At 35.7% G+C, this 288358-nt stretch overlaps 1 protein-coding gene across 1 annotated transcript; it reads left to right on the top strand.

Moving 5' to 3' along the window:
• The first annotated feature begins 23693 nt into the window (after positions 1-23693).
• Positions 23694-24105, top strand: LOC122898826 (40S ribosomal protein S17-like). Its single transcript, XM_044236511.1, has one exon. The coding sequence runs from the start codon at positions 23738-23740 to the stop codon at positions 24074-24076; it is 339 nt and encodes a 112-aa protein (XP_044092446.1). The 5' UTR covers positions 23694-23737; the 3' UTR covers positions 24077-24105.
• The last annotated feature ends 264253 nt before the right edge of the window (positions 24106-288358 follow it).

Raw genomic sequence — 288358 nt, 5'->3', positions numbered from 1 at the left:
ACACATCCTTAGCATTTCTATAGTGGGCAATTTATTGAAATGCTTTACTGGGGTTAAAGTGATCCTTTCTCTTAAAAGTGGCATAATGGGAAAATTGGTAGATAGAATTGAAACTTGCTAAATTGTAAGAAACAGAAGTCATTTGGCAATTGAACCATTGCTAGTTCAGGAAATCACCATCTTTAGAGGACTTCATTTTGGCAACCATGATCAAAGCTTTCCCCTTTTAGGCAACATCTGTATAAAAACCTCTTCTTAGACAGTGTGTATACAAATTCATATGTACATGATGTATGACTATAAGATGCAAAACTTACTTTTTAATACAATTTGAAAATTAAGGGATCAAAGATATCTTAGCAGCCTCCATATTCATTTCAAGGATGCTACCTTTGGACAAATCATTCTCAGAATTTCTCTTGTGGAATTGCCCTATAAGACCATGGCAAACTCTAAAAATTATATTTAATAGTGAAAAATTTTATACTTTGAGTCAAAATATTATATTTGGGAAAGGTCCAGAGAAATCACAGTCTCATCTGGTAAAGAAAGTGAGTGATTAAACTATTATTAATTAAAAAAAATGAGGTGTTACTATTAAGTAAAGAAAGTGATATTCTTTTGTGACTTATTATCTGGTTTTCAAAATAATTCTCAAAGCATTTTAAACATATTTCAGTCAGTGAGGCGTACTTGTAATAGGGCTAAAGATTCTCAAGCTGATTGCTTTGAAGAATAAATTTTTTTAAAGATTTTGTTTATTTGATAGAGAGACATCACAAGTAGGCAGAGAGACAGGCAGAGAGAGAAAGAGAGAGGAGGAAGCAGGCTCCCCTCTGGGCAGAGAGCCCAATGCGGGACTTGATCCCAGGACCCTGAGATCATGACCTGAGCTGAAGGCAGAGGCTCTAACCCACTGAACCACCCAGGTGCCCCTTTGAAGAACAATTTTAGAATGAGTTTGGGTATGTTGGCTACAAAGCCAGTCTCATGGTGTTTATTGTTTTAACTTATACAGAGGGAGAAGTAGAGAGATATTAGTGTCTAGTGAAAATCCATTGGTGATTTTAAGATATGTGAGCAACATATATTTACATTTTTATAGAAAAGGGAAGAGTTAAGGTTTTGTTGTGGTGTGCTTTACCAGAAGGTGAAGTTGAGGCTGTGTGAACTTGAATCAGTCACTTTAACATTTTTTAGTATCTGCTTTTTCTCTTAAAGATGAGGCTATGTTTACTTTGGAAGATGAGCCAAAATATTACTGTCCCATGTGAAAAACATGCATGTACACACATCATAGGGTGAATGTGAGGTTCGGATGAAGTACCATATTAAAAAGCACTTGAGAACTCTAAATGTCAACAAATATGTTGTAATTTTAGAGAAAATGTTTCATGAGGAAAAATTAGAAGCATTGAGATAGAATAAAGCATTTAGAAGAATAAAGACGCTGGACTTCATTCTTCCCCTTGACTTTCTTTAAACATTAACCTGTCTTTTTTTTACATAAAAAAAAACTATGCCATATTTTTTTCTATATGTAAATGAAATGGAAATAATACTGCCTTCCATTTATCACATGGAAACACAAATGGAAATAGTAGAAAAGTCCAGAGAGAAAGGCACTGTATAAAGTATAAGTTTACTTTTTTTTTTTAAAGATTTATTTACTTTGGAGAGAGAGGGGAAAAAAGAGAGGGGGAGAGAATACACATGGGAGCAGGCAGAGGGACAAAGGAAGAGAGAGAAATCCTGAAGCAGATTCCTCTCTGAGTGGGGAGCCCAAGGCAGGGCCCAATCCCAGGTCCCTGAGATCATGGCTTGAGCCAAAATCAAGAGTTGGCTGCTTAACTAACTGAGCCATCCAGGTGCCCCAAAGCACAGTTTAATCTTATGTGAAGTGGCCTAGCAAATTCCAGGCATATAGTCGGTTTACAAATACATTCTATTTATTATTGATGTCCTTCGTATTCACCTACAATGGTTTGTCATTCAATCTGTACTTTCAAATTTATATATTTAGAACTCAGCTTTGAGCATGTTTTTCATAAAAAATATTGATATTTTATTTCCTTAATACATTAATTGCAGCCCAAGAGATTCTAGAGAAGAGAAAAACAACCTGCCTTTATCAATAGAAAATCCACGAAGTAATGGCAAATATGACTTTGATACAAGAGTTACTTTGAACACAAAAGAGGACAAAAGGCCCTTGCCTTAGTTTTAGATTTCCAAATTACATTTTGAAATTAATGATATAGAAATGGAAACATCATGCAAAATGCCCTGAACTTAAGGGATACTTTGCATTTGGCATGGAAAAATTCTCAGTATCTGAAAGGATGAAAATTTGTCGTTACTCTTTCTTCTCTATTATTGGGCCAGGCTGGTGTGTGTTATAAATCAGCTCATTATGCCAAGAGAAGGTTATTGAATAGTCTCTATTCAGTTAGAAAAATGTCAGTAATATATCTTCGAAGACGTTAGACCTCTTGTGGTTCTCTAATATTCCTCAACATGCACCCAGTGATTCTGTGTACTGGTCTTCACCCTGTGAAAATTCAAGCTCCGAGATGCAGTGGGAAGGAAAGTGAGAAGACATTGGGGATATTGGCATACAGCAAGATGCCACAGAAAAGCTAAGCCAGTTTCCTTTTATAAAACACAAACTACCTTTATGAAGGCTTCAGTGCACCGAGAAGGTAGACATATTCGTTACAGGCTAGAACGTCACATATTAACAGTTCTTCCTTTGTCACTTGGAGTATTTCCAAAATGTCTTGTCCACCTTCTCTGAATCCAGTGGTAGAGGACTGGAACTATATTTTTAGGGGCCGAGAGAAGTAGCTCAGACTTTACTTCATAGATATTTCATGAAGTAACCCACTAGTTATTATGAGACCTGAGGCCTGTGTTTTGGTCCAGGTAGAGATATTCTGAATGGATATATGTAAGAGACATAACCTTACATATCTGTCTATCTATCTATCTATCAATATAGATATACATGAAATTTATTTATTTGAGAGACAGAGTTGTGTGTGCATGAGAGAGAGCATGAGCAGGGGGGAGGGGAAGAGGGAGAGGGAGAAACAGACTCCCCACTGAGCAGGGAGTCTGATGCGGGACTCGATTCCAGGACCTTGGGGTCATGACCTGAGCTGAAGGCAGATGCTTAAGTGACTGAGCCATCTGCCTTACTTATAAATTTTAAATATATATATTACATAAATATAAATTTATCATTTATATATTAATTTGGGTAAAGGTATATTCAGCAAAATTTAAGTAGTCTCTGTTAAGTAGAATCACGTCCATGCAAAGTGAGATAGTAAGCAGTGGTTCTTGAACTTGGGATTAGTTAAGGGATTTATTTAGTATGCTTAAATCTTCAAACTGAATAATAACTACATTAATTTTATTGTAAATGAACTTAAAATATTTTTTCTTATAAATTCTTCTCCGTGGGCCAATGGTATTACTGGGGACTGGAGATAATCATTAGCTTGACTAATTTTTAGTCAAGCAGGAGAGTGTTCTAATCAGATGGGACTGTCATTTTCTTTGTGTTGTCCTGTTTCTACTGGCTTTATCTTGAGTCCCATGGGAAGCTACTTTGGGCTTCTTCCTTTTCAGTTTCGGTTTTCTTTATTCTGTTTTTATTTTTTAGTTTTTGGTTATTGTTATAAACTTCATCAAATTATGGTCTTTGTCAGTTGGTTTATATAAATGATTTGTTTCACTGAAATATACTCTGCAGAAAACCCGAGTGCTTAAACTTATGAATCATTTTTGTGTATTTACTTGACCTGGTACCTCTTTGAACAATTTTTGATTTATGTATCTATGTCAATATACTTTTTGTTGTCTGCTTCCTCTAGGTTGCTATGTGAATCTAGAGTTTATAATTCATTTTCTTTGGTGGTTAAAGTGATTCATGTCTGAGATGCTAGCTGAAAATGGGTGCCCAGTAAATCAGGGAGTCTGCTTTTGACCACAGGGAACAGAAAGTCAGGGGTGTCTTAAACCATTAGGTTGTTTAATTTGGTGGGTAAGAAGCCCAGGGGTGGACAGTAAGGGGGTGGTTCACTAGCTCGGTGCTACCCGCAAGGAACCAGGCACTTTAGTTTTTGCTCAAGATGCTGGCATTGTCCTTTGCCTCATTTATGGCACAGAGGGTTGCTGTAGCTTCTGACATCAGTCCATATGTGATAGCTTCTCGAGCAGAAGGAGAAGAGGGGCAAATGGATTGCTTCATGGGCATGTCTCTGTTTTTGAGACCAAAATATTTCCTGATTCAGATTTATTTTTTTACATACTAATTTTCAGAATTATGTATCATGGACACCTTGAGCTCAAGAGTGGCTGGGAACAATTTCTGTCATTTCATAGATTTTCTCATTTGGGAGCAGGGATAGGCTATGGAACAGATAACTAAGGATTCATACCAATTACAATCATTGTGTTTGAATTTCCTGCATTACACAGAAACATTCACCTTTCAGCCATAGGTGAGAGGCATTTCTAATATCTCTTAATATTACAAGAGCCACATAGACCCATGCTTTTATCCTTCACACATTTCTAAAGGGGAATATTAATGGGTCATAAAGAACAATAACATGATTTAATAGCAGGATTATACAGATGAATACAGAAATTTTCATGCACCAGAAATGAGTATTTTGCTGCGTTCTACATATGAATAATGTATGCTCAATAAGTATATATTAAAGAAAATTGTGAACAGAAATTGATCCAGCACTTGCATTTCTCTGAGTCCCACTGGATAACTCTTCATTGCTGCAATTAAAGCAAACATTAAAACCCACGCTTGATTAATGTGAAAACAAAAATGTTCTGTTAATAAAAATAACCATTGAAGCCATTGATCACATGCATGTATAGATCACAGAGGGTGATCTCAGGACTGGAAGGGGTGGTTGTTACAAATATGAAGAAGGCTAAAGCTATTTTAAGAATTCCTTTGTCACACACACACACACAAACAAACATACACACTTGCCACACTTGCACTGTTGGGTTTTGTGAGCAAGGGACATAAGAATATAAAAGGGAGTTAGAGAGTAGTAGGGAATTTGGGTAAATTGGAAGGGGAGGTGAACCATGAGAGACTATGGACTCTGAAAAACAGTCTGAGGGGTTTGAAGTGGCGGGGGGGTGGGAGGTTGGGGTACCAGGTGGTGGGTATTATAGAGGGCACAGCTTGCATGGAGCACTGGGTGTGGTGAAAAAATAATGAATACTGTTTTTCTGAAAATAAATAAATTGGGAAAAAAAAAAAGAATATAAAAGGGAGTTAAGGCGCCTGGATGGCTCAGTTTGTTAAGCATATGACTCTTGTTTTCTGGGTAGGTCAGGATCAGGGATTTGAGCCCTGCATTGGGCTCTGCCATCAGCAGGAAGTTTGCCCGAAGACTCTCCCTTTCTGCCCTTCTCCCTACTCTCTCTCCCTCCTTTCTCTCTCTCTCAAATAAATAAATAAATCTTAAAAAAAAAAAGTGAAATTCCAAGGGCAATGTAGCCCAAGAATGGCTGTATAGAAGAGTTGGAGATGTTAGCCAGGGAAAAGGCAAAACTGTTCTATAGATTAAGGGAATATATATAATAAAACATGCTCATTGGGCAATTTCTTTACAGACATTTATTTGTATTGTTCAAATGGTTAGGGCTTTATATGGGGTGAATAAGAGCTTAATGATTTTAAAGACAAAGCCATATATTACTATTCTGTTTAAAATTTGAGAAATTTAGGGGGATTTGTGAGGCTAACTATATGTAATCTTGGCAACTCTTTTCCAGTTAATTAACAGTGCATGCTTTGTGCAATTTTTGAAGAAAGAATGAAGGATAAATTTGTGATTTATAAGGGATAAATACCTATTTAATGTTTATAGGTTTAAATTTTTAAGTTAAGGTTTTATTTTTTTATTTTAAAAAGTATTTTATTTATTTATTTGACAGAGAGAGAGATCACAAGTAGGCAGAGAGGCAGTCAGAGAGAGAGGGGGAAGCAGGCTCCCTGCTGAGCAGAGACCCCAGGACCCTGGGATCATGACCTGAGCTGAAGGCAGAGCCTTAACCCACTCAGCCACCCAGGTGCCCCTAAGTTAAGGTTTTAAATTTTGTCTTGATTCTCTAGAACATTTTTAGAAAAAAGGCAACATAAGAATCATAATGGCAGCTTTTAAAAATGGTATCTAGTTTTTACTTTTGTCCCTAGAAGACTAGTGAGAGGGGGTGAAAAGAAGATACTTAACCTTCAAAGTGCTTATTCAGATATGTATAAGTACTTACTGTGGGTCAGATACTATTCAAGGGGATGAAGCCATGAGAATGTAAAAAACTGACAAGGCCTCATAGACCTTATATTCTGAGAGGGGAAACAGATAAGCAAATACAAGTACATTTGTAGTAGGTCAATGGAGTTGGGTTCTTATAGAGAAGAATAGCAGAGATCGCTGTTCTGGGTGGGTGGTAGTGATTGTTGCCGTTTTATATAAGGGGATCATGGAAGACCCCATGGTTAGGCACCTTGCAAATGAGGGTTCTAAGAGAGCTGAGGAGACAAGCTTTATGCAGAGCTGGGAGAAGATATTCCATACATAAGGAAGTGAGGATGAAGAGTTTTTAAAAAATTTGATGCCATTTATACATTTAATATGATTGTTATTGTAGCAATAATGGACACCTCTATCATGTTATATAATTAGCATTTCTTCTTAGGGCTTGGAATAATTAAATTCTAATCCCTTGGCAAGTTTGATGAATTTAATACAATATTGCTATCTATATTCACTATACTGTGCATTAGATCTCTAGAACTTATTTACATGCTACTCGTTGCAAATTGTACCCTTCAAGAACATCCGTTCTATACCCCAACTCCTATACCCTGGTAACCAGATTTTATACCTTGTTTTAACAAGCTGGCTTTTTTAGATTCCACATATAGGTAATATTATAAAATATTTGTCTTTCTCTGATTTAACTTAACATGATGTCCCTGGCGTCCATCCACGTTGTCACTAGAGTATGAAGATTGTAAGTCAAAATAAAACATGGCCTATTTAAGTAGCATGCACCAATAATATATAAGTATGCCTGCTCACAGATATGTTGTTAAAGACCAATCCTTTATTCAGGCACTTGTGAAATGGGCTTTCTCAGAGAATTCTATTCTAATTCTGTCTAGGTCTTTTTTTTAATTCATGGAACCAATTCTTTGCTACCCACTGATTTTCTTATTGTAATTGTTACCTTTTTGAGTACTTACTCTATGCTGAATCTGGTGTTAAAAGATTTATACACATATGTTACTTAATGATTTTCTCAGTCTTCAAGACTAAGATTCATCAAAGTTAAGTTGTCCAATAACAAAGTGAGTGGCTGAAGCAGAATGAGAACTTTGCTTCTTAAGTAGTTCCATACTCCAAACTAATTCACTAAAGCTCAGACTGAACTTGTAATTTTCTTGTATTTAGTATCATGGACAAATTGAAAAAGGTCTTTACATGTCTATAGTTGTTAACCAACTGAGCCACCCAATAGTTGTTAAAAATTTATTCTTTAGATAAACATCATTATTAATTTCTGTAGTTACATGTTTCCTAAATTATATTCTTTGGAAAACTATTCCAAAAGATTTTAAGTAATTTTTATATGAAAATGTGATTCCATGGCCAGATAATTTTTAGAAACACTAGTTTATATAATGATGGACACGCTATTTGAAAGCAAGCCTCCCAGAGTCTTTCAAATGATAATATGCATTGAACATCTCCATGAAGCACATGTCTTCAGACTATTTGATCATGGAAGGGCTGTTTGTGAAATACCTATTACTATCTCAATGACCTAGCTTATACAGAACACAGTTTTCGAGATGATGCTTAAGCTATTTTCAGTTTCAGAATGGACTACCCAGGTCCATTTGATAAAGGTGATTTACTGTGTTTCTAGGAGAAAACACTCTGGCTATTGCTTATAGCAAAATACCTTTTTTCCTACATTGCTTCAGTTTGAAAGAACTCCTGTAATTTGGATTTAGGTGGCAAAATATAACATCCAGGATTACTGACATCTATAAACTTTCCCTTCAAAACTTAGAAATACCTTAGCATTGATGTGTACTTTATGCTTTCACATATCCATCTTTTTTACTCTTTCTTACTCATTTTTAGTAGCTGGGAATAAAGAAGGGATAACGATTTGTCCATGTTCTTCTTTATTTGCTGTTTCACTATTATTTTGTCTATCTCTGTGCAAATAAGTTCTTCTCAACCTGGTTCGATAGTCCTTGACAAACTTCAGGTCTGGCTATTCTGGTCCCAATGTATCCATCACAGTTTACTCTGAGAACAAACACTGTTATATTGTTGTCTTGTAAATGAGTTTTCTGTTCTTTGGTGTTATCTGTTGGGGGTTTTGTGTGATTTAAGATGAGGAGAGAAGAAATACAGGAGAAATTTCCAAGATTTACTTAAATCCTTTTCTTGACTTCTACTTTTTAGAGGTCCCAGTTAGACTGGGAAGTCTTAGTTTCAGAAACATCTTTTCATTCTGCAGTTTCTCCAACCACAGGGTCAGCAAAACATAAGCAAAACACGGTGGCCTTAATCATCATTCCATTTGTTTCACATTCTCTAGAGTTAGGAGTGCCTTAAGACTAATACTATTTGTTAGGGGGAAGTTGGCTCATTATTTCTGGGACAACTTCTATTTTCTTTTCTCTAGGCTCTTCTTTGGGAAGTGTGACAGCTTCCACCCTTGGTTTTTCTCTGTGTTGACTGTGGCATAGTTGTTTCATGGTCCCACACTGTGAGCCACTTTATAAGATACACCTGGGTACAACATACTAGGGTCCAAGGACTTGGGGAGATTCTCACAGATCCATCTACTTTCTCTTGTACACATCTTCTGGGTGTAAACCCCACATTGTTTATTGGTGGGAGACCTCTGTTCATTCTACTCAATAAATACATGCAAATCCTGCCACTCTCTTTTCTCACTCGGATTTTAAGGAGTGATTCATACTAAGATGGCACCTCAGAGCCATAAGGTAACCACAAGCTAACACCTGTGTCTACAAATGGTAGCTATTGGCAGGACCCCAGTCCTGGTCCAAAGCAGCAGTCCCCTATTGGCCTACTTTAGTCAGCAAGGATATGATCCTGGACTGCGGCAACTGGTCTTATTAACCAAAGCTCTCTTTGGCAGCAGCTTTCAACAGATCAGCTAATAGCTGAGTACTCTCAATAGGAGAAGGCTACAGAGTTAAAGAGCCAACAGTTCTTTCAAAACATGTCCTCCAGGTTGTATCAGCAAAGCAGACCCATGCTGAATGCTACACTCTTTATCTTTCTGCTCAGTTCTCTTTCATTTGTAAAGATGTTGAGTTTTTGAGTTGGAGAAAAATGTCTCTAAGCTCAACTGCTTATTTTGTAGAGTGAAATATGGGCTTCAGAGAGTTGTTCTGAATACAGACATTACTTAGGAGATGGGGACACAGTGTATCCCCAGTTTACTGGTGGATAATGTGGGCGGGTTATACTCCAGCACTGGGTTATCTTGCTTTGCAACTTAGCCTGATGATCCCGAAGAAGCTGAAAAATTGTTATGACAAAAATTAATAACTCTAACCATCTGTGACTTTCAAACGCCCAAACTAAGGGGAGCCTGGGTGGCTGAACCAATTAAGCCTCTGCCTTTGCTTGGGTCATGATCCCGGGGTCCTGAGATCCAGTTCGACATTGGGCTCCCTGCTCAGTGGGGAGTCTGTTGCTCCCTCTCCCTCTGCCCCTCTCCCTGCTCATGCTCTCTCTCTCTCTCTCTCAAATAAATAAAATCTTAAAAAAAAAAGAGCAAAAAGTAGGGTAATTTTTTTGGCCATTGTTAATGAATTGTTAACTGATTACCATTATTTTTTTTTTTACTAAAAGTTAAACTCTTATTAAATGTTATATCCATTTAAGATATTTATTTAAGATATTTAAGATATTTAACATCTAAGATAATGTTTTAAGGTTTAATTCTTTGTCTCAAAAAAATTTCAAAGACAGGGGCTCCTGGGTGGCTCAGTGGGTTAAAGCCTCTGCCTTTGGCTCAGGTCATGATCTCAGGGTTCTGGGATTGAGCTCCACATTGGGCTCTCTGCTCAGCAGGGAGCCTGCTTCCCCTTCTCTCTCTCTGCCTGCCTCTCTGCCTACTTGTGATCTCTGTCTGTCAAATAAATAAATAAAATCTTTTAAAAAATTCAAAGATAATTTAAAATTTAAAGGGAACAAGATACCTGTCTAAAGAAGGGGAACTAGAGTGTTCTGCTTAGAAATTACTCAGCTACTCTGAGATGCTCTTTGAAATATATTGTATAGATGGGGCAATAAATATTGACTGACTATTTATTGAAACAAAATTCACATAACAGTCACCATTTTAACTGTATTTAAGTGTACACTTTCATGGCTTTTAATATAATAGTGTGTGACTATCATCACAAATTCTAGAATTTTTCTTCCTTTCTTTGTTTTTTTAAAGATTTATTTCATTTATTTTAGAGAGAGCTCAAGCAGGGTGGAGGGGCTGAGGGAGAGGAAGAGAGAGAGAGAGAGAGAGACAGAAGCAGACTCTGCTGAGCATGGAGCCTTGACCCAGGGCTTGATCTCATGACCCTGAGATTATGACCTGAGCTGAAATCAAGAGTTGGATGCTTAACCAACTGAGCTACCCAAGCACCCCTCTAGAACATTTCTGTCACTCAAGAAATAAACCCTATACCCAATTCTTCTCTCCCTCATCCTCTGGGAACTACAGATTTAGTTTTGTTTCTATGGATTTGCCTAATTTGGGCATTCCATAAGTGGACTCATATAATATATAGCATTTTGTGTCTGGCTTCTACTTAACAGTATTATCAAATATCCATGTTGCAGTACGTGTCAGTACTTCATTACAAAGAATTGAATAATACTCATTTTGTTTATTCATTCACCAATTGATGGACACTTGAGTTGTTTACACTTTTTCTTTTCTTTTTTTTACACTTTTTCTATTATGAATAATGTTGGCATGAATATTCAAGTACAAGTTTTTGTGTGAACACATGTTTTTAGCTCTCTTGGGTATGTACCTAGGAGTAGAATTGCTAGGTCGTATGGTAACCAACTTTTTGAAGAACTGTCGAATTCCACAGTGACCAAATACCATTTTTCATTCCCACCAGAATGTATGAGGATTCCAGTTTCTCCACAATCTCCCCAGCATTTGTTCTTCCCCCTTTTCTTTAAATTATAACCATCCTGGACAGTATCTCATTGTGGTTTGGATTTGTACTTCCATAATAACTGAAACGATGATGAGTACATACTAGTTTTTAAGCTATATCTTTATGTGAAATGAAGCAAAAATGTAATTGACCAGAAAATTCAAACAATATATATAAATTAACATGATGATGAAACCATCATGTCAATGTACTGCAATTTAAAATCTGTGACATTCACGTGTATATTTCCTTTAGATTTTCAATTACATGCATGTATAGCACATATGAAAATAGTATCATGGAAAACTGAAGTGGGCCTTATTATCTGGGATTCTCAGCTGACTACGACACATACCTGAACTGTTTCTGAGGAGAAACAGATCTTTCAGGAATTGTTAGAAGCCATCTGAATATTAAATGGAAGAAGTGTCCCAGGTATAAAAAGTAAACTGGTTGATTGCTTTCACGATCTCCAACTTCCCAATTATGAACCATTTTTTTCTTCTCTATTGCCCCATTTCTCCACCTTCTCATGAGATATTTAAACATCTAGTGTCCCTGGTTTCTCCAGTTTTTTTCTTTCTGAACTTAGCTTTCTTAAAAGAATCTTACCGCTTTTATCTACATGTTAAAGTGAATGTCATCTGATATGTTAACAATTGCAAGAACAAAGGAGTCAGGATTAGTAAAATCGTCTAGTTTTCTGCTAGAATTAAGTGGACTCCAATACCCATGCTTGTATTCTTAGTGTTCTTTATATTGTTTTTCTCTCTCCTATTCCTGACTGGTGGTCAACAGTCACCTTACTTTTCTTTCTGTTCAGAGTGTAACTGTCCACTTTCAAATGCAGGCCCTTTAGTCTAAAAACCCGTTGAAAGGGTGTTTAAAATAATAGCCAGTAGTTGTTGAGTGGTTTCCTTTATAAGATTACTTTAGGGCTTTAGAGGATGGATTCTGTGATGACTGTTTTGACTGCTTATTTATTTCTCCCTTTCTGTTACTAGGTTATTTTTGGATACATGACACCTGGTATTTGATTGCAAATATTCCAATGGCCTTGGTTTCTAAAATCATCCCACTCTTGTAGACTTTCAACACCTCACACTCTTATGAAGCAGATATTTTAGATTATAAACCAGCAGAGTTTAACTAGGGAAATTTTCAGACAAAGCTAAGATGCTCTGATGTCCCAGCAAAACATGCATTGTACTGCTACATGGCTGATCTTATGTCTATTTTGAGTTCCAGAGCATAATGTTAATTAACTCTTTTAGCAGATGTTTGCTGACAGTTAATGTACTCTACTACCTCTCCTTTTCAAAAGCAATTATAGATTCTGGGTTGTGCTCTGAAATTAATAACACACTTGCCAGATCTAATAGAAGAGGTGTTCTTACTTTTTAACACACCCACCCCACAAGATGCATTTGAGTTGTGATAAGTGTTACTTTGGGGCTTAGATTAATACGTTTTCCTATCTTTGCGCTTACTTACAATTGCCATTACAAAATAGAGTATGAATGCCTTTTATTGTTCCTTACTCAGATATAAACCAAATATTAATATAAGTACTACTGTTTATCTTGGTTACCTTGTTCTACTGTCTCTTTGCTATGAACAGTCTATGTAGCCAATTTTGGCTAATAATTGATATAGAAAAACTATTTTAAGTATTATTATTTATAGTAAAGCCATTTTGTTTTATCCTGCATAAATACTACTTGGTATTTTGTTCCTGTTCTCCACCGTCTTATTCAAGAAACTACCAGCTTTTACTTGATGGAAAGAAATAATAATGATGATTTGACTCATTAGTTTGTCATCTAATGAATTCAGATAAAAATTACGAGTGGCGTAAATCATGTCTGAACAATTTAGAAGCTGTTATCTCCAAGACAAATAAAGTAAAATCCTTTGGCAATAATTTATAGGTTGTGTGGGGATGTTGCTATGAGTAACAGATTGGCACATGAAAATTTTATTTTCCCAAGGGTTACACCTCCTTCCATATTTCTACACATGTGTTTCTTTCTTTTCCCAATTCATCTGATTGCATGTGCAGTTTTAACTGTGTATGGTTACTAATTCATATTTAATGACTGAAAGCTACATAGTACCAAGCACAGAGAGGCAGTGATGAACATCTAAAGGATGTTCATCATCATCTAAAAGATGGAAGGTCTAAACAAAGAGTACAACTTGGAGGAGGCTTAGGAAACTGTAAAGTCATGCAAAGAATAATGAACTTGAAGTGAAAAATAGATAAGGAAAGGTATCAGTCTAAAGAAATATTGTTATCAGACAGAGAGACAGGGAAGTTCGAGGAGGTTGAAATGCCAAGGATATATTGTGGATAAAGATGTATGTGATGGATGAGGAGAGAAAAAAGGTATTCTCTTGCCTACGTTGCATGTCATTGACCTAAGTTGGTCACTGGTATCATTAACAGTGACAATTACTTCTTAAGGGATTCCCCCCCACCGTATGTTTAGACTCGGAAATATGTATATTTTCTGTTTTATTGTTTTCCTCCTCCGTTTGCATGTGAAAATTTATCTTCTAGGTTCTGTTTTCTTCACAAAGCTCTGAATCATTGGGAGCAAGATTTTCTTTTCTTTTTTTCTTAAAGATTTTATTTATTTGACAGAGAGAGATCACAAATAGGCAGAGAGGCAAGCAGAGAGAGAAAGAGAGAGGAGGAAGCAGGCTCCCTGCTGAGCAGAGAACCCGATGTGGGACTCAATCCCAGGACCCTGAGATCATGACCTGAGCTGAAGGCAGAGGCTTAACCCACCGAGCCACCCAGGTGCCCCTCACAAGATTTTCTTTTTAAAGAAGTTTCGATATTAAGTGATACTTGGGTGGCTCAGTCAGTTAAGCATCTGCCTTTGGCTCAGGTCATGATCCCAGGATCCTGGAATGAAGTCCTGCATCAGGCTCCTTGTTCAGCAGGGAGCCTGCTTCTCCCTCTGTCTGCCACTCCCCCTGCTTGTGCTCTCTCTTTCTTTCTGATGAATAAATAAATAAAATCTTTTAAAAAGTTTAGATATTAAGAAAAAATAAATAATGAAACAAACTTACTAAATCTTAGGATAGTATTTTTTCAAAATACAAAAATGTAATCTAATATTGTAAAGCTGGTATAAATAGATGTACCAGATATCAGTTAGGTTCTTCACTTTTGCTGAAATGACATCATCCTCTAAATCTACCACTGATTGTAATCTAGAGCTAAGGATATCTATAAGTGTTCATTAAAGTTTGAGGAACACAGTACATTATAGTGGTGAAAGCATGTATTTGGCATTAGACAGGCTTCAGTTCAAATTGTGACTTGGTCACTCTGTCTTTATAACACTGGGCCCATTACTTAATTCCTTTGAGCCTCCATTTCCTACTCTGTAAAATAAATATATTTGTAAAGCATACACCGTTCCCTCTGTACAGTAGCTATTCATCAAAGTGTGTATTATGATGACTGTTATCGTCCTGTTTTTCCTCCTCTGTTATTTAAATATCATTAGTAATTCTTTTAATTTGACACTTTCTTTTCAGTCATGTACCATTTATCAGGGTTTTTGATGAACGAGATTCATCAATTCTAGAACCATGGGACAGAAAAAGACCTTAAATGGTCACCACATGCATCCCTGTTTCAAAACAATGAAATATCTGGATGATTTGAGACCAAAAAGAATTTGTTTCTTTGAATAATTTAAGAACAGAATAGTTATGATCTTTTGGTAATGCCATGTAAGATATTCTTTATGTGTAGTCTAGGTCTCTTTTAATAAAATCAATCCATTTAAAAGGAAAAGTGTCTACTCCTGTTTATATAAAAATTCGTGCCTAAGTTGTAAATCCTTTACAATTGACTGAGGCCTGGCTGAATGTCCTTTACATTTCTTATAGTTGGTTCTTATAGTTGACCCCCTTATGTAAGTGGTCACAAAAGATCACTGTTCATGACATAACAACGAGGAGAAAAATAAATTGAGTAAACTAAAAAGAAATATATTTTCTTTAAAGCCATAAACAAGCTATGAATCCCATTGAGTTTTCAATGATTATGAGTGTAATATCATGGAAGATTGGTATCCCATGGAGATAAAAACACAGAACTTATCCATCCCACCCTCCAATACTCTTCTACAGGAATTTTGCTGAATAAACAGCAGCATGGAAACTTAGGAGCTAGGCTAGAAAACAGGAAATTTCATGAAGTACTTAGGTCCCAAATCCCTGTAGAAGGGTACACTTAATTCTACCCTTAAGTCACTTGAAAATAGAAGTGAACTAAAGCCAGTTGAAGTAGAAAATCAGCACCAACCCCTCTAGATGTCTGCCAAAGAAAAGGGGAGCTGTTTCTGTGGAAAACATCACCTATTTCAGTCTTGACTATTGTTTCTTACACAATGACAGATGAAAAAATAAAAGCTGAGAAACATGAAAAGAAGCAGGAAATATGGTTCATAATAAATATAAAAAATAAGCATACTCAGAGATTTTGGAATTAGTACAAAAGGACTTTGAAATAATATATTAAATGTGTTTAAAAAATAGGAAAAAAGGTGGCCAAAATGGATGAAAAGATGAAAGATGTCGACAGAGAAAAGGAAACTTTTAAAAAAGAACCAAATGTAAGTTTTGAACAGAAAACTACAATATTTGAAATGAAAAATATTCAATGGGATTAACAGCAGATTGGACAGAAAAGAACAAAGAATTAGTGAGCTAGAAAATATGTCAGGAGAAATTATCCAAACTGAGGTAAAGAAAGAAAATAATAATTTAAAAAACAACAGAAGAGAGTATCAAAACTCCAGGACAAAATCAAATGGTCCTTCATGAAATTAGAGTTCCAGAATGAGAGGGGTGAGTGGGACACGTATTTGTTAAACAATGGCCAAGAATACTCGAATTGATTAAAACTACTACTTCACAGATTCAAAAAGCTCAGTGAGCCACAATCTGGGTAAATGCAAAGAATCCACACAGAGACATAGTGACCTTTCTGAAAACCAAAGATAAAGGGAAAAATTATGAAGTAACCAGAGGGAAAAGGCACAATACATTCAGATGAACAAGATAAGAATAAAGACAACTTGTAATCAGAAACAAGAGAAGCCTGAAAATAATGGGAGAACATCTTTAAAGTGGTGAAAAAGAGAAAACTTACTATAACTTAGAATTCTATACCCAGCAGAAACAGTTTTCAAAAATGAAGGTTAATTTAAGACTTTTTTCAGACATACAAAAGCTGAGAGAACCTACCACCAGCAGTTTATAGTGTATATAGAGTTGACCCTTGAACAATATGGGGGTTAAGGGCACTGACCTCTTGCATAGTCAAAAATATCTGTGTAGGGTCGCCTGGGTGGCTTAGGGAGTTAAAGCCTCTACCTTCAGCTCAGGTCATGATCCCAGGGTCCTGGGATTGAGCCCCGCCTCAGGCTCTCTGCTCAGCGGGGAGCCTGCTTCCTTCTCTCTCTGCCTGTTTCTCTGCCTACTTGTGATCTCTGTCAAATGAATAAATAAAATATTTAAAAAAAATATGTGTAGAACTTTTGATTACCCTAAAATTTTAACTACTAATAGCCTACTGTTGATGGGAGCCTTACCAATACCATAAGCATTCAATTAACCTATATTTTGTATGTTATATGTATTATATACTATATTCTTACAATAAAGTAAGCTAGAGAAAAGAACATGTTGTTAACGAAATCACAAGGAAAAGTACATTTATAGTACTGCATAAAGTCTGCATATAAGTTGATCTAAGCAGTTCAAACCTGTGTTGTTCAAGGGTCAACTGTAATACTAAAGGAAGTTCTTTATGCCAGGAAAAAAAAAAAAAGTTCCCAGGTAGAAGTCAGATATCTATAATAAGGAATAACATATACAGGAAAAATAAATATATGGTAAGTAAAGATTACCTAAAATATTTCTTTAAAAGACAATTGATTATCTAAAGCAAATATAATTACAAAGAATCATAAGATTTATAATTTATTTAGATGTAAAATGTATGAGAATAATATCACAAAGGATGGAGTAAGGTGAATGGAATCATACTGTTGTTATAGTAGTTGTTACATTATTTATGAAGTGATATAATATTAATTCAAGGTGTTCCGTGATATATTAAGGATGCATATTGTAATCACTGCAGAAACTACCTAAAGAATAATGCAAAGTCACATAGCTAAAAAAATTTAGAAAATACGAAGTGGAATACAAAACAAAAATATTGGAAACATTTCTCTCAAATGATGTCAGGAAGGGATAACAAAAAATATCTGATAAGGCAAATAAGAAGCAAATAGAAAGATTATAGGTTTAAACCCAGTTATCTTAGTAATTATGTTAAATATAAATGGACTAAATGATCCAATTAAGTGGCAAAGAAAGTCAGATTATGGAGATAGTTTATAAAAATAAGTTCCAAATACATGTGATTTACTAGAGACATATCTTAAATATAAGGACACAGCTAAATTGAAAATAAAGGGATAGAAAAAAATGTGATGTTAACATAAATCATAGAAAATTGTTGTGACTGTATTACTACCAAACTATATATATTTCAAAGTAAACAGATGAAGGCGAAGAGAGATCATAGATGAAACTGAATGTTTTATAGTCATGAAACCATCAATTCATCATGAAGACCTCACAGTTGTATTTCGAATGTGCACTAATAGCGAACCTTCAAAATTTCACAAACGTCCTTACTGTTCCTTCTTTCATAGGCTCCTTCTTCTAGTAGTTCTGTGATCTTAGCGTGCTAATTTAACCATCACTGTCACCTGGGCTCATGCCTCTGTGGTGTACAATACTATTATCCAGACAGGAAAAGGCTTATTTGATAGATACCTGTTTATCTTTTTGTTTATTCCCTCATGAAGGCATCTATTGCACTGATACAGAGTCTACCAGGAATTAGAAACTTGGTTTCAAGCTGTGGTACAGCTGGTAACATCAGACCAGTCACTCAAATCACTTTGAGCCTCAGTTTCCTCATGGGAAATGGGGATGGAAATACTTGCTCTGCCTAATGTGTAGACTTATTAGGAAGCTTAAATGAGAAAACACATGCAGTGCTGGATGCATAAGAGACATTGTGAACACAATAGTGGGCTTGCTTTTTAGCACCTGCCTTCTCCTGGCTGATGTGCAGCTGCTGGCCCCCAGGTGCCTTTTCCTTATTTAACAGTTTAGTCTATTTTTATTTCTGAGTCTTTTACAGACAGAACTGAAGAAGACTGGTAAACTTCTCTGAGGAAGCTCAGAAGGTTCTGCCCTTAATTTTGTACCTCTTTGATTTACTCAATAGGGTAATTTGAAGATTCTAAACAGGATAATTAAACCAGGAGGCAACTCCTATTCTGAGCTCTGGTTAAAGACTTTACAAAGAGACATTCAAAAATGTTTAATGTAAAGATTAAAAATTTTGACTAAATTAAAAAAAATTTTTTTAACCTGAAAGTGGTTTTCCATTTAGTTTTGTTTTTGGAGTGAAACTGATTTCCGTATGTAAAAGGAATAGAACTGTTTTTGTGTGGATTGTCTTTTATGGAAGTATATTTTTTAGTGATAAAATTTTTCTGGAATGAGATGAGGTTACCAGAATAGGTTTCCTTGGCATGTGAGAAAATTATAGGACTATGTGAAATTACAGTTTTAAGATTTGGGAAGTTTGAAATTAATTACTGTATCTGCATTATACATTAAGGGATTGCTAATTAAGGTAGACCTCTTGAAATAATTAACCAAATATAAATGTTATTTGAAAGTTATTTAGTTATCTAAAACTCACACAAACAGTATATCTAAATCATGTCAAATTTTAAAAATAAATCTCTAATAAGAGTAATAGTACTTGAAAAGATCTCTTAGTCTTCAAGAATAGCACGAGTTGTAATATAATTGTTACAATAAGCATGAGAAAATTGTGGGGCACCTATGTGGCTCATTTGGTTAAGCATCATTTGGTTGAGCCTTGGGCTCAGGTTGTATCCCAGGACCCTGGGATTGAGCCCCACATCCGGCTCTCTGTTCATCAAGGAGCTTACTTCTTCCTCACCCACCTGCTTGTGCTCTCCCTTGCTCTCTCTCTCTCTCTCTCTCAAATAAAAAAAGTAAAATCTTTTAAAAAAGAAAACCATGAGAAAATTGTATCAATCTCCTATTTATTGTATCCAAAACATTAATATTGTGTTTCATGATATTTTGTACATGAACACATATCCTATAAACACAAGAGGTTTCTTCAGTATTTGAAGCAAAAAAACTGCTTCCCACATACCTGTATGAATCGCTGTATGCTTTATGTTCTTTTAAAAACAAACATGACTATGAAGAGGACTTCATTGTTTAAATCTTGATTCTGACTCTGCAGTAGCTCATTTGTTTGTTATATTCTTTAATACAGTGTAGGCCAATTTGACGCTTACAAGGTAACAGAATAATTTCCTGTTATGAATGCATTTCTTAATAGTAACCTGAAAAAAATATAGGAAACTTTGTAAGAAGGTAATAAAGAAAAATGATAAAGACATTGAAGAAAATGCTCTTGGCTCCAGAAGGCAGAGAGAGTGACAAGGTCAGCTTATAGTGATAAAGAAGGATCAGCGTTCTATAGGTATGATTTCAGGAAAGTACATCTAACTTGGACCCTTAGTTTCCTCATCTGTAAAGTGGGGATAATAATACTTGCCTGATAGTATTATTATGATGATGATACCAGATTATGTTTGTAAATAATTTAATGCAGTGCTAGGACAGGTACATAGCAAACATACACTAGATTCAATTACTAAAGTGAAAATTAAGCTTTCTACTGAAATGGGGTTTAAGAAGTTCTGTCATTTCCATCTTGATTTACTTAATCTCTCTATCTAAATAATTCAGTCTAGATCAGCAGATTATCTTTGGAAAACCTTTATTGAGAAAGTCATTTCTCTGTCACATCATCCATTAACATAATGTTGCAGCTCTGGCTTATTCAGTGAGGCTTTGTTACATAAAAATGGAGCTATTGATATTATTGACTATTAATGAATGCTTATTCCATATTATAACTTACTGTTTCCACAAAATATAATCTATTTTAATAACTGAGATGAACCACGATTTTTTAAAACAAGAAATGAGTTTCTATATTCAATTTCTTAAACTAACTGGGCACTCAGCATATAGCTTTAATTAAGTTATTTGCCTAGAGGCCAATCAATAATTAATTCCCCCATTCAAAGGCTATGACTTGGATATTTCTCTTAAAGCATGCCAATTAAAAATAGAAAAGCCAAACTATAAAACCGATATATGTTTATTGACAAGTTAGAAGGTGTTGCCAGCCTTTCTTAACAAGCTCTTTGAAAATATTGCTTTATTTGAAAAGAAACCTTAATTCCCCTTGATCATGGCACTTAAGTCTTAGCATTATATTCCTGCTCGGTAATACATACTCAGCTCATGGTGATTAATTCCCTCATAGCTTGTGGTGATTAGGGAGAATCATAATAGACGATAAACTTGCTATGAGCTGACCAAGATAGAAAGAATAGCTTTGAATTATTCTTATTAATTTAACCCATATGTTTTAGAAAACTAGTGATAAGCTGGTTGCCCTGAAGTATTTACTACTATAAAATGATAAGTTTTAACACACTTTACTAACAACTTTGAAACGAAGTTTTGAGAGAAGGGAAACTATGAATTTATCTAAAATATAAGGCTAACGATTATAATCCCACTTGCTCACTGTGTTCTAGCACCACGGGCTTCCTGGCTGATCTTACACAAGCCTGAAGCTTTGCATTTGCTGTGGCCTCTGCCTGGCACGCTCTTCCCTTGGATATTTGCCTCACTTCTTCACTTCGCTCAATGTCATTTTCTCAGAGTTGCTTAATCTGATCCCTCCCATGTAAAATTACACACTACAGTGTTCTTAGTTTCCTTTTATCTGCTCTGTTTCTCTCTACCATGCTCAACGAGTCATCTTCCAATGTACTATATATCTTAACATTTGTTCATTGTAGACTCCATCAAATGTAGACTCCAGGAAGCCCGCGAGTTTTATTTGCTCTACTCATGCTGTGTTGCCAGTCCCTAAAATATTGTCAAATAGCTAGTGAAAACTGGATAAATGTTTGTTGAATGGATAGATGCATCAATAAATGTAGAAGTAAATGGAGAGGATTCAGCATACTAGCTTAAGCACCTAGAAACTCCTATCACTTTCTAGCTTGTGTTCTATATCATTTTTAAGTCCTCACATAACCCTGGTCCCTTGTTTATGAAACTTTCCCACTCTCTGAAGTCTACAACATATAATTTAGCTTTTAATTGTAGTCTGCCTTATTCCTAAGTAATTTCATATATGTGTTTTTACCCTCTTTGAGGTCATAATATTTTTAGACGAGGATGTCGTACATTCCCATTTGTGTTATCCTCGATAACCTCTGGTCTCTTAATCTCATAGAACTGCCATTTCCATGGTATCTCTTTTCACGTAATATTTCACACTCACTTATAATCGAACAAACAAAAAGTCAACAACTCAGTAATAAAAACCAAATAGATAATTCTTGATGCCCAAATTTTGAAAGTCTGATAAAATGAAAATGTATCATCATTTCTGGAAAGAGATCAAAGCACCTATTTTTTTTATTTTATGAAGCCAACCAGCAGAGGGAGCAAGAGAGATATTTAAGTGTTCCTGTTTCTTCTTGCAGACCTTCTACTATGGTTGCTGTCTAGACCTTGGCTGAGTTTTTAATATATTTTCCCCCTAATCCCCAGGAAGAAATTCTGCTGGATAATCACCACATACCTGTGAGGTCAGTTCTAAGAGACTCTACTTGCACAATTTCTTTCTTCAATCTCGAGTCCCATGAAAACCTCAAAAGCTACCATGTGACAAAACAGGAATAAAATTTTAGGCCTTCAGAACTCTATCTAGGTAGAGCAGGAATTAGGGCAAAGACATGTTGAATGAATAAAATAATGAGCTTTCTAGCTATTATGATAAATGGCATTAATGAATTTCTTCTGTGTTCTGGCTTATATAAAATATTTTGAGAGATTTTCACCATACTCTAATGGAGGTTTTACTACATTCATAGTAAAATTGTATTTTTTATATGATCAGGAAATAACAAGGAGGAGGTTCCTTTGAAAATAATTCTTTATATTCTTTTATATGTATATGTGTGTGAATAGTGCATATATACCACATATGATATATTTCTACATTCCCATAAAAATATCTTTTAAAACATTATAGATCAAAAGAGTTTCTCATTATCCTGGATATTTTGGTTTAGATAATTCTGTTAAGCATAATCATGAAGATGGCCAAAGACTTGTGTGTGGTTTATGGTGTCCACTGCAAAAGCTTTAAGAATGTCATACTTGCATTATTTGAATGAGTTCAATATGAGGATTTGGATGTATAAGATCTTATTACCCAAACTGTGCCTTGGGTTTAATGAAGATATATATATCTTCATTAAATATGTATATATTATATTTACATATGTATATAAATATGTTATATATATATAATATATATTTTTTAAAATTTATTTTAGAAAGAGCACACATGAGCTGGGGGGAAGGGGTAGAGGAGAGGGAGAAGTAGAGAAGCTGGGCAGGGAGCCTGAAGTGTGAAGTGTAGCTGGATCCACAACCCTGAGGTCATAACCTGAGCCAAAATCAAGAGCCATACCCTGAAGCAACTGAGCCACACAGGTGCCCCTTTGATGAAGTTATGTTAAAGTACAGCCACAAGAAGGAAGAAGCAAAAAAGAAGAAAAACCTGTGATAATGCAAAGCTAATATGAATCATTTTATCCATCTCCTGAAGAATATCAAAAGGGAAAAGAAGTATTATAGGGCATTTCATTTCCTTTTAATTATTTTTATTGACATATAATGTATTATTTGCTCCAAGAGTACAGGTCTGTGAATCATCAGGCTTACACATGTCACAGCATTTTGTTTTTAAGGGAATGTCATTATAACTAATATCATTCATGTAGTTTCTTTTGTGTTGAGGATGTATAAACTCTTACAGCAGCAAAATGTATCACAAACTTTGGGAATTTCCAGATATCATGGCATGGTGGATATCTTTATTACTCCTGTAATTCTTGACTTTAGGTAGAATTAACATCTGTCTGAATTATTTGAGCTGATCTCCAAACACAAGTCATATGAAGCTCTTTTTTCCCTCCTTTTTTAAAGTTTTTATTTATTCGAGAGAGAGAGAGCACGAGAGGGTGAGGAGCAGAGGTAGAAGCAGACTCCCCACTGAGTAAGGAGCTCGATGCGGGACTCCATTCCAGGACTCCAGCATCATGACCTGAGCAGAAGACAGAGGCTTAACTGACTGGGCCACCCAGGTGCCCTCCTGTGGATCTCTTTTACCGGGGATGAATCAATATGGGCTACATTTGCACCAAAACCATGAGGAAGGTGGTGCGGGTCATCACGGAGAAGTACTACAGTTGCCTGAGCAATGACTTCCACACCAACAACACTGTGTGTGGGGACATCGCCGTAATTCCCAGCAAGAAGCTCTGCAGCAAGATAGCAGGCTGGCTCACGCATCTGATGGGCGGGAATCAGGGAAGTCTGGTGAGAGGTATCTGCATCAAACTGCAGGAGGAGAGAGGACGAAAAGATAATTATGTCCCTGAAGTCTCAGTCCTGGAGCCGGAGATCATCGCGGTGGATCCTGACGCGAAAGAACCCTGGAAGCCCTTCTTTGGCATTCTGTGAAAACTGCAGGTCTCTCAGCCTGCAACTGGGATGAATTTCAAAACACCACGTGGAGGGACGTCTGAGTAGCTCAGTGGGTTAAGCAGCTGCCTTCCGCTCAGGTCATGATCCCAGCCTCCTGGGATCGAGTCCCACATCGGGCTCCTTGCTTGGCGGGAAGCCTGCTTCTCCCTTGGCCTCTGCCTGCCACTCTGTCTGCCTGTGCTCGCTCTCTCTCGCTCTCTCTCTCTCTGACCAAAAAAAAAAAAAAAAAAATTCGGCTGTGCTATAATATCTTCCATAAACCCTGGAAAAAAAAATTCATATAGAGATTCCCCTGACTAAGGGTAATGAGATTATTTTTATGAGGAGTAGATTGGATATGTGTATGTGTGTATGTCTGTGGGTATCTGTTTGACTGCTCAACAACAGAAATAACCTTCATATTTGCCTCCTCAAGGGAGGGACAAACATTCTAACTATTGTGAAAGTCTTTTTTTTCCCTTGTTGTCTATTTCTGTCCTGTAGTGAATTAGTTTTTATTACAATGTGGTCATTCCTTGTGCTGGAGGCATAAACTGGGAGGGCCACTGGACCTCTGAGGGGGACACCTTGTCTGTCTCCTGGCTTGGTAGTTGGGTTGTGCAACTCATGGAAAGAACAGCATTATGGCTTGAGAAGAACACACCACTGAGTGTTTTGTAAGAACATCTAGGAGAGAAACAAACTAGTGTTGGCATTCATTTCACTAAAGACACTAATTAAAGCAAAGGTTGAACACTCAAAGAAAAACAGCATCTTTTAGTTTATTTTTTAATTTTTATTATTTATTTATTTGTTTTTAAAAAGATTTTATTTATTTATTTGACAGAGAGATCACCAGTAGGCAGAGAGGCAGGCAGAGAGAGAGAGAGAGAGAGAGAGAGAGAGAGAAGCAGGCTCCCTGCTGAGCAGAGAGCCCGATGCAGGGCTCCATCCCAGGACCCTGAGATCATGACCTGAGCTGAAGGCAGAGGTTTAACCCAGTGAGCCACCCAGGCACCCCTCATCTTTTACTTTAAAAGAACTTAAACCCCCTAGATTTCTCTGTTTAATGCTTCTTGGTAATGCAACTTATGAAACTCATTGTGTGATTTTTTGGTCCAGTGGGTATGGATGATATTTGAGCTTGTTGAATTGACTCAAAGATTGGGAAAAGGTGCAGGAGAGGAGGTGGTCTGGTATGGTTCATTACCATACTGGGAACTGGCTTGGACTTGCAGTCCAGAGATGTCAGTTCTCAACCCAGTTTTATCATTCAGTCATTGCTTGTCCTTGGCTAATTCAACAAATTTGTTTCCTTATCTGGTAAATGTCTTACCTCTTCTTATAGGATAATGCAATCACATGGAGGAACCCAGCGTGCTATAAACATATGAGCTACCTTTATAAAAATTATTTGTTGTTATGAAAAAATAGTCAAGTGGATGATTGTTATGGCTATGATCAAGGTGCATTTTTATTACACTCTAGAATATATAGCTTGGAAATGACAACACCCTAGTAGGACTAAGCCAAAGTACTCTATCTTTGGGAGTAAGGTAAAAAAATGTGGTATTCATTAGGACATTTGTGGTGATTAGGGAGATGACCTTAATAGGTTATCAAATTCACAGCCTCTCACAATGGACCAAAGTTAAGCCAATTCAATTAAATGAGATTTTCCATTGTTTACAAAGACTGCCAGAGCCAGCCAGGACTCTTCCAATAAAGGAGTTTCAATATTATGCAATTGTTTCTTATGTAATTCTTAATTCTCAGGCTTCACCAGCATGGGGATAAAAATAGAATGTTATGATGTTGCAAGTTGGTATTTCTCTAACCCAGCTCCTATCTTACTGTGGGAGAACTCTAGACCACCCTTACATATCTACTAAATAGTTACAACATTCTGTGTATCAGTCAGCAAATTGATTCTTTTAAATACCAAGTGGTATCCTATGTTCTATTTTTATTCTCTTTTACCCTGACTCTAGACAGTCTGTCTACTGCCTTCTGGTATGAAAAATAACAGCTTTGCTGCCGGTGTCACCCTATGGATATGATTCTAGAAGTAACAGTGTGTGGTGCCCAGGCTGCCAATGCCTATTGCTGAGTGAGTTGTTGAATCTGTCATGGGATCAGCCATCAAGATCTCCTATTGTTGGGGGTAAGACTCGCCCCAGTTCTGCAGCTGGCCTGTGTACTCAGTATCTGTCCTGGGTGTTCTTGCTTTTATACGCTCTTTAGCAGATACTTCCATGTTCTGGCACTTAGCTGTGGGTCTGTGAGTTCTGAGACGAGGTGAATGAGTGACTGACATTGTGCTTTCCTCATAGTTATATCTTCCCTTTGATTCTGGCACAGCATCCTTGGAGCAAGCATGTGTGCCTCATTCCTTTTTTCCTGTACATTTTACCCAGGAGGGCTTTGGTCTCCTATGTAATACTCCCTAGAAAACTCACCTTAGGGTATGGTGTGTAACTCATAAGCTCACTATCCCAGAATGCCTGAATAAAATCTCTTTATCATATGGACTTTCAGCCTTTTCCTTCAGTTTAGTACTGAGAGAGGACTCTCTCTCTCTCTCTCTTTTAAGATTTTATTTATTTATTTGACAGAGATCACAAGTAGGCAGAGAGGCAGGCAGAGAGAGAGAGAGGGGGGGAAGCGGGCTCCCTGCTGAGTGGAAAGCCCAATTCCGGGCTCTATTCCAGGACCGTGAGATCATGACCTGAGCTGAAGGCAGCGGCTTAACCCACTGAGCCACCCAGGCGCCCCAGGACTTTCATTTTTACAGCAGTACTTTATGCTCTTATGGATCATGCTCTCATACTCATACCCTCAACCATCCTTTCTGCAAAAAAAAATCAATCTCCATTTCTTTTTAAAGCAAGGGTGTAGTTTTGTCGACTCTTATTCATCTTTGTGGTTGTAGGCTTGAAGTCTTCAACTTATTCACAAAGTAGGACAACTTATTCTAAAATGTAACTTCTCTCTTCCACAAGGTTTCTTTGTTTCTCAAACCTCAGTGACTAGATGAAGCATTATTTATGGGGTCCTAACATAACCCCCGTTCTCAGTATGCCTAGTGTTGTTGGAATCACACGAAGCGTACATGCCTTTTAAATGATGCATAAGAATGAAGTGTTATAGCAGGCTCCTGGTTTACCCTGGCTTGTAATTTCCCGAGAGATGCCAGAATTGGCCAAGGAACTTCTTTTTAAAAAGATGGAAAAAATTCCATGGAAGACAAACATAGATCACTTTAAAAATCATTTTTCTCCTATTCCTGTTTGGCTCTTCAGTTCCTAAATATCAAAGTCCTCTTTCTAAAGGTACACATAGTGTATTTGTATTGGAATACGATGGCAGGGATTTGAGAATCTTCTAGATATTTGATAAATGTCAGTTTGAAACAAATGACTTTATTCCTAGCTTAATAAAATCCCAAGTAGACATCAGCTTTGGATGTGTCTCTTAAAGATCATATGTTAATTCATTAGTGAATATCGGAAAGCAGATTGACATGTTTTATCAATGTATTTTTCCCTTATTTAACTTAATGAGTCTTATAGGGTCTGTCTTTCACATGATCTTATGAGATGTTCTGGGAAAGGGGGGTTCCACAGTTAGTGATTTTGGGAAAAGATTCATACCATATTAGAGCTCCTGTAGGAAAAAAAAATCTACTTAACTCATTTAACCCATCAAGTTCCAAACTATTTGACCACAATAACCCCTTCTCTTCTCTCTTTTTTTAAAATAGGGACATTTAACATCTTATAGAATACAATTGGGTAATTATTTCTCTGTTTTAACCTTTCCCACTAACATTTTTGACTGCATAGGTCATTTATTTCAATTCTCCTTTCCTAAATACTTCCTAAACATTTCAGGTATTTTCTTGGTTTGACTGAGTCAGCTAGATATATCCTGTATACCTAGCCTCATTTGACTCACATTTTTACATGTATTTTTTTTTTTTTTCACATGCTCCTTTGGCCAAATAAGTGAAATAGGTTTTTGTCACAGGATAAGACAATTGCAGAAAGGATCTAAACTTGTGTTCCTTAGGGTGAGCCCTCGGGAGTTTCTTAGGACTAGCGTGGTGCTGAGGCTAGCTGTCTTTTGCCTGGGAAAATACAAATGTGCAGGACCTTGAATGAATGGACAGGCAGCTCAGAGCAGCAATGAATTCAACAGCTGCAAGAGACTACAGACATCATCCAGTGTTAGGCCCTCATCTTGTGCCAGTAATCAGAGGCCCAGATTACCAAAACGACTGGCTTCAGGTTAGGTCCCAGCTGTAGCTGAGCTGGATTTAGGTTTGGCTCTCTGATTCTCAGTCTCTAAATTTTTTTGCTATCGTTGGAGCCTGTTAGACCTCTGGTAGAATAGTTGGATCTGGTCTCAAATTCACCTCTGCTATTTTCACTCCGTAACTATTGTCCTTGGTTTTCCAAAGCCCATCTGTAGAGATGACAATGTATACCATGTGATGAAAAGTTCTTTCAAATATTAAACTCCACCAAAATACTTTCAGACAAAAAAGTGTGTGTGTGTTGTGTGTGTGTGTTGTGTGTGTGTTGTGTGTGTGTGTTTGTGCAGGGTGGTGGTTGTGGTGTTGATGGTGGTGACAGCCCTGGGGTAGGGAGGGAAGGGGAATGCACATTCTGATTGACTTAACTAGGCTAGAAATATTCTTGTTCTGGTTTCCAGGGACAAAGTAAAATTAAGTAAAACTGTCATCCTATTCAAATAATAGTTGAATATTTGTTCTCTCTCAATTTCTGTTCTGGAGAGCTCTTCAATAGGCTGTGAAATGGGTTGGTGGTGAAAGATGAGCTGGTAGCAATTATTTCCCCATATCCTTACTGACTTGGAGAACACTCACTTTTCTTTGCTATGTACAACCTAACTGAAAATGCAGATCCAATGACTAATGTCTTGGGCGTGTCAGAATGGCAGTCCGGCGGTGTTTGCAACTCAGCTGTCTGTTTAGCATTTCCCTCTGTTTTTAGATTAATGTTATTTTTCTTATAACCCATCAAGCTAAGACTTTTCGCAGGGGAATACAGATTCTATTGCAATTACCTGGAGCAATCTCCACTCAAGTACTCGTTGGAAGTCCTTTGGGTTGGAGAGAGGTTATGACAGGGAACTAAGCACTGCAGAATTATGTCCAGCTGTGTACAAATATTTATGGGGATAGTCACAGTGACTGAAACAATTGATGCAAAGGGAAACTTACCAAACAAATGTGCCATTGTTTGGATACAGCAGAATATTCCATGACTCCCCCCTTCATTCCTCTCTATTATGGCTATATTTATTGAATCTCAAGGAATCAGGATGATTTCTGAAATTAGAAAGTAGTTACCAAGAACTAGATATGCATAATTACCACTATTTTCAAGAACAAGGAACTTTTTTTTTTAAACAAGGTCTGTTATTAAAATAAGAAAGAGATAATGATATTCTGGCCCATTTACCAAAACATGACATGATATTTGACAATTAAAAAATGAAAAAAAAAAAACCCCAAAAGTTGCAAGTTATATTTTAGAAATATCTGTGTAAAGAAATTATAATTTGGGGTGCCTGGGTGGCTCAGCAGGTTAAGCTTCTGCCTTCGGCTCAGGTCATGATCTCGGGATCCTGGGATGGAGCCCTGGTCGGGCTTTCTGCTCGGCAGGGAGCCTGCTTCCTCATCTATCTCTCTGCCTGCCTCTCTGCCTACTTGTGATCTCTGTCTGTCAAATAAATAAAATCTTTAAAAAAATTATAATTTATTAATCACTATAGCTTTGACATGAATAAGAAAAATAGTGATAAAGTATATGGAGGGAATAGTACTTATTTTATTTACAGTGGTAGTTTGGAGTTCATATAGCTTTATGTATCTCCAGTTCCCAGGGATTCAGAGTCCAGAGGCTGGGAAAACTGGATTTTAGAATACGGACAATCTTTCATGTAACCTTCATGTAATTTTGCTGGCTTTATCACCTCTCGCTCTTCCAGAAGTCTGTGGAATATCCTTTAGGTGAAAGCTGCTTTAGACTTTTCCTTTCTTAGTCCCCCCTTCCCTGCATTTTACTACCTCACCACTCCACAGCTTCCCACCATGTGCCAGGAAACCATCGATTCTGTCCCCTCAATGTCTTAACAAATCTGTTTTGAGATCAGATGAATTACAACACCTCCCTTGCTAGTTTTCTTTCCTCCATTTTGGATTTATTTATTCTGCTCTTAAAATTGCTACCAGAGTAATATGTCTATAATAATAAAATGAATTGAATGGTTACTATATGCCTGGCATTTAATATCCATCAGACCATTTAATTCTCATAGTAATGTCATTATGTCATTTTTGTTAGATAAGGAAGTTATGGCCAAGAGAAACCTAATTCCCAAGGCTCACACAACAAGAAGAGGCAGAGCCAGGAGTTGAATCCTCAAGGATCTGCAACTTATATTGCCTTTGTAACTATTACACCGCACTACTTCTTTAAGCCAATCAGATTGTGTTGTGAGTTGTGTTAGTTCTGATCTTGCTATCATTCATGAAATCGTCAATTTGGGAAGGCAATAGTTTTCTTAGCATACTCTTGTTCTGCAGGCTAGAATGGTAAGAAAAAACTATGTGATGGAATTTTTTTAACAGCTCTTTTAGGGTATTGACTGTTAATTAAGCCCATCCCTAAATGAAAGGTGTCTCAGTGGTGCTGAGAGACAATGGATTCATTTGTAGTTTAGAGGTGTATGAGTGGTAGAGAGGTTTGGGTCTTTAATTAGCTGTGGTTGCTTAAGTCAGTTGATTAAAGCACCATATGAATGAAGTCACGCTTATGGATTGAGTTCCTGTGTGGGCTAGTTTATTTAGTCATCCTTGCACCATTAACCTCAGCCTACCTCCTTGCTAATGTGTACCATTAGCTGAAAAGGACAGTGTGAATGGAAAAGTGCAAATTTCTCCTCATACTTGGAAAAAGTTACCCAACATGCATGTTGTATTGACATTGGCAGAGAAGCAGGGCACATTATTAAATCTTCAATTGTTTTCAGTTCTCCTGAAAAATTCATTGTGACAAAAAGCCATAAATCATATATAAATTTGAATCTCCTTTATAAAATAAATTTAACTGCATTTTAATAACTTGAAAATTGAGCTATAACAATTTAGGCTGAAATAAAAAAGAAACTATATAGATATCGTCAGTTTTGCAAAGAAAAGTACATGTATTTACCTAGATAGGAATGATTGGTAGCTACTTGAGCATTTTCATGAGGTGCTTCCATGTCTTTCTTAATTCTTTTCATTAGAGGTGATTGATGGTGATCTATATTACTAGGTTCACGTTCATTTACTTGAAATAAGGCTGTCATAATTGGAGAAAAATAAAGGAAACTCAGGTTAATATTTTTCAGACCCCATTTCTTCTTCTTCAGCCAAAGTAACAAATAGCCCATATAAACAGACCACCCTCACCTTTGAGGTGTGATAACTTAAATCCTATTTAAGTTCTTCTTTCCATACTGTTACTTTTCTATTGTCATTCTGCTCAAATATCATGAAAAAATTATTCTCTTCTTTGTAATGTTTTCTGTAATAGGGGAATGAACATACTTATTTAATACGTTTTTATTGAATTTCTGTAAAATGAATGAATATTTATTGGATGCTAGTACATGGAGATATAATTGTAAGCAAAAAGAAGACATGGTCCTTCCCTCACAGAGGCTTGGAATATAATGTAAATGATAGATATTGACCAAATCACAATTCATTAAATGTTTATCGAGTATGTCTATGTGCCAGGAAAATTTGCCAGCACTGAGGATACAGAGATAAAAAGGACCTACAAACCCTCCTTGCCTCAGTGAGCTTATCTTCTTATGAAAGAATCTACAAACAAACAAATGTAAGTAAAAAAATAAAAAATCTACAAACAAACAAATGTAAGTAAAAAAAATAAAACACAATAAAAGGTATTGTGTAATAATAAGTGCTATCAGGAAAGTAAAAGCAGGAGGGTGATATGGAGAGGGTAGTGTTGGTAAAGAAAGAACAGAAGGACATAAGGGCAAGAGTCATGTTCTAGGGAAAGAGAGAAGGACAAGGGTGAAGTCCTGGGGCACGAGAGTGCCTGGTATGTTCTCGAAACATCAAGAAGGCCAGAGAGGTTGAGGAAGAGAGAGCAAGGCAGCAACTAGCATCAGATGAAGGCATAGATATAACAGGAGCCATGGCAGGTAGGGCCTCAGTGGGCCACTATACGGTTTTCTGACCTGGTTTAGGTTTTAATAAGATCATTCTGGCTGCTGAGTTGAGGCTGAGGGGCAAGAGGAAGAGGGACGAACATTTCTGATCCAGACAAGAGGTGATGGTGAATTGGACCCAGGAGGATAATGGTAGAGTGGTGAGAATTGGTTGGGTTCTCTCTATATTTTGTTATTCCCAATAACTAGTACAGTATCACTGATTATATTTTGGGGGTAAAAATGTTGAGTTCATATATCATGCCAAAATATTTTCTAGCATATTTTTTAATAATGTTTGAATGTTAGAAAAAAAATTATCAGTTATCAACAGATAATTCACATTATATTATCCTTTCACTGAAAACCACCCAAAGGTTTCTCATTTCTCATGAGAAACCTTTGGGTGGTTTTCAGTGAAAGGATTTATACTAAATGCATTTATACTAAATGCAAACCTTACAATGACTTAGAAGGCCAACTTGATCCAATATGGTAGCTTCTAGCCACACGTTTAATGCTAGTCAATTTGATGAATCTATATCTATATCTATATCTATATCTATATCTATATCTATCTATATCTGTATCTATATCTATCTATATCTATCTATCTATCTATCTATATAAAATATACAGGATTTAAAACTTAGTGAGGAAATAAGAATGTAAAAATGTTACTGATAATTTTCAAATAGTGGCTATAGACTAAAAGGATAATGTCTTGGAATTATAGTAGAAATATCATACTAATATTAATTTTACCGGCTTCTTGTTACTTTTTAAAAAATGTGATGACTAGGACATTCAAAATTATAACTGCAGATGAATTTTTTTGGTTCACATTATATTTTGGTTGAACAGTAGTGTTTTACATTTTCTTTTTATGACTTTATATTAAACTATTTTCCTTATTTACTATGCTCCAGGTAACTGGGTTTCTTTGAGATCCTTGAATTTGCCAGGCTCATTCCTGCCTTGGGGTCTTTGTGTATTTTGTTCCCCTTGCCTGAAATGTTATCCCCTTAAAATTTCCCTTGTTTTTCTTTATTATTCATACCTCAGCTCAAATGTCCCTTCTTAGACAAGCATGGATCTGTCCATGATCCCAGTATTGGTGCTGTCACCAATGGCTACTTACTGCAGCCACTTCTGGATCCTGTTCCCAAGGGAAACTCACATTATGGCATAGGACTTTCAGTTTGTTCAGTACCAGGTATCACAAATAATGTGATATGTGTCACTGTGTCATGGCTGTGAGTCACTTGAAACAGAATGAAGTCCTAAGTTTGAGGGTCTGATTTGTCTAGCTGAGGAGCTGAGAATAGGACTATCTTAAACCTTTGGTTTCTTTAGTCACTTTGGGATTCCCTCAGACACCAGGATACTGGGCAATCCAGAATGATAAATGTCTATAATAGCATATTTTTCCTGGCATCAATATTTAAAGAATTTTAAAAAGTTTAAATTATTGTCTTTTCCTTATAGTTTATGCCATTTTTTTAAAATAAAATATTTTTGAATCTGTGAATCTATGAATTGAATTTAAATTTTTTGTGTCTAAGTAATATTTGTTGTAATATTTGCCTAGCTATTTTCTCAATAGTAAGTACTTTTTAAAATAAACATTTAAAACTTTATATAAAAAGATTGCTTTCAGTGTTTTGAGACAAAATTCTTTTTAGGTTATGCCATGATCACTTTCTCCCCAAAATTAGGTAGAGATTTTAAGCTCACATCGATTTTTCTAAAATGAACCACTACCAATACATGGTGGTTTAATAATTATATAAGTGACTCAAAACAGCTTTTATTTAAAATAAGAGTAGGTGGCTTATTAAATTTTGGTGTGGCATCTGGATGTTTGGGTATAATAAAGGGTTGTCATAGCTCACAGTATATTATAATATATATTATATATGTGATAATATAATAATAATATCTGATTTTTAAAGAAAACATTTTTTACCATACCTGACATACATTTCACTCCTTATACCATCAAAAATGGTAGTGAACAAAGAAAATATAATTGTTCAGTCGTTTTACCAGAACATCTTATGTATTGGTTCATTATAAGAATGTGATTGATATTTAATGTGAAAATATATTTTTAAATCCCAAGTTTTTTTTTTTTTTAAAGATTTTATTTATTTGAGAGAAAGAGAGAGTACGAGCTGGGTGAGGAGGAGAGGGAGAAGCAGACTCCCCACTGAGCAGGGAGCCGGATGCAGAGCTCGATTCAGGGACTTTAGGATCATGACTTGAGCTGAAGGCAGACACTTAATTGACTGAGCCACCCAGGCATCTCTAGTCCCAAGTTCTGTTTGTCTATTTGTATTGTAGCTATAGTACCACATAGTCATCAAATGGATTTTTAAATGTTTTTATTTACTTTTCTACTACAGTGCTTGCTTCGGCAGCACATATACTTTTCTACTATAAATAAAATATATATTTAGTGTAAAAGTTTAAAAAATATAGGAAAACAATGAGACAAATTAAAAAAATCAGTTATGATCCTGTCTTCCATAAATAACCACTGTTGACATTTTTTTTTAAAGATTTTATTTATTTATTCAACAGAGAGAGATCACAGGTAGATAGAGAGGCAGGCAGAGAGAAGGAAGCAGGCTCCCTGTTGAGCAGAGAGCCTGATGCGGGACTCGATCCCAGAACCCCAAGATCACGACCTGAGCCAAAGGCAGTGGCTTAACCCACTGAGCCACCCAGGCGCCCCCACTGTTGACATTTTGATGAACTGCTTTTCAGTTATTTTTCCTGTGTCTACATCTCTGTATGTGTGTATGGGCATGCATGTATCTGTGTGTTTTGTTGTGTACATTACTTAATCTGCTTTTTCCCCACAGGATATGTGTAATGATATAGTGGGGAAGAAAGAAAGGGTCTTTGGACCAAGGGTGTATTCAAATGTTACTTTATAAATGCTGGCCTTTTAAGTTTTAGAAGCAAATTTTCATTTGGCCTTGTCAGGTGTAAGGATATACAAGTGAAATTCATCACAGAGCCTTCCTGGCAAGACCCATCCCTGGGTCATTAAGAGGCTGTGCTCCTCAGTTACAGATTTTCTGTTTCCTGGAAGTTCTCAGATCCTTCTCTGTGGTACTGAAATTTCTGCTTCTTGCAATACTACACCTCACATTGCCATCACAATCTGTTGTAATGAACTTGTATTTTTGTGTGTGTGTGTTCTGCAGGATTTTTAATCTCACTTTCTGTTCCCCCCACCTTGAATTAAACACATTTGATTTTGGCTTCAAGTTAATTTTCTATCACTTTATCCCAATGATTTCTGAATATTCAGTGATGAAAGCACTGGATTGTTAATTTCATTCTTGATCACACCATAGAAAGATAAATCATTTAACTCTTCTGTGCTTCAGGTTTTCATGATTAAAATGAGGATTTGTGTTGTATGTTCCCTAAGGTTTTTTTCAGAGCTAACATGGAATGTCTGTGCGTCTACATAAGCAGTATGAAATAGTGGAAAGAGCATGGGCTATGCATCAAAGAAAGCTCGGTGCGAATGTTGGAGCTCTGTGACTTTGGCTTTGCTTCTTACTGTTTCCAAACTTGTATTTTCTTTTTAATTTGTTTTTTCTTTTGCTCCTTTGATTGAATGCATTGAACTGCTCTGTCTTAGAGTTTGCTGATCCTTTCTTTCCTTCATCTAGTCTGCTGTTGAATCCTTCTATTGAATTTTTTAAAATGCAGTTATTGTATTCTTCAGCTCTGTGTATTCTTATTTGGTATTTTCTTGTATTTTTTGTCTCTGTTGAAATTCCTTTTTTTCAATTTTTTATTTTTAAAAAATTTTAAAAAAGATTTTATTTATTTATTTATTTGAGAGAGTGAGATAGTGAGAGAGAGCACAATCGGTGGTAGGAGGGAAAGGCAGGGAGAAGGAGACTCCCCACTGAGCAGGGAGCCCAATGCGGGACTCAATCCCAGGACCCTGGGATCATGACCTGAGCCAAAGGCAGAAACTTAACTGGCTGAGCCACCCAGGTGCTCTCTGTTGAAATTCTTGCTTTGATCATGCATTGTTCTCCTAATCTTTGTGTGCATCTTTATGGTCATTATTTTGAACACTTTTTAAGGTAAATTGCTTATCTTCATTTCATTAAGGTCTGTTTCTGGGGTTTTATGTTGTTCTCTTGTTTGGAACAGTTCCTCTGTTTATTTTCTTTGACTCCCTGTGTTGGTTTCTGTGCATTAGATAAAACAGCCACCCTTTAAAACTTGATGGAGTGGTCTTGTGTAGGAGATGAAATTTATCATTCAGCTTGACCTGAGTTCTTGGTTGTTTCTTAAACCTTTGTGATTTCCAAGCTTCCTCTCTTGTTCTTAGTGGCTCTCAGTAGTTGAGAGTGCTCTAAGACCTGTCAGTATCCCAAAGGGGAGGATCTCAGTCATTACCTCTATGTAGGATGATTAGAAGCCAGACCTTTAGGCCACATAGCTTTAAAAGTATCCAAATAGATCTCTTTTAGGAAAGACTGGGTGCTGGATGTTTCTGCCTGCTCCTTCTGTGCTGAGTCCTAGGGAATAGTCATGATAAGTCTTTTGAAGCCTATAAGAACTGTTTCATTTTTTGTGGGTCTTGTGGATACAAGCCCCACTGGCTTTCAGAGCTAGGTATTTTGGGTACCTGTCCCTCAGGTGGAAGTCTCAAAAGTTGGTGTGCTAGATGCACCATTCACTCCTCAGGGAGAAGCTGGGCATTGTAATCCCCCCCCCCCCCAATTAGTTGTTGCTGTGCTGGGGGTGAGGTTTATGGCAAGAGTGAGCTTCAGTCTTTCCCTGGGTAGGGATGTGGGTTTTTTCCTTGTTTACTCAGTATCTAAGAAGTCACTCAGCTTACTTCTGAATTTCTTTCAGAAGGAATTGTTCCTTGTATAGGTGTAGAGTCATTGTTCCTGCTGGAGGAAATGAGTTTGGGAAGCCTAGGCCACCATCGTGGACCAGAACTCCCCAAGGTTGTATTTTCTTATATGTAAAAAAGGGGTATAGAAATTATTGTGTTGGCTGTATATAAGAGAACTGTGACTATAGTGGCTTGAACAAGAAAGGCTTTTGCTTTTCTCATTTATTGAGAAACCTGAAAATAGGTAGCTCAAAGCTATTGTGTCTGTTCATTCATCTTATCGTTATGTTCTTCTGCTCATCTGCTCCCCTATTCTTAGTGTATGGTTTTCTCTATGAGTACACCAGCAAGTATAGTATCCCTATTCTAGACAAGAAGAAAGGAAGGGAGGAGTTCAAAGAGACATGAGAGATGAAGTTTCATGAGGAAAACAATCTAATCAAATTCCACTTCCACATTATTTGTTAGAGCTGTGACACAAACTTATGCCCAACTCTGGGGAATCTAGGAGCCTGTATTTTTTTCTGAATGTGCTGATATGCTGAATACAATTTAAATTTTGCCAATGAGGAAGAAGATGAGAATAAATAATTGGTAGACAACATCAGTGTCCACAACAGGGAAAACTTCACTTTCTTTAGTTTTTGGGAGGCCATCCAAGATGATACATATGAACATATAGGATATGTATGCTTAAGTAGTGACTACTTCCTATTACTCTTTTATTCTGAAGTGACTATTTGCAACAATCATGAGAAACGAGCTTTTTAAATTTAATTATTGGTACACTTTAAAATATATATGTCTAAAGAGTGTAAGAAGTATCTGTTTCCCAGCTGTTTTGCATAAGTTCTGTTTTACTTTCTTGTGTGGTTTAAACTTCTGATATCTCATTTTCATTGGACCTATTTGATATTAAAAAATAAAAAGAAGAAAGTAAATTTCAAAAATCTGTGTTTAACTCTTATACATGTGAAAAATATAAATAAACAGTAAAACCAGATTAACTTGGGGAACTGTTTAATACTTTAGGAATCTTAATATGGGAGAAAACCCTGTCAGAAAAAGTGACCTCTTACGGAGTGTGGTTCAAAAGGAAATTAGAAAACAAATTTTCTTTTAAGTGCCTCTTTGCCCCAAGTGATTCCTCTTGCCACATGCCTGAAATGCCCACGGTCAGAATCATTATGAGACTATATTCCACAAGTGTCTTTCTAAAATGTGTAATCCGGAAGGAAATTTTGACTGAATCATTAGCAATCTATATACATTTTTAAAATCCAATCTGCCCTTATAGTGAACAGGCAGCTTTGAAAGTTGGTAGAGAAAGAGTCCATTTTGGGGATTGTGGAAAGGAAGATTTGAAGCATAGGTGGGAGTCTGCAGCACAAAGAGATTCAGAGGAATCAAAAGAGGGCAGGTTAGGGTTAGAAAGGTACAAGAAGACATAGGTCTGTCTCTTCTTTTGATGCATCAATGTGCAATACTAACGCTGAAACACTTCACTGTCAGCATCTGGGGTTCACAGAGGAATGGACGCTTGACTTCCATCCAACTCCAGGACTCCCTGATCATTGGCAGGAGCTCTGCAGACCTCCATGTGCTAGCCACAGCGACATTTCAGATGTGACTAGTAATACCTCAGAACTCCTGAGAGCCTGAAACCAGGCCCTCCCTCTACCTTTGCCTTTTCATTAAACACTGCAGAGATGGGAAGGTCTCCTGGTTCCATGAATGTCTTTGTGATAGTCAGAATGGTACCCTTTAGACTACTTGAATGTTCGCACTTCAGCCATTTCTCCAGGTTGGTTGAAGTAGAAACAAGGAGCTACTTTTAACGAGACTGTGAAAAGTTTCACTCACAGTCCACTGTGCTGCCTTAGCATTAATTTGCAGGGTCAGGAGAGCAGGAGCAGTATTGTGTGGTCATATAATTCATCAGCCTGAATTACACTTTTCTTCTATAAATCAGCTGGCTTGAAAGGTTTGGATTCGATATCTCACCTATTTGTTTTTCTCAGACTTTAAAAATTTTGGGGGCGCCTGGGTGGGTCAGTGGGTTAAAGCCTCTGCCTTCAGCTCAGGTTGGGATTGAGCCCCACATCAGGCTCTCTGCTCAGCAGGGGGCCTGCTTCCCTTCCTCTTTCTCTGTCTGCCTCTCTGTCTACTTGTGATTTCTGTCAAATAAATAAATAAAATCTTAAAAAAAAATTCTCCCTCGTATTTATTTGGTAAACACCTATTTAGTAAATACTTCTGTGTTATTTATAAAATGCCTTTGTAGCCATTTTATATATTGTCAGATTTAGTACTTATTATAACTTAGTGAGTTAAGTATTATTATAATCACCACTTGACAGGGGAGCAAACTGGCACAGAGAGGAGGAGTGACGGGCCCAGAGAGATCATATAGATGGGAAGTGAGAGAGTGGACACTCAGATCAGTCAGTCTGGCTTTGGGGCCCAAGCTTTAACCTGTGATTCTGGGCCTGGAAGGATATGCAGCCGGATAGATTCCAGGCTTTTCTTCTTAGTTGTCTTCTGTCTTAAAATTCTATGCATTCTGGAGTTTTGGCATAGAATATTTTGGTAGTCCTTTATTCACAACTCATCTTGTTTTTTAATGCAAATAAACCCATGACTGTGACATTGAATGGACTGTGATTGAATTGATTGGGTGGGAGATTTTATTCATGTAAGTAGCAATATTTTCACTTCACTTTCCAAAGGTGAATAAAGACATGGAATTTCTGCATAAACCCTGAATTATATCATCTCCTCTTATAACTTCCATAAAATTAATCATCTCCAAAAGCATTAAACATTTGGATGCAGAAACCATCTAAGAAAGCCGGCACTGGCAGGCAGTGAGCTACTGCATATCATTAGTGTGTTAGTGGTTTTGTATCACAATGCAAGAGCCTTACTGTGCAAATTTTTTTTTAAACCTTCTTAATACCAGAGAAGGCCTCAGTTTTTATATTCAGTGAATTGACCATATCTGGGAACTTTCAAATATTATTCCCAGGGCAACTAGAGGGACTCATTCTAAGAATGAGTCAGGAATGAGATTTTAAACAAATGGAAACTCAAAAAAATGACATAAATATATAAATATGTGGCCTGCAGCCAAACAGAACCAGACTTTGACTTTTTGGAGAGGAGCCTCTATTTGTGTTTGAGGGCTGCTGGTGTTGGAGCTGGCACTTACCGGCTCACAAGAGCACTGAAGGTTTATATCCCTCCACCCCCCACCCTCTTTATTCAGTGACTCATGTTGTAGCTTGAAATTGGCCATGGGGAGAGTATTTATACCATGGAAATTAGGAAACAGTGGAAATCAGGGCCTTTTCTTTTTCCCCAGAGACAGTTGCCAAACATTTACAAACATACCACTAGGTGCTTGGATACGTAACAAATGCATGGTATTTAAAAACGTCCCTCTAATAATTTTAAAAGAAACAAGTAGAGACATTAGGGATGAATATAACCCCTTTGGCTTAGCTTTACTCGTTTTTTCTCATACTATTGTTTTGTGACCGAAAGCCTTTCCTAGGAGGAAGATAATTGGTTCCGAGAACATGAAATTCACCAGTGGACCTTGACAGCAGATCTCACAAAACACAATCTCTGTCAGCCTTGGAAAGCTTTGTCAGGAACAGAGCCCTCTTTGGGTTTTCATTTCCATTTTTCTCCAGACATTTACAAAGAAAAATTACTTCCTACGGAGTATCCATTAGCCTCCAGCACTGATGCTAATGAGCAAACTGCCAGTGAGCTGGAGAGCAAATGGGGATGAGTCACCAGACGCACTTAGCCAGCACTTCCTGCTCGACCTCCTGCCTCACTGCAGAGACACTTGTTCCTTACCAGCCTGGGGGAAACGTCTCGGTCTCACAGCTGTGCGTTGCTGGGAGAACTGCTGAGCAGAAGGAGCTCCCCGAAAGGGACACACTGATTTGTACTGAAATCATCTGTGCTCGTACCTCCCCGGAGCTGGGTTTCGCATCTAGGTTGAAATGTTCTTACATGAAGAATATTAAGTGAAGAACACAAACCCTTTCAAAATGCGTTGCTTTACCAAGAACAGAAAGCTAAGTAGGACTGAGAGCAAGCCTGCTCTTCTGTACAAACAGGAAGACCGGGCGCAAAGACGCAGGTGACATGGGGAACCGCGCACAAGGTCGTGGTCAATGCGGCCCTTTAAGAGCCTTGCTGAGTGGTGGGATTTTGTATGTTAGTGTACTTTTGTTTTGTGCCTTCCTCATCGCTTGTGCCACAGATGGAAGAAAGGAAGAAGTTTGTGACTCTAGGGCTTTCCTAGGAATGGTTTGCCGCATCGAACAGTCAACAAACAGCAGATGGAAGGAAAAGATTTCTGATTAGCCTCTGGGCGGGCAGTGACACACTTTGTGTCCATGGGATGCTGATGGGAACAAATAGTCATTTCAAGTTGGTGTTACTGAGCAAATGATGTTGGTGCCTTGGTGAGCAGCGAAGCATTCACTAAGGGCCATTTTTATTTTTAAGAATGATTTTTGTCATCCAGGAGGAAGGGAACATAAAGATGCAAAACTCTGTTTCACTGGGACCTCTTGCAATGCTTGAGTCTAATTTATTTGTTTATATTTTGTTGGTTCCGGAAATTACTTAAGCTACCCCGAAAGAATACGTCCTACAAACAAGTGAGCAAACTGAGCAAAAGAGAAAACAAAGGTGAAAAAGTAGCAGACAACTGGGTGAGGTTAGTTCACAGTTTGCTTGACTGAGGCGTCCTTTGCTAGAGGTGGGCCAGAGATTTGGATTTAAGTTTATAGGAAATCAAGGTAGAGAAAACAATATGATGAATTACTGACCAAGTGTCTATATGGTGAAGCTGAACCAGGTGCCGAGGAAAAGCACTGCTATTCTACACTGGATAGTAAGAAAAATCTGACTGGAAAGGTCAGCGAACATTTTCAAGTTGGAAGGGACACTGAGTAATAAGTACTCAGTTCTGATAGACATTACCTTTAATTAATTTATTTTTTAAAAGATTTATTTATTTATTTGAGAGAGAGAGAGAGAGAGGGAGCACGAGTGGGATGGGGCAGAGGGATAGAATCTTCAAGTAGACTCCTTGCTGAGTGAAGAACCCAATGTGGGGCTATGACCCATGTGATCATGACCTGAGCCGAAACCAAGAGTCAGATGCTCAACTGAATGAGCCACCTAGGTGCCCACCTTTAATTAATTTCTTGAAGGACACCACACTTAAAATGTAATAATTATCATTTTAGTACTAAAGTACCTAAAAATTCTACTTAACAATGCCTACCACAAAAAACAGCCGAAACAAACCCAACTACCCCCAACCCCCAAATGTGAGGAAATCTAAACGGAAACATTTTAAATGGTTAGCAAAATTAATAGAAAGGATACTTCTACTTTTATGCTTGTAAAATGAGCTATCAGTCTAAACTGAGTATGGTAAAAATGACTCCATACTGCAAAGATGGGTAGGCCTTCCCAATGGGTCTTCCATTATTACAGACCCTCCCCGGCAGTTGTAACTGTGGGCACTCAGAAGAATCGAAGCAAGGTGACCCTGAACTGTACATGTCCTCCCAGAACAATTTTCTTACCCAGCTTCACATTGTGAACTGAAAGAGGCTGTCTGTTTGTGAGGCAGTCATCTTTATCTCTGCCAGGCCTTTTTCTTTTTCTCTTTTGTGTAAGGACCACTACAGACTAAAGCTCATCTGGGACCCAGCTGTGCGTATAAATATGGATATTTAAACATTGGTCTATTTTTTTTCTTATTTTATAACACATTCAACTTTTATTTTACCCCTTTCACCTGTAATTTAAAATGACCTGAAAGATGGATTTCACCATAGCTTCAGGCCCAGAAAAATATGACCCAGTGGTTCTTTATGTTGACTGATGGTGTGGGCTAGGAGAAGAGAAGGGAGGTATTGATCATGAATGGGTAGGGGTTAAGAATACCTTGGCAAAGAGTGGGATATCTTTTCCTTTACACAGGAGAGGTGGAAAAACTTGTGTGGACTTCGAACAAATAGATGGTGCAACCAGAAGGAAAAAAAAAATCAAGAGATTTTTGGCTAGATGGTTTCAACATACTCATAAAATTGAGAGCCACTCTGTTGGTTTTCAAACATTGTGAGGCCAAGTGTACCTGGGGAGCTTGTTGAAAGTGCTGATTTCTGGACCCTGGGAGTCAGAGATTCTGAATCAGAAAATTAGGGAGACAAGGATAGCGGTGGGTGGCAGGGAGAGGCCTGCAGAAATATAGTTTTGAGAGCTACCTCAGTTGATACAATGCAGGTGATCAGAGACTCTCTTTTATTTTCTATCCATTTATCTTTTATTCCATGACATTGTTCTCATCCTTACACCTGTGTGTGACCACAGCAAGTTTTGCTTTTGATTCAAAACTCCATACATTCAAAACCAGCCTATACCATCTGCTCTTTTAAGCACCAATCTGATCTGTCTTCCTCCATCGATCTACTCACATCTGTCTGTATCTCTTTTACTCCCCAAAAAAGAATACCTATATAATACATTTTACTATGGGTTTTTTTTTCCTTTTTGCTAACAAATTTGCAGTTCTTTCTACAATAGCATATATAAGATTCTACTCTATAGACATATTCTCAATATCATCCAGTAGGAAAAAAATAGGAAAAAAATAATCTCAGTTTATATCACTAAAGCAATGGTTAAATGTTTCATGCATCCAGTTATATAATCATATGTAGCTACTGAAAAGAATGGTCCCGATGGGTGTATGGTCTCTTTCATCTCCTCTGTAAAATTTTCATTTAATCAATAACCATGTGATAAATGGAGTGTCGTTTTGGAGAAGATGCAAAGAAGAAAATCAAGGTTCAGTTGATGTATATATTACTGGTTTTCGGAAAATAGATGTACTGCTTTAATTAATAACAATGTCTTTCCTTAGAAATGTTGTATAAACATCAACAGATATTTTAAAAACATTGACTTGGGAGGTCAATTCATGAAGCTGTAAATTATAAGCAATTTACAGTAATATATAAATACAAAGCAACTAAAAGAAATTAGTTGATATGAGTGGTTGATAGAGGGATAAAGAAAGAAGGTAAAAATTAGATCTTAGAGGTATTACAACTAAAACACAGAAGATGTTGCCACAAATAATAGCCCTATATTTTAAGCTGAGCCTAAGTTCCCCAGTATTTTTTAAGCTTTTAGGAAAATTTCTATATTTAAGGTATTTCCAGACTCTAAAGGGAAAAATATATTTTGATTAATCAATGTTTTTTTTTAACTTTTATGTAAATTTATTTCTGTAAAATAACAACTTATTTCTGTAAAATAACATATTCAAGCATAGCTATTTTTTCCTTTTTTTCTGAAAATCTTTGTTAAGAAAAGATGTAAGAGATGTTTACTTCTGGATGGCACATATTAATTTATGACAGGCTGATGCCTCAACGCAGGTGAATGGAAAAGGCCAGAGAAATTATAAAATCATTTTGTGAAGGCATCACAGAGCTGTGAAAACAAGGACTAGATGATCCAAAATGACTGAGGTGAAAGAACTTTCTGAGGTGAGCTGATGGTGTCCAGTGGTTTTCCCTAGGACTTGCTGGGGGTAAAGAGAAACTGGCACAACTTTCAGTGATTGTGCAGGGCTGGTGTGACAAACTGGAAACAAGAGAGGCTGAGGAAGCACAGAGGACTTTTCTCACTGGACATGGGCTAAGGGCTAGTACTGTGAGAAGCTAGGCTGAAACTATTACAAGGAAGAGTGAAATCTTTGCAGTCTCACAAAGCTTCTTAGGAAACAAGACTTACTGCAGGTGGCATTCAGAATTAGGACATTGTTAATCTGCTTTTCGAGACACTTACTAGATTTTGAAAGTAGATGGGGATTGGCAGGCAGAGTTAAGCTGTGAAATACTGAAGGGGTGATCTGGATCTTCCCAGAATCTCATGGCTGAGGAGGACATGCATTCAAAATCTTGGAAGGGTCCCATCTTAGGAACTGAGAGGGCTAGATACAGACAGAGATTTACTACGACTAAAATTAAGCCCTGGCGTAGCTCAGTCTCTGATTTGGATTGAGCTCATCAGTTCTTTATCCTGTCTGCCTAAAGGAATAGGGGAATTCTGTCTGATGGTAGATAATATTATCTGGAGCCCATAGAGTTCTTTGATTTACACTATATCCACTATGTAATAAATAATTACTAGAGCTGTGATAAAGCAAGAATATGTGACGGACAATAAAGAAACAGGCCACATGATAAAAAAAAAAGACTCATGAATTATCCAAATATTGAATTTAGAGGGGAATGAACTATTAGGAGTTGTACACTTGGAGTTGACTCAGGAATGTAGAGAGCTAGAGAGAGTTTAGCCTCTACCCCTATAATAATAAAAAACCCAACAAATCAGAAGTTTAAAACTTTTTGGAGCCCAGCAGGGAGCTTGAATAGACACTTAATAAAAGAAGATATCCAAATGACCAGAAAATATAATGAAGGGGATTGTATTTGTTATGCCCCTAAACATGCTGTGCAATAACTCTGTTATATACTTAGTAACGTAGCAGTAAGTGTTTATTTATTTTATGTCTGATATCAGTTACCACTTTGCATATCTTACTTGGGCTCAGTCATGCATCTGAGCGTTTCTGGCTGTCAACTTAGGCTACCAGCGCACTAAACTCTATAGCTGAGTAGCCTGGACCTGTTTTTATAGCAGTGGCAGAGGCATGAATGCAAAACGGAAATACAAGAAACTTAGGAATTAGCTCTCTGTAACAACTTTATTCTATAGACTGTTGATTATTGGGTGCATAGTCAAACTCAGATTTAAGGGATGGATGGGTAAATAGACTCTGGCCTCTCATGAAAACTGCAAAGTCAAGATCCTTAGTGCAAGGACAATCATTGTAACCAAAGACATCCAATTAATTCTTATTTAAAATATTCCATGTTTAAAGAATCCAAAATATTTAGCATCTGTATTCTGAACAGTGTCTGACATTTAGGCATCCAACAAATCTTGTTTAGTGAGTCTCACTTAACAAATATTTATTGAATGAGCCTTGTTTGCCAAGCACTGTATTAGATTGCGGGGATAAAGAGTTAAGCTAACAAACTCCTTTTTGTAGCTTCAGATAAATGGTTGAGTATGATGGGTCTTTATAGAGAACCCTAGAAATTCTAAGAAAATTTGATTTGTGAATAATTTGTGTGTTGTGATAGAGCATCCAAAAGCGTAATTGGACTTTTTCCTAGATCACATAATGACTCTAGTATTACTGAAGATGTAGATCCTCCATGAGAGTCTTCTGTCCTACTGTTTACTCACTTCCACAGAGTGGTTAGTTAGGTGGAACAAACTTTGTCATGCTAAAAGCATAGACATCAAATTACTTGAACTGAAATTGCTTTTCTTTCGAATATAAATATAACTTTTTAATTGAGTGTCTACAACTTAGAGGGATTATAAAATACTTTTTTCTCTAATCACTGGTTCCAACTATGTTCCAATAAATTATTTGCTTCTAATCCTTTAATAAAAAAGGGAAGATTTTCTAATTCTTTTAATGCGTACTATAATAAGTGTAGTCACCATCTGTCACCCTACAAAATTATTACAATATAATTGACTATATTCCCTATGTTGTACTTTTCATCCTTGTGACTTACTTATTCTATAACTGCAACTTTGTACCTCTTAAACCTCTTCACCTGTCTCACCTATTTTTTTCACTTATATTTTCACCTATTAATTTTTAAAATTACTTTTGAATCTTAGGAATCTGCTCATTATGATGCAAACACCAATTTCAAATACCATCAAAGATTTTTCTCCTCTTTGCTATTGGCTACATATATGCCTAGAGGCAATCTTTTGGAACATTCCACAGAAACAAATTATTTTTTTACACCCCACCCCAAATTTAGTTCAGATACCCTGACCTATGATGCCACACATCCACCAGGAAGCTACTAAAGGTTACTCATGTGAAGGGTCTTTATAGAGAGAGCATGGAAGCTTCCTAGCACATCCAAATAGAATTTGGGAAGTCGAAGAGTAGGGAAAAGGGTTTGAGAGTAGGGGAAGGAGACTGGTTTGGATTTTTCTTGTGGTGAGGGAGTAGAGCTGGGATGAGGGTTCCCTTGAGGATAGGGGCTTAATTGGTTTGAACTTCTTCCTGGAACAAAAGAAGGAAGAACCCAGAGCTATCCTATCAGCTCACCAATGGTGGGGCAGAAGGGTGAAGGAGTGGTGGGGATTGAAACTGTCAGTCGTCAAATATCAGAAGTGGAATCAGACCCTTTATTACACAGTTTAAGTCAGGCCCTCTTCTCTCTTTTTCATTTCTGGTTCTTCCTTTGGGAAGAAGAACAAAGAAAAAGGTATTAAATAGAATAATAGAGTCTTTAAAATAATCTGAGTTCACTCTAATGATATTCTGATGACACAGACACAGTTATTTAAAAACTACAACACAACTCAGTAGCAAAAAACCAAACAATATGATTTGAAAAATGGGCAGAGAGCATACAAAGACTTTTCTCCAAAAAAGACATATAGATGGCTAGCAGGTACATGAAAAGGTGCTCAACATCACTGATAATCAGAGAAATGCAAATCAAAATCACCGTGAGACATCACCTCATACCTGTTAGACTGGCTATTATTAAAAAGACAAGAAAAAAGGATGTCACTGAAGGTGTGGAGAAAAGAGAGCCATTATGCACTGTTGATGGGAATAAAAATTGGTTCAGCCACTACGGAAAATAGTATGGAGGTTACAAAAAAAAATTAAAAATGGAATTACCACATGATCCAGGAATCCCCCTTGTGGGTATGCATACCATGGGAATTAAAACAGGTTATTAAAGAGATACCTGCACTCCCATGTTCATTGCAGCACTATTTTACAGTAGCCAAGATATGGAAACATATTTGATACATGAAAGAAGTGGTGGCAGCTGAGGAGAAAACTTCCTTGAGATGAGAAAACAGGAAGCCAAAATATTATCCCAGCTACGCCACTTCCTAGCTCAGCCACTCTTCATCTCTGGCTCTTTTCCTAGTCCATAAAATGATCAGCTTTTATCTTCCATTTTGGTAGAGAAATTTCCATGAGACTTTTTCCTATGGAGTTTCTCCTAACATTTGGTTGGGGTTATCACATCAATCATTCAAACCAAGTGACTTGCATTTCAGGCTGCTATGTATGTTTGTGTTGAATATATTGACTAGTGTATGAACAATCCAGTCAGACATATGGGTAGATGGCTTATCTGTGGTAGCATGTAGGAAATGTCTGAGATATAGGACATTATTGGTATATCCAGGTTTCTATGGGAGGAGTTATGCAAATTACCTGTAGTGCAATAGTCTTGAAGTTCTTCCGTCATAGTCAACAAATTTACCTACCTACATCCAATTAATTGTCTCCTTAGGAAATGGGCCTTCTATTGATTCTCTCACTGAGCCTGGTAGCCACTGACCAACCTCTGAGAAGCCTCAACATTTTGAACGCAAAAGAAGCACAGGTAGCTAGATGTCAACATTATTGATAGACCATAAGTACCTATGTCAAGATGCATTTCATCCTTGAAATTGGAATTGCAAATTTAATACTTATAGAAGCCAACATTTTCAAGCAAGCCATCTTTCTTTTAAATAAGACAGTAATAGTTTTCACACCAGAGGTTTATGCTAACAAATAGCGCTAGGATCTCACTTATCAATGTTTATGGGCTTGATGTGTGTTCAGTATTTTATGACTGCTTTGCTGGTTTGTCCTGACTTTATAGAATTCTTATACTGCACAATAGTGTTAAAATAAGCTAATGTTTATTGAATACTTACTACCATTACATGCCAGATACAGAGCTTGGTGCTTGAAGGGCACTATCACACTTGGTTTTCTCAAGAGCTCGTAAAGGGTCATGCTCTGCTCTCTCACATTAAAATGTGAAGAGGCCAAGACAGGGAGCAGAGGAGAAGGAGGTAGCCCAAGGGTGCACAACTGGTTACTGATTTGAACTAAAGAGTTTCAAATCTGTCTGATCCCAGAACTCATGTTCTTAACTGAGGTATTTTACTGCTTTTCCCAACACTGCCTTATACTAATAACAGAGGTGATATTAAGTTGGGAGAAAAGAAAAATTTATATCATTCTGTAGATTTTATTCCTGCTTTCTACTGGGCTAGACATGGCCATTGGCAGAAATTTTCAAATCTCTTTCCAGGTTTTACTTTTTCCTAACCAGAAATACAGAGTAAGGAGAAATGAAAAATAATTCTTTAAAGCTGGCTAAATATTTCAAAATAGGAAAATGGGTTTACTATTGGTTTGGAGTTGTGGCAAAAAGAAAAAAGTTTAATGCAAGGCATTTTTTTGTTTTCATATCATGAAGGAATGATGGGGCCGAATGTGCTATGATCTTTTATGAAGCTGAAATTAGGCCAGACTGGGCACTGACTGGACTGTTTTCCCAGCATAGAGGATTCCCTTCATCCCACTGTGGGACTCTTGGTAGCCAAAAGCTGAAAGTGAAAAGGCAGTGGGAATGCAATCATGAAAAACTACAATCACACAAACTTTGTTTCTAAAATTTTATAGCAATAATACCTAAGCAGTAATAGACTGAGCTGCCGTGAAACTTGTCATGAAATTCATACTTTAAAGAGAACAAACACAAATTTCAACTTGTTCCTGTCCTATTCATTACCTTACCTTTTTTTGTATTTTTGTTGTTGTTGTTGTTGTTTTTTGTTTTTGTTTTTGTTTTTTCCTTTTGGCGGGCAGTATTCTTGGTGAACACAGTTTCTGGGCCATTAGAATAAATTAAGGCTAGATTTTAGCTTCATTAAATTTAGACGACTCTAATTTTTTTTTAGTTTCAGGTTTTTAGTTAATTAGTTTCAGGTATAGAATTTAGTGATCATAGTTACATATACCTATATGTACTGACATAGAACACCCAGTGCTCATCACAAGGGCCCTCCTCAATACCCATCACCCATTTAACTCATCTTTCAACCCCAATCCTCTCCAGCACCCCTCAGTTTATTCTCTGTAGTTAAGAGTCTGCTTCTTGGTTTGCCTCTCTCATTTTTCCCACCATGTTCATTTGTTTTCTTTCTTAAATTCCACATATGAGTGAAATCATATGGTTTTTGTCTTCCTCTGACCTATTTCACTTAGCATAATACTCTCTAGCTCCATCTGTATCACTGTAAATGGCAAGATTTCATTTTATGGCTGAGTAATATTCCATTGTATATATACACCACATCTTATTTATTCATTTGCCAATTATAGACATTCGGGGTCTTTCTATACTTTTACCGATAATGCTGCTATAAGCATCGAGGTGCATGTATCCCTTGGGGTCAGTATTTTTGTCTCGTTTGTGTAAATACTAATAGCGCAATAGCTGGATCATAAGGTAGTTCTATTTTTAATTTTTTGATGAACCTCCATACTGTCTTCCACAGTGACCGCACCAGTTTGTATTCCCACAAACAGTGCAAGAATGTTTCCCTTTCTCCACACCCTCACCAACATCTTTTGTTTCCTGTGTTGCTGATTTTAGCCATTTTGACTGGCATGAGTGATACCTCACTGTAGTTTTCATTTGCATTTCCCTGATGATGAGTGATGCTGAACATCTTTTCAAGTGTCTGTTAGCCATCCTGATGTCTTCTTTGGAAGATGTCTATTCATGTCTTCTGCCCATTTTCTAACTGGGTTCTTTGTTTTTTGCATGTAAACATGACTGGAAAGAAAGGGCTATTTGGAAGTCTCCTTTTTTTCCCAAATGGGAAGAGTAGTGTATTCCTCCCCTCTTACCCCTAACCGTGGCAAGTATCAGATAGTACAGGAAGGATAGGCAAAACAGTTGCACTCAATATTAGATATGTGTGAATCTTGAATTCCATGATAAACTGAATTTGCTTTTGTCTGCTTTTGTACTTTTGTAAGTTAATTAAGCAACATTAGGAAAACTGAGCTGTAAGTCTGGCTCGGGGGAGTGTGCTGAGATATTCATGGAGAAACAGATTCTGAGTTATGTTTCAGTTTTCACTTTGTCTTGTAGAAATGTGAGAAGTTACTGATTTTCAGCCCTTGAAGGAACCTGAGCTGCCTCCATTGTCTGAGATATCGGAAGGACTGGATTTAAATATAATCTTAGAGAGAAGGGCCTGAGGCCCTAAGGATGAAAGAAATATTAGTGGAGTGCAGGCATGCATTATTAATTTTACTTTCCATTTTTTCATCCCATCAACCATTTAACAAGCATTCGGTAGTGCCTCCTATACACCAAGTTGTGTTTTCTCTGCTGAGGAAAAAGTCACAAGAAAGTTTTGCCATCATGGAGCTTCTATTCTAGGAGACAGTAGTGAAATCTTTCATGGTATTTACTCTAGTACATTCTGGAGGTTCAGCAGGTCAGTGGAATTGAACTGGATTAGGCCTAGAGGTACCTACCTGCATGGGGTCTCTACTTTGCTTTTATCTTCTTAGGGGATTTCTCTGCTTCCCTCACACACTACAATGTAGTAGAAATATTTTGAGGGAGGTGTACTTTGACAAGTATTCACCATTTGAATTTTATCACTGTGAAGCCTACCCATTTTGAAATATAAAACAACATGCAAAGTGAACATCAGTATAAAAGATTTAAAACCATGCGCCATGTTCTACAGCCTTGCTCTGCCAGGTGTGGTCCATGAACCAGCAGCATCAGCTCCACCTGAGAACCTGTTAGAAATGTGTAGTTTCAGGTCTGATCCCAGACTTACTGAACTGGGCTCTGCATTTTATCAAGTTCCCCACAATAAGAACTCTTCTTTGGAGGCACCTGGGTAGCTCAGTCTGTTAAGTGTCTGCCTTCAGCTCAAGTGATTATCCCATGGTCCTGGATCAAGCCCTGTATAGGGCTCCGTACTCAGTGGGAAGTCTGCTTCTCCCTCTCTCTCTGCTCCCCCCACCCTGCTTGTGCTCTCTCTCTAATAAATGAATAAGTAAATGTTTAAAAAAAAGCTGTTCTGGGGGTGTCTGGGTGGCTTAGTGGGTTAAGCCTTTCCCTTCAGCTCAGGTCGTGATCTCAGGGTCCTGGGATCAAGCCCCACATCAAGCTCTCTGCTCAGCAGGGAGCCTGCTTCCCCCTCTCTCTCTGCCTGCCTCTCTGCCTACTTGTGATCTCTCTCTCTCTCTCAAATAAATAAATAAGATCTTAAAAAAAAAAGCTGCTCTTTTGTCCTGATAGTAGTTGCACACGGAGAGAATTATTACACATTCAGAAGCACCTTTTTGGTTCAGTTTAGGTTTAAGAATAAACCAACTTCTGAATTGGTTCTGAATTCAGAAAATCAACTGGGTTTTTACATTTTTTCTCTGCCTGCTGCCAAAATTTTGACTAATTTTTTTTCACTTTTCAACTTACTGTTTAATGTCATATAAACATGAGCAGTACATAGCAAGGCAGTAATATTTCTTCAGATGAAAATGTCATGTTGTTCAAAGGCTTTTCGTTTTTGGTTTTCACTCTGTTTAGATAGTTAAGACATACTCTTTAACAAAATATATAAAACAAAAGTGTGTGTGTGTATGTGTGTGTGTGTGTGTGTGTTGGTTTAAGAGAGAAAGCACTCCTTCTTGATAAAGCAATAAAAGCAAATGGTATTAGATCTATATCTGATCCTAAAAAGGACATGATACCTTCTCTGGGGTCCAGGTGAGTATTTCCAGAGTTGGTTCTGGTTTAGGAACTATCCAATTCTTGTCTATGTACTCTGGGGGTTTAGACAACCCTCAAGAAGGCATGAATTTAAGATTTTCAAGGCTTTATACCCCCCAAATATTGCTCTAGCTCTTTAGTGTCTGTGTGAGTTGAAGAAATGAAACTTCAGTAAAAAGTCACATTTTGTTAAGCAAGATAGTATCAAATCCACTAGCTTCTATTTTATTCTTATATGACTTGTTTTCCATCTGCAATACTTTCTACATATATCCTATAATTCTCATGCTTCAAAGTTCCATTGTAGTCTCACCCCTTTTAGAAATCATTTCAATTTGCTATCTCATTCTGATCTCTTACTTTTCTAAGTCCTTTTGCACATGGGACGTGACTCACATGGACATTTTATTGTCTATCATTTTTCCTCAATTGTTTTATATATCTACCTTCTCCTCCAAACTGTTAAAGTCATTAAGGTAGATTTAAGGTCTTAACAATATTGTATTCCTAGTGCTCCCTATAGGGTCAGAACACATTAACTGCTTAGAAACAAGTTGTTGATTAAATCAATTTACCCTATTGCTTACAGAATGAAACCCAGGAGAGTTAGATTTTTCTTGGGTACGTGGAAGGCATATTAAAACTCTGTAAGGGATTATGGAAAATAGAAGTAAAAGATGATGATAGAAAAGAGTTGAGAGTATTTGCCATCAAGTTTCATAGGCTTCACAGATTTGCCTAAAGCTGACTCTTAGTGCCAACTTCCCTTACCCAAATTTGCCGAGGTGAAGGTTTGTGAAGGGTGGGTAAATGAAGTAAATGGAGATCAAACCAGCATCTGGAACCATTATCTTTGCTTACGTTTCTGGCAGTAGCATGCTCCCTGCTGTAGAGGTAATCACAGTACAATTATTAGAGACCACGGCAGAGCCCTAGTTTTTAGATTAAAGGCTTGATCTCCCTTTGGCCTGCGTATCTCCAAAGGATCCCTAAATTAGTTCACTTCATCTGCTTTTGGATTATGAAGAAGTAAGTCATTGACAACCAGAGATATCACCACTTTCTAGAACCTCGTTCAAATCCCTGGAATCCTGCTGTGTGGATTCACCACATTCAGATGTGGTACTGGCATTGCACAATGTTGTTTCATCTGTAGGTGGTCTCTGGGCATAGTGTGTCCTGGAACACCAAGGGAAATCTGCTGAAATCCTGGTTTGTGAACTCAAGGAGTTCTACTTTTTCATGTCTTTTCTCATGTACTTGTATACATATGTTGGGTTCTGGCCCATTAGTATTCACTGGCACTAGGAAGATTTTTCTTTTTTCTTTTTGGTTGTTGTTGTTGTTGCTAGTTATCATAAAGGAGGGATAATTTTTTCCACTTCCCTAATGTCTCAAACTCACCCAGCAAAGCATATAGGCTTTAATTACTTCATTTATTTCCTTTATTAGAGGCCAGAAAAATGGCAAACGTATGTTCTGAAGGATGGTATTTATAGTTCACTGCATATCATGCTTCATTTGCTATATCCATGCTGACGCACATGTGTTGACAGTTACTCTTGCCCTCTTGCTGTGTCATGTGTAAAAGGGCACAGATGTCTTCTAGCATTTTTAATTACATTCTAACAAAACATGGATTTTTCCATTATAGTTCACATACAAGATGTCACACTAAAATAACAGAAGTTGAGTGATTACTCTGTTTTAAAGATCTTTAATCAGTTTTGAAATCCATGGTGGCTTAATATGCTCCACAAATAGACAAGTATCTTTCAGTTAGAGAGTATTTGCTCAGGCAAGAGACTCTTCCTTTATTGATTCTGTAACTGCCTGAATCATTTTGATTGCCAGTACTATTAACTGCATCACTTTGCTTGTCATAATCTTGCATTGCCTTCTCTTCCAGACCTCTGTCTTTTCACTTTCCACTTTTGCATCTTAACATGAGTCATCTCGGTCAGTAGAAAAAAACACATTTACTCTTTCCTAAGGTTAAACTAATCATTTGAAATGAATGCCTCCCAATATAGAGGGTAGGCCAATATGCCATATTTTGTCTGTTAATGGCATTTATTTATTTTCAAACTCAGATATGAAGACTGGGCACTTTCTGAAAGTCTTCTGTGGGGTCAGGTATTATAGTAGGGGCTTTACATACAGACCTGGCTTAAAGTTCAATCCTAAGTAGGTGGTCTTATCATCATTCTACAGATGAAAACAAAATAGGGTTTGAGAGAGAGAGAGAGAGAGAGAAGAGGGCCAATGCTTATGTCAATCACGTAATAAGAGCTGAAACTGGGCTTTAAACCTAAATATGTATAACACCTTCTTGCCTCCCTAGAAAGAAACCGAAAAGTAGAAGTCACCCTCCAATGTGACTGTGACCCACTAATGTCTTTGGAAAATGTTTGGGCATCCTCGGTCCTTCTTCCATGGCTTTTGGACTCAGGATACCTGTGGGTGTGAAGGAGAGGCTGAAATAGCTCTTCCCTTTCTGCAGTAGGATTTTGACTTATGACCCAATTTAGAGAAGACCAGCTGTTCACTTAGACTATCGTGGTACATGAATATCTACCATTCGACTGTCACCTGGCTTGAGCAAGGTTTTAATGGACCAAGGTGCTAGGAAAATAAGTTTTGTTGGAACTAGAACTCTAATAATAATCTGAGGATCTAATAATAATCTGAGAAGACCACAGCTAAAAGGGTCAATGTGAGGGGCGCCTGGGTGGCTCAGTGGGTTAAAGTGCCTTCAGCTCAGGTCATGGTCCCAGGGTCCTGGGATGAGCCCCGCATCGGGCTCTCTGCTCAGCAGGGAGTCTGCTTCCTCCTCTCTCTCTGCCTGCCTCTCTGCCTACTTGTGATCTCTCTCTGTCAAATAAATAAATAAAATCTTAAAAAAAAAATAAAAGAGTCACTGTGCTGATGATGTCAGTAGACATCCGGAAGGAAAATATAGGGTGTGGGAGTGGTGATGGTAGTGGTTAAGGCCCTGCTAGAAGTAAGGGGGCCACTAAAGAAGAACTTCATCTGCCATTTTGTGGAACTTATTTATTTTCACTTGCAGAGTATAAAACACTTAATATTTGAGGAAAAAAGTGTTAGCATGGTGGCCAAAGGCACTCAAGAGCAGAGACCTTTTAATCTGTAAGACTTATGTGTGAATTAGCCATTAATAACTGCCATTAATAATTTATAAGATCTCTAGAAAGATCTTCAATTCCTTTGAAATTGGGACACCCCATCTATTAGGGTTGCAGATGTCTATTAATTTTATGAGCATCTGTATAATATGTGTTCAATAAATGTTTGTTCCATTTTCTTAACAGCATAGTAATGTTATAAGTCCTTGCTTTGTTCTCTAGAGTAAAATTTTTTACATTGCTTTTGAGTCAGCAAGTTTTTATAAAATGTCAGTTAATTTCCAAATTTATTTTCTTCCTTTTTTTTTTTTTAAGGATTTTATTTATTTATTTGACAGAGAGATCACAAGTAGGCAGAAAGGCCGGCAGAGAGAGAGGGGGAAGCAAGCCTCCTGCTGAACAGAGAACCTGATGTGGTGCTTGATCCCAGGATCCTGAGATCATGACCTGAACTGAAGGTGGAGGCTTAACCCACTGAGCCACCCAGTCACCCCTCTTCCCTTGATTTTTTTTATTTTTAAAAATTTTTAAAATTAATTTATTTATTCCCTTTATTTTTATGTGAGAAGACAGCTCTCTAATCCATTCAAAAAGTTTGAACAGAATTTTCAAAATCATTCAAAAGTTTGAATAGAATTTTTCAAAATCAAAAAGTTTGGACAGAATTTTTAAAATCAACATTAGTTATGGACATTAGCATATAGTAAAACATTATTACCATATTTAGGAGCTATTGCATTAGCATATTTAATTTTAGTTTTTTTTTTTTTAACTAGGTATATTTTAAATAGAGTTTCATCATTTGGAATTGAAACTGATTCTATGTCAATAAAAATCTCCCTGAGTGGGTCATCTTCTTCCATCAAGGAAAGCTACTATGACATAGTAAAAGCAGCAGAGGGCTTTGGAATTAAACAAAACAAAACAAAACAAAAAACCAAAAAACAAACCTGGGCTTGAATGGCTTGCTAGGAAATAGTTGAGTGCCTTTAGTTTAGATACCTACCGTACCCTTCTATAAGCCTCAGTTCATCATCTATAAAATTGTGATGATTAAAATCCCAACTGTGAGGCTAAAATAAAAGAATAAAGTACTTAAATAAAAATTTCAGTATTAACATTTTTTATCATTATAACCATTCCCAAAACTGAAGTGTCATGAATCTTGATGAATCAAGGAAATGGTGACATGAAGGTAGGCTGAAAGGGAAAAATGAGACTTAATCCAAAATGGATCCAAAAAAAAAAAGTCAATTCCATCATTGTAGGTTATCTAGCTTCATTCCTAGTGTGAGAACTTGACTGGGTAATAAAGTTGATTAGCACTGATTGACACGGATGGTGACAAGAACCAAGAACCAAGAACAAGAACAAGAACCAAGTCTTGGGGTTGGGCTGATGATGAGGGAGACAGATGAAGACCTCATCTCTCCCTTCTTACATGCTTTTAACAAAAGCATCATCTAGAACAGCTAAGAGCCTTTCAGGCTGCTTATGTGTTGACAAGTAGTGCAAACTAGCCCCTACTAATTACTAGGTCATGCTTGCAAGGTGAGTTCTCCCAAGTCCTTACCCTGGCTTATCTACTGATATTCAGAAACTGGTTAGTATGTTTAAGTGCTTACTACCTCTTCCAAATACAAAGCAGATCACAGTTTTTGCAGAGACTTGCTTGGATAAAAGCACGGCTCCAATAGCGGATATCACTTTTACATACAACTCATAAAGATCATTGGAAGTCTTGGTTTCCTTTGCCTGCCCACAGAGAATGTGTCCTGGGAGGGTGAGTTTATAACTATAATGACACAAGAACGTGGTGGAAGGGCTGGCATTGAGAGGTTCAACAGACTTCATCTCATTGTCAGTGAAAATTGCTGTACAAGGACAGCTATGAGGAAGAAATTTGTCAAAGGTTTTGAAAGGGCAATCACAAATTGCCGATGAAAGTAGATGAAGCTATGAAAGAGATTTATGAAGACTGATTTAAAATTGAATAGTGTTATGAGACACTTTTGGAATTCCATAGTGTGGCTGGTGCCAGGAGAGAAAGGATGAGAAAGGGTAGAATACTGAATCCTGTTTGCCAGCAGACACATTAGGCCCTGCAGCTCAGATCTCAGCTGTAAAATTCGCTGCACTCTGTGTGTAGTGGTTGTGGGAAATGCCTGTGGTTTTCCCAGCCTGCCTCTCTCAGCAGGCTTTGAGTGCAAGTCATCTCAAAGGCTGTAAGAAACCAAAAGGAGTGGAAGCAGTAAAAGCTAATAATTGAAACAAAAATAGAAATAGCAATGAACTGTTAATTGAAAAAAGTTTCTAGCATGTTGTGAATCATCTTACCATGATAATCCTTCAGGGAAGTGGTATGATTTTTTTTTAAATGTAAACATGATTTGTTTATCTCTTCTTCTGAGATAGAATACAAAGTTATCATTAAGTACAAATTTGGCAGGAATCCATCAATGAATATTTATCCTTTTATAAGTCATGAGAAATGCTTTAATGAGATTTAAGAATGAAGTTGCAGGAGGAATTGTAACTGGGATATCAGTCTCACAATGAGACATGACATTGTCCAACTCAGGAATGTGGTATCTAAGCTATGACCTTTCTCTGGTTTCCTTCATTAATCCATCTATAAGAATTAGATTCTGAACATCTCATTTTATGCTTCATGAGGCATGTTGTGCAGAATGTTAAATGATCAAAACTAGAAACGGAACAACCTTTAAAACTCATGTTTTCATTGCAACATTTAAAATCTAGGGAAACCGAGTATAACAATGGAAAGGGATTTCGTTGTTGCAGTTTCTTGTTGGTTATAAAAAACAAAAGCACTAAAAAAGCTACAGGAAGGGAAATAATGTCGATGACTTACAGTCATTTTTCTGTTAGAACTTAGGAAACCAAACTGTACATGCCACAGGTTAATATCGTTGCCTCCCATCCACTGTAGCTCATGCCCATTTAGATTTGGTTCTGACCCTTCCCTCTGTACTTTTTATTTATTTGTTTGTTTGTTTGTATCTCTCTGTACTTCTAAGCCTCCACAGATCTTTCCTAAGTTGTCGTCACTGCTACCACATGTGCTATGCATCTTCATGGAACAGAATAGCTCTTGGTGCCACTTTTGCTCTCTTTACTGCAAAGGAGATCGTGTCTCTGCTCTCCTCACTGTTGAACCTAGCACTTCATAGTACCTCAGAATGGAGGTGATATCTGGGATAGACCATTAAAAACTCCTTTCTATTTTTATTCAACTTTTCTATCTTTTGTATTTCCAAGCACAATATGCTCATCTGGTTTAATTAAGCCTCATAAATAATGTAATGAGGAAGCAAATTCTAACCTCATAATGACTATTTTTAAATTTGTAGCTAAATTTCCTAAATAAATTCATGCCCCAAGTGGATTGTAGTCATTTTAATATAACTGGAGACAAAGTTTACCAGAAATTCAGAATTTAAGGAATATTTAAAATTAATGTCTGGGGGACCTGGGTGGCTTAGTCAGTGGAGCTTGTGACTCTTGATCTCAGGGTCATGAGTTCAAGTCCCACGTTGGACATGGAGCTTACTTAGAAAAAAATTTTGAGAAAATAAAATAGAATTAATGTCCGACCTCAAAAAGCTCTCTTATGTATTAAAATAAATTTTTTAAAACTATAACTTTTTACTCTTATATTTCTATGACAGGTAAAACTATATCTTCCCCCCAAATTGTCTAAATGATCTACTATTTTGGTGGCTCTTTGGTGACAAATACAGTGCTTTAAAATAATGCATACACAAGGAAAAATTCAAAGTGCAAAATGATACTACACAACAAATAGTAAATCTTTATCTCAGACCACCAGTGCCATAGTCTTCCTCCCCAGATGAATCCAATATTACTAGTTTTTATGTATATCTAGAAATAAATATATATATATTTACATATCTGTGATAGACAGAATAATGCCCCTCCCAAAGATAATCACATCTTAATCTCCAAAACCCAATGAATATATTACCTTATGTGGGAAAAGAGACTTTGTGGATGTGATTAATTTAAGGATTATGAGATGGAATATTATTCTGGATTATCCAGGTCTGCCCAGTAGGATCACAAGGGTCCTTATTTTATAAGAGGGAGATAAGGAGCGTCAGAGTCAGAGAAACATTTGAAGATATGCTGCTAGCTTTAAAGATTGGTGGAAGGGGCCATGAGCCAAGAAATGCAAAGTGGCTTCTGGAAGCAAAAAGAGTAAGGAAATGAGTTCCCCTTAGCATGTACAAAGGGAATGTACCCCATCAAATGTCTTTATTTTATTTTTATTTTAATTTTTTAAAATATTTTATTAATTTATTTGACAGAGACACAGTGAGAGAGGGAACACAAGCAGGGGAAGTGGGAGAGGAAGAAGCAGGCTTCTTGCTGAGCAGGGAAGCAGGGAATCCAGATGCAGGGCCTTTCCAGGACCCTGGGATCATGATCTGAGGTAAAGGCAGATGCTTAACTGACTGAGCCACCCAGCGCCCCCAACATTTTGATTTTAGACTAGAAAAACCCATTCTGGTTTTCTGAACTTCAGAGTAAATTTGTGTTGCTTTAAGTCATTACGTTTGGGGGAATTTATTATAGCAATATTAGAAAACTAGTAAATCTATTTATCTATTGATATAGATATATATTAGCATTTCTACTTTTTCCACAATAAAAACATATAATACTCACTTATGTACCTTCCATTCATTTATAGTCATATGAGCTAAATTGATATACTTTTTCTTTTAAGAGCTGTGTACTATTTTGATACTATAAGGTTGTAATACGTTTTTAAAAACCGGTTCTCTGGGGTTGCCTTGTGTGGCTTTGGGTTAAGCCTCTGCCTTCGGCTCAGGTCATGATCTCAGGGTTCTGGGATGGAGCCCCGCATCGGGTTCCACCCAGCAAGGAGCCTGCGTCCCCCTCTCTCTCTGCCTGCCTCTCTGCCTACTTGAGATCTCTATCTTTGTCAAATAAATGGACGAAACCTTAAAACAACAACAACAACAACGACAACAACAAAACCAGTTCTCCGTTCTATTGTTGGCTACTTAGCTTGTTTACATTTTTTTCTTCAACAAATAGTGCTGCATATACTATCTCCATAATGTGTTTAAAATTTACCATATGGCATTGTAAATTGAGACAGAGTAGTATAACATACCCACATGTACCTATTATCTCACTTCAACATTTATTAACCATTGCTAATCTTGTTTCCTCTGTAAGCCACTGTAACCTTAACCACTATCTCTGGAGTACTTTGAAGAAACTTTCAGGCAGCATATCATTTCATTGGTAAATATTTTAGAATATGTCTTGAGAGCATAAGGAATCTTGTTTAGAAGATTTTGTATACTTTTGAGCATATCCGTAGGATGTATTTGAGGAATAAAAATGAACTCTGAAAAGAACATTATTTTCAATTTCATGAATTATTTCCACATGGGATCTGCTAAATAATGCCCTACTGTCACCTCCTGCACTGTACCCCGAGAGACCAAACTTGTTTTGATAGATTTATCGCACAATTAACATTTGAGTACACAGAAAGTAAGTTTCAAAGTTTCAAAGTAATTTTATGATATATTCACCTTGGTATTTAAATCCATATAAATTTTAGGACAACATGAACTGTTTATTATGTTCATTATTAATTTAAGTTTTGTGAGTGGCAGGCGAGGCAGGAGGTAGTCACTGCATATCTTCTAAATATTTTTTTCTTATAAACAGAACTTGGTTTCTTCAAAGATGGTTTCCAGTACCAGCAGGCTCAAAATCATTTGAAAATTCAAAAGTAGAAAAGCTTCAGTGTATTTGATACTTGTCAGAATGTCTTTTCCCCAGATCAGTATTGTGATTTTTAAAGTCTTATTTACCTAAATAGCAAAGGTTGTTAAAGAGCATTCTTAGGGTAAGTATTTTACTATCCATCTGCTGAAATGGGAATTGAAAGATCAAATCTGTAAATGATATTAGAGCCTCACTGTATACCTTCCTTTCTCCACATCATTCTTCTCTGTGTCCAGAATTCATGGATTTCAGAAATTGTCTTCATTTTGCATACTGTATAGCCACATGTGATTGCTTTCAGATCTGAAGCATGCTAGCATAGTTCACCGGTGGGTTCTCCAGAGTCTCATAACATTTTTAAAAATGAGAAAGAATTTAAGAATACATAATTTTATTAATAACGCCTTTAGCCAGAGGATTTCACTATATTTTTGGCTTGGATTCAAGCAGAGGCACTAAAACCATTCAGTGTTCTATAGGGACTGGGTTATTATTTTTGCTTTTGTATTGACCCCACCCACTCATGAATTTCTGTGACACTTTCTGGAAACGTATCCATGCCACGCACCTAGAAAAATGCCTCTGGAATATGCACAGACATATGTTCACATTTTATTTCTCTCAAAATATGGATCACACTATATTTATTTAACTCATGAGTATACATACATAGATGCCTTTCTGGCATGGCATAAACATTGTTTTGAGTCATCTACATGAACCCAGCCAAAAGTTTGAAGTTTTACTTGTTCTTTAAATCATGCATATGCTCACTGGATATTTTTTCTTATTTCCACATATGTGTGCATTTGGGAAGAGTAGTGTGGTTAAAAATTGCTTTCTTCTCTGAGTGTGTGTAGACAAAAGCCACAATGACTTACATCAGAAACACTCCTAGTTATTGCTCTCTTTGGTTGCCAGAGTCTTCAGACTTTCTCCATTATCCTGTTCCACAGGTGAGATCTTTTGTGAAATGCATCTGTGAAAGAGCTGATCAGTTTCCAGAAACTTACACCATCCACAAAGCTTTGTGGTTATGTAGTTTTAAAAAATTTTATCGTACTTATTTTAATTGCTTGGTTAACTCAATTTCTCAGGAAGGGTGAAGGTGAACTTTACCCAGAGTGATTTCTGCCATGTGTCGAGTAGTGTTAGAGGGAAGTCCTACATGACATTGAGACTTCTAGGGCACTTAAAAACCCCCTTTTTTAAAGAATGAACATTTTTGTAAACCAAATACAACTTCTGTTAATCCTAAAATAAAATCGTTAGAAATCGGTATGCTTTAGATGTTAAGAGACAACAACATTTGAATGTGTCGCAGAATTAATTTAAGGTGATTAAATGAAGTTACAAGTGTCGTATCACATTTACATGTTTGAGAATAAGTTATTTTCCAATGCAACACATAGGAAATTTATATGATTAATTACTCAGAATCCCCATACCCTTTAGAGATCTGTATACATAAGATTATAATGTCTTCACTTTGGGTCAAATTCTACATATAAATACATTTCTCAAAATGAATGATTTACTCATTGGTATATTGATTCAACTAATATATATTGAGTGACTGCTAGAGACAGACAGCTTCTCTAGAAAATGTAGATATATTATTTCTAACCATTTGTCATTATCTCCATTTTAAAGTTGAGGAATTTAAGCTCAGATAGTTAAAGTGCTGAGTCAGGGGCTCATAGCTAGGCAACAGTAGAGCTGTGTACAACCAGAGTTTCCCTGACTCTGTCCAGTGTTTTATTCACTATTCCATAGAAACTTCTAATAATTCTGCAGAGTAAAATGAGTGCTATACTAGAATTACAGGTCAAGCACTTTAGAAATATGGGGAATTAATCATGTCTAGGGAGTGGGAAAGGCCAGATAGATATTAGGCTAAAAATGTTTGACCCAGTCACTCATATATTTTGCTAAAGAGTTTGCGTTTTGTTCATTAGGCCATGGGGAACCATTAACAGATTTTTAAAGAAGCATAAGCATGATTCAAGTGTGTGTTAAGAGAATAACTTTAGCAGCAATGAGAATTAAAGACTGGAGCAGTGTTTATTATCCCAGCTTTTTTGATTGCTTGTGAACCCACTATGTATTCATTGTTAATTAATTATGTGATTCAAGTATTCAAGTACTAAAATTATTTATCTTATAAAACTATACAAAGCAGAAATGACATAAGATTCCATTCTTAATTCTTTTAAATTTTACTATTAACAGTAAAATAGTTTTGTTCCCTAATATAAAATTAAGATAGTGATAAAATGTTACTACTACATGTAACTTATGTATTTTTTATTGAGAACAATGCAATTGAATATATTTCTTAAAAATACCTCACCAACCCCAGAGTCTACACTTTGTGACAGAGCCATCTAAAGTGCTGGTTGAAGTTCAGTTTGTTTTGATGCTTTAATTCTATTGCTGCCATAGTTGATACAGTATTTATTTAATTTTCATGGTTTTACTCTACTCAACTTTCATAATATTTGTTCACTTTTAAAATCTGTCCTCCAATTATTGAGAGTTTTGTACTAAAATTTGGCTGGGAAATTTATGTTCTCCCTGATATCAGACAGATGTTACAGACTAATTGGAAGTTGTAGGATTTTCAGTTTTTAGTAAATCAACTCTATATCCACTGAAACTGTTTGTAAAAATCCTACATAAGTGCAAAATGTATTCCTGAGCTTTTAAATGTGTGGGTAAAAATTTTTATAGTCGCCAGTATTACCATTGGGAGAAAATTATATAACCACATTAGATTTGATTAGTTCATCATGTTTCTACCTCAGAATGTGGCTGCCTAAATACATCAGTGCAGCAATTTTCTTCTTCTCTGGGCTTGGGTTTGGATTTTTTTTTCCAATTTATTTATTTTCAGAAAAAACATTATTCATTAGTTTTTCACCACACCCAGTGCTCCATGCAAGCCGTGCCCTCTATAATACCCACCACCTGGTACCCCAACCTCCCACCCCCCCGCCTCTGAAAAACATTCTGAGGGGTTTGAAGTGGTGGGTTTGGATTTTTAGTGCTATTTTCAATTAACTGTTTTATTTCATTTTATTTCTTTTTGATGCAGAAATCTTTCTATCACTAATCAATCAAGTTTGATTAAAACTGAATGTCAGCGAAATCTAACTTTAACAGCTTTTTGAGGCAGTATGCTGAAAGGACCATCACTGCAGAATGCCCTCTTCCTTTGGGATAATTGCCATAGAGGAGGAAACAGCTGGCATACTGTAGCCGCACATGCCAGCATGGACTTACCTATTAGGAATTAGAGCTAATCTTTATTCACAACTTGTTCCCTCCACCCTCAAGGCCCTGTTCTGCATTAACCAACCCTCATAACTTTCCTCTAGGAAAAAAGTACTAGTATTGTAAGCGGAAACAGTGAAAAAGAAAAGGAAAAATGGGAAATAGTTTTCCTTTTTACTTTAAGATTTTATCTATTTACTTGATATTGAGAGAGAGAGAAGTGAACACAAGCAGGGAGGGGGAGCTACAGAGGGAGCTGGACAAGCAGACTCCCCACTGAGCAGGGAGCCTGATGTGAAGCTCCGTCCCAGGACACTGAGATCGTGACCTGAGTCAAAGGCAGAAGCTTAACTGATTCAACTGCCCAGGCGCCCCAAGAAATAGTTTTTTTGACATAAGAAAAGTCATTATAGGTCACTGGCTGTCTTGTGATCTCTGTCTGACTGGCATTACATGCCCAAGGCACATTCTTGAATTACCTTTGCAAGCTTTAAATCCCTTTGAGCATTCAAATACCTGGCCAGTTGTGGCCAGAAAATTGGTGATACTGACCCTTGTGGTCCTCGTGACTTTGATGGAATAAGACCTAGATTGTGTCACCTTAAGATGACTTTTGCTCCAGTTCCATTCTGAATTGCCCATTGTACAAGCTCCTTCAAGAATATGTATGCACCCTTTGCTGAAAAGTTCCCCAGTGTTTTGTTCTGGGAGACACTGCTTTGGGAATTATCCCCAGTGTTCTCCTCAGATGTTGCAGGTAAAAACCTTCCTCGTCCTATTCTTTGGTTTAGTTGTATCTTTTGGCTTGACACCCACCAATAGGTGAACCCAGTTTCAGGTAATACATATTAGCTTCTTATTTTACATAAAGACGTGTGTTACTATTTTATGTTCATTAATTTTTAAACATAAAATTAAGTATTAAATAGAAGATCTAACATTTTTTCCAATATTCAAGGAGATTGACCTCCCAGCTCCTGATGTGTGTGGGCCTCACTTTGGAGACCCCCTAAACAGGAAACGGGAGAGAAGGAGGTGGATCACAAGGTCATGGCAGTAGCCAAGTGCAAAGCTTGCTCCTGAATGAGGATGAGAGAAGTGGAGTTATACACAAATTGAAAGTATAGAATTTATCCCTTTTTGATGTAAGCATCAGCTAATACAGAAGATACTAAGAGTAGCTATAGCACAAAATGCCTATCTCTAATAGCTCCAGAATTGGTGAAATGTAACTTTCCAGTTCACTCCAAGCTGTGTGTTACTCTTTCATTCTTTCCCAGATGAAGCCATTAGATTTTTCACTTCTCAGTTTTTTGTTCAGTTGGTAACTGAGTCAGCACCTCTCTTGGCCACTCCCAGAAGTAGCGGAGAATGGCTGAGAAAAGCCACCATTTTGATTTTGGTGAAATGATATATGTGATCTTTTGAGGCACAGCAGGATGATGAGGAATGTAGGCTGTTCTGATTGTTGTGTTTCATGTGGGAATCTAGTCACGCACCTGGTCAACGGTACTTGGGCACATCTGGAACCTGCAGATTAGCTGCTTCTCACGTAATATCAGACAAATAATTTTCAAGTGAAAAATTGAGCCACATATCTATTCATTTGAGTGGGTTAAACAGCTGGGTTACTCACTTTAATTTAATAACCAATTTCTGACTTTCTTAGTTAAATCAAGAGCACAGGAATCTATTCTTTTTCAGTGTTTACTTTATTGGAACAGAACCAGCATATATATGAATATATGTGGATAAGAATAAATATATATGAATAGTCTTACATATATCTATATATACATAGATGTAGATTTATTATTAGGAGTTGGCTCATGCAACTATGGAAGCTAGGAAATACCACAATCTGGGATCTGCAAGCTTCAGACCCAGGAAAGCTGATAGTCTAGTGGTATGATTCAGTCTTAAGGCCGAAAATCTGAAAATTAGGAAAGCCATTGGTGTACATTCCAATCCAAGGGCAAGAAAAAATGAATGAAATGTCCCAGCTTAGTCAGTGAGGCAGAAAAAAAGAAAAAGATGAATTCTTTTTTCCCCAACCTCCGTTCTATGCAGGCTCTACATAGATTGGATCATTCCCACTCACATTGGGGAGGGCAATCTACTTCAAAAGATACCACTGATTCAAATGGTAACCTCATCAGCAAACACCGTCATATCCAGAGATAATGTTTAAACTGGGCATCTTACAGATTCAAGTTCAAGCTAGTTAAAAAATTAATTATTACAGGTGTCCTCACAATTTCAGTCTCTGGGTTTATTAATATTTCTGCCTAATTCTAAATAGAAAATGTTTTCAATGCAAAATATCTGAAAAAACAGTGTTAAGAATGAAACAAATGAGAGACTATGGACTCTGAAAAACAATCTGAGGGTTTTGAAGGGGCAGGGGTGGGAGGTTGGGGTACCAGGTGGGTATTATAGAGGGCACGGATTGCATGGAGCACTGGGTGTGGTGCAAAAATAATGAATACTGTTATGCTGAAAATAAATAAAAAATAAAAAAAGAATGAAACAAATTATTGATAATTTCATTATCCAGGGAATACCACAATTAACATTTGTTATATGTCTTTTCAGTCATATATCTATCTATTTAAGAAATTGTTTTTGACATGTTCTTTTGTAACCTGTTTTTCTCACTTTAAGTTAGCTCTATGCCATTTTTCCATGTCAAAAATATACTTCTACATAAGAATTTTTACTCTATAGTATAGTAATAATATGGCTTATAATAAGAAATGTATATTTGTTTCTTGTCTTTGTTTCTGAGATCCTAAAATTCTTAGAATTTCCTAAGTAAGGAAAATCATAAAATTGTCTTCTGTTACATTAAGGAGATGACTTTTGGAGCACTCCAAATGGTGGGGACTGATTGACTGTGAGGCTAATCATATGACTAGAGTCTTGTAACTTTCAGGCCCACCCCTTCTGACCTCTGGGAAGGAAAATGGGGCTGGAGGTTGAATCAGTTTCCAATGGCCAATGATTTAAACAGGCATGCCTGTGTAATAAAGCCTCAAGGAAAACCCAAAAGAACAAGGTTCAGAGAGCTTCCAGGTTGGTGAACACCTGGCAATTTGGGGAACTTGGTGCACCTGGAGAGAACGCGGAAGCTCTTTGTCCTTTCCCCATACTTTGTCCCATGAGTCTCTTCCATCAATAGCTGTTCCTGAATTATATTCTTTTATACTAAACCAGTAACCTAGTAAGTAAAATGTTTCTCTGACTTCTGTGAGATGCTCTAGAAAATTAGTTGAACCTAAAGAGGGGTCTATTGGAATCTCTGATCTACAGCTAATCAGTCAGAAGCACAGATGATAACCTGGATTTGTGATTGATGTTTGAAGTATAGTTGGGGGCAGGCTCTTAGGACTGAATCCTTAACATGTGGAATCTGAAACTATCCTCAGATAAATAGTAGCAGAACTGAGTTGAATTGTAGGACACCCAGCTGGTGTCCCAGAGCATTGCCTGGGTGTTCAGATTCCCTTTTAAGTATGAATGGGCATTGATATATCATAACAACCCCGTAACAATGAAGTTTGTCTCTTTTCATTTTTTGTTTTGTTTTATAAATGAGTTTTCAAAGGTTTTTTATAAATACCTACCATGTGTAAAATTGTCTTTGCCAAATTAAAAAATTTACATCATCCCTGTTTAAATGTGTAGGATTTTGATTATTGATTAGGCAAGTTTTTTTTTTTTTCTTACCTGATGGCCACTATTATTTCCTTTAAAATTACATTTGGTCATTTTTTTTTAAGGTGTTTCTATTTTTCTAAACAATTTGTATTTATCAGGAATATCATCCTGCCCACTTTCAGACATATATTTTATGGAATATTTTGTCCTTAGCTTATCACCTTCCCTTTAATATTTTTATTGTTTTTTTATGCATGAAATTTTAAATTTTTATAAAGTGAACCAACTGACCTTTTAATTTCTATTTTGTATTTAAAGTCTTTCCTCTTTCTAAATCATGTAACTATTTGCCTATATTTTCTTTCTCTTTTGAAACATGGTTTTACTTTTGAAATTAGTTTTTAAATCATTAAATTTTTGGTAAGTGTGAAGACTATGTTTTTACTATATGATAACCAGTTATTCTAGCATCATTTGTTGAAGAGTCTTATTGATCCCTAAGAATATGTATCTTTTTGTAAAAAATATTTCTATTTACTTGAGAGAGAGAGAAAAGAGAGAGAGAGAGCATGAGGGGTAGAGGAGGTGGGGAAAAGGGCAGAGGGAGAGGGACAAGCAGACTCTCTGGTGAGCACAGAGCTCAGACACAGGGCTCCAGGATATGGGTCTTTATATTTAATTCTATTTTCAGCATCTCTTTTATTTCATTGTATATTATTAACCATAATAATGATATTTTAATTTCATGCTATATTTTAAAATCTGAAAGTGCTTATTAATACTCCCTGCTTATTTACACCCCAACATTTCTTGTCTGTTTATTTTTTTAAGAAAATTTAGAATCAATACATATCAGAAAATTCCATTTTGATTTTTATTGGGATTATTATTGGATACCTATAAAAATAATTATGTAGAGTATCAATACTTTTTACTATATTGTTCTAATATAGTAAATAGTTCTGTAGTAAAAGTTCTAATATATTGTTTTAAATAATGAACATAATTTGGTTCAATACCTATTCAAATATTTTTTACATCCTTCAGTAAAATATAGACTTTTATTTTTTTATTTTTTTATATTTTTATTTATTTATTTGACAGACAGATATCACAAGTAGGCAGAGAGGCAGGCAGAGAGAGAGAGGAGGAAGCAGGCTCCCTGCTGAGCAGAGAGCCTGATGTGGGGCTCGATCCTAGGACTCTGGGATCATGACCTGAGCCGAAGGCAGAGGCTTTAACCCACTGAGCCACCCAGGCGCCCAAATATAGACTTTTATTTTTTATAGAGTCCTTAAAATTCACATTTTTTGTTCCCAGGCATTTTATATTATTGTTTTATATTTTCTTTGTATTTAAATTAGTGTTTTGGGTTTTTTTTTTTCCTAAATAGTAATTGCTTACATATGGGAAAATTATTTATTTTTGTTTATATCCTGTACCCAGCCACTTAGTGAACTTTCTAAGTCTAGTAACTTTTATGTTGATTGTCAGGAATTTTTTTGATAAATTATTCTATCATGCTAATAATATGTTTCTTTTTTTCTTTGTTTCACAATTTCTAATAGTTAATACTGATTGTATTTTATTGCAGAAATGTAAAGGTTAAATATTCTTGAACTATTTTAGCTGTAGAGACTATAGCGTATGCCAGATTCACAATAGAAAATAAGATTAAGCTTTAACGCCTAGAAAGAACTCTGTTTTTACATTGTGTATTACAAATTAATTTCACTTATAAATAAAACATCACCTTCTTAAGTGTTTCATTTGCACATAAAGCAAGGACTCAAATCAAATGTCATTTTTTTTTAATACTAGGGACAGTCTGGGCTTGTTTATTTTGAAGGTACATCCCTGAGTGCCAACTCCAAGTCCTCTTTACCGTTTCTATCTATGTTGACTTTAAAGATTTTGTTTCAAATTTTGCCCTCTTATGACTCCTTTTTGTGCTGAGTCCCATTAGGAGATATATTGTGAGAGTCCTTTTTTTTTTCCCCCCTTAGATCACCAGTTTAATGACATAGCTTTAACCCTACCCTAGCTATGTATATCAACCTGTGCTGTTAACCTCCTGGTACATATGATTTTAAAAGTACCTGTTCATAGTCTGAAGATAGAAGGAGAAGTAGATCTTACTTTCTGGAACATGTGTGAGCTACTTTCTGGAATATGTGGCATTAAACCCATTTCTGCAATATTATTCAGATTTCTCACCATTTTTTTGTAAAGTTAGAAACAAGTTTCAAATGAAAATACACATGCTTTAGAATGCTGTGGAGTTTAAATACATAACTAATGTGATTAAGTACAAACTTATTGGAGCAAATCAGAAATTGGCTAATGGAGCCTTGGGAGGGAGCATTGTTTATTCTGGCCATGATGTCTGCTTGTATATAACCCACAGGATTGGTGAGCCTCATGAGAACCCTGTCTATGACACATTTACCTTTGTTTCTCTGAATGATCTAGCCCAGGAATTTGAGCAGGGAAGATTCATTCTAGTGATGACCAGCAAGCATCATGGGAAGGTGATAAAGAGGCCCTTTGGAGAGATGTCAGTCTCAAAGATGGCTTTAGAAAGAATTAGGAGGAGAGTATACATTACTTCCCCCTAGGTTTCCGAGGAGTGTTTTGAGGTTGCCTTGTGAACCATAAAAAGCCTTTACATACCTTTGGCCTTCTTTGACTCTGCTGTCCCTATGGACTGGGCTTCTTTGTTCTTTCTTCTCTTCACACTGAGGCTCATTTTGAGATGTCCGTGATGTCACCACTTTATTCATCATCTTGAGCAATTTGCACTTGCTTCCAAAATAGCAATTGTCATATTGTGGTGTAGCTATTTGTCACTGTGGCCATTTCCTCATGGCCCCAGGTATTGCCAAAAATAATATTGGAGTTCCACTGAAGCTGCATTTAGGAATGAAGAGCTAGACTCAAGTAGGACTGTGATGAAAAACCCTAATTTAGGAGGCAATGGCAGGTATGCATTAAAAAGACAGTTTGACAGGAGAAGAGAAGAGTCCCTTAGAAGGATATGTATTGGATGTTGAGGATAAGCCTGAGGGTGATATTATTTACCATGTTACTTTTTATCTCCCAGAACGATTTAAAGGGATAATAATGATACCTGAATTACCAGTTCAGCATAGGTATCTTAGTGAAAATAAGAAGAATAATTTACTCTGTGCTTTCTCAAATATACCTGATGATCATAATTCTCTAAAATGATTAAAGGTACAGATTATCAGGCCTCTTTCCTTGAAATTCTAGTTAGAAAGCCAGTGTTTGTTGCCCAGAAATTTGTATTTTAAATAAGTGTATTTCTGGGGAGTCTGGTGCATGCCAGTGTTGGAGAACTGATGATATAGGCCAGAATACTAAGAAAATAAATGTTTCTTTTCTTCTTTCAGTATCTACTCTTTGTTTGTTTGTTTGTTTGATATCACTAGAACCCATGAATGAAGACACAGTCATAAAGATTATATATGTGATTAAATAAGGTCAATGTCATATGTGTGGGACTGTGGACATGGATGCCTCCCATCATAGAACATGCCTCTGAGCACCATGCTTGAGGTTGGAGGGAGCAGCAGGATAGGGGGATCCTGAGTCCCTGGATGATCTTGTGGAGCAAAGTCCTTTCATATGAGATAGAAATACATTTCTGACAAGGTATTTCAGCTCTCTGTTACATAGTATCAAACGTATATCTTAAATAATAGAACATATGATGAAATAGTTTCAAAAATGCAGCCTGGTAAAATAGAAATTAACGTGCAAAGAAAAAATAGTTAAAATTATTTAACTTTAATTGAAATTTGAAGTAGAAACCAGAACCTTAAGTCATAAAGTTATTTACATAAACTGGTTATCCCTGAGACATGCATTTAGTTCCAAGTTTCTAGGAGGCAGAATTTAAATGGTGTATGTGATTAGATATATTTTCTTCAATATCATAAAATTCTGCTTATTCCTTAACTCTAAAATAATTTTTCAAGTGTTGCTACATATGAGCAGCACTGAGATATGCAGTAGAAAGAGACCTCTCAGTGACTACTGTGCAATTGCCTTGAAGGTTTCACAGTGCAGTTTCTTGGTGTGCTATTTAATAACAATGATCAGGGTCATTACTATCCTGGAATCAATATGGCATAGTGTAATAACAAAGATTTCTGTTTATGTATAAAATCTAGCATTATTACAGCACTGGTTCTTATGTATTTATCAGAATTTTTCCTTTCTTTTCAAATGAAGCCTTTGGCAGAGTCTCAATTTATAAAACCAAATTCCCTTGAGTTATGTGGGACTAAGACACTCTGAAATCTGCCACCACAGCCTGCCCTTGTTCTTAAAACCCAACTGTAGAATTCTAGAACACAATATGGAAGTTCTTGGTTTACAGGAATGTGCCTACATATGCTTCTGACCATATGCCATAGACATCATTTCCCTTCAGATGGACTTTGATAAGATTTGGACAGGTGACCATTTGAGATTATATTCCTTGGCCAAATCCCATGCATTTTATGTAGATTATGAATAAGGGCAACAGCAAATTCCAGAAAAATTATGAAATGTTTAGACAGTCTCTGGTGTATTTTGCTGATTTTTATAGGACTATGAACTCTGGTCGCTTGGTGATTTAATTTAAAGTGATAATTCACTGGCCAGAGTAGATTGGTTTAATTCTATTCTTCAGAATTAATTTAAGAACATGAATTTACTCATTAAAAATTTTTAAACACCTGCCAGGCTGGAAAAAACAGAGGCATATATGAAAAGAAGTGCTGGAACAGTGAAAAGGAAAATGGAAAATTAATTCAGAGGATTTGGAATTGTTCTAAAGTAAAACTCATTTTTTAGATGGAAACACTTAATGGAGCTAACAAGATTTTTAGGGAGTGATTTCTTGATTGATCCCAGATTTTGGAGATCTTCATTCCAAATCTCTGTCTGAGGTAGTTTTAAAACCATGGAAATAGAGTTGGTAGCTTAGTAACTAATACTGCTTTGGAGATTAACATTTTTCAACCAGGGCACCTTTGTATTCACAAGGAATATAGAATCTACAAAAAAATGTAGCTTAAAATTCAAAGCAGACATTTGGCTTACTATATTGGGTTAATTAAGGATAACAGGGAATGAAGACATCAATAGAATTTTGTCACTTAAGAGCTTGTTTTGTTATGGTGAAGATAATATTGTTTCATATGACCATGATAAAGGCTGCATGAGCAGAATTTATTTGGAAGGTTCGTGAATAATTATTTTGCACACAATCCTCAAAATCTAATCGCTGAAATTTTGAGTCACAGAGAAGCAGAACTTGAAGACCTGTGGCTCACACTCTATTCCAGCATATAGACGTGTGTGTGTGTGTGTGTGTGTGTGTGTGTGTGTGTGCGTGTACACATGTGTGCATGTGTGTATGTGCATAGAGAAGGCAATGTTTTTAAAAATTTGACTTTGAATCCCTTTTTGCACTACTTATGCTGTCTCTTTGGCTAATCACTAGGCTCTGCCATTTTCTACTCTCTCACCACTTCTGCCTGCACCACAGAAATATTAATTGTCTGGGCTCTGATGCTATTTGTCTTTGCAAATTTATAACCCCTCAGGCTGATCACTATCTCTGGCATCTTAAAGGAAGTTGAGTTGCTTACACTGAGTCTTTTGACTCTTCCTGGACATGAGTAGTTCCTCTATGTGGTGGGTCTGAGGGCAGTGGTATGCCATAGCAACTCCTGACAGCCTTTTCTGCACATTTCTTCCCAAGCTGTGATCAGGGACCCTGAGTTTGGTAGGTTGATATCAGTTCTAGCAATATTTACACCATGGAAATCTGCAACTGTTAAAAATGGTTGGGGATGAGGAGGTGAGCTGGTTGATAAATATTTACCAGGACACCACTGGTCTGAGGGTGTCCTAGTTTGGATGCTACCAAGTCTGCTCTTAAAAATGGTATTTCACTGTCTGCTTTCAGGGTAAAGATTTAGTTGGTGCGTTTAGCTTGCCAAATAAAGAAGAATGATTTTCTTCTGACAATAAATAAATAAATTGCAGTATTAGACTGCAATAATTAGGTATAAGAAATGTAAGAAAAGAAAGAGGGTGAAGATACTAACTGTAGAAATTAAGATCACAGGCTCTGGAATAAGAAGACCTTCCAGGGGTTGAGCCCCAGCTCTGACATTTTTTAACCATGTATCCATGGGTGAGTTATGCAAACCCAACTGAGCCTTAGTTTCTGTGTAAGTAATAGGAGAATTAAAACAGAATGTTTCCAGCTAGTTTCTTTGAACACAGTGTCTGGCCCATAGGAGACCCTCAATAAATATTAATTTTTAAAATTATATTACCTAGCAAATGTTTTGTCTGAATGATGTTATTAACTTCTAAGAGAGCATCATGATATAGTAGAATAATTATCACATTTCAGATGAGGAAACAAAAGGCTGGGAGAAGTTGAATAGCATGTTAATGATTGAGCAGATGTTATGTGACAGAGCTGGACATTATTATTATAGTTATTACCACCACCAAGGTCTGCTAGATTCTGTAGCATGAGTCCTCTTCAGAAAGCTTAAAATCTTCTCTCTTGTCGATTATGGGATAATAACCAGAGACAACAATATAGGTCCAAGATTGGTTACTGTAACATAGACAAAAAATTACCACGTTTATCAATCAGTTTTTCCTGCAAAACAAACTGCCCCAAAATTCAGTGTTGCGCAGCAGCCAAACATCTATTACCATGTTCACAGGTCAGGCAGAGTGGTTTCAACTAAGCCTGAAGTCTGTGGGTTAGCTGGGGCGGTTCTGCCTCAACTGCTGATATGAAGATGAGTTTCAAATCCAGCTCCATTCATTTGAGAGGCCCTAGCAAAGCTGAATGTTGCTGCTGTTGACAGTGACCTCTATGCTTCCCAACTTCTCTTCCCCCCAAATCTACATTTTAATTCTTTACTTGGGCTTTGCTTTCAAGCCTGAACTAAGCCCAACGACTGAGTTGATTATCTCCCCTTTGCAATGATTGAAGAGATTCTCATAGTTTCTGAATTTAAAACATATGGACAAATGTGCTTCTTTCAAATAAATATCCATTAGTATCATTTGCATATGGGTTCTCAAACTTTAACACTCATAACACTCCCTGAAGACCTGTTAAAACAGATACATTTCCAGACTTGTGATTCAGTAGGTCTGGGGTTGGCCTTCCAGGTAATACTTATTCTACTGGTCCAGAGAACCACTCTGAGATCCACTACTTTGGTGTTTCATAACCAAGGTTTGGGCAATACCTTGAATGACAGTGAATGGTATGTTAGTCTCTTCAGGCTTTTATAACAAATACCACAGACTGGGTGGCTCATAAGTAGCATACTGCTAACATTTCTGGAAAATTGAAGTCCAAGATCCATTTCAGTTTGGTTGGATAAGGACCCTTTTCTAGGTTGCAGACTTCTCTTTATATCCTTGTATGTATCCTCACATGGTGCAAAGGGCTAGAGAACTCTGTGGGATCTCTTTTATAAGAGTAGTGAACCTGTTCATAAGGGCTCAATCCTCATGACCTAAGCATTTCCCAAAGCCCCGGCCTTCCAACGTCATCCCATTGGATGTTAAGATTTCAGTATGTGCATTTTGGGAGGACACACCATACAGACCATTGCAAATGGGAATGGGATAGAATACATAGGAATATATTGGGACATAGGTCAAAAAGCAACACTTAGAGGAGAATAATCAAAGAGAAAACTAAAAATAACCTGGAGTATTGGACACTAAAGTCAGGATAGAGATCCAAAAACAAAAAAATCAGTGTAAGCCCAAACAGGCAGGTCCATGACCAAATTATGGTATCTCTGGAAGCTCACATGGAGCCAGATGGCCTCAAGAAGGTCCAGGTGCAAAGGTCATGTCTCCAAACATAGAAGATCCAAGAGCTCAGAAGCAAGAAGCTGGAAAATCATTGGCAGACAACTGTAGGACAAGACATGCTCTCGTCTGCATAATAACTGGGACCCTGAAAATTAATGAGAGTGATTTGAGGGACATGGACCAGTGCTATAACATTCAGATGTGGCTGCATTTAAATTATGGCAGGGGCTTCTCTTAGGTTCCTTCTCTTACCACCCCCCTTCTTCCTTCCTTCAAGAACACTTAACACACTTTGGGCTACTTGAGCCTCCTGTGGATACTCTTGAGAATTAACTGGCCCTGATCATCATGTGTGTTTTTCCTCACTTATCCCAATAGTTGGCATTCATCCCCTTATTTATCCATTCATGGATATTACTGAATGCCTCCTATGCAACTGCCCTTACTGAATGCTAGAAACTCATAGTCCCAGAGTTCAGATGGGACTGAGTCTCTGGGGAAATTGTGTTACCTGCTCAGATTATAGAGTGAGAAATTGACAAACTCTTCATCATGACAAGTCCTGATTTGTTAGGTATCCCCCAAGACCTTTCCCCAATAGTGCTATCTTATGTCATTTTCTTCAAGTAAAGCTGTATCCCATTGAGCTAGTCACTTGTGCATGATTTCCTTTTCACACTGAGAAGGGAAAAATGAGCCAATTAATGAGTGTTATAGTTAAAGTATAAACTGTCCTGTTTGAGATAGTTATGGTTTTGAACCCCAAGTTTGCCATTTGTTATGGCAGGGGGATGGGAATGTGCCTCCTGATTTCCTTATCCATTGAAATAAGATGCAGACATCTCCTCACAGTGTTGTTTTAACTAAAAAAAAGAAGTGATGCATATAAAATGGCTAGTAGAGCATCTCGCACACAGTGGAGAACAGTCAGGTAAATGTCACTTAGGGGTTTTACTTTGTCTCACTTCAGAAGTGTAGCAATGGGCAGCCCAGGCTTCTTCTGGTCTCATTCTTCACCAGGCACATATATATCACCTTTCATTCTTGGCAAGTTTTCTCATGATTGCAAGGTGACTGTCACTGCTTGAAGATAGGTCCTACTGAAGGACACAAAGGAAGAAGGATGCTGGGTGAGAGAAATGTCCTCGTGGGTCTTGCTCTTTTAATCAGGGAGTAAAAACAGGTAGGCACTTAGAACCTCCCTGTGGAATCCCCTTATGTCTCATCTACTGGCAAGTGAATCTGGTAACTTGAATGGCTGGCATTTTCGGATCATCATGAAAGGATGAGGATGACCAGTAGAACAGGGGGAGGGAAATGGCTTGTGCTTGACAACCTTCAGTGTCTGGTACTTATGCTAATATAAAAACGGATTTTAGATTATGCTGAGTGAAATCAGTCAAGCAGAGAGAGTCAATTATCATATGGTTTCACTCATTTGTGGAGCATAACCAATAGCATGGAGGACAAGGGGCGTTAGAGAGTAGTAGGGAATTTGGGTAAATTGGAAGGGGAGGTGAACCATGAGAGACTATGGACTCTGAAAAACAATCTGAGGGGTTTGAAGTGGCGGGGGGGTGGGAGGTTGGGGTACCAGGTGGTGGGTATTATAGAGGGCACAGCTTGCATGGAGCACTGGGTGTGGTGAAAAAATAATGAATACTGTTTTTCTGAAAATAAATAAATTGGGGGAAAAAAAAAAAACTTCATCATCATGCATAGACTCCCCATTTCCCTGATTTATTATAAAGGATTAAAATGTTCAAAAAAAAAAAAAACGGATTTTATCTTTCAGACTTTTTGAAGGTTGTTTTTTTTTTTTTAACTTTTTATTTATTTATTTATAGGAAGCATGAGTGGAGGGTAATGGGTAGAGGGAGAGGGAGAAGCAGACTCCCTGCTGAGAAGGGAGACTGACAAGGGGCTTGATCCCCAGATCCTGAGATTATGACCTGAGCCAAAACAGATGCTTAACCAACTGAGCCACCCAGGCAACCTGAAGGGTAATTTTTATTTAAGCTATTCAAAGTGCTACTTTTTCTCTTTCTCATGTGTTTCAATGCCCTTACACAAACATTGTCTAATCAGTGGAAAATTCAACTGAGTAGGCTTACTGTGCATGTGACACTATAGGAAATTGAGTAAAGGTACCTTGCTTTCTGATAGAGATACTGTTAAAATCAGGTATCCCTCTGAAAGTATTGTTGTGCTCCTTTGATACTATTTTAGAGTTTCCGTTTCATTAGTGCAAACTTTATAATTCTAGAAGCACTCACTAAGCACTTATGTACCAAGCATGGTAGTGGGCAACTTGGTGGAGATCCAAAGGAAAAAAAAATCATCATTATGCCCTCAAGAAGCTTACCATCTGGTGAAAATAAAACAAAGAGGAGTAAAGTAGACAAAGTTGGAGTATCATGGACAAAGATGAGAAGTTTACAAAGGAAGGAAGACAATAAAGTTAACACTTAAGTCTTGGCACAGGCATCTTTTTTTTTTTTTTTTTAAATTTTAGTTCATTTCTTTTCAGTGTTCCAGAATTCATTGTTTATGCACCACACCCAGTGTTCCATGTAATACATGCCTTCCTTGATACCCACCACCACACCTTCCCAACCGCCCACCTCCCTCCCCTCCAAACCCTTAGTTTGTTTCTCAGAGTCTTTCATGGGTTGTCTCCTCCTCCAATTTCTCCCAACTCCCTTTTCCTCTCATTTACCCAGTGTCCTCCGTGTTATTCCTTATGCTCCACAAGTAAGTGAAACCGTATGATAATTGACTCTCTCTGCTTGACTTACTTCACTCAGCATACTCTCTTTCAGTCCCGTCCATGTTGATACAAAAGTTGGGTATTCATCCTTTCTGACGAAGGCATAATACTCTATTGTATATATGGACCACATCTTCCTTATCCATTCGTCCATTGAAGGGCATCTTGGTTCTTCCATAGTTTGGTGACTGTGGCCATTGCTGCTATGAAGACTGGGGTACATATGGCCCTTCTGTTTATTACATCTGTATCTTTGGGGTAAATACCCAGTAGTGCAATTGCAGGGTCATAGGGAAGCTCTATTTTTAATTTCTTAAGGAATCTCCACACTGTTTTCCAAAGTGGCTGCACCAACTTGCATTCCCACCAACAGTGTAAGAGGGTTGCCCTTTCTCCATATCCTCTCCAACACTTGTTGCCTACGGTCTTGTTAATTTTGGCCATCCTAACTGGTGTAAGGTGGTATCTCAATGTGGTTTTGATTTGAACCTCCCTGGTGGCTGGTGTTGATGAACATTTTTTCATGTGTCTGTTAGCCACTTGTACGTCTTCTTTGGAGAAATGTCTGCTTATGTCTTCTGCTCATTTTTTGACGTGATTATCTGTTTTGTGTGTGTTGAGTTTGAGGAGTTCTTTATAGATCTTGGATATCAACCTTTGTAGTGTCATTTGCAAATATATTCTCCCATTCTGTGGGTTATCTCTTTGTTTTGCTGACTATTTCCTTTGCTGTGCAGAAGCTTTTGATCTTGATGAAGTCCTAAAAGTTCATTTTTACTTTTGTTTTCTTTGCCTTTGGAGACATATCTTAAAAGAAGTTGCTGTGGCCGATGTCGAAGAGGTTACTGCCTATGTTCTCCTCTAGGATTTTGATAGATTCCTTTGGCACAGATGTCTTTTTTATTCCTAGTATACCAGGGATAGTCAAAGGCAGATGATAGTGGCAATAGCTTGTATACTGTTTCCTTGATTTCATTCCTTGCCACTGACCCAGCTCCTGAACAAACTGGGGTAGATAAAAATGCAGTAGAGTGGTCATGCTGTTGAAACAATTTGTGGACTAAAAAAGAGTTATGTATATTTTCAAGATCTTTGCCCGTTATGTTGTATATAACTTGAAGATAGGAAAGGTGTTTAATTTGCCTTCTTGTTTTGTTCTGACACATGATAGGCACTTTTATGTTATATGAGCAGTGAAAGACTGGATTTGATCCATGGTTACTGAATCTGATCTTATTCTAAAATACTATTCATATTATAAATATTACTCATATTATAATCTTATTGTCAGGAGAACCTTGTAACACCTGGGATTGAAAAGAGAAAACATGTGAGAAAAAGAAAGAAAGAAAGGACACGGAGGCTAGTAACTTAGTGGTTAAAAAAAAAAATCCTTGGAACTGAAAGATGCAAAATCAGAGATATCATCTCTTGGTTTTTAAAATCTTCAATCCTCAACTCAGTCTACCAAGCTTTCTGCATATTAAATGGTGACTGCTCTGCACAGTGACTCCTTTCACAAACTGTATTGTTTAAAGCTCCGCCAGGTGTTCACTCACAGTTTGCAGCTGAGATGAAGCAGAGTGTAACAGTCAGAGCTTGGGGGCTGCCACGTGTTCCATGAGCAAATAAAACACCACTAACATATTTACAGTTTATGGGGGGGGTGGAGAGATGGTACAGAAATATTCTGTAACCCAACATTTGATTGAATTTGCTTCAAAAAAAATTAAAATGAAAGTCGAATAATCATTTCATACAAAGTTTTCATGAAAAAGAAATGTCTTTTTTAAAGCTACTCGACATTTGTTTGCATTTATCCATAAAATTATGTATAACCTTTTCCCTACGCTATAATTAAGGGGTAGATCTAAGTCTCCTTTGTGTTTAGAAGCTTGCAGCAATTAGCAGTTATGCATAGCCTCATGTCTTCAGGCTATTTTTAATAAAGTGTGTCCGTGATTTTGAACTCTGGCACTTTTAGGATGAAAAGCATAGTTTCAAGGTCTATAGAAAATACTAGATTTTCACCATCATTTTCTTTTGGCAAGACTCTTAGTTTGGTCCTGTGGCATCACCAACACAGTGCCTGGTTCCCACAGTAGTCGAACACCAGTTTGTTTTCCTAAAATCTAGGTTATTTAGTCTTAAGTAAGACCATCTGTGGGACATCAGCTGTCTAGTTCACATGGGGCTACATCAAGTACAGTCCAGTTCCTAATTAATCTTTTCTCAATTGAAAAAGAAATTTCACAGGGAACGAACTCAGCCAGGACTCCCTTGGTACACATGTAAAGTCCCTGGCATGGAGTGGGTGCTCAGGAAATGGCCGATCTGCTAAGGAAATGAGGCCAAAGAGGGATTAGAATCCCAGTCCTTAGGATAAGTCCAGAATTAGTGTTCCTTTTGATGGAAAAAATTCATCTGAAAATTTTAATTGAGTACATTTTCTAGGCATTAACATGCTTTTATAAACAAATCCATCAGTAGGAACCTTCCAAATGAATCAAACCGCTCTCATAAATAATCCTTGAAATTCATATGGGCTTAATAAATAGTGGAAAAATTCACTTTAAGTTTTGCCAAATTCCAATTATTGGCCAAAAAAGTCACACAACTTTTGATCAACACAAAACAATCTAGATATACCCACATATAATAGGCTAAAAACATGATAAAAATGTTTAATGACTATATTTAGAAATTATCATAATTATTTGTATGTGGTCTACTCATAGCTTTTGTTTTCATTTCACAGACACTTTTTGAGAAATATGGTTCATATATTTTGAATTTCTTTGTCTCTCATGTACAGTAGGCATAAAAATATTTGCTTGTGGTATGTCTCATTGCCTTGTACTTTTTAAAACTGTTTTCAGATGTCAATCTGTGTAATGTGATAACTTACCATAAGGATTTCATGAAATGTTTTTTGTTCTTTCAGAAGACCAATGTAGATTTGTAAAATAAATTTTTGTTGAAAATACTACCCTCTGTGCAGGGCTAAATGGCTGAGGCAAGGGAGGGAAGGAGAGAGAGAGAGAGAGAGAGAGAGAGAGAGATTGACTTAATATATTGCCTCTCCTGAATGTTGAAATCCAACAAAAGAATATATTCCAGACTTGAAAGTATTTTCAATGTCAATCTGGTCCAACTATTATCTACTGTAGAAATCTCACACCAATGTCTCTTGAAAGCAATTTTCCAGACTTTATATGGATATTCCCAGAGACAAAAAACAGAGTACTTTATCCTATTTCAGACAACTATAATTTTATAAAGTTCTTTCCTATAGTGTGAGTCAAAAACTGCCTCTCTGACTCCTCTTGACATTGGTCACTCTTCTGTTCTCTAAATCATGTAGAATAAGGCTTTTGTTCTTATATAATATTCTTTCAACTGACTTAATAAAGCTATTAAAATTTTAATGAATTTTCTTCTTTAAAATTAATTTTTTTTCCTTCTTCCCTCCCTCCCTTCTTTCCTGTCTTCCTTTCCTCTTTCCTTCCATTTCTACCCACTTTTCATGGTGGATATGGGGATGGTCATGATCCTCCTCCCCCAAGGAATCATGCTGAGTGCTTTCATAGTTACTTAAATGGACTGCTGTGGAAGTCCCCAAATTAAGTTAGGTCAGGCTTTGCAGAGGGGATGACACAAGTTAGAGAGTGAATGGTAGGAAGCACAGCTACGTAAGAGGTGTATTGGGGGATTCGTGTTCTAAGCAGAGAATACAACATATGCTCAACCTTAGAGGAACCTTTCTATTCCTCAGAAGACTTCATTTATGTTGTCCTACATAACCTGGTAATTTCTTTGTCCTTTTTCCAATCTGGCTATACTTTCTGACTTTTGATGTATAGATTAAAAAATAAAAATAAAAAGGGCTCCAGTGAGTACAGAAATTGTTGACCTCATTTCTACACCTCTTTTCTACCCCTATTGAGTGTAATAAAAACATTGAACTAGGGTTGGATTTTAATGGGTTGGTTGTTAGAAAGTGAGTTAGGACATTGGACATTAGGGAGCAAGAAAATGCAGCAAAGGGCAAGCAGATGAAGAAGATACTGAAAAGAAAGCGAGGGAGATAATGGTCATTAAAAGGATGAAAGATGTAGAAGGACATGAATAAGGGACCTCTTCTGTGGGTAAACTTAAATCGTGTAATAATCATGGCTTTGAGTTTTCAACTATATAGAAAGGTAGAAATTCTGTGGCGTTGTTATGAGTTTTGTTACTTAAAAGTTATTCTGAACTACTGCATCTATGTAAATAAAAACCAAATGCATCTTCCCAATGATTTTCACATTGGTACACTGCACATCTTCACGACCTTTTATCTTTTTCCTCAGTCCTCTGTGATTGCCTTACTTAATCTATTTTTCTAGAATACATTCATGTAACTATTCAGTGGAATCTCTGCTTAAAAAAAACCAGCAAAAATGACCAATCAACCCTTTTTTTTGGACAATTTTTATTTTTATAAAACCCTGAATTATTGTACTATTGTGAGGCAAAATTCAGAGCAAAAATATATTTTCTGTTACACAAGAATTTTTCCTCCTCTCTTTTGGGATATATTTCTTAAAAGTGTTTCCTCTAGTGATAAAGCACATGAATAGGAACACATTGTGTCTTCTCAGTTATTGAGTATAACTCTAATGTGTCCCAATTTTGAATGAGTGATGTAGTTCTTGGGAATATGGTCATCATCCCATATAATTCCAATGCCTGTAATGCTGATAGCCTCCTCTCCAGATACACATTCCCGCCCTTTCTTCAAGGTCCAGCCTTCGGGATCGTCTGTAAAAACTTTCCCTTTTGCTTGCAGCAGTTCCTTGTCTTAGTTCCCTGGTTCTGATGATATCGATCCAGGTTTTGTTCGTTTGTTTTTACATTTGATTAGATTCTGTCACATTTAGGATTTCTGCTTGCATACCACTGTGTTTGTGTGACTTAGTAAAAGACACCTCTTCTCAGAAACCAAATTGCAAATAGGCCCCACTCATGAACAGGCAAATTAGACAAGGGGTTCTTTGTCCTGGGGAAAGATTTCAACCCCCACTGGTACTTTGGCCTAGTATCCACATCCATAACTGCACAACTATGTACAACAACCCTCCTAAAATCTAGCACTTATATAAGTAGTAATAAGTGCTTAGGCAATAGTTGCATTTATTTTGATCTTTGTTTGAATCAGCAAGACACTTCTTACTCATAAAGAGAAAAATGCCATTAAGATCTCTCTTCCCACCCCCTCCCCCCCACCAACAAAAGTACAAGAACATCCTGCCAGGATAGTGTCTCTGTTTCTGGCCGAACGAAAGCAGGAAAATGCAGAGGAGAGGAGGCAACAACTGGGTAATTTAGTGAGTAGGGCTGTCACTGAACTTACGGTCACAGTGGAACTGAATGTTAGACTATGTTTTTGGCCCAAGTATGTTATGGAGTAAGAATTTAATTTTTTTCAAAAGCTGTTCTCATGCTCGCACAAGCTTGTTTTTATACATCTCATTTAATTTCGTATTTTTTTTGGCTGCGATGTCAAAGTTGTAACATTTCACATGATGGTGTAGTGCCAAGAGGCGATTCTACACATTGGTCATGTGGTGTGTGCTGTTTCGAGCAGCTGTATGATCCTGTCATAGACACTGGAGAAAGACTACATCCTTTGGCTGGATTTCCTAAGCTCCTGGAATTTAAAATCTCAGCCAGTAGCCAGGGGCAAGTCATCCATGCTTATTATGTTACTTTTTAATATCTAGAGTTTTGCAAACACTGCCTCATTTTTTAAGTTGGGTCAGTTCTCTAAATTATGTCTTCTGAAGTTTAGTATCCACAAAATGCATCGCAGGGAATCAGGTGCTGTTGCTTTACCATCTGCCATGTAGTTATTTTTAGTTCCCTCCTTCATTAATCACCATGACTGTGAAGGCAAAGAGACTGCAAGTGTTGCCTGACTGTGTTTATAGTACCCACGACTTTTGAATCAGCTTTTCCTTTCCTCATTTGAGACATCATACTGGATTGTGCTTGGAAACCTATTTCAGTGAAGGAGTTATTTAATGGATTGATTGATGTTAGATGAACTAGTGTATTGTGACTCTGGGGAATAAACTGATAAGTTTGAGTATAGCTCAAAGGAATAAGAATAAGTTAATTTACTTGGATTCCCTTCTGTCATTTGCCATTTCTGGGAACATGGCAATTTCCCAGAAATAGTTCTCCTTTTGCTAAAAATCAAGTAGTAAAATAGTATTAGAAAATATATGATACATAGTGACTGTTTTGAATAGATAAAAATTACATGGGTATCTCCTGAAGAGAAAACAAATCATCCTCAGAGTTCAAAAGAATAAACTATTTTATTAACCCTCTGTGAGACTAAAAAAACTTTTTGGATCTTTTTGTGATATCATGCCATATTTATGGACACTTTTATTGAATAAAGGAAGGGATTGAATTAGGAAGGGAGGTTGTCAGTTTGTATGATCAGATCCGTGATGATCAAATCTTCACAAAGTAATAAGTTATGGTCCCATCTAACTTCAATGCCTGCAATTATGCAACTATAGATAATAACCTTACTCATAAGATTTAGCACTTGTAAAACCAGTAATAAGCAACCAAGCAATAGTTGCATTTATTTCAACCTTTGACTTGGCAAGATTTCTTCTTTCAACATAAAGAGGAAAATGTCAATAACCACACTTCCCCCACCACCCCAAAGTATCAGATCATCCCAAATTCCAATGTAATTACCTGGTACTCAAAGAATATCCTTTATATAGTTTTAATCCTTTTGATGTTATTGAGATTTGTTTTAGACTATGAGTCCAGTTATAATATTTGTTACAGGACCTGGTATAGAAGTCTCTCTTAATCCTCATGACAATTTTTTTTTTGTTTTATGACATATTTTGCCACATATATGACACATTGTTTTATGAAAAAAATTTCATTTTGCTTTTTTGTTTTAGGACATATATTCCACCTGGAGAATGTTTTCTGTGCTCTTAAAAAACATTCATTCTGTTATTCTTGGGGGTGTGTGTGATATAAGCATCAATTATGTCAAGATGTTTGGATAATATCATTCAAGTCTTTTATTCCTGCCAAATTCTTTGACTTCATGTTCCTGGAAACGCTGGTGTTGAAGTTTCAAATTATATCTAATATTTCTATTTCTCCTTCAGTTCTCTCAATTCTTGCCCAGTGTGCTTTGAAACTATCTTATTAGTTGCATTCACATTTAGAATTTTTATATCTTTTTAATTAATTTATCTATAATAGTGGTGGGTACAAGCAGGAGGAGAGAAAGAGGAAGAATCCGAGAGATTCTAAGTTCATGACCTCAGCTGAAATCAAGAGTCAGAAGCTTAACTGACTGAGCCACCTGAGGCACCCCAAAATTTGCCTTTTAATTAAAATGTTTAGACAACTTATGTATCTATTCTCTTTAATACTTTTTCTAAAATGAAAATTTAGTAAATTGATTTTTTTGGTGTACAGCTCTATAAATTTTAACACATTTACAGTATATATAGCCAACATCAAAATCAGGATACAGACAGTTCCTTCAAACTCCCTGAAGCCCCCAAGCAATTCTTTTGCATTTAACACAATTCCCTTTGCATTTAATGCTTTGATAAAAACAAAAATAAAAATAAAAAATATTTGTCTAATGATATCATCTAACATTTATTTGATGCTTGGTATGTGCTAAGCAGAGTTTTTGCAAAATATTTTATATGTATTTCCTGGTTTAATTTCGCCACAATCTTATGAGATAGATAATATTATTTTCCCCATGTTACCTATAAGAAAACAGAGTTATGGGGAAGTTAAGGAACTAGGCCAAGTTTAATATACACCAAGTGTCACTTGCCTAGTCTGTAGTTTTAACCATGTTGGAAGTATTGTGGTAAAATTCAGAGAGTGGGGAGAAGGGGGGTGTTTCAAAATGTGATAGAACACATTAGAAAATGGGAATTGTTCTGGAATTTGAATAATTCATTAGGAAAATAAACAAAACTCCTTTCCGATTTGGTATTTGTGTTTAGGAGCAACCGAAAGCAAGAACTGAAGCAGACAATCTTAAATGCTTCAGTACTCAAACAGTTCAACAGGGACTTTTCCTTTGAATATCTTATTTTTCTCTTGCACAGTTTTAAACTTGTAAGCTCATTTCAGCAGATTAGCTCTTTGAAAGTTAATAATAGTATATAGTTATTAGTATCTTTAGTGAATGCCTTTGCTTATTTAACTGTAGTTTTCTCTGCATGATTACTCAGCCTACCAAACTATTTTGCTGTTCGGAATTTGTTTTTCAATTATAATTTACATGATTGTCTTTTGAATATGGACTATCTACTTATTGCCAAATAGTTTCGTTTTGTTTTTTACTACAGTGTCTAATGTCTTAACATGGGTATGCTTGAGAATATTTTGTCTGTTTTAAAACAGAGTTGGTTTTTTGTTTTTGGTTTTGTTTTTTTTTTTTTAGTTTTGCTACTCAGAACACTATACTAATAAGTGAGTCCATGATATTTTAAGGCCTTTATGTTTCTTCAGAGTTAATGTTACTATAGTCTACTCAATGGTTATTGTCTAGAGAACCAAGTCTATCACTACTGCATACGGAAAAGGGAACATTAATGCTGAAAGAGGAGGAAAATAAGCCTAGGTCAGTGTGTGTGTGTGTGTGTGTGTGTGTGTGTAAAAGAGAGAGAGAGAGAAGACTATCTGTATCACCTACTAGTTTTAGCTGAAACCCACCCCACTCAACCCCAGAGGACTCTGCTTTCCACTTGCCTTCTTATTTCGGAAACTTATTTCTTTTCTCTCACATCTCACAGGAAAGTGAGGGGTGGTGTTTTTCTGCTTCCTTTCACTGCTGTAAATCATAACTTTGGCTCTTGTGCACCTGCTCTTTTGGGACTAGAATATTTTCTCTCCCTCCTTGGTGATGTCACCCCCTTTCCTCCTGTCATTCACCTTCATTCAGTGCAGACTATTGATCCTGGACCTGCACCTCCCTGATAACCTCTATTCTTTTTACTTCTTTAATATCCTTGGGGATAAAATTCTAACATCCCAAATTACTTATTACTTGACCTTTCATTTACAATTATAATTTTCTCCATATGATTTTTCATCCCTTCCCATGGTCACATGCTAGATTTTGTTTTCAAACTGTCTTATGCCTTTTCCCCCTCAATTTCTCCATTGTTACTTTATTTTGTGTTTTATAGGTATTTTGTGTTATGTATCTTTAATTTCTTTGTCACATCTTTTACTATAGTTTTTGTTATTCTCTTTGTATTTTTTCTGGAGATTCCAGTTAGCATTTTAATTTATAATAATCTAGTTTAGGATTGATATCAAATTAATTTCAATAGTATATAATATTTTTGTTTCTATATAATTTGTCCTTCAACTTTTATGTTGTTATTGCCACAGATTACATCTTTATACATTGTGTGATTTATATATTGTGTGACTGTATAATCAACTACAATGTAAAATTATTGCTTTATATAGTTCTCTTTTAAATCAGATAAAAACTGAGTTAAGATAAAAGATACATTTAAACTGTATTTTATCTTTACCTATGTAGTTACATTTTCTAGCATTCTTTATTTCTTCATGTGGAATTGAGTTACTGTTTTGTTGTCCTTTCATTTCAGCCTGATAATGCTAGTGATGGCTTCTCTCAGTTTTTGTTTACCTGGGAATGTCTTCGCTACTCTTTCATTATTGAAGGATAGTTTTGCTGGATATAGAATCCATATTTGACCTTTTTATTCTTTTATCCTTTTAGTATGTAACCCCATTGTTTTTTGGCCTCAATGGTTCCTGAGGAGAAATCAGATGTTACCTTATGGGACATCCCTTGTGTGTGACAAATAATTTTCTTGCTGTTTTCAATATTGTCTTCATCTTGGTTTTTTGACAGTTTAATTTTAATGTGCTTTGTGTGGATCTCTTAAGTTTTTCTACTTGGAATTTTTTGAACTTGGATATGTAGAAAAATGTTTTCCATCAAGTTTTGGAAGTTTTTAGTCATTATTTCTTCCAAAGTATTTCTTCTGCCTCTTTCTCTTTCTCCTCTCCTTCTAGGATACCCATGATATATGTATTGTTGCCCTGGATGGTATCCCACAAGTCTTTTAGGTTCTGTTCATTTTATTTTTATTTTTTACTTTTTATTCCTCATACTGGATCATCTCAAATGTCAACCAATTTATTTTAAGTTTATTAATGCTTTCCTCTGTTGGCTCAAATTTGCTATTGAGTTCCTCTAGTGAATTTTAAGTTTCAGTTGTTATATTTTCAGTCCCTTAAATTTTATTTAATTATTTTTATAATTTCTCTATTTAAACTGATGTTCTCTATTTGGTAAGACATTATTCTTATACTTTCTTTAGTTCTTTAGACATGGTGTTCTGCAACATACTGAACATAATTAGAATAGCTGGTTGAAAGTCTTTGTGTAGTATCTGGGTTTCCCAGGCACTTTCTATTGATGGTTTTGTGTATGTGTGTGTGTGTGAATATGAGTGTGTGGGTGAGTGTGCCATACTTTCTTATTTTTTTGCATACCTTTCAATTTTTTGTTGAAAACAAGGCATTTTGAATATTATAATGTGGCAACTGTGGAAATCAGATTCTTAATTCTCCCCAGATTTATTGTTGTTGCTGCTTATTGTAGTTGTTGTTTGGTGACTTTTGTAAACTAATTTTATAAATTCTATGTTCTTTGTTGCATGTGACCCTGAAAGTCTCTTCTAAAGTCTGTGTTCTGTTAGTTAGTTATTTTACAGAGCTTTCCTTAAATTGCTATAGCCAAAAGCAAATAGACAAGGAAAAAATCTCCCTGTCTTTGGAATTTAACTGTGTTGGGAAATTCCTTTTCACCTTCCATGCTTAACCAGACTGTTTGAACTCTGTCTTTGCCTTTATTTCCTACTTCTACAGAGCCTCAAGGTCAGCAGGAAGTGAGAGCTTAAGACCTTATTATGAGAGTTTTTCCTGAGCATACCCATAGGTCTGAGCATGTGTGTAGACTTCTGTATTCCCAAGAGTATGTTGGAGCTTTTCAATGCCCCTGTGTACATTTTATTCCCCAGTTTTTCCCTTCAAGCTCCTTGGTTAGTCCATTATAGTCCTTGACAATCCCAACTGTCACCTACTGCTTTGAGCAGCAGTGTCCAGTATACGGGCCTGCAAATTTTTTTGTTTTGTTTTGTTTTTAAATGTCCCCGGTAGCAATCTTAACACTGGTTCAGTTTCAAATTAGGCAAGGTAAAGACTTTTTTTTTTTTTTAGATAGTTCTCCAGGGAGCCACCAGAAAAGCTTAAGCAAATAATTATAATTCTTTGTGAATGAGACCCATTCTATTCCCTCTGGTATTGGGAATGCAGGCTGTTACTTGCATAGCTATTACATAACAGAGGAGAGGGAGATGAGAATGGAGCAAGTTAAAATGCCACAAATTTCACTATTTTTATTGAAAATGATCTGTTTTCTTTGGATAGATTCTATTCATGTTGCTACAGGTCTCAGTGTTTCAAATAAGTTGAGTCTGACAGTGTTTGCCCCCCGCCCCTTTTTTAATGGAGTAGTAGAATTTGGAACTTCTTATTCTGCCCGTTTTCACTGTTATCATTCCACATTCTAGATTTTGATGTTATCACTAACTGCCCATCTCTGAAAATTATGCTGTTGGGAAGGAAGCAAGTGAAATTACTAGAAACTCAACATACCAATGAACAACCTAAGGAACTCACAAATTTGCCAACTTGTTCAAAATATTTTTTCAAGGAATCATTTTATGAAAGATGATAAGTTATATATTTGATGTACTCTTTCTTATCATTTTAAATACTGTTAAATGTTGTTTTGTCTTTTCATTAACATATAGTTATTAATATATTCATGGATGTTTATTTTTTAATATTTTCAATGACAGTGTAATCAAAATTAATCCATTCAGGAAATTTTTAGTTTACATTAATTTCTTTTTAATCTCTTTTAAAGTCATTTTAGTTTCACTTATTTCAAAATTTGGAGGATTCACAGAATGGCTCCAGGTTGACCAATTTACCAAATTTATAAATTCATAATCACCAAAATTTTCTTTAACTGTTTCAAAACTTTTACACATACTTAGCTCAGATAGAGTGTTTTTGACAGCTTTTTAATGTATTAGCAAAACTATAATCAGTAAGTTTTCATTATGTATTCAAACATCTTTTAAGTATTGTTTAATTTGGTCATATTTGTGTCCTAGCTCTCTCTGCTTCTGCACTTACAGGAATATGCAGCATAGACAGGGATTCTTTGAAGCAGTAAGTGTTTTAAGAAAGATAAGATAAAAGGGTTAGAAGTCATAGGGGTAAGTTGAATAGAGCAAACAGAGAAGACACTCCAAGGAGACACACGTTAATGGAGGCTTAGAAGATATGAGGAAGAGGTGGTCATGCAAAACGTTTGCAGAACAACCTTCTAGTGAGAAGGAATAGCATATTGTGTTTTCAAAGACCTAAAGCAGGAAAGATCCTGGTGTTTTTTTTGTAAACTGAGACCAGTGATTGCTACAGAATGCTTTGCATATGCAAATACTAGATATGTCTATTTATGTGCAACTATGCATGCAATTACAGTTGATTCTTGTTATTTAAGGATCCTGTATTTGTTAATTTTTCTACTCACTGAAATTTATTTTTTAGGTCAAGTAATACTCATGGCACTTTCATGATCATTCACAGACATGCACAAAGTAGTGAAAAATTGAATTGCCAAGTGTAAATTTCCAGCTGAGGTCAAACAAAATGACACCCTTTCTTTTTATTTCATCTCTCCTATGGTAACAAGTGTCCTTTTTGTGATCTATTTAGTGTTACATTTGAGGTGTTTTTTTTTCTCTCTCACATTTTTATGCCTTTTGTTGAAAGCCTTTGCTGTTCAAAATGATTCCCCAAGTGTAGATTTGAAGCACTGTCTAGTGTTCCTAAAAAGGCTGCTATATATCTTATGAAGAAAATATGTGTGTTAGATAACTTTCATTCAGGCATGAGTTATAGTGCTATTGACCATGAATTCAATTTTAACAAATCAATACATTGTAAATGTGGTGTCTTTAAACAGAAACACACATAAAACAAGGTTACACCCTGATCAATTGATCAAAATGTGACCAGAGACTTATAGGAACCTAATCCTATATTTCCCCTCTGAGCAATGGTTTAGTTTTTGCTAATTTGGTGTTCCTGACAACTTTATAGAGTATGGCTATAGTAGAAGAGAAGATTCAATTGTACTATATCATATGTTGATTCTTATTATAACTACCCGGAAGGATAGGAGCTTTATTTGTCTATCTGCTCCCAATCTCTAACATTGTACCTGCTCCAGAGGTAGTGTTTGATAAGTTTTTTTTTTAGTGTACCACAGAATGGACCATCACTGCACATCATATTCAGTCATTTGCACTATATTTGCTTTGTACACTGCTAATCCAAATCAGTTGTTATCCTAGAACAATACTTCAGCAACCCTACAACATGGAAACTGATTTAGCTTTGTTGCCTCATTGAAATATGAAAGAATTGATGGATTTTTAAAATCAAGGCTATAACTAAGGTTTTGATGTGTGCTGCATAATCCAACATGCTTTTGATTATTATAAAAGTACCTTCTCTAAAAAAAGTACACTGGTTTGAAACTTTACACTGGATACATGTTAATATGAGCAGAATGGAAAGAGTACTTCTGAAATTGGTAGCATGAAGGAATAAATCATAATCCTGATGTCTTTTAGCCAATATATTCTCTCAATGTTCATCAGTCAATCAAAAGATTATGTATACCTCAGAGTGTTTTGCTAAATTGTTAGCAGGAAAGATTTATATGCGTTTTAAACTGATGATAAGTTGAAGCTAATTAAATTGAGGATTCAACTGAAGTGACCCATTAGTGATTTTGTTTTTGTGGCTTTTGTTTTGCATTTGTGAAAATGTGCCATTCATCATATATCATGAACTGAGTAATCATTAATTAAGTATATATCTCTTATATTCTTATTTTTATCTCTATCTCAGAGAGTTTTATGTGGAACTTCCTTTTTCACACCTGGAATCACAAAGATAGATGAACTTTTTGGGCTCAGAATAGTGAGGGGGGCAACAAATTCATTCAATTACTTTATCACAAGGGAATTTTAAGGCAATTTCTCTTTGTTTAGGGGATCTCTAATATTCTTTTCAAGAAAGTGACTTTTCCAGTTGAATCCAAATTTATGAGGAAAATGTAAGGTCTTATTTTAACATTATCTTGTCACAAGTGATTCACCAATTTGGTCATATTTGAAGTGAAACAATTTGTAAAGCTGGTCTCTAAAGTCTGAAGAAAATTTAGTATAAGAAAATCTTTGAGTTCTTTAGAAAAGAGTAAATTTTTCCTCCAAAATATCTGAGGGGGCCAATATATATTAATTAGCCTTTCCCTGAGTTTCATGCAAATATTGACAAAACAGTATTCACATTAAGAGTAACTATGATATAAATGTTAAGGTTGAACCATGTGAATTGCTAATATCTGAACATTTTTGATATACAAAATGGAAACTTCATATGATTCAACTTAATATGTTATACTTTCTAAACAATCAGATATTATTTTCATCTATTTTGGGTATTGACAACAAATGTTTGAAAATATCGGTGAGCTATCTAGAAGAGACTACCTGTTAATGTGTGGCTATTTAAAATATTGATTATTGCTGAAATAACCACAATTTCTAACAAAGAGCTTAAGGTACTGCCTTCCTAAACATTTTGAGTGTTTACTATATTGCCAGACATCATATTAAGTAATTTATAAGCATGATATCATTGAATTCTCACAGTAATTTGTGAAACTGGTCTTATTATTTTTCAGGTAAGAAAACTAAGGCTTATTTAATCCAAGTAATAGGGCAAACAAGTAGGCTTTTGCTCCTTTTGCTTCTGATCTCATCTTGGGAAATCTTCCCTAAACTTCCTCATTAGAGGAAAGGCCTCCCTGGACATCCTGTGCTCTTGTGGCATCAAGCATCTCTACTTACTTGAGCATCTATTTGATTACTAGTTGATCCAGGAGCATAACTGCAACTTTAACATGATACTGGGAATGTAATAAAAAAACCTCTTCCAAAAAACTCTTTGTGGGGCGCCCGGGTAGCTCAGTGGGTTAAGGTTTCTGCCTTCGGCTGGGATCATGATCCTGGGGTCCTGGGATTGAGCCCCGCATTGGGCTCTCTGCCCGGCAGGGAGCCTGCTTCCTCCTCTCTCTCTCTCTCTACCTGCCTCTCTGCCTACTTGTGATCTCTGTCTGTCAAATAAATAAATAAAAATCTTTAAAAAAACCTGCAACTCTTTGTGAAATGAGTGGGAAACTGAGGAAGCCACTGTTTGATATCACAAAGTCCGTTTTGGTACTGGTGCTCTTTACTGCAATGCTATATCATGCTTATATTTGAGAATGAAAACAAATCACATAGTTAAGTCTTGTTTATATGCATATGAATTATAGGCTTTATTTAATTTGAATAATTGCTTCTGGACTATCATGCATATTAAGAGAAAGAAGACTAAAATTTACCTAATACACTACTCAGTATTCCAAAGTTCTAAGAACCTAAACTAGTCATCATTAAGATAATCTGTTACTTTAATTATCCCTATCATATTTCTACCTGAGAAAATTAATTGTGATTTCTCTATGCATGTTGTAAAAAATATATTGTAGAGATACCTGGCTAAAAGTGTAGTAGGAGACTAAATTCGTAATGGAAACTCCTGAAAAGAAGGTACAGAAATTATTTCACAGTTTTTTCTTTCTAAATAAATTCCTTTGTAAGTATGAACTTCACAATCAGGCAGATTTCAAATTTAGCTACTTTAGGAATTATTGACTCTATTCCACTTTGTTAAAATATGAGTTTATTATATACTTATACGGGTATTTCCAATAACTTGATTTCATTGACTCATTTTCATGTATTTTAAAATCAAAATAGTTATAATCAACATAATTACCATATGTCTTATATAAAATGTATTTATAAGTGTTATGAAATAACTGTGTTTTATGTTTTTATATTCCACTTCATACTAGAAAATTTCATGCTCAAAGTATGTTCTTTCATGCATAGTAGAAAGCAAAACTACTTTTGTTCACCGATAAAACTTCCTTTGGAAAAGCGGTAAAGAAACACATTTTCGGAAACTTTCAAGGCATATATTCATGGTTTATATTCAACAAATGGAAAATTATTTATAAATGATAATGTTACTTAATACCTTGCAGATGGAATCTTCCAATGTATAGAAATAAACCATCTGATTTAATACCCATAGTTTTTTAGCTGACAAAAAGCAAGACAAGTTATGATAAAAATATATAATCTTATATCTTTATTGTAATTACCTTACCGTTACAAGTCTCTGTCTTCCAGTGTTTCCTGTTTCATTACTATAATAATTAGCTCCTAAGCAGAATTCAAGTCTCTAAAAACTTCATTTTCTGAAATTCCACTGAGAAGCAAAACATTAACAAACAAGACTTCTGGTAACCATATTAGAGACTCTAAATTCCATATACTCCAATTCCATGTACTTTGTACAGGGGATATTTCAGGCCTGCACGCAGACCTGATGTACATTTTAGCCTCAAGTTCAACAACTCAGTTATTTACTTTCCAAGACAACAACAAATTAGAAATAATCTTGAAAGTGGAAACAAGAATCAGGCACACTGAAAGCCATGATGGTGGATCTGAGAAATAGTATAGGGAAATGCAAATCAAAGCACAAACCGGGGGTAATCCTCTCACAAATCAGACCAAACAATAGCCACAACAGCAAAAGAAACAATACTGATGAAAAGAACCACAGAGATGTAATTTAGGATCATTTAGTGCAGTGGAAATCTTCTTTCCTTTAATCAATTTCTGCAAGTATCACACTATAATAACTAATGTTTATAATTATGATATAAGATGTTAAGCATGATTTAAATCAAGTTAAAATGAATTCATGTATTCCAACTGTTTTGCCAATTTATTATTAGAATAATACACCAGGAACTCTGGAATTCTTAATTAGCCAAAACCTATTTCATAAGAACTTCCCATAATCATGAAATCACCTTATAGTGCTCATTAATGTGATACATGAAGGGGGCCAAAAAAGGAAAAGGAATCATCATGTATTGAGTGTTTACTCTGGGCAGATACTCTGCTAGACTTACATATATTACTGTACTCAATAAAATATTTTCTGCCCAATTTGTCCAGGAAATTTGTAAAAGAAAATTAGAAGGTAAACTGGAGACACGTATCACGAAATATACTCTCAAGGGGTCTTGAAGAGTGATGCATTCCTGCAACTCTGTCCTGGGAGATGTAGTGAGCTGATTAGGTAAAACTCACCAGAATGTTGCATCTGAGCACCATGGCAAGCTTGTGTTGGGTCCAGCCTTGGATAATATTCCAGGAAAGGCTCAATCTCTGAAGGAAGGATGCGGTCTTCAATGAAGCAGAAGTGTGCATTATACAGTTTGTTAACTAGACTGTCACTAAGTGTCCAACTAACTTACAGTCTCAAGTAAAGGGGATCTTCCAGTGCAGTTCTGTTGAATGTTAAATGTAATGATAAGAAGTGTAAGGTCTTCCCCCATAACTATAACAGCTATAACTATATATATGTATATGTATGTGTGTGTGTATATATCTATCTTTATATCTATATCTATCTATATATCTGTATATATACTGCTTTTTATTGTGTCTATGATGGAGATGAAAAGGGAATAGAAATCATAACTACTTATGTTTGGCCCTTTCTGTGTATCAAGCACCGTGCTAAGGACTTCAAATTTATGACTTGATTTACCCATAAAGTAAGGGGTAAAATTTTAATCTCCATTTTACAAATAAAGAACCAACAGAATAGAGAGTTTACGCAGCATTTCCAAAGTCATGGAGTCAGATGGGGTAGAGTGGATAGTCTGACACTAGAGCCTATGCTCTTTGTGGTTTTGTTTTTGAGATTTTATTTATTTGATAGAGTGAAAGGTATAGATAGCACCAGCAGGGGGAGCAGCAGGTAGAGGGTGAAGTGGCTCCCTGCCACGCAAGGAGCCGGATGCAGGACTCGATCCTAGGACCCTGGGATCATGACCTGAGCCCAAGACAGCTGCTTAACTGACTGAGTCACCCAGATGTCCCATCTAGAGCCCAAGCTCTTAAGCACCTCCTAACTTTATTTGGCTAGTGGCATTTTGTTCACATAAAAATCACTAACATTTCTAAGAGTAAGTGTGTGTGGAAAGACATTTAAGAACTGTTGGGCTAGACTGTGGCTTGTGAATAAGTCCAGAAGGAAACTGCCCTGCTCACCTTTCTGTTTCAAGCACCTTCAGTGGTAGTTACCACAAAATAGTTAATTAAAATCTAGCCAGAATCTGGTCACTAGACATACATCTTTTCAACATGCAATATAATGACATTTATTGCAAATACAAGATGATGTTAGATCTTGACATTGAACTCAATGTGCTGTTGAAGAAGAAAAGGTACAAAAATCTTTTTAAATGAAGAAAAAATTAAAACACTTCCAAATGGTACTAAAGCTAATAAAAACATGTCCAAGATTTCCAGTGCTCACACCTAAGGCACGATTATTTTTAGTATTTTGAAATGGGATTTATAAAAGCCAAGGATAACAAGATTGATAAAATATATTGGCAGTATTCCAGTAGTTACTACCATGTCACTGTTAGGCTAGGCTGGGCATATAAAGCAGGGATAAAGTTTCCCTGAAACTCCAGCGGCTTCAGATCATAAAGATATTTTCTTGCTCTCATTCCCGACCATTGTTGGCAGTCAATGCTTTGTGTCACATAGCCCCATAGGAATCGAATCTGATAGAGGTTCTACCATGCTCTAGTTGCCTCATCTGGAACAACCTCCCAGTCACAACCAGAGAAGAAGATAGGCTGGATAGTCACACATGGTCTTCTCACTGTCTCAGCTTGGAAGTGATGTGCATCAGTGTCACTGTCATTTTATTGGCTAGAAACAGTAACATGCTTCTATATAATTACAGGAAGACTGGGAAGTGTGAGAATAATTGGTGGGCATTTTTGATTAGTTAGTGTAACACCTTCTGCTATAGGCGTGTGCCCATGTATTGATAAAATTTTCAATTTTATAGTGAGTCATATGCCTGGTTATAATTTAGAACCATATCCAAATGTTGTTACAGAATATGAAGTAATAGTTTTCTGGAGCCAAACACAACCAGAGAGTAGATAAGGAATATGTGCCTAACCCAAGTTAACATAGTCAGTCCTCCAGAATTTGAGCAGGAAATAGTCATCCATTTATCAACAAATGGAATTTTGAAAATACTCCATAGTAAGACATTGTTCTGTTATTCCTGGGTCCACATTATGTAATTATGCAAAAATATCTGATGGAGACACCAAGTGTTTTGTTGCTGTCTCACAGATATGAAGCAGTTATTTCAAGTAATTTTAAATTGGATGTTAGTTAATTTTTTCTAAATTGTTATGTAATTTTTTGGCCTGAGAACCAAAATCCACTAGGTGGATCACAGATGTCAAAATTTTGAGAAACGGTTCTAGAAACATTGTGGATAAACTCCAAAGGGTCCTTAAAATAGTTTAATTAATTATATGTGAGATTTTCACATGAGTGGGCATGCTTTCTGGGAAGGGTCATTAATTTCTGAGAGAATTAAAGAATATCACTGACTTTAATCAATATGTATTAAATGAACAAATAAATGAATACACATAGGTTTTATTTAATTAAGAATTGCATAAAATGTGAGTTACATAAGATTAAACAATATTTTGGAGCTATTCAACTTGCAAAGGACCACTTAGAGTGTCTTAGTACAGCAGTGCATTTGTACAAGAGGGTTTTCTCAGTGAGTTTTGTCCTCTGAAACAAAGAAGAAAAGCAGGATCCCACTGGATTTGAGTACTACGTGAAGAAATGAAGCAGGAGGAATTGACAAGGAGCAAAATGGTTAAGATATTTAAAAGTTTAAAAACACTGTAATGTCTCCAAGTGTGTTATTTGTACCCAGTATATAAGGAGAAAGTCCTAAAAAAACATTTGAAGCCCTGAGCACCAAATCAATGAGAAAGTAAGAAGCCTGCTCTTCTTATTTACATTTAGCATGGAGCAGGTCAGGAAAGGATTTCTTTGGCAGTATTTTAAAGAAATGATCAGAAGGCACTTAATGATGAATAGTTTTAAAGACTTCGGGAAATCATGGATAAAGGCATTAGCTGGAGCTAGGGTGTAGAACACAGCTTTCCCATGGAATCAAGCACCTGGGCTTAAAATTTGCAGCTTGAGTCCGAGGTCTAGTCATTTGTCACAAGCTGAAGGAAAAGGGCTGGGCATTCAGGCAACCTTTTATTACCCCCACATGAATGTGGGTCTAAGATTCAGGTTATATATTAGTAGGAACAATGGTAATTTCAGAAGAACAGCCAACACATCAGGCCATGTTTACACTAAAAGAACCTTATTTATTCTACTTGTATTATGTGGGCATATTGTCCAGGTGGGTGTTGGATATAGTTTAGGTTGATTAGTTCATGAGTATCGAAACACTTCGAAAATGAACTTTCAAGTGCTTGCAGTGTTAGTCAACTATTTTTCTCAGTGTATCCTTTTCTGTTGTTTCCCTCAGTAGAGGTTACTTAAGAACAATCTTGATAAATGCTCAACTTGATAAATATTTATTCAGTATTCAGTGGAAGTGTTTCAAATGCTATGGTAAAGGCATATAGGGGTTTTGGAGAACATGGGGAAGGACACAAATACAGAAAAATAAAGAGAGAACAAAAGATTTTATAAAGGAAAGCTATCTGGAGTGTTTTGATAAACAAGAGGTGGAAGGTAATGATAAATAATGAAAGCAAGGGCATTATAAATGGAATAGCAAAGTGTGAGAGAACAGCATGTGTTCAATGAGTGGTAGAAATTTCAGTAGGTATGTGTTCAGTGCATATCGGGTGGAGACACTGGAATGAAAACTGAGTTGCATCTACCAGTTTCATCTGGCAGAGCCAGATCATAAAGTCAGTGCGCCCTGAATGGCATGAGATAATCATATTGAAGCCCTTGAGGTACTCTGCTGGGCTGGATGGAAAGGGTAGAAGGGATGGGAGAAGAAAGCAGGGAAGGGGAAGGCTAAGGAGACTCCAACAGTCCAAGGTTGAAGCTGATATAAGCCTGAGCAGTGAGGTTGGAGATTTCTTCCATAAGATTAAACAATATTTTGGAGCTATTCAACTTGCAAAGGACCACTTAGAGTGTCTTAGTACAGCAGTGCACTTGTACAAGAGGGTTTTCTCAGTGAGTTTTGTCCTCTGAAACGAAGAAGAAAAGCAGGAGTGAGGTCGGGGATTTAGAGATACTAAGTGGGGAAAGAGGCAGGACTTAGTGATCTGTGTGAAGTGGACACTGAGAGAGAGGCAAGAAAATAGAATGGCTTCCAGACTTCTGTCTTAGGTGACTGGGTTTCATTAACTGAGAAAGAGAATATAATCTGGCAAATAACATGTTTTAGAAGCATCTGACAAATTCTTTTTCATTATGAATACAATATATCACATGCCAGACTGTAAATTCTACCCAACATATTCTGTAACATGGAAATACTCTTAGGCTTTTTCTGGGTAAAAACATGAAATCTATAACTAAACATCCATGAACAAATTGTTTCAATATGGGAATTTTGACAAACCCACCTTTTCAGAAGGCTCTGGTATAACAAAGTGCTGCTGTGTATTTTGTAAAAGGAGTGAAGACCTCTCTTTCATTAAGAAACTTACAGGAAACAGGGTGCCTGGTTGGCTCAGTGGGTTAAGCCGCTGCCTTCGGCTCAGGTCATGATCTCAGGGTCCTGGGATTGAGTCCCACATCGGGCTCTCTGCTCAGCAGGGGGCCTGCTTCCCTTCCTCTCTATCTGCCACTTCTCTGCCTACTTGTGATCTCTGTCTGTCAAATAAATAAATAAAATCTTAAAAAAAAAAAAAAGAAACTTACAGGAAACAATTTTGAAACTTACAGGAAAAAATTTTTATTATTTTTTATTTTTTAATTATGTTTAGCTAGCCACTGTATAGTATATCATTAGTTTTTGATGTAGTGTTCAGTGATTCATTAGTTATGTAAAACACCCAGTGCTCATCACAACACGTGTTCACCTTAATACCTATCGCCCTCTGGCCCCTTCTCTCTGAAACCCAAAATTTGTATCCCAGGGTTTCACTCATATGTGAAACATACACAATAGCATGGAGGACCATAGGGGAAGAGAGGGAAATCTGAAGGGGGAGAAATCAGAGAGGGAGATGAACCATGAGATACTATGGTCCCTGAGAAACAAAGTGTTTTTCTGCCTCTCTTATTGCTTAGAATTTTTCTAGCTATTCTCTGTGCCTATAGATCAATAGAAATCATCACTGGTGAATATATTTAGTTAAGGTCACACATTTTTCAAGACAATTTCAGTTTGACCTTCTTATTAATTCATTTGTTTTTTTCATCATTAAAGGTGGGATAACTAAGGTTGCTGTTTAGGCCCTTGAGAGATTTTGGGTGGTCCTTAGATAAAGTGATATTACGATAACGTTATCTCCATTTTAAATTGTTAGCAAGAAAGTGATGCAAGCCTGGCAGTGTTGTGGGGTGACCGTAATGACCTGGCAAACAGATGCATCCTTTGCTGAGGATCTTGCTATGAGTTGATATATCCCTCGGGTCTTCCTCCTTGCTATACTTGGCGTTTTCTAAGACTCTTCCTGACGCCTGCTTCTGATCCTGCCGTAATTTCAAGAATTTGGCACTTGAAGTTAAAAAGAGGTAGTGTTGTGAGGTAGGATCACAACAATTAGGCAATCAGGCAATTAACACTAAACACCTAATTTTGTTTTCCAACTCTGATCATGAGCCACTGGAATAGAAATAAAAATAGGATTTAGGGGAGAAAATCTACAGATGTTTGTCTTGATTCTAGCTACCCCTTCTTAGAGAGCCTCTGCTTTTGTTTTGTGTTTTTGCAGATATAAACAAGCTTTCAAATTAATAACTTATTCATTATTTGAAATTAGCAGTAGTCTAACATGGCATATATTTTAGTAGTCTAACATGGCTTTATTTTTTCAAATGATTCACAAGTCAGATGAGGAACTATGGTGATACATGACAGATGCCAGGATTTCTTTTCCATTGATATAATTTCATCTGTAGAATTTTCTTATTAAAATAAACAATGGAATTATATGGCCATGGTTCATGTCTTTCATTTTAATTTGCTAAGTGTGTAGGAATGCAGTTCAATTAAATAGTAATTTTTTTTATTGTCCCTTAATCTTGTTTACTTAAGTTTGATTATGACTAATCTGTGCAATGGTAAATTGTTCAAATGTAATGTATTTTGGAATTTTTTAGAAAAGTTCCAGAAGATCAAGGTAAAGTAATGAAAAGATTAAATCTGATCATATCACAAAGTGCCTTAAAAAAATATATTCATTAGCATTTTTGCACTCTATATCTTAATCTTTATTCTGCGTATTATAAAATTCACTGGCTCTCATTTTTGTTTTATTGTTAATTTACACTGAAATTCCTTTTTTGGAACTAAAAGAGAAGCTATCTCCATGGTGTCTACTGAGGACTCCAGGATCAAGGCGTACCAATTAGTGTATGCTGATGGAGATGTGTCCCTCCCCTGGTCATAGTTAGCTTGAAAGGCTTTTGAACTAGGAGTCAGGAGACAAGCTCTACTCTTAGAAATATACTTTGATTCTGTCACTGAGAAAATCACTTCAGCTCTCATAGATTAGCTGATAGTTAGATACCATCACCAATATCCATGACTGGTTCTAGTGACTGTGTACATTTCCTTACTGTGCAGGGAGGTCGTTGACTCTCTCCCTCTTTGGGCTGCTCATGATGCTTTCACACCTGATGAGTCTCCCTGCTAAAGAGGGAAGCACAGCCTAGTTGGTTGTCATGGGTCTTTGATGGTCATTATTCCCCCTGGGGTGGTTTTGGCAAGCCATAATGATGTCTTTTTTCCCTCTTTCCCTCTCTTTTTTTCTTTGTTTCCATAGCTTCAGGACCAGTAGGTCTTTTTTGGCCAGGCTCTCATACCAGAATGCACCATGACTTTCCATCTTCTAGCAAAATCTAATAAACGTCTTGCTTCTAGCCCTTTGGCAGTACTTCAATATGCATCCTTTATTAATAAATCAATGATGGCTACTGGCTTGGTGCTCTACTGGTTCTGGGCAATGTATTTACATCTTGAGTTTTAGGAAATAATAAACTCAAGAGAATGTCAGGCAAAGTTCAAACATTTGTCCCTGACAGGTGGGTATTAGTGAGTATACAAACCCCAGCAAAAAATAATATTCACTAAAGATAATTTAGATGAAGAAACACTGTAGGAGCCTTAGGGAGTCTTCCCATTTACCTGACTTTATTCTTAAGCTCCATGCCTGATTGAATCTATGAAGACCATTAGGATGTAACTTTATGTTTTGTCATTAGCGTACCTATGAGAGTAGAAGGTAGTCAATTCAAATTGCTTTCTTTTGTTCACACACAATTTGAAGTTTTAAAATAGCACTTTAAAACATTGTGATTTCAAGAACCTCTCCGAGTATGCTCTAGGGTTTTACTCACTGATAAGCTTTAAAAATTGATTTTTAATTTTTCTGTTTTTGTATTAGTGTGTTAATTCCAACTTCCAGAATTCAAACTCCTGGAGGCTCCCTTAGAAACAGGACTTCTCTTAGGCCCTACATAGTCATGAATGTCCCTGTTGGAAAAGTAAAGTGCTATAGGCCATAAACCTTGCAGGCATTCCTGGAATTTGGGAATTAGGATTGGACTAACCTATGGCAACAGGCATGAACAAACTAAAAATAAGATTTGAGTTCATTATAAGAGACAGAGGTAGGAGGGATGCCTGGGTGGCTCAGTCAGTTAAGCATCTGCATTGGGCTCAGGTCATGATTGAGGGTCCTGGGATCGAAGCCTGCATCAGGCTGCCTGCTCAGTGGAAAGCCTGCTTCTCCCTCTGTCTGCTTCTTCCCCTGCTTGTGCTCTCTCTGTCTCTCTCTGACAAGCAAATAAATAAAATGAAATCTTAAAAAAAGAGAGAGAGGTAGAAGTTTAGCATTAGAAAATCTGTTCAAAGCACTAATTCTGGAGCAAGAATTGGATCCATAGTGGAGGGTGACCATTAAGGTAAATGAGAAAAAATGAAGAAGATGAAATGTCAGCCATGGAATACAAAAAGAGAACTTTTGAGGAGAATTTGTAGTGGAATCCTTAGCAAGGAGATGGCTGGTAAAGGCACTGAGCATAGTCATAGACTTTCATGTTCAACAGATACTTATCTTTATTTTTTTATTTTATTTTTTTTCCAATTTATTTATTTTCAGAAAAACAGTATTCATTATTTTTTCACCACACCCAGTGCTCCATGCAAGCCGTGCCCTCTATAATACCCACCACCTGGTACCCCAACCTCCCACCCCCCGCCACTTCAAACCCCTCAGACTGTTTTTCAGAGTCCATAGTCTCTCATGGTACACCTCTCCTTCCAATTTACCCAAATTCCCTACTCCTCTCTAACGCCCCTTGTCTTTACTTTGATTTTTCCCATTAAATACAACTCATGTATTACTAAAGAAATAGACAATACAGAAAAATGGAAGGAAATTTAAAAATGTGACATGAGAGTAAAGGAAATGGGTGTGAGCCTCAATATGGGAATGTTTGCAGAGACATGCAAGTTCAGATGTCTGAGCCTAGCCACTGTGCTTCTGGTACAGTTGGAAGTTTCTCTAAAAGGAAGTCAGGAAAGGAAAGGAAAAGTATAGGGTTGGAGAAACTGTGGATATGAGAATGAACAACCACTCTGTGTGCCTTGTGTGTGTTATTTTAAAATGTACTGTTTGGGAATTGAGAACAAGTAGAACTGTCCATTAGAGCAGGAGGACTCATTGTCTACAACACTGAGGTTTTCAAAATTTTGAAGAAACAACCTGGGTTAATATGACAGACTGTCTTTCCATAAAGAATACAACATGTGCTCTTGCAGTTGTTTTTGGACTGAGGTCCACAGAAACTAGAAGATTTCTTTCAGGTTACCATGTGCTTTTGAGAGAGAGGTGTAGACCAGATGCCACTTCTGTCAGTTTTGGGTACAGTTTATACTGGGCTTTTTTTTTTTTTTTTTTTTAAATTTCCTACATAGAGCTTTGCTTCTTCTCTAAAACTCCACCCTGGTCTTCCTCCAGCCACAGGACTCTGTTGACCCATTCATTTTTTTATTCCCACGAAGTTCCAAATTACTCTTCTTCCATGAGCATTGCTGTAGTTTCCAGTGTCCTCAACCTCACCTTTCACACAGACAATTATAGATATTCAGAAATAAATGTTATTTGTGAATGTGAAATATTTAAAACAAAAATGTAGCAAGGAGAACAAGAAGACCAGACAATTATGGCTAGGAGTGTTGAAGTGCCGTGACGTTGTCTCTCTCTCCCACTTTCCCACTCTCTCTCTCTCTCATATATATATATATATATATATATATATATATATATATATCTTAAAATATATATATATATATATTTCTGTGGGTCTGGTCACCACCTCTAAAGACGAGTGGGGCATCTCAGGTATACCATTGTTGTGTCCAATGCACTGAAGACCTCCCTTAACCACACCTTTTGTCCTCTGGTTATCCACCCATTTAACACCTCTGCTAAGTTCTAGAATGCAATGACACACACATCAGACACATAGTCACTCCCTGTTCTCATGGGATCCTGTGGGAGTGGGTAATAAGATTTCATGAAATCACCACACAAATATAAAATTCAAGCCAGTCATGCATGCTGAATGATATGAGGAAAAAGTACAGTGAGCTATGATGCTTGTGTTGTGTTGATGTTGCAAAAGCAATTCCTCCACACATGACACCTAAGGCAAGAAGTGAATCTGCCCCACTTAACTTGGCTGGATTTGATATTCTGAATCATCAAAAACAAAACCAAAAACCTACAGTAAATAATAAGTGAAGATTAATTCACTTGTGATCCTTATATCTTTAGTCTGCTACCTAACAACTTTATAACTTTCTTTCAGTTTCTATAAAAATCACTCTTTGCAAAAATAGGTGGAATTTTTATTACTAATCATCTGGTATTTACATGGGTTACATATATTCTCAGTTTACTTGCCTTGGGGAAATCTCACACATTACCTGAAAAATATCTTCTGGCATATAAATGAAGACCTTTTACGTTCAAAACCAAGAGACTGAATGTTCAGTCATAACCTCATAATCATGATAGGTACACAGTGTATTTGGTACATAGTAAAAGGAGTCATTGAACATTTCACTTTTGATAAATGTGTTTCTCAGTTCCTATGGTCTGGTCACGCTTGTGGTAGGACAGCCCTGCAATGCAAGCCAAACCATGTCCTCAAATTACATACCGAAATTCTCTAAAATTCAACTGTAGCTATTTATATGTTGCCTGATCACTATTACTATAGCAAAATATCTTTTTAGTTAATGGAGTTTTTTATAGGGTTGAGTTTGTCTGCAAAAGTTATTTTACATGTATATATTATAAGTATTTAATATATCACTACATATAATATGAAAAAAATTTATATGAAAAACAAATATTTAAGAAAGCACATTTTGGATTATTAATTCTTATTACTTTATTTATTGGCTGATATCTAGTATATAACTACTAGCTTTTATAGCTATGTAATAGCTAAGTTTTACAGACAGGAAAAAAAAAACAAGAAGTGGCAATTTAAAAGATAAAGAACACACTCAAGTTTGTTTTTAGAGCTAGGCAAAATATGGTATTTTTCTGGGCAACTTTTCTTTGTACCTTGTTAATGAACTCCATCTGTATTTCTATATGAGAGCATATATTTTTGCTCCTTTGTTATTAGAAAATACCCCATGTTTGGAATCTACTACCAATTTTAGTTTTATTGCCACTTTTGGTTTTCACCTTTCACCTCACTCTCTAACTATGCTCTTAGAAGAATCCTATTCTCTCTGAATTTCAAACTTTTCATCTAAAAATGAGAATGATAATGCCTTCATAAAATACTTCAATGGTTACTCTAAAGAGCAAATAAAATGACATTTGTAAAAAACTTTGTGATCTATGAAATCCAATGCAAATATATTATTTAAATAATCTCCTTTCTTCTATTTCCAGTGAAAAAGCTGTCCTATGGTAGAAAACTACTTACAAAAAGATGTTGTTCCTAAGATCAGTTATTCTTAGCTTTAAGCTGAATTTAGATGGTATGAACCAGGGGTGGGAAGAGATTGAGGAAATGTTCTCAACATGAACTTTGCTAGAAAAAGTTGTTCTAATAAATCTCCAAATATCTATTAAGATACTCTTTCATGTCACGAATAAAAATTTTCCTTCTTTGCAAAATTGGTTCTAATTTTGATCTTTGGACACAACTCTCCATACTTTCTTGTTATTTCCCAAATGACAGCATTTTATTCTGATACATATTGTCTTGCTAGATTTCCTTCTCATTCTACACATCCTAAGATCTCTTTGTATCTTATTTTAGTTAGTTAGAAAAAATGATTGGTATTCTTCATTCTAGGTCATTTTTAAAATTGATAAGCATATGAACTATATATATATATATATATATATATATATATATATTTAAAGATTTTATTTATTTATTTTACAGAGAGAGAGAGAGATCACAAGTAGGTAGAGAGGCAGGCAGAGAGAGAAGAGGAAGCAGGTTCCCTGCTGAGCAGAGAGTCTGATGCAGGGCTCAATCCGAGGACCCTGAGATCATGACCTGAGCCAAAGGCAGTGGCTTAACCCACTGAGCCACCCAGGTGCCCCATGAACTATATTTTTATTGCATTTTCTTCTCATTTTTTAAAGTTTTAAAAAAATTATTTGACAGAGAGAAAGCAGTAGTTGCAGAGGGAGTGGGAGAAGCAGCCTTTCTCACTGACCAGGGAGCCCAACGTGGAACTTGATCCCAGGACCCCAGGGCCATGACCAGAGCCGAAGGTAGAACTTAACTGACTAGGCCACCCAGGTACCTTTATTGCATTTTCATAAGATATTACATACATGCTAATATATGCTAGGCTTTGTGCTAGGCCTTGGGGAGAATGCAAAGATAAGTCAAAATCATGGCACTTGACCATTTAGATTTCTTACAATCTACTGGCAAGGGAGAAATAAAATATTGTGGTAGTTCAGGGAAAATAGTGATTTTATAGGAAACAAGGCCCAAGTTATCCAACTGGCATATAAGCCAACAAAAGCCAAGGATTTAAAGAAAGCCCTCTAAATGTAAATGATAGCAGGAAGATGTACTAAAAATTTTGCTACTACTTTCTTTTACTTGTTTTTGACTAAATTTCTGTTTTATTCTAAGGAAGGTATTTGTATTCTTTAAAAATTAAAATGTTGATATATCCTGAATATAAAAGCTGGCAAGTGCTGAGCTGCCTAAGAAGTCTCATGGAGGCTGTTTTGTAAGCTTAAAGATGAGTCCTGGGTGTTACATGAAACTGACAAATTGTTGACAGTACATCTTAAACTAAAGATGTACTATAAGTTGGCCAATTGAACTTAAATTAAAAAAAAGAATAAAAAAGAATAAACAAAGTGAGAAAATGAGACAAATCAAAGAGGATTGGGGATTTCTATGAAGAAGAGGAAAGATACTATAAGAACACAGGGACAATATAGAAGGTAAAGAGAGGGTGGAAGAAATACAAGATTCTTGGTTCTGTGCTGAACTCACATTCATACTCAACCATTGTGCTAAAAACTTTATGTATACTTCATTAATTCTCATGAAAGTTGTGATAAAGGAACTCTTATAATTATTTATGGATAAGGAACAAGGCACAGGGAAGTTAAATATCTTGCCTCAAATGCCACAGCTGTTGAGTGATGGGGATGAGATTCTGACTCAGCATCTAACTCCCAGGAGTTAACCTTTTCCCTAGAGCTGCTCTGCTGGTGTTTACCTTTCCTGACATTTTTGAAGAGATTGCCTTAGGACAAAGCTGAGAGAGAGGGTGAGGGAGGGAATGAAAAAGTGAGAAAAACAAACCAGAAGTGAGAGATGGGAACAGACAGCCCTGATCATACTAGGTTAAGTTGTGTCTGAAGACCGAACTGTTTTGGAGTTTTGATTTCCTCTGTGGTTGTTCTTAGAATGACCTTAGAGGCTGTAACTGAAGGTTAAGACATGTGACAGAATATAATCATGAGCAGTTTTTAAATTTTAAAGAGTCATATATCTAGCTAATAAGAAAAACACAAGTTAATGCAAAAGTTCTTCAGACTAAAAGAATATTGAAGCCTCAGGCAATAACATTACTGTCTTTGTAGAGGTCCATCTAGGTTCACAATTTCAGAAGGCCTAGCTCACATTATGGTTATTATGCCTCCATGTGCACGTGGAACATGGCATCTGGTCTTAGAGCTACAATAAATGACACACAAATATCTCTAGAAAGCTCAAGAAAACAAAATTAACAAGAATTAAGGAATTAAGGAATTAAGGAATTTAGTTGAATGGGTGTGCATATGCACACACATATATATAGCTATACAAATATGCAGTATATACCCTTGTATATATTATACTGTAATGTAGCACATACACAGTTTTGTTCTGTCAGGGATATAATAGTTTCTCTGAAAAACTTAAATTTCCTGAGATAATGTAGAAGAATTAGAAAATGATAGGATTTAACCCACAATGTAGACTCTGTGGACTTCCAAGCAAATCCCATGACACACTAATAATAAAAATAAGTTTAGCTTAGTTTTTTTTTAGAGTCATGACAAAAATAACCCTGGATACCTACAATTCAAGATTTTACAGCCAGTCAAAACCATAGTCTTCAAGTCAAATGGTCTTCAAACCATTTCTGCCTAATCAGATAAGGTGGTTGCCCCCTGAGAGTGTCTTTAACTCTAAGAATTATTAAAATCTAGCTTTAAGAATTGAGTATAGAGTGATGAAGCAAAACAAACCTACAGTATTACATTTTTTTTGTAGTGAAATATAACTTGTGCAGGTTTCAGCCTTTTAAGCTTTTTAAAAACTTATGGAAGATTTTATTCTATTAGAGTAACAAATGAGTAACTGAGAAACAAATTGAATAATTTGCTTAAACTTGCAATTTTTGGTTGAAATCTTATAAGATATATCATGCTCAAATTATATTAGAACATGTAGGAAATCTCAAGGTTTATAAGTATAGCTTTATAAGCATTACAGAAGCACACAGGAACACTTCTTTAATCATCTGTGTGTACTTCAAGGGGAAATCAAATATATTCCATTTGTAAACTACAGCTTGAAGAATAAATGAAACAAGAGGGGATTGGGAGGGAGACAAACCATAAGTGACTCTTAATCTCACAAAACAAACTGAGGGTTGCTGGGGGGAGGGGGTTGGGAGAAGAGGAGTAGGGTTACGGACATTGGGGAGGGTATGTGCTACGGTGAGTGCTGTGAAGTGTGTAAACCTGGCGATTCACAGACCTGTACCCCTGGGGATAAAAATATATTATATGGTTGTAAAAAATAAAAAAAATAAAAAATATTTAAGGGAATGTACATAATTATATTATAAAACCTCTATTACAAACTATCACTAAAATAGGCTCAATTGGTGAATAGAATAATAAAATGTATATACTGAACTAAAAAAATTAAGGAATAAATCTTTTGAATTGGTAACTTTAAAAATGGAATATTAATATAACACAGTTCCCAGTAAATAATTGTTTTGGCTCAAAATTTCACCCCCTAGGGCATCCAAAAACCTCCACTTGACAATATAGTTATGCTTAAAGTCAAAACTAGGCTTGGACTTTTTAGTTACACGGTCCAATATTTTTTCTTTTTCTTTTTCTTTTTTTTTATTTTCTTTTTAATTTTTTTTATTTTTTTTAAAAGATTTTACTTATTTATTTGACAGAAAGAGATCACAAGCAGGCAGACAGGCAGGCAGAGAGATGGAGAGGAGGAAGCAGGCTCCCCGCAGAGCAGAGAGCCCGATGCGGGACTCGATCCCAGGACCCCGAGACCACGACCCGAGCCGAAGGCAGCGGCAGGGTAAGTTAGTGTGAGTTGGTTATCTAAGACTAAGAACTGAAAGTATTTTGACCAATATGCTCAGATTTGAGGGGATTTTGGAGTGTGGAGGAAACAGAAATCCTTTGGATGTTTTAAATTATTTGGAAAATTAGGATTTTAGAGAAGTTTCATGTTTATTTGGATAAAATTCCACGCTGAGACCAAGCAATATTAGGAGTCTGCTTTTTGAGAGTTGCAGAGGAAATTTGGAAAATCCTAAAGCATCTAAAGTAATTCAGCCATGAGTCCATCACTCAGAAGTAACCAGCCTTAATATTTTGATATCATTTCTTGTAGCCTTTCCCTCTTTGTATGTGTGTATATTTGTGATTGTGTAAATTATATAACAACAGGGGTGCCTGGCTGGCTCAGTTGGTTGGGCACCTGACTCTTGGTTTTGACTCAGGTCATGATCTAGGGGTTGTGGAATGGAGCGTTGATATGTTCTGCAGTCAGTATGGAGCCTGCTTGTCCCTCTCCCTCCTTCTGTTCCTCCCTCCATTCACATACATACACTCTCAAACAAATAAATAAAATCTTTAAAAATATAATATCAATACATCTGTTCTCTTTATGTATGTATGATATATATATATTACATTATATAGATACATACAGTTTTGTATTATTCTCTTTCAATGAACTTAATGTTATAAAATATTTTCAAATCTGTATATCAAAACTTTTTTTTGGTGGGGGTGAGCCTTCCCTGGTTTTAATAATAAAATAATAAATAATATTTTAATAATAATAAATTTTATATAATAATAAATTTTAATAATAATAAAATATTTAAATAACATTTTAATTTTGAAATTAAAATTATAATAAAATTGAATTTCTACCTATTCCTATTATGCAGATAAAGTGGTCAAGATTCTCTCTAGGCTTTAGAGCTTAGATTCAAACATTTGTCTATAAATAAATCCAGGCAGGTGTGAAAATGATCCCCTTGACTAGTGAAACAGTCCATGTGTTGGAATTGATAAAGGAGACAATGGTAAGGCACTTTGAATCCTTGACTCAGTTACTACCACCACCTACCCCGCTTTATGCCACCCACAACTAAGATGCTTAGTTTAAGTTGATTTTCAGATAAACAAAAGAATTTTTTCAGTATAAGTCTCCCAAACAATATTTGACCCATAGTAAAAAATTACATATTATTTTTGTGAAATTCAAATCTAACTGGGTGCCCCCCCCCTTTTTTTTTTTTTTTATTTGCTCAATCCAGCAACCCTATCCACAACTCCACTAAGTGCATCAGGCCGAAATAGAGATGGGTCTCAGAGTACTGTTAACGTGTTCCTCTCCAGTCCATTTCCAAAACTTCCTTGCAGGTTGTCAGTAATAGTTTAAAAGCCTGTGGTTAAAGTGACAGGCAATGAGCTCCTGACCTAAAGTGGTTATAGGAGGACTGCAAAAGAAGAAACAGGAAGGAAACATTCTGGATGTCGAATTGAGAGCACAGGTTCAAAGGTGACTCCAGATGGCTATACCATTAAGAGTGACAGGAAAATTAGGAGTCAAGATCAGTTTAAAATGCCATCAGAATATCAAGTTGGTGATGCAACATGGGGGCTTAAGTGGGTAGGAGAAGAATCCATGAAACAAGATGGGATAGGGAGGGAGACAAACCATAAGTGACTCTTAATCTCACGAAACAAACTGTGGGTTGCTGGGGGGAGGGGGGTTGGGAGAAGGGGGGAAGGTTATGGACATTGGGGAGGGTATGTGCTTTTGGGTAAATTGGAAGGGGAGATGAACCATGAGAGACTATGGACTCTGAAAAACAGTCTGAGGGGTTTGAAGTGGCGGGGGGGGGGGTGGGAGGTTGGGGTACCAGGTGGTGGGTATTATAGAGGGCACAGCTTGCATGGAGCACTGGGTGTGGTGAAAAAATAATGAATACTGTTTTTCTGAAAATAAATAAATTGGAAAAAAAAAAAAAAGAATATCAAGTTGGACATGATTAGCAGATAACTTATGCAACACTGATTCCATTTCCAAGCTTTTGCCTTATAACAAATTATTGAGGATTTGATTGGAACCACTTCAAAAAAGAATCATTCCTTTCTTTCTTCCTTCCTTCCTTCCTTTCTTTCTTTCTTTCTTTCTTTTTTTTTTTAACACTTGGAAGAACAAAAGACACAAAAGCTGGGTTGATGTATTCTTTCCTGCTTATCCTCCACTCCTCGCTGTCCCCTACATCAACTGAAATTAACAGGGGTTTTATTTATTTATTTATAGTTATTTTTAATGTATTTTAAGATTTTATTTATTTATTTGTGAGAGAGAGAGAGAGAGCGCACAAGCAGGGGGAGCAGCAGGCAAAGGGAGATGCAGGCTCCCTGCTGAGCAAGAAGCCCAATGCAGGACTAGATCCCAGGACCCTGGGATCATGGCCAGAGCCAAAGGCAGACGTTCAACTGATTGAATCACCCAGGTGCTCCTAAACAGGAGTTTGAAGGATTTATGTATTTATTTGAGAAGGGAGAAGAACCAAGGGAGATGGAGAGAGAAAATCTCAAGCAAACTCTGCCAAGCGGACGTGGGGCTCAATTCCACCATCTGGAAGTCATGACCTGAGCCAAAACCAAGAGTCAGACCCTCAAGTGACTACACCACCCAGGTGCCCTTCTAAACAGGGGTTTTAAGTAGGAGTGTTTCTAAAATGTATCTGAGTTCTGATAACAAAGATCCTTAATTTCAAAAAACATTAAAAATAGTCCTTGGAGCTCAATAAGGAATGTACTCACTATTAAGACAAAATGAGGTATTGTAAGATTAGGCCCCAGCTAGTGTGTGTGGCTATAATCAGTTTCACTTAACAGATTTATGTAACCAGAAAGCAACTACTGTGACTCATGGAAAGAACAGTGTTCCATACAACTATCTATTTTTCACCCACTTTCCCTCCCCAACAAAACCTGGCAATTAAATAAAATATTAATGCCTAATACAGGCATTATACGTATAGTTAAGGACAAGGGAGAAGGAATAATTTCACTTATATATATAATCTTTCTAGAGGACATTTTGGCAAAATTAACTAAGCATATTAAAAGTACTTATGCCGGGCGCCTGGGTGGCTCAGTGGGTTAAGCCGCTGCCTTCGGCTCAGGTCATGATCTCAGGGTCCTGGGATCGAGTCCCGCATCGGGCTCTCTGCTCAGCAGGGAGCCTGTTTCCCTCTCTCTCTCTCTCTCTGCCTGCCTCTTTGTCTGCTTGTGGTCTCTGTCTGTCGAATAAACAAATAAAATCTTTAAAAATAAAAAAATAAAATAAATAAAAGTACTTATGCCTATAACCTAGAAATTCCCATATAAAAAATTGAACTAAGAACAAAATCAGAACATGTACAAAGATGTTTATATAAAAGTATTTACAGAATTGGTATTTAGGATAAATACTAGAAATATTTTCAGTGTTCATTAACATCAGATTAAGCACATTATATTTTTTCAAATAATAAAATTTTATCTAGTCATTAACATACAGAGTAGTAAATGAGTCAGGAAAATATTCACAATGAATTACTATACTAAATTAAAAAATTATAATATATTATGCTCACTGTATTTTACAATTTTCTTAAAAATAATACATGCATATTTTCCTTCCTTTAATGATGCTTCCAAGGCCGAGGAATGGGAGGGATTATTTAAGGAAGGAGAATTTTGAAAAGAGGGGCCAAGATAGTGCCCTGAGAATGTTGAGATAAGCACCACAGTAGGCAAGAAATTAATGAAAGAGACTGAGAAAGTGTGGTCAGAACAGGTTAGAGGAAAATGGCAAGGCACTAAATGAAAGGTGTTTCATGAAGAGGCTGGTAACAAATACTTTTAAGTTCTTCATAATTTTGGAAAGACTACAAAAGGGGTAATGAAATACCTCATAAAAGATCAGGTGAAATGATGAATAAGTAAGATAATTAACAATGTTTTGGGAAAGGACATTTTAAGTAGAGCGTTAGAGAGATACACTGGATAATAAATAAGATAGTAGAAAAGATTGAGTATCTATAAAATCAAAGAACCAAGTGATATTTAAATCTTTCTACTACACTGTTATTTTATAATGGGGAAAACTTCAGAATTTAGGATATTAAGAGATATTTATTAAAATATAAAAAGTTAAAATTAAGAAGTAAATACATATATATTCATAGAAAAACTGGAGGATATGAAATATTATCTATCTGGCAAGATTACAAGTGATTCTTCTTTTCTTCCACCTACTTATATTTTCTAATTTACTACAAATACCATGTATTACCATTAAAATTTTAAAAATGTTCCATTTAACAAAAAAACTATTTAAATAAAATTAGATATTAGTACTGCATGCCTTTAAATCTCAAGCATGGTGGTGGAGAGAAAATCCTATTAAAACCATTTGCTTATTGACTTAAAAAAAACCTGAAGTAGACTAGCAGGAAAGAATTCAGTTCTTCAAATCCAGGAGACCACCTAAAATTTTTGAATTTGGAGAGGTGGTCTAAGTTTGAATTTATATAATTTTACCAAAAGATGGCCTCCAGCTTGAAGAACAATATTTTAAAAGTTTCTCTAAACTGCTAAGAAGATTTTTTTTTGGACATAAAAATTGCTCTTTAAATAACATTTGATGACTTATATGTAAAGGAACTAGAAACATACTTCTGCCTTTAAGGTGGAATGCTTTGCAAAATAGCTTTTAGGTTATACCTGACCATTTGAAAAAGAACTTTAAAAAGTGAAGCTAATCTAAGATGAAAGTCACTATAACTTGTAACTTGATGCAAACTATCTAAAGCAAAATTAACCATTTTTTACAAGATTGACATAAACCAAGTAGATTCTGCATGAATCTACTCTGTCCTAAATCAAATGAAAATGCTTTTAAACCAAACTATAATGATGCTTAAAATAGAAAGTTTCTTGAGGTTATGGGGAACCACAACCTTCTAGCCACCCAAAGAGCATTCTACAAGTAGGAATAAGAATCTATTTTGGGCGAGATATTTTGAGTTCAATTCTCAGCAATAATGCTGAAGTTATTCCTTTGGGCATTTTTGGGGTGGTGCTAGGAAGAACTAATACTGTGTGTGGTCTGCTTTCCTATAGTAATGACAAATGAATAAAAGGATCTCAGAAGGCAGGAGGATAATTAACTCAAATCCCATTTGCGGCAGTGTTCTCTGAGCAATGAAATCTTCACTGGATGCCACAACAGAATTACTTGGACTTATATTGTTAGTTTTAGTGGGTATCAATGTGATATCATGCCTGTGAAGTTTTTAGGAAGTACTAGTTATTCATTTTACACAACTGATCATCATTTGGTTTGGAGACATTCTCAAGATGGTGGCACTGGGAAATCCTGAACATACATGCTCCCACAGACACACCAAATTTATGGATAATACAGATCACTTATCTCTGAAAAATATTTGAAAACTAGATGCACTACTTCTCCACAACTAAGGAAAAAAAGACTGCATTAAGATGAGATAGAGGAGACAGAGATACAGTTTCACCAAAAATCCCACCCCCAGCATAGTGACACACAATAAGGAGGGATCTCATTAGTTTGGTGCTTTTTCCTGAAGAGAAAGGGGTTGGTGCTCCACATTAGGCACCCAATTCCTAGAATCTGCACATGAGAGATGAGCCTCCAAAATGGCTGGTTTAGAAAACAAACAGGCTGATGTCTAATGGACCCCAATTACTATGAGAAACAGAGATTCACATTTTGAAGAGCTATGTGCAGTCTCATGCTCAATATTCAATGAGAAAACAACAATTTGAAAATCACCTAGACTATACCTGAAGGCGATTCATTTGCCTTTTTTTTTTTTTTTTTTTAACATTTGCTAATTGAAATCTTCTGCTGAAGGGGCAGGAGATACCTGACATTCTCTTTGGGGGTGGAGACACTGGAAAATGTGACTTTGGCACTTAAGCTACCCTGCGATCATGAGCAGATGAGCTCAGACATAGTACCCTCCCATCACCTTACTAAAACAGGTGGAGGTGAGTGTTCACTGACTTACTGGAGCTGGAGTGTCTGGGAAGTTGTAGTACTCCACTGCTTCCTGGTTATGGCGTTGCATTCTCCTGCTCTCTAGTAAAATTGGCAATTGTGGGCAGTTGTGATACTCCTCCACTCACTGACTGGGGATGGAGAGTGTGAGTAGTTGAGGAGTTTTCCCACTTCCAGCCTGAAGCCAGTGTGTGTGCAAAGGCAAAGCACTCTTCTGCTACCTTTCTGAAGCCAGTGAGTGTGTTGTGCCCCCTATACTCTCCAGATGTCTAGCTACAGCCAATAGGTGGAGAGATTCCTCATAGGTATGCTTCCTTATTGCCTGGCCTTGGTGGGCATGGAAGCTGCCTTCCCTGAGCTCCATGGGGATGTGACAATTGGAAAGAGATCTTGGCTGACCACCACCATGATAGTACTGCACAGACGGGAGATTGAAATACAACCCCAGTATTCCTGTGAAAAATACCTGATTATGGCCTGGAACTATAGCCTTAAGGACAGAATCCAGGTTTCCCATACATGTAGAGGCTAAGGAGGCACTCTCAGAAAACATAAGTAGGGGGATGCCATCATTCTTGCACACACTTTACCCTTGTCGCAGCTCAACCTAACATCCCAGAAAGGAGCTTATAGACTTGCATGGAGACTCAGTTTTTGCATCTGTCACCTAGAGGACAGTTCCACATCCAATCTGGAGGCCAGGAGGGATTATGAAACATTAGATCAGATGGATTTAATAGATATATACAGAATATCCAATCAAAAAGCAGAATACACATTCTTCTCAAGTGCAATAAACATTCTTCAGGATAGATTACACATTATGCCACACACAAAAAAACCCTAAGTTCAAAAACACTGAATGAAAAATCAAATTTTTTGACCACAAAAAAAATCAAAATTTTTGACCACAATTTTATGAAAGTAGAAATCAGTTCCAAGAGGAAAACTGAAAAAAACTATGAATATCTAAAGATTAAACAGCAAGTTATCAAACAACTCCTGGGCCATATAATGAATAAAGGAGAAATTTAAAAAAAATACCTAGAGGGGTGCCTAGGTGGCTCAGTCAGTTAAGCTTCTAACTCTTGATTTCAGCTCAGGTCATGATCTCAGGCTCATTAGATTGAGCTCTGAATTGGGTTTCATGTTCAGTGGAGAGTCTGCTTAAGATTTTCTCCCTCTCCCTTTGCCCCTTCCCTTGCTCATGTGCACTCTTTCTCTTTCAAAGGTATAAATACATCTTTAAAAAATACCTAGAGACAAATGAAAAATGAAACAAAACATACAAAAATCTCTTGAGATACAGTAAAAGTGGTCTATGCAGGCCTACCTCAAGAAACAAGGAAACTCTCAAATAGACAATTTGACTTTACACCTAAAGGAACAAGAAAAAGAAGAATAAGTTAAGCCAAACTTAGTAGAAGATAGGAAATAATAAAGACAAGAGTGAGCATAAATGGAATGGAAACTAAAGAGACAATAGAAATGATCAGTGGAACTAAGGGGCTGGTTCATTGAAAAGATAAAATTAGCTGGTGGACTCATTAAGAAAAAAAGAGAGAAGGCTGAAATATAAAATTAGAAAAGACAGCAGTTACAACTGACATCACAGAAACACAAAGGATCATAAGAGAATACTACAAAAAATTATACACCAAAAAAATTAGAAAACTTAAAATGAATGTACAAATTCCTAGAAACTTACAATCTTCCAAGACTGAATTATGATGAAACAGAAAATCTGAATAGATGGAGTACTATAAAAAAGATTGAAACAGTAATCAAAAACTTCTCAACAAACAAAAGTCCAGGACCAGACAACTTTACTGGTAAATTTATCAAATATTCAAAGATGATTTGATCCTTAGCTTTACCAGACTCTTCCAAAAAATTGAAGAGGAGGGAATGCTTCTAACTTCATTTGAGAAATCCAGAATTACCCTGATACCAAGACCAGGTTAGGACACAAGGAAAAAGAAAATTATAGGCCAATATGCCTGATGAACTTCGGTGAAAAAATTTTCAACAAAATATTAGCAAACCAAATTCAACAACATTAAAAGGATTTTACACCATGATCAAGTGGGATTTATTCCTAGGGTGCAAGATGGTTTAACCTCTGCAACATCATGCTAACAAGAAGAAAGAAAAAAATTATGTGATCATCTCAATAGACTCATAAAAAACATTTGACAAAATTCAACATCCATTTATGATAAATGCTCTTACCAAAGTGGATATAGAGGGAACATACCTCAATATAATGAAGGTCACATATGACAAATACACAGCTGATACTCAGTGGTGAAAAACTTAAAAGATTTTCCTCAAAGATGAAGATGAAGACAAGGATGCCCACTTTTATTCAACATGATCTTAGAAGTCCTAGACATAGCAATTAGGCAGGAAGAAGAAATACAAATTGGAAAGAAAAAAAAAAACTGCAGAACTAACGAACAATTCAGTAAAGTTGCAGGATATAAACTTAATATTATACAAAAATCTGTTGCACTTCTACTCACTAATAACAAACTGTCAGACAGACTAAACAGGAAAACAGTCCTATTTACAATCACATCAGAAAGAATAAAATTCTTAGAGATAAATTTAACCAAAGAGGTGAAAGACCTGTACACTGAAAACTAAAAGACATTAATGAAAGAAGCTGAAGAAGACACAAATAAATGGAAAGGTATTCTATGCTCATGGATTAGAAGAATTATTATTGTGAAAATGTCCATAATATCTAAATCAACCTACAGATTCAGTGCAATTGCCATCAAATTTCAGTGGTGTTCATCATAGAACTAGAACAAATTATTCTAGAATTTAGATAGAACCACAAAAGACCTCTAATAGGTAAAAAAAAATCTTGAGATAGAAGAACAAAGTCAGAGTTCTCATGCTTCCTGATTTCAAACTACACAACAAAGATACAATAATCAAAGCAGTATGGTACTGTCATAAAAGGAGACACATAGATCAATGGAACAGAATAGAGACCCCAGAAATAGACCCATTCATGTGGCCAATTAACAACACAGGAGACAATAGTCTACAACGGGAAAGACAGTCTCTTCCATAAATAGTGTTGGGAAAACTGGACAACTATATGCAAAGGAATGAAACTGGGTAACCATCTAAAGAAAACCAGGAAACTAATGCAATAGGATACATAAACCTGTATGTTTATTGCAGCATTATTTACAAAAGCTAAGACAGGGAAACAACCCAAGTGTCTATTGGTAAGTGAATGGATAAAGAAGGTATCAGTGCGTGTGTTTGCGTGTGTGCATGCATGCATAATAAAATACTACTCAGCATTTAAAGAAGAATGAAATTTTGCCATTTGTGACAACATTAGGGGATCTTGAGAGTATTATATTAAGTGAAATAAGTCAGACAGAGAAAGTAAAATACTGCATATTTTAATTTACATGTGGAATCTAGAAAACAAAATAAAACAAACAAAACAACAACAACAAAAAAGGAAAACCCAGACTCAGATACAGAGAACAGATTGGTGGTTGCCAGAGGGTGGGGATTAGGAGGGTGTGAAATGGGTGAAATGGAAAAGTATACATTTCTAGTTTTAAAATAAATGAGTCATGGAGTATATAGTTAACAATATTGTATTAAATTTCTATGGTGACAGTAACAAGACTTATTGTGATTATCATCTTGCAACGTATACAAATGTTGAGTCACTATGTTGTACACCTGAAACTAATGGAATATATGCCAATTATATCTCAAAAAATTAAAAAAAAATTAAAAACAAACTAACAAAAAACACAACTACTTTCCCAAGTAGGTTATTCTTTAACTTACTGCATTAATCACTATTTATCATTGCCTAGTTTTATGGTTGCATATGATACTGCTGATTAGGTGTTTCTGAGCTAGTCTTGCTGTTAACAGCAGGGCTTATGATTGAGCTGTTCCTAGAGGAGATAACTTGACACATGGTTTCAACTTCCTTTCTCTAGCAGCTTGTGAAGCCAGCCAGTTGGGAGATTCCAGGTCTAGAGTGGAAATATAAGACTGCTATTCTTGCACTGAGCTTGGGTTCTGTTCTTATAGCAGAAATGAGCTTCTCACAACAGGGAATATATTATCTTAGAAGAGAGAAAGAAGGCAGGGGTGGTAGAGGTGGAAGGTTTCATGGAGGAAAATGTAAACTATGAAGTATAGAAAAATAATACAAAGATGATACTATCCATTGCATATGGGCAGCTATTGTGTAAGAATGGGGAGAACTCACTGATTGACTTGCATATGTAGTGTAGCATCTCTTCAAAATCTGACATTGTGGGCCCCTGGGTGGCTCAGTCTGTTCAGCATCTGCCTTCAGCTCAGGTCAGGAACCCAGAGTCCCGGGATGGAGCCCCATATCCGGCTCCCAGCTCAGTGGAGAACCTACTTTTCCCTCTTCCTCTCTGCTTGCTTATGTTCCCTCTCGCTCACTCTCCTCTCAAATAACTAAATAAAATCTTAAAAAAAAAACCTGACATTGTTGCAATAGTTGATTCTCTCAAGCTTCAATAATTTTTTTCCAAGATAAAAATAATAAAAAACACATTATTCCATTTCTGTGTCTCTTTGTAGGGATGAACAAATGACTGAACTGGAAAGAGTAAAAAATCTGGAGCTCTAATCTAGTTGTAGTGTCTGTTAGTTATATGATAGTAAGCAATTAGTTTACCCTCATTGAGCTTTAGTTTTTCTTATCTGTATAATAAAACATTTGGAGTAGATTATCTATATTGACTCTTGACGCTAACAATCTATTGTTTACAACTTTGGCTTCCCATCTGGAACACAGTGGTACTGTTCCCAACCCCATTACCTTAAAAGATTGACTGGGAATTTGGGTAAATTGGAAGGGGAGGTGAACCATGAGAGACTATGGACTCTGAAAAACAGTCTGAGGGGTTTGAAGTGGCGGGGGGTGGGAGGTTGGGGTACCAGGTGGTGGGTATTATAGAGGGCACGGCTTGCACGGAGCACTGGGTGTGGTGAAAAAATAATGAATAATGTTTTTCTGAAAATAAATAAATTGGAAAAAAAAAGATTGACTGGAAATATTTGATCTTCTTTTAGTTAATTTCCCTTGTTGCAACTCAGGACCCTTCTCAGAGTTTTTGACTGAAGTCTCTTATTTCAAGTATATCTGGTATATACGAGTATAGACTGAGAATAAAAATGATTTTCATATAATTAAAGAATGATTGGGTGAGAATTTATGACAGAAAAGTCATAGATTAAATATTTTTATTAAATAATTGAGTGATTCAGGACAAGACATTTTACCTCTTAGGAAGCAAATTTTATTTATTGAAAGAACATAACACATTCCCTACTTCCTCACAGAGCTTTGTAAATATTGGATGGGAGAGTGTTTAAGATACAAAAGTATTTTGAAAACATTAATTTTTATATATAAGGTGATATTCTGTAATATGTTTATTAAAGTAACAAAATATTTTGAGGAATTGTTGAAAACCTGGGGTTAAAACTGTTATATCCTGAAATCAGTAAGGTCAGAATTTACTGAAGAAAGAAAATTAAATACCTTGGCATGGTTTGTCTTTAAGTTTAACAAATATTTATTGAGTACCTGTTATATAGCAGGCAGTGTTCCCAATGTTTTGAATATGAGTGAAAAAACCAAAATGATCACTGCTCATGGAGCTTACATCCTGTTAGTTTTTAATAGCTGCTTAAGGAACACAAGTTATTTAAAAGTTTGAAATAATTGTTTTCAGAAGCAATAATAGATGAAGTGTAATTCTTAGCTACTTCTCCATTTTATTACATCTGAAAAAAATACTATGCCTTTCCCCAACCATCTGTTAACTTGTTAAATCACACATGTTCTCAAATAGCCTATGAATGGGTTGTATTAAATAACGTGAAAGATGGTGGTGTTCTCCTCTGGCTGGATTTTAGTGGGTCTCAGTGTCACAGGAAGATTATGTTTGGACAGTTGGAGGGTAGACCTACAAATATTTCTTTTACACCATGACATGTCACAATAAAATAAAAATAAAACAAATAAAGATATAGGTAAAAAGAAACTTTTTGTGGAATTACTAATTTGGTAATAGTTCCATCTTATTTAGGTAAATCATTTAAACACAGTGTTCAATTTGTCAATCCTTTAGATGGCATCAGACTATTAAGCATATTTTGTGTTATGCTTATTTGATTTGATTAGTTATGATAATTATGTCATATTAGTAGAGATCAATGGCATATAATTACCTCGGTTTCACAACATTTTAAAAAATACTTCATTAAATGATTTTTTTAGCAGATAGAGAAGTGATAACTCATTTTACTGAATGTTATGGATAGATGTTTTTTTCCTCCTAAAATTCTGACACACGTTCTCATTTATCAATCTTTTTGCCAAGAGCTAAGCAGCTGTACATATTTGGAAAATAAAAAGTAGAGCAACTTCCTTTTAAAAATTTTTTGGAAGTTGAAATTTCCTTAGCAAGCTCTGTGGTTCATATTGAAAATAAAATTTGATGGCTTTTTTAAAACTCTCTTTTGCTTTGTCGGTGCTTTGGCAATGAGTTGTGTTTATGTATTCCATTCTTGTTTTCCCTAGGGATTATATAAAAACGAGGCATCAATATTAATCTTGGTACTAATTACCTCAGAAGTTAATTCACTAATGGGTATTTGTTCATGAATTGATGTCCCAGAGTTAGCCCTGACATTCAAGATCTAGTACTTCATGAAATATTGTGGAAATATTTGTAAAATCTTAGGCATATTTTTTTCTGCCTCAAAAAGATTCCATCATACAGTGACAAAAAGGATGGCCAAGGAGGGATACAATTTTTCTAGCCTAAAGTCAAATAGAGATAAATCTGGCTTAATACATCGATAATAATGCCTCTTAAAATTTCAGTCCCAATTTTAATGTAGCTTTTATAAGAAAAAAAATGTGGAGTGATAATGGTAGATTATGCCTTTGCTTTTCTGATCAGTTATGAGGGGCAGTGAATGTCCATTCATTATTTTCCCTTTTGTACTAAATTTTGATATAGTTGATAAAGATTCTATAACTTATGATTTTTGTTATTACTGATTTCTTTTTTCACGGCAATCATGGGAAGTCAGTCAAGCTTAGCCAAATTCTCTCTCTCCCTCTCTCTCTTTTTTTTTTAACCTGGATCATATAATTGGAATATACTACAAGTCTCACTCTAACATTAGGGATCCATGATATATTTGAACATATGAATCCTGTGAATCTAGGAAGATCCTTAAGGATCTGTTTTTTAAGATTTCTGTGATAATTTTTCTTCTCTTAAAAATTTTTATGCATTAAGGAGCTACCATTTAGAAATTATCTCTGATTATCAGCTCATTTTGTGTTTGTAGTCCAATAATAATTATGACCTCCAGAGGGTATATAACTGATCAGAAAAATATCTAACTGATCAATCAACTTATTTTTTTTATATTGAGTACCTAAATATGTGATTTAACAGATTACTCTACCACTTTGGCCCTTTTGGTGTTATATTAACAAACTTAAACTGCAATTCCTCTATTGATATTTATCCTATGGGCCTATGTTTCTGGTTATTCATGATTTCTGTTAACTCTGTCTAAAGGACACAGTTGCAGCTGATGGTAATTTCATATAAGATGATAAATGCCAGATCAAAATATCCACACAAGCTGTAATATTTGTGTCATATCTGTGAACCCTGGGCCCAACCTGACCTTGAGTTTACCATTCCAGGCCAGTCAGCTGTTGAATCCCCAGGCAGATAATGGTCAATGTCAGTAAGCTGTAGATAGCCAGGCTGGGCCCGTGTCAGTAGAACAGCTTTTCTTGGAAAGGACTTTTTTGTTGTTGTTGTTCTTCTCTGGTAAATCTTATAGGCTCTCTGCAGCTTTGTAACTGTCATACCCCAAACTGGAAGTCTTCTATAAGAAAAAGACCTAGGGGGCAATTGAGTGATCACAGGTCTGGGTTGTAGCAATGGCAGATTCACAAGTGGCAAGGTTGATCCTTCGAAGAGAAAATCATGAGGTAGAAAAGGCTCAGGCAAAGAACAAAAGGAAGGGATGCAGAAAAAATCAAGAAGCAGGAAGTATGTAGGGAAGGGCAGGCTTTGGGTTAGCAGACCAGAGAGAGCAGGCACTAGAATTCTTCTACAGATAGGTCTCAGAGGAAGCAGTTTTCACTTGAAACAGAATCAGACACTTGTTTTGAAGTTGCATTTCAAAGCAAGTGCATTCAGTTAGAGCAGCGGTTTTAAACTGTAGGGTGCAGCAAAATCACTTGGAGGGACTCTTAAAACACAGATTGCTTACTGCCACCCCCAATCCCACCATTTCTAATTCAGTAGGTTTCAATGGAGGGCTGAGAATCTGCATTTCTAGCAAGGTCTTTGGTAAGAGTTCTCCTGCTGGTCTGAGAACCGCTAATATAGAGAGCATGTTATGTGAGGGACTTGGAAAGTTCTGTGGAGATTTTGAGGATACTAAATCCTGCCTGGCAAATGGCCAAATTTCTCCATGCTTTACTTCCCTCATTGACAAAGAGGAAATAATATCTACTTTGACTTTCTGAAGCAAAGATTAGAAATGACATCAGAATGGCTAGAATAACAAAGACAAGAGACAACAAGTGTGGGCAGGATGTGAAGTAAAAGAAATCCTTGTGTACTGTTAGTGGGAATGCAAGATGGTATAGCCACTGTGGAAAACAGTATAGAGTTTCTACCAAAAATTAAAAAATAGCACTGGGTGTGGTGAAGAGGTAATGAATACTGTTTTTCTGAAAATAAATAAATTGAAAAAAAAATTAAAAAATAGAATTGTTAGATAGTTCAGTTATTCCACTACTGGATATTTACCCAAAGGAAATGAAAACACTAATTTGAAAAGATACAGGCACCCCTATGTTTATTGCAGCATTATTTACATAGCCAGATATGGACACAAACCAAGTGTCCATTGATATATGAATAGATAAGATGTGGGATCTCCTTCTCTCTCTCTCTCTCTCTCTCTCTCTCACACACACACACAATGGAATATCATTCAGTTATAAAAAGAGGGAAATCTTGTCACTTGCAGCAATGTGGATAGATCTAGAGGGTGTAATGCTAAGTGAAATAAGTCAGACAGAGACAACTGCCATGTGATTTCACTTCTATGTGGAATTTAAGAAACAAAACAAAGAAATAAAGAAAAAAGGAGATAAACAAAAAACCAGACTCTCAAATGCAGAGAACAAACTGGTGGTTGTCAGAAGGGAGGTAGGTGGAGGGATGAGTGAAATAGATAAAGGGGATTAAGAACATATTTATCATCATGAGCACTAAGTAATGTATAGCATTATTAAATCATTATATTAAACACCTGAAATAAATTTAACACTGTATATTATACTTCAATTAAAAAAAGAAAAAAATTAAAAATGAGATATGCCAAGTACCTAACATGGTACCAGGTTCATATTAGCAATTCAAAATATGGTAGCTACAATAAGAATTCTAAATATGGTAGGTAAAATTAAAAGACGAAAATGAAGGGACCTAATTGCAACATTGAAATTTTCAGCACCTCTGGAATTTCTGAGGCTTCATAACTATATCCTGATAGTCTTTTTTGACTTCGTTTACTTCTAAGAAGTTTCTGAGAACAAATTTATTTTATTAAAATATATCTTGTATAGACCATTTCTTGCCACCCCATATCCAGTTATTTGAAAGCAGAATCTAAAGGGAAGAAAATGAATAGCTATTTTTCCTTTGAAAATAGTACAGAGTGGGGGGCAGAATTTTTTTCAGGTAAAGTCAAGTTTAAGTAGGAAAAGACTAGATTTTTAATCACAGTTGTTTTCTTTGTTTTACTGTGAACTCATCTTTTATTAAGTCTATTACTTATGGTCCTAATATTGTGATTGCTACATAACATTCTATTCCAAAATATAAGCACGAAAGGATGATTGCTTTTAATCCAAACACATGTTTTACTTTTTCAAAAAAATAAACTATTTACAAAGAATGATTTCTTCTGCCTCCACACCCCTCCAAGTCTCAAACTTTGTTTTCAGATTTCGAGCTTGTTATCAACAACTCGGTTCAAAGAGATTCTTTTCATTGTTCAGAATGACAACTGAAACAATTTGGAGGTTTTTGTGATTAAAGTACATGCACTCTTCAGCAACAGTGCTTACAAAATTAGTCTATTTTACTTTAGAAAGTGATTTCAAAGCCAGGGTTTTTGACTAACATTTTCTGAAATCACAGACCATGGTTGTATGAAGTTCCAGATGTTTTCTGGTTTTGTTATAATTGGGAAGAAGAATAAACAAGAACACCTGAAAGACACTGGGCTTTGAATGAGAAGCTATGACTGTCTGCACAAAACTAGAACTTTAAGTTCTAACATGTTCAGATTTGTTCTTTAGATATTGAGATATAAGTCTCAGTCTATCATGGATGTTTTAAGGTACCAAAGCAGCAAGACAAATAAGTTAATGTGCGTACTCTGCCCATTCATTCAATACTTATTATTAAACACTTTCAAGGGTATAGACACTGTTCTAAGATTGGATTTATACGTTTTGTGGGTATAAACATATTAATCAAAATTTTCATTATGTTCATTCATTTATTCCACACTTATGGACAATTTATCTTATACCAAGCACTATTCTAGTTTCTGGATTACAAAGATAAATAAAGCACGACACTTGCTTTCCAGGAGTTTATGGTGTAACAAGGAGAGACACCTGAGCAATTAGTTAATTAAACAAATATTTAAGGAGCATTCATTATGGGTCAGACAATGAGCTGGGACTGAAGGATATCCTATAGCAGCACCCAGTCAAGCAAGAGTCTTCCCTCACGAAGCCCTCATGTTCTAGGGAAGAGGACAGAGAATGAGCAAGTAAACAAATCAACACATAGTATGTCCTATATATGGCAGAATGAGATAATGTGATCTAGAGTAATCGAGGAGGGACTACTCTATGTAAGTATCGCGGACAATTCTATAGGTTATATTAAGCAGAGACCTGAGGAAGGACAATGAGAATGCCACATGGGAGCTAGGACAAGTTATAGAGGAAGAATAAGGGCAATTTGGAGTGTCTGAGGAGTATAAGGATTCCTGTATTGTTGGAGAATGATGAGGTATTGGGGTTTGGGGGTAGTGATCTGAGATGAGGCTGGAGAGGCAAGACAAGCCAGATCCTACAGAGCCTTGCAGGTCACAGAAGGACTTTTAGGTTGGATTTCTAAAACAACAGGAACATATTAAAGGACTTAAAGTGGGTTATTGATCTAATCTGATAGCATTTTTAAAAAGATCACTGCCTCAAGTATGGCTTGGACAGGAAGAAGGGAAATAAGTTAGGAGAGTGTTGTAACCGACAGCTCCAGAAATGATGTTGGCATGGATTGAGATGAGTGGTTGTAAAAGAGATGAGAAGAAGTGGGTAATTTAAAATAACCTTTAGAAGTAGAACTAATGCTGTCTGCTGATGGATGGAATGCAAATTGGTATATCCACTCAAGTGTTTATCTGTGTTATGCCAAACGGCCCAAATGATAGAATGGCAAATCCTTCTCAGAGTGTGGGGAGCACCAGAAAAGTCTTGAAACAAGATGGTAACACTTGAGCTGAGACTTTAGGATGAGTTTGTGACCATAGGCCGTGAGGGGATGTGCAGAGAAGGGTAACTGGAATGAGTGAAGGGAGAAGAAGGATGGGAGGGCAGTGAGTGCGAGTGGACATGGAAGGGCAGAGTCAGCTGCTGCAGGTCACACTGAAGAGGTTAAGTGTCATCTGGAAAGGATACAGGGACACTCACTACCTGGAAGAAGATGACATAATGGTAACAAGGGAAAAGAGTAGTAAATTTTCCTATCAGTAGGGAATCTTTTGAACTTAGTATTAAGCTCAGTTGTTGATGAGTTTTGAATACTATTAGTTTAAATATTGTATTCTTAGATTTTTATAGTATGTAAATTTTAAGTTCCCTTGGTTGCTAATGTTCTCCTAGCATACTGCCCTTTACCAATGAGTAATATTTACTCTGGCAAGAAAATCAACTTCGTTATTTGTGGCAAGTAAATATAGTACAAGGACAGCATAGGTCCTTTATATAAATTAAAATACCTTTCTTTTACAACTTACTCCCGAATTTCATTATACCAAGCCAGATGCTAATTGAACATTAACATTGATGAGCTCAGAATGTATTTTGTATTTTCTTCCCTTGCTCTGTAGGTGTAGTTCTGATCATTGAAATGACCACAGTAGTTTGAAATCTTCCAATTTTATAGCTAACTAATTTCTGATATCCTTAAGACTTTTTTTTTTGATAAGAGGTGTTTTTCCCATTTCTAAAATATAAAGGTAAACTTAAGTCTGTTATGTTGTATGAAAGTTTCTCAATGGACAATTTTGAAAGGAATTGTATGTGAAAATGGGATTATGTCATAAATTGCCGTGAGACTGTAATGAGGTAAAAGTGTTTTGTACCACAAAAGCTACAATCATATTCATTTCAGCATGACCAGCATGTCAAGCACTTTCAAGGTAATGAATGTATTCCAGAAGATTGTATTTTTTCCACACTTTAAATAGCATGAAGATGGTTGAAACAATTTGCTGTGGCATCAAAGGCATTGTGATGGGCGTTTCCCTCATAATTCTGAGGCAGAATTTAGCTTTGGCAAAGAGTGGGTATTTTAATGAATACTAGCTTACATTTTTCTTGGCATTAAGTTTATATAGGGCCATATTTCTCCCCCTTTGGAAAAAGATACAAAAATGCAAAAAATGACTATAATGGTTAACCAAAATGAATGTCCATGGCTGCTAGGTATTTTAAAGAACATCAGGTAGCATTTTGTGAAAGATTTAGTGACTGGTTACTACCATGTGGGTGTTGTTTAAGTGAGAGAAACAATTTTGAAAATGCCGGTAATTTTTTTGAAGAACTTTACTACATACAAATGGAAAATTTCTGAAGAGTATTATATCTACAAAAGTTATGGAAGTAGTGAGAAATTTTGACTTGCTGGTATTCTGACCTGCTACATTTGGGCACAAAAAGAGCTACCATTCTTTCAAGTGGTAAATACCTGAGTTTCCCCAAGTGATAACCTAGGCAGCCTTGTTGACTCCATAATCCCACCTGGGACTACCTTTATATGATATTTAGGCCATTTAAGGAAACAGGCTTAATGTCAACCCAAGTAAAGATTTTATTATAAATTTGAGACTTTAGGTTGTCTCTAATTCTAGTCTTATGAAAAAATGGAAGAATATATTCTTATTTTTTCAGAGAAGCAAACACATGCCGTATGGGTATGAGGGACAAAATTCTTTCCAAGATGATGCACTTATTGTACAAAAATCATTTTAGGGAATTCTTATGGCCTTTTTGTGAAGTATCCTACATCATAATCTTTATATATTCAGTCCTATTGTATCCTGACATTTGGTATTACTTTTCAAATTAGTTTAAGCTGTAATTTATTTATTTATTTACTTTTGAGAGAAAGAGAGAATGCATGATTGGGGCAAGGGGGTAGGGAGAGACAGAGGGAGAGGGGGAGAAGGAGAATCAAGCCAGATTCACACCCAGCATGGAATTCTATTGATCATGGAAGCTCAGTCTTGCAACCCTGAGATCATGAGGTGAACTGAAATCAAGAGTCAGAGCCTTAACTGACTGAGCCACCCTGGCACCCCAGTTTAATATGTGATTTTAATTATGGTCTTAATTGTTTATAACAATTTTACTTGAGAAATTTTGTGAACCCAATGGTATTTTAGTTTATATAGAGCCCATGTGAAGGTTAGAAGTATAATTTGAAGCATAAGCATTCACATTTTGTCAGTTTGTAATGAGGTACACGGTGTAGCATTATTATGATGTAACACCTTCCTCAGGTAGGATAAACAAACAAGCAAATTAAATAAACAAGTGTTCTTGCAGCATCTTCCATGTGTTGAGACGGTACTCAGTGCTATTGGAGAAGGAATTAGCACCAAGTTGCCTTTCCCTCTGTCAAGGAGCTTCTAAAGTACTAGGTCATATTTTCTTATATTAACTGAATATAATAAGGTGGGTATGGTAAGTGGCATCAGGATAATAAAATGTCAAGGGGTTTTAGAAGTGAAAGACATCACAGTGGTTGAAGGGGAGTGACGTTGGGATAGCATTTTAAATGGGACTTGAAAGATTGAAAAGATTTCAACTATTATCAGGAAGAATACATTTCAGATGGATAAGCAGAGGTGGAAATGTCCAGGGCATAGTATAAAAGAATAAGTGGGTGGGTTTTGCTGAAACAGGTTCTGTAGAGGGTAGGATGAGGCTGGAGCAGAGGGCTGGGTTTCCTGTGGAAGGCTTTGACTAGGACACAGATGGATCCTTAATTCCCTAATCAGTAGGGACACTAATGGTTTTTCAGTTGGTAGTGACACGATCAGTTTTTTAGACAGATTAAAATCTCCAGGAGTATTCAGGAAAAACAATTTTGTCAAGGAAATCACTGGAAGCATTAAGACTGCATAGGAGTTTTTTGCAATAATCTTGGTGAGTAGCAAGGATCAGATGGCATCAGGAAGATGGGAAACTGGATATTGATCCAAGCAGTCCTAAGAATTTGGCTATGGGAAGTTCGGATTCACAAATGCTGTGACCTCTTTTCCTTTTATGTTCAGAATTTGCTTTTACTTTAATAAACCCACTTCTATAAAAATTTCATGTCCAAGTAGAAATAAATTCCTTGTAAAACAAACTAAACCCTCCAGTTTGTGCACAAAACTTAAAAAGGAAAATAGTGAAAAGATGTTATAACTTATCAATTTAATCTGTTCTTTGGTGGGTACTGAGCAAAAAATGATAAAAGTATCAGTAATGTGGATAATTAATCGAATCAATGCATTTTTGTACTATTATGCCTATTGGTTTAAATGTTAAGGATTAAAACAAATTTGGCTTTAAAAAAAAAAGATTATATTTATTTGACACACAGAGATAGAGAGGGAGATTGCGAGCAGAGGAGAAGGGTAAAGAGAGAAGCAGATTCTTTGCTGAGCAGGAAGCCTTTCTTGGAACTTGATCCCAGGACCCAGCGATCATGACCTTAGCCAAAGGCAGACACTTAACTGACTGAGCCACCCAGGCACCCAACAAATTTGTCTGTTTTTATAATACTTCTTAAACAATTACAATTTTTCTCCTCACTGGGAAAATTTCGACTCATAAGCTCTCAATAAAGATTTCAAGTATAGATAAGGATGAGTAGCATATTTCAATATGTACTGAACACTTGAAAAATTATTTAAAAAAGTAAATAAAATAAAACCTTATCTTTGTATTATAGGAGCTTTCCCAACAAAGAAAAAAAAAAACAACAAACATTGACAAGGAAGTTCAGTTTTTTTTAACTTTTATGAATCAATAAGATGTAAATGTCATCCATATTAAATCCAAAGTACACATTGTATTTCCTTATAATTTTTTCTGTGAACTCTGTTTATGTCTTTTGGCTCACAAGTTATATATACATATTTGTATTTGTATTTAGTATTTGCTGTCTAAAATGGAAAGCCTTATTTGTTAGCATAACAACATCATTTCTCAAATTATATCTTGACATTTACTCTGAAGCACTTGTCCCTTGGTCAATCTATTTCATAATAAAACCTTAGCCAAAAATTTATTTTCGCTTTTGTTTCCTTTGCCTTTGGAGACATATCTTGAAAGAAGTTGTTGTGGCCAATATCAAAGAGGTTACTCCCTATATTCTCCTCTAGGATTCTGATGGATTCCTGTCTCACGTTGAGGTCTTTTATCCATTTTGAGTTTATCTTTGGTCGAGTTTCATTCTTCTCCATATAGCTGTCCAGTTTTCCCAGCACCATTTATTGAAGAGACTGTCTTTTTTCCACTGTATATTTTTTCCTGTTTTGTCAAAGATTAATTGACCATAGAGTTGTGGGTCCATATCTGGGCTCCCTACTCTGTTGCACTGGTCTATGTGTCTGTTTTTATGCCAGTACCGTGCTGTCTTGGTGATCACAGCTTTGTAGTAAAGCTTGAAATCAGGTAACGTGATGCCCCCAGTTTTATTTTTGTTTTTCAACATTTCCTTAGTGATTCGGTGTCTCTTCTGATTCCATACAAATTTTAGGATTATTTGCTCCAGCTCTTTGAAGAATACCGGTGGAATTTTGATCGGAATAGCATTAAAAGTATAGATTGCTCTAGGCAGTATAGACATTTTAACAATGTTTATTCTTCCAATCCAAGAGCATGGAATGGTCTTCCATCTTTTTGTATCTTCTTCAATTTCTTTCATGAGTGTTCTGTAGTTCCTTGAGTACAGATCCTTTACCCATTTGGTTAGGTTTATTCCCAGGTATCTTATGGTTCTTGGTGCTATAGTAAATGGAATCGATTCTCTAATTTCCCTTTCTGTATTTTCATTGTTAGTGTATAAGAAAGCCACTGATTTCTGCACATTGACTTTGAACTTTTGGGACTTCACCAAAATCAAAAGCTTCTGCACAGCAAAGGAAGCTGTCAAGGAACAGTCAAAAAAAACAAAGACGCAACCCACGGAATGGGAGAAGATATTTGCAAATGACAGTACAGACAAAAGGTTGATATCCAGGATCTATAATGAACTCCTCAAACTCAACACACACAAGAGGTAATCATATCAAAAAATGGGCAGAAGATATGAACAGACACTTCTCCAATGAAGACATACAAATGGCTATCAGGCACATAAAAAAATGTTCATCATCACTAGCCCTCAGGGAGATTCAAATTAAAACCACATTGAGATATCACCTTACACCAGTTAGAATGGCCAAAATTAACAAGACAGGAAACAACATGTGTTGGAGGGGATGTGGAGAAAGGGGTGCCCTCTTACTCTGTTGGTGGGAATGCAAGTTGGTGCAGCCTCTTTGGAGAATAGTGTGGAGATTCCTCAAGAAATTAAAAATAGAACTTCCCTATGACCCTACAATTGCACTCCTGGGTATTTACCCCAAAGATACAGATGGAGTGAAAAGAAGGGCCATCTGTACCCCAATGTTTATAGCAGCAATGGCCACAATCGCCAAACTGTGGAAAGAACCCAGATGCCCTTCAATGGGTGAATGGATAAGGAAGATGTGGTCCATATACACTATGGAGTATTATGCCTCCTTCAGAAAGGACAAATACCCCACTTTTGTATCAACATGGACGGGACTGGAAGAGATTATGCTGAGTGAAATAAGTCAATATGCTGAGTCAATTATCATATGGTTTCACTTACTTATGGAGCATAACAAATAGCATGGAGGACATGGGGAGTTAGAGAGGAGAAGGGAGTTGGGGTAAATTGGAAGGGGAGGTGAATCCTGAGAGACTGTGGACTCTGAAAAACAATCTGAGGGGTTTGAAGTGGCGGGGGGGTGGGAGGTTGGGCTACCAGGTGGTGGGTATTATAGAGTGCACAGATTGCATGGGCACCGGGTGTGGTGAAAAAATAATGAATACTATTATGCTGAAAATTAATTAATTTTTAAAAAAAGGCCTTAGCCAAGGTAGCACAAATTGTTGTAAAGTTTTTAAAAAGTGCATTGCAATAAAAAGGTACAAATTTGGTTTTTTTTAATTTTTTAATTTTTTCAGCGTAACAGTATTCATTATTTTTGCCACACCCAATGCTCCATGCAATCCGTGCCCTCTCCAATACCCACCACCTGGATCCCCCAACCTCCCACCCTGCCCCTTCAAAACCCTCAGATTTTTTTTCAGAGTCCATAGTCTCTCATGGTTCACCACCCCCTTCCAATTTCCCTCAAATCCCTTCTCCTCTCCATTTCCCCTTGTCCTCCATGCTATTTGTTATGCCTAGAATTCTCAAATTTCAAGTAGATAATAAACTGTGTACATCAGAATAATATATATTTCTTTAATTTGATGAAAGCATAGTAAACACTTGAATGAATATGTAGAACACACCTATAAAGGTACATGGTTCAGCAGGGAAGTCCATTTCTCTCTCTCCCTCTGCGCCCTACCCCCATATGTGTGCACGTACTCTCTCTCTCTCATTCTCAAATAAAAAAGAACATATTAGCTATGTGGCATATTTTCCTTTGCACCAGTTTGCTCTCACTTTAATTTTGTAAATTGCTTCAGTGCAGGGGCATATTAACAAGATGTTTGTCCATGGGACCTGTGTTGTAGCCTTCCTGCCCTGCCCCTGTGTGAATTAGGGGCAGTTTCCCTTCAGCACTAGGATGAGTTTCATAGTATACACAATACCTCTGAAACTAAGGCTTCTTGTACCACCTGAGTTTCAGTTGCCTTTCTACATCTACAGGATCTACTGCTGCCTTTCTTAGTTCATTTCCCTGAGCTTGCTACCTTATGTACTCAGTGACAGTTGAAAGGTCATCCATGTTTATCTGGACTCTAATTTTTCTGTTCTCGACAAGCTCTGTCTGTTTGCTCACATGTCCTAGATGTAGTTGAGGAATGCTGTGGACTGAAATGCCATTTCCAGATGGTCTGTTCTCACTAAATCAGTCAAAATAATAAGAAATTTCCTAGTCTCCAAGATACTATTGATTATAAAATATATCTTCAGTGGGAGGTGGGGGATAGGGAGAGGGTGGTTGTGTTATGGACATCGGAGAGAGTATGTACTATGGTAAGTGCTGTGAAATGTATAAGTCTGATAAGTCACAGACCTGTACCCCTGGGGCTAATAATACAGTATATGTTAATAAAATATATATATATATCTTCAATGTAGGAACTTTATGTTAAATATAGTCAACAATGTTATTATAACTATACATTTATTTATTTAGTATTTCTTATTATTTATTTGTTCTCAGAAGGCCTCTTTGCTAGTGCCGTAGTTGATGCCTTCTTTCATAATCCATGCCAGATACATGATTTCTGAGGATTAACAAATTATTTGGGAGATATAAAAGTATACTCTTAGCTTAATATAAGAAGAATTGACTTGTGGCAGACTAGTACTTTGAGACATTTTAGAATATGTAAGGTGCTTTTGCAACAATCATTCCCTCAATTCAGAGTAGAGACGTGAATTTTTCCTTTGATGGGAGAGTCATCTGGAATCTAAATCTGCCAGACTGTTGAAATCTGAGATTAAATATGGTGATGGAAGCTTTCAAAGTAATATTAAAATGAGGCAATCTGGGTAGCTCAGTTGGTTAAGCACCTGCCTTTGGCTCACGTCATGATCTCAGGGTCCTGGGATCGAGCCCCGCATTGGGCTTCCTGCTCAGCAAAGAGTCTGCTTCTCCCTCTGCCTCTGTGATCCTTCTCTCTCTGTGATAGCTTATGTTCTGTATCAAATAAATAAAATCTTTAAAAAAATATGAGGCAGTCTGATAGGTTAGCTTGATCCCCTCTCTAGTGAGGTCAAACACTCCAATTTACTGGGGACTAAGCTTTCAGTGCTGAAATTGACAAAGTCCCAAACAAGTGGGAGAGTTGGTTATGCAACCTACTTTACTTTTTACTGCTTTTTGTCTTTAGACAGAGGCTAAGGGGTCAGGGAAGGGTGAAAAAGCTGAGGTAAAGACAATGAGGGTTTCTGCTACCAAAGTAATTTAGAGAACAGGTAGAAATATAATTGGGTTCCACCCCCCCCCTTTTTTTTTTCAGGGGAATTGGAGAGTATAGATGTAAATCACACTCTATTTTGCCAAAATTTCTAATATATGAAATTCCAGCAGTTGAGCATCACTCCATGAGGTCTTGGGGAGATATCAAGAGTGATCCATTGAAAGGGCAGTGGAAGAGAAAGAAAACAAGCATCCTGCCTTGCATATAGATTAGAAATGTTGGAATGTTTTGTTCCTATAGGCTGATGTGGTAGAACACCAAGTATCTTAGGGGTATATTAGTCAGGGTTCTCCAGCGACACAGAACCCATAGGAGATTACATGCTTGGAGAGATTTACTTTAAGGAATTAGCTCATGTGGCTGTGGGGGCCGATAAGTCTAAAATCTATAATGCAGTTCAGTAGGCTCAAAATTCAGGTAAGGATTGATATTGTAGGTTTAGCCCAAAACCAGCAGGCTCAAAACCCAGACAAGGTATCCACATTGTAGTCTGAAGGCAGAATTGCTGCTGCTTCTGGAAACCTTGGTCTTTGCTTTTAGGGCCTTCTTGGGGTTGGATAAGGCCCACCCACATTATCAAAGATAACCTGCTTTACTGAAAGTCTGATTTAAATGTTAACCCATCTAAAAAATACTTTCACAGCAACATCTAGACTGGCATTTGACTAAACAACTCTGCACTTTAGCCTAGTCTAGTTGAGATGTAAAATTAATCATCACAGGGAGAAATTCATTGACTCAATGAAGGGAAAACTCACCCTTTGTGAGGGCTGAGCTATGCACTCTCAGCTAGTTCTCCCTGATGGAGAGTACACTTGGGCTTCAGGAAATTACTCATTCCAAGAAGCAATTCAGAGGCCTAATGGACACCCACACAGTCCCCAGTGTGCCCCTGATTGAGCCAGCAGTAGCTGTTACTCCCACTGAGAAAACAGATGACAGAAGTTTCAGGAGCTAGACCTGTAGTAGATCTGAGCAAGGAGAACCACGATAACCTGTGATCTCCTTACAATGAACACATGCTCAGTTTTTGAAGAGGTCCCTCCTCATCCCTCCTTCTCCTTGAGAATGAGCAGCAGGGCCAGGAATGGAGGAGGGAGAGAAAGATTACAAGGCGGTTGAGATAATAACCCTCAGCCAGCTTTTCAAATCATTGGCTGGAAGTGAATTTCCTTGAAAGAATCTAGGTATTATTGATTATTTAATATAACATTTTTGCTACCAACAAAAATGGGATCCTGAGAGTTAATTTCAGATACAGAGAATCTTAAAAGCAACAAATCTCTATATTTCTGAGTTTATCTGATTTTCGATCATTATAACTGAAATAATCACACTTGGTACACTGAACACTTATTGCTGGACGTTAAACAGTTTATCTTGAAATTCATCCAGAAGTCTTTTTACCAACCTCTTCTGACTTTGGAAAGTATTCTGCCAACTGCTTTTCAAACCCGGATGCATATCAGAATCACCAGGGGGTATTTTTTTTAAAACTTCAAATGCTCAGCCACCTCCCAGCCTCTTCCACAAATCTGATTTAATTGGTCAAAGGCAGAATCTGCAGCATTGGTACTTAAAAAAATAAGGCCAAGTGATTCTAATAGGTGGAAAAGCTTAAGACCACTGATAAAAATATGGTAATTTCTACAGCTTTTCATTGCATTGGCTAGTAAGTGGCAGACATCTTGTTATTTCAGTTAAAGGCTGAATATCTGTTATACTACAATTAGTGGATCTGAATTTAAATTAAAATTCAACTGTGTAAGGTACCATTAATATAAGTAACTCAAGTGTGATATAAGTTGAATGAACATATAACTTTAAAAAATATATTTGTGTCTTCTTTGGAGAAGTGTCTGTTCACATCTTCTGCCCATTTTTTGACATATTATCTGTTTTTTGAGTGTTCAGTTCGATCTTTATAGATCTTGGATATCAGCCCTTTCTCTTTAGTGTCATTTGCAAATATCTTCTACCATTCCATGGGTTACCTCTTTGTTTTGTTGACCATTACCTTTGCTGTGCAGAAGCTTTTGAGCTTGATGAAGTCCCAAAAGTTCATTTTTGCTTTTGTTTCCCTTGCCTTTGGAGACATGTCTTGAAAGAAGTTGCTGTGGCTGATGTCAAAGAGGTTATTGCCTATGTTCTCCCCTAGGATTTTGATAGATTCCTGCTTCATGATTTTCCCAACACCATTTATTGAAGAGACTGACTTTTTTCCACTGGATTTTTTTTTCTGCTTTGTCCAAGATTATTTGACATAGAGTTGCGATTCCATATCTGGACTCTCTACCCTTGCTTGTCCTAACATTGGCTTATTGCTGCCATGGGAAAATATTTTATCCTTTGGAGGGATAAAATATATAAGAAACTCTTTTAGAGGCCTTCACTGAACTGAATTCCACTGGTCTATGTGTCTGTTTTTGTGCCAGCACCATGCTGTCCTGGTGGTCACAGCTTTGTAGTAAAGCTTGAAATCAGGCAACGTGATTCCCCAGCTTTGTTTTTCTTTTTCAACATTTCCTTAGCAATTCAGGATCTTTTCTGGCTCCATAGAAATTTTAGGATTGTTTGTTCCAGCACTTTGAAAAATGCTAGTGGAATTTTGATGGAGATGGCATTAAAAATATAGATTGCTCCAGGCAGTACAGACATTTTAACAATGTTCATTCTTTTGATCCATGAGCATGGAATAGTTTCCCATCTTTTTGTGTCTTCTCTCCACCTCCATTTCTCCCAATTCTCTTTTCCTTCCCTTCTCCTAATGCTCTCAATGGTATTCCTTATGCTCCACAAGTAAGTGAAACCATATGATAATTTACTTTCTCTGCTTGACTTATTTCACTCAGCATAAGCTCCTCTAGGCCCATTCATGTTGATGCAAAAGCTGGTATTCATCCTTTCTGATAGAGGCGTAATATTCCATTATATATATGGACCATATCTTCTTTATCTATTTGTCTGTTGAAGGGCATCTTGCCTCTTCCATAGTCTGGTGATTGTGACCATTGCTGCTATGAACATTGGGGTACATATGGCCCTTAAAATATTTATTTATTTATTTGAGAGAGAGTGAGCATAAGAAGGGGGAGAGTCAGAGGGAGAAGCAGACTCCTTGCCAAACAGGGAGACCGATGCAGAGCTCTATCCCGGAACTCTGGGATCATGACCCGAGCTGAAGGCAGATGCTTAACTGACTGAGCTACCCAGGTGCCTCTGAAAAGATAACCTTTTATGTTCTTGTTTTAAAATCATATCTCAAACTTTCTTATTGACACATTTGTAGAATGCTTTATCTTCTGACTTATAAATATGTAATATTTATAATGTATAGGTATTGTCTCTGACATATAAGCAAAAGAAGAAAAATTCCATAATGTGTTAAGAAACTTCAAAAATCCAGTTGCAAACTCAGAACTGACTCCTAACTTCTTGTTTCCTTCCTTTTTTTCTCCTTCCTTTTCTTTTCAATATGATATTATAAATGACCCATTATATGAACTGCTACTCATACAAATACTTCAGGTTATAAAATTCTTCAGTTCAGAAATAAGTCATGAATTGCGGTATATCTTAACTTAAATCTATTTTTAATGTTTTCTATTACAATACTCATATTAAATGCAGAAATAAAAGTCAGTCCTAGAGTGTATTTTCTAGGTATGGTTGGGCCAAGCATCCTGATACAGGAAGAGTGAAAAATACATTATCTTTGAGACAGGAGCCAGTTCTTGATCTGAGTCCCTTTTGATGTGGTTGACAGTATATAAAGTGTTCATAGTTTTATTTTTAAGTATTTACCTTTGACCTCTGAGGATTTGATGGGATCAGAAGCAGAAATACAGATGTCTCAGATGAAAGTCATTTGGAAAGATATTCTGCCTAGCTCTTCAAATTCAAGATGTTTGGACTTTATGTAAGCTAAAGAGAAGCATTTTAATGGAATCAATTCAACCCTAAATGTCATGGCATAGATGTCTCATCCAACTGAAAAAAGAGTATATCTATTTTTTTTAATTTGAAGTGCAAAATACAAAGAGAAAATCCAGAAATCATGAGGCTACAGCTTGGTGAATTATCAGAAAGTGAAAATGTATGCATTATTAGCACAGAAATTAAGAAATAAAACATATCTGTACCCCATTGTATCCCTCCTAGTCCTAATTCCCCAAGGAGAACCATTGTTAAAACATCTAGCCCCATAGACTAGTTTTACTTGTTTTTCTGAATGCTTGTTAAAGGAATTGTATATAACGTATTCTTTTGCGCTTGGCTTTAAAAATTAGTGTCAATGTTTTCATATTGATTCTTTGCTTTTAAATATATACTATGTAAGGTAGTATAGTGAACATAAGTGTTTAAACTGGACAAGCTGGAACACAGATCTGGAGTTCTGTCATTTGCTAACTAACAGATATTTAACCTGTTCAAGCCTCAGTTTCTTCACCTGTACAATGGAAGTGGTAATGCTACCCTAAATGACAGCGGAGAGGATTAAATGAGATGCTATGTGTAAAGTACCCGGAAAATCATAGAAGCTTAATAATTGCTAGTCACCTCACCCCACATTCCTTCACCGTCCCACCTTTTCTCTTGAAATGTACTGGTGGGGATATTCCAGTTGCAAGCTAAAAAGATTTTGTCATGGAGGATCCAAAGAACACAAAATTTTTTGCTAGAGTTTTTAAGGAACAACAGTTTTTTTTTTTCCTTCCTTTAAATTCTGGCAAATTAAATACATTGCAGTTCTATGATGTAACGCTGGAAAGACTTCATGTTTTAGCAAATGTCAAAGAAAACGTCAGGTGACCTTATGAGCCATGCTAATTGTAGGAAGTTATAAAGTAAGGAGACTGAATGTAAAGCTCCACCTTCCCAGAGGTGATTTCGTTCCTCTTTCCTTCTCAATGGGCTAATGAGGGATTCTCAGACATTATTTTAGTCTTAAATTTAGTGAAACAAGTGTTTCTCTCTGACACATCAGTGTTTTCAAAATAGTGTATAATTATATGTAATGTGAACAGCTATATTTATTATTGTATTCACACTAAAAATTAGTGCTTGAAAATGATCAAATGAGATAAACTTATCTAATTCAAAATATCAATGAATTTATATTTTGAAAATTATTTCTTTTTTAAAAAAACTTTAGAGAAAATGTTTTTTAAAAAAACATTAAGTTTAGTTATAGCTTAATTGTAAGTAATTTTCAAAAAAAGTCTAAAAGTTACTTCCTTTTAGAAATGAAAATGATAAATATAATGTAATTTAATTGCCAGTAATATTATCTCATTATCCCCTTATGAGGAGGGCATCTTAGTATTTTTGCTGTTTTAATTTAAGATAAGTATACTTAGAGGTACTTTTGTTTTCTCACAAAGTAGGAAGTATATTAATTGGTGTTCTTCCTTACTTCTTATTGTTATTGCAAGCCTCAAAAGATAATGTATGTTAAAGCTCTTTCTATACAACATAAGATGAAAATATTTAGAAATATTTAGATTTTTCTTTATATGTGGGCATGATTTCCTAGTATTTTAGATATATTTATATATCTATATATTTATACATCTATATCTATATATTTATATAATAAATATATATTAGTATATTAGATATATTTAGAATATCTGCCCATGCCAATCAATATCCCCAAGTTTTATCCTTTATTCATAAAATGTTAGTATGGTGTAAGTCTTTTCAATGACTTGTCCTATCTGTCCAGTCTAACTCTCCATACCTCTAATCTAAACCACTGGCTTAGAAAATCGAAGTTAAACAAAAGAGAAGGGACCCTGTAGAAGCCTGATGGCTCAGAATCTGAGCAGGAGACTGTGGCTGTTTCCCTTCTCTATCTCCGAAACAACCAGTCATTTCATGGAAAAACAGGTCTCAGAAGAACATATGTTATTCCTCTCACACATAGATGGCGCTACTGACTCACCATCACAGAGACCTTCACTCAGTTTCACTCTTGGCTTTGGATGAACGTCAATCCATCTATGTCTGGTCCCCAGATAGTTTCTATTTCTGGAGAGTTAACTGGGGCTGGGGTGGGCTGGTGCTGAGGTCCTTAACAAGGAGCTGTTATTATTGTGTGTAACCAACCGTGTTAATATTTAGAAACAGCAATGTATTAGTTAACTGAACTTTTCATGTTTTGAAAACAAAGAAGCCTGATTTGGACCCTTTTGCTTTAGTGAATTGTTTGTGAGATGCTGAGTACTTTACTGCATCTTCTCTGCATCTGTTTTGCAATGGGAGGGAAGGAACCCACATGTATCCATCATTTAGTACATACCAGTCACTGGGACTACCTATAAATATTTATTTAATCCCCTTATCCCTATTGGGAATGGTTTATTATCTCTATTATCCTGATTTCACACATAAAGATGAAGGTCAGGGATACTGTATGGCCTGAGATCTCCTAACAAATGAGTAACCATGATATTGTGGTTCAAGCCCAATTACATGACTTAAGATGTGACTTCAAATGTTCTTTCTATTTAAACCTATTCTGGGAATAATAATACTAATCTTATAAAATAAGCTTAATACAGACCTTGTTCTAACATTGGATTATTGCTGCCATGGGGAAAGGTAAATAATAGTCCTTTGGAAGAATAAAATATATCAGAAGCTCTTTTAAAGGCCTTCACCGAGCTGAGTCACCAGATTAGCCAATGTTTTATTTTCTTCTTTATAAAATATACTTACTGACTTGCATGAGTGAAGATTTAGAAATAGAAATATATAAAATATAGCCCCCGTTGCTTTATATCTAGTGCAAACTTACCAGCTAGAAATGTGATTTTTAAAATTTATGAATAGACATTCACAACTTTATTAAGGATTCTGGGAAGTTAGACATTTCTAAGTTCATGAGAATCACACACACACACATATATATATACACACATATATGAAGATACATGTAATACACATATATAACTTTCATTTTGGGTTGAGAGAAAGGGGCATATTAAAATTAGTTACTGTTAATGATTCATTAAGATATTTTATTTAAAATTTATGATGATTGCTTCTAAAGATTATCAGGACCACTGTCTTTAGAGACAAAAGGGATAAAAGATTTGCTGCCCATTATTTTGAAATTTGCCTAACTAGGTTCTCTCTCATATACCCTCTAATATGATTATATCGGATATACTTATTTCTCATTTCTAAGACCAGTTTAGTGGGATTTCATGAAACATAATGCTTTTTCTTCTATTTTTTTTGAATAAGAAAGGTGCATTTGATTGTATTCTGTAATTGATTATATTGTTCCTATATAATATGGTTAGATTATAAGGTCACCTCTTTGCATTTAAACTACTTGTTACAACCATTTAATAAAGAAATCCCAGGACAGAATCTATAGTGATCCTTAGGGCAAGTTGTCCAACAGAATCACCAACACGGCCAGTGATTCTAGGCACAGAGACATGAAGAATTCGGGGCTAAGGAAAATTTAAAAGGGAGATATCCTTTTAAAGAGGTAAACAACAGACAGGGAATGATCCTCATGAGTCAAAAGTTCAAAGTGACTCAAAGAGCTTTGATGTTCATTTAAGCAGGTATAAGGTTGGTATTTGGTATTTGGACCAAGACTTTGCAATCTTGACAACTAGAAACGTAAAGATAGATAAAATGTAAGGAATCAGATAGAGAGATAGGGTGATGCAGGAATGGAATGCCCAACTGATTGGGGTAACAGGATCTTAGGAAACTGGATAATTGGGTAGAATATTGAAAAATAAACTCAGAGCTTAGATAACATAGTAGGGCTTTTGTTTGTTTGCTTGTTTGTTTGTTTAACCTGGAAAAGAAAATTTCCACATACAATCTATTTTATATTATACTTCTCTGCTGGAGATGCCCTTCTACTGATATACTGGCTCTTACTAATTTTACTTTTACAAGCACTTTTCATCTATATTTATTTTTCTCTTTCCTCTACTTTAGCACTTTCTCCCTCTTTCTTGGAATATTCTTAACAGCATTCTGAGATTCAAATATATCCAAGATCTTTCTGTATAACCAAAAAAGCTCAAAATTTTCTTCATCACAATCTGTTTCCAGATTCTACCACATTTCAATGTTTGCCTCAGTAGGATAAACAAACAGCAGAAACAACAAAAAACCAACTTCTCAAGAGTCCTTTATATTTCTAGTCATCAGTTCTCAACTTGTCATTCACTCCCCAGTGGTCTGGTTTCCACCTCCATTCCTCTCTAAAATTGTTATTTCATGGATACCAATGATTCCCATGTTATCAAATCCAAAGGATACTTCTCTGTCTTCGTTTTCCTGTACTCAGCAGTGTTCAACATGGATGACCACGCACTCTGTACCGAAACTAATTTTTTCATTGGCTTCTAGCCTACCATATTCCCTTGACTATCCATGCAGGGAATAATTTGACTTTGGAATAGTGGAAGAGATTTCTGGATATTCTTTTTAGACCATTCTGGAACTTCTGGGAATTGACTCATTTCTATGGGACCTGTGACCCTTGCCTTTGAGCAATTTTATAACTGGGAATTACAGATAGCTGAAAGCAATGGAAATGATTCTTTTCTATAGACATGAAAACCCTAACCCTAACCCTAACCCAGCGTATCAGTAGAAGGGCATCTCCGGCAGAGAAGGATAATATAAAATAGATTGTATGTGGAAATTTTCTTTCCCAGGTTAAACAAACAAACAAGTTTGTGTTTCTTGCTGCTTCTATTCTTGCTCTTCTATATTCTACTTACTACTACCCGAGCAAGCAGACTGATTATTTTATTTTATAGTATGTATGTATATATGTATGTATGTATATATGTATCTTTCTATCTGAGAGAGAGAGAGAGAGAGAGAGACAGAATGCAAGTGGGGAGGGGCAGAGAGAGAGAGAGAGTCCGACATGGGACTCCATCTCATGACCCTGAGATCATGATCCGAATCTTCAAAACCCAGAGTCAGACGCTTGACTGACTAAGCCACCCAGGCATCCTAGACTGGTCTTTTTAAACATAGATCAGATTACTTCACTTTAATACCTAGGATTTTTGATACCTCCCAGTTTCATTTGGAATAAAATTCAAATTCCTTATATGAGGAATCCTACCTTGATCTCTCTGCTATAGAAGATAAAATTAGCTTATAATGTAATTTTTAGTCATTATTATACTCCTATGATGGGTATCATACCTGGTCCACAGTAGGTGCTCAGTAAATATTTTTTAATAAATTAATGAATTAAGTAATATACCTTTTACATAAGGGGCTTATATAGTCCTTTGTCTATTTCCCCAAATCATTTTTCTTCTTAATCTCTACCTTGTTTACTGTGTTACAGCTATAGTAATATATAGCTATTATTTTTCTTGAATAGTCACAAATGTTCCTGTTTTTAGAACTTTACTCTTATTGTTTCCTGTATCTAGAGTGTATTCTCTCTGGCTTTTCATAATTTGGCTCTTCCCCCTTTGAATCTGAAAAGAGCATCTTCAGATTTCAAATCACTTTCCTCAAAGAGACTTCTCTTTACCCTACCTAAAGTAGCCTCAGCTCTTCTTTTCCATAGTAGTCTCAGTCTTTTCCCTTCACATTTACCACAAACCACAATATCTTTGAATTTTTAAATTTGATTTTATTTGGTTATGCCTGACTCTGCCTTCTGTCCCTCCCCCTCCCTCTGCTGAAAGCAGAAATCTTACCTGCCCTTTTCCTCCTCCTAGTCTCAGAATCCAAGTTACACTGTGGATCATAAGGCACACCTAAAATTCTTTTTAAAAATGAATACATGAGGGCACCTGGGTGGCTCAGTTGTTAGGTGTCTGCCTTCAGCTCCAGTCATGATCCCGGGATCCTGGGATTGAGCCCCACATTGGGCTCCCTGCTCTGCAAGAAGCCTGGTTCTCCCTCTCCAATTTCCCCTGCTTATGTTCCCTCTCTCTCTGTCTCTCTGTCAAATAAATGAATAAAATCTTAAAAAAAAAAAAAGAATACATGAAGGGTTAAGCTTATACTTTTAGTGTAATAATTTGTCAATATCTACCTTGATCTCTGTGTTACAGATGATGAAAAGTGTCTTGTAATTTTTAGTCATTATTATATCCCAATGCCTGGTCCCAAAGTACTCAATAAATATTTTTAAAATAAATGAATGAATGAATAAAGTGGTATAATCTCAAAGCCAGAACAGATTCTTTGCTGCTACTTTACTACCATAGGCCAGTGTATAGTTCTATTCTTTGAGGCCAAATGATTGCCCATTCTGGGCAGGACTGAATCCAGAGATGAGGGATAGATTAGATGTGGTTAGAGGAGTAGGCAGAAAACAGGCAGACCATTGTACTACTTTAAGCCCATAGATAATTTTTCTTTTTTTAATCACTAGTGTTTGACTCAAACGGAATCTCAAATTCTATTCACCTATGAAGTTAGAGTTCTTTTATATTCTTCTCAATTAATAAATAAATTCATCCATTTAATAATGGTATGCATTCTATTTTATACATACTTTCTATCCAACCAGAAATTTTCCCGAATAGAGGAATAATTTTGTTGGTTATCAGATAACCACACTCATGAATTTTATTTGAGTTTATTTTAGTAGTTATAAGAGTTGAATTACACTGTCTAAATCATGATAACTTTTTCTTAACTCCAAACACTAAAAAATATCCAGTTAAAAATTCATTATAATCTTACATTTCTGGGAAACCTTAAGAGAAACTATCTTAAATGTAGCAGAGATTTCAGATATATTTTAAATATTTTTTGGAAGTTATGTATAAAAATATGAATTATTGGTAGGAAAACCAGACAATGCTCATTTTTTATTGTATTTATGTTTCTTAAAAATCACAAAAACTGAAATACCCGAAACAAACTCTAAATGGAGTAGAAATGAGAAGATGTAGCAGAGAATGTCTTTTGTTTAGAACAGAAATCTTGAATGGGAGCTTTTTAAGGCAAGTTGATAATTAATTATTTTTAATGGAACATATAGGGCATAGACTTATACAAATCTATCATATATATGATGTCTTATCTTGACTCTGATTGTTATATTTTAGAACCAATCTGGCTGGGTAGGAAAATTTGAATTTGGATAATTTTAAAATATAAGTACTGATATTTTAAAAAGAGCTCATTTTACTTTAGAGCAAAAGAAAATTCAGCATTGTTGATGATGGTTCATTAATGCAAGAGTAGAAGAATTAATATAAATTCAGAGAAGACATAATTTCTTAAACCTATCCATAATTTAGTAATAATCCCTTAGTAGAAATTAACCTACCCATAAATATATAAAATAAAAGGATACAAATTAAGAATTTAATAAACTCAATGACTACCAGGTCCAACTAAGATTGCTTTTAGGGATATCCCATTTGGGATAATGCAATGGATCTTAGACTAAGAGTGAGAATTCTGTTTTCTAATTTTAGGACTCACCTTAACTTATTTTATTTTAGGACAGGTAAATTTATTCACACGAACTAGAAGTCTTTACCTACAAAATAAGGGGATAAGACGTCTTAACTTTGTATGTTTATACTTAAAACTCAGTCCATTATTGGACAATAGGATATGAGTCATGAACAAGCCTTAATGTCTCCACTACTGTACTTTAAGCTTATATTCATAGAGAGAAAAAAATCAAAGAAGTGAGTCGAAGGGTCTTTTTATACATTGTTATTTCTTGAGAATTCTCTAAATGATTACTTTTGTTCTTTTCCCCACTTTTGATTTCCTCATCCAAGTGGGTCTGATGGCTATGATCAGTTCTTTAATTCCATATTAAGGATAATAATGTCAAAGGAAAGAATTGTCTTGATTCTAGAAATTTTTTCCACTTACTGTCCTTCTTGAAATTTTTTATTTAATATATTACTTCATCCACTCTGCTACTTACCTAGATTTCTTTATGAAATTTTAAAATTAATTATGTTTTTTCTTATATATAAACTCTTTAAAGATTATTGGAACATATGTGACTATGAATATAGAAAATATAAGTAAATACAGCATATAGTTATTGGACATTAGAAAAAATTATAACCTCATGGTAATATCATTCTTTTTTTGGACAAAAATATTATTATAGCTGATTCAATAATCTTGTGAAGCATGTAAGAAATGTCTTCTATTGCCTGCATACGTATGAAAATAAAATAACAAAATGTAAATAAATTATCTAAGATACTTAAGTAAGTCAATGGAAAACAAGGAAATAAAATCCATAGGTGGAGTTAATATAAAAATACTAAGACAGTGTATTATATTAGAGCTAAGCTAGTTTTAAATCATTGGAAGCTTGGACTCATTATGCATTGCACAGTATATAAAGTGATTTATATAGATAGATCAAGCAAATATACGTCTTATTATTTTAAATGAATCCAAACCATTACAGTTGGTTAATAATGAATGTTGGAAAAGAGAAGGATAAATATTACAGTTTAGAGCAGACACATCTTACTGCTAAGTTTTTTTGTGAAGGAGAATGAACTTGAAACATCATGATCCCGTGTGCCTATATCAAATTTGTAATTTTAACAAAGGCATGTAGTTTTTCTGAATTTCTTTCAAAGAAACCATGCTCACTACCCTGGGAATTTTTTTTTTCCAATCTCATGTTCTATGAATGATGAATTTTATGGATTATAATGGGTTTCTTCAAAATTTATATTTAAAAAAATCCTAATCCCCTGTGTAACGCTTTATTTATTAGATGGTGAGGACTTTGGGAGGTAATGAGGTCATGTTGATGGAACCCTCATGAAGGGAATTAGTACTTTTTTTTTTTTTCTAAGATTTTATTTGACAGACAGAGAGATCACAAGTACACAGAGGGGCAGACAGAGAGGCAGGCAGAGAGAGAGGGGGAAGCAGGCTCCCCGCTGAGCAGGGAGCCTGACACGGGGCTCGATCCCATGACCCTGAGATCATGACCTGAGCTGAAGGCAGAGGCTTAATCCACTGAGCCACCCAGGCGCCCCGGGAATTAGTACTCTTATAAGAAGGGACAGGAGAGAGGTTTCTCTTTCCTCCCCTCTCTCACTCTTTCTGCCATGTGAGAAGCCAGTCATCTGCAAACTAGGAAAAGTATTCTTACCAAACACTTGACCTACCACCTTGATCTTGGGCTTTCCAGTTTTACAGAACTGTGACAAACAAATGTTTGTTGGGATGCCTGGGTGGCACGGTCAGTTAAGCATTCCACTCTTGGTTTCAGTTTAGGTCATGATCTCAGGGTAGTGAGACTGAGCCCTACTTGGGGCTTTGCTCTCAACAGGGAATCTACTTGAGATTCTATTCCTCTCTTTTGCCTTCTCCCTTCCGTTCTACCCCTCTACTCTTGTGTGCATGTGCCCTCCCTCTCTCAAATAAATAAATAAAATCTTTAAAAAATGTAAATGTTTATTGTTTAAGACCCCCAGTCTTTGGTACTCTTGTATAGCAACCTGAACTGACTAGGACAACAACTTATTAAAGTTATTTCATAATGACTTTTATCACATCACAATAAATAGATTTACTTACCTTCTACATTGTGTTGGTTAGGTTAAGTAGACCAGGATGCAGTGGAGACCTCAGACCAACAGGAGCCAATGCACCCACAGTATAAGGAGATCTCAATAACTGAGTAACCACCAAACTGCAAAAAATGATTATTCTGTGATAATAGTCTAGTTTAACTCTTTAAGCTTGACTTTATTTGTAATAGAATCACTTGAAAGGTAATTGTCGTTCCAGGTATTTGATAGATAGTTTAGGCATTTAGCCATTTTGGATTTTTGTATTAAAATTTTATAGTTTTTATGAGTTATGTAACTATCTTAATTTATTTTCCAATTGGATTGTTAAGGTGAATAATTTCATTTTGAATTTAACATGCCCAGAAAGCATATTTTTGGTGTGAAATGTCAAAGTATGTTTTTCTTCCCTATAAGAAAATAGCTTGCAGATTTGGTTGACATTTGATATGAAGTGATTTCTATAGTCTGAGGCACAAGTGAACTTCAATTTTAACCTTGTAATGATTATACATGTTTATGGAAAATGAGTTGAAATGTAGAACTGCAATCATTGTCTGCATTTTTCAGGTTTTGCCAGGCCTAAATGCCTTTTTATTTAGAGAATTTTCCATGCCTTTGGGTTGCTAAAAATCAAAATAATGTAAACTGGTACATTTTTATTTGGTTGAATCTCTAGCCAAATAGGCAGTGACCATGAGCTTTATTCATAATATCATATTTTGCATGGGCTTTGCCTATGGCTCTTGGAATGCACTGGTGGCTTATCAGGAAAAAGGGAATAATGCATTCTGGAGGAATGGCCTGGCTTAGGGCTGACGCATAAGGAGGGAGGTTACATAAGGAGACACATAAGGAGTGAAGTTATAGTATGTAAGAGCATAAATACAATTTCAGACTATTTGTGGTGGTGCTTGTAGTTAAAAGGCAAGTCAATACATGGATATTTGTTCATATTTAAAACACTGTCTTGCTTTCAAAAAGATCAACTTCAATCTTTTTTAAAAATTATATTTTAGGGGGTGCCTGAGTGGCCCAGTCAGTTAAGCATCCGCCTTCAGCTGAGGTCATGATCCTGGAGTCCTGGGATCCAGCCCCACATCAGGCTCCCTGCTCAGCAGGAAGTCTGCTTCTCCCTCTGCCTCTGCCTGCTGCTCCCCATGTTTGTGTTCTCTCTCTCTCACTCTCGTTCCATATCAAATAAATAAAATTTTAAAAAATTATATTTCAGAACAAAATTCTTTTTAAGACAGTTTTAGATTTACAGAAAAATTGATAGGATAGTGCAGAGTTCTCACCTTACATGTAGTTTCTCTTATTATTAGTACCTTACAAGTGTGGTATGCTTGTCACAATTAAAAAACCAATACTGATACGTTATTATTAATTAAAGTCTATAGTTTAATCAGATATCCACAGATTTTAACTAAGGTCCTTTTTCAAGGTGCCTGAATGGCTCAGTGGGTTAAAGCCTCTGCCTTCGGCTCAGGCCATGATCCCAGGGTCCTGGGATCGAGCCCCGCATCGGGCTCTCTGCTCAGCGGGAAGCCTGTTTCCTCCCCTCTCTCTGCCTGCCTCTCTGCCTACTTGTGATTTCTCTGTCAAATAAATAAATAAAATCTTTAATAAAAAACAAAACAAAACAAACTAAGGTTCTTTTTCTGTCCCATGATCTCATCCATCACACCACATTGTATTTAGTCATCATGTCTTCTTAGGTTCCTCTTGGCTATGACAGTTTCTCAGATTTTCCTTGACTTTATGACTTAGAGTTTTGAGGAGTACTGGTTGGGTACTTTGTAGAATGCCCTTTCATTGGGATTTTCTGATGTTTCCCTCTTTTTTTAATTAAAAAAGTTTTAATTGTGGTAAAGAACAATTAAACATAACAATATAACCATAACAATAACATGACAATAACAACATAAAAAATATGTTGACCTTTTTTTTCCCCAATGTGAACATATCCCTTACATCCTATAGTTACTTTTTTTTTTTTTTTTTTGGTGAGACCATTTAGGATATAGTGTGATAGCAAATTTTAAGTATACAACACAGTATTATGAGCTATAATCACCATGATGTGATGATATCGTCAGAACTTATTTATTTCATAACTGACAGTTTGTACCTATTTGACCGACATTCCTACTTTTCCCATCTTCTAATGCCTGGAAACCACTGTTCTACTCTTTGGTTCTATGAGTTTAACTTTTTTTAGATTCTATATATAAGTGAGATCATATATTTGTCTTTCTGTGTCTACCTTGTCATAAATACCCTCTAGTTTCATCTATGTTTTCACAAGGGGCAAGATTTCCTTCTTTTTTTAGAGCTGATTAATATTCTATTCTATATACATATTTTATATATATCCATATTTACATATGGATATATATTCCACTGTGCATATATCACATTATCTTTTTTAAAAAAGATTTATTTATTTATTTGAGACTGTGAGAAGGGGGAGGGGCAGAGTGAAAGGGAGAGACAGAATCTCCAGCAGACTCCAATCTGAGCACAGAGCCCAATGTGGGGCTCGATTTCAAGACCCTGGGATCATGACCTGAGCCAAAACCAAGAATCAGAGGATGAACTGACTGAGCCACCCAGGTGCCCCTATATCTCATTTTCTTTAACTAGTCACCCATCAACAGACACTTAGGTTATTTCCATATCTTGGCTATTATGTATAATGTTACATTGAACATGGGAATGCAAATATCTTGTTGAGATAGTGATTTCTTTCTTTCTTTTCTTTTTTGAGGGAAATATCAAAAGTGGAGTTGCTGGATTGTATGGTAGTTCTATTTTTATGTTTTGGAAGAGGCTCCACCTCCATACTGTTTCCCATAGTGGCTTCATCAGTTTATGTTTTACCATCAGTACACAAGAGTTCCTTTTTCCCCATACTTTTACCAAAACTTGTTGTCTCTTGTCTTTTTTATACCAATCATCCTAACAGGTGAAAAATGATATCTCACTGTGGTTTCAGTTTGCATTTCTCTCATTGGTAGTGATATTGAGCATCTTTTCATAGACCTGTTAGCTATTTCTATGTCTTCTCTCAAAAAAAATGTCTGTTTATGTTTTTTGCCCATTTTATATTTGGGTTATGTGAGCACTTTGTATATTTTGGGTATTAACCACTTATCAGATAGATTTATTTTTTCCATTTTGTAAGTTGCCTTTTGATTTCATTGATTGTTTTCTCTGCCGTACAGAAGATTTTTAGTTTTATGTATTCCCACTTGTTTACTTCTCTTTTGTTACCTGTGCTTTTGGTGTCAGATTAAAAAAAAAATCATTGCTAAGACCAATATTAAAGAGATTTTTCCCTATATTTTCTTCTGAGAGTTTTATGACTTCAAGTCTTACATTTAACTCTTTAATCTATTTTGGGCCACCTGAGTGACTCCGTCAGTTGAGCATCTGCCTTCAGCTCAGATCATGATCCCAGGCTCCTGGGATCGGGCATTGGTTTCCCTGCTTTGTAGAGAGCCTGTTTCTCCCTCTCTCTCTGCCTGTGCCGCTTGTGCTCATGCTTGCTCTGTTAAATAAATAAATAAATAAATAAATAAATAAATAAATAAATAAATAAATCTTTTTACAAAAGTCTTTAATCTATTTTGAGTAAATTTTTGTGTATGGCATAAGTGTCCAGTGTCATTCTTTTGCATAGTGTTTTTCCAAGACCACTTATTGAAGGAACAATCCTTTTCTTACTGTGTATTCTTGGTATTCTAGTCAAAGGATAAAAATATTAAAAATTAACCATTTATGTGTGGGGTTATTTCTGGGCTCTCTCTTGAGTTCCGTTGGTCTAAATATCTGTTTTTATGTCAGTGCAATACTGTTCTGATTACTATGGCTTTGTAATATAGTTTGAAATCAGGAATGGTGATATCTCCAGCTTTGTTCTTTATCAAGATTGTTTTGGCTATTTAGAACCTCTGTGATCCCATACACATTTTAGGATTTTTTTTTTTTTAATTCTGTGAAAAATGCCATTAGTATTTTGATAGTTTGCACTAAATCTGTAGATTGCTTTGGGTAGTATGAATATTTCACAGTGTTAATTTTTTAAATTCATGAACATAGGATATCTTCCCATTTATTTGTGTCTTCCTTGATGTCTTTCATCAATGTTTTGTACTTTTTAGTATCAGATCTTTTACCTCCTTGGTTAAATTTATTCCTGTGTATTTTATTTTTCTGGTAACATTATAAATGGGAGTTTTTCCCAATTTCACTTTTTGGATAATATGTTATTAATATATAGAAATAGAACTACTTTTCAAGAAGATGTGGTATATATACACAATGGAATACTATGCAGCCATCAAAAGAAACGAAATCTTGCCATTTGCGACAACATGGATGGAACTAGAGCGTATCATGCTTAGCGAAATAAGTCAAGCGGAGAAAGACAACTATCATATGATCTCCCTGATATAAGGGAGTGGTGATGCAACATGGGGGCTTAAGTGGGTAGGAGAAGAATCCATGAAACAAGATGGGATAGGGAGGGAGACAAACCATAAGTGACTCTTAATCTCACGAAACAAACTGTGGGTTGCTGGGGGGAGGGGGGTTGGGAGAAGGGGGGAAGGTTATGGACATTGGGGAGGGTATGTGCTTTTGGGTAAATTGGAAGGGGAGATGAACCATGAGAGACTATGGACTCTGAAAAACAGTCTGAGGGGTTTGAAGTGGCGGGGGGGTGGGAGGTTGGGGTACCAGGTGGTGGGTATTATAGAGGGCACAGCTTGCATGGAGCACTGGGTGTGGTGAAAAAATAATGAATACTGTTTTTCTGAAAATAAATAAATTGGAAAAAAAAAAAAAAGAACTACTTTTATATCTTGATTTTGTATCCTGAAACTTTACTGAATTTTTTATTAGTTCTAAGAGCATTTTGGTGGAGTTTTTAGTGTTTTATATACATAGGAGTATGCCATCTGCAACACAGAAACACTGTTCTTCCTTTCCTGCTTGGATATCTCTTTTTTTTGTTTCTTGCCTGATTGCTCTCGTCAGGACTTCTATTACTCTGTTGAATAGAAGTGGTTAGACTGAGCACCCTTGTTTTGTTCCTGATCTTGGAGGAAAATTTTTCAGCTATTCACTGTTTAATATGATATTAGCTATGCTCTTGTCATATATGGCATTCATTATGTTGAGGTACATTCATTCTATACTTAATTTGTTGAGAATTTTTTTCATGAAAGGGATATTCAATTTTGCCAAGTGCTTTTCCTGCTTTTATTGATATGATCTTATGGTTTTAATCTCTCATTCTGGTGTATGTGGTATATCACATGGATTGATTAGCATATTTTGAACCATTCTTGCACCCAGGGATAAATCTAACTTGATCTTGGTGTATCTTCTTTTAATGTGTTCTTACATTTTGTTTGCTCATATTTTATTTTGAGGATTTTTATATGTGTGTTTAGCAAATATATTGGTCTATAGTTTTTTGGTAGTGTCCTTGTCAAGCTTTGGTATGAGGGTAATCCTGGCCTTATAAATGGATTTGGTAGTGTTTCCTCCTCTTCAGTTTTATGGAAGAGTTTGAGAAGAATTAACATTAATTATTCTTCAAATATTTGATAGAATTTACCCATGAAGCCTTCTTGTCTTGGGCTTTCCTTTGTTGGGAGTTTTGTTTTTTGGTTTTCGTTACTGCTTAAATCTCCTCACTTGCTTTTGGTCTGTTCAGTTTTCTATTTCTTTGTTATTTAGTCTTGGTAGGTTGAATGTTTCTAGGAACTTATCCCTGTCTTCTAGGTTATCCAAGTTGTCAGCATTTAGTTGTTGATAGTGGTCTCTTATTAGCCTTTGCATTTTTGTGGTGTCAGTTATAAATTTCCTCATTCGTATATAACTTTATTTATTTGAGTCTTTTTGTTTCTTGGTTAGTCTATTTAAAGCTTTGCCAAATTTGTTTATCTTTAAAAAAATAACTCACTTTTGTTGATCTTTTTTGTTGTTCGTCTAGCTTCTATTTTATTCATTTTAATTCAAGTCCTTATCATCTCCTTCTGCTTACTTTGGGCTTAGTTCTTCTTTTGCCAATTCTATGAAGTATAGTTAGTTTATGTGAAAAATTTTTTTTTCTTAAGGTAAGTACTTACCACTACAAAAATTCTTAATAAAACTGTTTTTCCTGTGTTCCATAAGTTTTGGTATGTTGTTTTTTCATATTTGCCTATTTCAAGGTTTTTTTTAAATTTTATTTTTGCTTCTTTCTTTGATACATTGGTTATTCAGTATGTGTTAGTATCTTCATATTTGTGAATTTTCCAATTTTACTTCTGTTACTGATCTCTAGTTTCATACCATTGTGGTCATAAAAATGTACTCAATATGATTTCAGTCTTCTTAAATTGTTAGGACTAGTGTTGTGACCAATGATCTATATGCTCTATCCTGGCTAATTTCCATGTGCACCTAAGAAAAATATATATATGCTGCTATTTGATGGAATTTTCTATCTATGTCTATTGGGTTCATTTAGTGTTATGAAAGTCTGCTTTTACCGTATTGATTTTCTCTCTGAATAAACAGTCCATTGCTGAAAGTAGGGTTTTAAAATCCCCTATTACAGCACTGCATTTTTTTCTCCCCTCAGTTCTATGAATATTTGCTTTAAATATGTAGGTCCTCCAATGTTAGGTGCATATATATTTATAACAGTTATTTTCTCTTGATGAATTAATCTTTTTGTTTTTATATAATGACCTTTATCTTTCATGACCAATTTTGACTAAAAACCTATTTTGTCTGTCGTAAGTACAAACACCTCTGCTCTCTTTTGTTTACTATTTGCATGGAATATCTTGTTCTATCTTTTTACTTTCAGCCCATTTGTGTCTTTAAATATAAAGTGTACCCCTTGTAGACACATATAGTTAGATCTTGTTTTTTTACCCAGTTATTATGCCATGTCTTCTGATTGGGGAATTTAGTCCATTTTCATTTAAAGTGATTATTCATAGTGAAGGACTTACTATTGCCATTTTTCTTGTTTTCTGTCTGTTTTTTACTCCTTTCCCTCTTTTCTTTTGTTTTCTTTTTTTGTGATTTGTTGATTTTTTCATCATATATATATATATATCTATATATATAGATATAGTGGTATGCTTTGATTTCTTACTCTCTTTTTGTATCCTTTAGGGATTTTTCTTCTTTGTGAATGAATTTTGTATAAAGCATCTTATAACAGTCTGCTTTAAGCTGAGTTAAAAGAAATTTATGTACTATTGGTATAGAACTTAGAATATTCTGAGTTGACTATATACTTACTTTTAACAATGAGTTTTATATTTTCATGTCACTGAGTGCCTTTCCATTTCAACATAAAGAACTATCTCTAAAATTTTTGTAAGCCATGTTTAGTGGTGATAACTCCCTGTGCTTTTGTTTATATGGAAATATTTTTATTTCTCCTTTGTCTCTAGAGTATGATGATCTTGTTTTGCTTTTTTGCTTGTTTGAGCACTTTGAATATATTCCACTCCCTCCTGGCTTGCAAAGTTTCTTCTGAGAAGTACACTGATAGCCTTATATGATGAGTGTCTTCTCTTGCTACTTTTATAATTCTCATTTTGTCTTTGACTTTTGAGAATTTATTTATAAATTCAGGGTAATGTTCTTTGGATTGATCTTGCTTGGGGTCCTCTGAACTTCGTGTGTCTTGGTGTTCCATATCTATCCCATGACTTACGAAGTTTACAGCCATTTTAGTGTTAAAAATAAGCTTTCTGTTCCTTTCTCTGTCCCTTCTTCCCAGACTCCTAAACTGCTTGATGGTGTCCTATAGGTCCCATATGCTTTCTTCACTCTTTTTTATTTTCCTTAAAAATTTTTTGCTCTTCTGAATGGCTAATTTCAAATGATTTGTCTTCAAGTTAGCTGATGATTTCTTCTATGTGATTGAAACTGCTGTTGAGTACTCTACTGAATTTTTCAGTGCAGTTTTTATATTTTTCACTTCCAAGATTCCTGTTTTTTTTTTTAATGGTTTCTATTTCTTTATTAAGCTTCTTATTTGTTATGTATATTTTCTTGCTTTCATTTTGTTGTCTATTTGTGTTCTTTGGCATCTCACTGATCTTTAAGATGATTATTTTGAATTCTTTGTCAGGCCATATGTAGATCTCCATTTCTTTGAGGTTGGTTAATGGAGCTTTATTGGTTCCTTTGGTGGTGTCATGTTTATGTGACTCTTTGTGATCTGTGTAGCTTTGTATTGGTATCTGCATTTGAAGGAACAAACACCTCTTCTAGTCCTTGCAGATTTGGTTTCAACAGGTAAACCTTTGTTTAGATCTCTAGGCTAATCTCCAGGATTATAATTAAGTGGGATTGGAGCTGGGTTATATGACTGCTGCTGGGACCAGAGCCAATAAGTCTACTATCTAGGCACAGACTACCTTCTCCCTGGTCTTAGATTCTACCAGTGTTTCAAAATCTCCTACCTGGTTCCCAAAGCTGCCTCAAAAATGGTTTTGCCCATGGATAGCTATCAAATTATTGCTGCTGAGGGGGAATATGAACAACAGGTCTCCTATTCCAATGTCTTGCTGATGTCACCTCCCATTCTAACCATTTTGAATGTATAGTTCAGTACTATTATCTGCATTCACATTATTTTATAACAGATATCTAGAGCTTTTTGATCATGCAAAAATGAAACTATACCTGTTGAACAACAACTCATTTCCACCCCCCCATCCCAAGTTTCTTTAGTTGTTAAGTTTGGCTGGGAGACTTAAAATATAATTCTGATTTTATATGAGATAGGAAAGAATATTTATTGAAAACTACTATATTCCAGACACTTTTGTCAGCTACTTTAAACTATGTTTTCTTATTTAGTTCTTAAAAAGTAGAATGAAGTTGTACTTACTATCCTCATTTTTCAGATTTGGTAACTTTGGCTTTGTTGAGTAACCTGCAAAAGTCTACATAACAATTAATGAAGCAGATATTGATCCCAAACTGGACTTGTAGAAATGCAAATGAGTAGAGTGATTACAATCTTTGAGGAAATGAAGAGAGAATCTGATAATTTAATTCTTATTTTATTACTTCAGTGAAATATATAGAAGTTGTACTTTAAGCATTCAGCATTTTGGAGCTGGAAAGCCCTCTGCTTCAGGGTCTGCTGCTCTCTGGACCATTTCACATTCCATTCTCATGACTGACTGATGTGCATGACTATGACAAATGCTTGGCAGCCTCACTGGGCGGGGCCTGTGAGTGTGAGGACTCAGACTGTCATTAAACTAGGGCCTGGTGCCAAGGACTGAGTGCATGCTGAAGACACTGCTCCAAGCTCCACCACCCTATTGGCCAAAGCACAAGTGCAGACTGTGCTTGTGAAATTATTGTAAATTATTTTTTTAATGGAACATTTTAAATCAGACAAAGAAAATGCTTTCCCTCTGGAATGGAATCCCACCCTATTGCAATCTGAGTTCGACTTGATAAATAATGGGACAGGCTACTGAGGGAGATTACAAATTGTATCTCTCAAAGGGATTTAAAAAGAGAATAACCATCTGTCCATGATGAGTCCAAGGTAAAGTTGTGTCTGTGAATCTGAAAAACCCATGGTATTGTAAAATGAGTATTTTACTAATAAGAAAAAAAAAAAAACCCTCAACTTTAGTACTGGTCTTTCCAGTAACTCTTCTTGTGACCTTAAGCAAGTAGCTTGAATTCTGTCACCATATGGTGACATCTCCAGAGAGCAGGTCCTCTGATTTATATGCTTTTGACACTTAAATATCAAGAAACAACTCTAAATAAATTACAATGAGAGGTTGAACTAAAATATGTTCTATGAAAACCAGCTCCATGGGAGGTAAGTAAGTACTCTATTATAGAGATGTTTTGTGGTAAGATGGGGGAAAGTGAGTAGAATAAAATTAAGCTTTTTTTTTAATGCTAAGATTTCTCAGAGCCTTTCATGTGCTAAAGGGTAATGTGATTTTCCAAGAATTAACTGGCATTAAGTGTTTCCCAAACATACTTGACATGAAACCCATTTTGTTCAACATATCATAGATTTCATGTTCTGTGACTAATTTTTTGATAATCACGGATTTCCAACTCAATACTGTAACTTCCAGCTTTGAAAATTCAGAATGTCCATATTTTCTAAATATCCCTGCTTATTTTAGTACCCATCAGAAGTATAAAAATTTATTCATCAGTAATTTATTCAATAAGGATTTATTAGCACCCATTACATGTTAGGGTAGGGCCAAGTGTTGAAAATATGTCACTGAATAAACAACAATAAAATTTCTGCCCTCATGAAGCTTATATTTCAGTGAGTGAGACAGATAATAAATAAGTAATAATATATAAATGTGCTATGGAGAAAAATAAAGAGAATTCTGGGTTAACCTTAGTAACTTACAATAAGTTAACTTAATAATAAAATTAAGTAGAAGTGAAACTGCGGAATTTCTGAAGGTAAGTCAGAAAAGGCCATGCTGTTTTATTTGATTCTCTTGGAATGGCTACTTTTCAAACGCTTTTTCATAGGTGGTTGTTTCTGGGAACACATGGCCTGGAAATCCCAAGCCATGGGAGAGATCCTATGCAGGTGCTCTGGTCAACATTCCCAATAGCCCCTATTCTTGGAATCATTTGGACCCAAGTGCCCAACATCTCAGTGAAGATGCCTCCATTGTAATTTCAGTCGTCAGGTATGGGAGTTACTCCCAGCCACTTGAGCCTTCCCAGCTGCTTTTGTAGAAAAACAAGATATCTCTCTGTGACCTCTCAATTCGTGACCTATAGAAGCCTTGACGTAACATATTTGTTGTTTTATGCCATGAAGAATGGTTTGTGATTTAGCGCAGTAGACTTTGTAACAAGGGTCATACCTCTTTTCTTTCACATTCTCTCACATCTGAGAGAATGGCTGTGACTTGCTTCAACAGGCTCTTTTTTGTCACTTCTTGTTTCAGAATCTAGGTAGCAATTATGAGTTGGATAACATCTGAGAAAAGCCTGGGTATCCTATGCCTTGGTGAGGGTAACTCAAAAACTGTGCCTTGCTTTTATGTCAACTATCAATGGCTCGGAAAACCTCAAGTTTGATTAATTCAGTACCATGAATCTGTCTTTAAGGGGCTCATCATAATGAACATCATAAAAGACTAATATATTAAGCAGGTTTCCTACTTAGTAACTCATAGTGATGTATAACATACTATGAACTAAGGTACTCATGATGCTGCTCTATCATCTCTGTTCAGAAATCTCTCTATTGAGGAAGTCAGATTGTTTAGACACCATGAAATTGAAAGAAGAATCATTTGATTGATTTAAATTGCTAATAAAATTAAGCTGTGATAAACTAATAATCCATTCTCATAAGAGGCATGAATCTTTCACAGTACAAGAAATTGAACTTAATTGACAGCTTCCCTTCTCTACACAGTACTAAGTAACCACTGTAAATTTTGTTTCATGATATATATGTTTTCTGTTCTATGCTGATTCCCAAGTTTTGAGATGTGCAGGAATTCTTTATAATATCTTGATACCATCAATTGTATTATAATAACATCTTTCTTTAAACCTAAAAGCCATTTAATCTCTATAAGATGATTTTAAATATATCTCATTTCCTAGTTCGTATAATTGATTCAACTTTCAAATTCTCAATACTCTAAAAGCCAATTAATTTTTCCTTTTTTATTGAGAAAGATGGAATATCTCTAATTACATGGGATTTTAAGATGGCACATTTTTGAAGTGCCCCATGAGACCAACAAGTAAGATAAAGTTTTTCAAAGAAATCTATGAAATAACATATTTATTTTTATATTTATTTTCTTTGAAATAGGCATAAAAGCAGAGGCCATTCACAGAACATAAATGTGATCTATGATAACATTAGTCTTTATGACTGATTTTTTATTTGAATGAACACTTTGCAAATTCTTAATGGCTTTGATGACAGGGATGGCAACCACACTTCTCTTCCTAATGATCCCTACCAGCATCCAATCAGCTTTTAAAAACTCAAGAACTTAAATTCATTTTCTAGGAGTGGAAATTTCCATGCCACTAAAATGCAAATCAACATAGCTATGCATTATTTTATGTATAAGGAAAATTCGTTAGCCTCTCAGTTCTAGTCCTGTGTCGTCACTGTTATTAGTAAGAAAGTAGATGGTTTCTGCAAGACTTCAGAATCAATTAGCCTGCAATTATGACTGTGTATACATTTATTTGCAGGTAGTCTTCATCTTTGATTATCATAAATGAGCTATTGTCTCTTTTTCCTAATCTTCTTCCAATAAGGAAAATATAAGTGGCATGACAATGAAAGAGAAAAATCAAACATTTATGCAGCCTATAGAATCTCACACAATCATAGAACTATAAGGACACAAACCTGGTAGAAGTACATCCTGCTCATCATTCTAAAAGTATTGCATTATTCTATATTCAGTGTACTTAATTGTACGATAGTTCTTTCTTACTACTTCATTGGGGGATTAATTCCACAGAATAAGAAACATTTTGATTAGGAAAAAATACAGTTTTTCAGCGTGAATTTTATTGTAAAATACCACATCTTAAAGTGTGGATTTTGAATACCATGAGACTGATCATAACTGTACAAAGTCAAGGAAGCTTTTAAGAAGTACATAAAACCAGACTTGAAAAATTCCATTCCACCAAACTTTTTTTTGTTGCTTTGGTATTTGGTGAGGTTGGAATGATTATGGGTCAACCTACCTGTCTACTATACTTTTTATAGGCACACGTTTTTCAGAGTTGCATTGATGTCACATTGAATGAGAGTCAGATAGTTAACTTGTATCTGAGTCCACAGTGTTGAGACCTTTTCCAAGCAACACTGGTTATTTCATGTGTGTATTCAGGTTGGCTCAAAAAGGAATAGCAGGACAAAAAAGAAATTATAGTCATAAAAACAAAGGGATTTTGGAGCTCAGGAAGCATGATGGGTCTCCGTTGTATACCGTCAGGAAGCATAATCTACTGGAAAATGATTATTGAGGTCAGAATACAGGATAATCTAGGGGCAGATTTGGATCCCAAATTCAAAATAGTTTACAGCAGAAAGTTAGGATAAAGACTATAAACATTAGGAGGTCACAAGTGGCTTGTTTTAATGCTATGCTGCCTATGGTGGTGGGGTAAAGTCTGTAAACTTAGAGGATCTTATAGGGTCCTTAAGGTAAAGCTGGAAAATACCTTGGTTCCAAAGCATTTTCTTGTGAAAATTGGCTCAGGTATTTATAATCTTGTATTATTTCATACTTCAAGAAAGCCCCAAAAGAATTTCTAATAGGTGGAAACAAATGCAGGCTTTTTTTTTTTTTTTTTTTTTTTTTTATTCCTTGGCTCCATTTTTTTCCTGAGCTGGGATACTTTGCACATTTGCCCCTCTTTCAAATAGTCTTGGGGATACAACCTGCTCTCTCTCCTTCATGGTTACTCTATTACTTCTTTTCTTTATTTATTAATTTTCAGCACATGTGCATTGAAAACCTGTTTTGGAGCAAGTACTGGGAAAGTAATGGATAAAGGCAGACATACCTTCTGTCCCTGTGGGTATAAAATTCTAGTAGAAGAGATAAGCATTAAATCTAGGGCCAATGTAACAAAATGTAACATTTGGCAGTTCTGGGAGTAGATATGTGGGTACTCATTGTATTATATTTTTAATGTATGAGTAATATTTACAAAGTACCTATTTTATATGCCAGGTATTGTGTTAAATTCTTTACATGTGTTAACCAATTTAATCCCTAAAACCCCTCATGATCCCATGAGGTAGGCAGTGTTATTACATCCATTTCCAGGTGAAAAAATGAAGATTTAGGGAAATTAAATAGCTTTCCCAGGTATGCATAACTTGAAACTGTCAAAGTCTAGACTTGAACTTACAGTAGGTAGAAAAACATTTTCCTGTTCTTGTTAGCTTTTTTAAAAATTTATTTTATGTATTTTATTTTTTTAATAATCCCTGCACCCAACATGGGGCTTAAACTCACAATCCCAAGATCAAGAGTCACAGGCTCTTCCCACTGAGTCAGCCCGGCACTCCTCTCTCCTTTGTATCTCCCCTGCTTCCCAAGGACAAACTAACCAAAATCAGAACTAAGTTTAAGCTATGGTTGGTTAGTACCTTGGATAGCTCCCAGGGCACAGTTCCCAGATGAAGTTCAAGACCTCATTGGGTCTTTTATTCTCAGAGCATCTTAGCTATTGGTGTTTGTCTTTCCTATTTCCCCATCTCAGTGGGTCTCTGGACATTAAAGAGGCTCAGCCAGCTTCATTTAATAACTCAGTCATCAACACTTTTTAAATATTATCTGGAAAATGCTATAATGGAAATTTGGAAGGAGGATATATGGAGGCAAATATGCCAGTATATAGAGTCTGTGATGAGTGTTTTTTCATTCTCCAATACTTTTCCTTCCCCAACCCACACATCATCCATTAGAAGAGAAAGAGAGCTTTTTAGCTAGTAAGGTATTCTACAGCAATTTAATGACCCCAGGATCTCTGACAGACTTGTAATAACACATTTTGAACAGTTAATCATGAGTTTAACCAACAAGGATTAAAAAGTAGAAAATTAAAGTAATTTCACAACATGGGGTATAATTGGTTTCTTTTGTGCTTTGCTCTGTTCAGCCAAAGATATCATGCAATCACACATTTTCTCTAAAATAAATTTTGCTTTTCCTCATAGAAGTGCAGTGAACAATCTAACTACATATATTTTATAATACATTTATTTATTTACTTATTTATTTATACATATATATTTTTATGTTTATAAATATACCTGCCTCTAACCTTCTGATTATTTATGGGGAAAAAGAAGACCCTTCTCTCATTGTTTTACTCATGAGCAGGAATAATGAGGAAAAATATGCCTGGCCTATCTTCCTCCATCCCAACCCCCCACCCCCAGGTGAAAAAATGTCACCAATTTTACTTTTTTTATGTACACATAGTAGTTATTCTGCCTCAAAATTTCCTCTTAATTGTTTAGCTTTCTTTGCTCTGTCCTTTGCAGACCCAGAAACAAGGAGAATTATTAAAGAATATAAAAAGTTAATAATGTATGGGCTTCAGAAGCTCTTTGCTTTAAGGCCACTGCTAAGCCAGATGTTTAGGATCCATCAGAGGCTTTGCACAGTTCTATAATCTCATTGGCAAAATTTTGTATCTGTTTCTTATCATATCCTGGAAGGAATTCCATGAAATAACTTTGAAATGGGAAAGAAGAATAAAGACAGATCAAGAATCTAATGAGACTACATTTTAAGGAAAAAAATAAAGTGCAAATCCCACATATTTTGAGTAAGTCTAAAATATCTTTATTTTAGTTTGGGAGTTTTACTGTAATTGGGTAATAGTTCTAATAAAATCAATCTGCTTTACTTCATTTGTTCCTTGCAATAGAGAGAATTATTGACCTAATTTGTAGATGCATTAACTATGCTCACAGAATATTAAATGTTTTATTCAAAACAGGTAAAATGTTCTTTATAAATTATCTCTACTTCACTAATATGTTCATGCATAATAAAACTAAATTATCTTTTTTAAGCATGAAGTAGAATATTATGAGTGAAATTATGAGGGAAAACTAACAACTAAACCAAAATTCAGTGCTAAGTATTTGAGTGTCTGTGGTTGATTGAATTACATGACCATTAAACATGCTCAGAGTCAAAAATAATGTGCCACCTACTATAACACTTTTGAATTTACGTTGGTGTGTAGAGATTATCTTGCTGAATTATAGAAAGAAATGATATATTACATTTATATCAATGTGAGCAAAGTTAAAAACGTACTATTGATTAAAAGATGCTTTTCTATAATAAAGACTATGGATAATTTATAGTCAATTGTTATTAAATGTATGCACATCTCCAACATTCCCGAGGGCCAGATGGTCTTTTAAATAAGTTGAGTGTTTTATGCCATGAGTTTGTTTTAGCATACATACCCATGTAAATAGTGAAAAAGTATTTGTATCTATGACCAAATTATAAAGAAAGCCTAAATTAATTTATAAAAACCAATGAAATACACCTCCATGTTACTATAGTTTAAGGTTATTGCTGAAAATATTCATTACTACTAGTCAACGATGAATATGTAGAAAAAAGTAGCCATATCTATTTGGCAGTAGCCATATCTATTTCAAAACTAGCACTATAGCGGTTTTCTCACTCAACTGGTTGGAGCAGGAGCAATGGTTTTTGTTAGGCTAACTGATGTAGGAGTTTTCTTGCTATAAAATAGAGGTTTTAAAATTTTGTCTCCTGTCAAATTTTCCATTAAATATTAAGTAATATTATGTCCTGTGCCAATAACTTTGTCAAACCTCAAAAGCAAACACTTCAGAATAATCATTTTAAAAAACTGATAGTTGCATTTTGAAAGATTGGAACTATTCATCAAAGTCCAAAAAGGGAAAATACACTCAGAATTTCATTACCCAGATACAATATATAATTAATAGTACATCATACTACATATTTATGTGTGTAAACATAGTTTTACATGGATGCATAGTGTATCAATTAAGATTGCTTTCAACCGCAAATTACTGAAAACTAAATCAATAGTAGTTTAGGTAAATAAAGATTATTTTTCCTCATATCACAAGAAGTTAGAGATGATATAGAAATTTAGTGATGGAAAAAAAATCTGTATCTTTTAATTATTATTAATATGTCCCCTCATCTCCTTTGTAAAAATTTATTTATTTATTTATTTATTGTCTCATGGTGGTGAAATAGCTACTTTATAGCAATGCATCTATATTAAAGACATGAACAAAAAGGAAGTACTAGCTAGAGATTTGATTCTCCTTTATTGCCAGGAACTAAAACAAAATTTCTAGGCAGTTCTTACCGGAAGTAGATTTCTGTTTATAGCTCATAGGTTAAAACCATATTAGAATTTTACTCCTCACTGGAAGTGGATCTGTAAAGGTGAGAAATTGGTTTTTGCAACCTTTATAAAAGGTGATAAAGTAGGAATGTATTTTTTTTAAAAGATTTTATTTATTTATTTGACAGACAGAGATCACAAGTAGGCAGAGAGGCAGGCAGAGACAGAGAGGGAGGCAGGCTTCCGGCTGAGAGAGCCCGATGGGAGGCTCGATCCCAGGACCCTGGGATCATGATCTGAGCCGAAGGCAGAGGCTTAACCCACTGAGCCACCTAGGTGCCCCAGGAATGTATTTTTTATTAAAAATGCATAAAATGCAGTCATATTTAATTTTGATATTTTAAAATAAAAATTTTCATATTTAAGTTCACAGAAGAAAAAAGCTAAAGTAAAATTCAAGGAAATATTGAACTTCTCAGAAATATTTTTCCACTAAAATATATTAGTGCTTTAAAGATATTTGTAAGATTAGAAAAAGTCAATGAAAACTTTTAACAATTTTAAATCATGTTTTTAAAAACACGTTTATATTTTTTACTGAACTAATTAGCTTATGATATAAAAGAAGATTAGCATGTTTATGTCATTTGTAGCTTGATTTTTAAATTCATACTGACAGTTGAGCATTGGTGAGATACCAAATATTTACAATCCCTTGTGACTGTAATTTCCATAATTGTTCATATGCATCTTCAAACTGATCAATGATTTATGTAGTCATTGTAGGACAGCTCTTCCCTCACATTTATTTGTCTTTGACTCTGAATTAACTTGATTATTATTATTTTTTTTTCTCATTAAACTTTTGTTTTAATGGGTCTCAAAATTCTGTGACAGATTTTTGGTCAAGTTGTTTCCATCAAAAAGTACTGATTTTAAAAACTAATAACTTAAAACTGCCACACACACACACAAAAACAAATGGTCCACAAAACATTCTCCTTTCCTTCTGAAGGTTTTACGATGCATTGTTATCATTAACCAGTCTTTTACTATTAAACTTAAATGGCCAATTGACACAAACAGTTCTGAGACCGTTCTTCCACCACTGATTAAGACTGGGGAAAAGCTGGAAGATGGTCCCAAGTTCTTAAAATCTGGTGACGCTGCCATTGTTGATATGGTTCCTGGCAAGCCTATGTGTGTTGAGAGCTTCTCTGACTATCCTCCTCTGGGCCGTTTCGCTGTTCGTGACATGAGACAGACGGTTGCTGTGGGTGTCATCAAAGCAGTGGACAAGAAGGCAGCTGGAGCTGGCAAGGTCACCAAGTCTAACTTGATTATTTGATTGACATTTTTTTCTTTTTCTTTCTTCCAAAGATTTCTTTATTTATATGAGAGAGAGAGACAGACAGGGATAGCTGGAGAAGAGAGCATGAGTGGGATGGAGAGGGAGAAGCAGGCTCCCAGTGAGCAGGGAACCCAATGCAGGACTCGATTCCAGGACCCTGGGATCATGACCGAAGCTGAAGGCAGATTTTTAACCAACTGAGCCACCCAGGTGCCCCTGGTAGACATTTTTAAAAAGATATCTTCTTACATGATGAGTTCTCTGATTTACTTAGTCTTTGAAAATATCTATTCATTGCTTTTATGACAAATGGCCATAATGACCAGTTATATCTTGAGTCATAATTTCTTTCACTCATAGCCATTCCTACTTGCCTTTTGGCATGGTATGTTGCTATGGAGAATCTTAGACTAGCCTGTTATTATATTTTTCCCTATTTGATGAATAAGTTTTTTTGCTTGGGTTTCTGGAATAAAGTAACTATTTTTGAGTTATTAACAGAATACAAGATCCAAATTATAGCTTACTTAAATGGTATTTATCTTCAAATTGCTTTCATTTTAGTTAATCCCCATTAGTCTGAAGTCTACTAGTGTGGACACTTATCTTACCTTTCTAATGTGGTCCTTCTTAGTCTCTGTTATCTAGTGGGTGCTTCAGCATCACTCCAAGGTTCTGGGATTTTCACCTGGTATTTTGTCTATGGATAGTTGCTAATTCATCCTCAACTGGGGTAACTGAAGTCAGGAGCAACCTATACCACCATCTTGGTGTTGTCACTCCTATGTTGCCTATTTTTAAAAGAAACAATTGTAGTTAATGAGAAATGAAAAAAGTCATTCAATTAGAGTGGATGGTGTTAAAATGTGAATAATAATTTTCAAATTAATAAAAATAATTTTATGCACATTTCTAGAGAAACTATCCTTATATTTGTATATAAAAATTAGTATAGGGTTAGTAACATCTTTTTAATATAATGAAATAACATCAAAGGGCTCTTCATAGAGGGTAAGGTAGCAGGCGAAAAGTATATTCTTATAACTGCAACTATCCAGGTAGTTTTATAGTTTTTAATGATAACTATTTTCATCAACTAAGTTACATGTCTTAATAGACAGTTTATTAGGTTTTCAATTATTGCTAAATTCCATTCTGGGAATTCCTGTATTATTCAAAAGGTAATGCATCTTTTTGCAAGGCTAATATGTTGCCTGTACATTAAGTTGTCAAAATAAAAAATGCAGGAACTCAGAAAAAAAAAGTAAATTATCTTTTAGAAATAGAGGCTATATTATTTTTCACTTACCTCATTACTTACTGTTCTTTGGTACTGAGGGAAATCTGTGCTTCACTCTCATGGAACTTTCCTTATATGGTAAGGTAGAATTTTAATTTTTATTTTTATTAAAAGCTATTAAGGAGGGAGAGAGAAAGCAATTCAAATAATTTACAGAATAATCCAAAGTGTTGTGTATTTTAAATTTTTCTCATGCTTTTTCTGAAATAACCTCTCATAGAAAATTGGAACTGGAAGGGAACTGAAAGATCAATTAATAGGCCTCCCCACTTCCTTATTTAAGAAGCAAAGTTTAGTTACTGCATGGTTAAGAAAATGATTTCGATCTCATTTTTATTCAAATATCAGTTAGGACTGAGACACTATGGGCTGATGGGAGAAGGAACAGTTACTACAGCCGGTCCAGGCTACAATAAACATTCAGAAGTGCTTGGAAGGTTGCAAAGCCTGTATTCCTGCAAGAAAAGTAAACCAGAAAACAGGATGGATGAGAAAGACAGATGAAAGGTGGTGAAAAACTTTATGCCAGCTCATTCTCCGTCACCATACCCTTTTAACTCATTCAAATAGATGGTGGCTACAGATAGTGGTGTAACTTTTGAGTCTAACTTTTTTTGCCTTTAGTGTTGCCCTGATTAAATGTAGATCTTACCATTTTGGGCCGGAAGAAAATCTGGTGACTTTAGGTGTGGTATTTTAGTACAATATTTTTATTGTATTGGTTTGCCTTTACCTAGAAAGTCCTACTCATCTTCCAGACTATGTCATATACTGGGTTAGGAGCAAAGACTTGTACATTACTAGAATGTAATTTTATAATATGATTTTAAAGATTAATATGAGTCTAGATACTTAGATTTTATTGGAAAATCACACTTGTAGATAGGTATTTAACATAGAGAAATGATGGATACTCTTCATAATATTTTTAAAATTGAGCTGTGATTGAAATAACCTTTAACATTATATTATCTTAACTAATGTACAGCATTATGATTCAATGTATGTATATATTGCAAAATGTTCACAATAAGTCTAGTTAATATACAATACAGTATTATTAACTATAGTCACCATGCTTTACATTACATCCTCAAGACTTATTTATTTTATAACTAGAAGTTTATACCTTTTGACCACCTTCACTTATTTTGCCACTTCCAACCCGTGCCTCAGTCCCTGATGACCAACAATCTGTTACCTGTATCTGTGAGTTTGTTTTTGTGTTGTTTAGATTCCACATATCAGTGAGATAATACAGGATTTGTCATTCTTTGACTTACTTTACTCAGCATAATGCCCTCAAATTCCATTCATGTTGTTGCAAATATAACATTTTTATAAAGGTTTTGTTTATTTATTTGAGAGAGAGAGCAGAGAGAGAGAAAGCATAACCAAGGGGAGGGGCAGAAGAAGAAGCAGACTCTCCACTGAGCAGGGAACCCTATGCTGCATGGAGCTCCATCCTAGGAGCCTGGGATCATGACCTGAGCCTAAGGCAGACACTTAACCAAAATGGAGCCACCCAGGCTATAAAATAATATTTGAAGGATATACTATTATATGTATATATACTATTATAAGTTAGTATAAATTCACAAAAGATTAAAATATAAAATAACTAACATTTATTTTAGTGATAATTATAATGTAATATGTGTTATAACATCTCTGTCAAGCCTCACAGCTTTTCTTTCATGAAGCATCTCTTGAAGCTAAGAAATGGAAGAAGATGATGAGACAGAATAAACAGAACTGGACCTCAGACAGACAAGCATGTGGTATGGAAGCCCAGTGCATTTGGATTCACTGCTTTAAATTGATAGATACTTGATAAACACAGATAGAGAAGATTGATTTTACACATTATCAGTTCTTCTGTTATACCTTTAATAGATAATATTAGCTTATATAATTTTGCAGCACGAGATAAAAATTATTATGACTTCCACCTCCACCCAATAAAGTAGGTCATATTCTCCCTTGGTGTCTAGTTGTTGTTGTTTCTGATTTATTAGACCTGATAATTTATGGCCCTAACTAAGGAATTGATCGATTTGGCGTTACCTTAGTTGCTCCCTGCTTTCCAGTTATTTGCTATCATTTTGTAGTTATGGGATCAAAAGTTGGCCAAGCAATCTGCCTCTTAACCTAGTCACTTTTGTTCCTGGGCTGAATCCAGTCCCACACATGGATGAAAACAAATCTCATTTGAATTCTCAACCAAGGGGAAATTCCTTTTTGGTGTGATCCAGAAGAGATCTAAATAGCAAAACTGTGTTATGAGTAAGGTTTGCTAATATCCAAAGAGTTTGGCAGAATTTTACCCCTCAGGACCCCAGGAGGGTGCTTATGAGTGTAAAGTAGGATCTTATGCAAGAGTCGAAAGTTTATTAGTCATATTTACATACCTTACAAACCAAAAGTTGTATCTCTCAATTGCTTTGGAGACAGCTGCAGCTAACATATCTATCCCTCTGGGTACTCTCAGACTTGGGTTATATTTTCTCAATTCTTTGGAACAGTTGGGACCCTGGCTCACCACAGTGCTATATTGCAGCGAACAGATTATTCCAAGCATAGTACTATTATGATTCACAATGGAGAGGGAGCTTTGGATTTAGAAAATTTCCAATGTTGTATGGATTGGAAAACCTTGAAACGCTGACATAAACATCTCGGATTTTACTGGGAAGACAATTGTTTAGAATGGAGAGTTAAACTTAAGATACAGATTAGTTTTATTATTATTTTTATTTAAATTCAATTAATTATCATAGACTGTATTGTTAGTTTTAGAGGTAGAATTTAGTGATTCTTCAGTAGCATATAACACGAGTGCTCTTTTTTTTTTTTAAAAGATTTTATTTATTTATTTGACAGAGAGAAATCACAAGTAGATGGAGAGGCAGGCAGAGAGAGAGAGGGAAGCAGGCTCCCTGCTGAGCAGAGAGCCCGATGCGGGACTCGATCCCAGGACCCTGAGATCACGACCTGAGCTGAAGGCAGTGGCTTAACCCACTGAGCCACCCAGGCGCCCACGAGTGCTCTTTATATCGTGTGCCCTCCTTAATGTCCATCACCCAGTTACACCATCTCCCCACAGCCCCCTCCTTCAGCAACGCTCAGTTTGTGTCCTATGATTAAGAGTCTATCATGGTTTGTCTGCCTCTCATTTTGTTTTGTTTTATTTCCCTTCTCTTCCCCTCTGCTTCTCTGTTTTTTTTTTCCAATTTATTTATTTTCAGAAAAACAGTATTCATTATTTTTTCACCACACCCAGTGCTCCATGCAAGCTGTGCCCTCTATAATACCCACCACCTGGTACCCCAACCTCCCACCCCTCCGCCACTTCAAACCCCTCAGATTGTTTTTCAGAGTCCATAGTCTCTCATGGTTCACCACCCCTTCCAATTTACCCAAAAGCACATACCCTCCCCAATGTCCATAACCCTACCCCCCTTCTCCCAACCCCCCTCCCCCCAGCAACCCACAGTTTGTTTCGTGAGATTAAGAGTCACTTATGGTTTGTCTCCCTCCCTATCCCATCTTGTTTCATGGATTCTTCTCCTACCCACTTAAGCCCCCATGTTGCATCACTACTTCCTCATATAAGGGAGATCATATGATATTTGTCTTTCTCTGCTTGACTTATTTCGCTAAGCATGATACGCTCTAGTTCCATCCATGTTGTCGCAAATGGCAAGATTTCGTTTCTTTTGATGGCTGCATAGTATTCCATTGTGTATATATACCACTTCTTCTTTATCCATTCATCTGTTGATGGACATCTAGGTTCTTTCCATAGTTTGGCTATTGTGGACATTGCTGCTATAAACATTCGGGTGCACGTGCCCCTTTGGATCACTACGTTTGTATCTTTAGGGTAAATACCCAGTAGTGCAATTGCTGGGTCATAGGGCAGTTCTATTTTCAACATTTTGAGGAACCTCCATGCTGTTTTCCAGAGTGGTTGCACCGGCTTGCATTCCCACCAACAGTGTAGGAGGGTTCCCCTTTCTCCGCATCCTCGCCAGTATCTGTCATTTCCTGACTTGTTGATTTTAGCCATTCTGACTGGTGTGAGGTGATATCTCATTGTGGTTTTGATTTGTATTTCCCTGATGCCGAGTGATATGGGGCACTTTTTCATGTGTCTGTTGGCCATCTGGATGTCTTCTTTGCAGAAATGTCTGTTCATGTCCTCTGCCCATTTCTTGATTAGATTATTTGTTCTTTGCGTGTTGAGTTTGTTAAGTTCTTTATAGATTTTGGACACTAGTCCTTTATCTGATATGTTGTTTGCAAATATCTTCTCCCATTCTGTCAGTTGTCTTTTGATTTTGTTAACTGTTTCCTTTGCTGTGCAAAAGCTTTTGATCTTGATGAAATCCCAACAGTTCATTTTTGCCTTTGCTTCCCTTGCCTTTGGCGATGTTCCTAGGAAGATGTTGCTGCGGCTGAGGTCGAAGAGGTTGCTGCCTGTGTTCTCCTCAAGGATTTTGATGGATTCCTTTCTCACATTGAGGTCCTTAATCCATTTTGAGTTTATTTTTGTGTGTGGTGTAAGGAAATGGTCCAATTTCATTTTTCTGCACGTGGCTGTCCAATTTTCCCAACACCATTTATTAAAGAGGCTGTCTTTTTTCCATTGGACATTCTTTCCTGCTTTGTCGAAGATTAGTTGACCATAGAGTTGAGGGTCTATTTCTGGGCTCTCTATTCTGTTCCATTGAACTATGTGTCTGTTTTTGTGCCAGTACCATGCTGTCTTGATGATGACAGCTTTATAATAGAGCTTGAAGTCCGGAATTGTGATGCCACCATCACCAATTGTGATGCCACCATCACCAACACCAATTGTGATGCCACCAAAGCCATATTGGCTTTCTTTGTCAATATCCCTTTGGCTATTCGAGGTCTTTTCTGGTTCCATATAAATTTTAAAATTATTTGTTCCATTTCTTTGAAAAAGATGGATGGTACTTTGATAGGAATTGCATTATATGTGTAGATTGCTTTAGGTAGCATAGACATTTTCACAATATTTATTCTTCCAATCCAGGAGCATGGAACATTTTTCCATTTCTTTGTGTCTTCCTCAATTTCTTTCATGAGTACTTTATAGTTTTCTGAGTATAGATTCTTAGCCTCTTTGGTTAGGTTTATTCCTAGGTATCTTATGGTTTGGAGTGCAATTGTAAATGGGATTGACTCCTTAATTTCTCTTTCTTCTGTCTTGTTGTTGTTGTAGAGAAATGCAACTGATTTCTGTGCATTGATCTTATATCCTGACACTTTACTGAATTCCTGTACAAGTTCTAGCAGTTTTGGAGTGGAGTCTTTTGGGTTTTCCACATAGAGTATGATAATTGTTTTCTCTGATTGATTTATTTAACTTAACATAATACCCTCTAGTTCTATCCAGGTCATTTTTGACTCAAAAAGTTGATTTTTTGAGAAGAACAGTGTGGATGGGATCTGCGATTATAAAAAAGGGGACTCAAACTGCATCTGGATTTAGAGACTCTAGTTTCCTTGTACCCCAAAATTCAAATATTGCTTTGATAGTTCATACATGTGTCAGGGATGTCCAATACTTAAAGTATAATAATAACAAATTGTAAAGTAATATATCACTTCATTTTTTATGTCATTGTAGTATTTATTTATTTATTTTTAAAGATTGAATTTGTTAGTTTAGACCAGGGGGTCATCAAACAGTTTTTGTAAAGAACCAGATAGTAAATATTTTAGGCTTTTGGGGACACACAATCTCTGTTGCAACTATTCAGCTTTGCTATGATAGCTTGAAAGCAACCAAATACAGTTTGTAAGATGACTCTTTCTATCTTATTTTCCCAAATCCTCAAAACACATGGATTAGGATGAATTATCTAAACATAAGGGTTGTTTGAAGAAGATTTAATATTTCAAGGTTAATTCAGCCAATAATCACTAAAACCATTTAAACACTATCTGTTGAATTTCCTCCTAGTAAATATAAGAATATAGTATTACCTATGTTTATATTTATTTAAATACTACATAGTATTTATCACATTAAGGATCACCTTTTTCTCCAGTGCTTATCTTCTTTTCTTCCTTTTTTTTTCTTCTATTAACACAATAGAGATGTTATGGTACACAGATAACTTGAATTCTATAATAGAAATCATAGTCTGTGGGCTGTTAATTAAATATTATACAAATGTAGTGAGCAAATTCTACCAAAAGAATATGTTCTCCATTACTTAAGGTTAAATTCTGACTTTATTACTGATTTATAATTGTTTTTAGTACTGGAAAACATATGTTACACTGAAGTTTTGTTCATTATTATACAAAACTTTTGCTCTTCCATATCCCAAAAATAGCTTCACAACTTACTAACTTCTTCCTCTCCCTCTTTCTCTCTCTTTCTTTCTTTCCCTTCTTTCTTCCTCCTTCCCTCCCTCCCTCCCTCTTCCTTCCTTCCTTCCTTTCTTTCTTTCTTTCTTTCTTTCTTTCTTTCTTTCTTTCTTTCTTTCTTCTTTCCCTTTCTTCCTCTTCTTCCCCCTTTTTCTCTGTTTCTTTTTCTTTTCTTCTTTCCTTCTGCCTCCCTGCTTTCCCTGTCCTCCTTCCTTTTCCTAAGGAGTCCATAACTATAGTCATGTGGACATAACATAATATTGAGTGATAGTTGCAAGAACTAGCGTTAATGTGCCAGTAACCTTTTATGAATTTCTGATGAGATTGTAAAAGTTGCTGGGCTGGTTTTCTGAGTTTAACTTGTATATCCTATGTAAGCAGATGAGAAGACATCACTAAGAATAGACACGATAGGGTGCCTGGGTGGCTTAGCCAGTTAAGTATCTGCCTTCAGTCAGGTCATGATCCCAGGGTCCTGGGATGGAGCCCCACACTGGGCTCCCTACTCAGCAAGGAGCCTGTTTATCCCTCTCCCTCTGCTTGTGCTCTCTTGATCTCTGTCAAACAAATAAATAAAATCTTAAAAAAAAAAAAAAGAATACACAAAGTTCCAGGCATTCTTCCTCCATTTCTGATCTCTGAAAAATCGTAGCATGTCTTCAGCCTCTTATAAGACTTATCTGTTGGTTATCTGACTTTTGCTGTAAAGATCACTGCTCTCCCAGAATCTTGATCTTATTCTTTGATTTCCACAAGGATCAGGCTAAATTCTGATCTCTAAATTCGGAGTACAGTTTAGTAACCTACTCCTTATTCCTGACTGCATACTTTAATGATTTGAAATTTTTTACTATAAACCAGATATTCCAAATGGGTTTTCTGTTTTGATGCCCATTAAGAAAGTTGAACCATGAGAGACTATGGACTCTGAAAAACAATCTGAGGGGTTTGAAGTGGCGGGGCGGGGGGTGGGAGGTTGGGGTACCAGGTGGTGGGTATTATAGAGGGCACAGATTGCATGGAGCACTGGGTGTGGTGAAAAAATAATGAATAATGTTTTTCTGAAAATAAATAAATTGAAAAAAAAAAGAAAGTTATTTTCATATGTAACACAAACCCATGGATATATCTAGATTTTTGAAATAATGCCCCAATTTACTCAAATCTTATGAGTAGTAAAACAATTAGTACCATTGATTCTTTTTCTAGCATTGCAACTATAATGCACTTAAGGAGAACATGAGTAATGAAACTATGGCACAAGAGGTTATATAGGGATAAATTTGAATTCTTGCTAACTTATTTCAAATAAAATATAGCAAATTTTGCTTTCTCAACTTTTATTCACAACACATCTATTGTAAACTGGTTTTGGCACACCAGTTTATTGAGGTTCAGTGGGTGTTAGCCAAAGACCAATATTCTAAGAGAGCTCTATATTTTCATAGTAAGTGAAATGAGGCAAGATATGCTTGGACTTCTTCCTGTGTAAGGTGAAATACTTACAGCTGTGCGCAAGCCAGATCCTTTAAAGCAAAAGTGAGAGTTGAGCTAATTATTTATGTTTCACCTGGTTATCATCAGAAGAAAGCACCTTACCCAAAGCAAATGGGGTAGGCATGTTCCATATAGTCACCTGAGGAGAGGGGACAATTTCTAGCATTAATCAGCTTTGAAACATAGACTAGATGAGACTATGCTAACTAGAAAGCCAGGACAAAAAATGCAAAGCATTTTGGAAAGGGGTGTTAAAAAGGAGAAACTTAGGAAAGGTGTTCATAGTCCTTACCTGAAAGCAAAATTTAAAACCAAAATGTTAATACTTGTAACAATTTTTAGAATTTTAAGAAATCAAGAAAATGCTTGAGTTGAGTCCATGTTGCTCCCTTGACACTAATTGTACAGAGACCAGTCTTGGGAAAATTAGTTGAAGGACATACATTTTTAAGAACAAAATTGTCATTTATTTGAGCTACAGGTTATACAAATTTGGAATTAAGTTTATGGCTTAAATGATGTGCTTATATGAGTATATCAGGAAGTATTGAGGATTTTTCTACTACATATCCTTCAGTGGAAGAAACAATGCTCTGAATTACAAAAAGTTTCTTTCCCCAAAATATACTGTGGAAGTAGGATAACTGGAAGATAATTCTAAACTGTTTCATAGATATGTTTAACCTGAAATTTCTTCCCTCTTCCAGTGGATGAAAAGAACATAGAATGTTACCTTTTGAGTTATAGTTTTTAATCCTCTTTGTGATTTCTTTTTTATGAGCAGCTTTGGCATTTCCATTAAATGCTTGCCATGATTATTAAGATTATAATATATTGAATATATATATATTCTCTATATATAATATATTGAATATATACTGAATATAATATATTGAATATATAATATATATAATATACTGAACTGGAGTTCAGTGAAGTAAACTGGATCAAAAGATGCTCAAGGCCTTGATTTTTTTTTTCAAGGCCTTGATTTTATCATTAACCGATGAACAATAACTTTTAGAATTATCGATGAACTATCTTCACCATTAGAGTTATAGTTGTCCTAAACTTAGTGTTATATCTGGAATGAAATCAATACTCCACTATGAAAAGAGTTTTTAGAGGTTTTAAATTCTTCCTATGTGAATAAACTTCAGGAGCCAACCCATTTTTAGAATTTCGTATTTTGTATTAGAATTTAGTATTTTGAATGTAAATTATAACTATATAAATGATTTCAGAGCAACAGATAGTTGCTACTTCTGGCAACCTTATCCTATAAATTGTATCATACACTTCTGTTTATTTAGTTCTATTTTTTTATGACAACTTGGACAATGAATTTAATGTGAATTTATTTCCCAATATGTATTTAGTCCCAGAAGGCGTACAAACATATATGAGGGAAACTGTCCAAAGTTTTCATCTTTGCACCTTCATGGGTGACAGATTAAACTCATTATTTATTTATCTCTTTTGTTTTGCTTTTTTATCTGTCTCTTACTAACACAAGTATTCTAAACAAGCACCTGAACAAAACAAAACAAAACAAAACAACAAAAGAAATTATTTTAGTCTGAGTTTGTTTTTATGAATACTTACAGAATCCTGGTCATTTCTTCATGTTAAAAAATTTTTTTTGAGTAGTTTTAGCTTTACAGAATAATTGAGCTCAAAAGCAGAATTCCCACATATCCCCTCACTCTCATCCCCCAATTTCCTCTAATATTAATACCACAATAGTGTGATATATTTGTTACAATTGGTGAACTGATTGGTACATTATTATTAACTAAATTCTATAGTTTATATTAGGATTCATTCTTTGTGTTGTATATGCTATGGGATTTGATACATATCTAATACAATGTATCCACCATTGCAGTGTCATACAAAATAATTTTACTGCCCTACAAAATCCTCTGTGCTTTGCTTATTCATCCCTTCCTTCCTCCTTCTGCTCATATCCCTAGGGACCACTAATCTTTTAACTGTCTCCATAGTTTTGCCTTTTCCAGAATATGATATAATTTGGTATCATACAGCACATAGCCTTTTTAGATTGGCTTTTTTTCTTTCTTTCTTTCTTTTTTTTGAAGATTTATTTATTTTTTTGACAGAGAGAGACACAGCGAGAGTGGGAACACAAGCAGGTGGAGTGGGAGAGGGAGAAGCAGGTTCTCCACTGAGCAGGGAACCCAATGCAGAACTTGATCCCAGGACCCAGGGATCACGACCTGAGCCAAAGGTAGACACGCACTTGGGTGCCCCATGCTTTTTTTCACTTAAATATGCATTTAGGTTTTCACCATATTTTTTCATGGTTTGACAAATTATTTTTTTACTGAATAATGTTCTAGTGTCTAGATGTACTACAGTTTGTTCATTCATTCACCTACTGAAGGGCATCTTGGTTCCTTTGAAGTTATGGCAATTATGAACAAAGCTGCTCTAAAAATTTGTGTGCAGATGTTTGAGTGGCAGTTTTCAATACCAAAGAGCACAACTGATAGGGTGTATGGTAAGAATATGTTTAGTTCTGAAAGAAACTGCCAATTTCCTCTAATATTAATTAATTAAATCCAAAGTCGCTGTACCATTTGCATTTCTACCAACAGCGATGACAGTTCCTATTTTTCCACAACCTCATCAGCATTTGTTGTCGCTATTTTGGAATTTGGACATTCTAATAGGCATATAGTAGTATAATGTTATTTTAATTTACAATTCTCTAATGACATAGGATGTTGAACATCTTTTCATGTGTTTCTTTGCTGTCTATATACCTTCTTTAGTGAGTTACCTGTTCAGCTCTTTCATCTATTTTTAATTTTTTTTTTATTATTGAACCTTAAGAGTTCTTTGTGTGGTTTGCATACTAGTCATTCATCAGATATGTTTTGCAAATATTTCTCTCAGTCTGTGACCTGTCTTTTCATTATCTCTCCACTGTCTTTCACATAGAGTTTTTAACTTTAATGAAGTCCAACTTATTAATTCTTATCTTGGCATTTCACTTTTTGAATGCTCACTATCTTTGATAACTTATTTTAACCATTGACCAAGCATTTCAGGTGGTACTGATGTTTTCTTTGTGTCTTTTCTGTTGTATGCTTCTGAAATTTCATTGTTTCTAAGTATTCCTATTAAGTTAAAGGAAGGCAGAGAATTATTCCATTTTTATTACCTATTACTAAATTGATAAATATAAGAGAAGAAACTGGAAGAAGTTTAATATTTTGAGTGTCGTTTTAGTCTTAGCACTCAGCCCCCAATAAAGTAGATACTAATGGGTTGATTGGATTTTATATATATATACATATATATATGTATATATATCCTATGTGATACAATCTGATTCTTGATTCTAGTAATATCCTAGGTCATTGTTTCTTAATGTGTGTCCTTGAATTCTAGTTAATTCTTATCATGTATCCATGAAAGGTGTTGTCAGCCACACTGCTGTTGACTCTGGCAAACTAAGAACACAAGGCTCCTGGTTGGGCTTCCAGTCCTGATGTTTCTTATCTGCACCCCAGCTGCTCGGGTTCCATCCCTGTGTGAGCCTGCCATAGCTTTCTGTGGAGCACATGAGTCACTTACTTAAGTATGATAAGGTTGTGAGGCAGTGTTATAGATGTTGTACTTAGAAACTTTTAAAATAGAATAATGGATTGGCAAGCAAATGGGCTAAAGTTCAGAAAAATTTCTTCAAATTTTTTTTAGATAAAGGAGTTTTGAGTGAAACAGAATGCTAGTTACTTAACCATTGGAAAGGTTGACTCCGGTCTGGAAGAAAAAAGTTCACTGAGGATGAACTTTTCTGAACTGGCCTGGGGATAACCCAGAGAACCTGGAATCTTTCTATCTTATCTCCTCAAATATTGCTTAACTATTATTTGAGAGGAGATATTTGCTTACTATATGAATTTTTTAATACTTTAATGAGTGATTGTTAGTTTTAAAGAAATTAAATAATTCTTTAAACAATATGAAGTTAATGAGAAATGTCTGAGTTGCAGCTACTGAGTGAATTCTTAGAGACCCCCAGAACAATTATAGAAACTGGGAAGCTTGCCTCTATAATTTTATTTCTGGGTTAAATTACCCATGGTAAGCAAAGATCTGTTTTTAATAAACTGTTTTTAAATATGTGGCTTGATAATAATGAAATGAATAAGAGGATCAGTCTAGGACAATGTTTTGCAAACAGTTGGCATTCTTTAAGTTGTGTTAAGTTTTCACAAACATAATAGATGTAAAAATGTAAGTTCACTAAATATTATTGAACAGTGGGAAGATAGCCTATTGATTTTTTTCAATCCAACATATGGATTTCTTATTCTGTTCCAGAGGTTTTAGTGATAGCAGGATGGTGACTACCATAATAAAGTTAACATTTTTGATGCTTTGAGAAGACTCCGAAGTCAAATAAAATTTCCTGATGTTTTCCTTAGAGTTATTTAGAAAAAGTGTATATTTTAATGATGTTTTGCAAAAACTATATTATACCCTTTCTATCACTTTGTTTATGGGGTTCATGATCTTATATGGAGACGTGAAGAAAATATCACATAGGAAACATTTCAACATGGGGCTTAACAAAAATATTTTAATCCACAGCATGAAATTTTCAGTGCTTAAAATGCACATTTTTTTTAAATGCACAGTTAATTATAAACACTATTTTGGGACTTACCTTCTAGTATAACTTATCTTTTACGGGTCCAGTGAAGGAGGCTCAGAGAGACCAGGTGATTTGCTCGAGGTCAGCCCTCTGAGCAACAGCCTGATCTCAGTTTCTTTATTCACATCTCAGCATCCTTTAAACAAAGCCGCATGCGTCACGTCTTTAATATGCCACCCAGACTTGTTGATTTGGAGCAGGAACATGGGCATTTCCTCTTAGCTCAGTATTTATACATAAACACTGAGTACTGTTGGAAGAGAATATAAATTAGTAAACATTCTTTGTAAGCTCTTAGTGATTGATTACGATGTTTGGGTACAAAGTGTTACAAAGAGCAAAAATGTATGATGGATGTTCTTTTGCTGTTACTTCCATTCTCTTTTAAACCTTTTCTTCTAAGGTTCAGTTGCCATTTTATAGCAGTGAAGAAACTGCAGTCTAGAGTCAAATGGCCTGTGTTTAAATTTTGACTTTTCTGTTCTTTGTGTTGACCTTGGGAAAATGAATGAATGAATGATTTATTTTTTTTTAATTATTTATTTAATTTTTAAAGATAGAAGATGTTCTTTTAAAAAAATTTTCAACACAATGAATACTGTTATGCTGAAAATAAATAAAAAATAAATTAAAAAAATTTTTTCTTTATTTATTTGTCAGAAAGAGAGAGTGCGTGAGCACAAGCAGGGGGAGTGGCAGGTAGAGGGAGAAGGTGAAGCAGGCTCCCTGTAGAGCAAGGAGCTCGATGTGGGACTTGGTCCCAGGACCCAGGGATCATGACTGGAGCCAAAGGCAGAGGCTTAACCAACTGAGCCACCCAGGCGTCCCAAACTTGGGAAAATTATTTAACTGCTATGTAGATTATGATAGTATCTCCTTCATAGGTTAGTTCATTGGAATAATCCATAAATAATACCTATACACTTGACTCATGCTGCTGCTGATGTTGTTGATGCAGATAACAATGACGTATCCTCTTCTGGTTTCTCACTCATCTCACTGATCTCTTGTTTTCATTTCCTTTGGCTGATACCTAATCAGCTGGACCACTTAACCTTGTTGTTCCTTAGAGATCACATTCTCTACTTGCATTCCCTTCTCTGGTGAACTCATTTAATCCCATGGCTTTTAATACTGTATTATCCAGGGTTTTCCAGAGAAACAGAACCAATATATATGAGTAGATCACATATTATATGAAGAGCTTTGTTATATGAATTGGCTCGTGGGATTTTGTAGGCTGAGAAGTCACATGATCTGATGTCTGCAAACTAGAGAACCCGGAAAGCTGATGGCATAGTTCAGTTCAAGTCCAAAGGCCAGAGAACTAGGAGAGCTGATGGTGGAATTCCCACTCCAAGACTGAAGGGCTGAGAAGTGGAGTGGGGTGCTGGTATAAATGTTAGAATGACTTTTTTTCTCCTAGTTTTCTTTTAATCCCCACATCTAATCCATCAACAAAACCTGTCAGAATTTATTCAAAATGTATTCAGAAAGTGAATGTCTCACCTCTCTACTACTCCCACCATTTGCCCCTAGATCATTGAGGCAGTCTCCTCACAGGCTTTCATTAATGTTTCCTTTCAGTCTTTTCTTGGCATAGCAGCCAGAATGATCCTTTAGAAGCTTAACACATGGGCCAGATCATGTAATGCTCCTGCTCAGATCTCTTGCACATTTCCCTGATTCAACCAAAGTAAGCCCAGACTTTTCTCCAGGTACCTTTCAGCTCTGACATTTGCTCCCTCCACCTCTACTAATTCTGCTGTAACCATGCTCCTTGCCTTGGAGTCCTTCAAACACTCAAGGCAAACTCCAGCCTCACGGTTCTTGGCTGTGGTTGTTTCTCTGCTTGGACCCATCTCGCCTGAGGAGACTCACCATCTCACTTCTCTGAGGAGTCACTTTTTCAGTGAGGTTCTCTTTAACAAATGGGGAATGAATGAATGATGTTCACTTTTATAAGTTACATCTACTAAAAGAGTAAAAAATAATGTTTTCTTGTAATAGGCAGTCATAAAGTTTCAGAGAAATTGATGTCTCATCAAGCTCTTAAAAATATCAATAGTAGTGATGGATTGCTCTGCATTCGGACTGTCACCCCATACTTTGTTTCTATCAGAAGTACCATGACTTGAGAAATTAAAATGAAAAAAGAAGATACTCAACTGTCAACTGTCAAAAATCAAGAAAATTATGTTTTCCATTTTTCAGCTGCTGTAAAGTGTTTGATTCTATGTAATCACTAGCATTTATTTTATGTTTCAGTTTGGAAACAAAGCGTAGGAAGACCTCTATTATTTTAACTCCCTATGTCATGACTAGTTTATCATGTGTTAAAGTTAATATTTTTGGTAAAGTACAGCATCAAATGAAGCATGAGTCACCTAGTTGTATTTATGGGTCAATGTTCCAGGAGAATACATGCTCCAAAATGTAGTTGATAAATGACAGTTCTTCATATGTAAAATAAGTGGTCTCCATGTGTTGTTTTACTGTCTATAGGATAAAAAATTATGTTTTTCACTTGGGAGCATAGAAGATCTTCAGGATGTTTTACTAAATACAACAGTGATGAACAATTTTGGTTTTATGTAAAAGCATATTTTGCATGCTTTCAAGATAAATACATTCATTAAGCATTTCACTCTGAATAACAATGTTGGATAAGTCTTCAAATGGTATCATAAAACAGATTTAAAGGAAAACTGTTGTAGAAATATTTAGCGGTGTTATTACATATTAATTGACAATTCAAATGCTACTTTTATTTATATACTTAAAATTTTGATCTTTTTGACCTTTACAACTCAGCTATGTGATTTCAGGAAAATTACAAAGGGAAGCGTTATTTTGGCAAAACAGAGTATTTGAGGAGGATCATCCATATGGTTAAAGAAAATACCTTTTTCTTCATAATCGAACTACTTGTTTTATTTTGGGAATAAAAAACCTTGGAGATGCATCCTAATTCTAGGAGACAAGGGTAGGGAGATCTACAAGAATAAAGAATGAGGCAGAAATTTAGTTATCCAATAGGGCGTGAAGAGATTAGTCCTCAATATAGAGTAGAAGCCCAATTATTCCATCAAGATGAAAAACGGCAGGATCTTATGGTCCTGGTTCTGTTCGAGTTACGGCTGGTTCTGTTCGAGTAACACCAGGAGCATTCTAAATTGATCTTAGAAAAATGGACTGGGGCTGACGTGGGAGTCTGGTGAGGATGAGAAGAGTCTGGAAAATCATAACCATCTGCTTCACAAAACAACTTAGAATCTGGAATTACTTAAGAGCTCTTGAAAGATATGAAACCACAAATTCAGTAATGAACAATTTGTACTCTTATCCATAAAATTTATGTATGATTAGCAAGCTATTGTAATTTTAATAGCCTTAATTATATGAGAATACTTTTTATTGTCAAAAAATTAGCAAATGAAGAGAAATAAAATAGAACTTTCCCTTGTTTATCATTGTTACAGTTTTGTTGCCTATAATTTCAGTTCTTTTCTCTGCATGTGTATTTATATACCCAACCTTTTAACAGTGGAGTCCAGGTTTTAATCTTTGGATCTCTTTTATTTTCTATCTGCAGTTGCTTCCTTGATCACCTTATTCGATCACAAAAGCTTTACATACCTTCCATATGCAAACAATTTTCAAACGTATATCTTTACCTAGGTCTTTACAATAAACTATAGGTATCTATGTGTACCTATGCAACCCACATTTATCTATATATGCATAAACATGTGCATATGTAGGTATGTGTGTATGTAAGTATGTATTTACTGCCTTTTGTATATCTCCACTGAGCTTCTGTTCTACAGTCTTACCCATCACTCTTAATGACAATTGTTGTTCTTCAAGTTGTTCTTTCCCTGAAGCTAAGAGTTATCCTTCACTCCTCTTGTTCTCTCATACTCTTCATCTAGCCCATCAGCACAATTTCCTGGCTCAGCTTTCAAAAGGTATTTATCATCAGTTAATTTCTCATCCCCTTCACTGGTATCCTCTTCAGTCAATCACAATTATGTCTCCCCTAGTTTATTAGAATTGCCTCCTGACTCTGCTATCTGCTTTCACATAAGTTTCTTTTTCAAAGTGCACCTGTATCACATCTCTCCCTGTCATCTTTTTTACTGTCTATTGAATTTGTCTAATTTAGAGAATCTGTCTCTATTTCTAGACGGTAAGGATCCTGAGGGCAGGAACTCATGTCTAACTCAGTTGTGTCTCTCTAGAGCTGGCATATAGTTGGTGCTCCAGAAGTGCAATGGAAAAAAAAAGTTCAAGTGGAATTAAAAATAGACATGTAATGAAAAAGATTGAATATGAAGTGTGGGCTTGGACTTAGAATGATAAGGGGAGAAACAAAGATAGACATTATTTGATAAACGTCTAACACATAGGCATGAAACTAAATATTTGTATCTCATTAAATCCTCCAACAACTCTTAAGGTAGGTATGGTTGAGAAAAATGAGGCTCAGAAGAGGAAAATGCCTTGCCCAGTGTCCATGGATAATAAAATTTATTATCCTAATGAACTTTATGAAAAGTTCTGTTTATCTGAATTGAAAACTTAAGTCGTTTCCACTCTGTGTTACTGTGCCCCCAGGGAAGAACTGAAGAAGGTGATAAAATATTATATCAAATAGGAGGTGGAGCTCAGGTAAGATTTGCTTGAAAGATTGAGCACTTAAGTAAAAAGAACTAATTCTGCTGCACAAACAGAGAACTTTTAATTCAAACAACTTTGAAAATACATTTGACTCTCCTAACAGACGAGCTCAGAGACCAGCTAGCTTAGGGATGTCTTTCTTCAAGGCTTAAATTATGTGAGCAGAAAGTGGTTTCTCTTGCTATTTCCTGGCTCTGATTCCTCCTCCATTCCACTCTCAGGGATGCTGTCCTGTTTTCACCACAAGATGGTAACTAACAGTTTTTGAGGTTGTGGTCGTTTTTCTGTGATCATGTGTATCAACATAGAATGACTCTGTTTAATAGTTTCTGCAAAAGAAAAGGCTGTCCTCTCCCCCTCAAAATGCTGCAAATTCTTCACCAGCTCTTAGATCACACGCAGACCCCCAAAGCAGTTCCTCTGATTAGAGGTAGAATACACATGGTTTTAACTCTTTCCTTGAAGGGACAGTGGATCATGTCACACAAATCCACATGGCTGAAAATGTAGGAAGGGTTAATTCTCTGTTGGCATGAGGAAAGTTGCTGAATAAATGATGGAGAGTCAACCAGAAATGAATACTTCATCTGGAGTAAATAATTCCTGCATCAATTTACTCATGCAGCGAAAATTTATTGACCATCAAATGTGTTAGACACTGTGTTAGAGGTTGATTATATAGCTCAAATAGCACTTATCCTCAAGGAGCTCATGATCTATTATAGGACACTGATGAACTAGCAACTAGAGTGCAGCACAATCCCCTGGGAGCAACAAACTCTAGGAGTGATCAGAGTGAAGAGCAGGCAAGGAAAGTTTTCTGGGAAAGATGATTCTGAGCTGAGGGTTTAAGGCTCAGTGGAAATTAACCAGGTGAATAGGAGTTCCAGTTAAAAAGAGCAGCATGTACAAAGTCACAATAGGTAAAAGGCAAGCGCATGAGCTAACTTCAAGTAACAAGTTTATGAAGAATCTCCTCAAGAGATTTTAGGCTTTTGTAAAATGTTCTTATGAATGTGAGAGTAAAATTAGATGAGTCAGTAGCTGGTTGTTCAAGTAGTGAATTGTGGTTGGCAATGAATTACATTTTGAGTAGCAATTTTCTACCCTTTACAGCTTGTGAGTGTGTTACTGTTTTCTTAGGCATAGAGCCTAGTTACTTTGCAGGGAAAGTCGGATGAGGAAAAAAGGACAGAATGGGATGGGATCGCTTTTTCCTAATTTCACTCCAGTTATTTTGGAAGTAAAAATTCCAAATATACTTTTATGGAGAACAATCATGTTCAGATCCAAACAGGTAATGCTTAGGAAAACATATCCACTATTGATTCTCCTTTTCCCGGTGTCCCCTAATAAACTCATTTACTTTTCAACAAGTGAGGGAAACAAGTAGGTATAAGGTCACATAAGAGCTTTTCAAGAGAATTGAGGCACCCATTCAACCCCAAACAATATTTTATTTTTGATCAAAAATAACCAAGTCGGTAGGTTTTTTCACTGACAGTACCATACTTGGGCCTAAACATGAACAGGGATAAAAATAAAACTTTGGAAACCTTAAAATAAAAAAAGTAATTTGATAATTCACAGTAGAGAATATTCTGCATTCAAAAATAATTGCTTTCCTTCCTGGGGTTGACATGGGGACTATTAGTTTAAGAAATCCTCTGGGATAATAGGCCTTGCCAAACGATTTCATGGACAAACAGTTTCCTGCTTAAGAAAATAAAGAAAAAAGCAAGGCAAATAGTATTTGCTGGGATGATCTCATCCTTACAGACCCTCTGTTAGGAACTTCTGGGAGGAAGGAGTCCAATTTGTATATAAGATGCCACTTTGATGTGACCATCCGTCTAGGCATTGTCTGGCCTGATTCTGAGAATCACAGCTGGAGACATTTGAAATGTCTCAAGAAACCTGTTGAATTTTGTACCGGCAAATCCCTAAGAGTTCTGATAATAATGACAATTGGGGTTTTTCCTAAATATTATTTTTATCACTAAGAAAAACTTTCAGTTTATTTTTCCTTAAATGGAATTGAATAAGTGAGGAGGGCAAACTACTATGTGGAATTCAGAGAGAAAAAGAAGTCAGGATTTTATGCAGTAAAATCATCAAGAATTATTGTAAGTTGAGTTGAATGCGATTTTTATAATTGGTACTCCTTGAAAATTTTTTTCATTTTGAATCCAATGTCAATAGTTTGAGGGAAACTGAATCATTCTTGAAGGTGGGGAAATTTAGGTACAAAGCAGCAAAGTTCCTAATCACACACTAAAATCAAACTTTCATAAAAACAAAATGGTATTTTAAGAGAATGTTTGCAGTCAGACAGACCTCATATCATTGCTCCCTGAGTTTTTAACTCCATGATATTAGGTAGGATTTTTAAATTTTAAGCTGTATTTTTCTTATCTATAAAAGGAAACAATAATGCCCACTTCCCAGAATGGTTAAGGAAATTAAAAAAAAATTGTAAACATCAATGTATAGTCAATGCTAACTTGGAATTGTAGTATTTTTTTTCTTAAAAATCAGATAGATATAATAATAAAAGAGACTAGATGCAGATATATCTGTTTATTATATTTACTGAAATGTAACATTAATTCAACACATCTGTCTCAGAGGATGAAACCATTAGCAAGCAACATGGACTTTATATTCTAGAGGAGAAGCTAAAAATAAAGGTAAGGAAAATGTAGATTTTAAGTAGTGATAGATGTTACAGAGATCAGATCATCCAGGGATATGGTCATTAGTCCAAATCTAATGGGACTTTCTTGAAAAGGTGAAAATATGTCATTTTCCTATAGGACTTAAATGACAGTTACAAGACATAACCAATTCCTCCAAATAACTTGAAAATATTTTATAAGCTCTAACCTTCTTAGATACCTTGAATCTCAAGACACCTGATGTAAAGCTTCGTGATGGTGAAGTAAATTGCATGCATTGTACTGACACTTCCAGTTAAAAATACTCATATCAGAAAATTCACTAGAATTGGAGACTACAAATAGAATAAAATAAGGACAAAAATAAGAACAATCTCACTAGACAAAAGTATGCATAGGAACTATACAACACAAAGTTAGGGTACCATGATAAAGAATCTAGTGGAAATTCAAAATATGGATGGTTGAGATAAATAACTCAAACAATGAAATAAGAGGATAGGTCAACTGAGGAACAAATCATCCATGTACAAATCAGGTTGAGATATCAAAAAATAGAGAAAAAGAAGAAGAAAACAACCTGGAAAAGAATAAGGTGATAGAATGTAGAAATATGAGTAGATGTGATAACATGAAAGTATTAAAAATCCATATAAAAGCAGTTTCAAATGGAGATAAAAGATAAACTGAGACTGCACATGCAGGTAAGATCATACAGTATTTGTCTTTCTGTGTTTGGGCTTATTTCATTTAGTATAATGTCTTTCAAGTCCATTCATGTTGTTGCAAAGGCAGGATTTCTTCCTTCATTCAGCTGAATAATACTCCACTGTATGTAATTGCCAGGGTTTTGGAGGGAAAGGGAAATGGGGAGGTGATGGTCAAAGGGTACAAAGTTCAGTTAGACAAGCTAGGTATGTTCTAGAGATCTATTACATAGCAGAGTGCCTACAGCTAACAGCTTTGTATTATATTTTTTAAAATTTGCTAAGAGGGTAGATCTCATGTTACAGATACACACATACACCCCCACACTTACACAAAACAATAATAAATTGGTGGGAAGAAGTTTTGGAATGTGATGGATATGTTTATGATCTGGATAGTGGTAATGGTTTCACAGATAAATACTTACCCTCAAACTCACTGGTTTGTATAAATTAACTATGTATAGGTTTTTACATGTTAGTTATATCCCAGTAAAGTGGTTTAAAAAATAAACTTTAAAGAAATAGTTAAAAAAATAATAATTGAGAATTCCTATGAATTAAAGAAATACAGAAAACTTTGGATTACAGTTCTTTGGTAAAGCCAAATTCATCAGTTAGCCTTTGCTATGTAACAAACCACCCCAAAACAGTGGTTTGAAGCAGAAAGATCATTTATTAGTTCAGAATTCTGAGAGCTGGCAATTTGAGTTCATCTGGGTGGTTTTATTGCTGATCTCTCCTGGGCTTGGACATGGGTCTGGTCAGATGGAATTGGTTTGTCTTGGATGCCTTCACTCCCATAACTGGCAGGTTATGAACTGAGACCTCTTAGTTGTCTTCCATGAGGTCTCTCTCATAAGCTATCTCAGCTTCATTCACATTTTCACACAATGGTCTCAGAATTCTAAGAGCTACAAAAGAGGGCAAGACCTAATGTGCGAGTAGGGTCAAGTCTTTGCTTACATCATATTGGCTAAATAGTCTATTAAAAAAATTAGTCATATGGCCACACCTAGAATTAGGGATGGAAACATAGACTGTTCCTCTTGCAAAGAGGAACTTTAGAGTCACATTGCAAAAGTAGCAGACAAATGTGAAAGGAGAAATTATTGGGGTAATCTTTATAAACAACCTAAGAATAAAAAATACACCTGGATGGACTACAGTTAATTTCAAGACCAATGAAGACAAAGAGAAAAGTATAAAAGCTTTTAGAGGGAAAGAGCAAATGACTCACAAAGATTAAGAATTAACTGCATATCACATTTTTCAATGGCGAAAAAGAGAGCTGGAACATTGAAATAGATGTGTGTGCAATAAGGGTATTCTGATGTCCTACAAGGGTTTGGAAGTTCAACACAAAAAGACCTCTTGAAAGATGCTTTTGAATAATGTCTTTCAATGAGAAGAAAATAAAAATCAATGCACATGGGGAATAAGACTACAACTAATTAAATAAAAATATTTGTGGCTTTAAAAAGTAGATATTCCTATTATCTTCAAAAGGACCTGTGTTATCAACAATACCAAGATCTGATTAGGAGGAATGAGTCAAATAATTTTCCATTTTTAATGTAACATTGCTTTCTTTAATTAAATCAAAAGGTAAAATATTACATGAACTTCAATACGTGTGTGTGTGTGTGTACTTCTAAAAATGAAATAGGGTTCCAGTCTCACCCAGAGCCACTTCTTTAGTCTTTCCCTAGGTTCATTCAGCTAACTTGGATGGGTATCATTAAAGCATCTCTATAGTTTATCATGTAGATTTAGCTACTATATGAGATTTACAACCGAGGCAGCTCAGGACCAGAAAATGTTTCAGATAATAAGAGTTTGCTATCTTTGCCCAGTGAAAGCCATCAACCCAAGAGCTAGAATCCTGACATTAACTGTACCCTGTGATAGCTCTTGGTCCAGCTCCCACTAAGAAAACAAGGTATAATAGCTGCTGTTTTATTAAACTGGTCTCATAAATATTATCGAGTGTCATAGGTACTCCCCATTCTTATTAATATGTGCTTATGTTAATTTTTATATGTATAACCAGTTCATTGCCAGGAAAAAAATTTTTATGTAAGTAAATATAATCATTTATGTTTGATATCAGTGTCTTTTTTTGCTTCATCATTAACTTTTCTCACAGCTGTTTGCTGACTGATATTGCCCCCTGGGAAGAGTTGCTGTAGCTACTACTCTCAAAGAGTTCCAAAAGGATCCTAAATTCTATAGACTATGCAAACAATTTTAAATATACAGAGTACTTCATTCTAAATGAAAGTTAAATAAACTGAATTTATTTTAACAATAAATATGGAGCTACAAAAAATTTAAAAATGCTATGTATGAAGGGAATTGTCTTTAGTTTTATGTGTTAATTTCACACCAAATTATTGAATATATTCATTTAATATTCAATATTGATTGAATATTCAATACTAATTTAATAAATATTAAACCATAGAATGTATTTCACTTTTATTTTTTTATCTAAAAAAAGAAATTTAAATTTCTTGTTTTTAATTTAGGTAACTGTTAACACCATCATTGAATGTCACTGCAGAGGGATATTGGTTAAACTTGAGCATTGTAAATATAATTGTCTTAAGTAGTGAAAAAATTATTTTGTAGAACTTCATGCCACTTTTTACAATATCCTGTAGAAAAACTTAAACCATTTGTTGTAAAAATTTAGCATAAACAAAAGATAATCTTTCTAATTGATAGGAATAGATTATAGACACCATGATGAATAGTATTGTGTGCAAGCTTGTAGCATAATTATCATAGGTCTGGAGAAGTTAACCTTGATTAGGAACCAAACTCTAGTGTAAAAGAGAAAGTGGTGACTAAGTAGTGGGTAGATAGCATTAGCTCTGTCACCCGCTGTGATACGTAATAAATGTTTGAAACCCCAAAACAGAAAGATTTCCTGTTTTAGTTTCCTCTGTTTGTCTCTGATAAAACAAAACAAAACAAAACAAAATTACACCCAAGAAAGATTTAGTAGTGAGCTTGTAATAGCAGTGCTAATAAAATCAGGTTCTCTGCTGGAATTTATAATGGCTAGGGAATTAGTCTATAGTTTAACCATCAGTCATGTTACCTCCAGAGATAACAGAGTTCTGTATGTGACCTCTCTTACACAGGTAAGTATTTGTTGTGTTGAATTGAAATCAATTAGCAATCATTTATTAGGAGCCTACTTTGTATCCTACTCTAATACCATGAGACTCCCATCTATTTACATAAATCGATGTCATATACTTTTATTCAAAATCTTTTTATATTACATTTTAGATTTATAGAAAAATTATAAATGTAATAGAGTTTTAATATACTCTGCATCCAGTTTTCTCTATTATTAACATTGAAATCAGTGTAATACATTTGTCACAATTAATGAACCAATATCAATATATTATTATTAATAAAATACTTAGTTTATTCAGATTTCCTTAGTCTTACCTTATGTTCTTTCTCTATTCCTGGATCCCATTCAGGATACACACATTTCATCATCTGGTCTCCGTAGGCCCCTCTCACCTGTGACAGTTTCTCACACTTCCCTTGCTTTGATGATGTTGGCAATTTTAAGGAGTAATGGTTATGTAATTGTCAGAATTTCTTTCTATTGGAATTTGTCTGGTGTTTTTCCCATGATTAGCCTGGGGTTATGAAATACTGGGAAGAAGAGGTAAAGTGTCATTTTCATCATATCACCACAAGGGTATGTATTGTCAACAAGAGTTATCACTAATGATGTTAGCCTTGATTACCTGAGGTCGTGTTTGTCAGATTCCTCTACTTTAAAAAGGAAACAGTCAAAAAAACAAAGAGGCAACCCACGGAATGGGAGAAGATATTTGCAAATGACAGTACAGACAAAAGGTTGATATCCAGGATCTATAATGAACTCCTCAAACTCAACCCACACGAAACAGACAAACACATCAAAAAATGGGCAGAAGATATGAACAGACACTTCTCCAATCAAGAAATACAAATGGCTATCAGACACATGAAAAAATGCTCATCATCATTAGCCCTCAGGGAGATTCAAATTAAAACCACATTGAGATATCACCTTACACCAGTTAGAATGGCCAAAATTAACAAAACAGGAAACAACATGTGTTGGAGAGGATGTGGAGAAAGGGGAACCCTCTTACACTGTTGGTGGGAATGCAAGTTGGTGCAGCCTCTTTGGAGAACAGTGTGGAGATTCCTCAAGAAATTAAAAATAGAGCTTCCCTACGACCCTGCAATTGCACTCCTGGGTATTTACCCCAAAGATACAGATGTCGTGAAAAGAAGGGCCATCTGTACCCCAATGTTTATAGCAGCAATGGCCACAGTCGCCAAACTATGGAAAGAACCAAGATGCCCTTCAACGGATGAATGGATAAGGAAGATGTGGTCCATATACACTATGGAGTATTATGCCTCCATCAGAAAGGACGAATATCCAACTTTTGTAGCAACATGGACGGGACTGGAAGAGATTATGCTGAGTGAAATCAGTCAAGCAGAGAGAGTCAATTATCATATGGTTTCACTCATTTGTGGAGCATAACCAATAGCATGGAGGACAAGGGGCGTTAGAGAGTAGTAGGGAATTTGGGTAAATTGGAAGGGGAGGTGAACCATGAGAGACTATGGACTCTGAAAAACAGTCTGAGGGGTTTGAAGTGGCGGGGGGGTGGGAGGTGGGGTACCAGGTGGTGGGTATTATAGAGGGCACAGCTTGCATGGAGCACTGGGTGTGGTGAAAAAATAATGAATACTGTTTTTCTGAAAATAAATAAATTGGGAAAAAAAAAAAAAAAAGTTATTTTTCTCCTTAATCATACTATATTTATATATCATACTTCTTAAAGGATGTCACTATATGCAGCCCCTGGGGATTTAAGATGTAGGAAACAAAGCTCCACCTCTTTGAGATGAATTATATACATAGATTCTTTGTATATATGTCATATACCTTTTAGCAGTGTCTTCCAGTTTCTCTCTCATCTATAAAGAAAAAAAAAATGAATGAAGAAAATATGGATTCCATATTTTTACTTGAAAAATTTTGAAGGTAGAAATTGCAGTAGTCCTTTAAAAAAGAAAACTAATGTTTAATTGTAGAGGGAAAAAAATGATAAGCTAGAAATAGCATCCAAAAAATGAGGTTATGTAGGAAACCTGGGTGGCTCAGTTGGTTAAGTGTCTGATTCCTGATTTTAGTTTAGATCATGACCTCAGGGTTGAGAGATTGAGCCCTGTGTCGAGCTCTGTGCTGGGTATGGAGACTGCTTAGGATTCTTTCCCTCTCCTTCTCACCCACCTCTCTTCCTCTCTGGGGAAAAAAAAAATATGCCTAAATAAAATATGACCTTTAAAACCAGCTGAATGCTAACGACTAGATATGTGACTCAAGCTGAATGAAATAGGAAATGTGAGACCATAATAAAAATAAATAAACAATAAATTAAAGGAAAAAAACAACATATGATGTTTAAAAATGAGAAGAAATCATTTATGGAAATTTTGCTTTAAAATGGGTGTTGCCAAGTAACCCCTGATGGTGGTTCTTAAGCTCTTAGTAAAATACTTATAAAGAATCAAAACTGTAGATAGATATTTTTGATAGTTAGACATTTTATTAGCAAAAAACAATAGTTATTTCCAGAACCTACATGTTAATCCTCCTACACAGAGATGTATATGATAGAGCTGCCTTCAGAAAACTTTACTGGAGCATTGCTTCATACAACAGACTATGCCTGAGAAACTTCAGAAAACTCTTTAAACCTTTCAGACATTGTTTAGACTCAGAAACATAAAGTGCGAGCAGCTTTCCTTCTACCCTGATCTTTCCCAGTTTCAAGGCAGCTTGAACTTGGTCCCTCACATCACTTCATCTTCCTCATATAACACTTCACAGATAGTAATATCCAGAAAACAACTGAGTACCAAACTTTCAAAGAAGTAATAACACCTATTCTCTTGAAGCTGTTTCAAAAAATTGAAGCAGAAGGAAAACTTCCAGACTCTTTCTATGAAGCCAGCATTACCCTGATCCCCAAACCAGGCAAAGACCCTACCAAAAAGGAGAATTTCAGACCAATATCACTGATGAATATGGATGCTAAGATTCTCAACAAGATCCTAGTAAACAGGATCCAAGAGCACATTAAAAAGATTATCCACCATGACCAGGTGGGATTCATCCCTGGGCTACAAGGATGGTTCAACATTCGCAAATCAATCAATGTGATAGAACAAATTAATAAGAGAAGAGAGAAGAACCACATGGTCCTCTCAATTGATGCAGAAAAAGCATTTGACAAAATTCAGCATCCATTCCTGATTAAAACGCTTCAAAGTATAGGGATAGAGGGAACATTCCTGAACCTCATCAAATCTATCTATGAAAGACCCACAGCAAGTTTCATCCTCAATGGGAAAATGCTTGCAGCCTTCCCATTGAGATCAGGGACATGACAAGGATGCCCACTCTCACCACTCTTGTTCACCATGGTATTAGAAGTCCTAGCAACAGCGATCAGACAACAAAGAGAAATAAAAGGTATCCAAATTGGCAATGAAGAAGTCAAACTCTCTCTCTTTTTGCAGATGACATGATTCTTTATATGGAAAGCCAAAAGACTCCACCCCCAAAACTACTAGAACTCATACAACAATTCAGCAACATGGCAGGATACAAAGTCAATGTACAGAGATCAGTGGCTTTCTTTTACACTAACAATGAAAATACAGAAAGGGAAATTAGAGAATCGATTCCATTTACTATAGCACCAAGAACCATAAGATACCTGGGAATTGGAAGAGGAGGTGAACCATGAGAGACTATGGACTCTGAAAAACAATCTGAGGGGTTTGAAGTGGTAGAGGGTGGGAGGTTGGGGGAACCAGGTGGTGGGTATTAGAGAGGGCAGGGATTGCATGGAGCACTGGGTGTGGTGCAAAAACAATGGATACTGTTACGCTGAAAAGAAATAAAAAATTAAAAAAAAAAACCTGAGTATTAAGTAGTCCATGTGTGAGGAAGACTGAGCACTTGCATGTTGCTATTTAGTAAGTAAGAAATATTGGTGGGGCTTTTAACTTGAAAAGTCTCTGAAGGAGTGCTAAATGAGAATTATAGCTTTCACAGACTGCACTGAGTTAGGGTATCAGTAACCAGGCACTTGGGTCAGGAAATGATGTTACCTCAGTGGGACAGAAGTTCAAGGGAAAGGGGAATTTGACTAGAACGTATGGACCTTTACTTACCTCCCAACTGATAATGTATCTGGGTTAGGTAAAAATGAACATGTGCGCACTTATGAGGTATGCAAAAATCTCATAATGGCTGAACATACAATATGTTGACAAATTAAGTTTGAAAAGTCAAAAATAGTCTGATTTTACCAAATTTAAACAGGGAAAAACATAACTATGTGAAACCTGGTAACTTGGTGCTGAAGGCATGAACAAGGATAAAGAATTAGTGAAGGAACTATTTCTGAAAGCTACACTTTGGTATAAAAAAAAAAGAAAATTCAAGAAAACTTTTGAAATCCTCAAAGAATTTAAAGCATAATGCACCAGGAACAGCTCTAAATAAAGGACAAACTTGCATGAAAATAAAAGATAAGATGAAAGAAAACGGAATGAGTTGGAAAGTCCTAATAAATGAAATGGACCAAGGAGCCACATGACCACAAGGCCCAAGGAACAGGTTGTCTGGATTTTAAATGTGACCCTTTGACTTATTTAAAGTACCCATGCTTTACATACCTCTTTTATAAAAGGAGGGTACAAATAATTAATTCACTTGGATTGTTTTGAAATTTAAATAAGATAATTTACTTATAAATGCCTGGTACATTAAAAATATCTGATAAGTATTTGATACACTAGATCTAACTATTGAAAAGGATTGCAAAAAAAAATCTAAAAATGAAATATAAGGAATACATGCAGAAAATTAAGTACTTTATGTGAAAATAAAAGTAACCAAAAAAATGTAGGAGAAAACCTTTATAGCCTCGACTAGAAAATAATTTCTTAGGACAAAAAAAGCACTAGCTGTAGAAGAATAATCTGATAACTTGGATTTCATAAAAACTAAAAATTTATGCTCATTAAAAGACACCATTAAAGAAAATTAAAGGGTAAAGCAAAGATAGAGAAAATGTGTGCAATCTGTATATTTAAAAGTAATTTCTACCTAGAATATGTTAAGAACCCTTAAAATTATAAGAACCAGAACAGCCCAATAAAAATAGATAGAAGATTTGAATAGACACTTCACAAAAGAATATATGAGAATGGCCAATAAACACATGAAAAGTTGCTCAATGTAACTAATTACCAGGAAATTCCAATTAAATCATAATGAGACACCATTATATATTTACTAGAAAGACTGAAGTATAAAAGCGTTACATAACACAAACTATTGTGTTGAACGAATGGAACAAATAGAACACTTGCATGCTGCTGGGAGCGGTGTAATATGCTATCGCCCTTTTTCGAAACCCTTTGCAAGTTTCTCGTAAAGTCAAACATTCAGTTGCCATATAACCCAGTACTTGCACTTTAATGTATTTACCCCAAAGAAATGAAACCATACATCAATACAAAGTCTTGCACGTGAATGTTTAATGGTTTTATTTATAATCACTTCAAAATGGAAAGAATGCTTCTCCTCAGGTGAATTGTTAAACAAATTGTGGTATATTCATATAACAGGATGTTACTCAGCTAAAAAAAGGAGCAAACTTCTAATGTAGAAACCTAAATGGATTTCAGAGACATGCTGAATGAAAGGAGCCAGGAAGAAAGGAGTTCCTACTACTGTGTTATTCCATTTCTATGAAATTCTGGAAGAGGTCAAACTAATCTGTAGTGACCCAAAGCGGAAGAGTGGTTGACTGGGACCAAAGGAGGGGCAAGGTTGACTGCAGAATTTTTGGAGTAATATCCTGATTGTGATGGTGGCAGTGTTTTGATCATTGTCAAGACTCATCTATTTAAGATGAATGCTATTATTTTATGTTAATGTTACCTCAGTAAAAAAGGTTGGAAATGTTTTTAAAATGTCACTTGTGTACAGCCTGGGTATAAAGTTAAATATTTCATAAGGAGTTTCTCTAATATGCCAGGACTTAACAAAAATACAGCACACACTTTATTTTCCTTAAAATAAAAAGTTATTTGAAGAAAAACTCTTCTTACTGAAAACGAAAGGAAAATTGAAATTTTGCGGTCTCCCAAATGTATCCTGCAGTTTCTAGGTCTGTGCAAAGAGGCATTTGATGAGGGAGCTCAGAAGTGACTGGAGGCTGTGGGAGTTAGCAACCCACACATAAGCAATCATTAAGCTCGCTTGTCATGATCATAATGAGTAAGTGGGTCCTGGGGGTGGTATTTCTGATTTAGAGCACCCTGACACTAAAAAAAAAAAAAGAGAGATCTCGGAGTGTCAAGAGCAGGACTCTTAGCTTGAGATACTCTATGGCCAGACACATTGCACTTGATATCTGTTAGATACAGGTTAGTTACTTCCCTGTAAAATACCTCTCTACAAGGTGGTTGAGAGACTAAAATAAAATGAAAAACAGATAAAATGTAGCTTATACTTGATTTTGATCACTGATATCAATCACCTATACAAAAGTACATACAAATGTCAAAAATGAGAATGGCATATTAGATAAAACCAATAATTCAATAAGAATTTAAAATTAAGCCACACTACATCTATGAAAGAAAACCAAAAAGGGGATGAATGTATGGGTGGAAATTTTGTGTAGAGTACAAGTGGCTTAAATTCTCATCTTAAGTAGAAAGGACACTAATTTATCAGATCATGACTTTGACATGGTCTAAAAATCTTTATGCTCTTTAAAATATAACTGGTTGTTAGTTTTTTTAAAAATTATTTAGTTAATTATTTGACAGGCAGAGATCACAAGGAGGCAGAGAGGCAGGCAGAGAGAGAGAGAGAGAGGTAGAAGCTGGCTCCCTGCTGAGCAGAGAGACAGATGTGGGGCTCGATCCCAGAACCCTGGGATCATGACCTGAGCCAAAGGCAGAGGCTTTAACCCACTGAGCCACCCAGGCACCCCTGCTTGTTGGGTTTTAAATCTGAAATCTAGTAGAAATAGAAATGGGACATATATATAATCCAAAACGCTATAAAAAAAATAAAAGCAAAAGCTAACATAATCCATACAGAAAAAGGCAGGTAAACGGAAAATACAGAAGCACAAAGAACAGAAAGAGCAAAATAAGATGAAAATTTAAAAAACTATTATATTAGATGAAGCAGCCGAAGTTCAATTCCCCAATCAATCCCCATGTAAATATGTGCAATATACCCAGAGAAGTGCTTTGAAATGAGAAATAACTAATTTGCTTATTCTTTACTATTCCATCTTAGAAAATGCAGATTAATAAAATAGATATATCCTAAAGATAAAAGTAAATGGGAAAGAGAAGGAGAGAAGAGAGAAGAAGAAGGTATGCAGTGAATCTATAAACTCTGTAAGGATGTCTGTGGTGAGTTGGGTCTAACTTTCTTGAGGCATATCCCCCAGTAGCCTTTCCTTCCACAAGAGGAAAGATTCAGGCAGAGTGAATCATGCCTCGTCAACCACCTCCTTGTCCTTCTGTTCATACCCGGAAGTGTGGATTTCAGTGTGTACCTTTTTATGATGGGGCATTTTTGTCTACTTGGGGAGAAGAGGGTATTGCTTGGGGCACCTGGGTGGCTCAGTTGGTTAAGCAACTGCCTTTAGCACAGGTCATGATCCTGGAGTCCCAGGACTGGGTCGCATGATGGGCTCCCTGCTCCATGGGGAGTCTGCTTCTCCCTCTGACCTTCTTCCCTCTGGTGCTCTCTCTCTCTCAAGTAAATAAATAAAATACTTTAAAAAAAATTCAAAAGAAAAAAAAAAAAAGGAGAGGGTATAAAATTAAAAAAAAAAAAAAAAGCTTGCAAAAACCAAAAAAGGGCCATCACTGATCCTGCAGCAGATAAGGCAGTTTCTAATTGTAGAAATATACCACAGACCTCTTACTGTTCATTGAGGAAAGTAATAAAGGAACTATGGGGTTTCATCCTGCCTTCTAACAGAATACAAACTTTGTGGATGAGATAGTATTATCTACAGATATAAAACAAACAAGTGATTAGGGAAAAGCATAAAATAATAAAATATATAATAATACATGTTTAGAAAGGGAGTAATCAGTATAGGCACCCTCCTTAAGGATGTCTTCATAGAAACAGAACACTCTGAAAGTGGTTATGGATGATAAATGGACTCTGGGGAGTGGGTCAGTGAGGAGAGGCCAGGAAGCCGTGAGGGTGAATGTGATGTGGACAAGTCTGGAAGGAAGACTGTGTTGCAAACCCAGGTGAACCTTAGCTTGCATGGCTTCACCGCAGCGCCACAAGGCTAATGTGGTATGGGGGAGATGGTGTGTGTGAACATATGTAAAATGTGAATCTTGAAATTAGTAGTTTATGAACAAGTTGTATCCACTGGCTATCACTATCTCTGTGACTATGGCTCTTACCTAAGTATAGAAAGGTTAAATTTGATACACAAATGTCGAGCTTTGAGTGATTCTCATGGTTGTTTCACCAATACTAGCCAGTTTGCATTGCGCAGAAAGAATGGAGTTTTTTGGACATAAGAGACTCCAAATGAAATACCCATGCTGTAAGCTGATAATCTAGGAACGATGGAAATTTTTTTATTTTATGAATTTAATAAATCATAAGTAGAGAGCTACATATAGGTTTGGCATGGATCACTCAGAGGTAGGTTTTTATTTATTTATTTATTTATTTATTTTTTATTTATTATTATTTTTTTTAGTTGCAACAAGTATTCCTTAGATCTCGATTCTTCTTGCATGAGTTCTGAAGTCTCCCAGAGGCTCTTCACAATTGGAGGACACATAAAAAGAAATGGGTGGATGCTCTGTCAGACCACAGGAATTCTGCCTTGAAATAAAATGCCATTCTTTCAGCACATGTCTGAGGAACAAGTGAACCTGGCCACATTCTTAATGTTCCAATCATCTTAAATTAATTTTCTACTGTGCCAGGCTAAGGAAAACCCGATACATAGTTCATATAACTTTGCATATTTTAAGGAAATTTTCGCCCATGTGCTTTTAATTCATTTACATTCATATCATCAAATATTAGTTTTGTGAGCTTTTTGAACTACCACCAACTTTAGCTGCCTTCTCAATAACGTATGTTTCAGTACTTTTTCCTTTGAAAGGCAGGAGGACTTGTTTTGCCAAAGACAAATGAACTCAAATATACAAAGATTTAAATTTGATCTATAACTGAAAGTTTATAATTTGCAAATCTAGAATTATCTCTTCCTTTCCTAGTATCCACTTAACTGAAATAACTAGATTCTCAAGATATGCCTACCAAAGGGCTTTGGCCATGACCATGGAATAAAACCTCTAGAAATAAAATGTGGAGCTCTTCAAAATTACTGACAAAATCTGGACTGAAAATGGAGTTTCCCTCCAGTGTTTACTATGTCTCAGCATGATGATGCCTAGGCAAATTATAGAAACTAACTTCATCTTGTCTGAACTGTTAAAGAATTTTCATTAAGGATAAACATCAGCCAATTCTAGATTTCCTCAGAATGGGATCTTCCTGGAAATGTCTGGTCTGTATACTTATTTAGGACCATCATGCTCTATTTCTTTGAAGTAGCATATTTATTCCATTTATTGCTGTTGAGTAGAGTGATTTATTTTTTTGAATCTAAAAAATTCATTCGATAGAATTCAAGAGAAATTTTCCAAATCTTCTGATGTCTCCTGGGATTGGATCAACAAATCTAAGTTTATCTTCATTAAGTTCGTGGTTTCATTCACTTTAATCTTAACCCTGTATTGGTTTGGTCCGTTTCTGAATAGTGAACAAATTCAGGAGTGAGCATGTGAACATATGGAAAGAAAGAGAAACAACTGGATGCTATTTCAGTTTTGAAAAAAAAAAAAGAGATTTTGAATAAGTTTCTTTGCCAAAGTTTTATGGCCAAATGTTATTTAAAGTTATGTATTAAGGGACTGGGGGAAATCTTTAATGATGACTGGAGGAAACATCTTAGTGATAAAAAAAAAATGTAGAGGTGAAATGTAGCTCTCCTGATGGCAAACTACATGAAGTAATATCTCTGTGGAAAGAATGTATTGAGCTCCTTTTTTCTAATTGGGAACAGCAAGATCTCATGTTTGAAAAGACATGCCTCTCTTCTGTGTGAACAAGCTCAGAGCAGACGTTTATGTAGCATTGGTAAGGGTAAGACTCAGAATTTAGGAAGAAATCATTGTATATTAGTCATCCAGCACATAATGACGTAGAAATCTAGTCTATTTTCTGAAGGTGCAGGCTGTGTACTAAGGGAGCAGTGGATAACCAAAAAACATCAGAAACCAGAGAGAAAACATTAACCCTTTGCTCCCTCCCTTTCTGCCTTACCCTCTACATCTGCAAATTAGTAATAGCAAATACTATGTGCTAGTCTGTTAACATTTTATGGGTGTTGTTGCAAATTTTTGAGGAAACATACTATCATTCCTGTTTTGCAAGGAAACCAAGACACAGAGGGGTTAATTAACTTATTCATGGTGACACAGCAAGTAAGTAAGTGATAAAGGCAGGATCTGAACTGAGATGGTCAGACTCTAGAACATGACTTTTAGACATTTGTCAGTACTGCCCCAGAATGGTCCATGCCCATAACAGGGGTTAATAGGAGACATTTTCCCTCCAAATCACAGAGATATTAACCAAGCTAGGTGTGTTCTTGAGAAGAAACATCTAAGAGATAAAACATTTCAAATAGGAATAAGTAGGTTCATCCAAGAAGAATTCCAGAGAACAGAACAGAATAAAGTACAGAAACTAGAGAGGCCAGACTCTTTATAAACTCAGTAGCTCCACTGAAATGTTATCTCTCTTTCTCTCTTTCTTTCCTTTTCCTCTTTCTTTCTTTCCCTTTCTTTGTCTCTCTCTCTCTTTCTCTCTTTCTTTTTCTCTCTCTTTCTTTCTTTCTTCCTTCCTTCCTCTTTCTTCCTTCCTTCCTTCCTTCCTTCCTTCCTTCCTTTCTCTTTCTTTCTTTCTTTCTTTCTTTCTTTCTTTCTCTCTCTTACGTTATGTTAATCACCATATAGTACATCATTAGTTTTTGATGTAGTGTTCCATGATTCATTGTTGGTGTATAACACCCAGTGCTCCATGCAATCCATGCCGTCCATATTACCTACCACCAGGTTCACCCATCTCCTCACCTACCCCCTTCTAAAACCCTCAGTTTGTTTCCTTGATTTCATAGTCTTAAAAGACTGACATATAGTGGGTTAAGTCAGGCTGGGCCCAGACCAAATCCCACCTGTTTGTTCTATGGAATAGCTGCTAATATATAGGAAATGAGACATTTATGTGAATATTTATTAGGGATGTTCACCATTATTTTACCAACTATAACAAGCAGTTTAAAGGATATAAAAAAAGATAATCTAACCATATTTTTTTAGTTAGCTCAGCAGTTAAATGAGTAATAAAGTACTACTGCTTTGCATTCTACATGTTGTGAAGAAGATTCAGTTGGGGATATAAATTTCCCTCTGAAGTTAAATCAATCCACTGTTGTTTTTCGTATTAGTATTCACCTATAGCAACTGGGGCCATTGATGCAAGGTCACTTTGAGGCAAAAGTTTCAGGGGAAAATGTGTCTTTTATTACAACTAGCATGGTGTTTTTGATTGTCATTCAGGAGTTTTTTCTCTCCTTTCCCCTTCTCCTTAAAAATCTTTAGTAAACCCCAAAAGCAAAATGTATTTGAGCCCTCACTTATTTTATTATGCACAAAAGTGCAATAGTTCCACACACATGAAACTCCTACTCTATATGTTTTGTCCCATCTTTTTCCTTCTTCTGAGAGTCTACGTTGTATTTTTCAAGTAAATAAAATTATAATAGGAAAATTTATATATTGAAAATCTCAATTACATTCTAGTGCTTTGGTAATTTAGAGTTAAGTACCATTTCAATAACTATTATTCACGTTCTTGTTGATATAAGATAACCCTATTCTATGTTGAACAACTGTGTTAAACTCTCAGGTATGAACACAGTACTTATGACACTGTGGTACTATTGCTTCACATTACTAACGTACATAGACTAATTCACATTGCACATGGTTTTGTTACATATCAGTGGCCTATGGCAGTGTTCATTGCTTTGCCCCCAATCCTCCCAGTCAACTTCCAGTTGCCTTTATTACCTTTTTGGCACTTAGCTATATTTACACCCAAGCACATACATCTTCAGAGTCCTTGACAACTCTGCCCTCCCCTCCCCTCCTAATCTGACTGTTTTAGTCAAAGAGAAAATCTTAATACTACACACACACACACACACACACACTGGTCATTTTGGTACATTGTTCAAAATGGTATAAATTGTTGTTGTTTTTTAGATTTTTATTTTATTTCAGAGACAGAGACAGACGGAGACAATGAGAGAGAGCACAAGCAGGGGGGAGAGAGAGAAGCAGGCTTCCTATTGGGCACAGAACCCTGGGACTTGATGTGAGTTTCGATCCCAGGACCCTGTGATCATGACCTGAGCCAAGTCAGATGCTTAACCAACTGAGCCACCTAGGCGCCTATTTTTTTTTTTTCGCTTGTATATAGCAATTATATTGTCAGTAGTAGCCAAATTAAACTTCCATGCTGAAAAGAAGGCTGAACAATTTACTCTGTGTGTGAGATTGAACGGATACTGAGGTTCAAAGGACCAGCTTATTTCTTCCTGTTTGCACTTTAGGACGCTGTAAGCAGAGGAGAGAAAGGCACTCCCACCTCCATCTTAAACCAAGCCCCACTTCTTAGAGAAAAATAAAGTCAAGAAACAGGATCAGGGCCAGGTAATCTTTCTGTTCTTGTCTTGAGCTCGAGTTAGTTTCGGTTTAAAACACTGGGTGCTTCTGTTTCACTCTAGCTAAAAGCAGACATGTAATTTGGTTCTAACCAAAAACATATATGACCCCTAAAGAAGGAAACTAATATTTAACTGGGACACACCACATGGCAGGTACTGTACTTAGGCAATTTCACCACCCAAGAAGGTAGCTCATGCTCAAGTCAGAGGGGATGGTTGCTTTTTTCAGAGTCTTCACAGCTAGCAATGATCAAAAGTTAATTCCTCTAGTTTGGGTGTAGTCTTAGAGATCTTAAGTTTCGCCAAGTAGAGGGATCCGAGATGTACTATGACAAGACAAAGGGGAATTGAATGTATTAAGAGAACTCAGGCAAGGATCTAGGTGCCGTCAACTATATTAGATAGATACCATGAATTTATTGAGAGTCTCGAAAGCATAACAAAATTGTTTATCATGGACTTAAAAGAGAGTTTTGTGGTCTGATCATTGTCAGGCATAATTTTATGGGTAAGGAAAGGTAGTCTAGAGAAGTTAAACAACTTTCTAAACACATACATCATGGAAGACACAGGAATTGTGTCGAAATCCAGCCTACTGGCTCTCATTTCAGTGTTTTCTCTCTTTGTCCTCTTACAATGTGCTAGTTACCACAATCGAAATATTCTTTTCTTCATCCCTAGCTTGCCTCAGCCATCCACTTGATCAGCTCATTTGGGTTATGTGTCACAAGGCTACTTATCCTTCTCTCCTGATTGAATTTTCAGGTTGAAGCTGAAGGACAAAAGCACTGAATTATTGGCTTTCTAAAACATTGATTCAGGATTCAGTTTAAAAAAAAAAAGAAAAGGAAATTGTAAAAGAAACTTAATAGTCTGGTTGAAAGTTATTAGGAAAAGTAGGTGAACTCTTCTTACCTGAACTTTGGACCTGCATCCTGAAGATGAAGAAGAACATAATGGAGCTGCCTATTTGAGTTTAGAATGTCTTTCTCAAACAGGATTCACAAGACTGATAGGCCTGCATGGTGGAAGGAGTGTTTGAGGTCAGCAAGAATATATCATTTGCAAATCAGTTTTTTATTTTTCTAGAAAAAATTCAGCATTTGTTTATAGATAACAAAAGGTATTTAGAGGGGAACCTGGGTGGCTCAGTCAGTTATGTGCCTGCCCTCAGTTCAGGTCATGATCCTGGAATCCTGGGATCCAACCCCTTGTTGGGCTCCCTGCTCAGTTGAGAGCCTGCTTCTCCCTCTCCCTCCACCGTCCGCTCTGCCTACTTGGGTGCTCTCTCTCTATCTTTCTGTCAAATAAATAAATAAAATTTTAAAAATAAAGGTATTTAGAGAGCATCTCCTATGTTACACAAGATGATAAATTTATGACTCTACCCTCAAGGTATAGAAATATGTCCAATAATAAACAACACATCATTCAGACGGTGCTGTACTCAGCAGACTAAGGGATATGTCCTCTACTTACTTCATCTTTTTCTTTCCCACTGCCTTCATGGTTTTGTTCAGGATATTTCTCTCTTCCTATATGTATTTCAGCTGTTCTGAGGATAATTATAATTATAATTATGTAATTACAATCTACTCATCTTGTCATTAAATTCTATAAACTTCCTGATTATTCTCCTAATTTTCAAAGTCTTTGGTACCTATTCCTAACTCGTTTACATTCCAAGTGCTAACATTGTCTCTCCAGCCACCTTCTCTGCTCCTTCATTTGTTATCATCCACATAACCACATCCTTAAACTTACCTTTGACTTTATAATTCAGAGAACCTTCTGAGTCCCCCTGAGCTGTGGACTCAATGATAAACCATGCATGTGTCCTGTCACCACTTTGGGAGGCAAGAATTCTAACACTGAATCACCAGTGACTTGCTCTTCCACTATTTTGGAACATTTATTTATTCTACTTCTGTCTACTTCATTTCTCCCAACCGAGATTGGACTATTCTAGACTATTCTCTCCTGTTCATATTCTAAACTTTGTGCATTCATGGAGGAATCCTAATAACAGCTTTTTCCTTGCCTGGAGAAAACTCCACAAGTGGATATATTGACCTTTTTATACAATCATGGTAATCAAATAAAGGAGATCTTAATGCTACTTGACTATGCCATTGTGTTCTCTTACTTTCTTTTTAAGTGAAGTCTCATCAGTAATGATAACTATTTCGAAAATCTGTAATTTCAAAGTTTTGACCCTCACATTCTCTCTTTATCTCCCTCTTTTTGGCAAAATACTTTCCCTTTATCTGGAAGACACTCCCTTCTTAACAGAGACTCTGTCTTTTAGGATGCCAGAAATAGAACACCTTTGAAAGAAATTAATGAGTTCTGAATCAAAATCACACATCTGTTTGTGTCTTAATTGATCGTGTTTCTCTTTTGACAAAAACCAGTTTTACCACCTCTGTTTTGAGTTCCATTCTTTTCTATCTTAGAAGGTTAGTGTTTCAATTATCCTTTCATTTTTCTTAATTTTCAATATTTCTTTCATTTTATTCCATCAGTATTTAAAAGTTCTTTAATCTTTATGATCTTGAAAAGATCTTGCTCCCAATTTGATATTCTCATTCATTTACCTCTTACCTTTTTCTTTCCATTTACTTATGAGCCTCCAAACCATAGTTACTCCTATTCATTCTTGGTTGCAACGGTCCCCCATTGCCAAAACCAGTGGATATTGTCCTGTCCTTACCTCGCTTGTTCTCTTGTTAGCGTTGCACATGGTTGACCATTGAGTCATGCGTTTTTGAAGAACAGGGATTCAGATTTGAATCATCAGTACCCATCTGACACAAAGGAATGTCCAAGACCAGATGGTTTCCAGGGAGAGTTTTGCCAAGCATTTAAAGAATTAAAGCCAATCTTTCTCAAACTCTTCTAAAATGTAGAAGAGGAGAGAACAGTTCCAGACTCATTTTACAAAGCCGGTATTACCTCAATACCAAAAACCAGAAGAAGACACTGCAAGAAAAGAAGACTATAGGCCAATATCTTTGGTGGATATAGATTCAAAAATCCTCAGTAAAATATTAGCAAACTGAATTCAATGGTTCGTTAAAAGGACCATACAGTTTATCAATTTTTTAATTTTATGAATCATGCTTTTGATGTTATATATAAGAAATCTTTGTCTAAATAAGTGTCTCAAAAGCCTTCTCCTATGTGTTCTTTGAGAAGTTATATAATTGTAAGTTTTATCTTTAGATCTTTGATCATCCTTAAAGGATCCTTAAAGGATCCTCATAGTCGCATGAATGTTCTAAGTTTTTGTTTATGGTGCGAGGTATGGGCTGGAGTTTTGTTGTTATTGTTGTTCACATATGGATGAAACAACTTTATAAAAAGAGAACCAGCTTGTAAAATTATACTAATTGACTAAAAAGTACAATAAATAAGACTGTGGTATTGGCATAAAGATAGAAAAGTAGATCAAATGAACAGGATATAGAACCCAGAAATCTATCAAAAATTTACTAATTTCAGAATTATAAATGATATTAAGGAGTATTTCAGGGTAGCAAAAAACCAGAATGCTTTGAATTTAAATTATCAAAGGGTGGGGCCACAAAAAAGAAATGTCCTTTAATATGGATGATTTCTATTTATCTATCTATTATCTGTTTTTTTGATGATTTGGCAAGTTTTTTTTTTTTAATGAAAAAATAAAATCTAAAATTTATTTAGAAATCTCTAATTTGCTATAGACAAGGTCAAAATGAGCACAAAATACTTGTGAAACATTACAGATTCAAAAGTTAGATCTATTTCTAGTTAATACATTATTTCTGCTTTTTTTTTAATATTTGCCAAAAGTTTTAAATCCAACTTTTTTTTTCCAATTTATTTATTTTCAGAAAAACAGTATTCATTATTTTTTCACCACACCCAGTGCTCCATGCAAGCTGTGCCCTCTATAATACCCACCACCTGGTACCCCAACCTCCCACCCCCCCGCCACTTCAAACCCCTCAGATTGTTTTTCAGAGTCCATAGTCTCTCATGGTTCATCTCCCCTTCCAATTTACCCAAAAGCACATACCCTCCCCAATGTCCATAACCCTACTCCCTTTCTCCCAACCCCCCTCCCCCCAGCAACCCACAGTTTGTTTCGTGAGATTAAGAGTCACTTATGGTTTGTCTCCCTCCCTATCCCATCTTGTTTCATGGATTTTTCTCCTACCCACTTAAGCCCCCATGTTGCATCACCACTTCCTCATATCAGGGAGATCATATGATAGTTGTCTTTCTCCACTTGACTTATTTCGCTAAGCATGATACGCTCTAGTTCCATCCATGTTGTCGCAAATGGCAAGATTTCGTTTCTTTTGATGGCTGCATAGTATTCCATTGTGTATATATACCACATCTTCTTGATCCTTTCATCTGTTGATGGACATCTAGGTTCTTTCCATAGTTTGGCTATTGTGGACATTGCTGCTATAAACATTCGGGTGCACGTGCCCCTTTGGATCACTATGTTTGTATCTTTAGGGTAAATACCCAGTAGTGCAATTGCTGGGTCATAGGGCAGTTCTATACATTATGCTGTGTTCACCAAATGTGTGGCTACCATCTGTCCAGTTACATCTCTATTACTGTATTTCTTATGCTGTGACTTTTATTCCTGTGACTTACTCATTCCATAACTGGAGGCCTATATTTCTCACTCTCCTTCACCTGTTTTGCCCAACCTTCCATTCTCCTTCCCTTTGGCAACTATCAGTTTGTTCTGCTTTTTGTTTATTATTTCATTTTAGATTTCATTTATGGGTGGAATCATATGGCATATGTCTTTCTCAGTCTGACTTATTTCACTTAGCATGACACCCTCTAGGTCCATTCATGTTGCTGCAAATGGCACTATCTCATCCTTTTTTTTTTTTTAACGTACAATTTAAATATTTTTATTAACATATAATGTATTATTTGCTTTGTGAATACAGGTCTATGAATCATCAGTCTTATACAATTCATAGCACTCACCATAGCACATAGCCTTTCCAATGTTCATAACCCAGCCACCCTATCCCTCTCCCCACACCCCCCAGCAACCCTCAATTTTTATCCTGAGATTAATAAGAGTCTCTTATGCTTTGTCTCCCTCCTTAGTCCCATCTTGTTTAATTTTTTCCCTCCCTACTCCTCGACCCCCTTCCCTGCCTCTCAAATACCTCATATCAGAAAGATCATATGATAATTGTCTTTTTCTGACGGACTTATTTCACTTAGCATAATACCCTGTGGTTCCATATCATTGCAAATGGCAAGATTTCATATTTTATGGCTGCATAGTAATCCATTGTATATATGGACCACATCTTCTTTATCCATTCATCTGTTGGTGGACACCTAGGTTCTTTCCATAGTTTGACTATTGTGGACATCACTGCTATAAATATTCAGGTGCACATGCCCCTTCAGATCACTACATTTGTATTTTATGGCTGAGAAACATTCCATTATATAGAGATTGTACGTGTGCACACACATTTTCCTTATTCATTCATTTATCGATGGACATTGAAGTTGCTTCCATGTCTTGGTCATTGCTGCAAAAAAAAAGATTTAAAAATGTCTTTCTAAATTAGTATTTTTTTCCTTAGTATAAATACCCAATAGAATTATTGGATCATATGGTATTTCTATTTTCAAGTTTTTTGAGGAACTTCCGTATTCTTTCCTACAGTGGCTTTACCAACTTAAATTCCTTCCCACGTTGCATAATAGCTCCTTTTTTCCACATTCTTACCAACACTCATTGTTTCTTGTTTGTTTTTAGCCATTCTGACAGGTATAATGTGATATCTCATAGTGATATTCATTTGGATTTCCCTGATGACAGGTGATGTTGAGCGTATTTTCATGTGTCTGTTGGCCATTTATATGTCTTCTTTGGAAAAAAGTATATTCAAGTCTTCTTCCCATTTTTAAATCAGATTGTTTTTTGGTGATGAGTTGTATAAGTTCTTTATAATATTTTGGATATTATTCCCTTATCAGATATATTGTTTGAAAATATCTTCTCCTCCTCAGTAGGTTGTCTTTTTGTTTTGTTGATGATTTCCTTTGATGTGCAGAAGCTTTTTATTTTTGCTTTTGTTTCCCTTGCCTTAGGAAACCTACCCAGAAAAAATGTTGCTATGGCCAATGTAAGAGAAATTACTGCTTGTACACTCTTCTAGGATTTTTATGGCCTCAGGTTTCACATTAGTTCTTTAATCCATTTTGAGTTTATTTTTATGTATGGTGGTAGAAAGTATTTCAGTTTCATTCTGTTACATGTAGCTATCCTGTTTTCCCAGCAACATTTATTGAAAAGGCTCCTTTCTCCATTGTATAGTCTTGCTTCCTTTGCTATAGATTAATCGACATATAATCGTGTTTTTTTTTTTTTTCTCCCCTTGGAGTCTCTATTTTCTACCATTGATCTATGTGTCTGTTTTTGTGTAAGCATCATGTTGTTTTGATTGTTATAGCTTTTTAGTATATTTTGAAATCTGGTATTGTGGTACCTCCAGCTTTGTTCTTCTTTCTCAGGATGACTTCAGTTATTCAGGGTCTTCTGTGGTTTCATACAAATTTTAGGAATATTTGTTCTAGTTTTGTGAAAAATGCTGTTGGTATTTTGACAGGGATTGCAGTGAATCTGTGGGTTACTTTGGGTAATATGGGCATTATAAGAATATTAATTCTTTTAATCCATGATGGGAATTTTTTTCCATTTATTTGTGTCAGCTTCAATTTTTCACCAGTGCTTTATAGTTTAAAAAGTACAGGTCTTTTATCTTTTTGGTTAAGTTTATTCCTAGATATTTTATGCTTCTTGGTGTAATTGTAAATGGTGTTGTTTTTTACATTTCTTTCTATGACTTCGTTATTAGTGTATAGAAATGCTACCAATTTCTGGGTATTAATTTTGTATCTCATCACTTTATTGAATTTGTTTATTACTTCTAGTAGTGTTTTGGTGTGGAAGACTTCTTAAAGTTAACATCGAATAAACTAGGAAAATTATTTTTATATTAGGCCAGAAAACAGTAGGAAATGTGACACAATTTACTTAATAGCTGTACACACATTTATCATCGTACACACATATTATCACTCTATTTATAAAAACTATATCATTAAAAATGAAAGTTATTATATATTGTTTACAGAGTGCTCATCTCTGTGTTAAAGAGATGTATTATATCAGTTAACTCTCAGAAAATCTATGTAAAATAGGCATTATTTTCCTGATATTGTAGTTGAAGAAACTGAAACTTAACAAGACTTAGTTATTTGCCTTCAATTACATAGGTTATAGATGATCGAGCAGGATTCCAACCAAATCATCTGACTCCAGGGTTATTTCTTAGGCTTCTTTCCATCCAACCTGTTCTAAAGGGTAGAACTTGCAAATAAGATCTAAACTCTATATCGTATAACCTAAAAATTTAGGGGAATGAATGAGTAAATGTTTGACATTCTCATCCTTAAAGGGCTCACAGTTGCATGAATGTCCTAAGAAAGTAAACCAAAAAAAGCTAATAATTTTTATCACTGAAGCACAGAGTGTTAAGTGTAATTATTTGGTTTAGAATCATAAAAAAAAAATGTCACTCAATACTGGCATAGGTACCCTTAAAGGAATATTAGGGGTGGCTTCAGAGAGGTGGTATTTTTATATATTGATTCAAAGAAGAGTATGAGATACAATATCAGAGGCTAAGTCTATGCTAAGGAAGAAAACAGGATGTACACAGGAGAGTCTAAAAAGATCTTTATAGCTGGACAATGAGAAGGGAGAAATAATGAGAAGTGAGCAAGTCAAGTATCTCAAAATGATATGCCTCTTAGTGTATGGTGAGAAGTTTGAATTTTGACCTTGAGAGTGACAAAAGGTCACTTAAGGATATTAGGTTTAAAGGTGATACAGGTGTCTCCTGCTTTTTGAATGTCTGCATGATGCCACTTTACTTTTATGAAGGAGTTATGTTAGTATTTGTTTTTGTTAACCAGAAGGAATCTGGAGAGGATTTTTGCTTTTAGGGAAAAAGATGAAAAATAAAAATAGCATTCAGTGTTTGTTTTGCAGCAAGCTTATATGGGAGCCCAGGGGGCCCAGAGCAGTGAGAATGGCCCTGCCAAGCTTGTTCCCAGGAACTACACTCAGCAGCTCAGCATCAAGCCGCCACAACTTGAACTGTGTCTGTGAGTATCTGTGCTTTATCTTGATTTATTTTGTGTATCTGTGACCACAAAAAGATGTGTCCTAAGGTATCAAAAGCCTAAAAAGTGTTATTTTATGGGGTCTGGGGACACTTAGAGATTTTTCTGTATAAATGAATGATGATTGCTTCTTCATTTACACCATTTCAGCTTATAAAAGTTTTCATAGAAAGACTCCACTTTCAAATAATGGGGGAAACTATTGTCGTATTGTGTCTTATGATCATTCTACAGGTAGTATAGAAAACAAATTGGAAAAAAACAAAATGGAGGTTAGGAAGATGATTAAAGATACTGGAATAATCAGACAGGAACTCAGGGCCTGAGGCAATAGCAATGGGTAATAGCAAGGAGGGTACATTTGAGTAATAAGTAAGATACATAATTGGGAGGACATATGATTCAGATGGGTTAGGATAAAGAAATTTTAAAGAGAGACTTCCAGGTTTCTGATGTAGGTGAATAATTTTTTAAGGCAGAGAGTAGAGTTGAGATATGGATGTGAGAAGGAGAGAAAGGATGAGGTATTCTACTTATGAAATATTAGATTCCAGGTGTCAGGAAACTTTCCAAAATGGAGATTTATAATAGGCAGCTAATTATTACGGAGCAAGTTATATAAGATTATCAGGTTAGAAATCAATAATGTGGAAAGTTGTCAAGCAATGGGACTAATAAAGATCATCCAAAGAATGTTACAAAGAAGGAAAAAAATGGAACAAGAGTATCTGATTATGGGACTGAGAAAGGAATGGTCAAAAACAGAAGGAAAATGAAGAAAGATTGACTTCAGACAAAAAAGTAAGGAGTTCTGAAAAGAAAGGAGTGGTCAACGCATCAGAGATGATTAGTCAAATAAAGAATGAGTTGTATTTATTGCATTGGTCAAGTAGACCATCACTGGTGACATTATAGGAAAAATTTGTGAAGTGGTGAACATGGAAGCTAAATTCTAGCCAGCAGAGACATTAAAGTCTAGATAAAAATCCAAAATAAGAGGGGTACCTGGGTGACTCAACTGTTTAAGTGGCCAATTCTTGATTTTGGCTCAGGTCATGATCTCGGGGCCATGAAATTGAATCACATGTCACCTCTCCCACCATGAGCAGGGAGTCTGCTGAGATTCACTCCCTCTCTCTCTCTGCACCTCCCTCCAAATAAATAAATAAAATCTTAAAAAAATCTATGATAAAATAATTTGACTTCATAAGCACACAAAAATGTTCACAAGGCACAATAAACAAGGTGAAAAAAAGTAAATATGGCAAAACATTAATATATTAAAAAATTAGCTAATGGATAAGAAATTAAATGCATTAATGACAAAATATACAAAGGCTATGAACAGACAGTTCTTTGTGGAGACAATGCAAATTACCAGTAAACGTATGAAAAGTTTCTCAAGCTAACTAGAGGTGAGGGAAATATAAATTGAATACTGACAAAGAGTCTTTTTCAAGAAAACCAATAGATTAAAAACAACTAAAAAGAAAAATGTTGCCTAGAGTTTAGAGAGCATCAGAGACCTCTGACATACTCCTGGCAGAAGGATCATTTCAATGGAATTTTGAGAACATCAAACCCACAGTATCTCTTGACATTTAAAATGTCTGTACTTTTTCTTGATCCAGCAGTCCCATTTTGGGATTCTATCCAATAGAAATCAAACAATACATATGGCATTATGATCAAGAATGTATATTTAGCATTGTTCATTTGGAACAGTACAGGATATAATCTGCTAATTAATTGGTGCTTGAATGAATTATTGTGTTCATATAATAGATTAGCTCAGACCAATAGATTTTTTTTTTTTAGAGATTTTATTTATTTATTGGTCATAGAGAGAGCACAAGCAGGCAGAGAGACAGGCAGAGAGAGAGAGGGGAGAAGCAGACTCCCTGCTGAGCAGAGAGCACAATGCGGGGCTCGATCCCAGGACCCTGAGATCATGACCTGAGCCAAAGGCAGAGGCTTAACCCACTGAGCCACCCAGGCTCCCCAATAGAACTTTTTTCAGTGATAGAAATGTTCTATAAGTGAACCATTCAATATGACATATACTAGATATTTTGGGATATTTTGAGCAATTAAAATGTGGCTAGTATGACTAAGGGGATCCATTTTAAGTTTTGTTTAATTTTAATTAATAAAAATTTAAATATAAATAGCTGTTTGCAGCTTGTAGCATTTGGGATAGCACAACTATAGTATATTACTTGGTTTCAAAAAGTAAGTTACATCTACATAATTTTACTTAGAGATTTATCTAGTTTAAAAATATAGTTCCTAAAATGTGGTAATTGGATCTCATTTTGTTGTTTTTGTAAAAGTCAAGTGAAAATTCCCAACTGATATTTGTGTGTATTTATGAGATCTAGAAAAAATGTAAAAAGATGAATTCAAACTTCTAACAACTTTGGCCTGTGAGTTTTGAGCTAAGGTGTTAAGTGTTACCTAGAGGCCACTGCATTTAATTACTAGTCTGAAACTTGCCAAACTCCTTCCACTGTGTGTCAATTCATGAGTTTCCAGATACTGATGTCTCCATCATTCTGGAACCCGAAGTGAGAAAATGTATGAGAAGTTGTGATGTGGGTGAGACATAAAGCTTGTTATCTTTTAGCCATTTGGACTGTACATTTGTTTGTTATGGCAGTTACTAAAGCGGATACATGTTATAGAGGCTATATATGCTCAAAATTGGTAAAAAGACATAGCAGTTTAAAATTGTTATAATATATAAAAAGTGGCCAAAAGAAGATTAAAATAACAGGACTTAAACAGGAAGATGGGTAAGAATATCATAAGCAAAAGTCCTCATTTTTTACAGTGAAAAAGACATGTATTCCAGGGCTTGTAAATCAACAAATCAAGACAAAACTGAATTACTGGAATTTGGATACAGTGACATAATCTCAGAGGTGACTGAAAGAGGTTACCTATTAGAAGTGGGGCGGGGTAGGGCAAGGATGAAATCTTGCTTTCTACTTGCTCTTTTCTAAAGTGTACATGCTTTGTTTTTGTAAATAAAAAGAATATAAGCATGGCCAGATATGTTTCTTCAGCCTCTCCTTCCTTTTCCAGTCACTTTTGGATCTGCCCACGAGGTTTTCCATCTATACACTCCAGTCCCGATCCCTGTCTTACTATTAATGGGGCAAAGAACACACGACCCACTTCAACCTATGAGGGACTGGCCCGGGGTTAAAGCCATACCTCTGAACTTGCTCCACAGGTCATCTTGCTTTAGTGACACCTGTTACTTGAGTAACTTGGGGACAAGTCCAGGCTGCCTAGGTCGTCTGTAGATACCAATATGTTCTTCCTGAATAACAAGTGAGGTTCTAATCAGTAGGACCAGGGATCAGTCTTTTTCTCCAGTTTTGCTAGTAGACCTTACCGAACATATAGTTTCCTCTCTTTAGCTTCGGGATCTCTGCTATTCTGCCTTCATATGGCTTCTCTTCCTCCACTGACTTGAATCCCTCTCCCAACTCCCAATCTCTACAACGTCATAGAGATTCATGGAGGGCAGTCTTCCCAACTGACTCCTAGGTGTTGACTGACACCTTAAATTTCCACCGTAGCACTCTTCTTCCTGATGAATGCTGTCTCAACCTGATGCTGAGTAAATCCAGAATGAAGATGAAGCTGGCAACATCCTTGGACACTGTACCAAGGTCCCTGGCTGGCTCCTATGGTTTTGTCAACTTTTTGTATCCCTTATGCATGGGTCTTTGTTGGTTCCAAGTTGCTGTGACTGGCATGTATATATTATTACTAAGAACTGAGTTATATATGTTATTATAATGTATAAATCTTTTTGCATGTTTTTGTGTAAATTTTTAATGGAATTCTTTTTTTAAAAAAAGATTTTTATTTTTTTATTTATTTGTCAGAGAGAGATTGGGAGAGAGAGTGAGCACAGGCAGACAGAATGGCAAGCAGAGGCAGAGGGAGAAGTAGGCTCCCTGCCGAGCAAGGAGCCCGATGTGAGACTCGATCCCAGGATGCTGGGATCATGACCTGAGCCGAAGGCAGCTGCTTAACCAACTGAGCCACCCAGGCGTCCCTTTGTGTCAATTTTTAATAAGAGAAGTACTATAAGAGAATGTCTTCCTAAAATAGAATGAAGCAAAAAGGAAGAACAAAGTTAACACACTGCATACAAGTCCCAAGTCTGCTTTGATTTAGTCTCTTCTGTCTCTGTCTCACCTTTTAAAGTCAAGTATGGTAATGAGTTTAAAGTGTATGCCTCTAAATGGTTTGTCTAGAAATCATTATAGTATCACTAAGAGTGCATATATGAGTTTATGATGTGTTGATTTCTGTCTCCTCAGGAGCATTAATCATTCAATTTTTAATATTTGACTTCCTGAATAGATGAATAGGAATATCTTATTCTCATGTTGTTTTTTCTATCTTTGAAAGTGAGAATGAATTTTATTTACTTAATAACCAGTTTCCCACTCTCACCACTCTTGTTCAACATAGTATTAGAAGTCCTAGCAACAGCAATCAGGCAGCAAAGAGAAATAAAATGTATTCAAATTGACAATGAAGAAGTCAAACTCCCTCTCTTCGCAGATGACATGATACTTTATACAGAAAATCCAAAAGACTCCACCCCCCCCAAACTACTAGAACTCATACAGCAATTCAGTAATGTGGCAGTATACAAAATCAATGTACAGAAATCAGTTTCTTTCTTACACACTAACAATGAAAAAATAGAATCGATTCCATTTACTATAGCACCAAGAACCAGAAGATACCTGGGAATAAACCCAACCAAAGAGGTAAAAGATCTGTACTTGAGGAACTACAGAACTTTCATGAAAGAAACTGAAGAAGACAAAAAGATGGAAGACCATTCTATGCTCATGGATCAGAAAAATAAACATTATTAAAATGTCTATACTACCTAGAGCAGCCTATACTTTCAATGACATTCAGATCAAAATTTTACTGGCATTTTTCAAAGAGCTGGAACAAACAATCCTAAAATTTGTATGGAATTAGAAGAGACCCCAAATTGCTAAGGAAATGTTGAAAAAGAGAAAGAAAACTGGGGGCATCACATTGCCTGATTTCAAGCTTTACTACAAAGCTGTGATCACCAAGGCATCATGGTACTGGCACAAAAACAGACACATAGACCAGTGGAACAGAGTAGAGAGCCCAGATATAGACCCTCAACTCTATGGTCAAATAATCTTTGACAAAGCCAGAAAAAATATACAGTGGAAGAAAGACAGTCTCTTCCATAAATGGTGCTGGGAAAATTAGACAGCTATATGTAGAAGAATGAAACTCAACCATTCTCTTACACCATACACAAAGATAAACTCAAAATGGATAAAAGACCTCAATGTGAGGCAGGAATCCATCAGAATCCAAGAGGAGAACATAGGCAGTAACCTCTTCAACAACAGCCACAGAAACTTCTTTCAAGATATGTCTCCGAAGGCAAAGGAAACAAAAGCGAAAATGAACTTTTGGGACTTCCTCAAGATCAAAAGCTTCTGCACAGCAAAGGAAATGGGCAACAAAACAAAGAGGCAACCCATGTAATGGGAGAAGATATTCACAAATGACGCTATAGACAAAGGACCGATATCCAGGATCTATAAAGAACTCCTCAAAGTCAACACACACAAAACTGGTAATCATGTCAAAAAATGGGCAGAAGACATGAACAGACACTTCTCTAAAGAAGACATACAAATAGCTAACAGACACATGAAACAAGGTTCATCAGCATTAGCCATCAGGGAGATTCAAATCAAAACCACATTGAAATTCCACCTTATACCAGTTAGAATGGCCAAAATCAACAAGACAGTAAGCAACAAATGTTGGAGAGGATGTGGCGAAAGGGGAACCCTCTTACACTGTAGGTGGGAATGCAAGTTAGTGCAGCCACTTTAGAAAACACTGTTTTCTAAACATTAGAAAATATTAAATTAATATTTAATTTATAATTTATTAATTCAATAAATAAATAAATAAAATTTATTAATTGAATTACTATTCTATGAAAAATAGAGCTTCCCTATGGCCCTGCAATTGCACTACTGGGTATTTACCCCAAAGATACAGATGTAGTGAATGGAAGGGCCATTTGTACCCCAATGTTCATAGCAGCAATGGCCACAGTCGCCAAACTGTGGAAAGAAACAAGATGCCCTTCAATGGATGAATGAATAAGGAAGATGTGGTCCATATACACTATGGAGTATGATGCCTCCATCAGAAAGGATGAATACCCAACTTTTGTGTCAACATGAATGGGACTGAAAGAGATTATGCTGAGTGAAGTAAGTCCGGCAGAGAGAGTCAATTACCACATGGTTTCATTTATTTGTGGAGCATAAGGAATAACACAGAGGACATGGGGAGGAGAAGGGAGTTGGGGGAAATTGGAGGGGGAGACGAACCATGAGTGACTGTGGACTCTAAGAAATAAACTGAGGATTTGGAGGGGAGGGGTGGTCGGAGGTCAGGTGAGTCTGGTGGTGGGAATTAAGGAGGGCACATATTGCATGGAGCACTGGGTGTGGTGCATAAACAATGAATTCTGGAATGCTGAAAAGAAATTTTTAAAAAAATAAAAAAAATGAACATGATAAGTTAAAAAATAAATAACCAGTTTATATCTTTGTCATTTTTCTAGTGGTATGTTTGTGTTTTTATTCAATTTTAAAAGCTCTTTATTTTAAAATTTTGATTAACTTTTGCTTGTCATATAGAGGCAGATAGTTTTTCCAGGGTAAACTTCAACTTCTACTTTTATATATTTTGAAAATTCAAAATGCATCCCTGTCAATCACCCTCTCTTTAAGAATTTTCCTTTCAAATTTGAAAAGGTTTTTCTTAGTTTCAAGAGTAGATATGGTACAATATTATAGGCAAGTTTATCACACTGTTGTATAAAATAAAATAGGCACGTGTTAAAGTGGAATTAAAATAAAATCCTCAAGTTCTCTGAAGTGGGATGGTGAAAAGAAAAGAAAATTAAAATTCTCTCATGCATTAAATTTTAATAATATATGTAGCTCAACTTCTCTTTCATGCTCAAACGTACATTTTGTAAGGCAAAAAAAAAAAAAATAAAATAAATAAAAATAAAAAAGTCTCAAAAGAGTAGGAATAAACATTTGCCTCTTCAATGAGAGATTACCAGGCAGCAGACTCTATGGAAGACTGAAGAAAGATTATAGTTCCATGTTTCTAATTAGTTTTTGGCCGGATGTAGACATTTCCATTTCACATTAAAAGAATCAATGATCTTATTACTCTCTCCTTCCTTGAGCTATTGGCTTGTAAAATCCTTGTGCTGTAGGATTGCCCCAGCAGAAGGGCAGGGCAGGAGCCCAGAGGCAGAGGCGAGCCCCGTGGCCACAGGCGGGAGCCAGTCATCAGGGAAGAAAATTCGCCTTGCTTGCTGGGGATTGCCAGCAGTGGATTCTTCCTGAGGAAGTGCGTTTTGAGGCAGTAGAGAGGTAAAAGCAGTCTCAATAAGGGAAGAGTGTGGCAAGTGCTGCTTGAATTGATTGCTCTGAACTCTAATAAGGGACTCAGGCCTGAGGGAATCTGATGAAATGCATTTGTTTACAAATCTCGAACAGCTCTCCAGCAGCTTTTTTCCCACCCTGATAAATACGATTTCAAGAAATAGTCTCCTGAAGTCTCAAGTTTGAAAACATTTCCTCTGGGAACGCGAACAAGAGAAAGGTATTGCCTCTACACTACACTGTGTTACTTCTTTTCTACCTGCCTTCTCTCACCTCTTCCCCTCTTCTGTGCAGTGTAGTGTTAGGGAGTCTCGCATGCTAAAATCTTTTCTGTATCCACAATTCAGAGGAAAATGATTATGAAATAAAATCACTCCCTGTTAGTTTCACAACAATCATCCACCTTTGCGGGCTTACCCCAAGTCACCTTTCAGTTTCTGGGGTTAAATATTTACCAGGTGTTGTTAGGTGTGGCTTTTTAGCTGCCTGTTTTTGAGGATTTGGAGACACAGCAATTTCTTGTGCTCACTTGACCTTGGTAAGAGATGGAGGGGATTACCTTCAAGGGCCAAGTACGAATTCTTCTTTTGCACTTAGTTTTTTCTACCCACATTACCAGTTTTAGGAGATTAGTTACCTTGTTTTGTAAAATTAACCACCACTAGTATTAGATTAGGAAACGTTTTTTTTTTGTTTTGTTTTGTTTTTTAGTGAGTTTATTTTGCAAGACGCAATACAATATGTCTCTTATAACTGTTTTTCAGATTAAATTCTCTCTCTGTTTCGAAGAACCATATTTTTATCTGGCATATTCTTGGCCTAATGATAGAAGAAATAAGTTTATTGCTTCCATAACCATGTGAATCAGACATGGGAAATACATATTAAATTATCTAATTCATCCTTCTGCCAGTTCTGGATTATTCCCTAAAGTCCATTGGTCTATTTTTTAGACTTGTTACATGATTCATTAATGTAATTTAACCAGCATTTCTTATTTTCTTTAGTTATGTGTGAATTGACACACATACCATTTTCCAGTAAGTTCAGCCTTCATTAATATTTGCTGATTATAAAAAGAAAACATTAATATTGCCTTTCATTTTTCTAGTTATTCTCCATGTATATACATAATTTTAAAAAATCTGTACTGTCAGCCACATAGTGTTATATCTATTACGAGATGAGAAGATTCGGTTCAGATAACTTACATCTTCACAGTGATATAGCTAGTAACTTATCCAGTGTGGAATAAGGTCTATGATTTTAAAATTCAAATTGACAACTGCCTAATGAAAAAAAATGTAAATTGAGAAAACAATTTAAAAATAAAAGATACTAAACCGAACTTTGATTTGCAATCCATCAAGCATACTGAAAGTTTGGAAGAATATAAAACTCATATCATTTTTTCTTTGTTTATTTATCATTTTTACTCTTTTTGAGTTTTGGTAAACACATAGAATTATGTAACCACAACTACCATCAAAACATAGAACGGTTCCATCATTCCTCATATTTTCCTCATGCTATGTCTTACCCCATTCTTAACTGCTAGAAACCACTGACCCTGTCCCATGAGGCTATACTTCTGTATAATATAATGTCACATAAATAGAGCCATGCATATGTAGCTTTTTGAGTCTGGCTTCTTTAACTGGGCATTTGAAATTCATGCTTCTGTGGAATGTCCTTTTTATTGTTTTGTTTGTTCCTTTTTATTGCTAAGTAGAATTCCACTGTGTGTGTGTGTGTGTGTGGTCATGTATTTCCCATTTGAGGGACCTTTGAGTTGGTCTCCGTTTTTGGTGATTACAAGTCAGATTGGTATAATGTTCATGTACGTGTTCTTGTATGAATCTAGGTTTTTATTTCAAGCACGTTAAGTACCTAAGGGTGGGATTGCTGTGTTGGATGGTCAGTATATGTTTAGCTTCATAAGAAACTGCCAAACTAATTTCCAAACTGACTCTATTATTTTGCCTTCCTAGCAGTAATATGTGAAATCTCAAGCTGTTCTGAATCCTTCAGTTCGTCTTTCTTTTCTTTCTTTCTTTCTTTCTTCCTTTCTTTTTTTCTCTTCCTCCCTCCCTCCTTCCCTTCCTTCTGTCCTTCCTTCTTCTTTCCTTCTTTCTTTCCTCCTTCCTTCCTTCCTTCCCTCCTTTCTTTTTGCTTGCTTGCTTGCTTTCTTGCTTTTGATCTATCTTTCTGGCATTTTAATAGATATATAGTGGTATCAAACTATGGTTTTAACTTACATTTCTTCAGTGGATAATGTTAAGCATCTCTCATGTGCTTATTTGCATCAGTATAATTTCTTTGGTCAAGTGTCTTCCAAATCTTTTGTACATTTCATTGATTGACTTATCATAGTTTATTTTCTTACTACTGAATTTGAGAGTTCTTTATGAGGTCTAGATACAAAACCAAAAACTTAGTCAGAAGTCTGATTTGCAAATATTTTCTCCAAGCTTGTGACTTTTTTTCCCCATTCTCTTAAGTATGTATTGCAGAACAAGAGTTTTCACTTTTATGAAGTTAAATTTAGCACTTTTCAGAATTTTACTGATCATTATTTTGGTGTCCTGTACAAGAACTCCACCTAACTCAAGGCCATAAAAGCTTTTCTCTTTCCTTCTTATAGTTTTAAAGCTGTATGCTTACATGTAGGCCCAAGATCCATTTTGAGTATATTTTTCTATGAGGCATAAAGTATGAACCATTTGTTGAAGGTTTTATTTTTTGGTTTTGGTTTTTTTTTTTTTTTTTACATATGGATGTCCAACATTTTCAGCATAATTTCTTGAAAAGACTATCTTTTCTTCACTTAACTGCCTTTGCACTTTTCTTTCTTTCTTCTTTTTTTTTTTTTTTTTAAGATTTTATTTATTTATTTGTCAGAGAGAGTGAGCACAGGCAGACAGAGTGGCAGGCAGAGGCAGAGGGAGAAGCAGCCTCCCTGCTGAGCAAGGAGCCTGATGTGGGACTCGATCCTGAGACGCTGAGATCATGACCTGAGCTGCCAAACCAACTGAACCCACCCAGGTGTCCCTGCCTTTGCACATTTCTTAAGAAGCAATTGGTGATGTATTGTGAGGTTTTGACACAGGCATGTGGCAAAATTAGAGCCAACATAAGAGAAGAGGTTATTATGTATTTTCAACGAAAACTATTTCTCATTGATAGAAAGAATCAAATAAATTGGAACATTGTTAGTATACTGAATGCTGTTTTCTTCACCTGGAATATCTGGAAACACACCAGTCAGAATTTATGAATACATGGCAAGCTAGACAACTTCTGTCAGTTCTGAAAATTTATATAATTTGCTGAAGATCAAGATTCTTGTTCAGATTTGTCTGACTACTTGAAGCCCTTAAACATTATGCTAAATTGGAAATGAGTAGATTGTTTTCTTTTATTTCTATGACTCACATTGTGTTGGAACAAAATCTTTGTTTTTTTTTTCTTACTCGTTATGTTTCTTGAAGTGGCAAAGCAAAAATGTTTCAGGATTCTGGATACAAGTTGCCATTTTTCTAAATAAATTGTAGCAATTTATGCTGGGATTATAAGGTTTGGGTTTTTTCATTACCAAATATTATTATTAATACATATTAAATGGTATAGAGTTATTACATATAGCATAATTACAATATTTTAAAATGCACTCTCTGATTTGAGCTTGAATTTTTATATGCATTTATTATTTTTTCCTTTTTAGAAAAAAAATCACCTTTTCATTTGTAGTAAACATTTTAAATAAGTTTTAATTATTTATTTGCCTGATATTTACATTTATTAAAAACATGACTTTTGTTTATAGCAGGAATGCCCACAATAGTCAAACTATGGAAAGAATCTAGATGTCCATCAACAGATGGATAGATAAAGAAGATGTGGTGTATATATATACAATGGAATACTATGCAGCCATCAAAAGAAATGAAATCTTTCCATTTGTGACAATGTGGATGGAACTAGAGGGTATTATGCTTAGTGAAATAAGTCAATCAGAGAAAGACAACTACCATATGATCTCCCTGATATGAGGAAGTGGAGATGCAACATGGGGGTTTGGGGGGAAGGAACAGAATAAATGAAACAAGATGGGATTGGGAGGGAGACAAACCATAAGAGATTCTTAATCTCACAAAACAAACTGAGGGTTGCTGGGGGGGAAGGGGGTCGGGAGAGGGGGGTAGGGTTATATACATTGGGTAGGGTATGTGCTATGGTGAGTGCTGTGAAGTGTGTAAACCTGGTGATTCACAGACGTACCCCTGGGGCTAAAAAAACATTTTATGTTTATAAAAAAATTTAAAAAATTAAAAATTAAAAAAATGACTATTTGATCTCTCGTATATCTATAAACACTTCTCTTAGTTTTTCACTTTTCATTTCTCTTTCTGCCATCTCATGCTCTTCAGAGGATTGCAGAATTAATGTTCATTCTTTAGCTTCTCTGTGGCTTATCTAGGACTTCGTTTTTGATAGCTAATTTAATATTCCACTTATTATTGGAAGGCATGAAGAATCTCAGTTAGTTTTATAACTGATCAATGGTTTACAAATTATTGGTAAAGATTCAATAAATTTATGCATAGTTTTTGTTTATCATTTATATGATAGAATAGCTAGATAGTTTTATGGCAACATATAAACTAGAATTGACCAACTTTGTGTTTCTTCTTCTTGATGCATTGATAAAATGTATTTCTTTATTGCCTTTTACCAAACTATAAACTCCATGAAGTCAGGGCTTGCATCTTTACTGTTTTCTGATATCAAACATAGGTTTTTGAATCAGAGTGGTACTCAAGGTAAATATGTTTGAAGTTATGGGTATGTATATGTATGTGTGTGTGGAGACACACCTATATGTGTATATATCCCTCTAGGCATCTAGAAGTATGTAGATATCCATAAGTATACTTGCATACATGCAAACACATATGTGTGTATGTACACACACATACTCATATTCTTTAGACTGGCTGATAAAAGGAGATAATGTAAAAAATGTGCAAAGTGTTCTTAAAGGATCTCTATGCAACATCATTCTGAGAGTTACAGTTTGAGTCCATAATAAAAAAAAGGAAAATGAATGAAAATACACTTCATGGGTTTTTCTATCTGTCCTCTTCTTCCATCCCTCCCAAATGGAATAGTCTATTCTCCTTTCTCCCCCACGTCCCTGCACGGCACATTGCACCTTCTGTAACATCATCTATACAGTTAGGAAGTGAGGATAATGACTAAGCACTTGTTTTCTGTACATCAGAGATAGATTCAGACTTTCCCAGTATATAGAGCCTCGAGGTATCAGTGTTTGTTTAGCATGACCACACTGATCTTTGGCTCTTTGAGGACATTTAGAATCCATTTTAGTGTAGGTTGTTACAGCAGAGTTCCCTTAATTTCTGAGATTCCCTGTTGAATCGTTTTGAAAGACAGCTGCCACCTTGTCATCCTCTCAGCCCATTACAACTTCCTAGATCTTGGCATTTGTGTGAGATAATTCTTAAAATGCCCATGCTTTTGCAATGGTGTTCATTCATTTTGATTTCAGTGTATTATTCCCACTTTGAAAGAGGATTTGGGAATTCATATCATTGAAGTTACCTACTGAGCATCAGCACAGAACTGCATAAAGAGCTTTCTTGATGTTAATTAATTTCAGAGAGATGTGGGGAAAATGGACAGGCAACATGAGAGAGGCGGCAGATGGAAAGATCAAGATTTGTGGGGCTAACACTTGCCATTAATTGAATCTGTGGGCTTAGGGAAATCATTTGATATCCCTACGTGACAAAATTTTTTCAAACTCAAATAGTAATAATGGCACTAAATAAAATTTTCATCTGGTCACCAGAATGTAATCAGTTTAGTTATCACAAAACTAAAGATTTGCATAACATTAATAGTTAACAAGGAGAAAGCAGTTTAAAATGTGGGCATCCGTTTAATTGGTGCTGCTAGCTCTCAAGTTTCAAATGAAAGTAGTGAGTTAGGAAACTTTAAAATAGTGGAGACGTGTATCCTGTTAGGGGATACATCTATCATCTCCCCATCACTGTCTTCCACCCCTTGACAAATAATATGGTTTCTGTATAACCCAATTATAGACACTCTCTTCACTTCATTCCATGTGGATATTTACTCTGTGGAAGGGAAGGTAGAGAAAGTTGTCCTTAGAGTTTTAACAGTCAGGAAATCATAAACTGGTACATCATCTTACCAAGTAGACTGAGATGACAGTGGGGACCAGGCTCATTAGAAGACAATGAAACAGGATTTCTCTCTCCTTTCTCTCTTTCCTTTCCTGTTTTACTTAATTGAACCCACCCACAATATGAATGGAACATGAATTTGCCATGCCCGTCTAACTTCTTTGAGTCACACCTTTTTTTTTTTTTTTTTTTGTGGATGGGAAAAAAAATGGACTGAGAGGAAGAATGAGAATTTTAAATCCACTCATGTCTTTAATATACCTGAAAAGATAGGTAGTGTACCCATGTGGAGAGAATCTAAAAAGCTTTATCTAGATTTCTGTCTGGAAGGACAATGTGGGTGCATATGGAAGGATGCTGGAGAAGAAAATCTAGGAAACCTGAGAAAACTCTAAAACCTAGAAACATTGATTCATCAAACAATGGTCTTTTTATTTTTTCTTAAGATTTTATTAATTTATTTGACGGACAGAGATCACAAGAAGGTAGAGAAGTAGGCAGGCAATGGGGGTGGGAGGGAGCAGGCTCCCCGCTGAGCAGAGAGTCCAATACAGGGCTCAATCCCAGGACCCTGAGATCATGACTGAGCCTTAGACAGAGGCTTAACCCACTGAGCCACCCAGGCACCCCAAACAGTGATCTTTAAATAAACCACTGAGATCACTGAGATGCCATAGAGTCCCGGGGGGTTGTCAGCATATTTTTATCCCTTCAAGGAAATTGAAGTTATCATAAATTGATGTCAAAGTCACTTATAAAGATGCATATACATTGATATAGTATAGGAACATTGTAAATATTATCAGTCTAAATACTGTCACTGGTCAACAAAGCAGTGCCAGTGCTCTGTAAAGCCATGTGTATAGGACAGAGGTCCTTGTTAAAGGAAGAGTAGCCAGCACACCTTGAGACACCTGCACCAGGGCTATCAATTCATGACCTGTTGATCACAGCCATGTCCGAAGCAAGAAGCCAGACAGTAGTGGTCCAGAAAGCCTATGTTGGATTCTAGTGGTATAATGATTTCCTCCATCTATACAATTTTGAAATTTACAAAACTTGCCTTCTTGTCTTTCTTCTTTCCTCCTCCCCTGCCTAACTCCAGTGGTCGGCTCTGATGGGCCAAAGCCCCACTCTTGCTAATGCCCTATTATCTGTGCTCTGCCAAAATTTTCCATGCCTCATTCCTCTTACAGTAAAATTCTTATTATCAAGTATTTGAGGCCATTTGGTATTTATAGTATCAAGCCAATATAGTGTATAGTCTTTAGGTACTAGGCAATAACCTAAAAGCTTACACTTCTTATTCCATTTGAACCTCACAGCAGCCCTGCAAGTGGGCCTGGCTTTCTCTCTGTAAATGGGGGAAAGGGAGTGTTAGAGAGACTGAGTACTTTGCCCAAGACAACAAAGGTAGAGGTACACTGGTTGAATTCAAACTCAGGTCTGTATGAGTTCAAAGCTAATACTGTTAACCATTTCCTTTAAATATTATATTGATTGTTATTAGACAGTTGTAAATTATTAGACATCTGAATGAGTGAACATGAGAAGATATCTTAAAACAATTACAGACAGTATGTTGAGAAATATCGGTGTCTGCTTATAATCATGGGGGAGACGTAGAACATAAACAGTAGGCACAAATTCTCTGAAATCAGACTTCGGGTCTCAGTCTTTTCTACACTATTCTCTGGCTTAGAAAAATTAACCCTTAGAAAAATTAACTTCTTTGCTCTCTCATTTCTCTGAAACATGGGAATCTACCTATGTATCTATCCAATCTCACAAAGGTATTCTGAAGATTATTTAATGTCAATTTATTTAATGTAATTAAATTTTTAAATTATCTAATGTAAATGAAGCACTGGTAGTTTTTGGTCTAAACATATGTTATGTGTTTTCTCAAAAGCAAATCAAAATAAAAGGTACATTAGTGTAGAATTCAGAATCAAGAATATAAGTTATTTTAAGAATGTAAGTAAGAATGAAAGCGGTAAGTTTTTGTGTCTCTTGATATCTGGCTTCTCTGAATTTAGAGCCAGCCACAAAGTAGTCCTGAGAAAACATTGTTAACTAAAATCGTGAATGATTTTACACTGAATTTACAAAAAAAAAAGGAAAAAAAATAGAACACAATGCTAAAAAATGTAAAAAAAAAAAAATCCAAAGTAGTGCCAGTGTAAGTTATATAGTTTTAAAATGCAATTTAGCAAAATATTTTCAAAAGTTACAAAAATTTTGTATTTTTCACACAATATTAAATTAATGAGATTTTTTATAAAGGAAAGAAATTTAAAAAAAGGAAAAACTGAAGAAACAATGTGTTCATTTATGTGTTATAATAGAAACAAATTAAAAAAAATGAAGTCAGGATTTCTGAAAAAAACAGAATCATAGTAACTTTCTAGATTATTGCTTGACCACTAGACATAGTATAAAACTGCAACTACTTAACAGTGAGCATGGAAGGACATATTTTTACAAATGTTGAGTCTACTGAGACATAAGTATAGCTCAACTTGAAATATTTGATTTAATTTGGGTCTGCTAAAGTGTACATATTGAGATGCTGCGTTGTTATGCATTTATATCCTAATTTCCCTGTGGTCAAATCTTACTATTAAGCAGAATGTTAGATTCCATATTAAATGTTATTTTCGCCAAATTAACAATGTTTTTCAACCAATGTCAAGGTCAAGAATAAAGGGAAAGAGGAGACAAAGAATCTCCTGCAGATTTCAAACTTTTTGACCTATTTTATATCAATTTTAGAGATCCATTTAGTTTATGAAATATTATACTTTTTTCCATTCTTAGTTATAGCATTTCTAAAAAATATTAACTGTCCAGAAGAACAAAATCTTCCCTTAAAGTTTAGATGGAGTATTGATCGTCTTACTCTTTAAAGCCATGTTCCTTGGTATGAGGTCAGAAATTCTCTTGTTTAGCCAAAGCCTTTAAAAAAACAAGGGCTAATAAATCACTGGAAAAGTCTGGGGTGAAATTGGATTCCATTTCCAATGGTTCATTTACATTTCTTTGATTCTGCAGAATGTGTTTACAACCAGAATTCACTTTTCAAAGTGTGTGAGGGCATAATGGGACAAGTGCAGAAAGATCGTTTAACTGTAGATACACTCCTGTTGTAGAGGACTCTTATTTATCATGACTTTGGTAGACCATATGATGTCTCAAAATTTAAAAACACTGGCAAAAACATCTGACGGCTGCCCAGTTCCTAAACCACCTTGTCATCATAATTTTAGTTTCTGATCATCAGCTCAAAGAGTTTTAATGGAAAGAAATAAGAAATGGAAGCAGTGAGGTTTTCTCTTCTCCACTTGTTCTGACTGTGTCATTGTAACATGTGCAAATATTTTCTGTCTAATGAAGTGTTAGTGATTGAAGTGGGCATTACACACTGTTTCCTATTGTTCTAAGATTACATACAGGGTCATTAAAACATGATCTAGGGATCAAATGGAAGCCAGAGTGACTCCTGACATACTTCTCACAAGAATAGTTCTTATAATTAGATCAATAAAAATCATTACAATAAAAGCTTGTAAAAATGTTAAAAAATGTGATATTTTAATTGGTGCTAAAAGACGGATGATCTAACAAATTAATAACTTTGGCTGGTTACAAGCTTAGAGAGTAATTTCAGATTTTTGAACTAAAAATGTATAAAATAAATTATATTAAATAATACTGATAATTATTATGAATTTAAACTAATAACCATTTTTCCTATAAATGTGAACATTTCCCTCATTATCAACTTCTCAAATTGTTTAATTTTTTCAAGTATTTTTATCAAGTTCAGGGGCCAGCAAACTATGGATTATGGGCCATATCTGACCTACCAGTTACTTTTGTAAGAAAAGTTTTACTAGAATGCAAATAAAATTCTAAAATGTGAATTCTTGTATACATCATCAGTAGTTGTTTTCATGCTACAACATCAGAGTTGAGTAGTTGTAAGACCATATGCTTGTAAACTTTCAAATATTTATTTTTTATTTTTTTGTATGCTTTGACATTCTTTTCATTTTTCAAATATTTATTTATTTATTTATTAAATTTTAAAAATTATTATGTTATGTTAGTCACCATACAGTACATCATTAGTTTTTGTTGTAGTGCTCCAAGATTCATTGTTTATGTATAACCCTCTGTGCTCCATGCAATATGGGCCCTCCTTAATACCCACCTCCATACTTATCCATCCCCCTACCTCCCTCCCCTCTAAAACCCACAGTTTGTTTCCTGGAGTCCACATTCTCCAATGGTTCATCTCCCCCTCCAATTTCCTCCCCTTTACTTTCCCCTTCCTTCTTCTAATATCCTTCATGCTATTCCTTATGTTCCACAACTAAGTGAAACTGTATGATAATTGACTTTCTGTGCTTGATTTATTTCACTCAGCGTAATCTCCTCCAGTCCCATCCATGTTGATGAAAAGTTGGGTATTCATCCTTTCTGATGGCTGAGGTAATATTCCATTGTATATATGGACCAATCTTCAAGTATTTGTTATCTGTCCCTTTACATAAAAAGTTTCTATTCCCTGATCTAGTTGTTAAAAATGCAACAAGTTTCACACCCACATTTCTGTCTTGTCTGAAATTGCAGATTATAATTCTTGACTATACTAACTAAGAAAAATATAAATTTATTCTTTTTGTTTTCACCTAAAATGAGGAAAAAAGATATGGTGGAAAATAATACCAGGGAAATTAGATAAACGCATTCTCTGGGTGAAATAAAAATATGTGGCCAAAATGTCTTTCCTTGGGAAAGATAATATTTATTCTTTTCCAGAATGAATGTTCTCCTGCTTTCTTTTTTTTCTTTACTCTTCTTTTTATTTTATTTATTTTATTTAAAGTAACTAGAATAGCTCTTCTTGGGCTATTATATAACATTATAAGGGAGACTTTAGCTTATGAATCAAAGAGAAGGAATCCATTCTTATGCCTGAAAATTTCCTGGGGATTCTCTGAAGAATCTGTAAACTTGTAAGCAGAAGAAAAGGCCTCCCCAGACCCCTGACAACCACAAGTGTAATTTCTGTTTCTATGGACTTCCCTCTCCTGGACATTTCATATAAGTGGAATTACACAATGTAACTTTTTGTGTCTATCTTATTTCACATAGCAAAATGTTTATAAAATTTATCCTTAGTATAACATGTGTCAATACTTTATTCTTCTTAACTGTTAAATCATATTCCATTGCATGATACATATAAACATGTATATGATATCTATATACACTACATTGTGTTACTCCATTCATCATTTGGTGGGCATCAGCATTTGTCTGATATACATAAGGCTGCTACAAATATTCATGTTAAAGTTTTTGTGTGGGCATGTATTACCAGTTTTCTTGGGTACATACCTAGTAGTGAAATTTCTGGGTCATATGTTAACTCTGTGTTTAATTTTTTGAGGAACTGATGGAGTATTTTCAAATTGGCTACACTATTTTGCATTCCTACCAGCAATATAACCCATGACAAAGCTGCTCAGCTGCTTCTCCCTGAATGAAGTCATGTTTAAGGAATGTATGTGAGTGTATGCATCTGTGTGTGTGTGTGTGTGTGTGTGAGAGAGAGAGAGAGAGAGAGCAAGAGAGAGAAAGAGCAAGAGATAGAAAAAAACAGAAACAGTCTAAGAAAAGGAAACTTGGTGTTGGTTGGAGGGAGATCTTCTAAAGATAAGGTATGAGGAATATTATATAGTAATGAGTTTTTACTATTCCTTTATCATCCAAAATTACTCTATCATTCTAGTGTTCAAATTCTTCTGCATTTTATTTTTTTATTTTATTTTTTTTTCTGTAAGCTGTCCTTTATTTTTTTAATTAAATTTATTTATTTTCAGCATAACAGTATTCATTATTTTTTCACCACACCCAGTGCTCCATGCAATCCGTGCCCTCTATAATACCCACCACCTGGTACCCCAACCTCCCACCCCCCTGCCACTTAAAACCCCTCAGATTGTTTTTTAGAGTCCATAGTCTCTCATGGTTCACCTCCCCTTCCAATTTCCCCCAACTCCCTTCTCCTCTCTAACTCCCCATGTCCTCCATGCTATTTGTTATGCTCCACAAATAAGTGAAACCATATGATTTTAAATCTTAGTTGCCAATAATTTTAACTTTTGTTTTTTGAAAAAAATTGATTTTTAATTAAAAGGTAGTATATGCACACAATCTTTTAAAAACAGATTAAACTATCCATAAAAGTTAAATATCTCTTGGAGAAAGATATTTTCACCATCTTCCCTCCTTAAAAGTCACTTCAAGAGAAGATGGGCAATGAGAATAGGAATATGATTATATTTTACTGAAATAAAGATGTATCTGTAACTTCAAAACATTTATATGAAGAAAAAAGGGGGATGGAAGAGTGATAACTGACTTAAAATTTATTGGGAGGATAGAAAAGTAACATCTCCAGACATTAAAACTAAGAAATAAAAAAAAGTATGTAAATGGAAAGAAATATATTTTATATCATTGTTAAAATGTCACTGATTTATTTTAAAGATTTTATTTATTTGACAGACAGAGATCACAAGTAGGCAGAGAGGCAGGCAGAGAGAGAGGAAGAAACAGGCTCCTCGCTGAGCAGAGAGCCTGATGCGGGGCTTGATCCCAGGACCCCAGGGTCATGACCTGAGCTGAAGGCAGAGGCTTCAACCCACTGAGCCACCCAGGCACTCCTATCATTGATATTTTATGTCATTGTTTATATATTTTATATAAATAAATTTAATTATTTACCAATAGAGTATGGGTAGTTGGGCACTGACAAATCTCAAAACCTGGACTAAACACTGATACCCTCATTTCCTAGGGCACATTGAGTTTCCCACAATTCTTGTTTTTTTATCACAGCAACCTTGCAAAACATGGGCTTACAAAAATGTGTCAATGAAGGAATGTAGATAGGACATCATCAGAAAAAATATGGCTCCATTTCATATTGACACTGTGATCTAACTTGAGCTAATATTTTGTTCGGTGGCTGGAAGATGTTGATTATTGCTGGTTTCCTCAAGAGTGTAAATATCTTGCAGCACCCTTATGTTTCAGGTACTGCATCCAGATGCTTTGGCACAGCCGGATGTGGTGTTTGATATAATAATTTGTGGCCATAGGTGTTTATGTAAACAAACAAAAAATGAGATCTTAAATAGATCTATCAAAAACCTAGCAAATAAAAAAGGCAATTATTAATTCTAGGAAAAATGAAACAAAACCATAACAAAAAATACTGAGTATCATCTAACATCTATTTATTCTCCATTTTAAAACATGAAAAATGTAGAACCCACACTAGCCCTCAATTCCCCCATGCACTCCCCAGCTATTATTGCTTCATATATTTTCAGTGGTTGCCTTTATAACTTTAAATAATTTAATGCTTTTATTTACTCACCCTTCTGTTCCTTCTTTTATTTGGGATACTCTCTTCTATTCTATGGTTGTCTAGTGAGCTATACATTTGCGTTTCTATTTCCTACCCAAACCTGGTTTACCTCTTAATTAGTTCCATTGTTTCTTGGACTCCATTTTTACTAACTTCGATTGATTTTTACTTTTTATTGCGCAGCTCAAATTTACTGAACAATTTGGAGGAGGATCATGTTTATTGATACACACACACAAACACACAATCTGGATAAGGACACAAAATATGTAATATATAATAGCTCACATTTGTTACACTGATTCTGCTGTGTGTTTTAGTAAATTATACATCACTTTGGTATATGCTAAAGTTTTACATGTTATGATGCTGTTTTGATCTCCATTCAATCTTGCTTAAATAAGGGTGTCTGGCTTGCTTAGTGGGAAGAGCATGTGATCCCAGGATCTTGAGTTCAAGCCCCATATCCGGTATAGAGATTACCTTAAAAAAAATTCCTTAAATGATTAAAATTGTTATACTTATGAGAGGTTGTCTTATTGTGAGTTGCTTCTTAAATAGATCTATCAAAAAAAAAAAAAACACCTCCTATCTCTCAGAATGATATCAATAGGCATACCTTATAATAACTATTAGCTTATGGCAAAATAGAATAATTATATTCATGCACCCCATTGGAAAGAGTTAAAACAGCTATTGTGGGAAGATGTTATGAGGTGAGAAGTTTAGAGCTAAGTTTAGGAAGTGTGACTGTCACTGTCAGAACTGAGTGTCACGATAGTCTTGCTTACCCTTTTCCAGGTAAGCAAAATCTAGCTAACTCTGAGGAAAAAAGAATGGACTTTTGCAGGATCTAAGAGCCTAGCCTTGTTGTAAATACTTGCCTAATTGTGCTCTTCTAAGAAAATGCCTTTTCTGTGCTGTAATGATAAACCGTCCCTAAGGACTCTCTTTTCTGTTTGTTATTTATGGAGTCTCTTACCAGTAACAATCAAAATGTGCATTTCCCTAAACTGATCTCTAGGACTAGTTCCTCAAGTAAAGCCAAGGGACATTTATTGCTTCTTGAGAATTCATTTCTGTCTAATTTAACAGTGAATACTAACTAGGGAAAATAAACTGTAGGAGGCAAATGGATCACTTCTGTTAGACTGAAAAAATTGTAAGAGCCTTTATTGCCAGAGATAAATGTTAAGTGCCTATGCCTTCTTTTCTAAACATTTCCTCTTCTCCCTCTTCTGGTCTTTACACCCACTTTAATGAAGAAGTCCCCAAACTCTGATCTGAATGTGCTTTGCTCCAGTGTTCAAAAGTTGGCAGGAAAATATTAAGAAATGGCATTTCAGTGTGTTCTTTCCTGGTTACCACTGCCAAGTGGAATAGGTGTCTCGTGAACTGAGCTGGAAATGCCATATGCTCAGTCCTGTGCAAAAAAAACCGAGAACATGAGTATTCAAAAGAAGCATAAGAGGCTGTCTAGCTGAGGTAGAAAATGATCTATTTAGAGTAGAAGTTAGAGTCATAGTACTTTGAGGGAGAAGCCAGGATATGCAGAGCCTACAAGAAGTTTAGCCGGTCCCACCTCCATTTGTTAATGGAACTAGATTTATTCAATGACCAAAGTTGTGCATTGACCGTGTTAAATGTCAGCCATATCTATGTGAGAAAAATCATACTTTTTTTATACTGGAATTATAATCTACATATAGTTAACATCAGATGATAATAGAATATTTGTATTGACATTATAATATGTATATGAAAATCTAGGCATCTCTCTTGAATTATATTGACTGCTATCATTTTAAAAATGGACAGTTTGAGAAGAATGATTCTCTAAACTAACATCAGCACTCCAAGAAATTGAACTGTTTTCTTCAGTAAACTGTTCACAATAAAGAAGCAACCTTAAATTAGTAAGTACAAGTGAGTTACATGTATGGCTAGAGTAGTGATGACAGTAGATAACAGAATGACAAGGAAGAGGAGATAGACATTTCAAACCCATTCTTTTCTTTCTTCTTTCTGTTTCTGCTCTTTAGAATTTACCATCAACAAACTCTATTAATACAATTAAAGAACCCCCTGAATGTTTCCCATATCCCTCAAGAGAGTTAGCACAGCAGGAAAAGAAGCATAAAGTTTCCATTGGAAATGTTTTAGAGCTTTTATTTAGGAAAATGAACCACTGACTCATAATTAACTATCTATTAAGTATTATACAATCTTTAGTCTTGTTGTAGATAAGAGAGTTAGCTTACAGTCAATTCTTTCATGTGCAATTTGAAAACAAGTAATATTGAGGTTCACCAGGAGTATGATGTTTAGAAGGTATTATTCATATATGGTGTAGTTGAGTTCAACTTAACAAACATTAAAGTCTTTCCATGAGCTGGAATGTATTATTTTTAATAATAAAAATGACTAATAGGGGTGCCTGGGTGGCTCAGTGGGTTAAAGCCTCTGCCTTCGGCTCAGGTCATGATCTCAGGGTCCTGGGATCGAGCCCCGCATCAGGCTCTCTGCTCGGCGGGGAGCCTGCTTCCTCCTCTCTCTCTCTGCCTGCCTCTCTGCCAACTTGTGATCTCTGAAAAAAAAAATGACTAATAGAATATTACTCCACTTAAGAGCCAAATGTGCGTGAATAATATGCAGGACCAAAAAAATGTTTTTATTATTAACGAAGTCCAAATTAACAAGCATTTATTAATTCTCTTAGCAATTATCTTGAGGACCTACTAATCATAAAAGTATATGTAAAAGAATATAAGAATATAAAGAATATAAAAGAATATAAACACATAGGTTGAACTAAGATCTTTATGTTTTAGTTATGTAAGGATATAGCTTATTAAGCAAAACAGAAAACATGATTACCCTGAAATCATAATAGTAGCTCAAGGAATAAGGGCAAACACTATTGGTGTTTTGGTATCTGTATGGCCAGGCATGGCTTAAAATTCAGCCATAATATGACCTTCTGTGGACCTTTGCCCTTTGAGCAATTTCTTCCAGCATGACAGCTTTTCTCAAATTGGTCACTGCCATTTGAATACATGCATACCAGCTTTATGTGCCATTGTATAGACATTTATAGCCATATTGTAAAGAAATTACTTGTAGCGGTGCCTGGGTGGCTCAGTCGGTTGGGTGTTTGCCTTCTGCTCAGGTCATGATCCCAGAGTCCTAAGTTGAGCCCAGCTTTGGCTCTCTGGTCAGAGGGAGTCTGGTTCTCCCTCTGCCTCTCACTCATTATTCCAGAATAATGAATTCTGGAACACTGAAAAAAAAATTTTTAAAAATAGTTGGCATGATTAAGCTTATTATATTTTAGAATTATCTCTTCTGATCTATTAAACTAATTATTTCTAGTCATTTCTCCATTTCTTTTCTATTTGATTCTTCTATATAATTTATATTTGTATGTATTTTAAGGTATGTACTAAAATTTTAAGCAGAAGCATTGGCTTCACAAGGAGAGTAATGAGAAACCTATTAAGTAGTATTATGTTTTTTTATTTTTTAAATCTAGAAATTTTATTTAATATCAGATTCATATTATGGTTTATTCAAAAGTGCACTTAAAATAAGTTATTCCTTTTAGGTGTTATTTCAAAACATATTTATAAATGCAATATTAAAAATAAAACACTTTCAAATTCATTGTCAGAATGTGGCTGCTAAAAATATTCCATTTTTAAACTTTTCTCCCTTGAGTTAACTTGCAATTTATGTTCTATCATCAGGTACAGAGTGTACATGAACAAACCAAATATTTTATACATACTAGTTAACCTCTTTTGTGTGAATACATTATTTAATCAATAATTTAATGTATAAATATAATTGTATAAACTCAGGACTTTTTTCAGCTCTTTTTTTAGCAGTATTTGCCTCCTGGTTACTAGATGGCTTTATGTCATACTATATTGTATTGTATATGGTTGTAATTTTAACTCAATAATTGGCCAAAGTATAATTCTGCTTATTTTAGTTGTTAACAACTGCTCTCATTAGCTTCCTCATGGAATCATCTTCTTTATCCCCCCATTGTATTATTCATGGAAGCACTATGTTTCTAAAAGCATAACCTGAAGACTTACAGTTATGTTTTGAACCCTCCTACTTGTTTTCTCATTCAGTGAATTTGCATGTCCTCAACTGTTCTTCTGCAATGCCATTTGAATCAGTTGTTCTTCTACCTTCCAGTGGTCATTACTTGTAATTAGAAAAACTCCAAAGTTTCTCTTGGTACCAGACTCTCAGTTTTGATTCAGTTTATACACTGCTTCTAGAGTAATTTTCCTACCAGTGGACTGAAACAAGGCAAAACAAAACAAAACAAAACAAAACAACAACAACAACAACAACAACAAAACCAACAAAGATTTCAATTTAAAAGTCTTCCAATTGGCAATCAAATTAAAAATCAGCTTCTTAGATCGATGGTCAGTATTTTCATTCTCTAGTTCAAATCTTTCCAGTTTTAGGTCATATGATTTCCATATATGCCACACACCAGAAATACATACAATGGCATAGATTGTTGGTTACCTACTAAATAGATCTTGCTCCTTGCTGAAAGAACCCCAATTTTCTTCAGGAATCACCATGCACAGTTCCAAGGAATGAATCATGGTGGATTCCTCTTGCTTCTGCCAGAGGTTAGTCTCTGGTGGTTATGTGACTTAGCTCTGGCCAATTAAATATAGAGGAATTCTGCTGTGGAGCATTTTGGGAAGATATTTCTCCCTGTAAAAGAGAGACATATAAACAAAAATTCCCCCTCTCCCATTTTGCTTTTTTTGTGGAATGAGAAACTGATAGCTGAAGTTATACCAACCATCTTGTGACCATGAGACAACAAACAAAGCAAAGTCAATAAGCTGAAGAAAGTAAAATAAGGATGGGAAAAATTGGATACTGAAAGATACTAGCTTTGCTAAATCAACCCTGAAACATTTTCCCTGCAGACTTTTTAATATCTGGGCAGATAAAACTGTTTCCTTAATGTGCACAACACTTTCTATTTTTATTCAATAATTCAATGCCTGCAATGCACCATGGCTTTACGTATATGGGTTCATTTACTTAGCAGTTTGACTTTTCCCCCTGACACTCACCAAATCTAGCCATCCTTCAATTTCAGCTTACATGTTTTCTCCTGTATGAAATCTACTCTAATTTCTTCATTTAATTGCTGACTCTATCTTCTTCAGAGCAAAATAACGTTCTATTTCTTTCTTTCAATTTACTCTGTGTTACTGAATCTCAGTAACTAAATATAGAACTTATTTCCTGCTGCATAGTATCCTCAGAGAATAATTTCCAGGTAATAGATACTCACTAAATACATTTTATTCTGAGTCATAAAATAATATTCCATGAAGTCCCATTAGTCTGTAAACAATATGATCTTTGATCAACTTCAGTTCTCAATCTGGCTACTAGGTAGACATGTGGCAAGAGAAGGATTTAATATTTCATTTGGTACAAAGCTTTTAATTTTCCAAAGATAAATCCTTTAATTCTTAGTACAAAGTAATAAATTCCTTTAAAATAGCATTGTTACCTTTCCTTAGAATAAAAGAATAAAAATTCACAAGATAGGTGAATAATTTTAATTTTCAGTTCTTAATAATTTCTTGAGATAGGTGAACCTTACTATAAAGATGTTTACAGATGTATTATACATGCACCCTTCCATGGGTATATGTGAGAGTTAATGCATGTGTATTTTTTTTCCAATTTATTTATTTTCAGAAAAACATTATTCATTATTTTTTCACCACACCCAGTGCTCCATGCAAGCCATGCCCTCTATAATACCCACGACCTGGTACCCCAACCTCCCACCCCCTGCCACTTCAAACCCCTCAGATTGTTTTTCAGAGTCCATAGTCTCTCATGGTTCACCTCCCCTTCCAATTTACCCAAATTCCCTTCTCCTCTCTAACGCCCCTTGTCCTCCATGCTATTTGTTATGCTCCACAAATAAGTGAAACCATATGATAATTGACTCTCTCTGCTTGACTTATTTCACTCAGCATAATCTCTTCCAGTCTCATCCATGTTGCTACAAAAGTTGGGTATTCATCCTTTCTGATGGAGGCATAATACTCCATAGTGTATATGGACCACATCTTCCTTATCCATTCATCCATTGAAGGGCATCTTGGTTCTTTCCATAGTTTGGCGACCGTAGCCATTGCTGCTATAAACATTGGGGTACAGATGGCCCTTCTTTTCACGACATTTGTGTCTTTGGGGTAAATACCCAGGAGTGCAATTGCAGGGTCATAGGGAAGCTCTATTTTTAATTTCTTGAGGAATCTCCACACTGTTCTCCAAAGAGGCTGCACCAACCTGCATTCCCACCAACAGTGGAAGAGGGTTCCCCTTTCTCCACATCCTCTCCAACACATGTTGTTTCCTGTCTTGCTAATTTTGGCCATTCTAACTGGTGTAAGGTGATATCTCAATGTGGTTTTTTTTTTTTTTTTTCTTTCCCAATTTATTTATTTTCAGAAAAACAGTATTCATTATTTTTTCACCACACCCAGTGCTCCATGCAAGCTGTGCCCTCTATAATACCCACCACCTGGTACCCCAACCTCCCATGCCCCCGCCACTTCAAACCCCTCAGACTGTTTTTCAGAGTCCATAGTCTCTCATGGTTCACCTCCCCTTCCAATTTACCCAAATTCCCTACTCCTCTCTAACTCTCAATGTGGTTTTAATTTGAATCTCCCTGAGGGCTAATGATGATGAACATTTTTTCATGTGTCTGATAGCCATTTGTATGTCTTGATTGGAGAAGTGTCTGTTCATATCTTCTGCCCATTTTTTGATGTGTTTGTCTGTTTCGTGTGTGTTGAGTTTGAGGAGTTCATTATAGATCCTGGATATCAACCTTTTGTCTGTACTGTCATTTGCAAATATCTTCTTCCATTCCGTGGGTTGCCTCTTTGTTTTTTTTGACTGTTTCCTTTGCTGTGCAGAAGCTTTTGATTTTGATGAAGTCCCAAAAGTTTATTTTCACTTTTGTTTCCTTTGCCTTTGGAGACGTATCTTGAAAGAAGTTACTGTGGCTGATATCGAAGAGATTACTGCCTATGTTCTCCTCTAGGCATATGTATGTTTTATGCGCCTACCTCAAAGTGATTTGCCTGGGATATAGTTGCACTAATTGAAGTCATTTTCTTGCAAAAGAAGATCCATAGCAGCACAATCACAACTGAAACTTAATATGTCTTCCTTATACTTATGAGCATAGATATGAAAAGATACATGTGTTACTTAGAAAGACATTTGTTTATCTACATGGATTACTTTTCTTTCAAAAAAACAAAACAACACCACCCAACTATGAGCATTCCTAGAATGAATCAAAACAAATATTTGTAATAACGGGTATTATTGGCAAGTATTTTTAATAAACTATTGCATCATTATATTAATAAAAAATAAGCGTACTGAGGAATTTGAGGCTTAGAAAATACTTGGGCTAAGTGCTCAGCTAGAAGGGTAGTCAGCTAAGATATGCATCTGACCATAATCTTAAAATATTTTAAAAATACTTTGTTCAGTAAAAACTACATCCTAAAGAGTGTAGAGGAGATTCATGCTCAGAAATACTGGGTACCAGGTGGTGGGTATTATAGAGGGCACAGCTTGCATGGAGCACTGGGTGTGGTGAAAAAATAATGAATACTGTTTTTCTGAAAATAAATAAATTGGAAAAAAAAAAAAAGAAATACTGGGTTAAGTGATTGAATTTCCTGAAAGTGTGTGTTAGAACAACCCAATGGCTAACTAGTTCCACATGGCTGCTGGGGCTGCATGCCATGTCTGAGTGCATCTGCTGCACCTGCCTGGGTATTAATGGCTCAAGTTATATGATTAACCACCAATGGGCATGGGCTGTCCAATGAAACCATTCCAACTGCAAGGATTCATTATGTAGTTTATAATTCCATTCTCAAAAGAAAAAAAGAAAAGAAAAGAAAAGGAAGGAAGGAAAAAAATAAGCACCTTATTCAAGTTAGTAGAATCTCCATATCTCCATTCCAGCAAGTTCCACTAACTGTCCAACCACTGGGAAGGAGTGAACAGCTAGATTAACCCGGCAAGTGCTGACACAGGAATCCAGTGGTAACCATATGAACAGCACTGCTCCAACACACCACACAGGTAGATGAAGAATGTGCTTCCTGCCACAGATGGCAAATATGAATTCGGTGACTTAACAGCAGAGATTAAGGCATTCACCTTTGTCCAAGTTTTGACTGCTTTAGAATTTTTAGGAAAAGAAGAGGGAAGAAAATAGTTTGAAATATTTGATAGTGGTAATGGAATGTGACATCAACAAAAACAGACAAATAGGAAGGCAGGAAGGAATGAATTGAGCTTCTGAAGATGTTCTATGATGAAGATGCCTAGGCAAAGAATGGAATGCTTAAATTTTCACACCAAGTTACAGAGTCTCCTTCATACCAGATTAAACATCTGTTGGGCCTCATTAACTCTATCAGTAATAAGAATTGGCCAATCAAAAAATCTTTATTTGATGAGGAGAAAATAGTAATCTTCTAGTCATCATCTCCATTTCTTTTCTGACTCTTAAGTGTAATTATCCATGGGCTCCTGACTTCAGGAAGGTAAATTCCAAAGGTAATTTTGTGACCTCATCTTGAGAAGTATCACTTCTAAATCCTAGTAAGATTACAGCAAGGATCTAGTTTTAGTGGGAAACAGATGAAGCAAGCAACAGAAACAGCTTTAAAATAATTTAAAGTATAGGGATAGAGGGAACATTCCTCAGCTTCATAAAATCTATCTATGAAACACCTACAGTGAATATCATTCTCAATGGGGAAAAGCTGACAGCCTTCCCTTTGAGATCAGGAACACAACAATGATGTCTGCTCTCGCCACTGTTGTTCAACATAGTACTCTAAGTCCTAGCAACAGCAATCAGAAAATAAAAAGAAATAAAATCTATTCTAATTGGCAAAGAGGAAGTCAAACTCTCTCTCTTCACAGATGATGACATGATACTTTATATGGAAAAATCAAAAGACTCCACCCCCAAACTACTAGAACTCTTAAAGCAATTCAGGAATGTTACAGGATACAAAATCAATGTATAGAAATTGGTTGCTTTCTTATACACTAACAATGAAAATATAGAAAGGGAAATTAGATAATTAATTCCATTTACTATAGCACCAAGAACCATAAGATACCTGGGAATAAACCTAATCAAAGAGGTAAAGGATCTGTACGCAAAGAATTACAGAATACTCATGAAAAAAATTGAAGAAGATATAAAAAGATGGAAGAGCATGCCATGCTCATAGATTGGAAGAATAAACATTGTTAAAATGTCTATAAAGCCTAGAGCCATCTATACTTTCAAAGGCATCATGATCAAATTTCAACCAACATTTTTCAAAGAGCTGGAACAAGCAATCCTAAAATTTGTATTGAACCAGAAAAGACCCAGAATTGCTAAGGAAATGTTGAAAAAGTAAAACAAAACTAGGGACATCATGTTGCCTGATTTCAAGTTTCACTACAAAGCTTTAATCACCAAGACAGCATGGTACTGGCACAAAACAGACATATAGGCCAGTGGAACAGAGTAGAGGGCCCAAATATAGACCCTTACCTCTATGGTTAAATAATCTTCAACAAAACAGGAAAAAAATATACAGTGGAAAAAAGAGAGTCTCTTCCATAAATGGTGCTGGGAAAATTGGACAGCTATGTGTAGAAGAATGAAATTCGACCATTCTCTTACACTATATACAAAGATAAACTCGAAATGGATAAAAGATCCCAATATAAGGCAGGAATCTATGAAAATTCTAGAAGAGAACATAGGCAGTAACCTCTTTGACATTAGCCACAGAAACTTCTTTCATGATATATGTTCAAAGGCAAAGGAAACAACAGTAAAAATGAACTTTTGGGACTTCATCAAGATCAAAAACTTCTGCACAGCAAAGGAAACAGTCAAAAAAACAGAGAGGCAACCCACGGGATGGGAGAAGATATTCGCAAATGACACTACAGACGAAGGGCTGATACCCAAGATCTATAAAGAACTCCTCAAACTCAACACACACAAAACTGGTAATCATGTCAAAAAATGGGCAGAAGACATGAACAGACACTTCTCCAAAGAAGTCATAAAAATAGCTAACAGACACATGAAAAAATGCTCATCATCACTAGCTATCAGGGAGATTCAAATCAAAACCACATTGAGATCCCACCTTACAGCAGTTAGAATGGCCAAAATCAACAAGACAGTAAGCAACAAGTGTTGGAGAGGATGTGGAGAAAGGGGAACCCTCTTACACTGTGGGTGGGAATACAAGTTGGTGCAGCCGCTTTGGAAAACAGTGTGGTGATCCCTTAAGAAATTAAAAACAGAGCTTCCCTAAGACCCTGCAATTGCACTGCTGGGTATTTACCCTAAAGATACAGATGTAGTGAACAGAAGGGCCATCTGTACCCCAATGTTCATAGCAATGGCCACAGTTGCCAAACTGGAAAGAACCAAGATGCCCTTCAATGGACAAATGGATAAAGAAGATATGTTTCATAAATACAATGGAGTATTATGCTTCCATCCGAAAGATGAATACCCAACTTTTCTATCAACATAAATGGGACTGGAAGAGATTGTGCTGAGTGAAATAAGTCAAGCAGAGAGAGTCAATTATCATATGGTTTCACTTACTTGTGGAGCATAAAGAATAACACGGAGGACATTGGGTAAAGGAGAGGAGAAGTGAGTTGGGGGGAATCAGAGGGGGAGACAAACCACGAGAGACTGTGGACTCTGAGTAACAAACTGAGGGTTTTGACGGTGGGGTGGGGGTTGAGTGAGCTTGGTGGTGGGTATTATGGAGGGCATGTATTGCATGGAGCACTGGGTGTAGTGCATAAACAATGAATTTTGGAACACTGAAAAAAAAAATTAAATTAAATTAATAAAAAGAAACACCTTTAAAATTCAATGAGTTTATATATTTGAAGCAGTACCAGAAACTTTTTGCAATTTCAATTTTAATTTCAATTGGTAATGATGTAACCTCTCATGTTTAGACAGTAAGTTGTTGGTGATGAATTGATGAGTTTATATGGATAGTTTATACTTTTATATATATATATACTTTTATTTATATATATATATATCCATATATATTATTTTATATATGGATAGTTTATTCCTTTTATCCATTTTTAATATAAGAGTTTAAGGCATAGTGGGAATTCAGTGCTGAAGACTTGAGTGAATATTTCAGATGAAAAGTATTATCTTTGAAGGTAAAATGAATTAACCAACATCATTTGAGTGTTTTAATGTTTTCAACATTCACTGGTTAGTTCTTGGAAAAAAGACCACTGAATTTGTATTTCTCAAGAGGATGTTTATGTATCTGTTGATTTAAAATGTGTATAAATAAGATTCCATGAATATACATAAATGTTATCATTACTTTATAAAATATACAATGATAGACATAATGTTTCTCCCATTTCCTGCAGTTTCAGTACCACAGCTTTATGATGAATTTACCGTCAAGTTGACCTGTATATAATCACCTGTTACATAGGTTTTAAAAGGTATTCTTTTGTGAAAGAAATCACTACAGAATTATTGTTTTTCTTTTAGTTCAGAAATGTTGTGGGAGAATATTTAGATTTTATATTTAAACATATGATCTACATTACATTTACTCAAAGTAAATAGAAAAGTGAAATATGGAAGAATAAGATTTAGAGGAGGTGAAAATTCAAAACAACATAAAATGATTAATACTTAGAGAGTTGATTGCATTTATTAACATGTACTTTCTAAAAATAATGACATTTTGTAGTACTTTTAGGTTAGTATTACTAAAATTTTTTGTTTACATAATTCAGTGAATAGCCTCTAATATCAAAATGTGTGAATCTGTCATGATGATTTCTTTTGTTTTATTTTTAGATTCTCTTAATATCCAACTTTGAATCACTCTCTTCTTTCTTCATCCACCCTGTTGAATGTGTTGATTGAAATATCTCTCTAATATATATTTTGAGGAGGTGGTTGGATATAGGAGTATGAAATTTGTAATAAAAGTCTCAATTGGAACTATAGCTATTTCAGAGTCATCCAAAAAAGATTATTTTGAAGCCATAAGACTCTATGAAATCAGTAAGGAACTGAGTCATAATAGAAGGCCAAACCCTGGGCCCCGCAGCATTATGAAATCAGAGATCTGGGATAAGAGGAAGAGCATGCAGAAGAGACTGAGAAGTGAACAGTGAAAAAGGACATGGTGTTCTGGAAGTTCAGATGTAAAGAACAATCAACTTTGTCAAAAGCTACTGACAGATCAGCAATGTGCTGTAGCTAAGAATTAATCATTTTGTGTCATAGAATTCATTTGTAATCTTCACAAAAAACAGATTTGGTGAATAGTTGGAGCAAAATCAAAAATGGAGTAGGACTGAGGTAGAATTGGGGATGAAAAGGAAATATAAACAACACTTTTGAAGAGTTTTGCTGAAAAATAGATGAAGGAAATGGAACAATAATTATTGGGGAACTGGTGGGGTCATGAAAATGTATTGTAAAATGATAGAGCTATCAGTACAATTTCATATTGGTGAAGGTAAAAAGAGAAAGGAAGAGAAAGGAAAGGGAAAAGAGGAGAATCAATGGGGGGAAAAGAGAAAGAGAGAGAATGGATTATGTATAATACAGAAAAGTAAATAAAAACGAAAACAAAAACAAAAAATTGCCATACTGATATGCTTAGGAAAGTAAGTAGGGGTAGGATCTAGAATGAGGAATGGGATTTGGGAAGGTGAATGGGTAGTTTATATCTACAGTGCCAGTTGGGGAAGGTAAGGAGATATGTGGGTGTAGGTGGTGTTAGACATCTATGGAGGTTCTCTTCTGATGCTTAAATTTTTTCAAAGAAGTGTGAAAGAGTGTCATTGGCTCAGAATGAATTGTGAGGTAAGACTGTTGGAGATTTGAGGACAGAAAAAAAAAAGTGTGATAGAGTCATCTGGGGAGAAGAAGATAAAATAAACTAGTGAAGTAGAAAGTGATCACTTCATTTTTATTTATTCATTTATTTTTAATATTTTATTTATTTATTTGAGAGAGAGCGATCAGTTGATTAAGGACATATTGTGAATGTGTAGTGGTAAATGTGCACTTGATATTCAGTTATGAAATTAAAATGAGAACAATCAGCACAATTGAGAGATTTTCTCTTAAACATGGATGGAGGGCCAGAAGAGGTATAGAATTGGATTCAACAAGGGTTGTGCTTTTGCCAAGAAAGTACAATAAAGTGTAACAAGGGGAGGAAGTCAAGGGTCTAAGAAATGTGATGATTATGTTAAACCATGTAATTCCAGCTAAATAAAAAGGAGAGAGAAAATATCAAGATAAGGGATGGTGAAAAGTAGCAAAATCAATGGGTTGAAGATCCAATTATGTTCTCAGCATTTTAGAGTCAGTATATTATCATAAGAAATGAGATAGAATGATAGAAATTGGTGGTCAGTGAATGGGAGTTGTAAAATTGACATGACAAAGAAATTGCCGTTATTGGCATCGACAAAAATGACACATGGGGTATGATCAAGTTAGGTGATAATGTGGAAGTGTAGAGGACTGGATCACTGTAGGAGAGGAATGGATGGAAATGAGAGACTAAGGTGGAGAGGGAGCAACAACATAAATCTTGAACTCACAAGAATATACACATGAGAAGTGTTGGAGATGGATAATAAGCTGCAAACTAAGTTATGGAAAAATATAAGGGAGATACTGGGAAAAATGTGAGGGAATCATGTGCAGCAAAAATGACAGTTTGTGGGGATATAGATGGATAATATGAGAGAAGGCTTATTTTTTACGGAGAAGGAAGGAAGAATGGCCTAAGAGCAGCAATGAACATCAAAGATGTCTACTTCACTTCCAGGCCCCACTGGACATGCACAGTGGTAGTAACAACGGACACCACTGGTGAAAGTTGTTGGGGAGCTAGGACCTCAAGAAAGAGTTAGGTTTTTTAGAAACAGATTGAGAAGAGAATATTCTGGAAAGTTGTGGAAGATAAAGGGGATTTTTCTAATGCTGGACCATGTGTTCTAGAGGACACAGGAGAAAGCATTTAAGAGAGCCAAGGGATGGGAAAAGTGGGTAAAGAAGCTAGCATACAGAGACTGAGAGTTGTCCCCTGCCCCAGGGGCTTCTAGAGGTGACTGAATTAGAAAAAAAAGCCTAAAATTTATTAATATTTAGAATACTAATAATAGAATAATAATAGAATATTAGAATTCTAATAATAGAATAATAATAGAATATTAATCTTCCTGGCTGGATTGTAATTTGGGTGCAGTTGGGCAGGGAGAGATAAGTTATGTCCTTGTCCTGGTGATGGAGTTGAGGAGTTTGGGGAAAATGGGTTTGGAGTCCCAGTGGGGGTAGACCTTCTCCTGACATAGGTTAACAGTCATGAATATGCAGATGTTATAAGTGGGATGTTTACAGAGGATTTCCTGGTTTTCCTTTTGGCCTCCATTGGGCAGGCAACATGTTTACTGACAGTGTCCTAACTCCCACTCAAACCCTGGAGGTGCAGCTATGAAACTCCGGGAAAATCAGTTGTTATTCTGAGTATGTGAGCCCCGAAAAATAAGTACAGAAAGCCAAAGGGGCTTAATTTTAGACCCAACATGCATGTTTCTTCTTGGCCCATAACTGCTGAATAATTAAACTATGGAATGGCTTTTAAAAAATTCATTAATTTTCTTGGTAGCCACAATTAAAGAACAAACAAACAAACAAACACCCGAAACTACTACTATATTCAGGATGCATGGAGAGAGCTCCTTTTGGGAGGACACTTATGAGCCCTTGTCCCCTGGTGCAGGAGCTATGTGGAGATGCTCAACAGAGTTCATGGGTAAAGTAAGCAACATGTTCATGAACTTTCTTCTGAAATGAAGGCAGGAGAGGTGACATGTACATATTTTCCTGGGTACTGAAAGAGTATTTTCCTACTAAAAAGATTGGTAGTGTAGTAGAAATGTGATTTCCTGGCTTCTTTTTCTACTTTAACAGTACCCTGCCTAGCCAAAGAAAAAAATCATGGAAAATTACATTTGCTACTGCACTGCATTCCCAGCTCTATTCCATTTTTTAAAAACTACTTTTCCAAATAACATATAGTTAGTTTCAACTGTATGCATATTCTCAACATCATCCTGTAACTCTCTGAAATGCTGAACTATAAGGAGAGATGTTCTTAATTGTTTTGTTTCTTATAGTATATTCAGTAAAGACTTTATTGTGAACAGATTTCACTACATCCAATTATAATCCATGAAAAATATTTCAGCTGTTCGATATAAAGTATTGAGCTCCTTCCCTTTTTTAAGTAATCTCTCCACCTAATGATCCACCCATGATCAATAGTCTGTGCTCTACTGACTAGGCCAGCCAGGCGCCCTCTAACATCCTTTTTATATTTCAACTTTAAGTGTTTCTCAAAACATATAGTAATTTCCCATAATATTTCTAAATACTGATGTCTTGAGTATTGGCTTCATATATTATCAAATGCTGGATCTTCATTATCTTTGGATAATGAAGCACAATGATAAAATAAACATTTTTGTATCTAGATTTAATATGTTCTAAATAACAATGATGTATATACAACATCCCTTTTAGACTTTTGGAAATAGAAATGTTGTGATAAAAGGACATTTTGTGTTTTTTCACATTTATTTCTCACATTCCTCTAAGTTTGGCTATGTATATATTTTTTAAAGCTTTTATTTATTTATTTGCCAGGGAAAGAGAGATCACAAGCAGGCAGAGAGGCAGGCAGAGAGAGAGAGAGGAAGGAAGCAGACTCCCTGATGAGCAGAGAGCCCGAAGTGGGGCTCGATCCCAGGACCCTGAAATCATGACCTGAGCAGAAGGCAGAGGCTTAACCCACTGAGCCACCCAGGCGCCCCTGGGCTATATTTTTTAATCTCAGTTTACAGAGGGAGAAACTAAAGAATTGGGCAACTAAATAATTGATCTAAGTTGACTCAATTATTCATCCAATGTAGGAGAAGTTGTAAAACAGATTTGAGCTCAATAGACAAACCCAAAAGTCTCAGCTATTCATGAATGCAGAATACTTGCCTGTGTTCAAACTGAAGATTTACAAGTAGTTTGTTATTTATATTTTCATTTAATTCTGTTCATGTAATATTAATTAAATGTATTGTGTAATGTTAATTAAAAGGTGTGTACATTTTATGTGTCAGTCCCTGTGGTAGATGGATTATCATATATAAGACTCCTATAAGACTCATTGCACTATAATGTGGGAATAATCCCCAATTTATAAGGAACCAAACAATTTATTTGTCTAAAGTCACATTCTTGTTAAGTGGAATAGCTGGAACTCAAACATAGTCAGACTCCAGACCCCGCAATATTAGTTGAGAGCTCAAATACTTCAGTGACTATCCAGGTTGTAACAGATATATTTTTTCCAGGTCTAATGTCTGAAATTTTATAGTCTCTATTGACACAATAGCTTTAGATCAATGAAATTGGTCAACTGTTAGTTTCTTGAATTCAAAAAGAATTTTTTTGGTGGTTTTGTGCAAAATTCTAAAGTTAAAATAAAATGCCTAATTTTCACAAAGGCACCAGAACATTCCCTGTTTTCTCCATTAGTTTTTATCCCAGTGAACATTGTACTATTCCTAACAATTTGATGAAGGCGATGAAGTGAATTAGTCCTCCAGATTGTGAAGGCTTGTGGAGTTATGCCCTTTTGGAAGCATTATTTGTTCCAGGAATGTCAAAACTGGCAACTTCTTGATGGCAGTTTGTTTCTCCATCTGCCCCATACATTTAGAGCAGTTATGAAGTGAAGAATGGATTTCATACCATGCAAGTAGGCCTTTCTTTTCTTGTGTTGCCAACCTGATTTCTCGAGGGAGAAGTCACCTGTGTGCTGGGCTTCTTTGACCGGCCAGGTGAAATTGTTACATTTTTTGACAAATCTTAAGGAAGCTTAAAAGTGACAGACAGACCAATGAAATCTAAATACTGGTGTTTCTGTTCTGTTATTAGTTGTAGATTAGGCTATGCTCTGGTGACAAATACACTTAGTGACTTGATAGACAAAGTGTGTTGCAGGTGCCACAGTGAGGCGACTTCCTTACAGACTGAACCTTGGGGATCCAGAATGACAGAGCACCAAACTGCCAGGGCTTGTGAGTGCAGAGGCTTGTTAGGCAGAAGCTTTTCATGTCTTAGTCCAGAAGTGATATAGGCCACTTTTCCTCACAGTCCCCTGTGAGGTCACAAGGTCCTGTCTAATATATGGAAACAGGAAATAGGGAATAAAAGATGATAACATCCCTCTTTTCTCAAAAAATGTATCTTTCAGTATTCTAGCCTTTTTGATGATGCAGATTATATAATCTGATATATCACCCAGATGAGTCATGTAGCTTTGGGGGTTGTTTACTAATTTACTTTGAAAGAGAAATCAAATCTACCACTTTTTGGGAATTAATTTACCCAACTTTTGGCTTTAATGTTTGGAAAGATTGTTTATATAATATTGAGATCTCAAAAATTAATGTTGCATAATTTCCTCAATCAAAAGATAACTAGAAGAAGATGTAAACATTCCTATTTTTCTCTAAAACATTGTGTTCTCTAACATCTGAAACATTTCAGGAGTTTTAAGGACCTCTGAAAAACTTACGTGTCTCTGGCCAAGTGACTTAGCCTCCCAAAGACATATGTCCTTAAATGGATACAAGGAAAGTGGCAACATCCCTCACAGAGTTGTATTAATTGAGAAAATCCATGTAAATACCTACATGTGAGACAGGAAATCATCTAAGTCCTAGAGGAGAACACAGGCAGCAACCTCTTTGACCACAGCCTCAGCAACTTTTTGCCAGGCACATCTCCAGAGGCAAGGGAAATAAAAGCAAAAATCAACTACTGGTATTTCATTAAAATAAAAAGCTTCTGCACAATAAAGGAAACAATCAACAAAACTAAAAGGCACCCTTTAGAATGGGAGAAGATGCCTGCAAATGATGTCTCTGATAAAGGTTTAGTATTCAAAATCTATAAAGAACTTATCAAACTCAACACCCCCCAAAACAAATAATCCAATTAAGAAATGGGCAGAAGACATGAATAGACATTTTTCCAAAGAAGACATACAGATGGCTAACAAACACATGGAAATATGTTCAACATCACTCCTCATTGGGTAAATACATATCAAAACTACAATGAGATATCACCTCACATCCGTCAGAATGGCTAAAGTTAACAACACAGGAAACAACAAATGTTGGCAAGGATGCAGAGAAAGGGGAACCCTCTTACACTGTTGGTGGGAATGCAACTGGTATAGCCACTCTGGAGAACAATATGGAGGTTCCTCAAAAAGTTAGAAATCTATCTTATAATTCAGTAATGGCACTAATAAGTATTTTCCCTAAGGATACAAAAATACTGATTTAAAGAAAAACATGCACCCCAGTGTTCATAGCAGCATTATCAACAACAGGAAAATTATGGGAAGAGCCCAAATGTCTATTGCACTAATGAATGGATAAAGAAGTATTTATATTTAATGGAATATTAGCCATCAAAAAGAATGAAGTCTTGCCATTTGCAATGGTGTGGATGGAGCTAGATAGTATTATGGTAAACAAAATAAGTCAGAGAAAGACAAATACCATATGATTTCACTTATACGCAGAACTTAAGAAACAAAACAGATGGGTATGGGGGAAAAAGAGAAAGGCAAACCATTAAAACAGACTCTTAACTATAGAGAATAAACCAAGGATTGTGGGAGAGGTAGTGGTGGGGGATGTGCTAAATGGGTGACGACCATTAAGAAGAACAGTTATTGTGATGATCACTAGGTGCCATATGTAAGTGATGAACCACTAAATTCTATTTCTGAAACTATTATTACCCTACATGTTAATTAACTGGAATTTAAATAAAAACTTGAAATTACAAGTAAGATATATAAATAAATAAAAATAAAATGGGATTGGGGCACCTGGGTGGTTCATTTGGTTGAGCATCTACCTTCAGCTCAGGTCATGATCCCAGGGTCCTGGGATGGAGCCCCACATTAGACTCCCTGCAGAGCAGGGAGCCTGCTTCTCCCTCTCCCTCTGCCTGCCAGTCACCTTCCTTGTGCACTCATGCTCCCTCACGAATGCTCTCTCTCACTCTCTGTCAAATAAGTAAATAAAATCTTTGAAATAAATAAATAAAATAAAATGGGATAATGCTAAAAAAGAAAAGTATAATAGTTCTTGGAGTTACTGAACTTCAGTGAAGTTAACTAGTACTATACAGAGCTGAAAAAGTGATAATTATATCTATGTCAGGTTTGAGCCAAACCCAGGTATATATATCCACTTGTTATTTATAGATTTCCCAAATGCTAAAATGCTATTAAAGTCTTTTCATAAATAATTGTTCACAACCTTTGAAAGTCATTAAATGAAAACATTCTAACACATCTTATCCTGATAGTTTGTTTTTAATGCCTTTGATGATTTTTTCTGCACCTGTTCTGTGATTTTTAACATTAAACTCTTTCTGGGGTGCTTGGGTGGCTCATTGGGTTAAAGCCTCTGCCTTCAGCTCAGGTCGGGATCCCAGGGTCCTGCGATCGAGCCTCGTGTCGGGCTCTCTGCTTGGAGGGGAGCCTGTTCTACCTCTCTCCCTGCCTGCCTCTCTGCCTGCTTATGATCTCTGTCTGTTGAATAAAATAAAATCTTAAAAAAAATCTCTTTATGTGGACTTAATTTCCACAAATAACATATAAATCCCAGAACATATAATTTAAGTGTAATTGTTGTAGACATGTAAAAATTATAGAATAAGAAATGTTATATAATTTTCAATTTTCAGTACTCTTTTAACTTCATGTTTAGGGTTGTATTATTACAGGTTGCATTGTGTCCTTTTCAAAGCTTACATACTGGAGTCTTAATCCCCAATACCTCAGAATGTGATCTTATTTGGAAGTAGAGACGCTGCAGATGTAATTAGTTAAGAAGAGATCATACTGGATTAGGGTGGGCTCCTAGTCCAGTATGAATTGGTGTCCTTACAAAAAAGGAAATTTTGACACAGGGACAACATACAGAGTGAAGATGAAGTGAAGACACAGGGGAATACTATCTACAGGCCAAGGGATGTCTGAGGTCACCACTCTCAGAAAGAATCAATCCTGCCAACAGCTCAGTCTTAGACTTCTAGGCTCCAGAATTGTGAAACAATAAATTTCTGTCATTTAAGCCATCCAGTTTGTGGTATTTTGTCATTATAGCCTTAGAAAACATATGCAGGTTGTCATGCATTTCAATCTTATATGTATCTTAAACTCCACTAGAAATGACTAATATTAAAAAAATTATGAATATTGATTTACATTTCCAGCACTTTATGAGGAAATCTTGCAAGACAGGCATAATCTGAGATCCCTTACCTCAGCTACATAACTTGCCCAGATATTAAATTGTAAAACTCTTAAGCAACCATGTGAATAGATTAGTAAAAATGTATTTTTTTTTTTTTAAGTAGAGGGAGTTTCTTATCTCCAACTGTCTAGGGCATTATGTTTTGCAAACTAATCTGTGTAACTCTGCTCCTGAAATCTATATTCAGTGAAGGGGTGCACATCTTTGCACTCTGTCACATGGGTAGTCAGCAAAGATTAATTGCTCATCCTCAAACTAGCTGGAGATATAAATGCCTTTTGTTGACAGTGGGAGGTTTTGTCATGTCAATAGATCTTTCCTTGGATCAAGTTTATATAAACTAAATTTATCTCTAGGCTTTGGACATCAGAAGGCAGAAGACAGAAGAACTTGTGGTACCATGAATAGGTATCTCTTTTGGGCTATATAGTAATATCTTAGCTGTTTGGAATTTAGTGTCTATGTGCACTTCATATAGCAACACTCTCTTGGGTCTTTATTACAGTGGTTCCTGATTTTTTCAAATGATTTTTTTGTTTGTATATAAATAGTTGAAGCTCACAATAGATCATTTGTAAAGTCCTTTAGCTGTACTTCTAATAAAAGCATTAAAGATTTGTTTTCAGAGCTACAACTGTTTATACTGTGGCTCTAAACCTGAGCTTTAAATACAAATAAAATTTCTCTTTTCAGTTTGCTTCTTCCTCTTCTCTTCCACTTTTCTCCCATTTATATTGTGGTAACGAACACTTGATGTCATAAAATATCCCCTTAGGAGCAATTGAATGTGTGTCTAACTGGGAAGAGGATGTGTAGACTCTAAATCAAGTTTATTTTACCCAAGAGGTGCTACTGTAATGTTTGTGAGGCCAGAGTACGCAAGACAGAGATCAAACTTGGGAGCTAACCTCTCATCATTACCTTTGTGATTGCCAATTTGAATCTTTCTTTCTTTCTTTCTTTTTTTAATGGGAGACTTTTATTTTCCCATTTTTGTGTCCTCAAGTAGAATCCTACAAACATAAAATTTCTTTTTTATAAAATTGACAGTTGTAAAAAGAAAATCCTAAGGATACTCATTGTCCCTGATGAGTAGAATTTGATTCTGTTCTTCACCTGCCAACCCTAGCTTAATGTCTCCAGTGCTATGTTGTCAAATTGCTATATATTCATTTTTACCTTATGAATATCAACTGTGTCTTATTTATCTGGATATTGTTTTTATCTCCCAGAATGGAAATCATTCTTTCATGTCACTTGAATGTACTTTAGCTTTGATGACAAATCCTCCAGGGTATGTGTTGAATAATATCGTGTATCTTCTCTAAGTTCCTAGACTTGTGAGAAACATTTATATGTGAAGATTATGACTTAATTTTGGGCCACCTGCTGTTCTGGTCTATGTAACATGATTTACCTGTGGTTGTTTTTAAGCTTTAAGATATAATTCATTTCTGTATTCCATTATGTAAAGTTATTTAATGCCATGATCTTAAAAATTAACATATTATAGACACTTTCTATCATAGGTTCCTTATTTTTTATAAGAATAGAACTGTTCATGGCAGTCCATTATCAGTAGTAGTGAGTGACCTTGAACTCTGATCTACCTTTCCATACACATTCCACACACATCACCATATCACTCTGCTTCAAAACTCTACTAGTGAGGTGTGATGGCTCTGATGCTTCAATTCACTGTTTTCAATTCACCTAACAACTTGGAAGAAATATTGTGGACTGTAGCAGTTGGGTTTTGAAAATTTTTCAACTGTAATGAAAAATTCGCTCTTCTAACTTGAGCCAATTTTCCCATTAGTATGTCTTCTGAGTCATTTATAAGATGGTTCTGTTGCCCCTGGGATTATTCTTGGAAGAAACGTTCTCTAATTAATATTCAGTTCTCTAGTTCTGTCACACAAGGTCCAGCACACATGTATATCAGCACATAATAGGCTCTCAATAAATATTATTTCCTTCTCTGCTTTCTCTTCAGTAACTTAAAACATTCTTATTTATATATTTTGCCTCTCTTTTTCCCTTTGGTTTAAAATTCTGATTCCTAACATTGTGAAGACAAAGAATACAATTCCTATCCTCCTCCTCATTTTCATTTTGAAAGTCTATCTTCCTAGACCTTTATATATATATATATATATATATATATATACACACACACATGTATGTTATATATATTTCTATAACATAATACATATATGCTTATATGAAAATCATAAATATATGAATATATATATCTATATATAATGCAATGGCTATTTCTCTGGTCTTTGCTTCTCTGTATTCTTGCTATTTCTCTCATGTGGAAAATATATTAGGGTTTAGTCTAAGCCTCTTATCTTTTTTCTCATTTTTTATTCTTTGAAAATACTTCTTTTGGTAAATCTACAAACCTGATCCTGGGTTTCAGTTTTATATTCTTCCAACTCTTTGCTAATTCTTATTATCTTGAAACCACGTTAAATTCTCTATGCTTAAACACTTCATAACTGTCTTTACTTTTGAGTAACTGTCCTACTTCTATTTTTGATATATCTGTTCTTTATCTGATTCAATATTTCCTTTGCAGAATCAGCCCCCACCGACTAGAGTTGACTATGATTTGTTGAGGTCCTTTATTCATTTTTTTTTTTTTTTCTTTCTCACTGCTGCCATTATTTCAATCGCCAAACTTTAAATAGCCACTTGGACTGCTCTTGCCTTAAGTCTCCCTCCCTATTTGAATTCTCCTGACTTACTGCTGATATTTCTAACCCCAAACTTCAAGCGTGTACCTTCTTTGGTCAGATATACTTAATGGTTTTTCATTGTCATACTGTAAAATACAAAATCTTTAGATTTTCAGTGAAGGTTCTTGCAGTGTATCCTTAAAATCCAGTTGTACCTCATCTTCTACTATTTCACTTTGCAGATTCCCCAAGCTGATCAAAATCCCATAATCTGAACTTTAAAAATCTGATTCTATGTGTATTAGAAGAGTTAAAATATATATGTATCATATGTCTACTTATAAGACTCTCTTTTATAGATTCATTGAGATTTGATGTTGAGAAAATTCAAATTGCTGTGGAGCTAGTGTAAGTGATAAATGACAATAAATTTGATTTTATTATATTTTTTCCTGATAAAGCTGAACTTATTTACTAATGTACTAAGTGTCTGAAAACTTGTTCTATGCTTTTCTGTGATCTTTGTGATCAAACTGAAATCTCCCTTGGGTAATTTTGGCAATGTTAAAAATTTATAATTATTTTTAGGTTCCAGCTTTAATTCAACAAGATGTTTGCTTTAATTGCTAAAAATTTTGTTTCGAAGATACCTGAAAACACTTGTTAACTAATATGGACTATAAAGTCATAATCATGGTGATAAGGAAGCAGCCTTATACAGAACACACAAATTCCTAATGTAACTTACAGGACTGAATTGCATTTTTCCCTTGTTAAAAAAAAAACAAACAAAACAACAACAACAACAAAAAACCACTAAGATAAAGAAGACAGTTGAGAAAACTGAGTTTAAGAAAACTGTTCGAAATTATTTAAGTATTTTTTGATAAGTAGTGTTCAAATCAAGATGTGATTCTCAGAACTAGGTGCTTAAGCAATCTTAACCCCAGGCATAACAATGCTTGAAAGCATTCCACAGCAGGAACATATGGACTCTGGCAACAGACAATTGAGTTCAAAGCCCACACATGATATTTACAAGTTATATGTCTTTGGGCAAATTAGCTAATATCTTTAAGCCTCAGCTTTCTCATCTACAAATGAGAATATAATAATGACTCTGTAGCATTGATTTTTTTGTGTGGATGAGTGGAATAACAAAAATTAAGTATCTAGTACCATGTCTAACTCATAGTAGGTACTTAGTAAATAACCTATCATTAGGAAGATTGGTAGTAATAGTCATCAATAAAAACATTTTTGTTTGCCCTCTTTCCTTAGAGAAAATTTTTTACAACTCAGGTGAAAAAGCAGGGAGGATAATTTATAACAAACTCGAAGGTTCTAGTGGCCACCTCTTTTTAATGCTTTAATCTTTCAGATAGAAATGTAAAAGAAAAACACAGGTGTATGTATCAAAAAGTTCAGGTTAGAAGGTTTTTATGGAATTTGATGTACTGGACAACTCACTGTGATGGTAAATAGGTTAAAAAATTATCTATAATAAAAAAAAAAAGTGAACCAGAATTGTGGGAACGAGTTGAAAATAAAAGTTGTCCTATGAAGTAGTGATGGTTGTTCTCTTGCAGTCTTTTTTTTTTTTTTTCTTTCTTGGTTTGTTTTCTGGGGGAGGGGCCTGCCACATGGGATTTCAGTCAATGATGTTCCCTGAGTTAAGTCTCCCGCCCCCCTCACTGGGGTTGGCTCTGAGGAAACTGGTTTTTTTTTTCAGGCTTTTGTTCTCTGGCGGTTTTTATGTTTGTTTACTTTTTTTTTCTCTCTCACCTTGACCGCTTTTGATGGTTTTTGTAGTTTTAGAGGAAAACAGACTGCACCCTGACCTCCCTCTCAGAGAGAAGCCTCAGTTTGGCTGCAGAGCCCAGATGAGTTCCCCCTTTGCCGCTGGCAGAGCAGGTTCAGAGTCCTGGTCCCTGGGGAAGCAGGATCTTTTGCTTGTACCCAAAACCATGGCAGCGGCGGCAGTCTGGGAGCTCCAGACAAGCAGAGAGGTTCCAAGCAGCGATCGCACACTGATATTTTCCCGCTGGCCTGGCCACACTAACCCAAAAGAAAAGAGAGAAAACCCAAATTCATAAAATTATGAATGAAAAGGGAGAGATCACAACTAACAACATGGAAGTAGAAACAATCATCAGAAGTTATTATCAACAGTTATATGCCAATAGGCTAAGCAACCTAGATGAAATGGATGCATTCCTGGAAAACTATAAACTCCCAAAATTGAACCAGGAAGAAATTGACAACTTGAATAGACTGATATCTAGTAATGAGATTGAAGCGGTGATCAAAAACCTCCCAAAAAACAAGAGCCCAGGACCTGACGGATTCCCTGGGGAATTCTACCAAACTTTCAAAGAAGAAATAACACCTATTCTCCTGAAGCTGTTTCAAAAAATTGAAGCAGAAGGAAAACTTCCAGACTCTTTCTATGAAGCCAGCATTAGCCTGATCCCCAAACCAGGCAAAGACCCTACCAAAAAGGATAATTTCAGACCAATATCACTGATGAATATGGATGCTAAGATTCTCAACAAGATCCTAGTAAACAGGATCCAAGAGCACATTAAAAAGATTATCCACCATGACCAGGTGGGATTCATCCCTGGGCTACAAGGATGGAACAACATTCGCAAATCAATGAATGTGATAGAACAAGTTAATATGAGAAGAGAGAAGAACCACATGGTCCTCTCAATCAATGCAGAAAAAGCATTTGACAAAATTCAGCATCTGTTCCTGATTAAAACGCTTCAAAGTATAGGGATAGAGGGAACATTCCTGAACCTCATCAAATCTATCTATGAAAGACCCACAGCAAATATAATCCCCAATGGGAAAAAGCTTGCAGCCTTCCCGTTGAGATCAGGAACACGACAAGGATGCCCACTCTCACCACTCTTGTTCAACATAGTATTAGAAGTTCTAGCAACAGCAATCAGACAACAAAGAGAAATAAAAGGTATCCAAATTGGCAATGAAGAAGTCAAACTCTCTCTCTTCACAGATGACATGATTCTTTATATGGAAAACCCAAAAGACTCCACCCCCAAACTACTAGAACTCATACAGCAATTCAGCAACATGGCAGGATACAAAGTCAATGTACAAAAATCAGTGGCTTTCTTATACACTAACAGTGAAAATACAGAAAGGGAAATTAAAGAATAGATTCCATTTACTATAGCACCAAGAACCATAAGATACCTGGGAAGAAATCTAACCAAAGAGGTAAAGGATCTGTATTCGAGGAACTACAGAATACTCATGAAAGAAATTGAAGAAAACACAAATAGATGGAAGACCATTCCATGCTATTGGATTGGAAGAATAAACATTGTTAAAATGTCTATACTGCCTAGAGCAATCTATACTTTTAATGCCATTCCGATCAAAATTCCACCAGTATTCTTCAAAGAGCTGGAGCAAATAATCCAAAAATTTGTATGGAACCAGAAGAGACCCCGAATTGCTAAGGAAATGTTGAAAAACAAAAACAAAACTGGGGGCATCACTCTACCTGATTTCAAGCTTTACTACAAAGCTGTGATCACCAAGACAGCATGGTACTGGCATAAAAACAGACACATAGACCAGTGGAACAGAGCAGGGGGCACAGATATGGACCCTCAACTCTATAGGCAAATAATCTTTGACAATGCAGGAAAAAATATACAGTGGAAAAAACACAGTCTCTTCAATAAATGGTGCTGGGAAAACTGGGCAGCTATATGTAGAAGAATGAAACTCGACCTTCTCTTATGCTGTACACAAAGACAAACTCAAAATGGATAAAAGACCTCAACGTGAGACAGGAATCCATCAGAATCCTAGAGGAGAACATAGGCAGTAATCTCTTTGATATCAGCCACAGCAACTTCTTTCAAGATATGTCTCCAAAGGCAAAGGAAACAAAAGTGAAAATAAACTTTTGGGACTTCATCAAAATCAAAAGCTTCTGCACAGCAAAGGAAACAGTCAAAAAAACAAAGAGGCAACCCACGGAATGGGAGAAGATATCTGTAAATGACAGTACAGACAAAAGGTTGATATCCAGGATCTATAATGAACTCCTCAAACTCAACACACACAAAACAGACAAGCATATCAAAAAATGGGCAGAAGATATGAACAGAGACTTCTCCAATGAAGACATACAAATGACTATCAGACACATGAAAAAGGTTCATCATCACTATCCATCAGGGAGATTCAAATTAAAACCACATTGAGATATCACCTTACACCAGTTAGAATGGCCAAAATTAACAAGACAGGAAACAACATGTGTTGGAGGGCATGTGGAGAAAGGGGAACCCTGTTACACTGTTGGTGGGAATGCAGGTTGGTGCAGCCTCTTTGGAGAACAGTGTGGAGATTCCTCAAGAAATTAAAAATAGAGCTTCCCTATGACCCTGCAATTGCACTCCTGGGTATTTACCCCAAAGATACAGATGTCGTGAAAAGAAGGTCCATCTGTACCCCAATGTTTATAGCAGCAATGGCCACGGTCGCCAAACTGTGGAAAGAACCAAGATGCCCTTCAACGGATGAATGGATAAGGAAGATGTGGTCCATATACACTATGGAGTATTATGCCTCCATCAGAAAGGATGAATACCCAACTTTTGTAGCAACATGGACGGGACTGGAAGAGATTATGCTGAGCGAAATCAGTCAAGCAGAGAGAGTCAATTATCCTATGGTTTCACTTATTTGTGGAGCATAACAAATAGCATGGAGGACATGGGGAGTTAGGAGAAGGGAGTTGGGGGAAGTTGGAAGGGGAGGTGAACCATGAGAGACTATGGACTCTAAAAAACAATCTGAGGGGTTTGAATTGATGGGTGGGTGGGATGTTGGGGTACCAGGTGGTGGGTATTATAGAGGGCATGGATTGCATGGAGCACTGGGTGTGGTGCAAAAATAATGAATACTGTTATGCAGAAAATAAATAAATAAATAAATAAATAAAATCCCTCAGATATTTGGAGTGGCAAAGAGAGAGTTTGGTCTGATATTCTCATGCATATAATCATCATGATACTATGAATATCTACAATCTTGTCTCAAAGGGGTACATTTTGAAAAAAAAAAAAACTTATATATGCCCCAAAATCTCTTCTTCAGTAACTTTTCACTTATTCCCAGTTGACCTCCCTCCCATCAATATAACAACTCACAGCTCAAGTATATGTGGTGGTGTCATCCAAGATGGATCCAATTTCCCCTCAGGAGGTTCACAGGATTTGTGAGTCCTCTGACACCAATGACACACAAAACATCTATAGCCTTTGGACAGTTTTAGATGGACCCAGGATATACACAATGACTTGATAACAGTAACAACAAGAATATGTGTGAACTCTATTCAGATCCTGTGCTATGTCATTACACTTCTATTAATCTATATAACAGTCTTATTAGGTAGGTGTATAATTATAATCCATATTTTATAAAAGAAGAAACTGAAATACAGAGACATGAAATAACTTGCCCAAAGTCACACACCTGAAGTAGTAGTCAAATTGGACAAGTCAGACTATAAAGCTTTTTTTTTTTTTTTTTTTTAAGTCTGCTATTATTCTGCTAAGTAGGGTACAGCTTTGGTTTTAGCGTGGGTTCTCCAATGTGTTTGGCTTTACTCAATCTGAGAAAAGTATTAGACGTGCATAAATCTTACATGAAGACTTGGAGAGAGGTGAAGCTAAACTATCCTAAACAACAAAGGTGTACAGTTTATCGTCAGATGGCTCTATTTAACAGAAAAAATACATATATATGAGCTATTACTGGGTGAGCATTGTTAGCAGTTTATGATCTGGGATAACAAAAGGAAATATGTATTAACAAAGTTTAGTTGGTCCTGGATCTCTGCTGAGGAAGGTAAATGAAATGGTACAGGATTTCCCTCCCTTCATTGTGGTTGAGGAATCCACTCAAGGAGTTCTTGGAGTCTTAGAGTATTAGAAAATTCATACCAGAATTATGAAATTAGACCAACCACCTAATTAGCTTGAATTTGAAAAAAAAATAAAACCAGATTCTGCTCACTCTGTGAGCACATATTGGGAAATACATGCTGTAGGAAGGGTTTGACTCTACACTTAATTCTGACATAAATAAATAATTATTTATGTCAGAATTTGTCATATATTCATGAATTATGTCACATATTCATGAAGAAATGATGAAACCTCCTCAGTTTAAACTGCTTAAACTCTAAAGTCTGTCTCAACATCAAATGTGCTAGCTAAAAAAACAGCCAAGTAAAATTCCAGTGTTATTTACATAAGTACAATAGATATAAAGCTGTATTTTCCACAACAGTGGCAAGAAAGTTTTGGTTACCATTCTTGCAAAAAGTCCTTCAGGTCTCCACATCTATTGTTAGTACACCTTCCAAACAATACAGCAAGCAGTCAAAATAATTTTTCTAATAACTGATTCAACCACATTTAACCTGAGCTCTCCGTTGGTTCTCCAATGCATATAAACAATTTAGCCTGGCATTCAAGGTTCTGCATGTATCTTAGTAATCCAGTTCTTCAGCTTTCCTCTTACCTAAGTAAGCAACAGTCAGCACATTTAAAAAAAAATTTTTATATATATTCTCATCTTTGCATCCTCATTCATGTCTTTATTTCCTTAGGGATTTAACTGCTGTCTGTATATCTAAACCCTAGTATTTACTCAAGGACCAGTCCACAAATCCCATCTTTTTAAAATTTCTTTTGTGCTCAATGCAAATTTTTCTCTTCCCCTCAGAATTAATGAACTTTATTTTTTCTATTGCTTAGTATTTTACAGTCTAATGCTATTGTATATCTTAAAATATATTCAATTCTTCTATGTTTATACTAACATTTCAAGACAATGGTGACTACATATGGTTAATTATAATTACTTTAAAAACAATAGATGATAGAATAATTTATTTCCAGTCTCTAAACAAGGCTTTTTGAGGAGTTTTTAATTTTTTTAAAAATTAAATTTCTTTATTTTCAGCATAACTATTCATTATTTTTTCAGGAGTTTTTAATTTTGATGCAATCTGAGTAATTTTTTTAAACAAATCATAGTTTTGATGTCTTAGCTAAGAAATTTGTACTTCACCAAAGCCACAAAATTTCCTCTGATGTTTTCTTCAAGAAGTTTGGATTTTACTTTTATGTGTTATGATCTATTTTAAGGTAATTTTTGTATTAAGATTGAAACTCATTTTTTGCATGTGAATATCTAGTTGTTCCAATGTGATTTTTTGGTTAGAGTTTCCTTTCTTCACTGAATTGCTTTACATTTTTTCAAAATCAGAGTCCCATAAAACTGTGAATGTATTTTTGTATTCTATATTCTGTTTCATTAATCTGTTTGTCTATCTTGTTGAACACTACATTACCTAAAGAGCAGTAGCTTAAATAACTATAGCAATCAGCTCGTTTTAGTCCTTCAACTTTGTTCATTTTTCCAAGGTTGTTTTGACTTTATCCTTTGTATTTCCATATGGATTTTGGAAGGCTTGGCAATTTATATTTAAAAAATGGATTTTGATTGAGATTTTATTAATTCTATAGTTCAATTTGAGGAGAACTGACATCCTGAAAATATTATACATGAGCCTAGTGTATTGCTCTATTTATTTATGATATGATTAATTTCTGTTGGCAATGTTTTGTAATTTTCACTGCATAAATATTTCATGACTTTTGTCAAAAATCATCCCTACTTTCGTATTTTTGATGCTATTGTAAGTGGTATTCATGACTATTTTTTAATTTGTGTTTGTTAATTGCTAGTATATAAATACAATTGATTTTTACCTATTGATCTTGTGCCTCATTTAATAAATCTTGATAAACTCACTATTTCTGGTAGCACTTTTCTTAATTGCTTTGTATATTCTGCATACACATTCCTGTCATGTATGAAAAGTGACAGTTGTACTTCTTCCTTTCCAATTTGGATGAATTTTATTTCTTTTCTTGCTTTCTTTCACTTGCTAGTCCCTTTGGTACAACATTAAATAGGAGAGAATTGATATCCCTGTCTTGTTCCTGAACTTAGGGGGAAAGCATTCAGTTTATCACCATTAAGTATAATGTTAAGTATAAAGTTTCCTCATAGGTGTCCCTTTTAGATTAAAAAGTTTCTTCCTATTCCTACTTTGCTGTGAGTTTTTATCTGGAATAGGTATTGGATTTTGTTAAATACTTTATCTGTACTTACTTAGATGATTATATCTTGGATTTGTTGGTTTTAGTGTGTTAATATAGTAAATTACATTGATTGATCTTCAAATCTTTTTTTTTTTTTTTAAGATTTTATTTATTTATTTGACAGAGAGAGTGCGATCACAAGTAGGGAGAGAGGCAGGCAGAGAGAAAGGGGGAAGTAGGCTCCCTGCGGAGCAGAGAGCCCGATGCAGAGTTCAATCCCAGGACCCTGAGATTATGACCTGAGCTGAAGGCAGAGACTTAACCTCCTGAGCCACCCAGGAGCCCCAGATTCATTTTCAAATCTTAAATCAACTTTGCATTCCTAGGATAAATCCCATCTTGTCATTAAGTATTTTTTTGTTTTGTTTTGTTTTATAAACATATAGTGTATTATTGAAATATTAGTTTTTTTAAATTGTATTTGATTCACTAAGATTTTATTTAGAAATTTTCTTCTATATTCATAAGAAATATTGGTCTGTGGTTTTCTGATTTGGGTATCAGGGTAATCCTGGCCTCAAAGAATCAGTTAGGAAGTACTACTTCCTCTTCAATTTTCTGGAAGAGTTTTTGTAGAATTGATACTACTTTTTTCTTAGTTAGTTTTTTTTTTTTTTTTTTTTTAATAGAATGTACCGGGTAAAACATGTACTCTTGGGGTTTCTTTGTGCAAAGTTTTTTGTTGTTAAACTCAGTTTCAGTTGCTCTAAGGGATGTAATTCAGATTATCTATTTCTTCTTGAGTTAGCCTGAGTGAGCAAGGTAAAGTAGCTTGTATCTTTCAAGGAATATGTCTATTTTAGTTACGCTATTGTAGTTATTAGCATAAAGTTGTTCATAATCTCTTATTATTGTCTTTTAATATTTGTAGTACCTGTATTGATGTCACCTTTCTTAGTCCTGGTATTGCTCATTTGTGTCTTCTCTCTTTTTTCCTGATATCTCAGTCTAGAAGTTTATTAATTTCATTGCATTTCTCAAAGAACTAGATTTCAGCTTTTATTTAGTTTCTCTATTGTTTTAATTTTTAATAAAAAAAATCCATTGATTTGCCTCTGGTTCTGGATGGCAATTTTGGTCTCTCACTATTTAAAAAAAATTTTTTGTTTTGCTGTCTTCTCATTTCTATTGTCTACAATAGGACATACACTCTCATCCTTATCTTTAGTCTTCTGTATATAATATGTCTCTATTCTCTCACTGCATTTAAGATTTTCTGCTTCTCACTGGTTTTGAGAATTTAATTGTGATGGCTGTGGTGTAGTTTTCTGCATGTTTCTTATACTTTAGGATTCTTGGATTTGTGTACTTACAGATTATTTTTCAAATTAAAAAAAATGTCCAATAGTTTTCTTTTCTTTGTTTTTCTTTTAGCCTCCCTCCTTCTTTCATGGTACAAATTATACACATACCAATGCATTTGAATTTTCCCCACATTTCATTAATGCTATCTTCATGTCTGAATTTCATCTTGGATAGTTCTATCACTATATCATCAAACTCATTTATCTTTTCTTCTGTAATGTCTAATGTCTACTCTGGCATTAATTCCATCAGTGTATTTTTAAAAATCTCAGTTGTAATTTTCATTTGTAGAAGTTTATTTTTTTATATCTCTCATATCTGTATTTAACTTTAGTATATGCGATATGTTTATAACTCATACTTTATATTCTTACCTGTTATTTACCATTTGTGTCAGTTCTGGCTTGGTTTTGACTGATTGACCCTCATTCTGGGTCATATTTTACTGCTTTGTTGCTACCTAGTAATTCTTATTAGGTGCTAAATGAGAATTTTATTCTGTTTGGTACTGAATATTTTTGTATTACCATAAGTGTTGTTGAGCTTTGTTTTAGGATGAAGGGAAATTACATGAAAAAAGTTTTTTTGTTTTGTTTTGTTTTGTTTTGCTTTTATTATTTGTTAGGCAAGACTAGGACAATTATTCTTCTATAGCTAATTATTCCCCACTATTGAGGCAAGACCATCTTGTGCATTTTACCTGGTGACCCATGAATACTGAGGTTTTCCTGTCTGGTTAGTGAGAACAGGTATGATTCCTTTTCCTATATGAATGCTGAGAAATGTTATCTCTACCTTTTTTGGTAATTTTTCCCCCTGACTTGGGTAGTTTCCTCACACAGATTTGTTGATCACATCTCAACTGGATACTCAAGATGGATCCTCTTCAAAACCAGATCTCTCCCTGTGACTCTCCTCTTTCCTCTCTGATACCTCTTCCTGGGAACTCTAGATGCCTTGTTCTCCCCAGAATTTCAGCTCTGTTTTCTCACCTAAAAGAGTTTCCAGTCTCTATCTGTATTCCTTCCTGCACTGTGACCTAAAAAGTCTCCCAAATTAACATATGGCAATTGTAGGTCTCGTTTGTTTGTTTCCCCTTTTGCAGAGATCAGTGGTTTTCCTTGGGTGATGTGTGTAGTATCTCATAAACCCTTTCTCATATGCTTTGTCCATTTTTGGTTGTTTCAGGCAACAAGATAAATTTAGATTCTTTCACTATTTGGTCAGAATTGGGAATCCAAAATAGTTTTTAGACTAAATATCCTGAAAGAAAATGAGATACACATTATCATTTTGTCTGAAATTTACTCATACGTAAAAAATACCAGGGTTCTTGCTTGTTATAAGAATGATGGTAAACAATTTTTTCTTAAGAAACCTTGAAAATAATTGCAGTCTCATACACATAGCCTAAAAGAAATCAGAGTGGAGCAAATGAGAATCAGGCAACAGGCTAATGATGAAAATCTTAAAATATTTAGTCTGTTTCTTTTTTTTTTGTCTGGTTTTCATGCTAATCTGAGTTTGTGCAAGATTCTAAATCTAGTTGGGATAGAGAGATTCTTCTGTTCCTTTTAACTCTTCATATGGATAGGATCTAAGGTAGGGAAATGTAGTATAGATGAACTGAAATGATAAATGACATAGGTCAAATAGATTATTTGAGGCCATGATCCATTTTTGAGAATTATTTGTGATCTTACATTAAAATAATTTTATACTACAGGATGTTTCAAATATTAATGAAATCAACATAGTCCCACATTCTAGAAACATCAGTTCTTTTACTGTCTTGGTAGATGTGTAGGTGATGTGGCTGACATTTGAAGGCAGAAGTTCATGGAAAGGCCAGTAATGGTGCCACAGATAAGAAACACCATAGACATGAGGAAGGAACCAAAATGGTAACACACTCTGAACCTAAATCCATCTCTTTCTCAGCTAAGAGCCCTTGTGCTCTTAGCACATAAGATAAATGTGATTGAAGGTGTGATGGAGTATTGATATCAGTATCTTATTTTGTAGAGTGTGTTTTGCCATACGGTTTCCATTCTGATAATCTATTCTTATTCTCCTCTGAGAAACTATCATTGTGGATAAATACTTAAATTTTTCCTTCATCCAATTCATTACTTAGGTCTGAACGGTCCTGGTTACATTTGCCTATTTAAGTTAAAAGGGTTGAACTTGGGGTATGAAAATTTCAGCCTCAGAGTTTTTCAGAACCATAGAAAAGTGTCACCCTTTCAGAGATGAGGGGAAGGAAGAAAAATGAATGTGTTGAAATGTCAACCCAGGCTTTGGACTGTGTAAGGGTAGCCTGCCATATGTGCTGCTTTCCAAGTTTGTCCCTCCTACTGAATCTGTGTTTTGAATTATTTTCCCCACGATGTGTTAGTTCTTTTTTCCAAGTTGAACCTTATTTTATTTTCCTTGCTAGGGCCCATTTTATTATTCCAACATTTCCCATTTTAGTATCATCTGCAGAATTCATTTAGACCCTGTTTACTTCCTTGCTGAAGTCTCTGAGACAGAGTGGGACCAGCCCTGGGTCAGGCCATGCATTCCCTCTCTTCCATGCAGCCCTCATCATCCACACTGGCCCACATAAAGGAGAATTTAATATGCTACAAGTTTTCCCTCTGGAAGGTGATTTCTTATGCTTCCCTATAACATAAAACTGAAGTGGAAAATGGGAAGAATAATAACAACAGTATGTTTGCCTTTGCAGCTTGGGAATAGAACAATCAATAAACATTTATTAATCTTCACTCAACACATGTCCAGACCTTGGCTAAGTAGTATGGGTGATATAAAAGGGGGAAAACCTTGTCCCCTTCTTTGAAAAAAATGTAATCTAATTTAGCAAAAAAAACCATAAACACATACAATATATAAATGCAGTTCTGGAGCAATGAAAAGATACTGTGCATGGATACACTGATGAGAGATGCAAAATGGAATTGCCCAAAGAGTGGAAAATACACACATGGATCATAAAGCTCTGGAAATATTTTGTAGGGGTGGAAGAGCTTATAGGCCAAGTATTTATCCATAAATTCATACTGTTCTATTCCAGGTATTTATTGAGCATCTACAGTATGACTGGAATTCTCCCCCCGGGAGAGAGAGTAACAGGGACAACCTATGCCATCACTAAGCTTTCAGCTGACAAGAAGCAATCATAATATAGTGTGATAGGAGCTACCAACACTTTTTATTCTGCGATGCTTTCCCTGATATGAATAGCCAGGAAGGCAAGATATGATATGCTTGGGTTGTTGAATTCGTAACTTCTTGACTCATTTATTCACTTACTCACCTTGAGTGTTTACTCTGTGTAAAAAATTAGACTAGACATTATTCAAACATGAAGAAGAATTGGACTTGGACCCTTACATCAAGATTTTGGTATAATATAGACAAAAATGCTGAAAATACGTAATGCAAAGTAGAAAATGATTGTTTTGTTTTTACTTGGCTTACATCTCAGTAGGCAACATAAACCTACGATAACAATTCAAAAACATTTGTGTTATATGGGAAGGAGGTTTTAGTCGGGAGGAGGAGCCATAGTGAGTGTTTGGTGAAAATCTTGCCTCACCCTGTGAGCCACCAACCATGCCATCTCTCCATCTGAACTATTTAAATAGCATGGTTAATAATCTGAAAAGTATGAGAGCAGCAGCAGTAGCTGGAGTATATTCAGGAGCCTTAGTTAATAATTGTAAATTGCAGAATCTCATTTAATCTTTCTCACAATCCCATGAGATAGAAGATATTATTTTCCATAATTCACGTGAAGTAATCTGAGCCTTAGAAACTAACGAGGCCCCTCCCAGCTAGTAGGGGCTGAGCACAAGCTCAAACTTAAGCATGTCTAAGTCTATGGTCAAACTCAAGAAGTAATCATTGTCATGAGACCAAAAAGGTCTGGCTTTGTACAGTGGCCAAAGGCAATTGTTCTGAACTTCAGGCGCACATTAGAAACACCCAAGAAGCTTAAAAATACCATTGTTTAAATCCAATATAATCAGAATCTCTAGAGGTAGATTTCAAGCATCAGAATTTCTTAAAGCTCCCCTGGTGATCCAAATAGCAGCCAGGCTTGAGAATAAATGTCTTTAGATCTTCCCCAGAGCAAAGGAGTAAAGTAAGAATCCAAAAAAAACAATAAAAAATATATTAACTGTATTATATATAATTTCTGTGGTTATGCTCCGAATTTGTAAATTCTGTAGAGCTAAAACCTACCCCAGGAAAAATCAAATTCTCTGTTGCTGTGAATTGTCCTGCTTTAGGCAAAATCCACACCCTTTAGAGAGATTATGACTTTCCACCAAGTGCCCCAAGAAATCAAAATGTCTGTGTCTTCCTTGCCCCAGTGGGTCTAACATATTTTTGTATATCAGCACTCCATGGTGTATCTACAAATTATTGAAAATACTTTTCTCTAAGTAGAAAAAATGACCACTTCTTTCAGAATCTGGGAGGTCTAGAAGACCCAACATCAGAGGAAGTTCCTTCAAATAAATATTGAGCTCCCTGTTAGAGCCATCCTATGGTTTCCCCTTGCCTTTCCTTGGCACACACCTCTGATATACATATGATATAAGCTCAAGAAAAAAATTCAAACACATATATAAGAGGTTGTGTATGAAAAATAATCTGTCCTGAATGTTACTGATGATCCATAGACAAATGGTATTTTCCTATATTCAATGGCTGTTTCAGCTTAGAATTTTAAAACACATCCTGATTTATTCATTTGACAGGTAAAGTGAAAGAGTTAAGCTATACATATTCAGGGATATACTGGAAATGAGAAAGCAGGTGGAAACATCTCTATATTGGGGTTATCAAATATTAAGTTTTCAACAATTCCCTTCATGAAAACTTTGCTTGGTATATCAAAAATTAAAACTTATTCCTTGATGAAGTTAAGAGATCAGGGATAATTGCTGGTAAACATATCAAATTTATCAAATTATATAAAATATAAAATTTCTTTTAAAAGTTAATGTCAGGGACACCTGGGTGGCTTAGTTGGTTAAATGTCCAACTCTTGATTTTGGCTCAAGTCATGATCTCACGGTGGTGAGATCCATCCCCATGTCAGACTCCTTGCTGAGCATGGAGTCTGCTTGGGATTCTCTCTCTCTTCCTTCCACCCTCCCCCATCGTGTGTGTGTGTGTGTGTGTGTGTGTGGTCTCTTGTAAATAAATAAATCTTTAAAAAATTTTTTAAACATTAAATTCAATGTCAGGCTTAAAATAATACCTTTCTCTTTAAACATCCCTATATTCACATTTTGTACATTTTCCTAAATGTTACAAATAAATTTTATGTTTTAAAGATGTCAATTAATTCATCCAGTGAATTACAGGTTTTTAGATCTTGAGCCAATGCTTTTACTTGACAATTGAAATTGGTTCCTGGAGTATTATTATTTTAGGCCAACTAAAGCTAATGACCTTTCTGCTCTCCAAGTTTCAAGCCACAGATTTCAGGAACAGAGACCAATGAAATGTGTATCCTATGTTCCAGCAGGCAAAAGTAGCAAAGAGTTTTTCCTGTGGCTAGTAAAGAGCATGTTTCTTAATAAGAAAATGACTGAGCACTGTAAGACATCAAGTCATTTCCTGGCCTGTGTTTTACATGTGGCTTTCTATTATTATCTGATACCATGACTTCGCACCCTTGATATGTCTGGACTTCATCTCCTACTGCATTCTAAATCTGCACTTCTACCTTTTTCCTCTACCTGTGAATTCATCTCCTTGCTTCCCATTTCTGACAAATATTGAAAGGGAATGGAGGATGTAGGAAATGGGAGCACTAATCCAAAAGGAAATTTCTTCAAAGGAAACTGAAATACATTGTTATTACTTTAGTTTTTAAGCAGGGTTCTGGTATCAGTCTCTGTGCCACCAAGATGTCAACGGGCATTGCTTTTTGTTTATAGTCCCACAGTGAGCCCACTCCTTCCTTTTCTGCCATCAGTCGTTTATAGTTTGGCCCACCACTTCTCTATTTAATCTCCAGCAGTGTTTTTCTTTTTTTTTTTTAAATATTGTTTTCCTATGTGTGTTTTTTTTTTAAGATTTTATTTATTTATTTGACAGACAGAGATCACAAGTAGGCAGAGAGGCAGGCAGAGAGAGAGGAGGAAGCAGACTCCCTGCTGAGCAGAGAGCCCTTCGTGAGCAGGTCGATCCCAGGACCCCGGGATCATGACCTGAGCTGAAGGCAGAGGCTTTAACCCACGGAGTCACCAGGCACCCCTCCAGCAGTGCTTTTCTGTGAAATAGAGGAACTCAGAAACTGAATAAAAGAGAGGGGAATGGATGAAGCAAAGATGGTACATGCATATATACCTTCTTTCCCCCCTCTTTTCTTAACTAGCTCCATTTTTTGTATTTGACTTCTTGTTCTTAAACATTTTAGCTTTATTCTTCCTAAAAGATCACTGGTTTTTAATTTATTTCCAATTTATAAAATGGGTCCATGGTAGTAAAGATAGATAGCAAGGGCCATTTATAACTAATAAAAATGATGAGTGACATTGAAATGGATGGGTACAAATTATTCTTCATATATCCTTTAATTAATCATCATTAATCATGGCTATGGTAATGGCCATGAGGTGTAAATAGAAATAAAATCATCTTACACCAAGATCTTATAATTTTCTGGAGTTTGTAATACATTCCCATTCAAATATCAAAAAGAAGTAGTATAATGTAGTGGAGAGAACACTGGAGTAAGTGACAGAGGACGTCAGAGCTACTCCAACATCACAGTTTCCCAGTAGAGACCTGTTATAAACAGAACTATGCCCCTCACAAATTCATATGTGGAAACTCTAATCCCCAAAGTAACTGTAGTTGAAAGCAGGGTCTTTTAAGAGCTAATAAAGGGTAAATGAAGTTGTAAGGATGGGACCTTAATCCGAAATGATTTATATCCTTCTTAGAAGAGGAAGAGACAGCAGGGATACGCAGAAGAAAGACCATGTAAAGACAGCAAGGAGGCAGCCACATGCAAGCCAAGGAGAGAGGTTTCAGGAGAAAAAAACCCGCTTCCTGAAATACTGTCTTTGTTTTCTCTGACAGTTCTTGGTTGTTTATTCTTGACCTCTTTCCCAAGAAATGTTGTTGGAGCATGTTGGAATCTGCTTCAGGTCTTCTTCTCCCAGTTTTCTGAGAGTTCTGGATCACCTTGCACACTCCTATGACATCAGTAACCACTGATTTATAGCTGGTAGATCACTATACCCAGATTTCTGGTGCAGATCTTTCTTTTTTTTCTTTTTTCTTTAATTCCACTTTATGGATGAATAATTGACATAGAAAATTGTGAAGTATTTACAGTGTATATCATGGTAATTTGATATATGTATACACTGTGAAAGAATTCTTCCCACCTAGTTAATTAACACATTACCTCACATATTTATCTCTCTTCTTTTGATAAACACTTTTAAGTATTTAGGGAGTAAAGAACTTAAGAGAGTACTTAGCAAATTTCAATTATACAGTGCAGTGTTATCAACTACAGTCATCATCTTATACATGGATCCTAAGACATTGTTCATCTTATACCTAGAAGTTTGAATCCTTTTACCAACCTATTTCCCCCCAGCCCTTAGTCCGCCACAACCACTTTCTATCCTGTTTCTGAGCTTGACTTTTTTTTAGACTCAACAGATATGTGATACCATGCAATATTTATCTTTCTCTATCTGTCTCATTTCACTTAGCATAATGCTTCAAGATCCAACCATGTTATCACAAATGACAGAATTTCTTACTTTCTCATGGTTGAATATTTCATGGTAAATATACACAACTTCTTTATCCATTCTTCTGTCAAGGGACACTTAACTTTGTTTCCATACTGTGACTATTGAGAATAATGCCGTAATGAACTGGGAATATAGATATCTATTTGGTATCCTATTTTCATTTCCCTTGGGTGTATATCTAAAAGTGGGATTTCTGGATCATATGGTAGTCCTACTTTTAATTTTTTGAGGAACCTTCATGCTGTCTTCCATAGTGGCTGTATCAATTTACATTCCTACCAATAGTGCACAAGGGTTCCTCTTTTTCCATGTCCTCACAACACTTATTTCTTGTCTTTTTGATAATAGCCATTATAACAGGTGTGAGGTTAGAGTTCACTCTAGTTTTGCATTTTCCTGATGATTAGTGAAGTTGGATATCTTTCATATACCTATTGGCCATTTTATGTCTTCTTTGAAAGATGTCTGTCCAGGTCCTCTGCCTGCATTTAAATTGGATTTTCTTTTTTCTTTCTTTCTTTTTTTTTTTTGCTATTGAGTGGATGAGTTCTTTAAATTTTTGGAAAATAGCTTCTTATCAGATAAAATATTTGCAGATATTTCTCTGTAGGTTGAGCCTTAGTTGTGTAGTTTCTTCCTTGATATCTCTACTGTTTTTCAGTTGCCTAAAATATTCAGAAACAAACTAAACTTATGTTTATTTGTTTAATATCTCCTATTTCCTTGGAACTTCCATCTACTCATATTCTTTAAGAAGACCCCCTGGTTATTATCTCGGATTCCCTTTTCTCCCTCAATCCCTATAAACAACCAGTAACAAAGTTTTATGGATTCATCTTTAAAATACATGAGACTATGGACTCTGAAAAACAGTCTGAGGGGTTTGAAGCGGCGTGGGGCGGGAGGATGGGGGAACCAGTGGTGGGTATTAGAGAGGGGATGGATTGCTTAGAGCACTGGGTGTGGTGCAAAAACAAGGAATACTGTTATGCTGAAAATAAAACAAACAAACAAAAAACCATATGTCTTGAGACTATATTTATCTTTTTCCCTAGGATCATCATACTCATATGTGTGGGCAGATATGCATTATCTGTTTTGTGTATATTGTATGATATTCAGAGTGATATTAAATATGAACATTTAAAATGTATTAGTGATTTGGAAATTTCAACCCATAAATCTACAGTTACATTAGGAAAGCACTAAAATTGGAATTTTACTTTCTTTTCAAATCATTTTTATTTTTCAAGCCTCCAGTGTTTTTCTTGCAAAATTCATTTAGTATCTATTGATTCTTACATTCCTGAAAAATCTTTCCACGGTCATGATGTCCAGATTCTACTCTAATGTCACCCTCTGCAAATTTTACTAGATCTTTTTATATTTGAATGTTTCTGTATTCCTGACCTTTTCTCCACATAGTCTTGCCTGATTTAATACAAAAATGAATTATATTTGGAAAAGGTTGTGTGGGTTATCTTACAACAATCCTATCTCCAGTTACATGGTTTTCTAGCCTCAACTTGAGCACTTTCAGGAACTTGGCACTCTTTATTGCTAAAAGAATTCTTCTTAGAGTTTAAAAGGTTTTACTCTTTTTTTTTTTTAAAGATTTTATTTATTTATTTGAGAGAGAGACAGTGAGAGAGAGCATGAGCAAGGAGAAGGTCAGAGGGAGAAGCAGACTCCCCATGGAGCTGGGAGCCCGATGTGGGACTCGATCCCGGGACTCCAGGATCATGACCTGAGCCGAAAGCAGTCGTCCAACCAACTGAGCCACCCAGGCACCCTAAAAGGTTTTACTCTTATTACTCTTTGTTACTAACATCTATCTGCTTGTCCTAGATATTTTCTCCTATGGCAAAACTGGTTGTCCATAAAGCAATACTTCTAATTTTTTAAATTAATTCAAACAGTTGAAAATGGACTTGAAATATTTGCTGCTTACATTTTTTCTAATTTATGACTTATTCTCTAAATATTCAATTAATAAACATATTAGATAATAAATAGTTATAATAATTAGAATTTTGTATTTCTTAATCTATGTTTCCCCCCACACACATGCCCTTTTAATGTCAATGTAATGTTGTTTTATATAGATGATATTCCCTACCCAGTGCTCTGTATTTTAGACTAAAAGTTTTTAGTTCTCAAATGGGTCCCATTACTCAGGTTTTGGATTCTGCTATGTTCTGGCTGTTCTCAGGATACTCTTTTGTTTGCCAATGTCTCTCCCAAAGTAAACCTTCTAGAAGTAGATACAACGTTGTAAAGCTGGAATCATAATAACAGAGAACAGTTCTGAAATTCTGCTGAATTTGATATCATGCATAGAATGAGAAAGTCACATTCTTAGGCAATTGTCTGGATTCCTCCGCATTTCTTAGCTATTGAGCTATAATGCTGGTACTGAAGCATATTGCATACTGATTTAGCTCAAAGTCTAACTTTCATGACAAATATTGGGTTTTAATTTCAAAGATAGGTTCAAATTAAACTGCTATTAATTCAGGGTTACCCAATTTGTAAGTAGCATTCTGAATGCAAGTGAGAACTTAACAATTGCACTTAATATTCATTCTAGTTTGGTTGACCTAGCTGAGGTCATTTTGAATCATAATTCTATTGTTCAGAAGAGTACATTATACCTTTTAACCAAGTCTGATTAAAATGTAACACAGGGTTATGGACATTGGGGAGGGTATGTGCTATGGTGAGTGCTGTGAAATGTGTAAACCTGATGATTCACAGACCTGAATCTCTGGGGCAAATATTCATTATATGTTAATAAAAGTTTTTTTTTTTTTTTAAATGTAAAACAGGACCAAATCTTAAGGCAGGCCAGTGATGAACATTCTCCTGATCTACAGGACACTCTTAATCATTAATGCAATGCCGTTATCTCTGACATATACCCAATAACTTTTAAAAAATCCTACAGAGGTATTATATTTAACTGTCGAAATGCTTTGTCTAAATAAACTCCATAATATATGATTTATTACCCTAACCAAATAGTGAAAGAATTTTTTATTTGTTTTAGTGCAAAATAAAGCCACATTATTTTCCTTATTAAAAGACCTGTACCCCTGGGGATACAAATATATTATATGTTTATAAAAAATAAAAAATTTAAAGTTAAAAAAAAAAAGACTCTCAGTCTTTTCCTGACATAGGTCCTTCCCCTTCATTGCTCATCTTGTTGTTTAAGGAATATCTACAAATCTGTTTATAGTATTCCTATTATTCTTCACAGTCTCTGTTTTTTCTGAGCTTTATTCTCACGGGCACTATTTTTAGAGGTGGATGCCACTCTTGTATGTTTATTTCTCTTTTGGTGGTTTTTCCATCCATCTGTGGTACATATCTTCGAAAGGAAAGGATCACCTTTGATAAACTGATACATTTTTAATACTATCTTATTTATACTATCTTGAAAGCAAAGATCAGGCTCTGGATTAGGGACAGCGTATTATCTCTTGTAGCAATTATGTTAATTCACTGTGTCCTAATCTTTCTCCTTTGGGGTGTTACAGTCAGGGCCAGATGGACCATATATGTGCAAAGGAATCTTTTGCCCTATGGGATAGGAAGCCCCAAATAATGAATGTGGGAATTTACATAGGCTACAGAGTTATTCTCTCTTCCTGAAAAAGGGAGAGAAATCTTTGCTCCCTAATGGTTTAGAATTCTTTGAAATGTAAAAAATATCTCTGGGTTTCATCCTTTGAAGTGTAAACAAATATCAAGGAGGTAAATCCTTTAAATCTTCCTGAGATCTTTCATTATCTATTCACTCATCTTTTAACTAACTAGTCTTTTCCTTGATTCCAGCTTTCAGTTTTCTTTTCTCTGAAAATCCTAACCATACAGAAAGATGAAAATATTCATTTCTCTACACTGTCCATGAGATCACTAATCCTTGTGTAGGGACATTCCAATTAAAAATATACGTATACTTTTTATCATAAGATGTTTAAATAATTAGCAAGCAGATTTTTTTTGAATTTTTTTCTTCCAATTTATTTATTTTCAGAAAAACAGTATTCAGCAAGCAGATTTTTAATGTGAAGAAATAAAGGATAATCAAAGGGAAGAAATACATTGGGTACACATGGAAAGGGAAAAATAACACAAATTACATTCTTTGTCCAAATGAGATCCTTGCCTTCAAGTTTTCCATTTAAGTTGATAAGCATCTTGTGTTTTCAGACAGTAGTTTCTTGCATCTCACAAAGATAGAACAATCCAGTGATCCATGTTAGGCCTAATTAATGGCCTGGTGATACATATGAGATGGAATCCTTCTCCACTTCTCTTCTGCACATTCTTTAGTATCTTATCAGGATTATAATGATTGTCTCTTCCTTCTAACCATTATATCTACCACCATTCTCTATACAGCAAACAGAATTTAAAAAAAAAAAAAAAGCCAGTATAGCCTTTAAAATATCTAACAGTTTCTCAATATGCTTTAGCCACAATGGTCTTCTCTGAGATATTTATAACAACAATAAGACAGGATATTTCCACTTCAAGGTTTCTTGTATCATTTTTTCTGACTGAAGTGTCGAATGATAGCCAGCCCCACCAAACCACCCCCAAGTATTTTCCAGTTCTTCTCCTCTATCAGGTCAATAAGTTGTAGCAGATTTAGCTAATTGACCATCAACAACAACAACAAAAAATGTGTTACCTTTTCTGAAACATACAGTTGTCAGTGGGAATTAGTGCATTTCCCATCTTTCTTGCAGGTAGGTAGAGCTATATAACTAGTTCTGGCCAGAGGGATATCTATGGACATGTCATGTTACACTTCAAGGTTTAGCTGCTAAAGTCCTCCCCCATGCTTCCTCGTTCGTTCTGCACTTTCTGTATGGTTAGAATTCAGGTACCCTTGAAATCAACATGTTGAAAATGTCAGTGGCTCCATCAGAATGAGTTCTTGAATATTTGTGTGAACAAGGATGATCCCACTAAACTGTGTAACTATCCACTGATTCTATATGAATAGAAATAACCTACTGTACTTAAAACAGTATATATTTTAGGTTCTGCTTTTTATGGTAATAAGTCTAACCTTACTATTAAAAAGAAGCATTGCCTTCAACTACTCAGAAGGCAGAATAAATACCTACAAAGTTCGTAACTCCGAAGGGTTTGGACAACAGAATGTGAGTAACATGGGTCATTTTATTTACTGAAATTAAGAAGATATTCTACACAAACAATGAGCTTAAGCAAGACTTGACTCATGAACAGAATTAAAAGAGTAAGGAGTCTAGAAGCTTAAACATTAGGAAACAAGATTTTAAAAGGACATAAGTAAGAAAGGTTCATCCAGTGTTCTCATTAACAGAGGAACTCAGCTCTGAAAGATTTAAATTAAAAATTCTTCCTTTCCACTCAAGTGTGTTTCTTCATGTGACCTGAAGGAAGCTGCCGTGGAGATAGACATAGGGGCATGGAAGCAAGGAAATAAATCAGTCTTGAGAATTATATCTAGGAGAAATTATAAATTGTGGTTACTGGCACCTGGTACTGACTGGAGACAAGTAAATTGTCTGTTTGCCTGTTTCGTGTGTGTTGAGTTTGAGGAGTTCATTATAGATCCTGGATATCAACCTTTTGTCTGTACTGTCATTTGCAAATATCTTCTCCCATTCCGTGGGTTGCCTCTTTGTTTTTTTGACTGTTTTCCTTGCTCCTCAAACTCAACACACACGAAACAGGCAAACACATCAAAAAATGGGCAGAAGATATGAACAGACACTTCTCCAATCAAGACATACAAATGGCTATCAGACACATGAAAAAATGTTTATCATCATTAGCCCTCAGGGAGATTCAAATTAAAACCACATTGAGATATCACCTTACACCAGTTAGAATGGCCAAAATTAACAAAACAGGAAACAACATGTGTTGGAGAGGATGTGGAGAAAGGGGAACCCTCTTACACTGTTGGTGGGAATGCAAGTTGGTGCAGCCTCTTTGGAGAACATTGTGGAGATTCCTCAAGAAATTAAAAATAGAGCTTCCCTATGACCCTGCAATTGCACTCCTGGGTATTTACCCCAAAGATACAGATGTCGTGAAAAGAAGGTCCATCTGTACCCCAATGTTTATAGCAGCAATGGCCACGGTCGCCAAACTGTGGAAAGAACCAAGATGCCCTTCAACGGATGAATGGATAAGGAAGATGTGGTCCATATACACTATGGAGTATTATGCCTCCATCAGAAAGGATGAATACCCAACTTTTGTAGCAACATGGACGGGACTGGAAGAGATTATGCTGAGTGAAATAAGTCAAGCAGAGAGAGTCAATTATCATATGGTTTCACTTATTTGTGGAGCATAACAAATAGCATGGAGGACATGGGGCGTTAGAGAGGAGTAGGGAATTTGGGTAAATTGGAAGGGGAGGTGAACCATGAGAGACTATGGACTCTGAAAAACAATCTGAGGGGTTTGAAGTGGCGGGGGGGTGGGAGGTTGGGTTACCAGGTGGTGGGTATTATAGAGGGCACGGCTTGCATGGAGCACTGGGTGTGGTGAAAAAATAATGAATAATGTTTTTCTGAAAATAAATAAATTGAAAAAAAAAAAAAAAGAACCCTACTGTTTTTGAAAGACTTGCGTTTCTGAAGAAATGTGACCCTGCACCAAAGAAATCTTTGACTATCCAAACCTTATAGCAACTCCTTAGCTATCAACTTTGTATGTGTAACAAGTAGCGAGTTGTGAAATTTGTGCAGTCCTCAAGAAGGACATACTCTTCAACAAGCCCTTTTAGATGTGGCTCTGAAGGATAATAGATGAATAACAGAGTTCCTTCCAGATAATAGTATTAAGGTAAATGAAGGACTTTCCATTACTGCTATGGTAGAGACCTCCACAATAACTTCCAACTAGGATGCCTTGTTGCTATGAATGACTGATTGATGTATATCTTATATTCTTCAACATTTTGAATGGTAATTCTTATTGCTATCTTTGCTCCACCTTATAAAATAGGTATGTGGGTTTGGAAGATGAAAATCATTGACATTTTAGTGATCAGTTCAGGTATTAAATTATGAGAAGTCATATCTGGAAATGATGAAAAAAAACTGAATCTTTTATACAGAGTAGGACTATAGTGAACACAGCAAATGGAATGGATTTTGAATTGCCTCTTTGGGGATGGGTTACAAAGTAATATTTTATGGGGAAAGAGATAGATTATTTAAGAAATGGCTGTCTGCTAAAAGACATGTTTCTTCTTCCATATTATGGAGTTTTCATGGGAAGCAACAGACAACATTTCCCACACCCTCTTGCATCTAGATGACCAGTTCTATCCACAAGGTGAGTGAATAACCCTTGGGTTGCTTCCAACCCTAGACCATTAAATGTCCCTGGATTTCTCCAACACCCTTCATCTCCATCACCCTTCATCATTTTTCTCCATTTCAGCTAGCTAGAATGGAGACAATTTCCAGAGTGATCTTAGAAGCCATATATTAAAATGGTGGGGCTTCATTCAATTTAGTTCTGAAAGATGACATGGAAGAGGGTTGTTCTGCTGACAAACTCACCTAACCCAGGTGTTATAAGAACAAGAACTAGGTTTCTGTTGTGTTGGAGTGCTTATACATCCCTGAGGCTATTTGTTAAATGTTACTTCTTCAGACAACATTCCTAGCTGTATATTATCCATCTTAACCTGGGCATGTAGAAGGTGGACATTAACTATTTTTTGAATTTATATATATAAAAAAAAAACTCCTCATTTGAGTTTTTACTTTCAACACATTTTCTTTCCTAAAATTTTACCCATTAAAGATGATTTACAATTTAGATGTATTCTTACTCATCCAAACATTTTCTATTTGTTATGCATACTCAGTGAAGTTTCTGTTATTCTCTCAACTCCCAGATAATAAATCTATTATGACCTTTTTCTAATTTTATTCCTCTGGACAGTTTCTCAAAACTGTTACACACAAACACACCCCATAGAGAAGTAGAATTCCTGGAGTTAGTGGGGGAAAAAAGAACCTTAGAATTACCAGTTCATTCTTTTATCCTCTGAAGAAAGTTAATGTAGTCTTAAGCCATGATGATGTGATAGTCTTTCTTTTAATATGATAAACATTGAAGGTTGTTGACATTTGACTATGAGAATTTATTTGGTTCTTTACAAAAATGTCTAGGCTCTTTTTCTTTTACTCTTTTGGCTCAAGTTAAAATGAATTGGCCACAGGTATTGGAAAAGGGTTTTCCTTTTTGTCCCTAATTCTGTGTTGGTTCAGTGCATTTCTAGAGTATAACTCCTTCACCATATGGGCTCAGAACTCTCCTAAGAACGAAAAATATGGGAGATGAACAATACAGTATTATTACATAAAGTACGTACTCATTTTAACTTGGAAACTTGTGAGATTTATTTTTCATTGCAGCAGAAAGACTCCTTTCAACAGATCTTCTGTTTCAAGACACATACAGATTATCATATCCTTATCACCAGAGTTTAAGTGATCAAAGTTGACCATAAGGCCACATTCCTGTAATTCACTTTTTCAAAAGAAGCAAATCTCAAGTCTTAAGATTTTCTCAGTATCTGAAATAATGGTGAGGTTTGAGATGAGGAAATGGAATGTGTAACAATAAACTAGAGCCTTTTATGGGATGTGGAGGATTTTTATTGTATAGCAGAAACATCATGGAACACAGATTCATTCATTAAATGCTTTGTGTATGTGTGATTTGTTTAAAGGTTTTTACTGAATAAGAAAACTTCATTTTAGTACAACCAACTAAAGCTCCAAAAATAAGTGTTTCTAAAAATGAATTCATGGAAACAAAAATCATTCTTTTATTTTGAAGTAGATATCTTACAAGAAAAAAAAAGTTATTTTCTCAGTAGGCCTACAAAGCTCATGAAGTCAAAGATTTACATGAAAATTTGCTTAATGTGAATATCCCAAATTTTAGCTATAGAGAATTTTCTGCGATGTTCTGCACAACACGTAACATCCAGTAGATGACCAATTTTCCCAGTTTGTTTGGGACTGATCATAATGTTCTTAACGTTCTCCTCAGTTTGATTAAACTGCAGACAGGTTTTTTACTGACTCTAGGCCAAGGCCTCCTTTTTTTAAAGCATTAACTTTAGGAAACTTTCTGTTGTAAATTCTCTGTCTCTTTGAGATAATAAATCTTCTCACAGCCACTTGACAGTTTCACATCCCAGGAATATCTTTCTGAGGGACCCAAGAGTTATCTCTGACAAGTAACCATCAAGAAAGCATGTTATCTCTTAGTTTTTGTGTGGAGGTAGCCTAATTTCAATAAACAACAACTAGCAAACACAGATGGACTAATTCCATTGACCAATTTCCCACCTGATGTCCTCCAGTACTTTCCCACTAGCTTACTTCAGCGCTTAAAAACCTTTCACCTTTGTTTCAGTACAGATGAATTCATTTTCTCTCCCCTATTGCAGTAGTTTTGAATAATGTCTTCCTTGCTTTAGCTCCATTTGATGCTCTTTTCCTTTGACAGTCTTTCTCAGAGTTAAGATTAAAAATGGAAGTCCCAGGAACCTTTTCACTCTCTGGAACAGTTAGGTTTGTTTCTTAGCATAACCCTTTAGTTCATTTATTGATAGTTCTAAAGTCTGTTGTTCTCTCAGAAGAGCAGGAGTTGTCAAAGACCATGCTGCTTGTGTTATAGTCTGCACATCATTATTCTGCTGGATATTATTTTTAGGTGTTCAATCAATATTTGTAAAGTAGAGATTGTTCAACAAGAATATAGACATGCTAAAGTCATTGCATCATTTTCCTTCATTGTTAGATCCATGTAGAATACAGGATGACCCTGTTCACTTATTTATTCATTCATTAATTTATTCATCTGTACATTCAACAAATAGTTATTGAGAGCCTCACATTTGTCAGCCTAATAGACTTTGTCCCTGATCTTAAATATTTTATAAACTAGAAGAAGAAATAGTAATGATTCAAAAAACAACAAAAGTAAGAACACTCCTTTCTCTCTCTAGATCTCTCTGTTTCTCTCTCTCTCTTTCTCTCAGACACACACTCACCCAGACACACACACTGTAGAAAGTCCTCTGGATAAATTTAGAATGTGATATGAGAGAATGCAAAGTAAGTAAGTAAGTTTTGGCCGTAATTTCCTACTTCAACCCTTTATATTCTGTTAAAAGTTCTAAAACTCATTAGAAGACTTGAGATTTTATTTTTAACATAATTATTCAAATATTGTCCTGGATGCAATAAGGTGGTCCAATATATTTTTGTGAATATACCAAATTGTTAAGAAGGAAAAAAAATGTATACTAAGGTTCTTACATTAGCTACGATTAAAATAATTTGGCTTGTGTTAGAAACTATATTGGTAATCTGATTTTCTAAGATTTATTTATAATATTAAATAATGAATTTTAAATTCATGTTTTAGAATATGAATATGAGTCCTTTGAGAGAGGTTATCTTGTGGGCTAAAAGACCTCACATGGCCAAACAGATGGAATTTTGCTATGGACATCATTTTCCCCTATCATTCTGGGAAAGAAAAAATGATTACTATTCCAAGTAATACAGGAGAAGAATGATATGGCCATGACTGACTAATATTTGTGGTTGGAAATACAGGCCACGTCTATGCCTTTCTTTTGGCTCAGTAGAATGATGTGTTCATTATATGTGTATTCATAGTTCTGTGTGTGTGTGTGTGTGTGTGTGTGTGTGTATTTGACCTATTGAGTGTTATCTTTAGATATAGACCTATTATATGCTTGCTATGACTGTAAGATTAGAATTTAGGATGCTGACAAATGACTGAAAAAAATGTTTTTCAGTTCTTTATCCCAGTGTTGGTTAATCAAGCATGCTTATTCA

Source organism: Neovison vison, chromosome 1 (assembly GCF_020171115.1).
Source record: "Neovison vison isolate M4711 chromosome 1, ASM_NN_V1, whole genome shotgun sequence".
In the NCBI taxonomy this organism is placed as follows: Eukaryota; Metazoa; Chordata; class Mammalia; order Carnivora; family Mustelidae; genus Neogale; species Neogale vison.
Note: the sequence above shows the minus strand (reverse complement) of the source record. Positions and strands in the feature narration are given on the sequence as shown.

Excerpts from the sequence above, each read along its gene's own strand:
- LOC122898826 (XM_044236511.1), top strand. The coding sequence starts at position 23,738 with ATGGGCTACATTTGCACCAAAACCATGAGGAAGGTGGTGCGGGTCATC.